Source organism: Dermochelys coriacea, chromosome 1, assembly GCF_009764565.3.
Source record: "Dermochelys coriacea isolate rDerCor1 chromosome 1, rDerCor1.pri.v4, whole genome shotgun sequence".
In the NCBI taxonomy this organism is placed as follows: Eukaryota; Metazoa; Chordata; order Testudines; family Dermochelyidae; genus Dermochelys; species Dermochelys coriacea.
The window spans coordinates 51874224-52147338 of NC_050068.2; the positions used below are offsets into that span (position 1 = coordinate 51874224).

At 41.5% G+C, this 273115-nt stretch overlaps 3 protein-coding genes across 62 annotated transcripts; 1 reads left to right on the forward strand and 2 right to left on the reverse strand.

The window, feature by feature from the left end:
• Nucleotides 1-28826: 28826 nt before the first annotated feature.
• ALG5 (ALG5 dolichyl-phosphate beta-glucosyltransferase) lies at nucleotides 28827-80074 on the reverse strand. Of its 9 annotated transcripts, XR_006277686.1 has the most exons (14): nucleotides 79937-80060; nucleotides 75135-75270; nucleotides 74950-74999; nucleotides 69147-69318; nucleotides 65807-65853; nucleotides 64947-65015; nucleotides 62340-62432; nucleotides 59112-59225; nucleotides 55972-56031; nucleotides 51201-51352; nucleotides 32553-32638; nucleotides 31451-31690; nucleotides 30204-30280; nucleotides 28827-29043 (listed from the first exon to the last, which is right to left on the reverse strand). XR_006277686.1 is itself a non-coding variant. In XM_038393716.2 (12 exons), the coding sequence occupies exons 2-12, from the start codon at nucleotides 75247-75249 to the stop codon at nucleotides 31578-31580; spliced, it is 1071 nt and encodes a 356-aa protein (XP_038249644.1). In that variant the 5' UTR covers nucleotides 75250-75270; nucleotides 79937-80060; the 3' UTR covers nucleotides 30329-31577. The 9 variants fall into 9 exon arrangements, 6 of the variants coding, with proteins under 6 accessions (XP_038249644.1, XP_038249662.1, XP_038249676.1 ...); XR_006277685.1 differs by having other exon boundaries at nucleotides 28827-30280; XM_038393716.2 differs by lacking the exons at nucleotides 28827-29043; nucleotides 30204-30280 and having other exon boundaries at nucleotides 30329-31690.
• EXOSC8 (exosome component 8) lies at nucleotides 80042-106618 on the forward strand. 3 transcript variants are annotated; one of them, XR_005291674.2, is made up of 11 exons: nucleotides 80042-80274; nucleotides 83752-83788; nucleotides 86714-86902; nucleotides 91000-91063; nucleotides 93045-93118; nucleotides 94304-94349; nucleotides 96229-96334; nucleotides 96422-96467; nucleotides 100173-100269; nucleotides 101591-101706; nucleotides 105708-105814. XR_005291674.2 is itself a non-coding variant. In XM_038393685.2 (11 exons), exons 1-11 carry the CDS (start codon nucleotides 80042-80044, stop codon nucleotides 106520-106522), a joined length of 1047 nt encoding a protein of 348 aa, XP_038249613.1. In that variant the 3' UTR covers nucleotides 106523-106618. The 3 variants fall into 3 exon arrangements, 2 of the variants coding, with proteins under 2 accessions (XP_038249613.1, XP_038249625.1); XM_038393685.2 differs by lacking the exon at nucleotides 86714-86902 and adding an exon at nucleotides 106407-106618 and having other exon boundaries at nucleotides 101586-101706; XM_038393697.2 differs by lacking the exons at nucleotides 80042-80274; nucleotides 83752-83788; nucleotides 86714-86902 and adding exons at nucleotides 86924-87913; nucleotides 106407-106618 and having other exon boundaries at nucleotides 101586-101706.
• SUPT20H (SPT20 homolog, SAGA complex component) lies at nucleotides 106547-166708 on the reverse strand. 50 transcript variants are annotated; one of them, XR_006277682.1, is made up of 26 exons: nucleotides 166579-166643; nucleotides 164475-164571; nucleotides 159775-159810; nucleotides 158352-158410; nucleotides 158206-158272; nucleotides 141878-142007; nucleotides 137026-137129; nucleotides 136228-136344; nucleotides 135981-136034; nucleotides 134923-135062; nucleotides 133107-133263; nucleotides 132946-133002; nucleotides 132472-132543; nucleotides 130945-131102; nucleotides 128733-128765; nucleotides 127383-127500; nucleotides 125181-125289; nucleotides 124763-124921; nucleotides 122644-122956; nucleotides 121762-121916; nucleotides 118607-118662; nucleotides 115972-116088; nucleotides 115794-115882; nucleotides 113791-113841; nucleotides 108597-108702; nucleotides 106987-107083 (listed from the first exon to the last, which is right to left on the reverse strand). XR_006277682.1 is itself a non-coding variant. In XM_043504418.1 (25 exons), exons 2-25 carry the CDS (start codon nucleotides 164475-164477, stop codon nucleotides 106946-106948), a joined length of 2580 nt encoding a protein of 859 aa, XP_043360353.1. In that variant the 5' UTR covers nucleotides 164478-164571; nucleotides 166579-166708; the 3' UTR covers nucleotides 106547-106945. The 50 variants fall into 50 exon arrangements, 42 of the variants coding, with proteins under 42 accessions (XP_043360353.1, XP_043360351.1, XP_043360352.1 ...); XR_005291654.2 differs by having other exon boundaries at nucleotides 113722-113841; XM_043504418.1 differs by lacking the exons at nucleotides 113791-113841; nucleotides 115794-115882 and adding an exon at nucleotides 107894-108021 and having other exon boundaries at nucleotides 106547-107080; nucleotides 141878-142004; nucleotides 166579-166708.
• Nucleotides 166709-273115: the final 106407 nt, after the last annotated feature.

The window sequence follows — 273115 nt, forward strand, 5'->3', positions numbered from 1 at the left end:
TACTTCTAGTCTGAATTTGTTTAGCTTCAACTTCCAGCCACTGAATCTTATTATACCTTTGTCTGCTAGACTGAATCTATTATCAAATTTCTGTTCCCTTTGTAGGTACTTACAGACTATGATGAAGTCATGCCTTAATTTTCTCTTTGATAAGATAATAGATTGAACTCCTTGAGTCTCTCATTATAAGGGTTGTTTTCCAATTCTTTAATTTTTCTCATGGCTCTTTTCTGAACCCTTTCCAATTTTTCCCATATCCTTCTTGAATTCTGGACACCAGAACTAGACACAGTATTCCAGTAATAGTCACACCAGTGCCAAATACAGAGGGAATAAACCTCCCTACTCCTAGTTGATATTCCCCTCTTTATACATCCAAGGGTTGCATTAGTCTTTTTCCCCCTCACAGTGTCACACTGGGAACTCATGTTCAGCTGATTATCCTAACTGTCAAATCTTTGTCAGAGTCTCGGCTTACCAGGATGCAGTCCCCCATCCTGTAAGTATGGTGTTTATTCCTAGATGCATGACCTTATATTTGACTGTACTGAAACACATATTGTTTGCTTGTGCCCAGCTTGCCAAGAGATCCAAATTGCTCTGTTTCAGTGACCTGTCCTTCTCCTTATTTACCACTCTTCCAAACTTAGTCTCATCTGCAGATTTTATCAGTGATGATTTTATGTTTTCTTCCAGGTCACTGATGAAAAATGTTAAATAGCATAGGGCCAAGAACTGATCCTTGTGGGACTCCACTAGACATCCTCTGCTCAGTGATGATTCCCCATTTATAATGAAGTTTTGAGTCCTATCCATTAGCCAGTTTAATCTATTCAATATGTATCATGTTAATTTTGTTTCATTCTACTGACTTAATCAAAATGTTGTATGGTACCAACTCAAATGCCTTACAGAAGTCTAATATTAAATCAACACTATTATTTTTATTGCCAAACTTGTAAGCTTCTTACAAAAGTTAATTTGACAAGATCTATTTTCCATAAGCCTGTATTTATTGGCATTATTCCATATCAGCCTGCCACAGGGTGACTGGCCCCATAAGTGGGAGCAGGGATAAGTGGGGTCCAGTGCACCTGGACTAAATACTTGCTGCCCAATAAGACTTCAGTGAAGGCATCTGGGCTTTATAAAGCAGGGGTGTGAAGGATGGGAGATCAAGAGCTGCGGATTGTGGGGAGATGCTTGCAGACACTGCCAGGAGTAAGAGAACTCCTGCAGGGCCTTGAGTCAGCAGGGGGAAGGTCTGTAGAGAAGGAAAAACTCCAGGCAGGAGGTGCTGGGAGAGCAGGAAGACAGACCATCAGGGAGGAAGTCTGTTCCCTCTAGGGAGTGTTGAAACTGAGCGGAAGACAGGTCCTCATGATGGAGTCACTGGGCCCAGCTGAAACTGGGATGAAGGCTCTACGTTTTAGTTTTCTTTAGAAAGACTCTGCAGGACTTAAAAAATTGGACCCCAAAAGGTTCATTGGACCCCAGAATATCTAGCCTGTGGGAAATTAAGGGGGAGGGGATCACTGAGACAGGCTGCAGTAGAGCCATGCTAGCCAACAGGGGGTGCTACAGGCTACACTCTTTGACGCAGCTGTTCCATTGTTTTACTTGGGAACAATGTCAGGCCGACAGGTCTGTTATTACCCGGATCATCCTGTGTACCCCTTTTCATTATTGACATCATTAGCTTTCTTCCAGTTTTCTAGAACATCTTCTGGATAATCAGACTTATTGAAAATCATGGCCAGATGGCTCCTTGACCAGATATTAAATCTCCTAGATGCAAGATATCTGCACCTGCTGATTTAAAAATGTCTAACTTTAGTAGATGCTGTTTAACATCCTAGTTACTGTAGGAATGGAAAGTATTTTATCATCATCATCATCATATGATATAAATACATCTTGCTTTTTCCCCAAATGTAGAACATGTTTATTGACTACTTCTTCCTTTTCTGCATTAATATTGGTAGTTCTACCATTTCTATCTAATAATGGATCAATACCATTGTTAAGATTCATTTTGTTCTTGATGTACCAAAACTCCTTATTGTCCTTAACTCTGCTGGCTATAGATTTATCCTATGTCCTTTTGCTTCCCTTATCAATTTTCCTAAAATTCTTGGCTTGTACTTTATATTCATTGCTATCAATTTTTTTAATAGGTGCTTTCACTTCCCTTCTAAGTCAGGCTGTTTAAAAAAACAATAACAAAAAAAACAGCATAGTTTTCATTCCCAATTTGTGGGAATGGGGCTTTTGGGTCATATAGTAAAATGTTCGTCAACAGTTCCCAGTTATCATTCACAATTTCTGTTTAAATTCCAACATAGTTCTTTGGCTCATAATTGTTTTCAGCTGTGTGAAATAGGCCCTTGAAAAGTACCAAGTAGAACTGGATTGGACTTAATTCTTAATACACATAACAAATGTAATCAAATCAGGATCAACTACACCTACAACCACTAGCTTTTAGTTTTGTGATCAATTCCTGTTTAATCTGTTAAAACTCTGTGTTGGATACAAACTTTTTTTGCATGAGGAAATCTAACTTTTAGAAATTTCAAGGATGGTTTAGTACTGGCAGCATGAAACATGTTCAAGTGTCCTCTTCTCAGAGGAATGTTTTCCTTCACAATTTTTGGGGGGCTTTGGAGGATGAAAGGTGAGTGGGACATGGTGAAAGAAGACTATTGTGTTTTGGAAGTATTTAAATATATGAACAGGACAACTTGCTAACTTCTGTTTCCTCCTGACTTGTTTCCTCTTAAGACTCTGCAGAAGCATCTATTCTAGATGACTTTGCTTTTGCCGAGTTTATAGCTGTACGGTATAGTAATAGCTCAGTATCCCTTTAAATAGTTTGTGAGCCCTCTAATGGTGCTTACTACATTGTATGTTTAGAAATCATCCAGAGCAGCTGTGTGTGTGCGCGCACACACACACGTTGGCTTTGTTGTGTATATCTTGGGTTTTTTTGGAGTCTACCAGCCCATGTGTTTTCTTTCCTATTGTGTATTTTGCCTTAAATAGAATGAAAAAAGTAAGCAAGAAATTCTTTTTTCCCTTTTCATGGAGCTGACACCAGCCTCTCTCAGAAGAAATAGGAGCATCACCAGGGATGTGAGCCTACCCGTTTGAGAAACATTCATCTAGTTTCACTCCCTCTATAAATGGTATAGTGACCTTCCTCCCTACATGCAAGCATGATCACAATTAATGATGGGGGCAGCCATCATTTTTTTTTATTTTAAAAGATGCAGATTTTCAAACAAGAACAGTATATATTTCCTCTGTAAAACATTTATAAAATAAATTCATCAAAACACAAGAAAAATCTTTGGGAACACAATATTCATTAGCGTGGCCTGTCTGTTCAAAACTGGGATCAAAGCAGGATTCAACAAGTGGAGCGAGATATGCCATTTGTTTTGAAAAACTATTTTTTAATTAAAAACTTGATTTATGTGGAGCAAATTTATCTCTGTTTACACTATCTGGCAGAAGTAAAGAGAAAGAAAGAGCCTCAGTGAAAATTTAGTGCTTGAAACTGGCTGTGTCAAGTAATGCATCTTTTACTTAGTACTTAGACCAGGGATTTCCAAAAGCATGTCATAGAATATCAGGGTTGGAAGGGATCTCAGGAGGTCATCTAGTCCAACCCCCTGCTCAAAGCAGGACCAATCCCCAACTAAGTTTTCCCAGCCAGGGCTTTGTCAAGCCTGACCTTAAAAACCTCTAAGGAAGGAGATTCCACCATCTCCCTACGTAACCCATTCCAGTGTTTCACCACCCTTCTAGTGAAAAAGTTTTTCCTAATATCCAACCTAAACCTCCCCCACTGCCACTTGAGACCATTGCTCCTCGTTCTGTCATCTGCTACCACTGAGGACAGCCTAGATCCATCTCTTCAGAACCCCCATTCAGGTAGTTGAAAGCAGCTAGCAAATCCCCCCTCCTTCTTCTCTTCCACAGACTAAACAATCCCAGTTCCCTCAGCCTCTACTCATAAGTCATGTGTTCCAGTCCCCTAATCATTTTTGTTGCCCTCCGCTGGACGTTTTCCAATTTTTCCACATCCTTCTTGTAGTGTGGGGCCCAAAACTGGAGACAGTACTCCAGATGAGGCCTCACCAATGTCGAATAGAGGGGAACGATCATGTCCCTAAATCTGCTGGCAATGCCCCTAATTATACATCCCAAAATGCCATTCGCCTTCTTGGCAACAACGGCACACTGTTGACTCATATCCAGCTTCTCATCCACTGTAACCCCTAGGTCCTTTTCTGCAGAACTGCTGCCTAGCCATTCGGTCCCTAGTCTGTAGCGGTGCATGGGATTCTTCCATCCAAAGTGCAGGACTCTGCACTTGTCCTTGTTGAACCTCATCAGATTTCTTTTGGCCCAATCCTCTAATTTGTCTAGGGCCCTCTGTATCCTATCCCTACCCTCCAGCGTATCTACCTCTCTCCCAGTTTAGTGTCATCTGCAAACTTGCTGAGGGTACAATCCACACCATCCTCCAGATCATTAAAGAAGATACTGAACAAAACTGGCCCGAGGACCGATCCTTGGGGCACTCCACTTGATACCAGCTGCCAACTAGACATGGAACCTTTGATCACTGCCCATTGAGCCCGACAATCTAGCCAACTTTCTATCCACCTTATAGTCCATTCATCCAGCCCATACTTCTTTAACTTACTGGCAAGAATACTGTGGGAGACAGTGTCAAAAGCTCTGCTAAAGTCAAGGAACAACACATCCACTGCTTTTCCCTCATTCACAGAGTCAGTTATCTCATCATAGAAGGCAATTAGATTAGTCAGGCATGACTTACCCTTGGTAAATCCATGCTGACTGTTCCTGATCACTTTCCTCTCCTCTAAGTGCTTCAGAATTGATTCCTTGAGGATCTGCTCCGTGATTTTTCCAGGGACTGAGGTGAGGCTGACTGGCCTGTGGTTCCCTGGATCCTCCTTCTTCCCTTTTTAAAAAATGGGCACCACATTAGCCTTTTTCCAGTCATCCAGGACCTCCCACGATCGCCATGAGTTTTCAAAGATAATGGCCAATGGCTCTGCAATCACATCCGCCAACTCCTTTAGCACTCTTGGATGCAGCGCATCCGGCCCCATGGACTTGTGCTCGTCTAGCTTTTCTAAATAGTCCCGAACCACTTCTTTCTTCACAGAGGGCTGGTCACCTCCTTCCCATGCTGTGCTGCCCAGTGCAGTAGTCTGGGAGCTGACCTTGTTCGTGAAGACAGAGGCAAAAAAAGCATTGAGTACATTAGCTTTTCCCACATCCTGTGTCATTAGGTTGCCTCCCTCATTCAATAAGGGGCCCACAGCAGAGAGGCTAACAGCTTTCCACCCATAACAATCAATGATAGCTGTTCTCTTATACACCAAAGCTATGTCTATTCTATAGAACTGTGGTTCCCAAACTTGTTCCGCCGCTTGTGCAGGGAAAGCCCCTGGCGGGCCAGGCTGGTTTGTTTACCTGTGCATCCGTAGGTTCAGCCGATCACGGCTCCCAGTGGCCACGGTTTGCTGCTTCAGGCCAATGGGAGCTGCTGGAAGCGGCGTGGGCCGAGGGACGTACTGGCTGCCACTTCCAGCAGCTTCCATTGGCCTGGAGCAGTGAACCACAGCCACTGGGAGCTGCGATTGGCCGAACCTGCAGATGTGGCAGGTAAACAAACTGGCCTGGCCCGCCAGGGGCTTTCCCTGCACAAGCGGCAGAACAAGTTTGGGAACCACTGCTATAGAACCATTGATGCCACAAATGCCCTTTAAGATCCTTCAGAGAAAGGTGTTTACATAGTTAAGACTTAATCCAAAGCTTTTGAGGTCAGTAAGTCTTTCCACCTACTTCAGTGGGCTTTGGATCAGGCTCTTATTGACTAAGGATTGCAGGATTTGACATTTATGGATGTGACAAATTCAATCCTTTGGGAATAGCCAGATACCATACTAACTATCAGCTCTTACATTTAGTCAGATATCTATGAAACTAAGTAATAAGACTAAGCTATTCATTTTAGGTTCAAAGAATTGGGCATGTTTTACTTTAGAGAAGAGAAAGCTGAGGGGATATAGTCTTGAAATGTGTACAAGGTTCTTATAAAGAGGATGGTGATCAATTTTTCCATGTCCATTGAGGGTAGGACAAGTAGTAATTGGTTTGGTTTGCAGCCAAGGCTACCCAGGTTAACTGTTGGAAAGATTTTTCCTAACTATAAAGATAGTTAAGTACTGGAACACATTACCTAGGGGCCCCCATCATTGTCTAGTGTGTTTTTAAAAACCTTCAAACACCAGTCAGGGATGATCTAGGTATGCTTAATCCTGTCTCAGTGTAGGGGACTAGACTAGATGTTCTGAGGTTCCTTCTAGCCCTATACTTTCTGTGATTTTACTGAATCACTTCTTAGCTGATATTTGCTAGACAGCCAGAATAGCCATGCTGTACTCCTGTAAAAAAACAAACAAAAATCACTGTACCGTTGTTCTCCATTCCAGAGGGCAACTTCTTAGGATTGTACACATCAGGTCAATTTCACTTAACAGGAACCAAAGGCAAAGTACCAGAGAGTATGTAGAACTGATCAATGAAATTGTTTTTAATTGTTCACTTTATTAATATAACTTCATAAGCAAAGTTTTATAAATGAAACATTCATTCATAAAACCGATTACCCCAATAACTGGCTAATTGAGTTTCACTTTCAATCCAATTGCTGCTTAAATCGCTGAAACTTACAATGTTGAAACAGTGTAACTTCTGCTCAATGTTTGTCATTCATTATACTTGTCTATATTATAACTAAAACTCCATTTTAACTTGTCCCAAACTCCATTTTAAAATGCTCACTCCGTTTTGTAAAAGCTTGCTGCATCCTTCATTTTTGCCAAACCCTGCTGCAATCTTATTAGTTTAGATATGTGAATGAGATATGTATGGATGATGGAATCAACCTCCAGCCCCAGCCTGTCCTGATGAAATAAAGTGTAAACACCAAGGACAACAGCACTGACAAAGCAAGGAGAGTCCACCCTAAAAAGAAAAGAACAAAAGTACAATTGAAGAAACATCAAAGCCAGGTCCTAGGCTGAAAGTCATGTCTGCAATTGACGGGTGATCAATCACACGGAACCCAGAGGCAGCGTGACACTGCAAGAGCTATAGACTCTTGATTCAAACTAAAGACTACAAAAAAGGATGGATGAGATAGGAGACTTTGGAGGATAACATTCTGCTGCCAACATGGAAGGGCATCGGTGCATGCCCAACAGAGACGCAGCCCTTCCTTGTGCCCGGCTTTCCTGGCCAGTTACCCACCACAAGCTACGAACGCAAGTCATGAACTCAAGCTACATTCAGGACTGGTAACTATACAGCAGTGGCAGAACATTTGGGGGGTATGTGTGTGTGTATACACATAGGTATTAGATATTAGTTATTAGTCATAAATAAAATTGTGTAATTATAATAAACGTGACATCTTGTCTTGTCCCCTGAAATGATCCTGTGTAGTTTTGTCTGCATAACAAGTAGAGCTAGTTTTCTTCCACAGGCATTGATCTGAAGTGGGGGGTGGGAGGGAAACAGATACAGACAGAAGAAATGGAGCAGAAGACTATAGTAATTCCCAAAGACTTTTCCCGACTTTGGTAGCCCAGATAATTTTCACTATTAGGACAATGGATCCAACTTTAGACATGGGCCACTAAAACTTATCTCTAGGTAGATCATTGGATTAACATGGAACAAATCAGTTTGTTTACACTGATAATATAAAACAGTCACATTTCTAGAATTCTGCTACTCTTGCATTATGCAGATGTATACTTGTATAAAAGCTATTCTCTTTTTATTCATCACTTTATATTTTGTAATTTTCCAAATGTTTTATCACAAAATATTTTAGGATTAGGACCACATTCCCTAGGTAGAAGCATTGCCAATCTAGAGTAAAATGGCATATAAATTTAGGGCCAAATGTCTGCTGATGTTTACCCTCCCTTTATCACAAGACTTAAAGGCACCATGTTCTACAAACTAACACATTTAGAGCCAGTGAAACCCCATGTAACTATGCACTAATGTAATAGCAAGAAATGTAATTAAAGTCACTACTGTAATAACATCTTATTGGAATGTACAATGAAGGAAAACTTGGTTACTCCAGAGACAGAGGTTGTACTGCATAGGAAACAGATAGTTCAGAAGGGTTCTTTGGTGTACAACCAATATCTTTTTAACTGTATTTTTTTTATTTTTTGTAAATAGCCCCACATTGTTTCTTTGGCAGCTGGGAAAAATAATTCAAAAAGAGAGGATTGCAGGATCAAAGAAATGGAAGAAGTTATGTTGTCTAGTGAAAACACTAAGGGAAAAAATTCTAAAAATGATCTTTATTTCTAAATATTTAGAAGGCATAGATGCTGAATAAACACCTCATTGAGCAAGAGGCCCTAGAACAACAATTTCTGTATGAAAAGAATCAAGGGCAAAATAAACTAGGTTGGTGACAAGTATGTAAACTGTGTCTAGAAATACCACAAGTATGCACAAGGTATCAGGTTTTCCTCACAAACAGCAAGAAATTAACATGATTCATATGTACGTATTTTGTAAACAAATTAGACAAAATGGCAATTGAGGGAGTCAGAGGAGACTTCAGAGATTCCCAGCTTCTGGGAACTGGGTGTAATGGTCTCATTGAATGAGCTCTTAGAGCCATGCAGAGAGAGAGGGGCTTGGAGAGCCAGGCAGCCTAGTGATTAGAGCACCCAACTTCCAGCCCCTTGTCTCTCAGAGTGGTTGGGTACCTGTTTTGACCTTAAGCCAGGGATCTTCAGCTGTTCACTCACATCTGGAGCTAGGCCCTAAATGGGGTATAGCAGGAGGACTTGGGCCCTCCCTTTCCACCAAATCCCAGCCCAGGGTCCTGTGGGAAGTGACATCACCAGGGTCCTCCCTTCAGTAAATCTAAGTGTATGTCTACACTGCAGTTAACCCACAGTTGGCCTGTGCCAGCTGACTTAGCATGCAGGGCTCAAGCTAAGGGGCTGTTTAACTGTAGTGTAGACATTCAGGCTTAGGCAAGAGCCCAGGCTCTAGGACCCTGAGAGGTGGGAGGGCCCAAGAGCTCTAGCTGCAGTCCAAGCCCAAATACCTACAGGGCAATTAAGCAGTCCCTTAGCCTAAGCCCACAAACCCAAGTCAGCTGGCACAGGTCAGCCATAGGTGTCTAACTGTAGTGTAGACATATTCCTAAATTGCTTTCTTGGGCTACGTCCTACCTATTGATCCCTTCACTTTGGGGCATGACTCCTGTAATCCAAATAGTCAATCACTTTAGAACCAAAAGAGCAGGACCCTGTAGGACCTGTTGATTCACAAAGGGGGTAGTGGTAGGAGAAGGCACTGCCTGAGATCTTACCTGCTCTGTGGCCTCCTCTCAGGCCCACTCTTCTGCCTCGAAAAGGATTCCTCTCTCATCTAACTTGTCCACCACCCTTTTCCTGAGCTTCTGAGCTCCTTTTAACTTGCTTCTCCAGTCAGAGCATGCTCAACAGGCTGGAGGGATGGGACTACGTGGGCCCAGTATTGCCTTTTAAACAATGCACCCCATCACACATGTTATAGGCTAAGTTAACTCTAGCCTCTTCCAAAGGCTGCCCAAAGAAGCCCAGGAAAATTCAGATGAAAAGAAATGATCTTTCTTTTTTGGTTAGAGCTCACCATAACAGAGTTACTCCTGGGGCAATTCTGCACCATTGTGCATGTACTGAATTCATGTTGAATGCAGAATTTTTTTTCTCCACAGAAAATACATTCTGCTGGAGAAGTGGTGTAATTACACCTTTTACCAACCAGAGGCTATTGTGGCACCAGAACAGAGAGTATCTGCTGCCAGGAGGGAGCAGCCCCAGCTGCAGATAGGGAAGAGAAGAGGCTGTGTTCCTCACAGCACCTGCCTGTGGGGCCAGGTCAGGAAACACTGTATATGTGGGGCTGACAGTGTAGGGCACATGGGGGTTCTGTGGGGGGTGACAGACTGGGGTTCAGAAGGGCTAGTGGGGGGACAGACTGGGGGATTGGGGTGGGGGCTGAATAGGAGTGAGGGTGCAGGGACACATGGGGACATGTGAAGATGTGCCTGACTGAATGTGAGAGGCTAGGGGTCAGCCAAGGTCTGCATGGGGGAGGCTCCCTAACAATCCCTACCTCCCCCCAAAACCTATTCCATACTTCTCCCACCCACACCTAATAACACTCCAAGTTCACACCAGGCTCCTTCCCAGCAATTACTTCACTCTCCCTCAGCTCCTCCATTACCCTTGACTTACCCCAAGCCTTTGCACCACTTCTGAGGGGTGTGGGAAATATATTTCTGTATTGTAGTTTACATGAATTATTACTCAAAGTTCTGTATTAATATGTCTAATAAGAAATCTATTTGTCAAAAAACATTTTCTGAATCTTTTTCATTATCTGTACTATTATAGACATACTTGCTGACAGGTATTTTGAAATAAATTTCCAAAATAGTTGAAACTGGCGTAATTATATTGTATTAGTTTGACAAATTAAAATATGCAAAATTTTGCAGAATTTTAATTTTTTTGGCACAGAATTCCCCCAGGAGTAAGAACTAAAGTGTAGTATTGAATAGTTTACTTAAAGCACTTAAACATTCACTCAGTGGTTCCAGATTTGCCGATGCCAATGACTCAGCAAGAAAAAAAGATGCAGCCTGCCCTAGGATTCACAGAATTAAAATATTCGGCCCAAATGGATGACATCCAACATCACACATCAAAAGCAATTTTTTCTCAGCACCTCAGTTTTTAAAATTAGGGAAGCCAGATTATTTATTTATTTATTTAGCCTTATGATAGGGATACTGTGACAAAGTGTGTGAATCTCTGCCTTTGAATGGTTTAACCAACCACAACAGTGTAAAATACTAAGTTCCAGGGTGAGATGCATGATCTTTATTATTATATAATGTATATATTGAGGTAGAGGCAAAAGGCCACAGCCAGGTTGCATCTCATTGTGCAAAGTCCTATACAAACCTATAATAAATGACAGTCCCTGGCCCAAAGACCTTACAGTTTAAAAGGCAAGATGTTACAGCTGTTGAGGCAAGCAAACAGGCTGGTGTGGAGTTCAGTGCAGGAAAGGATGGGAATAAATACAATAGGATGTGCGCAATTCCTAGTTAGTCACTGTATAGGGATGAGCACGTCAGTATTTGATGATAATTAAGGCTACGATTTAGTCACGGATATTTTTAGTAAAATCCTAGGCAGGGCATGGGCAATAAACAAAAATTCATGGCCCGTGACCTGTCCATGACTTGAACTATGTACCTCTGACTAAATCTTAGCTGGGGGGTGGTGGTGGGGCTGCTGCCCTGGGGGGCTGGGAGGCCGCTGCTCTGGGTGTGTGTGTGTGTGATGTTATCTGATTAAAATATGACCACATAGATCATTGTTGCAACCACTATTATATATCTGCAACAAATCTTGTACAAAGGTTGTCAAGTAAGGTATCTATGGAAAGATTATGATTTGCTGAATATAATTATGCTATATGTATGGACGTATCATTTTTGTATTTGAAGTTATGAGTATTGGCTCTATACCTGTATTTCAAATGTTTGCTCCTGGGGTAACGTCCACAAGGTATTTAGCCTGCACATCTTGAAGGGAGTATTCAAATTAAGTGGCTCATTAAAGAATACTTAACTCAACATGGGAGATGCCTATCTACAGATAATGGACTTTCCTTCTGTGACTAAGCAAAAATATACGTGGACATGTGACTTGTCCATGTGATCCCAAACCCCATCTTGTCGCCTGTGATTTTCCACTGGCTGTGCTGAGGGCTTTGTTTAAAACCATGGGTTTCCCTCCACATGACAGAAGCTATGAGAGGTCCCAGAAACACCTCCATTTTGCCTCTTTCTTGCTCAAGCCTCTGGACTATGAACGTATACTAATGGGAGCATTCCAACCAAGGGACTGAGGACCTTCCAATGATTTAGAAGCAGGCAAAGCCTTGGAAACAAGCAGGGAGAACTGGAGGTCCTGGTGATGTCAAGGAATTATGACGTGATTGGAATAACAGAGACTTGGTGGGATAACTCACATGACTGGAGTACAGTCATGGATGGTTATAAACTGTTCAGGAAGGACAGGCAGGGCAGAAAAGGTGGGGGAGTAGCACTGTATGTAAGGGAGCAGTATGAATGCTCAGAGCTCCGGTACGAAACTGTGGAAAAACCTGAGTGTCTCTGGATTAAGTTTAGAAGTGTGTGCAACAAGAGTGATGTCATGGTGGGAGTCTGCTATAGACCACCGGACCAGGGGGATGAGGTGGATGAGGCTTTCTTCCGGCAACTCACGGAAGCTACTAGATCGCATGCCCTGATTCTCATGGGTGACTTTAATTTTCCTGATATCTGCTGGGAGAGTAATACAGCGGTGCATAGACAATCCAGGAAGTTTTTGGAAAGCGTAGGGGACAATTTCCTGGTGCAAGTGCTAGGGGAGCCAACTAGGGGGAGCGCTTTTCTTGACCTGCTGCTCACAAACCGGGTAGAATTAGTGGGGGAAGCAAAAGTGGATGGGAATCTGGGAGGCAGTGACCATGAGTTGGTTGAGTTCAGGATCCTGACGCAGGGAAGAAAGGTAAGCAGCAGGATACGGACCCTGGACTTCAGGAAAGCAGACTTTGACTCCCTCAGGGAACAGATGGCCAGGATCCCCTGGGGGACTAACATGAAAGGGAAGGGAGTCCAGGAGAGCTGGCTGTATTTCAAGGAATCCCTGTTGAGGTTACAGGGACAAACCATCCCGATGAGTCGAAAGAATAGTAAATATGGCAGGCGACCAGCTTGGCTTAATGGTGAAATCCTAGCGGATCTTAAACATAAAAAAGAAGCTTACAAGAAGTGGAAGGTTGGACATATGACCAGGGAAGAGTATAAAAATATTGCTCGGGCATGTAGGAAAGATATCAGGAGGGCCAAATCGCACCTGGAGCTGCAGCTAGCAAGAGATGTCAAGAGTAACAAGAAGGGTTTCTTCAGGTATGTTGGCAACAAGAAGAAAGCCAAGGAAAGTGTGGGCCCCTTACTGAATGAGGGAGGCAAGCTAGTGACAGAGGATGTGGAAAAAGCTAATGTACTCAATGCTTTTTTTGCCTCTGTTTTCACTAACAAGGTCAGCTCCCAGACTGCTGTGCTGGGCATCACAAAATGGGGAAGAGATGGCCAGCCCTCTGTAGAGATAGAGGTGGTTAGGGACTATTTAGAAAAGCTGGACGTGCACAAGTCCATGGGGCCGGACGAATTGCATCCGAGAGTGCTGAGGGAATTGGCGGCTGTGATTGCAGAGCCCTTGGCCATTATCTTTGAAAACTCGTGGCGAACGGGGGAAGTCCCGGATGACTGGAAAAAGGCTAATGTAGTGCCCATCTTTAAAAAAGGGAAGAAGGAGGATCCTGGGAACTACAGGCCAGTCAGCCTCACCTCAGTCCCTGGAAAAATCATGGAGCAGGTCCTCAAAGAATCAATCCTGAAGCACTTAGAGGAGAGGAAAGTGATCAGGAACAGTCAGCATGGATTCACCAAGGGAAGGTCATGCCTGACTAATCTAATCGCCTTTTATGATGAGATTACTGGTTCTGTGGATGAAGGGAAAGCAGTGGATGTATTGTTTCTTGACTTTAGCAAAGCTTTTGACACGGTCTCCCACAGCATTCTTGTCAGCAAGTTAAGGAAGTATGGGCTGGATGAATGCACTATAAGGTGGGTAGAAAGCTGGCTAGATTGTCGGGCTCAACGGGTAGTGATCAATGGCTCCATGTCTAGTTGGCAGCCGGTGTCAAGTGGAGTGCCCCAGGGGTCGGTCCTGGGGCCCATTTTGTTCAATATCTTCATAAATGATCTGGAGGATGGTGTGGATTGCACTCTCAGCAAATTTGCGGATGATACTAAACTGGGAGGAGTGGTAGATACGCTGGAGGGGAGGGATAGGATACAGAAGGACCTAGACAAATTGGAGGATTGGGCCAAAGGAAATCTAATGAGGTTCAATAAGGATAAGTGCAGGGTCCTGCACTTAGGATGGAAGAATCCAATGCACCGCTACAGACTAGGGACCGAATGGCTCGGCAGCAGTTCTGCGGAAAAGGACCTAGGGGTGACAGTGGACGAGAAGCTGGATATGAGTCAGCAGTGTGCCCTTGTTGCCAAGAAGGCCAATGGCATTTTGGGATGTATAAGTAAGGGCATAGCGAGCAGATCGAGGGACGTGATCGTTCCCCTCTATTCGACACTGGTGAGGCCTCATCTGGAGTACTGTGTCCAGTTTTGGGCCCCACACTACAAGAAGGATGTGGATAAATTGGAAAGAGTACAGCGAAGGGCAACAAAAATGATTAGGGGTCTAGAGCACATGACTTATGAGGAGAGGCTGAGGGAGCTGGGATTGTTTAGTCTGCAGAAGAGAAGAATGAGGGGGGATTTGATAGCTGCTTTCAACTACCTGAAAGGGGGTTTCAAAGAGGATGGCTCTAGACTGTTCTCAATGGTAGCAGATGACAGAACGAGGAGTAATGGTCTCAAGTTGCAATGGGGGAGGTTTAGATTGGATATTAGGAAAAACTTTTTCACTAAGAGGGTGGTGAAACACTGGAATGCGTTACCTAGGGAGGTGGTAGAATCTCCTTCCTTAGAGGTTTTTAAGGTCAGGCTTGACAAAGCCCTGGCTAGGATGATTTAACTGGGACTTGGTCCTGCTTTGAGCAGGGGGTTGGACTAGATGACCTTCTGGGGTCCCTTCCAACCCTGATATTCTATGATTCTATGATTCTATGAAAGACTTAACATAAGCCAGCAGTTTATTCCATCACTGCTACAAGCCTGAACCAAGAAATTTGCAATTATTGTATGTATTTGATTTCTTTAACCAATTTTAACTCTCACCTACCTTTTCTTTTCTTTTCTTTTCTTTTCTTTTCTTTTCTTTTCTTTTCTTTTCTTTTCTTTTCTTTTCTTTTTTCTTTCTACCTTTTTATCTTTAGATACTAAAGGATTGGCAATAGCATAATTTTGGGGTAAGATCTGAGTTGTATATTGATCTAGGTGTGTGGCTGGTCCTTTGGGATCAGAAGAACCTGTTGTTTGATGAAATTGGTTTTAAAGAACCACTCATCTATAAGTCTAGCGTTTTTGGTGGTTATACAAGGACTGGAATGCCTAAGGAAACTGCTGTTCTGACTTCTTGTTAGCCAGTGTGGTGAAACAGAAGTTTACTTGTGTTGCCGGTTTGGTATATCTCACGGGAGAATAACCTCCAGTTTGGGAGGATGGCTGCTCTATTTCTTAGCAGTTTGTCCTGAATTTGGGTATTCTCAGTTGTGACCCACAAAGGCACGGTTACAGGGGGTCCAGGGGCACCAGCTGCCGGGGCCACTGAGGGCAGCAGCTGCTCCAGCCACCCCCGGGACCGCCCACATGCTACTGCTCCCACTGCCCCCAGGAGTGCTGCTCAGGCAGTCCTGGGGCCAGCTGCCTGAGCAGTGGCTAGTGCAGCTGGCCTGGGGGTTGTGGCTGTCCAGCAGAGGTGGTTGTGACTGTCCCTGAGGCCAGCTGCTTAGGTGGCTCTGGAGTCAGTCACACTGGCTGCTGCAGAAGTCATGGAGGTTGCGGAAAGTCACAGAATCTGTGACTTCTGCGACCTCTGTGACAGACACCAAGCCCTAATAATCATCACACACATTTATTCTGGACAGTGCATCTTGGCTAGTGATCACAGCTGTTCTAGCCAAGTTGCACTGTCCAAAATGAATTTGTGTGATTATTATCAAATACTGGATGAGCTCATCCCTACACAAGTTACATAAGACATTCTCTATCCCCAAAATGTGCAGTCTAGAAAACAGACACAGAGGACCCAGCAAAATGTGTATGTATGGGTGGGGTGGGGTGGGGGACAATTGAATATCATGGCCTGGTGTTTGTGGGCCATATGGAAGAAATTACTCTCCAGGAGTGATTTAACACCATGATACCAAATAGTGGTGACACTTACTCTATTGTTCCTTAACTTAAGCACCTTTGCTTCTGTGATGTCTCTTTATTGTCATGAGGGTGCCTGTCCATAAGGAACTGGATTGAAAAAACTCATTTCCATAGGCCACTAGGACAGCCTCCAGGCCTCTTTCATCACTATCAACCTAGCTGGGATTGATTCACACTGATCAAGAGGTGAAAGACTCCTGTTACTGTTTCAATAGTCACCAGCTTTTGGAGTAATACTTTTCCAGCTTTTATATATTAATAAAGAGATCAGGAAAGGAGGTGATCCACAAGGCAATCATGATCGCAAGAACCTCTTCCGTTTTTGTTTATAACTGTATTACATCCCTACAACAGTTGATAGATGGACAGATAATTAGGAAAGCATTAGATGTATTGTTAGCTTTTTTAAAAAATGCAGTTTAGCAACTGGAAAAAAGAGCAAGCCAGCAAAATGTGACCAGTTGGTGGTTCTCTATGGACCACTAGTGGTGCATGGATTGTCATTTGAGAGTTGGTGCTCTAAAACAGCTAATTAAAGGGCTGGTCTACACTACAAAGTTAAATCAGCTTAACTACATCACTCAGGGCTATGAAAAATGGCATGCCCTTTGTGATGTAATTAAGCCAACTTAAGCCCCAGTGTAGACACAGCTAGGTGATGGAAGAAGGGGAGGACTATAGTGACCTGGCTGGAGGGTTGAGTCACAAAGGATCACCTCGACTCCTGGAAAGAGAGGGGCCATGGTGCAAGGAAGGGGGCATCAGACCTGAGTGGAGCTAATCCCCAGATGTGGCCCAGGCACCCCTAGTAGTGAGTGAACCCCATCACACATACCCTAAGATTTAAACTTTGTTCTGGAAATATTTTGCCATCGTGGTTTTTATTAATCAGAAGCTCTATGATCATGTGTGTTGTTGTAGCATTCATATTTCAAGCTGTCAGCTTTCACTTTGGGGCAAAACATACTATCACTGTGACTGGAAAAGAGCCAGAGCCTCATCAAGTTTGAGAATCCCTGACTAATGTAATCATATAATTAATCTTCTAAAAGGCTTCTGTATTCGAAAGCTATGTTCATGTATTATTCCTATGCAATGGAAAACAAAGCGCTGCTAGGACTACCCTCTAGGGTTCTGATTCTGCTGTCTGATCTGTGTGGGTTAGCTCTTAACGCTGAGCAGAGTCCCGCAGAAATCAGTGGAGTGCCGCACACGTACAGTGGTCCATCCACGCAGATCAGATTACAGGATCAAGGGACTAATGGTATAAAATGTTACTCGACTAAGGCACAACCTCCATCTAATGCAAAACACTAGGAAACTGGAGCCAATTAGTTTTCCTAAGCTTGTTAAGCTTCTGACAATCTACAAGGACAACACACATTTTGGGCACATGGCTCATTTACAGCTAGATGAATGCTTATTGCAGGGGTTCTCAACCTTTTTCTTTCTGAGCCCCCCACCCCCACCCTCACCATGCTATAAAAATTTCACTGCTCACCTTTGCTATAATAATGGTTTTTCTGCATATCCAGTAGATTAAAAGCCAGGGCCAGCATTAGGGGGTGGCAAGCAGGGGAATGGCCAGGGGCCTGATCCCACAGGCAGCCCCACGAAGCTAAGCTGCTCAGGCTTCAGCTTCAACCCTGGGCGGCAGGGCTCAGGCTTCGGCTTTCTGATTTTTTTCTGATTCTCATGGGTGACTTTAATTTTCCTGATATCTGCTGGGAGAGCAATACAGCGGTGCATAGACAATCCAGGAAGTTTTTGGAAAGCGTAGGGGACAATTTCCTGGTGCAAGTGCTAGGGGAGCCAACTAGGGGGAGCGCTTTTCTTGACCTGCTGCTCACAAACCGGGTAGAATTAGTGGGGGAAGCAAAAGTGGATGGGAATCTGGGAGGCAGTGACCATGAGTTGGTTGAGTTCAGGATCCTGACGCAGGGAAGAAAGGTAAGCAGCAGGATACGGACCCTGGACTTCAGGAAAGCAGACTTTGACTCCCTCAGGGAACAGATGGCCAGGATCCCCTGGGGGACTAACATGAAAGGGAAGGGAGTCCAGGAGAGCTGGCTGTATTTCAAGGAATCCCTGTTGAGGTTACAGGGACAAACCATCCCGATGAGTCGAAAGAATAGTAAATATGGCAGGCGACCAGCTTGGCTTAATGGTGAAATCTTAGCGGATCTTAAACATAAAAAAGAAGCTTACAAGAAGTGGAAGGTTGGACATATGACCAGGGAAGAGTATAAAAATATTGCTCGGGCATGTAGGAAAGATATCAGGAGGGCCAAATCGCACCTGGAGCTGCAGCTAGCAAGAGATGTCAAGAGTAACAAGAAGGGTTTCTTCAGGTATGTTGGCAACAAGAAGAAAGCCAAGGAAAGTGTGGGCCCCTTACTGAATGAGGGAGGCAAGCTAGTGACAGAGGATGTGGAAAAAGCTAATGTACTCAATGCTTTTTTTGCCTCTGTGTTCACTAACAAGGTCAGCTCCCAGACTGCTGTGCTGGGCATCACAAAATGGGGAAGAGATGGCCAGCCCTCTGTAGAGATAGAGGTGGTTAGGGACTATTTAGAAAAGCTGGACGTGCACAAGTCCATGGGGCCGGACGAATTGCATCCGAGAGTGCTGAGGGAATTGGCGGCTGTGATTGCAGAGCCCTTGGCCATTATCTTTGAAAACTCGTGGCGAACGGGGGAAGTCCCGGATGACTGGAAAAAGGCTAATGTAGTGCCCATCTTTAAAAAAGGGAAGAAGGAGGATCCTGGGAACTACAGGCCGGTCAGCCTCACCTCAGTCCCTGGAAAAATCATGGAGCAGGTCCTCAAAGAATCAATCCTGAAGCACTTAGAGGAGAGGAAAGTGATCAGGAACAGTCAGCATGGATTCACCAAGGGAAGGTCATGCCTGACTAATCTAATCGCCTTTTATGATGAGATTACTGGTTCTGTGGATGAAGGGAAAGCAGTGGATGTATTGTTTCTTGACTTTAGCAAAGCTTTTGACACGGTCTCCCACAGCATTCTTGTCAGCAAGTTAAGGAAGTATGGGCTGGATGAATGCACTATAAGGTGGGTAGAAAGCTGGCTAGATTGTCGGGCTCAACGGGTAGTGATCAATGGCTCCATGTCTAGTTGGCAGCCGGTGTCAAGTGGAGTGCCCCAGGGGTCGGTCCTGGGGCCCGTTTTGTTCAATATCTTCATAAATGATCTGGAGGATGGTGTGGATTGCACTCTCAGCAAATTTGCGGATGATACTAAACTGGGAGGAGTGGTAGATACGCTGGAGGGGAGGGATAGGATACAGAAGGACCTAGACAAATTGGAAGATTGGGCCAAAAGAAATCTAATGAGGTTCAATAAGGATAAGTGCAGGGTCCTGCACTTAGGATGGAAGAATCCAATGCACCGCTACAGACTAGGGACCGAATGGCTCGGCAGCAGTTCTGCGGAAAAGGACCTAGGGGTGACAGTGGACGAGAAGCTGGATATGAGTCAGCAGTGTGCCCTTGTTGCCAAGAAGGCCAATGGCATTTTGGGATGTATAAGTAGGGGCATAGCGAGCAGATCGAGGGACGTGATCGTTCCCCTCTATTCGACACTGGTGAGGCCTCATCTGGAGTACTGTGTCCAGTTTTGGGCCCCACACTACAAGAAGGATGTGGATAAATTGGAAAGAGTACAGCGAAGGGCAACAAAAATGATTAGGGGTCTAGAGCACATGACTTATGAGGAGAGGCTGAGGGAGCTGGGATTGTTTAGTCTGCAGAAGAGAAGAATGAGGGGGGATTTGATAGCTGCTTTCAACTACCTGAAAGGGGGTTTCAAAGAGGATGGCTCTAGACTGTTCTCAATGGTAGCAGATGACAGAACGAGGAGTAATGGTCTCAAGTTGCAATGGGGGAGGTTTAGATTGGATATTAGGAAAAACTTTTTCACTAAGAGGGTGGTGAAACACTGGAATGCGTTACCTAGGGAGGTGGTAGAATCTCCTTCCTTAAGAGGTTTTTAAGGTCAGGCTTGACAAAGCCCTGGCTAGGATGATTTAACTGGGACTTGGTCCTGCTTTGAGCAGGGGGTTGGACTAGATGACCTTCTGGGGTCCCTTCCAACCCTGATATTCTATGATTCTATGATTCTGCCCTGGGCCTCCACAAGTCTAACGCCGACCCTGCTCTGTGGTTTATTTTTGTGGACCCCCTGAAACCTGCTCAGGGCCCCCAGGTGGCCCCAGACCCCTGGTTGAGAATCACTGGCTTATTGCATGGAACAAGGACTGCACAGCATTCAACTATATACACGGGTAATTATAAAAACCTCTCCAACTGGGAAAATCATCTCTAGACCTGCCAGAAAGTTAAATGTATGATCTGCCTCCCTTTGTGAATGTATAACATGAAACTCATAAGAAAGAGTTAACCTAGTGAAAGGACTATTCAAGGGACTTGTTCTCCTAAGTCAATTAAGTGCTATTGAAAATCTCACCATAGATAGCTATTAACCCTTCCATCCTGATTCTTAAGTATTCTGTCTGCTCTGCATTGACTGTAAATTGTAATTAGTACCAAGCAGCGGTGGTGGTTATAGGATGAAGTTATAACGGCTAAGGATGTTAGGGAGATTCCCAAACCTGAGACGTCTTTTGTAGGTGACAAATCTGAGAAATTGTCACATATTGAAGTGTCACTAGAGGAGGTTTTGGAATGAATTGATAAACTTAACAGTAACAAGTTACCGTGATCAGATGGCATTCACCCAAGAGTTCTGAAAGAACTCAAATGTGAAATTGCGGAACTATTAACTCTGGTTTGTAACCTGTCCTTTAAATCAGCTACTGTACCCAATGACTGGCAGATAGCTAATGTAACGCCAATATTTAAGAAGGGCTCTAGAGGTGATCCTGGCAATTACAGACCAGTAAGTCTAATGTCAGTACCGGGCAAATTAGTTGAAACAATAGTAAAGAATAAAATTGTCAGACACACAGAAGATCATAAATTGTTGTGCAAAAGTCAACATGGTTTCTGTAAAAGGAGATCGTGTCTTACTAATCTATTAGAGTTCTTTGAGGGGGACAACGAACATATGGACAAGGGGGATCCAGTGGACATAGTGTACTTAAATTTCCTTTGACAAGGTCCCTCATCAAAGGCTCTTAGATAAATTAAGTTGTCATGGGATAAGAGGGAAGATCCTTTCCTGGAATGAGAACTGGTTAAAACAGAGGGAACAAAGGGTAGGAAAAAATGGTAAATTTTCAGAATGGAGAGGGGTAACTAGTGGTGTTCCCCAAGGGTCAGTCCTAGGACCAATCCTATTCAACTTATTCATAAATGATCTGGAGAAAGGGGTAAATAGTGAGGCGGCAAAGTGCAGATGATACTAAACTGCGCAAGATAATTAAGACCAAAGTAGACTGTGAAGAACTTCAAAAAGATCTCACAAAACTAAGTGATTGGGCAACAAAATGACAAATGAAATTTAATGTGGATAAATGTAAAGTAATGCACATTGGAAAAAATAACCCCAATTGTACATACAATATGTTGAGGGCTAATTTAGCTACAACTAATCAGGAGAAAGATCTTGGAGTCATCATGGATAGTTCTCTGAAGACGTCCATGCAGTGTGCAGCCGCAGTCAAAAAAGCAAAGGGATGTTAGGTATCATTAAAAAAGGGATAGAGAATAAGACTGAGACTATCTTATTGCCCTTATATAAATCCATGGTACGCCCACATCTTGAATGCTGCATACAGATGTGGTCCCCTCATCTCAAAAAAGATATACTGGCATTAGAAAAGGTTCAGAAAAGGGCAACTAAAATGATTAGGGGTTTGGAACGGGTCCCATTTGAGGAGAGATTAAAGAGGCTAGGACTTTTCAGCTTGGAAAAGAGGAGACTAAGGGGGGATATGATAGAGATATATAAAATCATGAGTGGTGTGGAGAAAGTGATAAGTAATAAGGAAAAGCTATTTACTTGTTCCCATAATATAAGAACTAGAGGCCACCAAATGAAATTAATGGGTAACAGGTTTAAAACAAATAAAAGGAAGTTCTTCTTCACTCAGCGCACAGTCAACCTGTGGAACTCCTTGCCTGAGGAGGTTGTGAAGGCTAGGACTATAACAGGGTTTAAAAGAGAACTGGATAAATTCATGGAGATTAAGTCCATTAATGGCTATTAGCCAGGATGGGTAATGAATGGTGTCCCTAGCCTCTGTTTGTCAGAGGGTGGAGATGGATGGCAGGAGAGAGATCACTAGATCATTACCTGTTAGGTTCACTCCTTCTGGGGCACCTGGCATTGGCCACTGTCAGTAGACAGGACACTGGGCTGGATGGACCTTTGGTCTGACCCAGTATGGTCATTCTTATGTTCTTATATGTGCACATATTTACCGCTTAAAATTATTTTCTTTTGAGAAGTATTTTAATTGTTTGGGGAGGGAGAGATTATGGGGGGAAAAAAAGCATTCTCTAACACATTAATTAATGTCTTATGACGTTATAAACTGCCACTAAATGTAAAGATTGTATTCCCCAAAAAGTAATCGACATGCATAACAGCTCCGTGGAGCTGGGAATTGATTTGTTCAGCACTCTCTCTGACTGAAGGAGATGTGACCGAGATGCTTGAGGAACTTACCAAACTGTTGGATGTGTGAAGACTGTGTGACCCTCTATGGGAGGTCAATAAGCAGAAGTTTCTGCTGAATGGACTCTTACGGAACTCATTGCGAGTCCCGAATGCTTTAGGACTTAACAAGTAAACTAGAATAGGGGTTACTTGTGGGGTTTCGAAGTGGGGTCTTTATAGTACTCAAATACAGAAACTCTTCCACTTTGCTTGGTAAGTACAAGGCAAAATGTTCTGGACTTCAATAGAGCAATTTCTGTCTGCAGCCAGCCAGTATCCGGCTGTAAGATGCAGCGATGCTGGGTGTGGGTGTAGACTCTGGCCTCCACTCTGCATACTCATATTGGGCTGAATTGGAAGTATGAGGTGAAAGTGTGGCAGAAGAGGAAAAGGCAGAGAGACTCTTCTTCTGGAATATTTGTCTCTTTCTGGAAGGCTCTGAAGACCTCTGTTGGCCATAGTAGTGGAAGGAAGTCTGCCTCTGTCATAGGCCTCAGAGCTACCGTAAATGCTTTCTTCTTAGGGCTACTGTGTCTACTTCCAGGGACTGCAGGGTGGCTTTCGAGTCCTTTAAAGTGTACAAGGCTTCATTGGTGTGCATGTTGAAAAGGTCATACCGTTCAAAAGGTAGGCACTGGATGGTTGGTTGTACCTCTTTTGATATCCCCACAGACTCAACCATGGAACCCTGCACACGGTGATGAGGTTCCCATAGGCTGCACTGCTGTGTCGGAGGTATTGAGAGCAGCCTGAAGAGAGGTGGGGGCTACTGGTTGCTTTAGCTCCTCCTTGTGCTCCTGTGGGATCCTTTCCACAAACTGTGACAATCAGTCTCAGTTTAGGAAATCCTATTTAGCCAGCAGCATCTAGAGTTTGATATGCACATCTATAAGCTGGCTGAGGAATAAGCCTTCCAGACAGAGAAGTCAAACTTCTTTGGAATCTTATCCCATGGTATCATTTTGCGTGGTCCCTGCTGCATAGACCTTTTGTGGTCTGCTGCAGTCACCAAAGATCTTGGGGTTGAAGCTGGGATTTGCCAAAGGTCCTTAACTGATTCCAGCAAGCCATCTTTTGTTGGCATTGCCAGTCTATGAGGGACTGAGGAATGTAGGACATCTAACAGTTCGTGTGATTTTTCCTGCACAATCTCTATTGGAATTTTCAGGGTATTGGCCACTTGCCATAGAAGGTCTTGAAAAATATGGTAGTCATTTGGCTGGGTTGGGATGGTTGCAGTGAAAAGGTTCATTGGGCAAAAAGGAGGATATCCTCATTGGGATGGGATGGTCATCTATGTCCTGCTCCTGATGTGTGATGTACCATTTATTACTGACTCTCATGAGATGGTATATGTGGAGAGGGAGACCCGACTTTAGAGGCAGGAGCAATGGAAGAACTGTAGAGGCACAGATAGGCTCCTTAAGGTGTTGATGGGGTCATTTGGTGATCCATCAGTGCTGAGGTGTCAGGAAGACCTTGAACTGCTTCCTGGCTTGGATCTGCCTGGTCCCAGGGAGGGAGACCTGTCTCGGCGGTCACCCTAAGTCGTGTTTTTCCTGATCTCTTTCTTCTGAAGAGGAGGGCTTAGTAACTGTGACTGACTCCATAGTCGACAAATGAGACTTTCTCAAGGATGAGCGAGTCCTCGAGCTTGGGGTAGATCCGCAGCTTACCAGAGCACTTGCAGAAATGGTCTGCTCGGGTTTGGTGGTATTCTTCCCATGAGGCTCAGAGGAGACCCTCAGGGAATACTCCAAGAGGAAAAAAATAAGGAGGGATTTCCTTACTGTTTGTGACCTCATAGAAAGAGGAACATACGGAGCATTTATTGGGGATATGCATTTCACTGCGGCAGAAGGGCTCTTAGTGCCACCATTGATAGGAATAGCTGCCTCACAAAAGAGACAGGGTTTAAGTCCTTAAAATTTGGATTCTGCTACCTCAGGAGAGCTCCGGTACTCAGAGCAACTTCTCTAAAGTTGAAGTTTCTTTCTGCCTTTGTCTTTTTTGACAATGAGCAGTAAAGCTACACTATTCTAAAGTGCACAACTTTCATAACTACAGCTAATTAACACTAACAATAAGAACTAGAAAGAATAAGAAATGAAACAGTGTGCAGAGAAGGGAACGCTGCAGGGTTCCATTTTGCTCTCAGGGGCAACAGAAGGGCTTTTGGGGCTGTTCAACCCTTTATGCTCTCAGGTGGGGCTGTACAAGGCTATGCAGGGCACAGGGACAACCCCAAGAGATGCTCCAATCCAGTCTCACAGGGGGCATGCATGTCAGAAGTGAAATCCACGTGGAAAATTACTTGAAGCACAACCCAGATTTCTTGACTCAGTCCATCATACCACACCTGTTTCCCCTGAAATAACCTTATAGAATATAAAATCCTCAACCCAGACAAGTTTATATGTAGGCTTGGCTGACTTTGATTTTTATTTTTTAATAAATTTGACAGATAATGTCAATTCTTGTTTTTAGGCATTTTTTTTTTCAATTTAAATTTTCATAGTTGTGGGAAATTATGGGGGGGAGGTGTCAGACAATAATTATTTAATGACAGCAGACAATGTGATGTAAAAATTGAAAGCTTTATAACACATTGTCAACATCACATATCAAAATACACAAAATAAATAGCCTTAAATCAAACTCTAATAAAGTTCTCAAGCAGCATTTTTCTTCCTGTGCCTAGATGTAAATTTCAATTATTATTGATGGAAATACTTTTTCGTCAGTCTGTGTACGGTGAAATTAATGTTTATTGACTTTTATCGATTAAAAATCTAATCCTTCTAAGCACATTTATATGTAATGGGGCTTAGAATTTAGAATGAAACTCAATGCCATTTATAAAAGCTCTAATCGCTAAAGGGGCCATTTTTTAAGCAATCCCCATATTTTATTTACACAAATCCAGTAATTGTACCACTAGAACTGCAGCTAGTACAGTGCTGCCTAAGCCCAGGTAGGTGCCCCTCTGCCCTATTGCTAGCATCTTTGGGCTCAGGAATAAGCCAGGATCAACTGGCATCACTGGTGGACGCTTTACCTCCTGTTGGGCCACTGGAATGATATGTATACTGCCGGGATTACCAGCAGGATACATACAAGGTGTTGGAAGTGAGACCATTGGTGCCAGTGGAGATAGAAATTTTAGGAAGCTGATACTCTCTTGAAATGAGACTGAAAGATTTCTTAATGGCTCATGTGTTAGACCTTCTTTGGGACTCAGATAAGTGTTTTTTTATATATAGGGTTGGCAGGAAAACTTGCTTTCTTCTCAGCTGTTTCTTTGTGTGGTGTGTGGGTGTGAGGGAAGGCAAAGCTGATAAAGACAGCATAGTTTCCCTGCTAATTACTCTTTAGTATAAGCTTATGCTCAAATAAATTTGTTAGTCTCTAAGGTGCCAAAAGTACTCCTTGTTCTTTTTGCTGATACAGACTAACACGGCTACCACTCTGAAATTCTTTAGTAGTATCTTTCATTCCAGGATCACCAAACACCACATGAATGAGGTAGGTAAATGTTTTCCAGATGAGGAAACTCAGGAAGAGCACCCTCTACATGGGAATTTTTCAAAAATTTCCCACCATTGTTCACATCAGTTCAGCCTCACTATTGCTAGCAAGGTTAATAATAAAGAACTGCCAGTTACCCCTAATGCTTTAAGGAATGTGTCATCTCATCTTGCTCAGGTAAAATTTTGGAAAATAATCTTTTTTGTTACTTTAAATACCAAAAAGGCAATACATTCAGTTCACTGGTGATTTTTTTGTTTTAGATTCAACTATATGTAAAAACCACATTAGCTGAAGCACTATTAACTGGATCAAGTTATATTCAAACTTGGTAAAGCTAGTACTAACTGGACTGTCTAAACAATTTGCTTCAGACAGACTAGATAATTGATGAAAAGGGGTATAATACTACTTGCTCTGCGAAGCCCCTCACAGTAATGGTCTAGCAAGGTTCCTCTGCAACTAACTTTACTGTAAGTGAGGTAATATCTTTTATTGGACCAACTTCTGTTAATGAGAGAAGCTTTTGAGCTTAATCAGAGCTCTGATTAAGCGTCATCTTTTGTATAGTTACTGTAAATGGTGCATCAAATATTTTTATGCACGGATATGTGCCAAAGACAAAAGTGAAACTTCCCAAATTATTAAACAACATAGGTGACTACGGCCGTTTATCTGTTTTGCATGTTGTTTCATTAGTCAAATTTTGACGTGTTCACTACATGGACACTGAAAGCTGAGAAAGTCATTTGGGAACACAATGCCCAAGATTTTCAAAGTGGCTCTTAAATTCACATCAGTCCTAAACAAGTAACCTGATTTTCAAAGGTGCTGAGCATGAAGCTGCTCTCATGGTCTTCAGTGTCTGCTGCAGGGTGCTCAGCATGTTTGAAAAATAGGTTCACTTGTTAAGGTGCCTAAATATGGATTTAAGAGGCTAATTTTAGACACCCATCTTTGAAAATCTGCAGATAATAATGTTAGAAAATAATAGTTATTGAACAGATTTTCCCAGAAAATGATTGGCAAAACTACCCTAAGAACAATGAAAATGTTACCAGGATTGCAATATCTAACATCTTTCAAAATATCTCTTTTGCACTGCAGCATCATGCATTTAAAAGATTAAATGTTATTCTGATCAAGTTAATGTCCTTGGTGAGATGGGCGAGACCCCAAGTGAAACTGAACCCTCTAATGCTCCTTTAAACTGAATGGGCTACCCTATGGCAAGTATGCAGGCTTATTACTGGAACATTCACTGCAGTTGATCTCTGTTTCAGGGAAATGAAACACTTGCACACTTTGGAAAAGGCAGGTATGCACTCAGCATTTATCTCATTTACAGCATGTAAATAAATGCTTATGTATGAAGTTGCTGAAAGGATTGGGAGCCTGCTAAAAATCTGGCACACTATATTGACAAGTTAAAAACGGATTTGTTCTTAGCCCCAGAAGTAATACTATGGATTTGCAGAGTGCTCAAATGCAAGCACTAGGGTTTGCAGAATGCTTGAATGTAAGGGGGCTTAAAAAAATATCAGACAAGGATAATTGTCTAAACATATCTAAATGGGCAGCTTGACAATCACATAACTATACTTACAAATAGAAGGCAGAAATGGTTCATGGTAATAAAAATGGTGAAATGTAGAATAATGTACAGTTCAGCTATACATTTCTATTTTCCCTTTCAGTGATCAATCTTTTAAATAGATTCACAGGTGAGGGTGGCTGCCAGGATATGATCTCAAATGTATGTTTTATTTTATATAATATTGAAAAAATAGCAACAGTAAGAAAGAGAGGCTGGGGCTTAATATGACAATGTTAAACAAAGGTTAAGGGACGAATGTTAAAATATACGTAGTAAATAACCATTGGGATAAAGAAAAATTATGTTCTCCCATTCTCATGCCTGTATTTGATCTATTTGTAGATTGTAACTTGTCTACTGTCTGTGAACATCTAGCACACTCTTGGGTACGTGGTAAATTGATAATTAGGGATAGAAGCAATACTAATATAGGGATTCAAGAATAGATATTGAAGGTGTGTATACCACAACTAAGGATGCATCTGTACTTTTCAAATATTAATTCAGTTTAAATTTGCATTGCACCTGTGTAAAAGCTAGTTGTAAAATGAATCTGGGCATTTGTTTCCCAGTTGGTATGGGAATAGTCCTCAGATATTTGTTTTTAATTCTGTAACTGGTATATTGAATACAGTTCTGCAGAATGAACTGGAGCCATCTCCTGCCTTTCGTTGCTGACACTTCATGATTTTGTTCATTCTGTGCATTCTAAATGGATTGAAATTGCTTTATTATTTGTGCCCAGGTGCATTGCCCTGAAATAATGCTGCAGTGTCATTGAGCCCATGGACTGAGAATATAGAGCTAAATTCAGGAGTTATACCAGTGATGGATTTGGCCTGTGATGTACTGTGTATCTGCAGAAAAGGTTATCTATCAAAAAAGATCAAAGTGAATCACTGTCCTTTACTGGAATAAACAAACTCCCATGAAGTATCAGAATTATGTCATTTTATTGTTAAACACAATAAAAAGGCAGTTACTCACTTGTAATTGGTGTTCTTGGAGTCTCTTGCCTTTGCTGAGCCACATTTGGAACGGTTTAGCAATTAAATCCCTATCTCCTCTCTGCAGGAGAGCATGTAGACTTCAGACTCCACTAGGAGCTTTGTGGACTTCAGAAAATGGGTGGCAATATCAAGACAGACCAACTATAGTGAACAGTTTTAAAATTAACTCTCCAATTGTTCCAAAAATGCTGCATATGAACTTTTTTCAGACCAAATTTGTAATTTCCAGGTCAAGCTACTAAAAAAATTGAGAAAATTTTATTAACAGAACAGAATTACTACTGAGGCTTTTTTCCTGCAGCAGTCATGTTCCAAATGTCTTGTCAGATTATATATAAGGGGAGTGTGCTAAAAGACAACATATGGAAAATGTCAAGGAAAAGAGTTTGTGAAGTTGCATTACAATGGATATCTATACACATTCTTAATGATGGAGTCTCTGCTTCACCATTGCTTCATATTATCCAATAACAATGGAAGAATCCCGAGTAAAAGAATTAGATGAATTTTAGAGCTTGTCAAAATTTAACAAAGAATTTATTGTTTTCTTTTTGAAAGGCTATTTTTCTACAGAAAATGGCCAGTGAAAAAAAAACTTTTGATAAATTTGACAGCTTTTTATTAAAAATTCTCTTTTGCAAAACTTTCTGCCACATTAATTTTTGTCCAACGTTTTCAAAATCACTGATGTTTTTCGTTTACTGAAATCTTCATTACTGAAAACTATTTTCAGTAAAAGAAACTTGGATAATGATTCAAAACCTGAAGATATTGATTGAAGTCATGCAGAAAATTTTGGAGAGATGAAAGTAGGTCAATTCTGAAAGCTGTGAAACAAATAATTTTGTTTTTTGCCAGCTTCATGATGAGATCTAATTATTTAAGCCTCATTTTAATTTTGTTATACACAGATTTATGATGAGTGTTACTCAAATGCATAGTAATTTCCATAATCTAATAATGGTTTTTACTGACAAATCCTGTGATATTTAATCTGGAAGGATTGGTTACTAATATTCTTTTAATGCAGGTATTTTGTGTGTAGTTTCCTTGGTTTAAAAAAAAACCCAACAACTGGATTCCCCTAGCCTCTTTCTAAGAAGCTGCCAAAAATATTCAGTTGAAGTTTTCAAAATCAGACTGAGGCAGACACCTTGCATGGAAAACTGCAGCCCAAATGGTTAGTTTGAGAAAGTTATAAGCTACTGAGAACATGATCTTATAATGGGAAACATCAAACAACCTTAACAGGTGGCACTACCAGCCCTGCCTATCACATCAGTAGAGCACAGAACACTTACCACAAGTGAGCAGTTATCACTTTATTCTGGTTAATGCAGCAATCAGTCACATAACTCATTCAGCAGAAGTGACAGATCTATATGGACCAGAATACCAAAGGAAGTGAAGACTACAAAACAAAAACTGAAAATGTTCATTGAGATTTTATTTCAGTACTACTTCATCCTCCGGAAAACTGAGGTAACTCTAACAGGAACCAAACCCTAGAAGTGTATAACAACTTGTAAAAAGAGAAAAGACAGATTCCAACTTAACATATCTGAAAGTACAACTGGTTGTTCACTCCATTTTCTCTGCTTTAAACAAGCTCATAGGAACAACTTCTTAAAGTGGGAAACGTTTTAACCTTTATGGTAGCTTCAGGAAACTGGTTTACTTGTTTGGCAATCACAAATGAGTATTTTTGACATTTGCCATTTTAAAGTTATGCTCCATGATAGGTTGAGATACTTTATCAATAGAAAGCCCAGCCCTTAAAGCTGAAAGAATCATGAGCTTCACAGCTAAAAATCAAACATCCTTAACACACACGACCCCCAGCACCTCCAAGGTGTCAGTCTGTTATGTATCAAACTACTTTCTCCCTGGCCTCTGTACAACAGTTCTTGAGGCTCCTAGTCTAGTACATATAGTATTCACCTGAATGGCCAGATTATATCTAATTGTAAAAGAGAGCATTTTAAAATTAAATGTGCTTTCTTTTGGAAATGTTATGGTCCATGGGGAATGAATATGAAGTAAGATCTCAGACTTAAGTGTTATAAATTGCAGGTCAAGACAGATTACAATTGGAATGTTATGAGATTACTGAACAAGTTCTCAGGAAAATAGCGCATTAGTTGTATAACACAGTAAAATCCATTAATATCAGCCATACCATTTAAAGATTTAAAATAATAGCCTAAATACATATAAGTAATTTAATATCACTATTACCAGTTCCAAATCACAACATATGTGTGTGTTCAAATACACAGAAACAAAAAGGGCTTTGGTCATCCACAATATTGCATTTCATGGGATATGGGCTCCTTTTAATGTGCATTAAGGGGAATTCCAAGTGCACAGTGAGACAAAAGCAGATTTGTTTATTTAATCTGGGTGAGTTTATGCAAGAACCTTTAAAGCTGCTACAGAACAAAAGAAAACACAGATGCTGGGATGAAAACGTATGTCGTTTAAATATGCTTTTTCTTTCAGATTATAGAAACATTTGACTATCGGCAATTTTACAAAATATACGTACATTGCAAAAATGCAGTACATAACAGCAGCAATGAAGAGTAACCTCAGCTTTCTCCAACATTTCAGTTCACTGAAATAGTTCTTGTGCTCCATTATGTGTAATAATGCATTTGGAGAATGTAAATAACCTAATTAGATTTGCTTGTTTCGAGACGCCAGGCACCAGTCAAATATCTCAGTCGTATAAAAAGAAGATCCCTGCCCATCTGCAGCCAGCTCCAAAAGGGAACCAGCTTCGAACCTATAGTTAATAAAAGATATATAAAAATCAGAGGGACAATGTTTAAACAAGTGTTCACCTTAAATAAAGTTAGCATCAGTAAGATGGATTTAACCAGAGAACATCTGCATTGTTAGCTTATTCAGCATCCTGATTTAGCCCTTGACTTTAATAAACATTTCCACTTGAAAAGTTAATGCTTTATAATTTAAATTATATTTGAAATTATACTGAGAGTGGGACATTCTAGGTCAGAAATAGATAGTGGCTCAACATATGCTACAGTGGCATATGTACACAAATTTACTGCTGGACAATAAATCACACTTTGTTCAGGTAACTAGACTTAGAACCTGAGCAAAGGCAATTGGAAGAAAGCATGTGTTTGTTTTTCTTTCCTAAAATCACTCAAGACAATCTTAAGAGCACTATCACAAACCCACTAATCTCCAAGCAATTTAGGACATCCAAACAATTTAACTAACCCTTCTTCAATAGGGCTAGACATCATGCTAGGTAGATTGTGCTCTCTCTGCATCTTATAGCAGTGTTCTCTATAAGCTGGAAAGCAAAAGGCACTGTGAAAAACCTGAAGCAAAGAGGGTGACCTAGGGGAGCTTGTACATGGGAATGGTGAGAGTTTTGGAGCCATGACAAGAAAGGGCCAGAGAAAGGAAGAATTGGAAGTGGAGCATCAGGGGAAGCTGGCCAGCCTTACTGCCTTCAGGTCTTTTACAACTGGATGGCTGTATGAGGAGAAGTGTCAATGCAACAGGTCTTCAAGTTTGGAAAAACGTGTTTGTGTCACTAGAGGAAGATACAAAGGTATTGCTTTCTGGACTGACACTCAAGGGGATGGGAGGTGGGTAAGCAATTTACTCACCATCAATTTCAGTCCAGTTGACAGCAACCTCTGCTATTGGTATTTTCAAGAGCTGAGCTATGTAAAGAAGTTCCACATCAAATGCCCTGAAATAGAACAGGAAATAGTAAATCATTTGTATTTATTTTCAGAAAAAAGACCACTGCAATGTTAATTAAATTTCTGTTCTGGTATAATTTAAGGCACTTAGTGTGCAGTTATCAAGTTTGTACTGATACTCTGAAGGTCAGTCACATGAAAGATCAAGTCATTATATAGCTGAATGACAGAAACTAGCCAGGGTACAGATTACAATACCTCATTGCACAACACGTACATTAAAAGAAAGGATGAAGTGCTCGTACCAGCACTCACACTTTCCATTTGATCACAGTCAAGATTCAGATCTTTGTAGAGCTTCCTTGCAGCACCAACCTACTTCTCTAGTGTTTTCTTGGGTTTCAACTACACCTGAAGCTCCTCTTCCCTTTCTTGATGCTGCTGTATGCTGATGTGATACACTCTCCTTGTTTTCTTTGAGTCAAAAACCAATGCAGAAGGGAAGTGAGGAAGCAGAGAAATGATGGGAGCTGAGGAATAGCTGGGAGTACATACAAGAAACCATTTTAGAGCCTTTTCACTCCTCAAGTCTATCATTTTTACTGGCAGACTCTGCTCAGAAGAGATCCACTATTAGAACTAAATGCATCCGATGAAGTGAGCTGTAGCTCACGAAAGCTTATGCTCTCTAAAAACATCCCTACCAAAATCATAGTCTGAATCATAAAATCATATGCACAAGGGGGAACAAATTAAGACTGCACAGGCAAGATTAACTCTGGCATTTCCTAAGTTTCGAGAGCTTGACTTTGCAAACAATGTGCTTGTAACTTATGGTATTTTGTACATAATTTCTTAGTTTTTTTTCTTATTAAAAAAATTGGATAAACAAACTCCATTATGAGACATCAAATTGAAACCCACATCAGCATGTTTGGAATCTTTAGATCCACCACACAGACCTCAGCCTAAATTTGTTAGTCTCTAAGGTGCCACAAGTCCTCCTTTTCTTTTTACTACTAGAACAGTTGGGGTAGCAGAAGTCATTGTAGGGAAGCAGAGCAGGTGCATTGGCCAAGTTCACCCAGTTTCTCACTGCGCTATGTCTAGCACTAACGAATATCATAAGACCTAGACTTAAGTATGAAGATTCACTCATTTCTTCACCCCACTTGTACAGCTAAAATTCCTCATCTGCTCAGCATTCTTCAGGCCTGGTTTTCATAACAGCTGAGCATCCACTGCTCTCACTGGGGTCAATGGGATATATGGATGGTTGCTCTTAGACATAAAGGACATGATTTTCAGTAAACAGCTATCTACATAGAACTTGTGCATTGCAAGGGTGACCAGAGATAAATTTAAATCTCTAGTCAGTCAGTATTTCTCTATATTTAGTTGTATATACTAAATACTGAACCCCAAATATTCTGACTTCTTGTTCACCTGTCATTAGGTTTCTCTTTACACTTAAACATTTGTTCTTAGACAGCCACGAGTAATAGAGGTCTTTTTTGAAACAATTCATGAATATTAAATGTCTTATCTGTTTTAAGATCATTTTTTTTCAGACTTTCATATAGGCCACTCACAAATTCCCTGTTTCTTAACTATTTCTAGGCAACGACTAATTTTAAATGCCAAACATTTGTTAAAGAATGTGAACACTTATGCTCTAAGTCAATTGTTATTGATTTTTAGAGTGATATAAAACATAAGCACTTCCTTTTCAGCAACTGCATTGTCTAACTGATAAAGATATAGTTACTTAAGACATTTTTGCCTTCAACTGTCCAACCAGGATATCCATTATAGTCCTATTTGAAGTACCCTCTTGCTTTGATTTAAAAGACAAACATATACATTACTATATTTCTATAAGAAAGCATAGAACCATTTCTGTTGTTAAAGGTGGGTGGTGGTGGTGTTAAAAGTTTAAGTAAAGACAATTTTCAAGTTTAAAAGGTTTTCTTGGGGCGGGGGAAGAAGAGGGTATCTGTTGAAAATGTCAGGAACTTAGTGGCCATAAGGCAGCTTTAGCTAAAGGGTGCATGCCTCTTTTAACTCTCATATAACATTCAATATATTAAACTAATGAGATGTGTTAGCTACTAGTGACCAGGATGGATTTAAAAAAATGATCACAATTTAAATAATTTGTTTTCATGTTGTTAATACTTTACTTTCTTCCTATTTTATAACCTTAAATTGCCCAAGTGGGTGTTCTATACCTGGTTCCTTAATTGGTTTCCTAATTATTAGCAGAATTCCAGATTTTACATAGGTTTTTTTTTTTTTTTTAAAAAACAAAAAAGTTTCACACTTAAAATGCTCATCTGTGCTGACGAAGAAAAGTCCAGGGCCTCTAACATATGTACTGGAAGAATATCACATACACAAATACAAGACTGATAAGCAAACAGTGCCAGCTATAATTGCAACCAACACCACTTCCCTGTATATTGAACTTCCACAAGTCAAGAAAGCTGAAATACTTTACATAACCAGGCTGTACTCCTCCATCAGGGTTTTTAGTATGAAGTCAATGGGATTTGTGCTCCCAAATCACATAGGTACTTTTGAAAATACTACCATTAGGTCCTCAAATACGGCTTGACAATTTTGGCCTCTGTGCATGAAGAGTTCACAATAACTAGATGTGACAGAATTAAATTTTTATTTTTTGATAATTTCAATGAAGAATATCAATGTTTATTTTTAAGCATTTTTTTCGATTTTCATCTATCAAAATTTTCAGTCATGGGAAATTATGGGAGAGGGATCAGACAATTATTTAATTTTAGTAGATGCAGCAATTCAAAAAGTTAAAGCTCTAACTGTTAAAACACAAATTGTCAACATCATGTCAAAATATACAAAGTAAATATTCTTAAATCAAACTAATTTCTCAAGCAGCATTTTTCTTACTTGGCCTATTTGTAAATTTAGATCATTATTGATGGATTTTTTTTTTGCAGTTTGTGTGTACACTGTGGAAATGACGTTTATTGACATTTACCAATAAAAATCTAATCTCACCACCCTGTCACTCATTGTTAAAGTCTAAATACTCATTGTTAAAGTCTAAATAACTTTCATTGCTAACACTGAAGCAATTTTATTTTGATGAGAAAGATTTTGTCCCCCTAGGAAGTGTGTAATAAAAATAAATTTTATCTGCGATGCTGCAAACACTTATGCACATGCTTAACTTTAAATACCAGCAGTCCCACTGAAGTCAATTTGATCATTCAGGTAGACAGTTACATACCAGCTTAAAAAGAAAAGGAGTACTTGTGGCACCTTAGAGACTAACAAATTTATTAGAGCATAAGCTTTCGTGATGCATCCGATGAAGTGAGCTGTAGCTCACGAAAGCTTATGCTCTAATAAATTTGTTAGTCTCTAAGGTGCCACAAGTACTCCTTTTCTTTTTGCGAATACAGACTAACACGGCTGCTACTCTGATACCAGCTTAAGTGTTAGAAAGAGCAGAGCTTTAACTCTATATTTTATATTTTACCAATAGCATTTGTAAAATGTAAATAATGTTTAAACCCTTACAGCACTGACATTCAAAGAAAATAAACAATGAATTGTTTAGAATGTAGTTTGTTATACATTTTAATTTGAATTTGCCATAGCAAATTTTGAAATTAGTTTTACAAAGCCTCAGCTAGATTTTAAAAAGTTAAGCAATGCAAATCAGTCATTTAAATCACTCCCCACTGCTGCTGATTGCCTTTTTACTACAGCCTCTTTGAAAACAAGAGTTTGATTGGGGGAAATTAAAGGCTTTAAGATTTAAAAGAAACTCTTGCTTTTAAATAAAATACCTACCTTGCTTCTGCCCCCTCCCCTCATCTAGGGCAAGATCCTTGCCTCTGCTCTAGACATTTTATGTTACATAAAAGTGCTGGCCAGAGAAGTGTAAAGGGGCCCATAAGTGCCATATTCGTCATGGGGAGGATTCCCCAGTGCAAGAATTGAGGAATGCAGCCATAAAGCTGTCTCCCCAGGATCCCCTTATGTGTCCCTGTGCAGATGGTTTTCTGGAGGTGGGAGGAGCTGCATCAGACAACATTGTGAAAATTCCAGGAAGCATTGCAAGTTAACCCATAGGACAGCCTGGGGAGGCTGCTGTAATTTAGAGGAATTGTCTAAATTATGCTGAAGGACTCTCCAGCCCCCATAACAGACCAGAATCAAGAGGGTGCAAAGATGTCTTAAAGCAGCTGCAGTTTCAACTCCCCTGGACTGCAAACTCTGAATCTTTCCTCTAATCTTTATGGTATTTTGACAGAGGCTGTTGTAGAAAGGTGGTCAGTAGCATGCAAAAGAGAGACAAATCTCTGCAGATTGTCAGATGAGTTAGAAATGCTGCTTCCCCCATTCCACTCCAAACCACCCTCCTTTCAGACAAAAAGGTACAGGACTTTAACATAATTAAAAATAATACATTACAATTAGTGAAGCAGCAAGAATATACCTCAAAATAGGTGCTAGTGAGTAATCCAGAGACACATCCATATACAGTCAGATACTGCCACAGTCAAACACAAGTGATTACACATTGGCCTCTTCACTACAGCACATATATATTAATAAAGCAAAACTATTAACATTACCCTGTACAACAATAAAAAAATGCAATAAGTACAGAAGGCAGCAGAGTTAAGTTAGCTAGGGAACAAGAGGTTTGCAATAATCTCAAATCAAGACGACTTCAGAGTGGGAACAGGGCCTATCAGCTGCCACAAAAGCAGTTATCGAAGTAAATGAATTTGTCTGAATGTGCTGAATCTGTTCCAAGTGATGTTGCTGTTTAAAAGTTGTTTAAAAAAACCCAACAACCCACAAACAATTGAGAACTGAACACTGTTTATTACCCTGCCTAATTACTCCAGTTTGTTCTATTGAAATTCTACGTTTGTATTACTTGTCATTTTTGGCTGACATTTTAGATTTTTAAGCAAAGATATATTAAATTTGTTATATTCACTTCTGAATAGCTGCAAACGAGCTTTTAGCTCTAATACAGTGGTCTCCAACCTTTTTATGCCCAAGATCAATTTTGAATTTAAGGGCAGGATCTACCCCGCCCCTGCCCCGCTCGCTCCATCCCCCCTCCCTCCCGTCGCTTGCTCTTCCGCACCCTTACTCACTTCCAGTGGGCTGGGGCAGGAGTTGGGGTGCAGGAGAGGGTAATGGGGTCCAGAAGGGAGTATGGGGTGCTGGCTCCGGGAGGGGGACACTTACCTCAGGCGGCTCCCAGTCGGTGGCGCAGTGGGGCTAAGGCAGGCTCCCTGCCTGCCCCAGCCCACTCAGGCACATAAGCACCTCCTCCTCGTTACGAGCCGGGCCACCCTGCCAGCCCCTAGTGCTCCATGTGGCCACGCCGCTCCCAGAAGGGGACAATGGGCTTCTGCGGCCTCTGGGGGAGGCACATGGTTCCATGTGCTGCCCCCCTCTGCAGCCACTGCCACCACAGCTCCCATTGGCCACAGCTCTCCGTTCCCAGCCAATAGGAGCTGCGGGGGCGGCGCTTGCCGGCAGGAACAGCGCACACAGACCCTTGCCTCCCCTCCCCCACACCTCACGGGGCCTCAGGGATGTGCTGGCCGTTTCCGGGAGGGGCATGCAGGCCACAGCAGGCAGCCCTGCTGTGCTGCCGTGGCCAGAGATCCCGATCGGCTAGGAGAGTCTCCAGCATTGACTAGGCGTTCGACAGGTTGGTGACCGCTGCTCTAATCTGTTATAATTCCATAATACCCATTACATGTATTAATTGACTAGAAATCTTAATAGAGACAGATCATTTAATTGTCCTATATATTACACTGGTCTAAAAATGCTGCTCAGCCTAGGGAACTAATGAACAGAGTTCAACCATCAGCTAAGCACTATTGTAAGTTTTATTACTTTATAGAAATTGATTAATGCAATGCCAGGACATCACTATCCTGCTGAAGTGACATTAAAAAAGAATTGTGAGCAAATTTTAGTGACCAGGAAAGTAAAGGATGAACATCCCTGGCAAGAATGTGCTCCCTCCCCACGACTGCATGTGATGATGAATATGTCCTAACCTTGAACCTCTCCCTCCTCCCACATTGAATGCCTAAAGGAAAAGGACTCATGGGTGGGATATTACTGGGGTACATTTCAATGTGTATGCACATCCACTATCAGAGTTAGCGAGGAAACAGATTGCAATGTATTCAGTAAACTGATGATAACTAGTTCTACATCTCGTCAGACCCAGATGGTGCACTGGAATCTACTGTCTTTCTATAATCACAATATGAACAAGGGTGAACTAGCTGAGGCTTAATCTGGACAAGAGCAAAGTGACACTAGTGGATTTGGAGGTTGTAACCTTATTAGTTGGCAAGTGTGATATCTGCAGCCAGATTAAGGGAAAAGGAGTACTTGTGGCACCTTAGAGACTAACAAATTTATTAGAGCATAAGCTTTCGTGAGCTACAGCTCACTTCATCGGATGCATTTGGTGGAAAAAACAGAGGAGAGATTTATATACACACACACAGAGAACATGAAACAATGGGTTTATCATACACACTGTAAGGAGAGTGATCACTTAAGATAAGCCATCACCCACAGCAGGGGGGGGGAAGGAGGAAAACCTTACATGGTGACAAGCAGGTAGGCTAATTCCAGCAGTTAACAAGAATATCAGAGGAACAGTGGGGGGTGGGGTGGGAGGGAGAAATACCATGGGGAAATAGTTTTACTTTGTGTAATGACTCATCCATTCCCAGTCTCTATTCAAGCCTAAGTTAATTGTATCCAGTTTGCAAATTAATTCCAATTCAGCAGTCTCTCGTTGGAGTCTGTTTTTGAAGCTTTTTTGTTGAAGTATAGCCACTCTTAGGTCTGTGATCGAGTGACCAGAGAGATTGAAGTGTTCTCCAACTGGTTTTTGAATGTTATAATTCTTGACGTCTGATTTGTGTCCATTCATTCTTTTACGTAGAGACTGTCCAGTTTGGCCAATGTACATGGCAGAGGGGCATTGCTGGCACATGATGGCATATATCACATTGGTAGATGCGCAGGTGAACGAGCCTCTGATAGTGTGGCTGATGTGATTAGGTCCTATGATGGTATCCCCTGAATAGATATGTGGACAGAGTTGGCAACGGGCTTTGTTGCAAGGATAGGTTCCTGGGTTAGTGGTTCTGTTGTGTGGTGTGTGGTTGCTGGTGAGTATTTGCTTCAGATTGGGGGGCTGTCTGTAAGCAAGGACTGGTCTGTCTCCCAAGATCTGAGAGAGTGATGGGTCGTCCTTCAGGATAGGTTGTAGATCCTTGATGATGCGTTGGAGAGGTTTTAGTTGGGGGCTGAAGGTGATGGCTAGTGGCGTTCTGTTGTTTTCTTTGTTGGGCCTGTCCTGTAGTAGGTGACTTCTGGGTACTCTTCTGGCTCTGTCAATCTGTTTCTTCACTTCAGCAGGTGGGTATTGTAGTTGTAGGAATGCATGATAGAGATCTTGTAGGTGTTTGTCTCTGTCTGAGGGGTTGGAGCAAATGCGGTTATATCGTAGCGCTTGGCTGTAGACAATGGATCGAGTGGTATGATCTGGATGAAAGCTAGAGGCATGTAGGTAGGAATAGCGGTCAGTAGGTTTCCGATATAGGGTGGTGTTTATGTGACCATCGCTTATTAGCACCGTAGTGTCCAGGAAGTGGATCTCTTGTGTGGACTGGTCCAGGCTGAGGTTGATGGTGGGATGGAAATTGTTGAAATCATGGTGGAATTCCTCAAGAGCTTCTTTTCCATGGGTCCAGATGATGAAGATGTCATCAATGTAGCGCAAGTAGAGTAGGGGCATTAGGGGACGAGAGCTGAGGAAGCGTTGTTCTAAGTCAGCCATAAAAATGTTGGCATACTGTGGGGCCATGCGGGTACCCATCGCAGTGCCGCTGATTTGAAGGTATACATTGTCCCCAAATGTGAAATAGTTATGGGTCAGGACAAAGTCACAAAGTTCTGCCACCAGGTTAGCCGTGACAGTATCGGGGATACTGTTCCTGACGGCTTGTAGTCCATCTTTGTGTGGAATGTTGGTGTAGAGGTAGAGTGTTGGTGTAGAGGTTGGTGCCACACACTCTCAAGGAAACTGCGGAACCACCTGATCAACATCCTCTACAGCAAACAGGGAAAGATTAAGAATGAGCTCTCAAAACTGGATACTCTCATAAAGAACCAACCTTCCACACAAACTTCCTCGTGGCTGGACTTTACAAAAACTAGACAAGCCATTTACAAAACACACTTTGATTCTCTACAAAAGAAAAAGGACACTAAGCTATCTAAACTACTATATGCCACAAGGGGCCACAACAATGGTTCCCGTAACCCACCCAGCAATATTGTTAATCTATCCAACTATACTCTTAGCCCAGCGGAAGAATCTGTCCTATCTCGGGGCCTCTCCTTTTGCCCCTCCACCCCCACGAACATGATACAGTTATGTGGTGACCTAGAATCCTATTTTCGACGTCTCAGACTCAAGGAATATTTCCAACACACCTCTGACCAACATATTAACCCACAGAGACCTTCCTGCCAACACTACAAAAAGAAGGATTCTGGGTGGACTCCTCCTGAAGGTCGAAACAGCAGCCTGGATTTCTACATAGACTGCTTCCGCCGACGTGCACGAGCTGAAATTGTGGAAAAGCAGCATCGCTTACCCCATAACCTCAGCCATGCAGAACACAGTGCCATCCACAGCCTCAGAAACAACTCTGACATCATAATCAAAAAGGCTGACAAAGGAGGTGCTGTCGTCATCATGAACAGGTCGGAGTATGAACAAGAGGCTACTAGGCAGCTCTCCAACACCACTTTCTACAAGCCATTACCCTCTGATCCCACTGAGAGTTACCAAAAGAAACTACAGCATTTGCTCAAGAAACTCCCTGAAAAAGCACAAGAACAAATCCGCACAGACACACCCCTGGAGCCCCGACCTGGGGTATTCTATCTGCTACCCAAGATCCATAAACCTGGAAATCCTGGACGCCCCATCATCTCAGGCATTGGCACCCTGACAGCAGGATTGTCTGGCTATGTAGACTCCCTCCTCAGGCCCTTCGTTACCAGCACTCCCAGCTATCTTCGAGACACCACCGATTTCCTGAGGAAACTACAGTCCATTGGTGATCTTCCTAAAAACACCATCCTAGCCACTATGGATGTAGAAGCCCTCTACACCAACATTCCACACAAAGATGGACTACAAGCCGTCAGGAACAGTATCCCCGATACTGTCACGGCTAACCTGGTGGCAGAACTTTGTGACTTTGTCCTGACCCATAACTATTTCACATTTGGGGACAATGTATACCTTCAAATCAGCGGCACTGCGATGGGTACCCGCATGGCCCCACGGTATGCCAACATTTTTATGGCTGACTTAGAACAACGCTTCCTCAGCTCTCGTCCCCTAATGCCCCTACTCTACTTGCGCTACATTGATGACATCTTCATCATCTGGACCCATGGAAAAGAAGCTCTTGAGGAATTCCACCATGATTTCAACAATTTCCATCCCACCATCAACCTCAGCCTGGACCAGTCCACACAAGAGATCCACTTCCTGGACACTACGGTGCTAATAAGCGATGGTCACATAAACACCACCCTATATCGGAAACCTACTGACCGCTATTCCTACCTACATGCCTCTAGCTTTCATCCAGATCATACCACTCGATCCATTGTCTACAGCCAAGCGCTACGATATAACCGCATTTGCTCCAACCCCTCAGACAGAGACAAACACCTACAAGATCTCTATCATGCATTCCTACAACTACAATACCCACCTGCTGAAGTGAAGAAACAGATTGACAGAGCCAGAAGAGTACCCAGAAGTCACCTACTACAGGACAGGCCCAACAAAGAAAACAACAGAACGCCACTAGCCATCACCTTCAGCCCCCAACTAAAACCTCTCCAACGCATCATCAAGGATCTACAACCTATCCTGAAGGACGAGCCATCGCTCTCTCAGATCTTGGGAGACAGACCAGTCCTTGCTTACAGACAGCCCCCCAATCTGAAGCAAATACTCACCAGCAACCACACACCACACAACAGAACCACTAACCCAGGAACCTATCCTTGCAACAAAGCCCGTTGCCAACTCTGTCCACATATCTATTCAGGGGATACCATCATAGGACCTAATCACATCAGCCACACTATCAGAGGCTCGTTCACCTGCGCATCTACCAATGTGATATATGCCATCATGTGCCAGCAATGCCCCTCTGCCATGTACATTGGCCAAACTGGACAGTCTCTACGTAAAAGAATGAATGGACACAAATCAGACATCAAGAACTATAACATTCAAAAGCCAGTTGGAGAACACTTCAATCTCTCTGGTCACTCGATCACAGACCTAAGAGTGGCTATACTTCAACAAAAAAGCTTCAAAAACAGACTCCAACGAGAGACTGCTGAATTAGAATTAATTTGCAAACTGGATACAATTAACTTAGGCTTGAATAGAGACTGGGAATGGATGAGTCATTACACAAAGTAAAACTATTTCCCCATGGTATTTCTCCCTCCCACCCCACCCCCCACTGTTCCTCTGATATTCTTGTTAACTGCTGGAATTAGCCTACCTGCTTGTCACCATGAAAGGTTTTCCTCCTTCCCCCCCCTGCTGTTGGTGATGGCTTATCTTAAGTGATCACTCTCCTTACAGTGTGTATGATAAACCCATTGTTTCATGTTCTCTGTGTGTGTGTATATAAATCTCTCCTCTGTTTTTTCCACCAAATGCATCCGATGAAGTGAGCTGTAGCTCACGAAAGCTTATGCTCTAATAAATTTGTTAGTCTCTAAGGTGCCACAAGTACTCCTTTTCTTTTTGCGAATACAGACTAACACGGCTGCTACTCTGAAACCAGATTAAGGGAGTGCACCTGCCATTTGTGACTCAGGTTCATAATCTTGGAGTTTTATGAGAGCCAGGACTGCTTTAGGAAGATCCAGTAGTGCACTTATTTTAATTGTGTTCTAACACAGGTTAACAAGCACGGTCTTAAATTGTAGCATAGACAAAGGAGTAAACATTTGTTCCTGGTTGAATTTAACCCTAGGAATTTGTTCCTTTACCTATGCTGCAATTTAAGATTGCTTTAGTTAACACATGTTAGAACACAATTTGAAACAGTGTGTGTGATATTCTGTACCTTGGGGCAGTGCCGTGTAACCCCCATATTCCTCATTTGTATATGATTGTGATCTTACATATGAAGCATGCCTTGTAAGATATCAGGGAAAAGGTTATGACCTGCTGAAAGTCATTTCTCTATCCATATATGTATATCATTAATGCATATGAAGTTATGAGAATTGTGTTCTATAGCCGTCACTAAAATAATGCGGTAAGTTAGGGAATAGCCAGTTATTAGCTCACCAAAGCAAGAGCAAGGAATGTAACCAACACCCGGGCAGGGTATCAATCAAACCATCAACAGCCATTGTCCAGCACAGGAGCTATAATTCAACGATTCACCTGCATGAGGCCACAGCAGGGGAATTGCTCAACCTTGCCTGGAGACTCAGCAATGCCCACAGACATGCCTGGACTTGTGGTCCCCAGGCACATGGGACTGAGGTTATAAAACAGACACAGTGACCACATGGGGGGCCTTTTCTCCTGCCCCCACCTACGCTGCAAACAACAGACACTGAGAAGAAGACTGAAGATTCAAACAGAGGAGACTGGCCCAGATTTAAGGGACAAATCTGTATATTAAGGACTGCAATATCCAGTGGGGTGAGAAAAACTGCTTAATATACTTGCTGCCAAGTCTAACAGGGTTGAGAAGTTACACTGCAAACTTACTTTTTTTCTTTTGGTAACTGACTTTGCCTATCACTTAATATCACTTAACAGCTATCTTTTATAGTCAATACATTTGCTTAAATGGTTATCTTTACCAGTGAGTTTGTATGAGGTGTGTGGCAAATTTGCTCTGGTTTACAAAGGCTGGTGAATATCCACTTTCCACTGATGAAGTGGTGAACCAATTAATAAATTTGCACTACTCATCTTGAGCAGTACAAGACGGTATATTCCTGGGGTACAGTGTTGGGAGCTGGGGGGAATTTGCTCTGATGCCTGTCTCTGTGTGATTCATGAGTGGCTCTGGGAGCATTCATGCAATATAGCTGGGTGTGGGGCTCCACATGCTGTTGTGCTGAGTGATCACAGCTCCTGGAGGGGTTTGCTGCCGGTCACTAGCAAGGCATTGTGAGAGACAGGCCAGGCTGGAGAGAGTTCAGGGGGCACAGCGATCCCATAGTCCCAGGCTGCACCCCGGGGATCCCGTCACAGCATGCACAAGCAATCTGTATCAATTTCCAAATCAACTGTGCCCAACTTCCAATGTTTATCCTGCCAGTCCTGCAAACTCACCCTGGGCTCTGAAACTCCATCCCGGCATTTTCCTGCTCGTGCATCATCACTAGCAACAAGTGTTTTCCAGGATAAAGTTAGGCCCTTTGTTATACATGTGAGACTATCTGGAATGTAAGCCTTATCTAAATTGGCAAGGGCTTGCTGGTATAGATATAGTGGCAAACCCATTTAGTGGAGACATAGATTATACTAGCAAGAGTTCAGCAAATGAAAAGATATTATTCTTTATCAAATGTTTGCTAGTATGCCTGCATCTACACAAGGTTGTTTCCCCCAACCTCTTCCCCCGGTATAGCTATGTCGATTAGGGAGGTGGTTTGTTTAGGGTTTTTTTTTTTTTTTTTTTTTAAAACCTCTCCTAGCCGACAGTTAAATTTAGGCCAGGCCTTAGTTAACAAATAACTCTGCAGCAAATCCAACTCATTCCCTTATTTGTATTGGCTCTGCAGGACTAAGAGGAGGGACAAAACTTGTGTCACTAAAGTGAGCGGATACAGCAAGACTTGGATCTGAGGAATAAGAAGGTGCCATTTTACCAGTAATATTTGAGATAAAAGTGCACACCTAGTGCTTATACTGGAGAAACAAATGAAAGTTACTTATTTTTACAATGTTCACTAGCTCAGCATAATTTTAAGAAGAAACCATTGGTACCACAACATGAGGCACCTCTTCAGGCAAAATTATACAAACAAAATGTTTCTTCCCATCAATCAGCTGTGAGTTGCCTAACAAACATAAATTTAACCAGTCACAGAGGTACATAAAGCATCTAATTGTCAATCATTGAGAGGAATAAAAAAATACACTTGGAATTTCCCTAATTTGACTAGAATCCAGTATGAGGCAGGATCCATCAAACACCACCTGGAATATTTGATTCCTTCCTGCAGGGAAAGAAATACAAGATGCAAGAAACTTTTAAGAGATCCCTCTGGGTCAGAAAAGGACAGTATTTCTGACTTAAAATGTATTATCTGCCAGTGTAGCTATCTGATTGGCTAAACTTTCTTCAGTAGTTTATGGTTTAAAAAAAGAAAAAACAGATAATCATCTTTCAGGTTAAGATTATAGTTGTAGAAATAAAAATATCTTCTCTTTAAATCTGGAAACAAGTAATTCCCAACCTACTCTGTTATGCTTTTAATATAAGCTTTTTAACTTTTTTTTTTTAAGTTTAAATTTAAAAAATGTGCCTCATCTATTTCTGAGAAATAGATTAGTGGTTTAATCAGATTCAAAGCCAAAACCAAAACATATGCTCTTTGTTTGGAGATTGCTCTCATTTCAGATCAATGTCAAAACTTAGCTGTATCGGAAATAAATTTCAAAAACATTTGGTTTGTACTGGTATGTATGTAAAAGACTATCCAAAAGGCAGCTTTAAAAATAATCCCCACAAAATCTCTCCCCTTTAATTCTACATAGAATGCATGCGTAGTAATTTATAATCCTATGAGACAAATACAATACCCCTTTATATGGCTTTGCATGTCTATAATACCTTTTGTCTATGGATTTCAAAGCACTTTACAAACAATGAAAGGAGTTTGAAAGAACCCCACGCTAGTTTATCTAGGCACTTCTATGGCCCTCATCATGATAGTATCTGAGCACCTGAAGTATTTCAACTCTACCCATGTTTTCCTGTTTATGAGCACCTATACGTCAAATTCAGATATAGCAAATAAGAGTTTGTGCTCTCAGACTGCTGAAAGATTTAATATTAAGAAGAAGGAGATACTCTGGTCAATAACTGTGAAACAGAAATAGAAAGGTGGAAGTGGTAAGACACAAAGAGATCCAATTCAAGTTAACATTTGGATCTGATTTTCAGGAGGGTTTTTTGACATCCCTTCCCCCTGCCCCCCCATGATATGGGATGAGAAAACAGAAACAAAAGGCTCCATTTAAAAGATGTTGGTGAAGAAACACTGAAAATACTGTAACCATTCCTTTTTGGTGGCTTGTTAGCTACTTAAAAACTAAAGTTTTAAAACCTTTCACTCAGTCCAGTCTAGCAGCAGGACATCTATACTGTTTACATTGCCACATATATGGTTAGTAAAAGATATCTGGCTCACAACTGAGAATGTGCTCTCAACACTCATTCCTTCAGTGAGGTATGTTAACAGGCTGCTGAGAGAGACAAAAATAAAATCTAGCTATCTCTTGGCTAACTGCTTCTCTCTTTTCAGGAGCAACACTGACAGGGTCCAGTGCTCCAAAAGAAGATGCGGCACTCTCTCCTGCTGCCCTGCTAATTCAGCACTTGCTCTCTCTAGCATGCACAAAAGGCTGCTTCTCCCTTTATCTGAGGGGAGGAATTCCTGGGGCCTTGCCTGCAGGAGCAGCTGGCCTCCTCCATATATGCAAGAAGCTCAGCATGGTGTCACCTTTAACTACAAAACTGGATGTTGGTTCAGTAGTTTCTCCCCTGCCTTCACTCCTCTCAGGACTTTTTCAGCAGTTCATCTTTTTGTGTTTGATGTGACAAATTCAAGTTACAGTTAGAGGGGCACTTTGCACAGTTACAGTTGTGTTGGTACTAATTGCATTAGAAATCTCAAATGTCGAAGTATTCCGCTGTGATAGCTCACTGTAGACACAGAATACAGGTCAATAATAATGAAGTGAAGACTTCAAAATTAATAGCTTTTTAAAAAAAAATGGAATAGTGTTAAATGCTGAATACTAACTTTTTGAGGTGAAGATTGTTCTGCTTTAAGAAGTTAGCTTTGGGCATGACATATTTCTTGATTTACTGAAGCTAAAATGTGCAACTAAGCTCCAAAAATATGGGACAAAAAATTATTCATGCAAGAAACCTAAAATTATGTTGGTTTCATTCCTTTAGTCCAAGTTACTTTCTAGAACTTTAGTTGTGATGTACAATAATTTTCAACTCTAAATGATGAGAAGTCATATTTGTGTGATGTGTAGGTAAACTGAGGAGTGAAATGAAGGGCATTTGAGAGGCACAAGAATGATTGTGCAATGTCAGGACACAGTCCTGCCAGATGCGGTACATCCTCCTCCTGATGTCACTGGGAGTTGGGTTAGTGCGCGGGTGCTGGGCCTGTGATATATACGAAGTTGGACTAGATGATCTGGTGGTTTTAGCGTTAATCTCTTTGACTTTGACTATGGCCTTGCAGGATTAGCCCCTTAATGCTCTTCGAATATTGGGGGTGGGGGAAAAGTTAAAAACTGAGGAAAAACTTGGAAGTGTAAAAGATTTATTGTGTACCTGTCGTGTACGTTTTTCCAGACAAATCATTACAGCACTGTTGTTAGTTCAGGTCTTTGATAACAAAATATCTATAAAATATTATTTACCAAAAAGACATGGGATAAATACACCATTTTCTAATTTTTAGCCTACTTAAATATTCATCTGATAGGCTAGAACATTCTGTGAAAGAAGGGCAGAGTAGGTATTTTTTAAAATCAATATGCAAAGCTGCAGTTAATGTTCAGGCTGGGACAACCTAACAAGAGAAAGGAAGTTCTAAGCGGAGACTGAGCTGGCTTTAGCTTTATTCTCTCAAAGTGAGAGCTAAGGGCCAAATCCTGGATCGCAGTTACACAGGAGGAAAGGACATATTCCCTTCCCTCCCATGTAGCTCAGCTCTACACTGTGCCAAATGATCCTGAATCCAGTCAGCCCAGCAGAGAGGGCGGGGGAGGATTCTGCAGAAGTAAAGTGCTTAAAGCTGAGTTGAGCTGATGAAGGGTGGGTAGGGAAGCCAGTATCAGTGTCTTCAGACAGGTGTGCCCCTGAAATAGGATCTTATTTGTTGGCTTTTCTATAGCCTGCTGCCCCTCCTCCCCCCGATCGCAATAGCATCGGAGCACTTTCCTAACTCAAAAGGGTGTCATGAGGATAAATTCATTAATACTAGGGAGGTACTTTCCTCGTTTTACTGATGGGGAAATAGGGCACACAGAAATTAAGTAACTTGGCCACATCTTGCAGGAAACCCATAGCAGAGACGATAATACAGTGCAGATCCCAGAGTCCCTGTGCAGCATCAAGACTATCCTTCCTCTCTGACAGCAGCTTCTCTCCAGTCCCCAGTGGACAATCTCAGAATGAGATCATCAGCCAGAAGTGGTATATGAATCCATTAAGGATTCCCTGCTGCTCTGAGCCAGAGTGAACATACCCCTCCCGCACTTGCAGGGACCTTGCGGAGGCACCAAGAATACAAACTGTCTCCCTAATATTGACGAGAGGCCTGCTGGGATGGAATCATTGTCTTTGTCGGGCAGCAGCAGGAAGAAGCTGGGTTTCTCCCCGCCCCGCACCTTATTTCCACTCACTCTCAGGAGATACGTACAGCCTCCTTGGTACACAGCCAGATTGGCTGCTCAGCTCCCGCCAAGTTACACATGGCAAATGCATCAGGGCCCAGATTTATCCAAAGGGAGTCAGAGCCCCACAGTTTTGTGCAGAAATTGTTTTATTTAATAATTAATGCCGTTTCTAAAGGGTGAATTATGCTTCCAAACAGCTAAATAGGGCAAATCTATTAATAAAACATTCAATGACTGGATGCAAATATACACAGTGAAACCAGAAGAGAAATTATTCTTGTTTTAGACCCAATTTGCCATTTTGGAATATTTGGGGAGAAGCAGTGAATATGATGCATCTTGGTTTTAGTAAGGGATTTGACACAGTCCTCCGTGACATTCTCATAAGCAAACCAGGGAAATGTGGTCTAAATGAAAATATAAGGTAGACACACAACTGGGTAAAAGACTGTGCTCAGAGTAGTTATCAACGTTTTGCTTTTAGACTGAAAAGAGGTCTCTACTGGGGACCCACAGTGGTCAGTCCTGGGTCAAATATTATTCAATACTTTTATTAATGACTTTGCTAATGGAGTGGAGAGTGTGCTTATAAAATATGCAGATGACACCACGCTGGGAGGGGTTGTAAGTACTTACAAGTACAGGATTAGAAGTCAAAATGACCGTGACAAATTGGAGAATTGGTTTGAAATCCACAGGATAAAATTCAATAAAGATGAGCGCAAAGTACTAGACTTAGGAAGGAAAAATTAAAAGCATAATCACAAAATGGGAAATACACTGAGTAGGGTGTAGTACCTCTGAAAAGGATATGGGGGTTATTGTGGATCACAGATTGATTATGAGTCAATGTGATGCAGCTGGGAAAAAGGCTATTATCATTCTGGAGAATATTAATAGGAGTAACATATGTAAGACACGGGAGGGAATTGTCCCACTCTACTCTGTGCTGGTGAAGCCTGAGCTGGAGTAGTGTGCCCAATTCTGGGTGCCACACTTTAGGAAAGATGTGGACAAATTGGTGAGAGTTCAGAGAAAAACAAAACTGATAAAAGGTTTAGAAAACCTGATCTGAGAGAAAAAACTGGGCATGTTTAATTTTAAGAAAAGGACACTCAGGTGGGACCTAATAACAGTCCTCAAATATGTTGAGGGACTGTTATAAAGAGGACTGTGGTCAGTTGTTCTCCATGTCCCCTGAAGGTTGGACAAGAAGTAATGGGCTTAATTTCAAGCAAGGGAGATTTCAGAGTAGCAGCCGTGTTAGTCTCTAAGGGGCCACAAGCAAGGGAGAGTAAGGTTAGATATTTGGATTTTTTTTTCTTCTAACTATAGGGGTAATTAAGCTCTGGAATAGGCTTCCAAGGAAGGCTGTGGAATCCCCAATCATTGGAGGTTTTTAAGAACTGGTTAGAGGAACACCTGTCAGGGATGGTCCAGATTTACTTGGTCCTGCCTCAGCACATGGGCTGGACTTGATAATTTCTTGAGATCCCTTCCAGTCCTACATTTCTATGAAGGGTAATGGAGTTAACAGAAATACATCCAAATATCCAACTATATCCTATAATGTAGTTCTTAATATAAAATTCATCGCTTTGCAAACATGTAATAGTTTAAAACAATAAGAAATGTGAAGTGCAATACAAAAAACAAGTACTAAAACTGATTAAAATGGATTGAACAGCTGTTTTTATACACACACAATTTGTTTATTGCAGTTTCCATGTGGGAGTTACATTTTCACAACCTCAATCAACTGCTATAAAAATTAAAAATAGAAAAATTAATTGAAGCTAAACGAAAGAACTTACCAGCGTTCTATATGAAGAGCTGAGAAAGTCCGAGAGGCCGCTTCTCTGGTTAACAGTTTAAACCCACATTGTGTGTCCCTGATTTCCTTGACACAGAGAAACCATACTAAGAAGTGGAACCCATACATGAGAAGAGTTCGGAAGTAAGAGCGCTGTGAACAAAAGCCAAGAAATTAGATGTTTTCATTTATATGACAAATGAAACATCTGAACTGATCTGAATGAGGATGAAAATTCCACTTCATGACAATTTTGAGGTTAGAAATGAGTGTTTGTTCCGCACAGGAACAAAAACAGAATTGTGGTGGAGGAGAGGTGTGTCAGTCACACCCAGGATCTCCCCAGGAATGTGGGAGACCCAGCTCCAAGTCCATGCTCTGCCTGATTCAGAACAGTTTTTCATCCCAGATCGTGCCAAATCAGGCAGAGCAAGGACTTGAATCAGGGTGTTCCAAATCCCAGGCCAATACCCTAAACACCCATCTGTAGGGTCTCCCTCCTCCACCACCGCAAAACAAAAGTTTTGTGGAAACTGATGTCTCTGCAAAATGTTTAGTCTTTTATGAAACATCATATTTTGCTGAAATTTCATTTAGGCAGAAGATTTCAGCTAGGTCTACATTTGAATCATTTTAGGCTCCAAATGTAACTTTACAATAACGGTGTATGTTACAGTACAGAATGGGATCCTTATTGCAAGTATGTATTTTAAACTTTTGTTTCCATGACTCAAATTTAAACAAATACACATACAGAACTTGGTATAGATCATATAAGTAGAATTACATAGACATACTAGGACATAATGTTGTACTCACATTATGATTTTTGTTTTGAACATCCAAAATCAATTTTAAAAGTGTTTTTAAGCCTAAATTTTAAAAATGTAAACAAGTTTACCTAAGGTGTAAAAAAGATCCCAACCACTATTTTAATATGCAAATTAAAAGGTAGCTTTATGTCAGGCCTTAAAAGAACAACAACAATCCCTCCCCCCACCTAAACAGTATCCTTTTATTTGCTCACTGCTGGATTTCTTTCATTCAAGATCAATTCAGCTTAAGCTAGTACGGCTTTAAGGATACATAAAGCAATGCAAGTTATGGGAGGAGGATGTATGCCTATGTACACTGCATATATGGTGGACTGAGCAACAGTTCTATATATCCAGTCATGAATGATATAACAAACATCTAATACAGAAGAAGCCAACAATTGTCAGTATTGACTGATTTTGTAATTTAGTTTATGCAAATACTCTAATATTTCCAGTAGATTTTTCTCCCATTTTGCTTTAGCTGGAACTTTAGTTTATTAGCAATCCTTAAGCACGAAGACCAAATTGTGGTCCTAACCACAGACCCTCCCAGCTGCATGGTGAAGCCTGGTTCCACAGCTCTTGTTGTCTCTGAATCCAGAGAGGATTCCCCATAAGCTGCTCATCCCATCCTCCTGTGATTCAATCTCCGCTGCCATATATGGAAGCAGGGACACTTGGCAGCAGTGTCTTCCCAATGCTACTGTGGAAAAGGTAGCATCATTGTTAGCTAAGTGACACCGAGGGAGAGGGAATGGGCTGCATGATTCAAAGAGCTGACAGACGAGGAGAGCCCGATCAACTGAAGATTTCCTCACCACACTAACAGATGTAGGGGAAGGAAAGGTACACCAACCTGCAAATTTACCCTTAGAAAGGCCCATTCCAGTTCTTCTCCCCTATCTCCCGGCAGAAATCTTGTGAGGGAAAGAGGGAGCTGGATGCACTTGAAGGGAGTTCATTTGTATATGATCCTTCAGCAGCTTATCACATGACCACAGAATCAGAGAGCCCCTCCACTCTCTATATCAGTGGTCCCCCAATTTTTCACATCACCGCCCCCTTCCTCTGTCTGCAACCCCAATCTCCCAAGAGCTGGGGCTGGGAGTAGGGCTGTGGCTATGGGGTGCAGATATGGATGGGGGAGGCAATGCTGGGGCTGCAGCTGCAGGCAGGTCTGGGGCTGGGAGAGGAGCTGTGGCCAGGGACCGAGGCTGGGGGCAGGGCTGGGGCCAGGCTGGGAGTGGAGCTATGCAGAAGCCAGTGGTTAGGGCCACAGCCGGGTGTGGCGCCACACCCAGGAACTAGGGCCACGCCTGGGGGCAGGGCAGGGCAGAGCTGAGCTGGGGGTGGAGTGGGTCTGGGTGGTATCCTCTCCCTCCCCCTGTGGGGGTTGGCCCAGGCCCTGCTATGCCCTCCCCCCCACACACCCCACAGTTTGGGAACCACTGCTCTAGATGCATCAGGCCCAACCATCCCCAGGATTAGTTGGTCTGGTGCACAGCCAGCGTATGTAGACAGTAACCGTCTTCTGTACCCATTCATGTTGTGAACACAGGGTCCATAATTTAGTCCCATTACTGAGAGAGCTTTGGGGTTTCTTCTTAACTATGATGCAAACTTTCTACTCACTAACGCTTTCAGGAACTTTACCTGTTCATTGATAGGAGAATAGATCCCTAACACTATTAGATAATCCAGAGGGAAAAGCAGTGCTTAATTTTTGCCAGGGCGAAGCCCCCGGCACCTCTAGGCTTGGCAATACAAAGCCCTGACACCTTTGGCTTCCTGCATGAGTTATGAATGTAAAAAAATTGCTTGAGCCCTGGTAGCTCTTTCATTACAAATTAAGCACTGGGGAAAAGAAAAATATATACCAGGATTTAAACTTCCTGCTACCTCCTCCTGGACTTTTGCAGCTATTTCAGTATTTTGTATACATTTTAGAATGACTAACTATCAAACGGTAGTGCAGGGGTCTCAAACTCAAATGATCACAAGGGCCACATGAGGACTAGTATATTGGCCAGAGGGCCACACCACTGACCACCCCCTCCACCGGCCCACCCCCACTTCACCCCTTCCATGAGGCCCCGCCTCTTCCCTGTCCCCATTCGGGGTGCAAGAGAGGTGCGGGGTGCAGCAGGGGTCTCAGGGCAGGGGGTTAGGCTGCAGGAGGGGTTTAGGGGGCGGGTCCGGCCCGTCACACACTGAGTTTGACGCTCCTTGCCTGCCCTGCCCCCGCGCCGCTCCGGGAAGCGGCCGGAACCTGGGGGTGGGAGTGCAGGGGGGGCTCACAGGGGTCTGTGTGTTGCCCTGGCCGCTCCTCTAGGTATCTCCCCCGAAGCTCCGATTGGCCGCGGTTTCCCATTCCCGGCCAATGCGAGCTTCGTAGAGGTATCTGGAGGAGCGGCTAGGGCAACACTGACCCTTGTGCCCCTGCCCCCCACCCCAGGTTCTGGCCGCTTCCCAGAGCGGCGCGGGGGCAGGGCAGACAGGCAGGGAGCCTGCCCTGCCCCTGGTGTGCACAGGGCCGGAGCCGCTCTAGGTAAACGCTGGGGGCAAGGCGGGGAGCTGGTGGGCCGCAGAAAATAATCCCATGGGCCGCGTGTTTGAGACCCCTGCGCTATTGTAAACATAACTTGTTCTAGAGAAAATCCAGCACTAGGAGTTCATCTAATGATGTTAGAAAAATTAGTCCAGCAATATGTTTGTTGCAATATAAGTGCAATGGCTGTGCTATGTCAACTACTGTCTGCCAAAACATCAGAAAAACAGATGTAAGACGAGATTGTGTGCTGATGCAAGTTTGTTGCATAACAATCACATACTAAGCTGTCCTGTCCCGTGTGTATTCAATACTCTATTCTCCTGCAGTTTTCCTGTTCATATTGAAATTCTGCTTTCATACGGGTTACCGATATTTCCACAAAACAAACCTAGTAGTCTTCTCTCAAGGATCTTTTCAGAGGCTCTTTGCCTGGAACTCACTCAAGACTAAACACAATGCTCATTTCCTCAGTATGCTTACTCCACCAGAAGAAGCAACATTCATTTGTAGCAATTTTGGAAACGTGCAAGCATGAGACCCGTGAGGCAGTCTTGGCCTCTCCAATTTTAATCCGAGAGTCTTCCAGGGCATAACTATAGCAAGGAGCTTTCGGAAGGAATGTGCATTGAAAGTGATTCTCAATTAAAGGAGGGAAAAGAAATGCAAGTTTTCCAAATTAGCTGAGTTTGCTGGAAGTTCTGAATTCCAAATCTACATTTGCTGGGCAAGTCTGGGTGGCGGTGAGGTCTTCCCCTTCAATCATTAATGTGAAATGAATTTTCATAATGTTGATTGCAAGAGAATTGTGATACCCTTTCAAACATTTTATTACTACTTACAACAAAACATTACAACAAAACTTTTACCACTCTCAGGTTTTAAGAGTTGAAGAGTGACAAACTGTTGGACTGAAAGTAAAGACAAGCTGTCAGTTGCTTCTCCTTGTCATCCCAGTACTTGAAGAGCCTGCGCATGTGTGTGAAGAGACTATTCCGGCCTATGAGCTGCAGAGCCATTGTAGAATCACAGAGCTTCCAAAGCATCTGCCTAAAGCTCTCCACACAATGATTACAGTAGATGCCCTTTTTGGTTCCATGTTGGACAAACTTGCGCACACATGCTGTCGGTTGTGTTTGGGACCAAAAGTCCCATCCTCTGCTGGAGCAACTGATTTAAATCCTTGTTATCTGAAATCTAGCTCACACTTCCTGCTAATGGTGTCTGAACTCTGAGAACACAGAGCTTTTAGTCATGTTGGACTATTGCTAGGCTTATGGCAACAGCCTTCCCCACTATCAACCTCCATTCATTTTTTGTGTCTTGATTTAATTTAAAAACTGGAATGTTAATGAAAAAAACAGCAGTTCGAGGAGACTAGTTTATATGAGGAAAGAGAAACTTACCTGTGTTATTGAGTCCTGCTCCAAATGGGCTCGAGAACCACAGGCAATAGCCATCTGGTCCTGTAGAGGAACATGAACACACACACACACACACACAAAGAATTAGAAGCTAACTACAACACCACTAGTGTTTTCTGATTCACTGGCTTCTTCTATTCATGTTTTTATGTGAAACCTTAAAACATTATGATGGCCTAATCTTATCCACTGAATTTGTCAAAGCAATAGAAATTTCTGCTTTTGGCGAGTTTCACAAATCTTATTGTTTGAATGTTTAGATATAATAAAGCCTTTCTACATTTTATGGATTGTCTAAAGCTTATTACATTTTGTCTATGACAAGTTCAGATTGCTGCATTTTATTCAGGCCTCATTTAGGAGTAAGGAATGTGTCTGAGCTTTTCAGACAGAGAATTTATTTCACAGTGCAGATAAAGTATCTAGGTACACTTAATATGTATGAGCATGTTTGGCCTAAGATTTGCAATAGAGAACAGAAGACTTGATTTTGCTGATATTGTAATATTTTATTTGTGTAGGAATGTCATATCTCTCAGTCCTAATTAAACTGTAAGAGGCACTTCAAATGGCCTGCATTAAAATTACACTCACATTACTACTTTTGACATGAAAGAGTAATTTCTGGACTTTAGGAAAATTCTGAAGAACTAAGGCCTGCTGCCTTTTCAACAGCACACAGATTTAAAAAGTATGTTTATCAATTAGCGCCATCTAGTGGAGTGAGAACTTTATCTGTTTGACCAAATGATTATTTTAAACATAATTCAGTGGCTGCTTTGTAAGAATACCAACGGGGTAGAAATGGGGGAGGAAAAAAAAGCTAAGTATAGAAGTTACATATTGCTCCCTCCATTTTAGGGCTAGTTACAGGTTCCACATCAACTTGTCTTTAAGCACCATGTTAACTGAAAATAGGTTTCTTCAAGTCAAGCAGATCTAAGTGTCGCTGTTACCCTATTCAGGAATACATTGGGATCTGACATGACTTCTAAAATAAATTTTTTTCCAGATAAAAAACATTATTTGGTCTTCATAGAGGACACAATCTGAACGAACTGACATCTGCAAATTAAAAGTTAGCCATCTGCTAACAGGAAATAGACCAATTAGAATAAAATAGTCATTCTCAAAATAATGTAGGAGGAAATTAGGTTAAACAACATATCAAATTAATAAGGGTAGAGAAAGCAAATTTTTAAATAAGCAGGCAGCACAGTGAGCTGTGATACTGGAAAGAAAAAAAGGGCTAGCAACGCAAAACACATAGATGCCACAAAAGTTTAAACCAGGGGTCGGCAACCTTTCAGAAGTGGTGTGCCAAGTCTTCGTTTATTCACTTTAATTTAAGGTTTCGCGTGCCAGTAATACATTTTAACGTTTTTTAGAAGATCTCTCTCTAAGTCTATATATTATATAACTAAATTATTGTCGTATGTAAAGTAAACAAGGTTTTCAAAATGTTTAAGAAGCTTCATTTAAAATTAAATTAAAATGCTGACATCATGCCGCCGGCCCACTCAGCCTGCTGCCAGCCTGGGGTTCCATTCACCTAGGCTGGCAGCAGGCTGAGTGGAGCCCGCAGTCGGGACCCCGGCTAGCAAGGGGCCGGCAGCCAGAACCCCAGACCAGCAGTGGGCTGAGCGGGGCCGGCGGCTGGGACCTCAGACCAGCATTGGGCTGAGCAGCTCAGCCTGCTGCCACTCAGCCCACTGTCAGTCTGGAGTTCCGACCACCGGCTCCTGCCAGCCAGGGTCTTGGCTGCCGGCCCCACTCAGTCCGCTGCCGGTCTGGAATCCTGGCCCTGCCCACATAGAGTGGGTATCTACCGTCTCCCTGGTTCTAGCTCATCCTCTTCCTCTCTCTCTGCACCGAGCAGAGGGTGGGAGTGCACTGAGCATAGGGCTGGGGGTGAAGGGTCAGGCTGGGGTTTGGGGTATAGGGTCTGGCCAGGAGCTAGAATGAGGGAGGGGGCTCAGGGTTGGGGCAAGAGGTTTGGGTGTGGAGTGCTTACCAGGGCAGCTCCCATTTGGTGCGAGAGGTGCAAGTGGGAATGTGTGTGCGTGCGCAAGCAGGAGTTCCTGTTTGGTGCTCAGGATGAGGGTGGGAATGTGGGTGGTGCAAGAGCCAGGGCATGGGGTGTGGGGGGGCTAGGTATGTGTGCGAGGTGCAGGAGTCAGGACAGGGGGCTGTGGATGTATGAGGAGGGTGCAGGAGTCAGGGGTAGGGTTGTGGTGGGGTGCAGGGGTCAGGGCAGGAGACTGGGGTGTGTGAGGGGTTCAGGGGTCAGGGCAGAGGGCTGGGGTGTGTGCGCGTGGGTGTAGAGGTCAGGGCAGAGGGCTAGGATCGTGGGGGTGCTCCCAGCGGCTCACGGCAGGGGGCTGGAGGGGATATTCCCTGATTCCACCCCCCTTCCCCAAGGCCCTGTCCCCATCTCTTCTCCGTCTCCTCCCCGGAGCAGTGAGCACTCTACAGCTCCTCTTCTCCCTCTCCCTGATGGCAAGGGCCATCAGCTGATCGGCGGCAGGGAGGGAGAAGAGGAGGGACAGAAACCCAGTATGCTGGTGGAAGGGAGGGGGGGGCCTTGCAGCAGCCGTCAGGACCAAGCTTCACCCTGCCCCCGCGCAGGGCGGGGGGGGGGACGGTGCATGTGTGTGTTTAGAAGAGTGGGCCGGGGCTGGCAGGATTTTTAATGGCACACTGCTGCCTGCCGGAGTCCCGGCCCACAGACCTGCTCAGCCCGCTGCCTGGGTTCGACAGCAGGCTAAGCGGGGCTGGCGGCTGGGACTCGGCAGGCAGCAGCGTGGCATTAAAAACTGGCATGCGTGCCGTAGGTTGCCGACCCCTGGTTTAAAGACTCAATGCAAGAGATAGCACAAGTGTCAAAACGTGCAAATTAAGGCACCTGATCCTGCAAAAAAATATGCACATGCGTAACTTGATGCACTATAAGTAGCCCCACTGATGTTAAGTTAAAATTACGCATATTTTAAAGATTTATAAGATTGGGACCTAAAATTCATACTCTCAATATGTATGCAAGAAACTTGCTAATAAAGAGAAATACAACTATGAGTCCATAGACAAACTGATCAGTTAAAATGACAGAAGCTTATACTTACTGGCCATGGCTGGAGATTTCTAAGACCCTCTTCAACTTTTTCAATATCTGCAAACTTCGTGGCTCCATCTGCATCAGCCATAAGGATTTTTTCCCCTCGAGAGCTAAAGACACCCTGCAGATGAGACAGCAAGTTAAAACTTGCATCAATACAAATAATGTTCATCATGATAAACTAACTTCCAAGCCCAGAAGTCTAAATTAAGAAAGCAAATCCCTAAAACGTTAACCTGAATAGAAATCTAGAAAGGAACTAAATTAAACAAACAGGTGAATCTGCAATTTCCTATGTTGACATTTTGTTGATAAAAAACAAGTGTTCAAGGTTATTAATTTGTATTACAGCAGTGCCCAGGTGCCTCAATCACTGATCAGGGCCCCATTGTGTTATATACTGTACAAACAACAAAATGACGGTCCCTGACTCTCAGAGCTTACAATCGAAGTACATAAGACAAGAGACAAGTGGATACAACAAACAGATGAAGGAAGCAGAAGGAAACAAGGCGGCAATACTGGTCAGCATGATACATAGCTGTCAAAGCACACCAGCTTCCTAATCACGGTACAGTTTTTCCTTGTCACTTGATCTATGTTCCTTGGACAAGGCATGCAGCATTGGGATAGGGTGTGGGATGCTACCTCCTAATACATCTTCTAGAGCTAAATCTCTAAAATGTATCTGAGAAAGATAAAGTACAACATAACTGCAGTTAGCTTGGGGCAACAACTGCAGCAGACCTGGAGCTTGGCTACATCATATTCTAGGTGCTACATGACACACGTGCAGATGCACAAGGGCATTTGTGCTTGTTGCCACCATACATGCTTAACTCTGTGCAAAGTGTATTGCAGGCTCTTGAAGATACATCCAGAATATCCCCTCACTGTCCTACCCAAGATATTATTCACTCTAACTCGGAAAGAAACATGGAATCTTCCATTTCAAGTAAAATTAAACAGAGAGTTTAAGTTTTTTTTTTTTTTAAAATGTAAGAGCAGAGATTTCCTGGATTTACTGACCTTTTAATTAATTTCTAAGAGTCTCAAACCAACAGCTACATACTAAAACCATTTAAAAGCACTGCCACAGTTCTATCATCTGTGCAAAGTGTAAAGCATAATCATCTTTTTGGCCCAATGCTGATGGAAAGTACAATGTTGATGGGGTTATAGTCTCTGGTGGTCATGCACCGGTCACGCTCCTCCTGCCTGCTACATACAGCAGTACAAACACACCTCACATATGCGCTACACAAAGAATAAACTCTCTTTCTCTCAAGCAAGTGGGCAGAGGCACTAGTGAATGAGAACATTCCATGCACTTCAGTATTAAAATATCCCACACAAAGTCATGCTCCTTCACCTGGAAGGATTGAGAAGAAGAAGAAAAAAAGAAAAAGAAGTTTTGTGCTTTTTCATTCCATGTACTGCCTAAATACTATAATCATAGGCACCATAGATTTATATATCATAATGCCTCTATATAAATCCATGGTATGTCCACATCTTCAATATTGCATGTAGATCTGGTCAGCCTGTCTCAAAAAAAGATCTATTAGAATTGGAAAAAGGTACAGAGAAAGGCAACAAAAATGATTAGGGGTATGGAAACAGCTTCTGTATAAGGAGAGATGAAAAAGACGGACTTTTCAGCTTGGAAAAGAGATGAGTAAGAGGCGATATGACAGAGGCCTATGAAATCTTGACTGGTGTGGAGCAGTGATGCTCAACCTTTCCAGACTTCTGTAACCCTTTCAGGAGTCCCGCCCACCACTTACCCAGGACTGAAGCATGTAACTTGGCTTTGTGGGCCCCCTGTGGTGTGGGACCCCAGGCAATTGCCCCGCTTGCCACTCCATAATGCCTGCCCTCTACCTGTGACCCCCCCCCCACCGCCCTCCAACCCGAGAAACAGATCTAGATAAGTTGACATACAGCCGGAAGACCTCTGCATACCCCTGGTTGAAAACCACTGGTGTGGAGAAAGTGAATAAGGAAATGTTATTTACTCCTTCACATAACACAAGAACTAGGGGTCACCCAACGAAATTAATAGGCAGCAAGTATAAAACAAACAAAAGGAAGTACTTCTGCACACAACACACAGTCAACCTGTGGAATTCGTTGCCAGAGAATGTTGTGAAGGCTAAAACTATACCAAGGCTAAAACAAAACAAAACGAGATAAATTCATGGAGGATAAGGGCATCAATGGCTATTAGCCAGAAAGGTCAGGGATGCAACCTCATGCTCTGAGTGTCCCTAGCCTCTAGCTGCCAGAAGCTGGGAATGGATCTATCAATGATTGCTGTTCTGTTCATTCCCTCTGAAGCACCTGGCATTGGCCACTGTTGGAAGACAGGATACTGGGCTAGATGGACCATTAGTCTGATCCACTATGGCCATTCTTATGTTCACCATATAAAAACCTTAAGACAGACAAGTTATAGATGTAGCTATAGAAGTTATAGAAAAAAATAAATGCATGAAGACTCCAGAAATAATAAATGAAGCGTACTGACAACATGAGAGTTTTATTTTTACTCTTTATAGTCACCTATTATCCGAATTCATGGTTCACAACCCAAGACTGATGCAGTCCTTTTAAGTCAAAAAAATAAAGTGCAATGAAGTATCATTCACTCACTCTAAACAATTACATAATCATACACGCTAATATATTTTCTCTTGTGAAGAGAAATATCTATTTGTAAGTTAATATATGAAATACATATATTATGCCTCATCAAAATCAAATCCAGCTGACTTTAGTGAGACTACACACATTTAAGCAAAACTTTGCTGGACCTGGGCCTTAGTTCCTTATTCAATTTCTAAAGATCAAAGCTATAATCTGGAGAGGAATGTTTGCATTTACTTATCTTATTATCAGAGATTGATTTTCATCTTATAATGCATTTTTTGTTTTGTTTTTTTTTGCATTGAAGAGCTATTTCTAAATTAACTAATGGATGTAGTTTGGCTTTAATTTAAATTCTCATAAAAAAATTCTTCAGTGTTATTACTCAATGTGTTATCAAATCCTTGCAATGAGTTTATATTTTATACATTTTTGCCTTGAAGATTTATGGAAGTATTCAATATTTTTCAAAAACAGTTTTATTAATCTAAAGTCTTTAAATTAAATTATATCCACACAAGGTCTGCTTATTTTGGCAAGACTAGAATTAGTTCAAAACAGAGAAAGAATTGAAAGTATTCATTACCATTTTGACAGCTCCACCTTTCCCCCGATTTTTTACCAATGTTAGGACTCGTACTTTGTCACTTCCATATTTCTTGCAGTACTTCATTGCAACCTGCAAGACATATGAAAGTCAGAATAAAACAAAACTGGAACCTCAAGTGAAAGATAGAGATCTTATTCTTCCATCCCTTTTTCTTCAATAGCACTGTTACCACTTCAATCTGCATAAAATGGAAATATATTGTCCAGTGCAGAGTTGAAGTCTGTTTAGGAAAATAAAAAGAGTAAGAAGATGAACAGCCACAAAACTGAAGAAGCAAGAAGAATAAAACCAGGTAGTGTCAGAGAGGTTAGCTATGGCTGTCCTAAGTCCCCTTCACCCCACCGGCCAAAGTTAAAGCTAGAAAACCATAAAACACGTATTTATACCAGTGCACAAAACTAATCTATGAAAAACATGCTTTCATTACTATTACCTGGTTCCCATTTGTTTCACTGCTATGTCTGCTTTTAAATTAAAACTGCAAGTGCTTTGAGACATGAATTGCTCTTAGTGCTTTTCATCATATTTCTTCTAGCATAATGAGGCCTTAAGAGACTACAGCATCACAAATATTTAATAAAACTGAGCATCAGCTTAAAGCAATTTCAATGTTCGAGTAGTTGGGCATGAGAGTGGAGAACACCTATGTCTTAGAAGGCTGAGACGTGTTCATCACTGTACAAGACAGACAATGGCTACTACTTTGAAGGCTTTTCAATCTTTATACAATACAGTAACTCCTTGCTTAACATTGTAGTTATGTTCCTGAAAAATGCGACTTTAAGCGAAACGATGTTAAGCAAATCCAATTTCCCCATAAGAATTAATGTAAAGGGGGGGGGGGGGAGGTTAGGTTCCAGGGAAATTTCCCCCCCCCCCACAGTTTTAAACAAACAATTTAATACTGATACACAGCGATGATGATTGTGAAGCTTGGTTGAGGTGGTGAAGTCAGAGGGTGGGATATTTCCCAGGGGATGCCTTACTGCTAAGTGATGAACTAGCAATTGGCCGAGCCCTTGAGGGTTAACTCACTGTTGTTAATGTAGCGTCACACTCTACAAGGCAGCACGAATGGAGGGAGGGGAGACGGCATGGCAGACAGAGAGACACACCCTGTGTGTGTGTGTGTGTGTGTGTGTGTGTGTGTGTGTGTGTGTGTGTGTGTGTGTGTGTGTGTGTGTGTGTGTTTGAGAGAGAGATGAGCATTGCTCCTTTAAGTACGTCGACCCCATTCTAAGTGCCTTTTTAAGTTAATCAGCAAGCTAGACAGCAGCTGCTGCCAGGAAGCTCCCTCCGTCCTGAGCCCTGTCGTATGTCCCCCCGTTCTATGGAAGATGGGGTAAGCGGGCTGCAGGGGAGGGGGACACCTTGACATTAGCCCCCTTTTCCTCCCTGCACAGCAAGCAGGAAGCTCCAGGGAGCAGCTCCAAGGCAGAGGGCAGGAGCAGCACAGGGCAGTGGGGGGAGGGACAGCTGAACTGCCAGCAATTGATAGCCTGCTGGGTGGCTGTCGCACAGAGAATTTAGGGGAACGGGGAGCTGCCGGTCCACCTTGGTTCCAAGCCCCCACCAGCTCACTTCAATGGGCTGCTCTTCCTGCAAGCAGTGGACAAAGCAGGCGGCTGCCAAACAACGTTACAAGGGAGTATTGCACAACTTTAAACAAGCATGTTCTCTAATTGATCAGCAATGTAACAACGAAACAACGTTAACTGAGACGACTTTAAGTGAGGAGTTACTGTACTGCATAAGAGATATGATTCATCCATCATTGACACTGGCAGTAATAAACAGGTTAGTAAGCTACTGAACACACATGCACGAAAGGACACAACCTTACCAGGCAAGCTTGAAGGAAAAACTGAAACAGAAGCAGACATGCTAGTGGCTAACCTAGATATAAATCTAGGGTGGTATTTTCAGAAGTTGCTCAGAGCTGGCCTGACTCTGTTCCCACTGAAGTCAATGGTAAGACTCCCAAAAACTTCAACAGAAGCAGAAGTAGAGGAAAGCAGAACATTTTTGAAAATCCTACCCTTAATACTTCAGGATTAATGTTTCTAAATGAATACACAACTTTATGCTGTATAACAAATTCTATACAAACTATGTCAAAATACTTTACAGAATAATAAAGTGACATTTAAAATTAAATGGGAGATTAAGAGGCTTAGATGGGAAAGAATTATGGTCTCAGATGAAATCTGAAAAGAGAAGGGGAGATTTGAAGAAACAGACACACATTGATGCTGTTTCAGATAACAAATCACATCGGAGAATGCTCTTGAGGTGAGACTGTGAAAGGAGATACACTGGATGAACAGAGAACTGTGGAAAGAAATTCAGCAAGTTACTATATCTGTTCAAAAGATAACAATTGTGCTATAAGTATATCATCCTTTGAATGGCAGGGACAAGAATGGCAGAAGGAATCTGAGAAATAAATAATTAAAAACAATGAACAGCAGATGTGTAGAACAAAAGGTAAAGGTTTGGTACATTTTATAAAAGCTAAAACAGTGCAATACACATCTGCTCCCTTAGACTGCCAGGTGATAAACTTTAATATTCTCTTCTTACCTTTGTGGTCTGATCTTTACTGCCATCATCAACAACTATTACTTCATAAGTGAACGTAGGATCTCGTTTCTAAAAAATAAAAATGGAAATTGTGCATTTGGTCCAATCTCTGCCTCTTTCACACATACACACCTCCTCTCACCCCCTTACTCAAATGGGCAAAATTTCAGCCACCAGAATGCTTTTTTGCCCCTGGAGCCTTCCTCCTCATTCATGTCATAATATACATTTATACAGATGCACCAATATCATTTTGTAGATTTGCTATGATGATAAACATCCTTAAAGCAGTATCAGTCTGTTACCAATATGTTATTCTAATGCTACCAGATTATATACTAACTGCACTATTTTAGGTACTCTTATTTATTTTTAAGCTACTATAAAATGTTGAAAATCAATACTGCTATGACATGAACTTGGAGGCTCTGAGTAGCCTTTACGTTAAAGATCAGAAACAGTTCAAACTATGCCATATTTTCTGAATCTTGCTGCCTCATGAGCAGGTGACCAACCGTAACAGTGATAGAAAATCAGGATTTTAAAAACCTTGTGGGAATAGATAAATTATATCATCAGCTAACTTTTACTCCCCTATAATGTTTATCCCGGATAGGTATCATGTGGGTACAAGTTTTTTCCAAGTGCAACTGTTAATTTTTATATTTCAGTAAAAATTGACTTCCATCATACAGTCTGAAAAGAACTCATGAAGAGATATTGCCAGGATAGAGTGCTCATCTTTTAATTGGATAATTTTATATTGCTTCTAGGCAGACCACAGAAATCCAAACAGGTAGTTTGTTTTCATATACTTACAAGGATACTATATTTTAAATGCAAAAATGAAAGTTTCACACCTGTCTTTTTTCAAGATAGTCTAAAGCTTCATCCATCATAAGAGGCACTGGAAGGAAAAAAGTATCATAAAAACTTGTTTAAACAAAGCATAATAAAAGCATATTTAAAATATTTTCACATCCCAAAGTAGTCAGGTCTTGCGATAAAAAATACCTCAGACTTGAAAATAGGGGAACAAAAAAACAAAATTGCAGTTATAAATTTAATCCCAGCTGGACTAAAAATTAAGTTAACTATATTTTACTCCCAGCTCTACCACCAAAATCACTATGCAGTCTGTAGCACTATGTAATTCTGTATGCTATGATTCTATGATTCTATGCCCGTTTCCCTCTTCCCGGATAGTAAATTATTTTTACAGGCTCTGATGCTGCAAAGACTTGTGCACTTTGGAGTTACTGGGGCTACTCACAGTGTGTAGTGTTAAACTCATGTTAAGTCTTTACAATGCAAGGCTCCAGTTCTGTAAAGTCTTTTGGCAGGAAAGACCATTTCTTCATGAGTTTTTACAGAGCCTACCACTATGGGGCCTGACAGAAGCCTCTGGGTGCTACTGTTAATATAAAGACTTGCCTTCTACAGGTGAAAACCACTAGTATTATAGGATTTAATTCTGGTTTGTACTTAACACTGGGGATCATTTTTAATTATTAATAAAATGGTTACATTAAATTACAGGCATAAGGTATCTACGCAAAGAAATATGATTGGAAAAAACAAATTAGCCAAGGCACTAGGCTGAGCACTACTTATCAGCAGTAGCCAGCTAACAGCAACTGGGTAGATAAGTAGAGCAAATTGCCTCAGCAAAAAAGTGTTGATTTCTGCAAACAGGGTGACCATCTGTGACTCCAACCCCTGCCCTTCCTGGATAGATAAAGAGTACAGAACATCTGGGACACTCTCCTCCCTCCCCCAATATCAGGGGGTAGTAAAACTTCCTTTGAGGAAGGAAATCTATTACCTACCCTGAAAAAAGCAACAATCCGACCAATACCAATGAAACCACCACTCTACCCTAGTGACCTTGCAAACCATCACATGCTGTCCAACCTTTTTTCTAAGCGAGCTAACAGAAGACAGCAAAATACATCATTAGCACTACCTGTCTGCTGCTAGTACACTGGATCACTCTTAGTAAGGTTTCAGGCCAGGATATGAGACTGAGGGCATGTCTACACTGCAACTAGACACTGATGACTGGCTCATACCAGCCATCTCAGGCTCACAGGTCTCTGGCTGCTGGGCTGTTTCATCGAAGCACAGACTTCTGGGCTCGGGCCAAAGCCTGGGTTCTAGGACCCCAAGTGGTGGAAGGGTCCCAAAGCTCAGGCTCCAGACCGAGCCAGGAAGCCTACACTGCAATGAAACAGCTCTGCAGCCTCAGCCCAAGTCGCCTGGCATGGGCCAGCCCCTGGTTTTTCACTGCAGTTTAGACATACCCTGAGACAGCACTTACTGCTCTTGTGGCTGATCTGTTCAATGACAAGGACATACATACATGGCATCCAGGTTGCTCTCTCTGCAGAGAGAGAGAGAGAGAGAGAGAGAGAGAGACAGACAGACAGACACAGACAGACAAAAAAGACAACATGGTCTGAAGTGCCAACAGTAGTAGACAGCATCCAGCTCCTTCACATCAAAAGGACCTTGGCATTTTAAGGTTAAATGACTTGACCAAAATAACAAAGGAAGTGCATGGCAAAGCCAGGAATAGAACCCAGATCTCCTAAACAACAAGACCATTCTTCCTTCTGCCTGATTAAAGCCACTGGTATGGATTCCAGAGTGCAAAATTCTAAAACAATTAAACCACAAAGATATATTTTTACTCCTAACCTACACAGTGACTTTAAGAGCCACTAAAGACCAGCTAAAAGTGGTTTTTATAATCTTTAAGCAACCTAGTTTACTCCTGGAGGGATTCTAGACCACCAAATTAAAAATTCTGCAAAATTCTGCATATTTTATTTGTCAAAAGAATGCAATATCATCACACCAGTCTCTATTGTTTTGGTAATTTGTTTAAACTATAATACAGAAAAATTTCACAATAACTATTCAGCATTTCCTAAACACATGAAAGTTAAGTTACAAACACTTGGTAACTAATACCCTGCATTCCAGTTATAATCCTGGATTTTCATTTAAATTACATTACAGAACACCAAACAGGGGGGATGGGGGGAGTAGAATGTCATTTTAAATTGCTCAGATTTTCACACACGAAAGTCGTACAGTTTTGCTAATCATTGTCCTGAACCTGGCTGGGTACCTTGGGAAGTGCTTGCTTCTGATTGTCCTGAGTTTTATTGACTGCTTGGTAAATGTTTTATTTTCCCTTAAAGTCTTTTTTTTTTTTAAATGGGTAAGTAAAATAAATCCTGAGCTGTAATCTAACCCCACTGTTCCACTTTGGCACAGGAAAAGAGTGAGAAAGCACATAAAATCTTCCTAGCTGATTCTCTTACTGTCATTTATAAGGCTTTACATCACTCTGGCAATGTAGGGGCCTTAAAACTATTACACGTTTTATGCTCCTGGGGGAATTGACTGAGAATGGGAACAGTTAACTAACAAACAATGTTACTACTAGGCAGTCTGCTACATTTCTGCCTCAGAGAATGAGATCAATTAACTAGCAGGCAGGCTGTTACATTTCTGCCTAGGGGACAGAGCCTTCCTTGTGCATAAATAAAAGCCCTACCTCTCCATGCCCGGCGAGCTGCAGTAGCAAGCAAGATGGACAGAGTCTCTCTTGCTTGTTGGCAGGCATGCACGCCCAGCCCAGCCCAGCCCCGCCCCACCCCTCACAGTGACCAACATCTTGCCCACAGACACACATACCCAGCCCCCAGCCCCCTTCCCCCACAGTGATTTGTGTCTCTGAGGCTGCTCCAGGCACGCTGGAACAGACGCACTGCCTGGGCTGCTGGGGAAGAGGCACATGTCGCCCCACAGATTTTTTTTTGCATTCTTCTGTGCGGGGGGGGGGCACAGAAACGAAGGCCATATAAATTCTTTGCCCCCACAGGGGAGAAGAATTATTAACTAGTACCCCTACAGAAACATCTACCTTTATTTCACAAGATTTTAGTGACACTGGGTTCTTACAGAAAGTAGCTTAATTTCTGTTGCTAAAAAAAAAAAAAAAAAAATCACATGGCTAGATTCTATAGTAGCTCTATATGCAGAACTCCCATTTACTCGACTGTGACCTGGGAACTGGATATGCAAAACAGCTATAGAATTTGGCCTGCAATTTTATGTTGCTGACATTCACCAATAATGCAGAGCTAAGTTTCACTCTTTAAAAAGAAAACAAGGAAGTATTCTTACACCTGTCTTCCTCATTGTATGAAGGCACAACAACAGAGAACTCCTTTGTAGGAGGGTCATGTATGCTTGGTATAGATTCCTTCTTTCCTTCAGCATTCATAAAGAACTTCTCTTCTTCATGTCGATGAAGATTTGCCATTTTGGTGGCAGTTATATGGGCAACAATAGTAATCTGTAATTAAAAAAAACAAATAGTATTTGTGACAATGTTTCAATAGCAAAGTCTATATTCATTGTTTGCATAACAGGATTCTGTTTAAGAGTTAAACAAACTATTCTAATTGGCCGAACAAGGGAGGATCAAATGTAGCCCACTGATATAGCCCCAGTAATCCACAGCCATTCCTATTACAAACATGGTGGAGTGGTCTACTGAGGAGTGCTCTTTTATCCACTGCCCAGATCAAAAAGGAACTTTACCTATCAGGACTTATTGTCTTCATATGGCATTAAGCTGTTCTATTTTATGCAGACAAGACAAGACCTAAGTTTCCTGGCAAGTTGCCAATTAAATTTTCAACTGGAAAAGGTTTGAGTGGCTCTGCGATAAGGCACTGGCCCAAACCACCATACACTTGCCTCAATGAACATTCTCTAGACCATGGTGCTTGCCAGGTCTAAACCTTGTAGCTATGTCCACTGTATTTATTGATAACTATTCACTAAAATTCATAGAGCGTAGCAAGCATTAGCAGCAACATCTATAATATTAAGCAATTCCATACAAGAAGCAAATCTTATCACATGTAAAACTAATATTAAACTATGTAATTAAATGTAAAAACTTTCTTTTACCATTAAAAATGCCACATACTCATAAACAGAGTGGCACACACACACACATGCATATCACTATCTCTATGAGCAGACTAACTAGTAAAGAAGAGATGGGCCACCATAATCTTCAGTAACTATGGAATGAGGTCTTAGGGCTTACAGAAGTATGACCATAACTGAATAAGGAAAGAGCAGAAAAAAATGAATTAAATATATAGATAGTAAGTTTGCATGTCTTATAAATCCTACTTCTCGGTCTCCAGTATATCAAAAGTCTTATTTTCACCTTCTTATTTGTAATGAATTTGGGACAGAGACTGCTGACATCTGTGTCTTGTGCAGCACTAGACACACTGCTGGCACTTACTAAAGTCCTGCTGGCTTCTCCAACAGAGCTTCCAAGTTCTTTGAACAAAATAAAATACTTAAATGAATTTGTGGTTTAGATTTTCTTAACATTAGAAAAGTGTGCTTTTATCCTCAAACTAATTACTGTAATGGCTCCAGGGAATGTGATCTAGATTTAAATTTAAGTTTCATTTATAGCTTAAATTCTAAACAACACCATTTCCTTTTAAAACTGGGTCACCGCAAAAATGGTTCAAGTCTGAAAGTTAGCAAGGGCAGTCTTCAGTACATTGTTTGAAAGAAACTGGTTTTAATTTAACAAAATAATGACATTTTGAAAATTGCATAGGACCTAATCCTACAGAGCATTGTGACCTCTTTCTCATTGGCTTCAGTGGGAGCTGAAGACACTTAACACCTACATACACTACAGAAAATTTCCTTTACTCTATAGATATGTACTTAAGCCATATCTACACTACTGCAACCTAGCTAAAGTGCTGTAGCTATGTCACTGTAGTGCAGATGCTTCCTACAGCAATGGAAGGAGTTTTTCTGTTGCTATAGATAATCCACCTCTCTGAGTGGCGATAGCTAGGTCAATGGAAGAATTCTGCCATCAGCCTAGTTACTTCTGCACTGGGGGTTAAGTCACCATAGCTACAGCACTCAGCAGTGTGAATTTTTCACACACTAAGCACTGTTAGCTCTGTCAACTTATCTTTTAGGCTCTGATACGACACACTAAGGAAAGCAGGCAAACCTTTGAATGGAGCCCCATTGACTTAAGTTTTCAATAATCCACTCTTGGAGGTTAGCTTGTCGGATCAGGGCCTTAAACAGAGAAACGCTATTCACATGTTCACAGTTAGGCAGGCATTTGTCAGTTGAGAGAATATTCATAGATTCCAAGGCCAGAAGGGACCTTTGTGATCATCTGAAATGACTTCCTATATAACACACAGGTCATGGAATTTCCCTAAAATTAGAGGGGAACTTCCTAGAGTGTATCTTTTAAAAAATCCATCCATTCTTGATTTAAAAAATATCAGTGATGGAGAATCCATCAAAACCCTTGGTAAATTGTTCCAGTGATTAATTATTCTATTTAAAATTTACACCTTATTCCCAGGCTAGCTTCAACTTCCAGTCATTGGATCTTGTTATACCTTTCTCTGCTAAAGAGCCCATTTTAAATATTTGTTCCCCATATAGGTACTTACAGATTGTAATCAAGCCACCCCTTAACCTACTCTTTGTTAAGCTAAATTGATTGAGCGCCTTGAGTGTACCACTATAAGGCACGTTTCCTAATCCTTTAATCATTCTTGTGGCTCTTTTTTCAGAATGCTCTCCCATTTTTCAACACTGTTCTTCTATTGTGGACACCAGAAATGGACACAGTATTTCAGCAGTGGTTGCATTAGTGCCAAATATAGAGGTAAAATAACCTCTCTGCTCCTACTCAAGATTTCTGTTTCTGCATTCAAGGATCACATTAGCTCTTTGACCACAGAGTTGCACAAGGAACTCATGTTCAGCCGATTATCCACCATGACGATCACATATTTTTCAGAGTCCCTGCTTCCCAGGATAGGGTCCCCTATGCCGTAAGTGTGGCCTACATTCTTTGTTTATAGATGTACACATTTATGTTTATCCATATTAAAATGCATATTGTTTGCTTGCACCCAGTTTACCAAGTAATCCAGATTGCTCTATATTAGTGACCTGTCCTCTCCATTATTTATCAATCCTCCAATTTGTGTGTCATCTGCAAACGTTATCGGTGATGATTGTGTGTGTTGTTCCTGGACATTACTAAAATTATTAAATATCTTAGGGTCAAAAACTGCTGCCTGCCAGACCCCTTTAGAAAAACACCTCTGCTTGATGATGATTGCCCATTTACAATTACATTCTGAGACCTAATAGCTAGCCAGCTTTTAATCAACTTAATGTGCACCATGTTAATTTTATATCATTATAATTTTTAATAAAAAAATATTGTGTGGTACCAAATCAAATATCTTACAGAAGTCTAAGTATATTACATCAATACTATTACCGTTATCAGCCAAACTTGTAATTTTATAAAAAAATATCAAGTTAGTTTGACAGGATCTATTTTCCATAAACTCATGTTGGCTGGCATTAATTATATCACCCTCCTTTAATACTTTATTGATTGAGTTCCGTATCAGCCACTCCATTAACGTGCTGAAATCCATGTCAGACAGACAGGCCTATAATTAGCAGGTCATCCTATTTACCTTTTAAAATATTGGCACAATATTAGCAATCTTCCAGTCTTCTGGAAACTCCACTGTGTTCCAAGACTTATTGAAAATCAGTGTTTAAGAGTCCAGCGAGCTCTTCAACCAGCTCTTTTAAAACTCTTGGATGCATGTTATCTAGACCTGATGATTTAAAAATGTCTAACTTATGTAGCTGCTGTCTAACATCCTCCAGAGATACTCAGGGAATGGAAAGAGAGTTACCAGATGATATAACATTTTGTTTTTTCCCAAAATATAGAACAGAATTTTTTATTGAACACTTCTGCCTTTTCTGATTATTGATAATTCTGCCACTTCCATCCATCCATAGACCAATATCATTGCAGGATTCTTTTTGTTCCCAATATAATTAAAAACCTCCTTATTGTCTTTAACTCTGTTGGTCATAGATTTCTCTGTGTGTCCTTTGCTTCTCTTATCAATTTTCTATGGTTTCTAGCTTCTGATTTATGTTAAGAAATATCAACTTTTTTTTTTTTTTTTTTTTTAAATAGATGCCTTCACTTCTCCAGGTTGGTTTTTTAACCATTTTTCTCAATTGTGGCTTTTTGGGCATCTAGTAAAGCGTTCTTAAACAACTCTCAATTATCATTCACATTTTTCTGATTAAATTCTTCCATCCAGCTGATTCAGCTCATGGTCTGCTTGTGATGCCAGCAGAATTTTAAAGTGTGTAAATCTATTTCCTCCATATTTTATTTAATTTAATTTCCTTTTTGTTCAACCCTCTGCCCCAGATGAATCACTAAAAAATTAAGGGAGGGAAGGAGAGGGAGAATGGATGAATGCACACAGCTAATTCAAATACTATGTTGAGGTTGCAAGTTTAAGCACTCAACATCATGAAATTTTCAAAGATAAAGTTGATCTGACAACTCTAATTCAGCCATAGTTAACCCCACAGCTCTGAGCCGTGGGGGACCCTAGAGCTCCAAGCCCCCCATGGGTGGTGGTGACCCCTGGAACTCCAAGCTGGATCCCCGGCAGCTGGACGGCGGGGGGAATGGGGGGAGAAGATATGCAGCCGCCGGGCCCGGTGCCATCAGTCGCCTCAGCGGGGCTCTTCGTGGAAGCTGGACACAACTCCCCATTTTGTCACGGATATTTTTAGTAAAAATCACGGACAGGTCATGGGCTTCTGTGAATTTTTTTTTAATTGCCCGTGACCTGTCTGTGACTTTTACTAAAAATATAAGTGACAAAATCTTAGCCTTAGCCATAGTGCAAACCTGTGGCATTTTTTGCTCCTCTCACTTGTTAAATTTCAATTCACCACATTAATAAGAGTAATTAAGGTTTATATTTAACAACATAAATTAGTATTGTCAAACTAACTTCTGGAATTTCTCAACTTTTGTGATTGATCTTACAATTTTAATGTTATATTAGTGTCAAGGTTTAAAAAATGTTAAAAATGATTGTATGTACAGCAATATATTCAAGCAATGTAATGTGATACTGTTGACTACCAGTGGTATCTGGGTTTCCACATGCTACAGACTTCCCAGTATTCTAGAAGAGAACACTGTTTCTAAATTATTAAAAAATAAAATAAAAGACAAACACAAAATATTTGTTTATGTTATAAAAGAAAGAAATAGAACACTGTTTGCAGTTCATTTACAAAGCCAGCTAGGTTTGTTTAGTTAAATTAGGTTTTACAATTTAAAAATATTTTGGATATAAATTAGTAGTTATTCACTGTTAGAAAAGCAGAAAAATTTGAAACTTGAACCCTGATACATTTCAGCTTGGTGGTATCTGCAGAGATCTGGGGGAATTTTATAACAGACCATAACCCATAATATATGGAGTACCTACTGTAGTCCAAAAATACCTGGCACAGTTGCAGTCACAATTCTGTCCAGTTTCGTATTTTAACAAAACTGTAGTGTTTAGATTGATAAGCCTCATGTGAGAACGCACTTCACTGAGCTTAGATAACATTGTATGAGATGAAGGATGAACACCTTTGCACACCAATTTGCCAACCCAGTGGGAAAGTCTTTATACTAGGTTCGAAGGGGGCAGCTGACAAAAGATGTAGATATAAAGAAAATGTGCCCTTACCAGAGGGCTAGATGTTTGGGATGGAATGAAGAATTACAATAGGGTCATAGGAGCAGCAAGAGGTAAAAAAGTGGGAGAATCTGTTCAACATCTTAGAAGTCTATACATAAATGCAAGGACTATGGGGAATGAACAGAAAGAATTGGAAGCATTAGTACAATAGCTAACTTATGATTTAATAGGTATCACGAGAATTGGTGGGATAAATCTCAATTGCAGTATTGGTATAGAGGGGTATAGCTTGTTCAGGAAGGTCAGGCAGACAAAAAAAGGGAGTAGATGTTGGATTACACACCAAGAATACATACACTTGTTCTGAGGTCCAGAAGGTGGTGAGAGGCACTCAAGTTTAAAGTCCCTGGGTGAAGATAAAAACAGAAAAACAAAGAGGGGCAATGTCATATTAGGGATCTACAATAAACCACCACATCAGAGGCAGTGGATGAGTCATTTCTAGAACAAAGAAAGGAAATATCCAAAACACAAGACCTACCCAAACATCTGTCAGAAAAGTGAAGTGTCATAACACAAAGTGTCCTATAAATTCTTGGACTGTATTGGGGACAACTTCTTGTTTCAGAAGGTAGAAGAAGTAACCAGCGAGACATCCACTTTAAACTTGATTCTCACTAACAGGGAAGAATGAATTGCAAATCTGAAAGCTGAAGGCAATTTCAGTGAAAGTGACAATGAAATGATAAATTTCCTAATTCTAAAGAAAGGAAGGAGTGAGAGCTGCTGAATAAGGACAATGGACTTCAAAGAAGCAGACTTTATCAAACTCAGGGAATAGTAGATAAGGTCCCATGAGAAGAAAATCTAAGGGAAAAAGGAGTTCAGGAGAGAGTTTCTCAAAGAGACAATATTAAAGGTAAACAGCAAACTATCCCAGTGCAAAGGAAAGATAGGAATAATACTAAGAGGTTAATATGGTTGCATTAGGAGCTCTTTAATGACCATTGTGAAAATCAAAAAGGAATCCTACAAAAAGTGAAAATAAACAAATTTCTAAGGAGGAGTACAGAAGAATAGCACGAGCATGTAAGGACAAAATCAAAATGGCTCAGGTGCAAAATGAGTTACACGTAACAAAGGCAATAAGAGGCTCTATAAATACATTAGGAAAAACAGAAAGATGAAGGAAACACACTACTTAGCAAGGAAGTAGAGCTAATAATAGATAACATCAAGAAGTCTGAAGTGTTTAATGACTATTTTGCTTCAGTCTTTACTAAAAAGTTTTTATGGTGACCAGATACATAACACAATATTAAGAGCAAGGGAGAAGGAACACAATCCAGAATAGGGAATGAACTGGTTAAAGAATATTGAGGTAAATTAGATATATTCAAGAAGGCACAGCCTGATGAAATTAAGCCTAGGATACTTAAAGAACTAGTTGGGGCAATCCTGGAAGTGATTATCAGCCCAGAAGACTGAAGAAAGGCAAACATAGTACTTATCTTCCAAAGAGGGGGAAGGCAGAGAAATAAGAGCCCATGAAATTATAGGCCAGTCAGTCGAACTTCGATACCTGAAAAGATTTGTAAGCACCTAGAGGTTATTAAGGCAATAAGTAATAGCCAACATGGATTTGTCAAAAACAAATCATCCCAAATCCCTACTTTCCTTCTTTAACAGGACTACCAGCCTAATGGCTCGTGAGGGAAGTGGCAGATGTGATGCATCTTGATTTTAGTAAGGCTTTTGACAGTCTCATAAGCAAACTATGGACATGTGGTCTAGAGTAAATTGCTATAAAGTGAGTACATAACTGACTGAAAGACCATACTCAAAGAGTAGTTATCAATGGCTCGCTGTGAAGCTGCGAGGAAATACCTAGTGAGGTCCCTCAAAGATCTGTTGTGGGTCCAGACCTATTCAATGTTTCGTTAAGAACTTGGATAATAGAGTGAAGAGCATACTTATAACATTTGCAGATGGCACCAAACTGCAAAGTGTTTGGACAAAGGTAGGATTCAAAATGATCTTGACAAATTGGTCTAAAAATCAACAAAATTAAATTCAATAAATACAAATGCAAAGTACTACACTTAGGAAGAACTACAAAACCAGGAATAACTGGCTAGCTGATGGCTGGACTTTACAAAACCTAGACAAGCCATTTACAACACACACACTTTGCTTCTCTACAAAAGAAAAAGGACACTAAGCTATCTAAACTACTACATACCACGAGGGGCCACAACAGTGGTTCCCGTAACCCAACCAGCAATATTGTTAATCTATCCAACTATACTTAGCCCAGCAGAAGAATCTGTCCTATCTCGGGGCCTCTCCTTTTGAGCCTCCACCCCCATGAACATGATACAGTTCTGTGGTGACCTAGAATCCTATTTTCGATGTCTCCAACTCAAGGAATATTTCCAACACACCTCTGACCAACATATTAACCCACAGAGACCTTCCTACCAACACTACAAAAAGAAAGATTCTGGGTGGACTCCTCCTGAAGGTCGAAACAGCAGACTGGACTTCTACATAGAGTGCTTCCGCCAACATGCTCGAGCCGAAATTGTGGAAAAGCAGCATCACTTGCCCCATAACCTCAGCCATGCAGAACACAATGCCATCCACAGCCTCAGAAACAACTCTGACATCATAAACAAAAAGGCTGACAAAGGAGGTGCTGTCGTCATCATGAATAGGTCGGAGTATGAACAAGAGGCTACTAGGCAGCTCTCCAACACCACTTTCTACAAGCCATTACCCTCTGATCCCACTGAGAGTTACCAAAAGAAACTACAGCATTTGCTCAAGAAACTCCCTGAAAAAGCACAAGAACAAATCCGCACAGACACACCCCTGGAGCCCCGACCTGGAGTATTCTATCTGCTACCCAAGATCCATAAACCTGGAAATCCTGGACGTCCCATCATCTCAGGCATTGGCACCCTGACAGCAGGATTGTCTGGCTATGTAGACTCCCTCCTCAGGCCCTTCGTTACCAGCACTCCCAGCTATCTTCGAGACACCACTGACTTCCTGAGGAAACTACAGTCCATTGGTGATCTTCCTAAAAACACCATCCTGGCCACTATGGATGTAGAAGCCCTCTACACCAACATTCCACACAAAGATGGACTACAAGCCATCAGGAACAGTATACCTGATAATGTCATGGCAAACCTGGTGGCTGAACTTTGTGACTTTGTCCTCACCCATAACTATTTCACATTTGGGGACAATGTATACCTTCAAATCAGCGGCACTGGGATGGATACCCGCATGGCCCCACGGTATGCCAACATTTTTATGGCTGACTTAGAACAATGCTTCCTCAGCTCTCGTCTCCTAGTGCCCCTACTCTACTTGCGCTACACTGATGACATCTTCATCATCTGGACCCATGGAAAAGAAGCCCTTGAGCAATTCCACCATGATTTCAACAATTTCCATCCCAACATCAACCTCAGCCTGGACCAGTCCACACAAGAGATCCACTTCCTGGACACTACGGTGCTAATAAGCGATGGTCACATAAACACCACCCTATATCGGAAACCTACTGACCGCTATTTCTACCTACATGCCTCTAGCTTTCATCCAGATCATACCACACGATCCATTGTCTACAGCCAAGCTCTACGATATAACCGCATTTGCTCCAACCCCTCAGACAGAGACAAACACCTACAAGATCTCTATCAAGCATTCCTACAACTACAATACCCACCTGCTGAAGTGAAGAAACAGACTGACAGAGCCAGAAGAGTACCCAGAAGTCACCTACTACAGGACAGGCCCAACAAAGGAAATAACAGAACGCCACTAGCCATCACCTTCAGCCCCCAACTAAAACCTCTCCAACGCATCATCAAGGATCTACAACCTATCCTGAAGGACGACCCATCACTCTCACAGATCTTGGGAGACAGGCCAGTCCTTGCTTACAGACAGCCCCCCAACCTGAAGCAAATACTCACCAGCAACCACACACCACACAACAGAACCACTAACCCAGGAAGCTATCCTTGCAACAAAGCCCGTTGCCAACTCTGTCCACGTATCTATTTAGGGGACACCATCATAGGGCCTAATCACATCAGCCACACTATCAGAGGCTTGTTCACCTGCACATCTACCAATGTGATATATGCCATCATGTGCCAGCAATGCCCCTCTGCCATGTACATTGGTCAAACTGGACAGTCTCTACGTAAAAGAATAAATGGACACAAATCAGACGTCAAGAATTATAACATTCAAAAACCAGTCGGAGAACACTTCAATCTCTCCGGTCACTCGATTACAGACCTGAGGGTGGCTATCCTTCAACAAAAAAACTTCAAAAACAGACTCCAGCGAGAGACTGCTGAATTGGAATTAATTTGCAAACTGGATACAATTAACTTAGGCTTGAATAGAGACTGGGAATGGATGAGTCATTACCCAAAGTAAAACTATTTCCCCATGTTATTTCTCCCCCCGACCCCACCTCCCACTGTTCCTCAGATAAAAGAAAAGGAGTACTTGTGGCACCTTAGAGACTAACAAATTTATTAGAGCATAAGCTTTCGTGAGCTACAGCTCACTTCACGAAAGCTTACGCTCTAATAAATTTGTTAGTCTCTAAGGTGCCACAAGTACTCCTTTTCTTTTTGCAAATACAGACTAACACGGCTGCTACTCTGAAACCTGGCTAGCTGATAGTACTACTGAAAGGGATCCAGGGTTTATAGCAGATGACAGACTGAACATGGGCCATCAATCAGGATGCAGCTGCAAAAAAGGCTCTTGTTAACAGGAGCTGGGGGAAGTAACTGTCCTGGTCTGCTCAGCACTGGTGAGGCCTCAGCTGGAGGGCCATGCTGCGTTTTGGACACTGCACTTCAGGAAAGATGTGGACAAACTGGATTAAGTCCAGAAGAGAGCAGCAAAAACGATCAAAAGTTTAGAAAACCTGAGCTAGGAGAACAGGTTAAAAACACCGGGCTTTTTTTTTTAGACTTGAGAAAAGAAGACTAAGGAGGGACCAGATGAGAGTCTGCGAATACCTTTAGGGGTGTTACAAAGAGGTGCGTGGCCCTTCCCTAGCTCCTCCTCAGGGCCCCCCCCCGGGGGCTCTGGGCTGCTGCCCCCTAGGAAGGGGTAAGCGGGGCCTCGCCCAGCGAGGGACCCCGGCTCTCAGCTCTCTCGGGGGCGGCCCTGTTTGCGGTGCAGGGCTGGTGGGTGCGGAGCCCCCTGGGGCTGGGGGGGCTCCCTCTCCCCACGGGGCGGGGTCTCTCCCCACTCTCGGGGCGTGGGGGGGGGTGCGCTGGGTTCCGCACTCACCAGGCTCAGGGCTGCGGCCGCCAAGGCGGCGAGCGCCGCCACCGCGTCACCCAGGAGCAGCTCCATGGTCCATGCCAGGCAGGGCCCTATGGGGCAGCTCCACCGATGCGGAAGCGTCTCCCGGCCGCGGCGCTGACAACAAACCGCTTCGGCGAGAGGAGCCGCGCCTCGGAGCGCCCGGGCTCCGCCGCGCCCCCTGCCGGCCGCTCCCGGCTAGCCAGGCAGCACAATCCTGCCAGGGGGGTCGCGCCGGAGAGGCTGGGGGAGCGGAAGTTCGCTCCCGACCCCGGAAGTAGATCGCGCACGGGCGGAAGTGAGACTATGGCGGCCGGATTCAAGTAAGTGACTGGGCGAAGCGGCTTCTGGACCCGGCCCCGCGTTCGCTATTCGCCCCTCCCCCCTCCCCGGCGGCCGAGCTCGCCTCTGGTCCCGGGGGGATCGATGCAGCCGCCGGCGCCGGCCGCCTCGGCGGGGCTCTTCGCGGGAGCTGCGGCCCGGGGCGCTCTCAGCCCCCGACCTGGGCCGCGCGGGGAGCCGGGAACGCGGCACGCGTCTGCCTGGAGGCTGCCGGCCTGGCGGTGGCAGCGGGGCCGCGGGTGCCAGGCTGTGGGTGGCTTTAGCCTTCAGCTGGACCGACCCGCTGCCCTGCTCGTGAGGTGCCGTGCCCAGAGCTCTGCCAGGCCCGAGTCTGGGAACTGGCCGCTGTCTGGAGCGGCGACCCCCGCGTGGAAGTGGGGGCGGGAGAGAAACACACCGCCTAGGAAGCCCCCCTCTCGCCCCTTATCTTCCCCCCCGGCAGAGCTGATCCACTTGTTGTTGGTGATCGTGGAAATTGAGAGCCTGCGGGCATGTGTCCTGCATGCACTTGGCACATGTGTAATTTTATGCATGTGAGAAATCCCAGTGAGTTCACTGGGGCTCCCCATATACAGAGTATGGTGCTTGTGCAGAACTGTAATTTGTGGCCCTTACTCTCTATTAGAAAATCAACATTTTATTTTACCCCTTTCTTAAGCTTTTTGTTGTATTTGTTTGTTGTGTATTTTTCATTCTATCCAAATTTATCTATATTTCAAAACTAAAAGCTTAGTTCAGAGGCAAGTAAAGCTATTAAGGTTTTGGGTCAGTAATAGGAACGTGCCCTTTAACAGCCAGGCAGTGTCCAGTTAAGGGGAGAGACCAGCCCCTACCTCGCTACACCCCTCTCAAATTATCCACTTTCAATGCAACGTTGCAGTCTACCAGAGAAAAGTTTCTTCTGCTGCAAGGAGTTACAAAAATACACTATTCTTCTCATGTTCATCAGCCTTGTAGCATAACTCACACCTGTAACTGCTGTCTCATACTTTTGCCAAAAAGCATTTAATTCCCAGTAATATTGACCCTGGATATGAAATATTTTGGGGTGGAAGTGAGATGGCAGGTTAAGATTTATGTTTGACTTTTTTTTTTTTTTAAAGTGAGAGCTAATCTTAACCAGCTAAGATATTTTGAAACATGTGGATCTCTGTCTATGCCAGAGAAAAAGTCTTGGTGGAAGCCATAGTAACTATAATCTCTTCCTAATCAAAACAAAGCCGAGGTGTTAGAGTTGCTGGAGTGGAGGGATCCATCAGAAGACAGTTAGAGGAAAGTGGGTGTTAAGTGTAAGGACTGGTTGGACAAGGAGTCTGTTCCTAGGCATTTGGGGGAAGGTTCTTTCTGCATTGACCAAACTATCTTTTGCTTCTCCTGTCTCTCACAGTCAATTACATAGGGCATAGTAGCATTTCCTGAACCAGTGAGGAATTGCCCTTATGTCCATGCTAGTTGGGAATATCTAAAGGAACACCAGCAGGGATTAACATTACCCTTGTGCTCATCAATTGTCAGAGTTATGTCAAGTTTATGTTGTCTTGGAAAATGTAATAAAAGTTCTCACTCTTAGTTACCATTTCCATGACTTTTCTCCAAAAATATTTGTTTGAACAAAACCTGGGAAGGACTTGTGCCAAAGATTAACTTCTCTCCTGGAAATGTCATTTTAATGTCTCCGCTGCAAACAGTGTCATAACAGTTTGTGGCCATGGAACATTCTGTCTTAGTTTGTGTTCGCTGTCTTAGCAACTCTCTGATTTGAAAAATTGTGTCATCAGAAGGGCTATGCAGAAAACAGCCTGCAGCATTACATTCTGTGTTAAAAATGCTGTTGTCATACTACATACATTGGTGTATTTGTAACGTCTGTGAAGAGAACGATTATTTATTTATGCTCCGAATAAACATAGGTAGATGTAGGATAAATGTAAAATTAAAGAATTCAAGTTATCTTAAATTTGGTTAAGGAAATATATTTGTATTGTAAAGAGAGGCCCTGAGAAGCAAAGTAGAGGGAAGGCCTTGAAAATAAGAAGTGATAAGGCCAGAAGGAATAAAGTAGGGACAATGTTTGGTTGAAAGAATAACTAATGGGATAAGGGGAAGTTTCTAAAAAGAAGATCTGTGACCAATAGGGGTGACTGCAGATGGTTTTAAATCAAATAAAGAGAATCTGTCTTAAAACAAGCCAACACAGCCCTTCACCAACCCACACACCAGTGAACCCAGTCTATGTGAACCCAGGTGCAGTGGGAAAACTGTTGGACAGCAAGAAGGAGGGGAGGAAAGCCCTTGGGAAGACAGGAGGTTGTAAATTTCATCTGAATTAAGACTGGAAATAAGGGTGAACTGTCTCAGATTTTACTTCAGCTGAAAACCAGTAATTGGCAATGACATTTCTTTGTTAAAGGGCATAAAAAGTAAGCTTTTAAAGGGTCATTGCTAATACCTACCTGACCATGTTATAGCCGATCAATATAGGTCTAAGCACTGGGGTGAGCTCATTTGTGAGTATATTGATCAAATGCTTATAAATGTTTTGTTACTGTTTGGAGGTAGTAAATTGCTTAGTATTTAGGCTTTTTAGGCATGCTTAGACCAACTACGTATTGGCCTTTGGATTTAATAAGGAATTTATGGTTAAATCGGTTTTTGATTTCCCATATTAATAATTTCAAGTATTATTAATACCAACAGTAGAGTAATGTGTGAATCAAAAATCAGATTTCAATATGTTATACATATTTTACAATAGGGCTCTGAGAATTTAGATTGTAAGCTCTTCAGGTACCAAATAGTAATACAAAGGTGACACCCCCCTGAAAATTTTAAAAAGTGGTAATTTTTGAAGCAGTCATGTTCTCTATGCATAAGCCAATTAATCATCAAACTAACCTGAAAAATTCAAATACTATGTAAATTTTAATTTGCAACATTTCTTAAAAAATATTTAACACACCTATCTCAATCAGATCTCTTATGCAGCCATAACTATGGTATTGCTACCAACTCCATCATAATATTAGCTTTTACAGATTCTTAGTTTTCAAGCTAGGGTTTTTTATGTATGCAGTTACATAAGCTGCAGTAAAGGGTGGGTTTTGTTGTGGGATGATGGAGTAAAGTATCTCTCTCTCTCCCATTTTCCAAACTTCACTCTTTCTAACCTTTTTTTCAAAGCCCTTGCCACAAGGCAACCATCCCTCCAGAACCTATGAGTTCTGGTGTCAAAATGATCAGAAAGAACACTGTAGAGGGCTCTAGTCTTTCTGAAGTTGGCACTCACTTGGCTAATGTGCTGTCTTCACTGCGTTGTCAGCCAAGGAACAAAAACAGAGCTTGACTCTGAAACACAGATGCCCACCGAGTAACACTTGCTTTTCTGCTAGACTTTAGGTAGCCATTTACTTTGTAAAACAGATTATGCATATGAATTTTAAATTTTGTGTCTATTTTAGAACTGTGGAACCTTTGGAATATTACAGGCGATTTTTGGTGAGTAAAGCATCATGTATACATCAGTTAAATAGATTTAGAATATATTTTTCTCGTATAGCTACTGTACCTCTTTTGCTATTCTCTTTAAATTATACATAAACTCCAATGGGGTTTTGTTTTTTCTTAAAGCCTTTTGCAGATGAAAATCTTTCAGACTCTTCAGGACAGGGACTTTTTATTTATGGCTGTGATCCTGTGAGTGCTTATGTACATGTGACTAGTTTCACTGGCCTCAAAGGGACTGCTAAGTGCATAAAGTTAGACGTGCTTAAGTGCATACAGAATTGAGGCCTTGGTTTGTACAGTGCCTTGCACAATGGTAACCCAACCAGGGTGGTGGCTTTTAGGCGCTACCAAAATACAAATAATATCACTGACTTTGTCCTTGGAAAAGACAAATTCCGAGTCTACATTAATAATGCATGTGAAACAAAAGATAATAGAAGATAATAAGATAAGTAACAGAATGGATTTGTCAAGAACAAATCGTGTCAAACCAACCCAATAGCTTTCTTAACAAAAAGAACAGGAGTACTTGTGGCACTTTAGAGACTAACAAATTTATTAGAACATAAGCTTTCATGGGCTACAGCCCACTTCATCGGTTGCATAGAATGGAACATATAGTAAGAAGATAGATAGATAGATAGATAGATATACATATATATAGATATATATAGATATGGATGGATATACATACAGAGAAGGTGAAAGTTGCCATACAAACTGTAAGAGGCTAGTTAATTAAGATGAGCTATTATCAGAGGAGAAAAAAAACTTTTGTAGTGTACTTCCTCACACCTTGTCAACTGTCTAAATGGGCCATCTTGATTATCACTACAAAAGTTTTTTTCTCCTGCTGATAATAGCTTATCTTAATCAATTAACCTCTTACAGTTTGTATGGCAACTTCCACCTTCTCTGTATGTGTGTATATATATATCTTCTTACTATATGTTCCATTATATGCATCTGATGAAGTGGGCTGTTGCCCACAAAAGCTTATGCTTTATTAAATTTGTTAGTCTCTAAGGTGCCACAAGTACTTCTGTTCTTTTTGCGGATACAGACTAACACGGCTGCTACTCTGAAACCTTTCTTTAACAGGGTAACAAGCCTTCTGGGAAGAGGTACATGTGGTATATCTTGACTTCAGTAAGGCTTTTGATAATATCTCGTATGACAGGCTTATAAACAAACTAGGGAAATAAAACCTAAACTATAAGGTGGGTGCATAACTGGTTGGAAAACTGTTTCCAAAGAATAGTTATCAGTGGTTCACAGTCAAGCTGCAAGGGCATATTGAGTGGGGTCCCGCAGGATCAGTTCTGGGTCCAGTTCTGTTCAATATCTTCATCAATGATTTAGATAATGGCATAGAGAGTAGTCCTATAGAGTTTGCGGACAGTACCAAGCTGGGAGAGGTTGAAAGTGCTTTGGAGGAAAGGATTAAAATTCCAAATAATGTGGACAAAGTGGAGAAATGATTTGAAGTAAATAGAATGAAATTCCATAAGGAGAAATGCAAAGTACTCTACCTAGGAAGGAAAAATCAGTTGAGCACATGCAAAATGGGAAATGAGTGCCTAGGAAGGAGTACTGCGGAAAGGGATCTGGGGGTCGTAGTAGATTATAAGCTAAATTGAGTCAACGGTGTAACACTCTTGCAAAAAAAAAAAAAAAAAAAAAAAAAAAAAAAACCAACAAACATCAGTCTGGGATGTACTAGCAGGAGTGTTGTAAGCAAGTCACAAAAAGTAATTCTTTTGCTCTACTCTGCACTGATTAGGCCTCATCTGATGTATTGTGTCCAGCTCTAGGTGCCACATTTAAGGAAAGAGGTGGACAAATTGGAGAAAGTCCAGAGAAGAACAACAAAAATGATTAAAGGTCTAGAAAACCTGACCTATGAGGGAAGATTGAAAAAAAAAATGGGTTTGTTTAGTCTGGAGAAGAGAAGACTGAGAGGGGTTTACATAAAAGGTTGTTACAAGAAGGAGGGAGAAAAATTGTTCTCCTTTAAACTCTGGGGATAGGACAAGAAGCAATGGTCTTAAATTATAGAAAGGGTGGCTTAGTTGGAAAAAATTCCTAACTATCAGGATGGTTAATTGCCGGAATAAATTGCCTGGGGAGTTTGTGGAATCTGCATCACTGGAGATTTTTAAGAGCAGGTTAGATAAACACTTGTCAGGGATGGTCTAGATAATACTTAGTCCTGCTATGTGTGCAGGGGACTGGACTAGATGACCTCTTGAGGTTCCTTCCAGTCCTACGATTCTATGACTATATACACCACTGTAGCAACATCAAATAACAGGTAAGTCCAGAATGTCTGTGGTCAGTTTCAACCCCAGTAGATGTAGCTACAGAAGCACTGTTTGGAGGCAGCATTTGTAAGATAACTTGGGAATGATACTATAAACAAATACTATTAAAGTGATACATGTATTAATCAAGCCAATAATTCTTTAATTGTGAGAGGTTATGATGAATGTGAGAATTTTGGTAATAATCCATATGTATGCCTCAGTTTTCTTGTGTTCTTTGTGCTGCTATACACTGAGCATAAAAGGAAAGGCATGAGGTGTTTGAAGCACGTAATTGTCTGATTGGAGACCAGATATATGAACATAATAAACTGAATAGAACTTACATATGTGACTGCATTATTTGGAAGCAGAAGTTAGCAATTTCCCAGGAAAAACTAGTTTAACACAGGGCGCTGATAAATACCAGGTTAAACCAGGAAACTGGGAAATATAAAATGATTATAGTATACAAATAAAAATTACTGAAAAATATTTACCATTATTGTTTGCAGCATTGTTGCACCACATAAAACAAAAGCCCAACAGAGATTTCATGAGGCAATTATTTCTGTACACATGTTGACCACTCTCTTTCATCTAAAATACGCAGGAAAGAAATTGTCAGCTGAACAAGAAGAAATTGCGATGCTTTCTGCCATGTTTACTTGCATTTAAAGTAGAAGAAGCTCCGTATCCAAAATCAATGTTTTCATCCCATATCAAGGAAACAGCTTCCACTGTAACATGGTGGAAAAATCTGAAGAATGCTGATATTCCATCTGACCTCATAGACCTCATGGTACAATTGCATCAGCATCCAGCAAGCCTTGCAAGCATAGAACAAACCTTTTCAACTTTGGTTACATCCATTCAAAATTGAGGAACAGATTTGGTCTATTCCCTAAGTCAAATTTGGTCTTCTGCTACAGAATGCTGTGTAGCCAAATGGATTTGACCTGGTAGTCTGCTACTCTCCATGCTTCTGATTGCTTAATGCTTCAAACCTATAGCCCTGCGTGATTCATTTTCATATAATCCAATGTTTTTGACTTTTGTTTATATAATAGAGAAAACTGAAATATGAGTCATGACATATACAACTTCCTTGAGGAAATGGCGAGCCAAAATGCATGCAGACATTCCAGTGTTCAGTATTATAATTACATATATTAGTATTATGCCCACTGCAGTTTTACTTTTTATTTGTACAGCCCTAATTCATTTTAGAATCTGCTGCCTTATGTGACCACAATTTGAATATGTAACTCAAGCTGAGTGAAATGTAGTGTGCATTAATGAAACCATTTTTAAAATAGAAAATGTCTTTAACTGGGACTAACTTGTTTTTCATGGGGTAGTAAAAATCCTGACTTAATGTGGTAAAAACTACTCCTGCTAAATGCGATCCCATTGCTGCCTGGGAGAGACAATGGGAGCCTCAATGACCGTGACGTTAACACTTAATGCCTGGGAAGCCATACAGTTGGGGCTGTGAAACAAAGGATAGACGGGTCTGAACAAAAACAGGTCTTAAGGTTGCTACTGTGAACAGAGAACACATGGATAGAGAGAACGGAGAGGGACATCAGTATCAAGGCATGGCAAAGCTATTGCTTCAACCAATATATACTCTGTCTTAAGCTTGCTTTTCCCATCCAGATCCTGTATTCCAGATTACCAATAAATGTTACCTTGGTTTTGGAAATTGCGCCTTGCTTCACTGCAGTTACTCACTGTTTTGCATTGCTCCCTAAGAAGAAAAAAGCCTCTCTGGAGTCTGATCTTGGTTGGATTTGCTTTGGAGAGCCTGGTGAGGAACTGGGTGCTAGAGCCTTAAGGCTCAGCGTAGGAAATGTTCAGGCCATGTGGCCTCCTCTTGTGGAAAATTATGGGCCCCACAATGAAGGGAGCTATTTGAAGGCCTGTTTATAGCATGGATACTGTAAATCTGTAACAGAACTTCACTGATGATCCACAGCAAGGGACAGTTTAGATGTGAACCAACACCCTTTCTGATCCAATTTTTGTGTTCAGTTTATGTTGTGAAACATCTGAATAACTATGTGATTGGCTTTCCTGAACTTAGGCCCTATTTAGATTTCTAAAGTATTTCATCTTAAAAGATCAGCAATGGAAAAAAAGTTTAGTTACAAAAATTAACCAATGCAAACATTTGGAAAATTTCATTCAAGGTTATCAATGAATATTTCTTCTCAAGTTTGCTCTGGGTCCTGAAAAATTAGTAGGCCTTTTTGATGATATCAGACCTCTTACTCAGTTTCTTATAGTGTCACAAAATTCACAGATTGCCACTATATTCATAGCTTTGAATGATTTTGTATATGATTGCTTTGTCACTGCATCACTGATATGAGGTATTGCTTTTGTTGCTGAATGTCCTAAATAGCTGTAGGAAGGCACATAGTAGTTGGCCTTGAGATGCTTTTTCATGCTGGACTATAACATTTTTGAAGTACCGTATATACTCTTTCATTAGCCCATTCGTTTATAAGACGACCCCCCAAGATGGATAGGTAAAAATAGTAAAAGCTGAATGACCCTTTCATAAGCCGACCCTATATTTTAGGGGTTGGCAAACTTTGGCTCCTGGCCCATAAGGGTAAGCCGCTGGTGGGTTGGGATGTTTTCTTTACCTGGAGCGTTCACAGGCATGGAGCCCCTCAGCTCCCGATGGCCGTGGTTCACCGTTCCCAGCCGCCATTTCCCGCAGCTCCCTTTGGCTGGGAACGGCAAACCACGACCACAGGGAACTGAGGGGCTCCATGCCTGCAGATGCTCTAGGTAAACAAAATGACAGTTTATTAGATATTCAATTCAGTTATTTCATACAGTTTAAAATTTTGATGTAGACCCATTTATAAGCCGACCCCCGCTCTTTGATGCGTCACCTTTTTACCAAAAATATTTGGTTTATGAACGAGTATATATGGTAACAGAGTAGCAGCCGTGTTAGTCTGTATTCGCAAAAAGAAAAGGAGTACTTGTGGCACCTTAGAGACTAACAAATTTATTAGAGCATAAGCTTTCGTGAGCTACAGCTCACTTCATCGGATGCATTTGGTGGAAAAAACAGAGGAGAGATTTATATACACACACACAGAGAACATGAAACAATGGGTTTATCATACACACTGTAAGGAGAGTGATCACTTAAGATAAGCCATCACCAACAGCAGGGGGGGAAAGGAGGAAAACCTTTCATGGTGACAAGCAGGTAGGCTAATTCCAGCAGTTAACAAGAATATCAGAGGGACAGTGGGGGGTGGGGTGGGAGGGAGAAATACCATGGGGAAATAGTTTTACTTTGTGTAATGACTCATCCATTCCCAGTCTCTATTCAAGCCTAAGTTAATTGTATCCAGTTTGCAAATTAATTCCAATTCAGCAGTCTCTCGTTGGAGTCTGTTTTTGAAGCTTTTTTGTTGAAGTATAGCCACTCTTAGGTCTGTGATCGAGTGACCAGAGAGATTGAAGTGTTCTCCAACTGGTTTTTGAATGTTATAATTCTTGACGTCTGATTTGTGTCCATTCATTCTTTTACGTAGAGACTGTCCAGTTTGGCCAATGTACATGGCAGAGGGGCATTGCTGGCACATGATGGCATATATCACATTGGTAGATGCGCAGGTGAACGAGCCTCTGATAGTCTGGCTGATGTGATTAGGCCCTATGATGGTATCCCCTGAATAGATATGTGGACAGAGTTGGCAACGGGCTTTGTTGCAAGGATAGGTTCCTGGGTTAGTGGTTCTGTTGTGTGGTGTGTGGTTGCTGGTGAGTATTTGCTTCAGATTGGGGGGCTGTCTGTAAGCAAGGACTGGTCTGTCTCCCAAGATCTGAGAGAGCGATGGCTCGTCCTTCAGAATAGGTTGTAGATCCTCGATGATGCGTTGGAGGGGTTTTAGTTGGGGGCTGAAGGTGATGGCTAGTGGCGTTCTGTTGTTTTCTTTGTTGGGCCTGTCCTGTAGTAGGTGACTTCTGGGTACTCTTCTGGCTCTGTCAATCTGTTTCTTCACTTCAGCAGGTGGGTATTGTAGTTGTAGGAATGCATGATAGAGATCTTGTAGGTGTTTGTCTCTGTCTGAGGGGTTGGAGCAAATGCGGTTATATCGTAGCGCTTGGCTGTAGACAATGGATCGAGTGGTATGATCTGGATGAAAGCTAGAGGCATGTAGGTAGGAATAGCGGTCAGTAGGTTTCCGATATAGGGTGGTGTTTATGTGACCATCACTTATTAGCACCTTAGTGTCCAGGAAGTGGATCTCTTGTGTGGACTGGTCCAGGCTGAGGTTGATGGTGGGATGGAAATTGTTGAAATCATGGTGGAATTCCTCAAGAGCTTCTTTTCCATGGGTCCAGATGATGAAGATGTCATCAATGTAGCGCAAGTAGAGTAGGGGCATTAGGGGACGAGAGCTGAGGAAGCGTTGTTCTAAGTCAGCCATAAAAATGTTGGCATACTGTGGGGCCATGCGGGTACCCATCGCAGTGCCGCTGATTTGAAGGTATACATTGTCACCAAATGTGAAATAGTTATGGGTCAGGACAAAGTCACAAAGTTCCACCAAATGCATCCGATGAAGTGAGCTGTAGCTCACGAAAGCTTATGCTCTAATAAATTTGTTAGTCTCTAAGGTGCCACAAGTACTCCTTTTCTTTTTGTATATATGGTAACTAAGTTTTGGACCTGTAACCCAGATCACGCTAAATTGGACCAGAAAGCTCACCAGCACACAAATCTTTGAGTTTATCCTAGTGGTCTTGTCATTGCAAATTCCCATTTGGAGATGAACACAACTTTATCATTATATACTCTTGATTGTGTAACACCATGAAAATGTCATTTAACTTGAATTGTGTAATGTTTATGTTTAGAAAGAGAACTGCCGACCTGATGGAAGGGAGCTAGGTGAATTCAGAACAACCACTGTCAACATAGGTAAGTCTTTAATGTTGGGAAATGCTGGTGAATGAATTGAATTGAATGGAGTGGAGTCAGTTTTTACACCTGGAGTCTTTAATGAATGGCTGATTTATTTCCACAGAGCTTGATTTCAGAACAACCAGGCTGACATTCTGTGTTGCACCTCAAAGAGGCACAGTACAGACTCTGCAGTACAGGGATAGTTTTAAACCATTGTTGCACCCTCTCACTCCGGAGCTACTCAGTGAACACCCCCGTTGCTCCCCCAAGGCATAGTTTAAACAGCCATGGGTGGCTGTCTAAATTAAGGTAGCTTCCCTATCTGCCTCTGGGCCACGGCATTTCCCAAAATCACTGTGGTTCCATTCCCAATGTGCCGCTCCTTAGCACTGATTCTAAGACACCCCTATATCAGGACTTGCAATGGTGGGTCAGAAGGTGCATTATGGCTTTCATAGTTCATACATTGGGGGAATTCTTCCCGATCATGGCATTTAGAACCCTTCTGTGCTGCTTTGGCCATATTACCTGGCATAAAGGTAAATTTTCATCTACTAAAGTTTTGACTATTCCTAATTTAGAAAAAATGAATCCTTTAGAATTTGATAATTAAAATAGAAATATAAAAACTGCATTAGAGAATTAAAAACATGATTAAATATAATTTCTGTATATATCAATTCAAAATTAAGTTTAGCCCAAAAAAAAGAAAAAGCCCTTACCTTTTGCAAGGTGAACTGAAGCTTTTTCTGGGTAAGTGCCAGAAACCAAATAGGACATTCTATCATTATGTACTTTTTTAAATAATTTAACAAATGACAAGTCTAAAATATATTTATTTAGTGGTGCATTTCCCATTTTTTCCATGTAGTGAGAAGTTTGCCACTTTGCTTTGGAAAAAGCAAATTAAGCCCCACAATGTGCCCCTCCTGCCAAATCGTAGTGCTTATAGCAAATTGTGGTTCCCCTATGGTGGAAATCAAATTGCATTATTTAGCAAAATTTCCAGTTTCTCCTGCCTGGCCATCTGGCTTCACCCCTATGGTCTTTTTCACTTACTTTCTCTTTATTGTTCTCTCCATGTTATATGTGCATGCACTCTGTCCACTTCTCTGCCTGCTCTATTTCCATCATGGCTTACACATTTCAACCCACTTTCTCCTTTATTCGTTACCCCTCCTTTGGAGGGATGCTCCCTTCTCTTCTGTCCCTCCTTTCATGAATTTGCTCTCACACCCAGTTCTTCTTTGTGGTTCTCCTTCCATTCTTCCTCTAATCTCCCTGCTATATATGCAATTCCTATACTGCTGAGTCTGCTCTGTTCATCATTTTCCCCAATGTTCTAACATCGGCTGGAATGGAAAGTGCTTTTTTTTTTTTTAGTAAGTACTCAGCTGGTTCTTTTTAGCACATTCAGGCTACAGCAGTTTCCCAATAAGAATATGATAAGGCAGGGAATGGAAAACAAATAAGCAGTGCTAAACTGACAGATCTTGCAACCCCTTACTTCAACAAATGTCCTTCCTCATAAGAGTAGCCCCAATAACTTCACTAGCAGACTGCTGAAAGATCTTTGTTTTGCCTCACAAAACTGGAAGGGAATTTAGGTGACAGGGAACTGGACCAGAGGGAAATACAAGGTTACCTTGTCAGTAAAACAGGTAAGATAGGAGAAAATACTGGTATGTGCATTTTAATTTATAATATAAATTCTGCAATCTGTGAGGTTTCTCACAGAATCAAGTAGAAAAGCAGCATAAAAAAGTCTTCATAATAGATTTGAAAAATTCTGGGTAATCCAATACTTTGAATCTCTGGTAGGGATATATTCCACTTACCCTTGGAATTCCCAAACATTTAAAACGCACCATGTATCATGTCGTTTAGTTTAAGTGAGTAGTATGGAAGCTAAAACTGGTAACTGACAGTGTGAAGATGGTTAAAGAGCTTTCTGAGGTAGCAGACTGAGATTTTAATAAACACTTTCTCTTTTCAGGTTCAATTACTACTGCAGATGGCTCTGCCCTGGTGAAGTTAGGAAATACTACTGTAATTTGTGGCATTAAAGCGGTACGTTTACTTTTTTTGAGATGGAGAAATAATAGTTAAAACTATGTTTTAGTCACGGGTATTTTTAGTAAAAGTCATGGACAGGTCACAGGCAGTAAACAGCGTGGCCTGGACCCCCTGCTGGTGCTGGGGCAGCGGGGAAGAGGTTGGAGGGGCTGGCAGGCTCCCTACCCCGCTCTGCGGCTCCCTGGAAGTGGCGACATCTCTCAGCTGCTAGACGGAGGTGTAGCCAGACAGCTTTGCGTCCTGCCTCTGCCCCGAGCGCCGGCTCCACAGCTCCCATTGGCCGGGAACCACGGCCAATCGGAGCTGTGGGGGGCAGTGCCTGCAGGCGGAATTCAGCGTGCAGAGCCCTTTGGCCGCATCTTCCCCTTGGAGCTGAGGGATGTCACTGCTTCTGGGGAGCTCCCCCAAGGTAAGTGCTGCCCAGAGTCTTCACCCACTCCTGTGCCCCAGCCCTGAGCCTGCCCTCCTCCGCCCCCAAACTCCTGCTGCCTCTGGGGGCCGGGGTGAGGGACAGGCCGGTGGCTGCTGCCGAAGTCACAGAAAGTCATGGAATTTGACTTCCATGACCTCCGTGACAAACGTCGCAGCCTTAATAATAGTTAATGTAAAGATAAAGCCCCTACTTATTAAGTTGAAATCAATATGCCTGTCAAATACACATACATTTTTTTCACAGGAATTATTTTGAGGATTGAAGATTATAGGTAGATTTGGATAAAGGAATTAGGGTACAATGAAGAGAGAGAGGTGTGTGTGTGTGTGTGTGTGCGCGCATTGTTGTTTGTGTAAAGAGTTGTTTGGCTCCTCTTAAAGAAAACAAAGACCGTATTTTTTTTGTATTAATTATTTAGTTTTTGTGAAGATTAGTGAGCATTGATAATGAAACAAATTCTCTTCTTTCAAGGGAGATGTTAATAAATATAGCTGTGGAAAATCCAGTTATAATAGTCTTTAACATAAAACAACAAGCAATTCATTGAAGAAATGATCATAAGTAGAGTAGCTGGAAAATCTAGCTTGGTTTATAAAAGCATTTTGGGCAGACAAACCTTTGAGCCCTTGTGGAAATAGGATTTGTAAATTATATTTAACATCTTTTAAAAAGTCTTTTCAAACCAGTTTGTAGATACAAGCTTTTCTTCCCCCTGAGTTTTGTTGTTGTTGTTTTTGCTTTTATAGGAGTTTGCAGAACCCCCAGCAGAGTCCACTAATAAGGGATATATTGGTAAGTTTTAGAGCTTTGTCAGATTTCTGCCTTTTTAGAAAAAAAACAGCATTAGTTATTTCAGTTAAATGCTTTTAGTGATTGGGAAGAATCTGGTGCAGTAGACGTTTAAAACAAATAAATAACATTAAATAATTGCATTACAACCCACAGAATCAGTTTAGTAAGATGACACATGGGAACTGGCCTTTTTAGAGATAGGTGACAGGTTAGCTAAGGAGCATTAGTTATGGGATTGAGGGTTTCTAGCAGCAGCACAAGGCAGAGGCACAAGGTGGGACTTGCTCTGCCTTCCGCATGCGAGAAACCTCTCCTCATGAAAACTGCCTTTTCACTGCCAATTCCAGCCCTGACTACCAGGAAACAATGGGAGGTCAAAGCAAGATATCTGAGGAGACAGGTAGGTGAGCCAGAGAACTCACCTACCTCTCTCCTCAGATACCTTGTTGTGGGTGAGATTGTTGTGGCAGTGGAAGGTGAGGTCTAATGATTCAGGAAGGGCTGCAATAAATTGTATGTTGCCTTGTGTCTTGATAATGCCCAAGAAAAAAATTGGCTTGACTTCAAAAATGAAGGGAGGGAAGTATAAAAATGAGACTTCTGCTGAAATTGAATCTAACTAACTAGGGATGGTACTGATGTAGGCTCTGATCCTGGAAGGGATTTTTGCAGGTGGACCCTTATTTCCATATGGAGTTCCAGTGAAATAAATGAGGCCCACTTTTGAGCATCGCTTTGTGAGATTGAGGATTTACATTATAAAAAGGTGGTTTAGTATCTCTCCAAGATGTGATGTCTTTGGAGAATTTACTAGATTGTGTTCTCAGTTTTCTGTGATTGTTCTGAAATATTTTTTGCTTCTTTCTGTGATTGTTCTGAAATATTTATGTCCAAAATGGCAAATTTGGGCAGTTAATAAAAGGAATGTGTCATACCAGGAAAATCAGACTCCTGGAATGAAAAGATTAGAGTTGTTGTTTATCCAATTATGGATATTAAGAAATAGTTTGTGGTTCATGATCTACATAGCAGGACCTCAGGTAAAATGCTTTAATTTATTGTAGCTAGGAATATATCTTTATTTCATTCTGTAAATGTACATGCTATTTTATGAAATACTGACTAATAAATTATCTGTACCCGGAATCATATATCACTTTGTGTAATTTTGGAAGAAAAATCATGCAGACTAGTGTTCCCTCTAATTTTTTACATCCATGTGTGGAATGAATTTTGTTATGTGCACAACAAAATTCTTGTGGTGGGAGTGGGACTGAGAGGTTCGGTGTGAAGGAGGGGGCTCAGGATTGGGGCAGAGGTTGGGTGCAGGGGGTGAGGGTTCTGGCTAGGGGTGAAGTCTCTGGAGTGGGACTGGGGATGAGGGGTGCAGGCTGTCCGAGGCTTGGGGTGCAGGCTGTCCCGGGCCTGCGATGGGAGAGAGGATTCCCCCCTGCCCTCTCTCTCTGCAGCAGCTCGGGGCTGGAGGAGAGGCGCCTCTCCCTGGCTGCAGCAGCTTCATCTGGGCCACGGGAAGGGCTCCTCTCCCCTGGCTGCAGCAAGTCCAGGGCAGGTCTGTGTTGGGGCCGTGGGAGGGGCACCTCTCCCCCAGCCGCGGCAAGTCCGTGCTGGGGGAGAGGCATCTCTCCCTGTCTCAGCCCTGAGTGGGGTTTAATAGGCAGCTGCGTGGCCACGCAGCTTAGAGGGAACTTAGATGCAGACTTATGTTAACAGATTAATGTTAACAATTCATGGCCTTGGCTTTCATTTGAAATGCATGGTACTAATTAAGACCATAAAACACTTGTATGCATTTTTATTATTATAACATACTGTATTTTTTTCTTTGTTTAGTTCATAACTAAATATTTTTGATTTCTAGTTCCGAATGTGGATCTACCACCCCTCTGTTCATCAAGATTTCGCCCCGGACCTCCTGGGGAAGAGGCTCAAGCAACTAGCCAGTTCATTGCAGATGTGATTGAAAAGTGAGACCCACTATAATACAGTTCAATTATGAACACGGTTATGGGGAAGAATTTTATTTCTTAATTTTCTGTGTCATTTTGTTTTAGTTCAGAAATAATAATGAAAGAAGATCTGTGCATTGCAAATGGCAAGGTAAGAAAAGGTTTGGTGTTAATGGTAATGTCTCAGAGTGAGGGGGGATAATCATTTGTTAACAGGTTTCAAGAAAACCCTTCGGCTTTTGGGCTACTGTTCTTATTTTTTGTTAATTTTGGTACCTGCACACTCTTTGGGTTACATCCAAAGTATAAGGTCTGCGTGATCTGATTACTGAAATCAATATCGATGGGTGTATCAACTATATTTTTGAAAACATTATGCTGTTTATGCAACTCCTAGAATGCTAAGTACTTTCTTGGTTTGTACTGTTTGATTCAAGAACTCATTGCAACAGCATGTCTTTAAACCCAAGAGCTTAGTAAGATTCAAAGAAGGAACGGGTGATGATATGGATAACTCAAATGTCCAGAGATAAAATAGCTAAAGCAGAAGAAAAATTTTGGAAGGATTTAAACCAGGATAAGGATGAGATCGTCATAAGGGGAAGATTATCCTACATCTGTGCACTGTGAGATTTGTGTTTTTTCTTTGAAGCATCTGGAGCTGAGAGACAGGCTACTGAAGCTGGTGGACTGCTGCTCCGATCCAGTATGGCAATTCTGTTTGTCATCAGAGTTCATATAAAACTACTTTGTCTTCCCTGCTTTTGTACTAGGAATTGACTGTCTTTTTGAAGCTCTGGATCTTGCATTTAGTAAAAACTATTAGGCCTGTCATGGGGGCACGGTGTGGCGAGTGGGCTGCCCCAGTTGACTCAGTGCAAGGTTGGTCCACTCCATCACACAGTCGTCGGGATTCCCTGTTGATTCAAACAATTGTGATCGGAGGACTCGACCCCTGGCCGGGCCAAGCATCCAAGCAGTTCGTAGACCCTGGCCTGGGGCAGAACAAACAGACAATACAGTGGAAGGCTTGGACCCTCTGGGAGGGCAGAGCAAATGCTCAGTCTGTTGCCACTGAGCCTCCTGGCTGGGCTCTGACTCTGGGCAGGGTCGAGCAAACAATCAATTTATATTGGGAGTCCCTGTAGCCACTCCTTAATGGCAAGTGCAAGGGGGGAAGTAGGGGAACCCCACTCCATGGGTTCCAACCTATGAAGCCGTAAATTCGTTATTAAGGGTTCAAGCATTGGCTTCTAACTCATTCCCTCAGTCACTTCTTACCATAAGGCCCATCTCGGGCATTTCCTCTCGGCATTCCTGTCAGTCTCCAGAGTCAGATCAGGGTCCATGGTCCTGACAGCTTGGAAAGTCAAAGGTCTTGGCGCAGCAAACATCCTTCCTCTTCCTCAGTCAGCCCCGACTGAACTGGGCTGTCTCCTTTTATCTGTCCCTTTCACCTGGAGTACGCGCAGCAGGGACGAGGAGTCCTGGTCTCCTGGGCCCACAGTGATTAGTCAGCCCCATTGGCCCAGTGTGGTGTTGATACACCCCATCACATGGCCAAATTTAGCAAAGCTGCAGGGAGGTGTAAAGAATACACCTGTGGTATGCCTGCCATGCTCGCTGCAAGCAAGAGTATATTCACCCTTTGGAGTTTGTTTTGACTAGATTTAAAAGTGTGTTGTCGGAAGGCGTTAACTAATGTTAACTAAAACTCCAGTGTGGACAAGGCAGTGTAGATGTTTAAAACATGCTAAGCTGGTCAAGTTGAACCCTGGCTTTCTGTTTTTCATTTAAAACCTGAAAAATTTCCATGAGAATTTTTGGGAAAAAAATAAAATTTTTCATGTTTCAAAAATATTTTTTGTTAAAAATGCTTACAATTCTCCAGACAGTTTTAAACCTGGGTATCACTTACTTTTCCTAGAGGGATGACAAGACCTTGAATTCCAACATGAGTGTTTTGTTTTTCCTTGAAAAATAGGAAGGCATTTTGGGAGGGAACAGAAGAGGTCCATGTTGCAGCTTTGATCCACCTATCTTCAGTTCAGATTTTTGTACCGAAGTCATCTCTCTGTTGTCCTACTTTTTAAACTCAATAATAAATGCCTTTTGCTATGTTTAACTGCCACTCACACTAGTGGTCAGCAAACTTTATTTCAAACTGAAGATCCAATACTCATGGAGGACTGACAGGCTAGATTTGGCTTGTGGACTGTTAAGTTTAGGGCCCTACCAATTTTGTGGCTGTGAAAAACACATCATGGACCATGAAATAAGCACTTCCCCATGAAACCCAATGTCCCCTTGTTCCTAAGAGTGCCCCAGCAAAGGGGGCTTCTAGCTCCGGCTGGGCTGGGGAAGGACAGGACTTGTCCATCCCCTTCACTGCCAGGGTGGGGGACTAGACCCATCTCTGGTTGCCTCCCCTTGCTGCAGGATGCTCTGGAACTGGACAGCAGCCCCAGAGATTCCTGCAGCTGGAGGAGGCTTGTGGAGTTAGATCCAATCTTCCTGGTGCTGCTCGGAGCGCCCCAGCAAAGGGGGCTCCTAGCTGCTAGTCTGGGTAGGACTGTGGCAGGACAGGACTTGCTCTTTCCTTGCAGGCTGCTCTTGGGTCTCTCTCCCAGCTGCAGATAGCTCCGCACCCTCTCATCTCCACTCTGTCCAGCTCTGAAGGCAGCACAGAAGTGAGGTGGTAATCCCATGACCAATGTTCCCTCTAATTTATGACAGGCCGTGTGCGCAAAAAATTTCTTCTGTGCAAATTTTTGAAGCAGAGTTCAGCGAGTAAAATGCTTATACATTTAAAAAGTTATAATTCGCAATTTATGATAATAGTTTTACACCATGTTATTTTATAAATGTCATTTTAAAATACTTAGAAAAAGGAAATTTAACCTCCTTTCCCTTTCCCCCCATTGCCAGTTAATAGAATTTGGCTGTGTTGATAGATGGCGGGTGAACAATGTCAAAAGTCACCCATAAATGATATTTCGGCCTGACTCCGATGTAGTATTTCATTTTTTGTGCGTGTGGTTTCTCGCCGTGTGCGCGGGGTTTAGGATCTGTGTACGTGTACACACGCGTACAACTTAGAGGGAACAGTGCCCAGGATCCCCCCTACAACAGGTTTGCGACCCCCACCCACAATCCTCCACGGTTACACCTTGAAATTTCAGATTTAAACATCTGAAAACGTGATTTTTACCAATTTTCAAATCCTATGGCTGTGAAATTGACCACAGTAGACCGTGAATTTGGTAGGGCCCTAGTTATGTTTAATAGCTCAAGTGTAAAAAGTCCATATATATTTTTTTGTGACATACCAAATATTAATTGAATTTCTCACCCATGGTTTTCTAGTGGAGGCAGAAGTCATTCTCTGTTGATAAAATACAATACAGTGGCTGACTACAGATGGCTATCTGCACATAAATAACTCCTTTTAAAAAATTGGAATTTTTCTGAAATGACCATAATGCATAAATGTGTGTGATGTTCTTTGCTGCCCACTCGGTAAAATTGCTTCCTCAGCCACTTCTTAGCAATATCAATCCTAATAATCTGGAAATGTGAAAATATATTGACTGTTTCTCACCAGCAAAATTAATATTTTGTTAAAATCCATCTTCTTGGAGTAGATCATATGGGAACAGGTGAGGCTTTTGATCAGAAGAGCCATCTAAATTGCTATGCTTAGTGAATTGGGTGGGGGGAACTAAGAAGTCATGTATTCATATTTGTTAAAGGATCAGAGGATGTGTATTACCATTGGCCTGTAACCTGAATTAGTGTGATACTGGCAGTTAAAAAGGATATATCAGATCTCACACATACAAACTTTGTTTCTTAGCTTGCTTGGGTTCTATACTGCGATTTCATATGCTTGGACTATGATGGAAACATTTTGGATGCCTGCACATTTGCTTTGTTAGCAGCTTTAAAAAATGGTAAGTGTCCTATAACACACAATTGTTAAGCAAATTACATTCATGGGATGCATCCGACGAAGTGAGCTGTAGCTCACGAAAGCTTATGCTTAAATAAATTTGTTAGTCTCTAAGGTGCCACAAGTACTCCTTTTCTTTTTGCGAATACAGACTAAGACGGCTGCTACTCTGAAACCATTCATGGGATGTGTTAGTAGGAATCTGAATCATGGTGAACAGTCTGTTGCTGATTTTAATTTCCCCAAGAACAGAATATGTCAGCCATTAAACCCCCCATCTTTTTATTGAACTACTGAAGATATAATACAAAGAAGAAATATGTCACTAAATTGATGTCATAGATTTGTATACATGTTGTTGATCAGGCTGTGGACCACCTTGCTTACATATGCTTCTTGCACATTGTATTATAGGACAGATAGCCATTCCACCAGATAGGTTAGTTTTTCAGAGCAATGGTATTTGTCTTCAGCGTACCAGAAGTTTAGACACTCCACTACTGATCATAAGCAAAACTGTAATTTCAGTACACCAACATCTAAATGAAGTAATACCTGTTCGTGTTGCTTAGTGTAGGGAAACTAAGTATTTAATCACTTATATTTTGTGTGATGCAAACAGGAGATATTTAGACTTTATTAACATGTTCACATTTATGATTGAAGAGATCACAAAAGCAGGATCATAGAGGAGTAGAGAGATGTGATGTAGTGATAGGAAAAAACATGCTATTGTGCGGGGTTTTTTTTTTTGTTCAGTGTTGTACAGCTAATGTACTTGTCATGTAGAAAGTGCCATTATGGTGTGTGTTTTTTAATTTCCAGTTTATTTTTTTTACAACTGATCGTTTATACTTGACTGACTCTGAACAAAATAATGGGTTCAAAATAGATAAGTGTGGCATCTGTTATTTTTGCAGAAAACAGGTGTCCCACGTTGTCTGATTTGGGACCTGCAGTCAATAGGAATTGCAGTTGCTCAGCCCCATAGAGATTGGTGGATGTTAACATAGAACAGTTCATAAAGAGAAAAGGAGTACTTGTGGCACCTTAGAGACTAACAAGTTTATTAGAGCATAAGCTTTCGTGAGCTACAGCTCACTTCATCGGATGAGCTGTAGCTCACGAAAGCTTATGCTCTAATAAATTTGTTAGTCTCTAAGGTGCCACAAGTACTCCTTTTCTTTTTGCGAATACAGACTAACACAGCTGCTACTCTGAAACCTGTCAGTTCATAAAGAATTCCTTTGGGGATAAAGCCCAAATTATCTTCAGCTAGTTTAATATCATACAATTAATTGGCCTCTTCTCTTTCAGTACAGTTACCAACAGTTACTATAAATGAAGAAACTGGTTTGGCAGAAGTTGATTTAAAACAGACAAATCCTTTGAATATCAGAAGGCATCCAGTTGCTACATCGTTTGCTGTATTTGACGAGTAAGTTGGTAACTGATCAAATGTATATATATATTTTAAATCGTTTAGTGACACACACACACTGGTGAAAAACTGACAGTGTTGCCAAGAAGCTGTGGTGGCAAAATCCTCATGCAGTTATGTCAGTGCATCTCATGGACCAACCAGACTTTTCAGTTACTCTAATTTAGGGCTGATTATGTTGAACTGTTTCATAGTTTTATAATATGAACAAATGACCACCAGAACAAAATTAATACTACCAAACTTTTCCCTGCAACTGAAGCCAGATTTGATCTCCAGATTTCACAGCTTAGTCATATTGGAAAGTATTTTAATATTGAAATGTACTTGAGTGGTGTAGCTTCATGATGTTGTTGTGTTTATATACTTTTCATCCCAAAGAGCTTTACTAACACAAACTAACATACACGAATCACTACATCCACTACTGAAACGCAAATACCTCTGGCCTACATAGTGACAATTTTTCAATAGCTCATAACAGTTCACAACAGTTTCAGGACAGAAAGTAAAGAACTTATCCAGGGATTGGCATAGATGGAATGTAATTACTCAAATTAAAATTTGGCCAACTCTCCAAGTTAATGTCTTTAGACCTAAAAGGGCTGCATGTTGTCAGGCTTTTTATTTTGAAATCTGTCTGAAAGACTTCTTCCTTGAAATCTTTCTTATTGTTTTTTCACTAAAATAGCAGGATTGGGGTACAAGTGGTTCCCCAGGCCAAACTTTGCCTCTTGGGTTGTGGCCTCTTTGAGTTTTGTTGTCACCAGCACTTGCTAATTGTTATAGCCCACATATCTCTGGCAAGCCCAGAATTAGAGAGGCCGTTAATTTCCAAAGGGTAAATGTAAAGTCTGTTTCACTCTTCAGGGATTCATTTGCTATGAATTACTTGTAGATTGTTTTCTGTTATTTCAGGCCCTACCATCTTTTTGTCAATAGTAAAATGGAAATGTGTAAGCTTCTAAGTATAATAACTACCAGATAAGAAAGGTTCTAAAACTAGCTGGAGAGCAGTGCTGATAGTATGCTGCATCTCTTTCAATAGCCACAGTCAACAGAAATATATCTTTCTGTTTGTCCTCTCAAAAATATTTACAGGCAGCTCGCTAATGAGGGGGGCGAGGTGGGAGTGAGGAGGGTTGGTAACCTGGTATACAACTACCACAGCAAGAACTCTTTGGATGAAAGGCAGTGTACGCAAAGCAGTAATAACACTTAGGTGCGTGTGCCATTGCACAAAAACAGCAACTGGAAAAGCAGCACTGGAAAAAATGAACAATGAAAGAATCTCCTACCTTCCCTTCATTGAAATCCTCTCATGTAGAACAAGCAAATGTTTTTTGCAGGTTTCCCTCATCAGTTACCTGGGGGGAGGGAGGGAGCATGTACCCTGGGTTAGGGGGTTTATGTACTGTGATTGAGTTGTTCTGTTCATTTATGAAAGTTCAGGCAACTGCTTGTCCTCTTTTTATGATGCAGATAATATGAAAAGCATTTCCAAATTATAGAACTCCCCACTTTTTAAAAATTAGTTGTAAGTAACATGTAGAATAAATGCATTCCCTTGGCAGTTTCACTATATTTAGTATATCAAATTTAAATTACACTGACTTTAAAATACACTTTTTTTTGAACAATGTGGAATTGGGAATTTGCACCAGACATTCCCAATAATAATTTGCACTGTTGTTTATAAACATTTTGCACATTCAGAAAGGTTGTACTAAGGAATGTTTAAGGGTTCCACCAAATGCATCCGATGAAGTGAGCTGTAGCTCACGAAAGCTTATGCTCAAATAAATTTGTTAGTCTCTAAGGTGCCACAAGTACTCCTTTTCTTTTTAGTAAAAAGTTGACGTCTTTGTCATCTTGTCCCGTTGACTCCTCTGTGAACTTCTATTATTTGTCTCTGTATCTGTTCATTGTAGTATAGATTTCTAAAGGACTAAATAGTTCCAACAATTTTTATTGTAGAATAAAGGATATTTAGCATAACTTAATTTAGTCAATTTTCCCTTTAAATATTATGAATTTTACACTATTTGCTGTTTCAAAAACTAATTTTGGGTCTTGAGAAATCAATAGCTTTCATCGCAGGGGTAATATTTTTGATCGCTTCCTTGATTGAACAGCGTAGTAGATCAAAATACAGTCCTTGATTCTCTTTCAAAGAGTTCGCTAAAAATAAATATACATGCAAATAAGACAAATGGGTTTTGTAAGTACATCTATAGCAAATGGAAATAATGGTGTTTTCACTTATTTTTCTGTTAACGGTAAACAATCTTACAGCATGTAGTCACCATTTTAAAAGATTTGTTTTACAACAATTCTAAACTTTTACTGTCTGAGTGTTACTGTAGTAGCTGTTTTAGTGCTGCAAATAGTAGTTTCCTGATTAGGGCATAAATTTTTAAAACCTCTAAATTTAAATTTTATTTCTATTTACAAACCCTCAAACACCCAATTGAGTTCAACATTGAAATTCAGTAAGTGTTTGCCTTCTCCCCATGTTCTTTAAATTAGGACATCCTGATGACAGAACAATGGATGTTTATAGAATACTTCCAGAAGTACTATATTCAGCTAAAAAAATACTCTATAGATGCAGATGATACAAAGCTGGGAGGTATTGCCAATTCGGAGAAGGATCGGGATATTATATAGGAGGATCTGGATGACCTTGTAAACTGGAGTAATAGTAATAGGATGAAATTTAATAGTGAGAAGTGTAAGGTTATGCATTTAGGGATTAATAACAAGAATTTTAGTTATAAGCTGGGAACACATCAATTAGAAGTAACGGAAGAGGAGAAGGACCTTGGAGTATTGGTGATCATAGGATGACTATGAGCTGCCAATGTGATATGGCTGTGAAAAAAAGCTAATGTAGTTTTGGGATGCATCAGGAGAGGTATTTCCAGTAGGGATAAGGAGGTTTTAGTACCATTATACAAGGCATGGGTGAGACCTCACCTAGAATACTGTGTGCAGTTCTGGTCTCCCATGTTTAAAAAGGATGAATTCAAACTGGAGCAGGTACAGAGAAGGGCTACTAGGATGATCCGAGGAATGGAAAACTTCTCTTATGAAAGGAGACTTAAGGAGCTTGGCTTGTTTAGCCTAACTAAAGGAAGGTTGAGGGGAGATATGATTGCTCTCTATAAATATATCAGAGGGATAAATACAGGAGAGGGAGAGGAATTATTTAAGCTCAGTACCAATGTGGACACAAGAACAAATGGGTATAAACTGGCCACCAGGAAGTTTAGACTTGAAATTAGATGAAGGTTTCTAACATCAGAGGAGTGAAGTTTTGGAATAGCCTTCCAAGGGAAGCAGTGGGGGCAAAAGATCTATCTGGCTTTAAGATTCTACTTGATCAGTTTATGGAGGAGATGGTATGATGGGATAATGTGATTTTGGTAATTAAATGATCTTTAAATATTCAGGGTAAATAGGCCTAATCCCCTGAGATTGGATATTAGATGGATGGGATCTGAGTTACCCAGGAAAGAATTTTCTGTAGTATCTGGCTGGTGAATCTTGCCCATATGCTCAGGGTTTAGCTGATTGCCATATTTGGGGTTGGGAAGGAATTTTCCTCCAGGGCAGATTGGAAGAGGCCCTGGAGGTTTTTCGCCTTCCTCTGTAGCATGGGGCGTGGGTCACTCGAGGGAGGATTCTTTGCTCCTTGAAGTCTTTAAACCACGATTTGAGGACTTCAATAGCTCAGACATAGGTGAGGTTTTTTGTAGGAGTGGGTGGGTGAGATTCTGTGGCCTGCGTTGTGCAGGAGGTCGGACTAGATGATCAGAATGGTCCCTTCTGACCTTAGTATCTATGAATCTAAAACCTTTTAAAAAGTTAGCCTAAATAACCCTGGCCAAATTCATCTTAGATGAACCTTTTCCTATCTGACTGTTTTGTATGTGAAGATCCAGTAACTTGTATACAAACATCCCACCCACCTCTGGATTCTCTTCTTTCAAAAGCACAATACTCATTGTTGATCCGACGGCAGAAGAGGAGGACCTGGCAACTGGAACTGTAACCATTGTAATGGATGAAGAAGGCCGACTATGTTCTGTTCATAAGCCAGGTACTTTGCAAAATTACTACAAGTTAATTTGACAGGCAGCAAATTTAAAATTGAACAGTTGGAATCAAATTCTACCTACAGCTGGCTGTTATTTCAGTAGTACATGGCTACATAGTAACATTATTGGCCTTTAGCCTGTAGTGCCATCTTAATACTGTACCTGTGTCAGACAGTGCTCTCAAAACAAGTAACATTTTTCTTCACTTAGTTGAACTGTTTCTTAAATGAATGTTACTACTGCAGTCGTCTTAAAAATAATCTACAATATTGCATTTTGCAAGAGTTGGTGTGGCTGCTGCAATAAATAACCTTTTCCTTGAACAAATCGTCTTCATGACTTGTTTAGACATACTTGTTGTAGAGGTTGGATCTTGAACCGAGGTTTTCTATTGTGCTAGTAAGATTTGATATTTAAAGTAAAACAGTTTTCTTAAGGAGAATTGCAAATTAGACCACCCTGATTCTTAAACAATAAAATAACCCCCATGACTAAAAGGTTTTAATGTCTCCATTTGATAAAAAATTTAAAGAAAACAAAATGGAAAACCAATCTACTACTTTCAATTTTGGGGGGTTCCCCCTCTTTTTTTAGGTGGAAGTGGCCTAACAGCAGCAAAACTTCAAAACTGTATCACCCGGGCAGTTACAAGACACAAAGAAGTGAAGAAGCTGATAAATAAAGTGATAAAAAGCATAAAACCAAAATAAACATACAGTAAGGTCTCTTCAAAATGGATTTGTAAAAATTGTATTTGTTAGTGTGTTCATGAACCTTTTATACTAAATAAACATATTAATACTACATTTACAAAGTTCATATTTTCTAAAATGTATCACCCTTATACTATGTACAGTGCTGCTGAATGGTAAAAAATACAAGGTTAAAACATTTTGTTAAAAATATGAAGTGACTTGCAAAAAAACAAACCCTAGCTTTTTGTTAGATGAAATTCCTATTTTCCACAGAGTTGGCTTCCCGATACAGTTTATACTTATCAGCGTTACTTCAAAAATTCATTTTCCCATCAGCCATTTCAAACACTGATTTGATTTTGAGCTTTCTTTAAAAAAAAAAAAAAAGTTTTAAAATCACTTGTGTATCTACTTTATGTAAATATAACCCCCCAAGACTCAGGACTTTGGAGGGGTCGGTGTGCCTCTTTTCCTTTTACTTTTGGACTGGCTGCCTGAATGTTGCTGGTGTCGTAGCTGAGCTGCTTGTGCTGTTGCTGCTGCCATAGCCATTTGATGCTGCAAGAATCGCAACTGCTGCCGTGGGGGAGAAGGGAAAGGAAAAAAAAGCTTGTTATATTACATTTAACGCTACCATTTACCTCAGGAAGAACGACGGGAAAGAATGAAATGGGGTAATTAAACTGAGGAAGCACTGAAAGGGCATCAAAAAGGAATACCCCATACTGGGACAATGAGTACAGTCAAGCAGCACCAGTGGCACAGAAGCCTGCTGAGGGCGTTTCTAACATTTCACAGTTAAACGTTGCCCTTTGTGTCTGTCGCAGTAACTGCAGTAACTCAGCAACTTCAGTAAACACGTCAGTTCAGATGATATATTCAGCATAATACTTAATATAATTTCTCTAGTTAAGTCTCTCTTCCTCATTCATGCAATATATTTTTGTCCTGAGATTGCAATAATGTATTCCCTATATAACTATCAGGATGGATAACATTACTATGTTAAAAGAATACTTTGCCAAAGCTTCCTTTTTAATGTAATAACTGTAGCTGTGCAATGTGTTTGAATTTAACTATGCACTCGACATGCTGTTGCTTCAAAATCCTAATGGCACCTGGCCAAGCTTATTTAGTAACGTGCCACAAGCACTCCTTGAATGTTGTCAAATCAGGAAAGTGGATGGCTTTAATGTATAAAAATAAATTCAGTGCTCCAAGTTGATAGAACAAGAGGAATCGGATCTCTCAGTTTAGTTTGCCACACTGCAGCATTTTTAAAACTCCATATGGTATTAGTAAAAGTCTAAAGGGCAGCATTTTTGTTTTTGGAGCTGAGAATTGTATTTTTTTTTTTATGCAATCAGAGCGAAGTTGCTGGATTACTTGTATCTGTTGCTGCTGCTGCTGCAAGGCTTGTTGTTGCTGCTGCTGTAAGGCAGAGGAGAGCTGGAGTCTCTGCTGAGGAAGGCTTTGCCCACGTCTGTTCACGGCAGAGCCAAGCTGAGACAACACTACGAAAAGGAGAAGGGGAAAGCAGGCAGGTCAAAGAGATTGGGTGGAGGTTGTCAGGGTTAGGAAAGGAAGACATAGGAATAGAGTATAACAGAAAGGGGATCAGTAGAATTAGTCTCAGAGTAAAATCAGAAACAGTGCAGAATAAAGTATATACTGTATAGACACTGTTAGTTGGAACATGCAATTAGCTTATGAAGAGCTTGTGGACATGAAACAAATTTCTCATACTGGACTTTAAAGCAGACGGTTTAAAGAAATACTCCTTAATGAAGTTTGGTATGGAAGCTTTGTACAGTTTTGGCAGGAATTGTTCTATGTGATTTAAAGACTATTCAGTTTATGAAACTATCATACACAAGACAAAGAAGCAGAAAAATGCATGCTTTTAATTTGCAAGTCAAATTAAGTGCAACATCTTTTATGTGATCCACACTCTGTTGTGATAACTTGATATGTGATTTGCTTTAATTAGAGTAAGGGGAAGGCTTATATTAAACACCAAACTTCATTCCAGTATGAAATTTATCAATGTCACTAAAAAAAACCAGAAGGAAACTCTGCCAACACATACCTGCTGCTTGAGGTTGCATAAAGCTCCCCACTCCAGTAAGGTTAATAACAGCAGCTTGCTGGGCAGATAAGGCTTGGTCTTGATTGGCTGGACATTGCTCAGCACTCTGGCAAAAATGAGAAGCTTGATACTTATTGTGGAACTTTTGTGCCACTGAATAAATAAATTCAAAAAATCAGCATGAAAAGATATGAGTACTGCTTTTATTTCCCTTTTTAAAAACTCATTCTTCTTTTTGTACTGTTAAATACTGATATTGGAGTGACTATTCAGATATGTACAGCAGCCATTATGTGCTCTATATTAGCTCTTCAATAATTTTAGATTCTATAACCTGTTTTACATAGATGGGAAATGTTTTCCAGGACATTAGGATTATCTGTGTTCTTTAACAGAAGTCCCATGGCATCTCTCGCTGCACCACGGGCAACCTGCTAGTAATAACTATAGTTTAGATCCAATCAGGTGCTACTTCATCTCCTAATCCTGCAAGAATCTGTATTGCACCTGAAATGGTGGTCCACATGCAATCCAGAGGCAAGAATACTAATGACTGAGCTATATATAGACTTGAAACATCAGGAAAAAAAGTGAAGATTGTGTCATCCTCTTTTATCTTAAAAAAAAAAAAAAACAACCCCACCCCAGTAATATTCTGAAAGCAACAGCTTCACTCAGGAACAAAATGACTCCCCACACCTCCATTCATTTCTTACAGATTGGATCATGAGAGGATTGATCAAATGTCAGTTGAAGTCAATGGGTACTGGATCATGTGCTATACTAGAGTACCCACATGGTATGAAAATGTTGTCTGAGGACATCTTATATGATTCAAACAGACTTGTAACACACACACACCAAGCTGCCCTCCCAAAAAACCAAAACACACCAAGCATTCGCTTCAATTGTAAGAAGGCAGAACTTGTGACTGGGCTGGTAAACTGTCATGTGTTATGCAAGGTTTCTTTAAGAGAACCATATTAAATAATCACTGTAGTAAAGAAATAGCAAAAAGAAAAGGAGTACTTGTGGCACCTTAGAGACTAACAAATTTATTTGAGCATAAGCTTTCGTGAGCTACAGCCCACTTCATCAGATGCATTCAGTGGAAAATACAGTGGGGACATTTATATACATAGAGAACATGAAACTATGGGTGTTACCATACACACTGTAACCATAATGATCACTTAAGGTGAGCTATTATCAGCGGGGGGGGGGGGGAGAGCTTTTTGTAGTGATAATCAAGGTGGGCCATTTCCAGCAGTTGACAAGAACGTCTGAGGAACGGGAGGGGGGAGATAAACATGGGGAAATAGTTTTACTTTGTGTAATGACCCATCCACTCCCAGTCTCTATTCAAGCCTAAGTTAATTGTATCCAGTTTGCAAATTAATTCCAATTCAGCAGTTTCTCGTTGGAGTCTGTGTTTGAAGTTTTTTTGTTGAAGAATTGCCACTTTAGGTCTGTAATGGAGTGACCAGAGAGATTGATCCAACTGGTTTTTGAATGTTCTAATTCTTGACGTCTGATTTGTGTCCATTTATTCTTTTACATAGAGACTGAATTTTTCCACTGAATGCATCTGATGAAGTGAGCTATAACTCAAAAAAGCTTATGCTCAAATAAATTTGTTAGTCTCTAAGGTGCCACAAGTACTCCTTTTCTTTTTGCGAATACAGACTAACATGGCTGCTACTCTGAAACCTGTCATTATGCAAGGCACTGAATTTAGCCATATGGAGTGGAAATCTACCAACTTCATGAAAAAACTCATACAGATACAGACAGACATCATCTTCCTTTCCAAATGCAAACAGATGGACATCATACCAAAAGGAATGAAAGTAAAAAATCCATTACAATCTACATACCACACAGACTATGCTGACAGCTTGTGCCACACGCTCTCAAAGAAACTGCGGAACCACCTGATCAACGTCCTCTACAGCAAACAGGGAAAGATTAAGAATGAGCTCTCAAAACTGGATACTCTCATAAAAAAACAACCTTCCACATAAACTTCTTCTTGTCTGGACTTTACAAAAACTAGACAAGCCATTTACAATACACTTTGCTTCTCTACTAAAGAAAAAGGACACTAAACTATCTAAACTACTACATGCCACAAGGGGCCACAACAGTGGTTCCCTTAACCCACCCAGCAATATTGTTAATCTATCCAACTATACTCTTAGCCCAGCAAAAGAATCTGTCCTATCTCGGGGCCTCTCCTTCTGTCCCTCCAGCCCCACGACATGATACAGTTCTGGGGTGACCAAGAATCCTATTTTCGATGCCTCCGACTCAAGGAATATTTCCAACACATTTCTGACCAACATACTAACCCACAGAGACCTTCCTACCAAGACTACAAAAAGAAGAATTCTGGGTGGACTCCTCCTGAAGGTCGAAACAACAGACTGCACTTCTACATAGAGTGCTTCCGCCGACGTGCACGGGCTGAAATTCTGGAAAAGCAGCATCACTTGCCCCATAACCTCAGCCGTGCAGAACACAATGCCATCCACAGCCTCAGAAACAACTCTGACATCATAATCAAAAAGGCTGACAAAGGAGGTGCTGTCGTCATCATGAACAGGTCGGAATATGAACAAGACGCTGATAAGCAGCTCTCCAACACCACTTTCTACACAAGAGGCTGCTGGGCAGCTCTCCAACACCACTTTCTACAAGCCATTACCCTCTGATCCCACTGATGGTTACCAAAAGAAACTACACCATTTGTTCAAGAAACTCCCTGAAAAAGCACAAGAACAAATCCGCACAGACACGCCCCTGGAACCCCGACCTGGGGTATTCTATCTGCTACCCAAGATCCATAAATCTGGTAATCCTGGACACCCCATCATCTCAGGCATTGGTACCCTGACAGCAGGATTGTCTGGCTATGTAGACTCCCTCCTCAGGCCCTACGCTACCAGCACTCCCAGCTATCTTCGAGACACCATTGACTTCCTGAGGAAATTACAATCCATCGGTGATCTTCCTGAAAAGACCATTCTGGTCACTATGGATGTAGAAGCCCTCCACACCAACATTCCACACAAAGACAGACTACAAGCCATCTGGAACAGTATCCCCGATAATGTCATGATAAACCTGGTGGCTGAACTTTGTGACTTTGTCCTCACCCATAACTATTTCACATTTAGGGACAATGTATACCTTCAAATCAGCGGCACTGCGATGGGTACCCGCATGGCCCCACAGTATGCCAACATTTGGTATGCCAACAAAGCTTCTTCAGCTCTTGTCCCCTAATACCCCTACTCTACTTGCGCTACATTGATGACATCATCATCTGGACCCACAGAAAAGAAGCCCTTAAGGAATTCCACCATGATTTCAACAATTTCCATCCCAACATCAACCTTAGCCTGGACAGTCCACACAAGAGATCCACTTCCTGGACACTACGGTGCTAATAAGCTATGGTCACATAAACACCACCCTATACCGGAAACCTACTGACCGCTATTCCTACCTACATGCCTCCAGCTTCTATCCAGACCACACCACACGATCCATTGTCTACAGCCAAGCTCTACGATACAACTGCATTTGCTCCAACCCCTCAGACAGAGACAAACACCTACAAGATCTCTATCAAGCATTCTTACAACTACAATACACACCTGCTGAAGTGAAGAAACAGATTGACAGAGCCAGAAGAGTACCCAGAAGTCACCTACTACAGGACAGGCCCAACAAAGAAAATAACAGAACGCCACTAGCCCTCACCTTCAGCCCCCAATTAAAACCTCTCCAACATATCATCAAGGATCGACAACCTATCCTGAAGGATGGATCCATCACTCTCACAGATCTTGGGAGACAGGCCAATCCTTGCTTACAGACAGCCCCCCAACCTGAAGCAAATACTCACCAGCAACTACACACCACACAACAGAACCACTAAACCAGGAATCTATCCTTGCCACAAAACCCATTGCCAACTGTGCCCACATATCTATTCTGGGGACACCATCATAGGGCCTAATCACATCAGACACAATATCAGAGGCTTGTTCACCTGCACATCTACCAATGTGATATATGCCATTATGTGCCAGCAATGCTCCTCTGCCACGTACATTGGTCAAACTGGACAGTCTCTATGTAAAAGAATAAATGGACACAAATCAGACGTCAAGAATTATAACATTCAAAAACCAGTTGGAGAACACTTCAATCTCTCTGGTCACTCGATTACAGACTTAAAAGTGGCAATATTTCAACAAAAAAACTTCAAAAACAAACTCCAACGAGAGACTGAATTGGAATTAATTTGCAAACTGGATACAATTAATTTAGGCTTGAATAGAAACTGGCAGTGGATGAATCATTACCCAAAGTAAAACTATTTCCCCATGTTTATCCCCTTCCCCTCCTCAGAGTTCTTATCAGCTGCTGGAAATGGCCCACCTTGATTATCAATACAAAAAGCTCTTCCCCCCACCCCCGCTGATAATAGCTCACCTTAAGTGATCACTCTGGTTACAATGTGTATGGTAACACCCATTGTTTCATGTTCTCTATGGATATAAATCTCCCCACTGTATTTTCCACTGAATGCATCCGATGAAGTGAGCTGTAGCTCACGAAAGCTTATGCTCAAATAAATTTGTTAGTCTCTAAGGTGCCACAAGTACTCCTTTTCTTTTTGCGAATACAGACTAACACGGCTGCTACTCTGAAACCTAAAGAAATAGTGTTATAAGGTTAGGACATACTGAGAATACCATAAAAAAAAAAGTCTGACAAAGCTGTAAAATGATGGTACCAACCTCTCAACAAAAACCTACAGAAATGTGTGATAAATGTACCAGTAGGTATATTTTGCACTAATGCAATAAAAAGTATTATTTTGATTATTTCTTTACTAAGCATTTAGATTTCAGCTCAATTTAATTTACATGTTGGAAGAAACTAAGTTAGGATTTCCTTGTACAGATGTTGAACTATGAAGCGTATTGGCATACTGATCAAAGAACAAAGTAATTACAAACTAACAGATTCCACAGTTGGATTCCAAATGCCTTAAGAATACATCTACAGCACTCTGCTGTCACACCACCACACATAACAGCTTAAACACCTGTGTGAACAGAGATGATACTGTAGGAGAACTTTTCGGCCATGTGGGATTCCAGGAAACTGACGTTACCTCGTAAGAGAGACCAGTTGAGTGAGGTAATATCTTTTATTGGACCAATTTCTGTTGGTGAGAAAGACAAGCCTTTGAGCCACACCGAGCTCTTCTTCAGGTCTGGGAAAGGTACTCCCAGCATCACAGCTACATGCATGGTGGAACAGATTGTTTAGCACAAGTAGTTAGCACATATTGTAAGGGACCATTCAAGGTAGAGCCTGTTACCTCGTAAGTGAGCTTAGTGTCAGTCTAATACGTTATGTAGTATTCAGAGCCACCTTACTGATGATTCTTCCATACTATTCGAAATAAAATTATTTTTAAGATAAACTGATCTACGTATCTGGGCTGAAGGCAGAGACTAACTAACACGACAAAAGGCCTCTGCAGGAAGACTAGAAAGGAACTGGTAACTACACTGGTAGATGGGATACAAAAGTAGAGCAGACTGTACTTTTCCTTTCCTAAATTGGCCACATGTGGGCACGGTGAGAACTAAATACCCTATCAGATAGGGGAAGGTCTTGATGCTCCAAGGGAAGGGGATTTGGCATATGAGAATGGATTGAGGTTAGTCTACAACAGAGTTTAGAAGTTTTTACAAAGAAATCATCTACAAAGATTAACTCCTTTCACAATGATTGTACTTGCTGCCTCAGCTTCCCACTTGTCTACAATCATCCAAGATTACAATCTACAATTTTAGGGCCAAATGCAGCCTTCCCTTCGCTAGCACAGGAATGCCAACTCAATTGAAATGGCTAAGAGGTAAGCCAACCACTAACTGACAGGGCTAGGAAGAAATGCTGGTTTATTCTACAGTAGCAGGTTTCACATGTATTCCTCTAAAGCAGCTGGTACTGGTCACTGTAAGAATTAGGACAATGGAGTAACTGGAGCACTATTCTGATACAGCATGGCAATTCCTGTGTTGTAGTTCTGTGTATGGAGAGGCAAGAACACACTTCCCTCACATACCGAATGACTTCTGTCCACATTAGTGCAGGACAGTGCAAGGCCAGGTTATCTGCCATGTCAAAAAATCACCAGTCCTAACCGTTCCTTTTCTGCAAGGGGAGACAGGAGCCATGGCTCCAGCTATAACTACAGACTGTGTGTATAGCAGTGGCCACAAAATCGCTGCACTCTTCATGAGGTTTCCTTTCTCCTTAACCTGATTGAGATCTTTTGTGTAAAGGCCCATTTACTTGTTGTTCTGGGGAAAAGGAGAGACACCATTTAATCCATGCATTGTAACTGCCACAGAAAACTTCTACAATCTTCCAACTAATCCTGTAACCTTTGAAAGACTCACTGATATATCTAGATTTCTACAACATTCAGAGATCCCATTCCTCACAAGTAACTGATAACCTGTCAGTTGTCAATGAAATGTTTAGTAGATGTAGTTTTAAATAAGATTTTATTAGCCCTGTCTTCATGCAGGACTAAATGCATAAGCTACCTGATACCTTAAAATCAGCTCTTTAAGTCATAGATAGACAAAAAGTTATGTTTATTTAAAATTCAAAGTATGCTAAGTTTCCAATACTCTGTAACTAAAAGCCTCCTTACCCAACATGCATATGAATGTTAAAAAACAAAATTCTCTTCTGATCTGAAATGAACAATTTTTAAGGCCAAAGAGATGTTTCTGACAAAATAAAAAGGGGAGTCAAAGTGGAATTTAGAATGCAATGGGTCTTTCAACTTTCATTATACTATATGAAGGTTATTTAATTTTAAGGCTAGCAAATTCATACAAACGTCTGCAGTTGATATCCTATAGTAAGTGTGCAAGGCATAATATGAACCACCAGAGGGCTACACTATCTTTGTCAATTCTTTGCTAACTAAAACACAGTTAAGCAATACAGGAACTGTTAGAAGCAAACCATAATGGTCTTTTCAGTATTGTCATGACTACAGAGCTGATAGGACAGTGGACTAACTGGGCAACACAACTTATTTTTATATTCCTATATCTTGTAAAAGGAGAAATTATGAATGACTTTTACCATCCAAAAAGAGATCCTTGCTATTTAGTAAACTAGTATTGTTCATCTCCTCTTCCTTTAAACAACTACTCCAATCAACCACTCACCACCTGAAAGGTATAATCATTTGGGAGTAAACTATGCAGTTCAACAGTTTTCCAATGTATTTATGCACTCTTACTGAGGGCAACTGGCACACCTGGTCTCCCTGCTGTTGAGGACTAGAGGTTGCAGGCTGCGGGGACTGCTGCTGTGGAGAGAACTGTGAGAGCTGTTGCTGCTGAAGTGGGTTGAAAATAAGTGAACCACCTGGAAGCTGTTACAGATTAAAAACAAAAGACATAATGCAATCAAATTCATGAGCCTGCCATTCTCTAGGATAAGCACAAATAAAGATCTAGATATTAAATTACTTCTTGCAGCTATTTTAAAAATGCTGCTGTTTTTGAAAAGACCTCATTTTTCAGAAATAGAGTCTGCATAAGCTGTACCCCTAGATTCCTCGGGAGAAAAGTATATTATTGTCATTGTTTGATTTAAATACAATTATGCAGATTTTATACACCGCTAATAAAAATGTAGGATAACGGATATCTGTAACATCAGAATACTTCATTAATTCCATGTTTAAACCATTTTATTTTACTTGGATGAAGGCTTCCTAGTAATAAATTGTGGAGAATCGGATGTAACAGATATTAATTAAATATGGGGCCTATTTCCTCTTGCTTACACCAGTTTTACCAACTGCACAGATTTCAACTGAATTATTCTTGCTTTATATCAGTATAAGAGAGAGGAGATTCAATAGCATAGCCTCAAATTACAGCCTTAGGTGTAATGTAAATACAAGCATTTCACGAATATCTTCATAATCTCTCACACACAATGCAAAGAACTGTTACTGCAATATGAAGGTTACACAATTAAACTCTCAAGGAAGAGAAGAAACGTAAAAGTTCCAAGATCAAAGTTCAATTATCATACTAAGTCCTCCATAGTTTGTAATATATATTTTAAAACAAACAGTGTGATAGCAAGCTGCACATTTAACCAGGACTGGAAGAGTCCTATACAGATATAAATGTTACTTGTGCATTTATGAACTGCACTGAATTTAACTGTGCAACGAAGGTTTTTAACCATCAGAGGAGTGAAGTTTTGGAATAACCTTCCAAGGGAAGCAGTGGGGGCAAAAGATCTATCTGGTTTTAAGATTCTACTCGATAAGTTTATGGAGGAGATGGTATGATGGGATAATGGGATTTTGGTAAGTAATTGATCTTTAAATATTCAGGGTAAATAGGCCAAATCCCCTGAGATGGGATATTAGATGGATGGGATCTGATTTACTATAGAAAATTCTTTCCTGGGTATCTGGCTGGTGAATCTTGCCCATGTGCTCAGGGTTTGGCTGATTGCCATGTTTGGGGTCAGGAGGGAGTTTTCCTCCAGGGCAGATTGGAGAGGCCCTGGAGGTTTTTTTGCCTTCCTCTGTAGCATGGGGCATGGTTGACTGGAGGGAGGCTTCTCTGCTCCTTCAAGTTTTGAACCATGATTTGAGGACTTCAATAGCTCAGACATGGGTGAGGTTTTTCATAGGAGTGGTGGGTGACATTCTGTGGCCTGCGCTGTGCAGGAGGTCGGACTAGATGATCAGAGTGGTCCCTTCTGACCTTAGTATCTATGAATCTATGAATCTATGAACCTGACTCTTTATTTACATTTCATTTAATTTCCTAGGGCCACATCCCCTGGTCTACTAAGTCCACTATATTCTGTGTAAGTGGCACTAAGTGGACTTAAAACAGCTTACTACAGTCAGTGGAGAATTCCCTCCTTGGCAAAGGAACTCTTCTGACACTGTCTCCTGTGCCAGCCACACCCCATGCTCCTGGCAGGGGAGAGTACAGGAAAGCAGCATGGGGTGTGGCTGGCACAGGAGACTGTGTCACAGGAGAGTTCCTCTGCCAAGGAGGGAATTCTCCACTGACTGTAGCATGGGGGAATCAATCCTGTTCTGATGTAAGGTTCCTGAAGGATCTTGCACCACTGGTGTAATTTAGAGCTGTTCCTTTGAAGCTCTAAATTGTGCTGGACCTGATAACTGCCCCCACCCAGCCCTGCATTTGATCAGATCTCAGATGCAATCAAGAATTTTCCCCCTTGGGTTTTATTTTTTGTTTAAATTAAAGAAGTTTATTCAGAGTTTGTAAACTCCTTGTCTGGAACTATTTGTGTTGCGTAGCTTTCTATTTCTGGTAATAGAGACTACAAGTTCCTTGTATCAACTAGTGACCCCCGCACATGCATAGTTCATCTTTCTTAAGACCTATGCTGGTTAATTTACAAGGGACTTCCATTGCCCTGTTAATTTTGCAGTTTTCAAATAATCATAACTAAAAATGAAAACAACTACTTTTCAGTGAAAAGTATGACCTTAGTATCTATGAATCTATGAAAGCAAAGGCTGAAAAATGGAAGCCTTTAGTATGCAATTAGCCACTTGAATTCAATTTTTCAAATTTCACTATTTCTACAGCTTATTTTATGTTATTCAAGACTTGTCGATTTGTTAGTGGTGAAAGGATGGCCTCAGGTTTGCTGTTTTATAGGCTGATTTTAGTTATCTTTTAAGGCACTATTCTCTTAGCATAGACCTTTTCTTGTCTTATGCATTCAAATTAAAATAATAAAATGAAACATTTACAATAAATGGCATGTCTCGGAACCCCTGGCTCTAAGGAGCTGGAGGTCTATGCGACCAAAAGCACTTATCAACACATCTATATAGAATAATGCAAAGAATTATTGTGTCCAAATACATTAATTACCTGTAGTAGATTTAAGGGCCGGAGACCTGAAGCATTTTTTAAACCAAAAGGGCTGCCTGTTAATTAAAAGTAGGCAACCATTACTTAGTTAGATGCACATCATCAAATCAAATACATCAAACCATACCATGCCAATGGGATTGTTTCTAAACACTCCAAGGTTGCAACATGGCAAGGTTAAGTTTTATACTTAAACAGAGTATTGTATTTTCTCTATAGAAGTGTAAATTGCATGATTATCCAGACGCAGTTCAGGGGGACAGACTGATTAGAAAGAAAGTTCTACCAATATTAAACATGGGATATTGCAAATACAACAACTATGTTTGGACTATATAAAGTATGCAGAGAGCATCCTAGCAGATGTTCTGTAGTTCTTCCTCTATTTTTAAAATACATTACAATTTGTATCCCACACATGGACATGTCTGGAATCTCAATGAAACAGCAGTTACTGATAGCTGCATTAGCGAGAGGAAAATATTGAAATACAGCAAATTATAATGGCTTTTTTTGAAAGATCTTCAAGTACAAAAGCATTATTAGGAGGATAAACATCTAACAAACATTAGGTGTTTTTCTGTCCTGTTTTCAAAAAGGTTGGAGCCTAAGAACTTAAACACTTCTCATTAAGGAATGTTGAAGCATATTGATTTCTACAGTAATATTTTATGGCTGTTAAGAAGCTAAAAACATACTTAGAATAAAACACAGTCTAGTAAAAGAATAAGGGCCTGAAGCACTGAAGCGTAGGTCCTCTTCCTAAATTTTGGGATGTTTTCATATTTTACTTTTCTTCTAGTAGTGATGATTGCCATATTCACTTCTGAACTTGCAATGTAACCTCAGAAACTCCCTTGATGGGTGATCCAAATGTATAACCAGATGTATGATACAACTCCCTAACATAGCCTAGAGTTGCCAGGTGTCCAGTTTTTGACCAGAATGCCTGGTCAAAAAGGGACCTGGCGACTCTGTTCAGCACCGCCGGGCTAAGGCAGGCTCCCTGACTACCGTGGTTCCGTGCAGCTCCCAGAAGCAGCAGCATGTCTCCGCTCCAGCTTCTAGGTGCAGAGGCAGCCGGGGGCTCCGCACACTGCCCCCACCCGCTCTGCCCCCACCTGCTCTAGCTGGGAACTGCAGCCAATCGGAGCTGCGAGGGCGGTGCCTGCGGACAGGGCAGCATGCAGAGCCGCCTGGCCATGCCTCCGCGTAGGAGGGACATTCTACTGCTTTTGGGAGCCGCCTGAGGTAAGTGCCGCCTGAAGCCTGCACCCCCTCCCAGGCCCCAACCCCCTGCCCCAGCCCTCATCCCCCTCCCACTGTCCATACCCCTCAATCCAAGCCCGGACCACCCTCCTGCACCCCTAACCCCTCATCCCCAGCCCCCGCATCCCAGCCACAGCCCTCATCCCCCGGCACCCCAAACCCCTGCCCCAGCCCTGATCTCCTTCCCGCCATCCGAACTCCTCATCCCAGCCCAGAGCCCCCTCCTACACTCCAAATCCTTATCTCCAGCCCCACCTCAGAGCCTGCACTCCCAGTCGGAGCTCTCACATCCCCCTGCATTAGCCGGGAGCCACCTCCCACACCCTGAATTCCTGATTTCTGGCCTCACCCGCAGCCAGAGCCCTCACCCCTCCCGCAACCCAATCCCTTGAGCCAGCCTGGTGAAAATGAGCAAGTGAATGAGGGTGGGGAGAGCGAGAGACGGGGGGGGATGAAGTGAGTGAAGGCATGGCCTTGGAGAAGGGGTGGGGCCTCAGAGGAGGGACAGGGTTCAGAGGAGGGGTGGGGCCTCAGCAGATGGGCGGGGCAAGGGTGTTCATTTTTGTGTGAGTAGGAAGTTGGCAACCCTAACCTAGCCCCTTAAAATAACTATTTCAAACACACTCAGCTGACCTGGGGACTAAGAAGGTAGAGACAATCCCCAAATTCAGTGTGGCCTACATCCTAAAAGGGATTTAGGTGCCAGCAGCTGAGATTTAAGTTCCACTGCAATCTACAACACCCACCCCCCTCAGCTGCTGTCTAATCGTAAAAGTTGCCTAGGCATCTAAGTTTCTGCCTCTGGTCATGTGCACCTCACTCTAAGTGTCCAGACACATATGCTGCACACCTCTGTCCCAGTGTGATCTACAAACCAGGAAAAGAGAGACAGGCAAATGCCTATCTTGCCTTTTGGTCTGATCCAAACATACTCAGAAAACACCTGTCAGATCAGGCTCCATTCAAAATCCAGCCGTGGCAGGGTCACCTTACTTATAACTTCTAACACAGTGGTTAGAGCACTTACCTGGGATGTGGGAAACCTAGGTTCATTCTCCCCTCTGCCTGAAGGCTAGAAAACATTTGAACAGGGGGTTCCCACCTTTCAGCAGAGTGCTCTAACTGCTGAAGTATGTGTTATTCTGATGTGGGTTCACCCTCAGTCTCTCCAGTTGAAGCTGTTCCACTTTGGATAAAGTCATTGGGACAGAGAGAGAATGACCCTACAGCCTGGCAGATAGCACACTTAGCCGGGTGGTGGCTAATGCTGGGTCCAGTCCCCATGCACCAATGACTCTATAATTATTTATCCACAGTGAAACAACTTTGACAGGAGAGACTAAGGCAGGCCCATAGCAGAAGGTCCCAAAGCCTAGCGGTTAGGGATATAGAAGACCCCTCTTCAAATCCTTTCTTCCCATCAGCTGGGGTGGGAATTGAACCTGGGTCTCCAACATTCTGGATGAATGCTGTCTCCACTGGGCTACCATCTCTTCCTCCCTCTAGGGAGAGGTTTAAGACAAACTCCTCTCATCAGCATCTCCCATTGGCTAGTTAGGCAGCTCTCCATCTAGCATTCTGGCTTTTGTGGATCCCATTCTTAGGCACTTATTTCCCCCCCTTCATTGCATAGGGAGTCTAGGTGCCTAACTTAGGCCTTGTGGATGCCAATGTTGTTCTTGTGATTTTCTAGGCACTTGAGTGTTAAAATCCCTAAGTCCCTTTGTGGATTCAAGGCTGAATGTACACACTATCCATTCACTGGCACACTTAAATTCTTCTGCCCACTGTTTTCATATTCTACTTTCACTGCAGTTAAAGGACTCTTGCTATTTAACCTGATCTGAATGTTTCCTCATGACAGCTTTTACCTGATTCCTACTAACCTGCTTGAGAGGCAGACTGCATTGCAGCGGGCAGCGCATTTGGCACCAGACCTCCTGATGGTAAAATGCCACTCAGATTTATACCTGCAGGGGTTATGGCACCAGTATTACACCCCAGCATAGGGTTTGAGCCACTCATCAATGTCTGTGCTCCACTGTAGAAGAGGAAAGAAAACACATTAAATCCAAGTGGTAGAAATGTGTATGAATAACTAGATTTTTGCCTTCCAGTCTTTGACAACACAATCAACAGTTCGAGCTAAATGAGGTTAAAATTAAGGTGATTGATCAGAACAACATCAATCAATCAATAGGGTGACTATAAATCACAAACTAACATTAAATGAATGTTACAGCTGAGTGTGAAACATGCTATGTGTTCTCTACAACCCAGACACCAAGGCATCTTAGAAAAACACATAAAGAAGTAGCATAAAGTATCTAGGATTTGGAATATATAGGTCCATATCCTACCCTCGTTCTGTGCACACAACTCACTCTGATATCAGTGATCATGGGGAGAATAAAGTTTATTCGCTGCAGGTAAACAAACCGTCCCAGCCCACCAGCGGATTTCCCTGTCGGGCCACGTGCCAAAGGTTGCCGATCCCTGCACTAGTGCAATTAAACCCTATACATCTTAAAAACTCAAAGTGCACAGTTCAGTGGTTCTCATTCAACTTCATCAGCATTCAAATACTGGGTTTCTTCTGTTTGAGCACCTCACAAAACTGCATTAACTCTGAATTACTCCATTACAGGGTGAAACGATACATTTCCATTGGACATCTTGAATAAAAACTGGCTTAATGAATATTGAACATTTCTGTAAATCAACATAAGGCAGGTTGTTAAGAAGCCACTAAAATAAAGTGAACTTACCACACAGAGCCCACTACATTGATGAAGTTAAGTCCTGCAGGGTTTGCCACGACCTGGGTGGAGGTGGTTCCTGTAGTAATGGATGTTACCATGGTGGAAAGAGGAATGGTCATTACAGGCAATGCCTGGCTCAGAGACATTTGCTGCTGAGCAAACGGGGTTAACAAAGTGGGCTGAGGGGTGAAGCCTGAATCTTGGGGAGTAGGGGTGGCAGAAGGGGTAATAGGAGTTGAGCTCTGAGCGTCAGGAGGGTGTGGGGTCGATGAAGGGGTGTTGGTTGGAGTAGGAGTAGATGGTTTAGGAGTTCCAGACCCTGCTCATTGAGAAAAATAAAAAGTGCTAGTTTGTTATAAAAGGCCAGTCCTTTTGTAAAATAAGGTTAATGGAATCTTATTTAGCACTGACAATTTGTTCCAGTTTTTTAAAGCAGTAAACTGCAAGTGTTAATTTCTACCCATGACACACGAGTGTTGCTGCACTCGCTCATTATTAAAGATGCAGTATATCACACAGAAACCCCATCACCACGCTTAACTCTTTAACCAAAACATAAATTTGTATCGTCCATTAAGCCCTTTTAAAATGTATAGTGCACTAAGTCATTACTCTGTTGGAAATATTTTTAAGTCAATGTAGAACAATTTTTCTGAGTGACCATTTTAACCCAGTTAATGGTTTTGCTTCTAAAATGTCAAACATATAGTCTGTATGTACTGTCTGTATAACAGCATCATGCTAAAACATATGGAAAACAACAGATCCAACAAAGAACAGATAATAGTTTCAGTGATCAAATGGGGTCAATGGTAACCATCTGAATTCTATCAAATAGATATCGATAACTGTATTTGCCAGCTTTCTGTCAAATCACAAAAGAGAAAATAAAGTAAATGCTTTTTGCAGGAGATAATACTGCATCTTTAAAAGTTACCGTGTAATTCCTTCTGCTTAAATGTAGAATGTATAGATAAATTTGTTGTGAATGCGGTATGCACAGTTTATGAATAGAAGATAAAAAAACAGAAAAAGTAAAAAAACCCAAAAGCTCTTGAGGTGTTCTCTTTTTTAGCTTTCATGTCCTGCAGAAAGAAAGGAAAGAAATGTGAATGTCCAAAAGCTGTGACGAGAGCTTTACTTACAGTAACAACTGTGTGCAGTAGATTTACATAATCCATACCAGCAACATAAAAAGGTGTGAATAGAACTGTTAGAAAATTTACAAAATCTTTCTTATGTTTTTCTTTGTGCAAAACAAGAAGGCAGAAAAATTACACCTTTTGAGCTATCCAGAAGATTTTAAACTATTTAATGCAAAAAACATACATCACTGTGCAGCATACTGAAATGTTCAGTGTGCAATTAGTCATAAAAAAAAATGGGAAACTATAGCTGTGGTTTCTTTCACTGTACAAATATGTTCATGAAAGGCCTCAAGACACATATTTTAAAAATTGTTTATGATCTATCATTACAATAATCCTGTCATTGTTAATTAAAAAAAGTCAAACTTAGATGTCACTCATTTTAGAAAATTACATTTTAACACCTTACATTATGGTGCTATAATAATCGTTATTACACTTTAGTAATCAGCAATGATTTGTAAAACAGTGTTGGAGTGTTTTAAAAAATCATCTCATAGTTTATTGTATCACCACCTTGGGACTGATCAGGTTATATACATACACAGAGATACAACTGTACCAGCTCCTATGACATTTAAAAAGAATCAGTTGCTTAAATTATGTAAAAGAAAATTGGTCTCATATACTATTATTTTTACACTGGAGGAAAGAACCACACTTTGGAATCTTATATTGTCACATTAGCTATCAGGTATTTTTAAAAAAAGAGATTCATACTGGTTGCATAAAATGTATTAAAACGTATACACAAAGGGTGCATACATATATATATATATATATACAGAAAAACAAACACAATTACAGTAAACATAAAATACATACAGTCAACAAGAGACCTGCCTGAAGCTTTGCACAATTTATACAATTTAGAGTACACTGTACATTTAAGTTTCACCATTCCACTGGTTAAGTTTATCTCAAGAAGCATTATGCAAAAGCTTAAGATTTAATGGAGAATTTAGTTCGTGACTCACTTTGTGAAGAGCTCGCAGGAGACATGGCAGCTGGAGAAAGCATGCTAACTTGACTAAGATCCATAGACTGTTTCCGAGAAAGACTGGGAGGCTTAGAAGGAGGAGGAGGAGTTGGGGATTTTAGGTGGCCACTTGACTGCTGTGGACTAAAAATATTACCTGAAAAAGCACAATTAACACATGTTATGGTTCTGTGGAGGGATGCTAGTCAGAATATTTTCCATTATATACATCCTTGAACAATATGGTTTAATCAGAAAGCAGTAAGATCAGCTTTGAAAAACGCTCTCCATGACCTATAGAGGTAAAGTTTTTACATTATATTTAAAGTTATTACATTAAGTAGTGAAACCTCACACTTCAAAATAAGGGAAACAGACAGGAGGAGGGAGAGGATAAAAAGCTAAAAAGTATTTACCTGAAGAACTACCTCCTGAACTTGAAGGTAGTTTGATGGGAGGAGGTCGATGTTTTACACCTTTCCCCAATACTGAAGACTGCACGGACCCTGATAGACTCTCTGGCTGCTAAGAAGAAACAGAAATTAAAGATATATTAGCTCAATCTGAGATCACATTATACATGTTAGAAATAAGTAACTATTAAATTAAAGCATTTCTATTAGAATTTTAAAGTAAAGCAATTTTCAGGAAGTGGTCTCCCTTTGTGGGAGACGTTAGAAACACAATCTGTGATCCTTTTCAGATGCAGCTTTTGCCAAGAGAGGCCTCCAAACTGGTGGCTAAGTCAAAATAAAACAAACAATGGGAATTATATTGCTTCATTCCCTATCCTGAATTCATTGCTAATGACATCCCAGGAGTAGAAGAATGACAGACATACTCTTGAAACAAAGGAAAACTTAGTCTCACAGATAAATTTGTCTGTCAATTCTGACCCACTTGGGATTCAGGGTACAGAACCAGAGTATGGGAACAGGAATATAAATACTTGGGTGAAATCCTGGCTCCACTGAAATTGTTTTGCCATGATTACACCATTATATTTAGAATGAAGGTGTTCTGCTTTTTGTTTTACCAATTATGAACAGAATTTTTTAAGATGAATTAATAAAGTTCAAGTATTGCCTTACAGCTATTCAAATGTGTAGTCCTGAATTACAAATGGCAGGCTACATAGAAGTTGGCTGTAATTGCCTCTAAATCCATGCAACTACTAGTTCAGATTGTCAGACAATCTGTTTCGGGGAAAATAAATTTACAGGTAAATGCCAAATATTTAATTTACATGCATGGAGTATAAATTCAGAATAGAAGTAGTATTATAAACATAGTGTCTATTCTTTCAGGTTCAGGGAGATGACAGAACACATAGAAGACAATATCAGATATACAACTTCAAAAAACTCAATTTATTATTTGCATATTTATTTTTATTATTCTTAATAAAATTAGTGCTTGATATTTTTCCTCCTTGTCAAAGGAGTCAAAAGACTGACAGAGGAAATTAAGTCAGCCTTCCTCAGTGCCCTAGAAAAAATACCTGGTTAACTTTAACAATAAAATTAACCACATCACTAAAAAAAGTTAGAAGAGTAATTTCAAAAGTTTTCTTAGCTGAATTATGGTTCCTTTGAAGTTCTTTTCAAGTTGGGCACACATGCTAAGAGCTGATGCTTAGCTCTTTGTATTTTACAGAGTATATAATTCTGTGGTCTTTAATGGCTCTGAAAAGCAAACAGACACCATTCTCCTTTTATGCACTTCTATTTTTTTCTTTAAAAATCCTTTAAGTTCCCGTTGATGATAAAAATAAAAACAAAATCTTTAGGGTTACTTTTCCAAACTCCTTTCTTCACTATTCAAGATAACTACTTAACCACCCACAGAGGATTAGATAATCAAAAAAGAAGGCGATCCACTGCTTCCTTGCTATGACTCTGCTGACTCCGGCAGAACTTAGTTCATGGCTAACAAATTGGACAGCTTTATTTATCTGTTTAAAAAGAAGGGATGCTATAGGGCAGAACATAGATAGCCAGGAGGAAAGGAGCAACAAAGCAGAAACGCTAGCTGAGGTCAAAAAAGAACTAGAGTAGTGGGATCAATCTAAAATGCTCAGAACAGATAACAAAATACATAGCCTGATGGGTCCATTAGCACCAAACTTTTAGCTATGGGAATTCCTGCCAGACATGCACAGAGGAATCCACCTCTAAGAGCATGTATCCCTTAGAAGGATGTTGTCATTTTCAAATCTAATAAAAAAAACCCTCCAAACCATTTTTATGAAGTATTTCAGGCACTACGCCTGCCTCCAAGTTCCCTTGCCAATTTTTAGATTTGTTTTAGAACTGTATTTTCCTGTCTTTAAAAATGCTTTTTTCTGCTCTGCTGCTGTATAAAAGACCTACATAAACTGAGAAAATGGACTATAGCAAAACACAGACACTGACTTTACACAGCATTATCAAAGACACAAAACTAAAAAAAAGAAAATCCGAGAAAAACATTTTTCTCTAATTTCTTCCATTACAGACTTGTAACAATAGTAGGTTTAAAAACTTCAGACAGATGTTTGCCCTTTGAGTCCCTTTAGGGAACTGTAATTACTCAATAAGCAATTGTAAATGTAAGAAAGAAACATTTAGCAAACTCACTTCCATTTCCTTCCCTGGAGAAAGATGACTTAGGTTGACTGATCCACCTGAATTATGAACCATTTTCACTGGACATTTAGCTTCACTTTGAACTAGTTCCTGGTATTGGTTCACTACCCTGAAATACACCACTAAAGACTTCAGCACAAGATTTGAAAAAGCATTAACAATTTTGCACTATTTTTAACATTATACTGTTTGTTCTAGATGTAGATTTACTTGATTATATTCTAAATTTTCTTTGCCTACTTACTACTGTTTCACTTTTCTGAAATGCACACTGCAAGCACATAGATAAAATGGTTTGAATTGTGATTCAGTCTTACTTTAAACTTCAGTAAATTGATCTGCAACATAACAACATTATATAGCAATATAGATTCCCTTACAGAGACAGCTGATGCCACAATATTTTAATTTTTTCTATCAGTTTGAAGAATAAACTATCCACTTCTGTAAAGCAGTGCTTCTCAACCCGTGAGTTGCAATCCCCAGTGAGGTCACCAAAGGCAATCAGGGTTGTTGCGAGGCACTGAAAATCCCATTACACTCTAAAGCAAAGAAAATCTCTCCAAAGTACTGCCATGACACCATTATCCCTCAAGGTCAAGTATTCCATCAGCCTCTTGAAACACAAATAAATTATATAGGCTTAGCATTGTTACATTTTTCATTCCTACTTTTACCATAAATGTAAGAGGGTTGTGAAATTTTTTGACTTTGAATTAGGGGTTGCCAACCAGATAAGGTTGAGAAACATCAGTCTGGAGAAATCTACTGAGTATGGGAAAAGTCTACTTTATGTTTTATAATAAACCACAGCAGATAACCGTAAACCTCTTATAGCTAAAATATACTGGGGAGACTATTTTTCCTCTTGCTGTAGGAGTGATGGAATACTTCTCCCAATGCTATATCAATATTGTCTGAATAAAAAATATTCAACTGATTTCTAGAAGAAGTTTTTCACTACAGTTAAAGTTCAAAAGAACAACTCTCTTTAAAGATATACTTGATAGCAAATTTATTTGTACAAAATCTCAGGGCCAACTTCTTTTCTTGAATGCTCTCACCAGGCTACTACGGGAGGGTGCATCCAAAGGCATAGTATGGCCTTCAGAATTTAACAGAAAATGGGACAAGGTATGTGCAGTTATTCTCTTTCCCCAACCCTCCCTACAAATGTAAAGTGCAAGAGATGCTACGTTTTTAGTCTGGTTGCAGATCTTGACTGTTTCTATTTAATATCCATGTCACATGCCATTACTTCCATGCTAATGAAAGTAAGGTACATTATGGCTGAAAGGGACAAACCCGGGCTATAAAAAAAGAAAGATATGAACTACTTACCTTTCAGCATCAGTCTTGGAGCCAATAAGGAACCTAAAATGTAAAACATAAAACAATGTAGTTATTATGTTTGGAATTCAAGAGCTTTCCTCAAAGATCACAACTCTGAAAAACAGCAAAGAAACCACTCTCTTTTGGAATGGGATGCACTGCTGCCAGCTAATTGATGAGAACAGTTAACACTTAAGTCTTACTTGGTGGGCTGGAGACTACTGAAAGTATAAAACACTAACCCTGATTCATAATCACTAATACAATATATTTAGAGGGACACAATTAAGTTTGACAAGGATTTGAGGGTTTTATTGTAATACCATCCCTTTTAGAGTGAATCTACACCGATGTAAAAGACAAAATAATACCAGTTTTATATACCTAAAACCAGGAAGTGGCAGTTTGCTGTATATTCTATGCTGTTAAAAGTAGTATTGCATATTGTTTGTATTAAGCACCATGGCATTATACATTTGGTTTACATTTAGTAAAGAAATGTAACATATATATGTTCTCATATAAGGAAAAAATGTAAGAGCTCCAGCAATTAGCTATTCATATTGCTAAAAAAGAAGGATTCAGTTTGAAGTAAATATATTTTAAAAATAGAATATGAAATCTGTTTCACTAATATCATTTTAATGTAATGCTCATATCCCTTAAAGGAAGTTTTTTGGTCCAATTCAGACCAATTTAGGAAATTAGCATGGAAATTATAACCAATATAAGTCAAGGATTACAGATCTCCCAGGCTTTTCCCAGTAATCTATTATTTTTTCTCTCTTTGTACAGTTCTCCTGGGAAATATGACCAATCTATTTTTTTTCTGGCTAATGCAGATTCATGGTGTGGAGGGGATTTCAGACACAATGAGAGTGTGATTTGGGTGTATGTCAAGAAACACCAAAGCCCTAAAATGTTAAAAGAAATGTTTAGTTTTCCTGATTTCTCTCATTATTTATCTTTCCCAATCATGCTTTCTCACAAGATGTAGCTCTAAATAAATATTTCTTGTTTGTTATTCACATTCACATTTTACTGAAAATTTTATTTCATTCCATTCAGATTTGAAATTTGCAATGAGAATTGTTAGGGTTACTTCAGAATTATTCATGTTGTTTCCATGGATTCAAAAAGCAAACTACTTTACAGGAAAATAAGGGGAATATATTTTTTGGATCCCTGACTTTCGAGGCTGGAATTTTCAAATGGAGCCAAAGAGACTTAGGGAACCAAATCCCAATAAGTTCTTAACATTGTGCATCAGGACTGGTATTTTCAAAGGAGCCAATTTCAATCAAAAACTCCCTTAGGTGCTTTGAAAATCCCAGTTCCAGTGCACAACCTTTAGTGACTTTCTAAGATTAGTATAGAGCTCTAGAAAATAAACAGGCAAAGATGGAGACAAGGGTTAAAAATAACTAAAACTTGGCAGTATGAAATGGTTAAAATTAAAAAGTAATAGAGAAGGATTAAACACTAGGTAATAATACAGAATAGTAGCAGTTAACAAAACCTGATCATGCTAGCTACTTTGTGCAAGTGGGCAGACCCTTACATTCCATTGAAATAAATGGAAGTCTGCGCAGGTGCAAGGGCCAAGTATCCAGAGCACCTTGCAAGATTGGGGCCTAAAATAAAAACTAACAACGGGTAGGTAAAGGGATAGCTGTAGCCAGCTATATATAGTCAATATATTTTAAAACAGAATTAAGAACATATGTACCAGTCATCATCCTTGTTTGTGTTGCATTTTCCCTCCGCTCTTTGGTTTTTTGTCTTTTTAGATTGTAAACTCTTTGGATAAAGGACTGTGTCCCTTCCTATATGTTTGTACAGTGCCAGACACATTTTCAGCACTACCAGAATGTAAGTACTGAAAATGGAAACACCACTGGAAATGTGTCATGGAAATGTCAACAATTGTCCCTCCAAATTGAGATTTTGTTCCAATATAACTTTAATGTGGGAAGATATGAAATTCTTGTGATTGTATCTGAATTTATGCATTACACAATTTACTACTTTTCTTTTTAAGATGACATTGGCACATGTGGGTTAGATATTTTTAAATTTCTGAAATGAAATCCTTTAACCACATTTTTAGTTTCTAGTGTAATCAGGTACACATTTGTCATTATGATCTAAGCAGGTAAATATGCCTGTTTTTTCCTCAATAATCATAGAATAGACCTTTTTAAATATACATGCTACTTACTGTGATGGAGTTACTGGGCTATCATTCTCCTCACTGCCTTTGAACGTCTGTATTTTACCATAGTACAGCGGATTACCAAGGGACTGAAAAATGGTCAGTTTTGTTTTCTGAAGTTGATTACCAACTTCACATTCAAACACATAATCATCTCTTATCTCCTAAAAGACAGAACGACATTATACATAGAATCTTTTCAAAAACAAGTTAACAGAAAAGGCTGATCAATATATGTCAGAAATCTACAAAATACAAATTGCAAGTAACACAATCTAGTAGTCCCTAAATATCACTTTGCTCAGCAGGAATGAAAAATGATTTCCAGAAGAAATTCTCTAACTAATAGGATGGGAGAGATAAATAAGTTACTTAAAAAACAAGAAATACAGAGAACCCGTAACTATTTATGAGAGATACTGGAAATGCAGAGAGAAGAAACACATCTAAAAGTAGACACACAAGGTGGGTGAGGGAATATCTTTTATTGGACCAACTGTAAATGGTATTATCTCAGCCACCTTGTCTCTCTGATATCCAAGGGCCAATACAGCTACAACACTGCAAATATCTAAAAGTAGTTATATACACAACACAGAACTATGGTTGAATAGGATGCCATAGGGATGAAAATTAGTTACTACAAGAAAAACATACTACCAAGATGGTAGATTTTGGTAACATGAAGTAACCTGCAAGGACAAAGAGATGGATGCTGAAGATAAAGTGGACACAGTATGTTGGCAATTCCATTATGAAGAGTCCATAAACTGATTTCTAATTAACTTAAGCATTTTCTTATGTATTGGATCATGCAATTTGCAGCTGATCTATAGGTTTCACTTGGACAGTGGAGGAAAAAATAGAGCCTTCTGCCTAAAATAGCCCTATGTACTAACGTGCTACATGGGTTAGATTAGATGAATCTTGTGGTCCCTTCTAACCCTATGATTCTTTGACCTCTCTTCCAGAATCTACTGCAAGAGTTATTACTGTAAAGGCAGCTCTCCTGATTCACCCATTACATGAGGATTAGAAACAAAACAACAGTGTGCTGAAAGCAAGAAACATTGCTTCCTGTAAATTATTACATTTTTTTACTACAGTAGTGGCAGCAGATTCCCACAGTGTCCTGCTATTATACAGGGAAATTAAGAGTACTTTGGCTAGCTGATTATTGCAATGTGAGTAGGCAGTATTGGCAAAGCAAAAATTCCATTGCATCATGCTCACACTACAAAACTGAGGTTAAGGACTGGAATTTAAGAGCAAATTATTTTTACTATTTTGTGTGCCAATGAGTAATAAATTATAGTTATTCTTTTAGCTTGATAATCAACCCAATGCACCAATGTGTGAAATTACACTTCCCTGTGACAATTTCCCTTCCAAATTTTTATAGAAGACTAGATTATAGAAAAAAAAAATATTTTATGTTCTCATTTACATTTTGTTGAAAGAAGCAGCATCTTCTTTCAACAAAATGTAAATGAGGGAGGGAGAAAAGGTGGGCCAAAAGTCTAAATTACTCACATGTGCTGGCCAGACAGTAGGTTGAGAGTCATCAGGTTTGACAGACTTTTCCACTTTGGCATATTTTTCCACCTTAAAAGAAAAAGCAGATATCAGAATATAATGCATTTGAAACAAGTGTAGAGAAGAGCCTTAATGATTTCATACTTCTGTTACTTTGCTCTAATGTTTTCATTGAGGAATTCTCATAATCTTTAAATAGATTTAGCAGAGCTTTATTTAACTGTAAAAAATCTATTGGCTAAGAGCGTGGCTCAAATTGTGGTATGAATGTGGAATCCCATCACGCTGAGAGTGAATCAATTGCATTCTAGCAGCTGTTCCTAAAGGCATTGTGCCCAAGCCCAGCACAATGTCCCAAAGAGGGCCATCACTGCTCACTGCTTTATCATTTATCTTCCTTCTTGATACACAAAATGTTGAATAAGTGAAATTTTTACTGACCCAAATGTGGTTAGAAACAATTGAACTTACATCAATTTCAGAAGGTGCAGACAAGTAGCAAGGGTTCTGTTTCCACATATCTACGCACTGAGAGGTGGGGAAAAAGTACAAAACAATGTGAGCATCTGTATACTAATGATTAACAATAATTAAATAATAATGTGCACGCATCTAACTTGCAATGTACTTACATTTCCAGCTTTAGAAATTTTGAGGTCATACTGCTGGGCTCCTTTCCTTTCCTTTCTTTTCTGTAAGTAGTCAAGTAGTCTGAGTTGAGGTGGAGTTGGATAATGTGCCACATCCTGCTGCCGATTCAGAGATGACCTGGAGTATCTCTTGAAACACCTATGGCATATTGAGAAGTGTGCTTGTAAAACAACAGACTGAAACATACTACACAGGAAAAAGCTAGTCACGTAACGAAAAGATGTGCTGTGCAATATGCTTTTTAAATTGTCATCTGTTATGTTGTTGCATAACACATAACTGTGATCCATCTACTTTTAAACATGTTATTGTTCTTATGAACCTCAAGGTCAAAACATTTGTAGCAAATATTCTTGGAATAAAAATTATGATGGAAGAATTTTGTGAATTTTGACTGCAGTTAAAATATTACAAAAAACTGAATATTGTTCAGATTTATTTCATCTTGACAAACCTTTGTGCAAAACCTACAAAAAGTTAAAATTACATTAAAAAATATGACAGTGCTGCCACTCTCTCCAGCCCAGACAGGATCCTTAGCTATATTAGTATTATACTGTACACTTGTAGTCTTGAAGGCTTCTAATACAATCATACTGAAGCTAGCATATTAATTGATTTAGCTAACCTCTGCACACTTGAGCACCTAATATCCATTTTGACACCTACTTTGTTAATTCTAGCAGATCATTTATATATTTTACATATTACTGAGCATACATACATATTATATATATTAGTAAAATAACTGTGAACCATTTCAGGCTACTGTAAAATAGTTGTGACCACACAACCATACACAAAAATGAAGCTATTCTAACGGATTGTATAGTCGTTTGGAACCACACTGCTCTTAAAATCATTCAGATACTAATCCTCCAAACAATGATATACATGCTTAACTTTAAGCACATGAACAGTTCCACTGGCTATTTAAAATGCAGCTTGTGCATAAATGTTTACAGGATCGAGACCTTCTGCATGACATTGATGCTCTAAATTTGTTGCCCATTTAAGCAATAGAAAATAAAATTAATTGTGCTGGATTTTATCCTGTTATATAGTTGAATATTTTTTCTAATTTATAAATTAAAGTCAGATCATGAAAATAAGATCCCATGTTCATGAAATAAAACCTGTGAAATATTATCCTGGTGAACCATAGCCTTTAATTCATTTTTTGCAAAGAAGTACAAGGAAGGTTTAAGATGAAACATTTTTAACACCATATACTCATATTTAACATTGTTCACAGCCGCCATCTGCCTCAGCTCACATTTTGATTATAAGCCATGGCAAAAATATGGACATGATCATAAGAGAGCAATACAATTTGGTATTCATTCAGTATGGCATTGTAAGAAAATAATCCATGTGCATATATTATATGTATACACGTTACATATACAATTAATATATTTCCAGCTGCAATTTAGTATAATCTATGGCTTAATAGGCCTTAGAGCATTTCCTATTTGGAAGAGATCGCAAAAGCATTACACAGAACAAGTACTTAATAAAATTCAGATTAAAAGTAATAACTGACATTGTTATAAGACAAACTTTTGACTATCCTTAAAAATATTTTTCCCAAGAGTCCTTCTTAAAACTTTAATGTATTAAAAATAAAATAAAAATTTCCAGAGAGTTTCAAAGCTTGTTTAATTTAAATGAATTTAATCACTGGTCATGAACATACATGTTAGTGCATGATTTTTCTTATTTTTTCTTTAAAGTGATCTGTAAAATTCTAAACAGGTTTATAAATGTCCTGACATATCACAGACTAATTATTACCGTTTCATTGGGCGAGTGTTCATCTTCTGCTTGTTATAGAGGAGTCTGTTTGCTGTGCAGGTTACTGCTATTGAAGGATCAAGACACAAAGGGTCTGCTGTAGCCAAGATAAGTTGGCTCTCAAGTAGAAGTTTGTCTTCCTATAATATATACAAATTTTAATTATGTAAAAAAAGTGGAAGTTTTGTATATCTATATAGATTTTTATTTCATGCTAATCATCATGGTACGTGACTGTGTGTATACATATGGGCACACATGCATGCACAATTTGATAACTTTGTTTTGGATTGTTAACCCAGGAAAATATAATATTTACTGTTTAGGAATCATGGAATCATTATGCTCTATTGTAGGTTGAGGAACTTCTAGATTTTTTTACAGAAAAAAAGGACAAATACTGAGAAGTAAATGTTTTTACACAGACACATACACACACACATTACAAGCAATAAGCAAATCAGCAGTCTGTTTGTCAATGATGTATCTTGATGAGGAGGCACAGTTTCTATTTTACCACAACTGATATATATGAGACAACAGATACTGGTTGTGGCAAAGAACTTGAATATGCCTGTGCTTCTCTACAGATGTATTTTGCCACTAGTAGCTTCTGTTGTATTAAACCAACTAGAATTTCATAATCTTAGTTTCACTCTGCTATCAGTACCAGTGGGTAGGTGCTTCTACACAGGAGAATAGTATAGTATTATAGAGTCCTTCTTCAGATGCCAATCTGGGCCTACATGATGAAGATGATGCAGGGTGTGGAGGGTAGACTAGTTAGACTATCTGTAATTTTGTCATCCTATATAATCAAAGATTAAGCGCTAAGCATCTTCAACACATATTGTCTTCTGTGTGAGTTGAGGGTGCTCAGCATCTCGCAAGATCAGGCTGCTAGTGAGCTAATTTGGCACATCTCTGGATCATTAAATAGACTCTCTATCACCCTAAAATAACCAAGGTCTGTACAATGTCAGTTTAATATAATTAGCAAAACTGCTTTGTTCCATCCTTTATATCATTGTAAGGTTTAAATTTACATGGAAACTCACCTGTGTCCATTTGTGGTTGTCACTTGTTAGAGAATGCACATCACAAATTAAAGTCTGGAAAAATAGGCAAATTTTTGGTTATTTTTCAAATAAATATGATAATATAATTGTAATATATTTGTATATAAATTATATAAAATATTTAAAAGTGATGGCTAATTTCTATTATGACATTTATCTTAAAGAGTGAGAAAAGGGAGATCCCACTCACAGTAGTTTAAACCATTTAATTTGATGTACCTCTTACCTGCATTGTTGGACGCAGAAGAACATGCTTGCTTTGGTATGTTGGAGATTTCATGTTACCAGACTGCCTGTAGTCACGTATTTCTGCTATGACACACCCACAATGAAAAATATTAACCTGTTTGAAACAAACAAAAATATTTCTGTAAATATATATATTATAGAATTATCTCAGGACCCACCATTGTAATTTATTCTTTTGGCCACTCATGCAATGCTCTTATAGCTCATTGTGAACTCCTGCTATGTTTTCACTCTGTAAATATATATACCTCATCCAGACATAAAACCAAATTCATCCCCAGTACAGGATGGTATCATTTCTGCCGAGGTCAGTGGGAGTTGTACAGTTGTTTCTGCTTGCATAATATGGTCCTCGGTGCTGTGCTTATTATTACGATAGCTAAACCAGTAAACAGTTCTAAACCACTAGGCATTGTCAAGTGTAGTGATCCTTAGTACACACCCAGACAGGTCCAACACCCACGCTCCAAAAGAGCATATTAACATTAAGACAGAAAACGTGACTACCTACATTTATGAAATTCCAATCTCAAACATTTCACTACAGTGCACTTTTCTGGTGCATAACAGCCATAGGGGTTTATCATGTTAGACTAAACCATGGCAAAAAATGTGCATGAATTCATTTGTTTGGATGCTAACAAGATATTTTATTTTGGACACTAAAAGAATTATGACCTTGATGCTTTAAAATGCTCATTGCATGTGCACCGAGCCCTTCACCTGATCAGAGACTGATTAAAAGAATAACCCTTCATTGTAAAGACTTTCTTACCTGAGATTTTTCTAAAAGATCAACCAAAATAGGTGGCAGCTCTTCTGCATCCAAATATTCAAGGAGTTCACCTTCCTCATAAGGCAGTCGAATGGTCTCAGAATCTGAATTCAAACAAAGAATGCAATGCCTTATGTATTTCTTCCCACTACAGCTTCAGAAGTAAAATGCTAAATATAAACATGTTAAAAAGAAAAAGTGGGGCTGTTGAAAACTATCCCAAATCCCAATGTTCTTTGCATAATATCCATTTTCATGCTTTTGACTATATTTCCAAGCCATTTAATATTGACTTTATCCGGCTCTCATGGCAATAAATGGCAAAACTCTTATTTATCTCTATAAGAGCAGAATTTGGCCGCCAAATGAGTTCTCTGTAAACCTAAACTACAGGGAGACAGGAAATCTGTCTCTTTCAGTATCAGCAAGTAGAACTAATTCGGCAATAAATGATAGAAACAATTAAAAAACAAACAAAGTAGTGCAAACAACCCTAAAGTATTCATCCCTGATCCTGCAAACACTTATGCACATGCTTAATTTCAAGCACATAAGTAATCCCATTGGCTATTCACGTACTGAAAGTTAAGTATGTACATAAGTGTTTGCAGGATCAAGGGCTACATGTTTCAACAATAACATAGTCCCTATATGGACAAACTAAATTTCTTGTTTGTTGTAGGAAGTGCAGAATGCTGTTTTCCAAATCTGTCTCACCTGATATTTGCCTTGAACTGGGTGATACAAGTAACACAATGTATTAAAGAAATTGCTAATTTATTTTTTAAGAAATCACCTAAAAATTGTCTATTCTTTCATCTCAGAGAGGTGATTAAGAAAAAGCAGAAAGCCTACAAGGAGTGGAAGATGGGAGGGATCAGCAAGGAAAGCTACCTTATTGAGGTCAGAACATGTACGGATAAAGTGAGAAAGGCCAAAAGCCATGTAGAGTTGGACCTTGCAAAGCGAATTAAAACCAATAAAAGGTTCTATAGCCATATAAATAAAAAGAAAACAAAGAAAGAAGAAGTGGGACCACTAAACACAGAGGATAGAGTAGAGGTTAAAGATAACCTAGGCATGGCCCAATATCTAAATAAATACTTTGCCTCAATCTTTAATGAGGAGGTTAGGGATAATGGTAGGATGACAAATAGGAATGAGGATATGGAGGTAGATATTACCACATCTGAGGTAGAAGCCAAACTCAAACAGTGTAATGGGACTAAATGGGGGGCCCATATTTCTTGATGTCCTTCATCCAAGAATAGTAAAGGAACTGGCACATGAAATTGCAAGCCCATTAGCAAGAATTTTTAATGAATCTGTAAACTCAGGGGTTGTACTATATGACTGGAGAATTGCTAACACAGTTCCTATTTTTAAGAAAGGGAAAAAAACGTGATCTGGGTAACTACAGGCCTGTTAGTTTGACATCTGTAGTATATGCAAGGTCTTGGAAATATTTTGAAGGAGAAAGTAGTTAAGGATATTGAGGTCAATGGTAATTGGGACAAAATACAACATGGTTTTACAAAAGGTAGATCATGCCAACCAACCTGATCTCCTTCTTTGAGAAGGTAACACATTTTTTAGACAAAGGAAATGCAGTAGATCTAATTTACCTCAATTTCAGTAAGGCATTTGATACGGTTCCATATGGGGAAGATTATTTGCAAAAGTGGAAAAGATGGGGATCAATATGAAAACTGAAAGGTGGACAATGAACTGGTTAAAGGGGAGACTACAATGGGTCAATACTGAAAGGTGAACTGTCAGGCTGGAGGGAGGTTACTAGTGGAGTTCCTCAGGGATCAGTTTTGGGACCAATCTTATTTAATCTTTTTATTATTGATCTTGGCACAAAAAGCAAGAATGTGCTAATAAAGTCTGCAGATTACACAAAGCTGGGAGGAATTTCCGATACAGAGAAAGACTGGGATATCGTACAGGAAGATCTGGATGACCTTGTAAACTGGAGTAATAGTAATAGGATGATATTTAATAGTGAAAAGTGCAAGGTCATGCATTTAGGGATTAATAACAACAATTTCTGTTATAAACTGGGGACGCATCACTTGGAAGTAACAGAGGAGGAGAAAGACCTCAGAGTATTGTTGGACCACAGGATACTATGAGCCGCCAATGTGATATGGTGGTGAAAAAAACTAATACAGTCTTGAGATGCATCAGGTGAGATATTTCCAGTAGAGATAAGGAGGTGTTAGTACCATTATACAAGGCACTGGTGAGACCTCACCTGGAATACTGTGTGCAGTTCTGGTCTCCCATGTTTAAGAAGGATGAATTCAAACTGGAACAGGTACAGAGAAGAACTACTAGGATGATCCGAGGAATGGAAAACCTGTCTTATGAAAGGAGACTCAAAGAGCTTGGCTTGTTTAGCCTAACCAAAAGAAGGCTGAGGGGAGATAGGATTGCTATAGATGAAGTGAGCTGTAGCTCATGAAAGCTTATGCTCTAATAAATTTGTTAGTCTCTAAGGTGCCACAAGTACTCCTTTTCTTTTTGCGAATACAGACTAACACGGCTGCTACTCTGAAACCTCTCTATAAATATATCAGAGGGATAAATACCAGGGAGGGAGAGGAATTATTTAAGCTCAGTACCAATGTGGACACAAAAACAAATGGATATAAACTGGCCATCAGGAAGTTTAGACTTGAAATTAGATGAAGGTTTCTAACTGTCAGAGGAGCGAAGTTCTGGAGCAGCCTTCCATGGGGAGCAGTGGGGGAAAAAGACATATCTGGCTTCAGGACTAAGCTTGATAAGTTTATGGAGGGGATGGTATGATGGGATAGTCTAATTTTGGCTATTAACTGATCTTTGACTATTAGCCTATTAAATATGCCCAATGGTCTGTGATGGGATGTTAGATGGGGTGGGATCTGAGTTACTACAGAGAATTCTTTCCTGGGTGTCTGGCTGGTGAGTCTTGCCAACACGCTCAGGATTTAGCTGATCGCCATATTTGGGGTTGAGAAGGAATTTTCCTCCAGGGCACATTGGCAGAGGGCCCAGGGATTTTTCGCCTTCCTCTGCAGAGTGGGACATGGGTCACTTGCTGGAGGATTCTCTGCACCTTGAAGTCTTTAAACCATGATTTGAGGACTTCAATAGCTCAGACATAGGTTAGGGGTTTGTTACAGGAGTGGGTGGGTGAGATTCTGTGGCTTGCATTGTGCAGGAGGTCAGACTAGACGATCATAATGGTCCCTTCTGACCTTAAAGTCTATGATTCTATGATTATATTTTACTGTAGAAATTTTTATTTAAATATCTTGTTTTCCCAAAGGGTGCACTACAATATGATTAACATTTGAAGTTCCTGTTCCTGGCTAAAAGGTACAAAACAGTTTTAATTAGGCTTACATTTTCAGAAGTGACTAGTGATTTTGGGTACCTCAGTTTTATCTGATAAAACTTAAAAGGGCTTGATTGTCATAAAATGCTGAGAGCCACCCCTTTGAAAATCAGGACATTTTAGGTGTCTCAAATTGGGCACATAAAATCACTAGTCACTTTTGAAAACGTTCCTCCTTAATTATAAACACAATAGATAGTACCACCTACAATTAAGGTTACCTGATATTTCCCAGTTTAACACCCTCTTTTTAGCTGCTTATAATTTTACCAAATTTAACCACATGGGCTGAAATTTCCTATGTTTTGTGTCTGCTTAAGGCTGATTTTTTCTAGAAAGTTTTTTTTTTTTTAAATGGCTCAGTGAGATTAGGGAAAAAATTAGATTGGGGGAAAATTTGTTGTTTTGCCCAGGTTAAAAAAAATTCTTATAACTGTTTCGCTGAGAATCTCTAGTGCCTCTGTGCTTTGGAGCAGGGACTTGAAATTTGGCAGGGGCATTGCTTTTTGCTGTTCCCCTGCAAAAGTTCCCAAATTTGGCTAAGTTATAAAACTTTGAAAAAAAATTAAGTTCACACATACTCAGTAGAGACTTAGTAAAATTTGGCAGCTAAATGCTCTGAAGAGTCCATCTTGACTGGGCATGTTCCAGCCCAGGGCTACATGAGCTGAGAAGATCTTCCCCTGTCATTGCTGCACCCAGCTGCTGTGGGCCATCACAGCACCCAGCACAGAACAGAGAGCAGGACAACTGTCTTTCCAGTTCCCCCAATGCTCGCCCAGCTGGGATTCAGGCAGCATATAGGAAACAACTTAACTTGAGTGCAGAGGGGATGAATTGGACCTGAGTGTAGGAGTAGTGGAAGGAATAGATTGGGACAAGCAACCCAGAGGAGGAAGGAAGATTAGGATGAGGAACACAGAGAGGAAAGTGCCTGAGACTGGATGAGGAGCTGGGGGCAGCAGAGACTGGAACTGCCTGGGCAATGGACCTTGGAGAAGACTAGAACTTGAATAGGGAGAGTGGGCCTGGCTAGCCAAAGAGACTTGGAAAGACTGGGACAAGAAGACTGGCAGGGGATGAAGGACTGGGACAGGCTGGATTTAAGTAGCAGAGGCCAAACACCCCTGAAAAGGGATGAATTTGTTTCTGGATAAATAAATGTTATATACCATATTAAGGACTATTCAGAGGGCTAAACCTCGCTAATTTAGAGTTTATTCCTATGCTCATATGAGCATCATCCAGGATCAGGTGTTTGAACATTTTTAGTTCAAGAACAGAATTGTACAGAAAATTGCTTTAGAACAGAATGCTTTGTGGATACAGACTAACATGGCTACCCCTCTGATACTTAGAACAGAAACAAGTACCAAATGTAAGCAGCCAGCATGGCTCATATTGACTAACTAGCTTTTGTAAAGCACTTTGAAGATGAAAAGAGTTAAGCAGCAAGAATATTACCTGATCCATTTTTTCCCCTGAGCATCAGCGAATAACCCTCATTCCCTGGATAGAGGTTCACTACCAGACATGACAAAGTCTCCTGCAAAACCAGCTTCTCAAGTAAGTTCACATTTCGCCTCAGCTTCTGCTTTAAAAGTAAAGGGTGCTCATGAAAATAATCAATAAAATCAAGTCATTAATAATATGACATTGTTAATAAAAATAAATAAATCAGAAGGTGAAATTATTAGAGAATGCTGAACATAGTTTACCTCAGTGTCAAGGTATAGATTTAAAGAAGCCAAGTATTTAAACAAACACACAATACGGTACGTTCATGAAGTAAAGTAATGCAAACTGTGTACCTTTAAAAAAAAAAAAAGATTTGAGAAAAATCACTCAGATGGCTCTTTTTCATCCTTTTCACTCCTAGGTCCACAGTTAATATGGTTATAATCTAAGAATATCCCCTATGCTATAACCCTATAAACCTACTCTGTATATTTATTTAATAAATTATAAATTTAACCAAATGGCACTTTTTGACCAAAGAACAAACAGGCCTTCAGAAATTCTTCACAGCAAAAGTTTCCCTCCAGATTTACAGTATGACTGTAGTATCTGGAAGCTTTCCTCGTTGCATTGCCTTGCCTAAATTTGCTGAAATCTGGTCCAAGTGCTACAATAACTTTTCACTGTTATTCGTAAGGAGGTTTCTGTTCACTAACAACAGTTAAAGATGTGAATAACCTATTTCTCCCTCTTCCCCGCCCTATGCCCACTACACCTTCAGCTACTCAAAATCCTTGGCAACAAAAGGGTATTAATTTTTTAAGCCTGACATTTCTCTTTTTCTTCTTCTATCTTCATTTTATGGTTGAAAGCTAAGATTGGGTAGAGGTGCTGCTTAAATGAAATGCATCATGAGTCACACCCAGGGAATAAACAAAAGTTTCACCGCCATTGTCTTCTCCTACAAGGACCCAACACATCAGATGTGGGACGATTGGGGGAAAAAACATCAATGTGCTACCACTTTTTCTGAGGGGAAAGAGAAAACAGATTGAGGAAAGAGTGTTGCTGCGAAGCCAAGAGGCTATTTTATCAGGGCTGCAGGAAGAATGGGGGAAAAACTGTGGATCTCACCTTCCCTAGCCCTGGGCTGAGTGCCAGGAGCCTTTCCCATGCCTCTCAAACTCGTAAATTATGGTAACAACTGCATGTTCCCCTATCTAATACACTTGAGAGAGACATGCAGGCAACAGCAGAGGAATGGATGAAACAGCATGTTTCGGCTGCATGGAAAAGAGACAGGGAAGAAACCAGCTAGGGTGACCAGATGTCCCAATTTTATAGGGACTGTCCCGATATTTGGGGCTCCTATTATCCCCCACCCCGTGTCCCGATTATTCACACTTGCTGTCTGGTCACCCTAAAACTAGCTCCTGCCAGCAGTGCAAGGCTAGGCTGCTCAAAAGATCAGACTCTTCCCCTGTGGCACTGGAGACATAACCTGCCAGCAATGCAAACCTTTCCATCTACCAGACTCACATGACATCCCAGCTCCAAGTAGGAACAACAGATTGCATATATACTGCTTCCACAGAAGCTCAGTGCTTACAGAATTGGGGATGAGGCTGCTATACCTTCAGCTGAGTTGAGATTTGAAGAATAATGTAAGAGCACAACTGTCCTAGTGAAGCAACAAAAAGGTACACTTGGTTTGTGTGCTTGAGAGGAAGAGCCCCAGTCTCAACCCAACCCATTCACCTAGCTCAAGCAATGTTTTCCTTACATGTAGTGCTTTGTTTAAAAAACAAACAAAACTTCCCACAATCACAAGAACAGCCATATTGGGTCAGGCCCATGGTCCATTTAACCCAGTATCCTGTCTCTGACAGAGGATCAGCCTAGGATTGCTTCCCTTTGGGAGGAATTCTTATCAAATGTTGCTCTTGTTTTCAAGAAAAGGTCTGGTTTCAGTACTGGATAATTATGTTCCTTTCATTCTTGGTAATAGTGTAGCTCAAGATTTCCAGTCACATGACAAGGCATGTTAACTTGAGAATACTCAAATTCTGCAGGACTAAACTCAGGAACAAAGTCTTTGCTGTTATTTAACAGAGATCAACAGGAAACAAATTTCAGATAATTGTATTTTATAATAGTACCACATAGTGTTTTATATCTTGTTACAATGATCTAAAGCACTCAAAGAATAAACAAGATCTCTATCTCTGTGTTCAGGGAACAGAATTATGACATTTTCTAATTCTGTTCTGGTGTGTAAATACCATGCAGCAGCGACTCAGTTCATTGAGTGAAAAGCATTATTTTATGCTAAGCATGGGCAAGTGAGTAACTTTCATCAACTGACCACTTCTGACAGAATTACTACCTGCAGGCAGAACTAGATACATAATTCACTTCAGAAGTGTATCCAAAGTGTCCCACTAATAATGGAAAACAGGGATCTATATTTTTAAGGGAGGGAGTTGTCCCCGAATTAATGATGAGTACAATTATAATGGTAATTCCATTGTAAATCTTGTTTAATTCAGCTAACCACATGCAATTGTATGTGAATGACAAATTAATTTTATTTATTCCTAATATATTCTTGAGAGTAAGTAGTTGTTCAGTTACATTTTCTTATCTTTTTCGGCCTGCTGAGGCTAAAATAAGATATTATTGACATCAGGTTCACATTATCCATTCTTGATTGAACTATTTAAATCAACTTTTGAAGCATAAAGTAAGAGTGAATTTGCAATATGAACTGGCGCTTGTAAGTACAAGTTTTCAGAATCAGCTCCAGTAAAAACATCAATTTCTCCATTGAGCTGGCTGCTAGGAATGCTGGCTCCAGACTGGCTGTAGTGGGCCCGCTGGCTGCTGCTAGGATATATGTGCCAGATTTGGGGGTGATAAGACCTTTTCTGTTTCCCCCTGCCTATCTCCACTTGGCACTCAGCAAGAGTAGAGAGTAAGCACTTCATGTTTGGTCCAAGTGTGAGGGGTCAGTTACAGCAGCAAGCAAGAGATAGAGAGTGGTTTCTTTCCCTTCCCCTGTCTTTTGCTGGGGCCCAATAACTACTACATACTATAAAGGACAGCTAGCCTTTTTCTGTCTCAAATCAGATCTAAGACAGGGATTCTCAAACTGGGGGTCTGGACCCCTCAGGGCGTTGCAAAGTTATTACACGGGGGATCGCGAGCTGTCAGCCTCTATGCCAAACCCCACTTTGCATCCAGCATTTATAATGGGGTTAAATATATAAAAAAATGTTTTTAATTTATATGGGGGGGTCACACTCAGAGGCTTTCTATGTTAAAGGGGTCAGAGTAGCAGCTGTGTTAGTCTGTATTTGCAAAAAGAAAAGGAGTACTTGTGGCACCTTAGAGACTAATGTATGGTAACACCCATTGTTTCATGTTCTCTATGTATATAAATCTCCCCACTGTATTTTCCACTGAATGCTTCTGATGAAGTGAGCTGTAGCTCACAAAAGATTATGCTCAAATAAATTTGTTAGTCTCTAAAGGTGCCACAAGTACTCCTTTTCTTTTTATGTTAAAGGGGTCACCAGTACAAAAGTTTGAGAACTACTGTCTAGGAGAAGTGGTATTTATTTTTCCTATCCCTGATTTTTATATGTCTGTATTTCTCCTATCCCTGCCTAACAGTAAAGCATTCAGTCAAGTATTTTATTAGCCCACCGGAACATCATTTGGGGAGAAATAAGATTATTTCCAATATTATCCGTTATTGTCCTTCTCCTGGACCCAAACTTATATTGTTTAAATTTACACTGTCAAAGTTTATTTTTATGACTGATCATCTCTCTTAACATGGCTAACATGAATGTTTCTGAAAAGCTGCTCTTATTGCTTATCAGTTGTCACGTCATTTGGTAGTACACAAATATGGAAAAATGCTGCTGCCATCCCTCTGAGGTCATGTTCCATTTTTTTCTTGGGCTGATAGTCACAGCTTTACAGAGACCAGTTGGTACAATTACCATAACTAGAAGCTATTTCTGAAACACTTCTGAAACAAGCCTACCACTTCACACCAAACACAGGCAAACACCATCATCAACATTTTAGTTTCAGTAATGGGCCTAAAAAATCCTCTCTCTCTTTCAATTTATCATGTTTAGAAAAATCTTTATATAAAGCCCAGCAAATTCATACTTGATTCTACTGGCAACAGAAATTAATAGCATAGGATGATCTGCCCTAAATAGATGTATAGTTAATGTTATCCTCTGGACATACCACAATTTTAGTCCTGTCACTTTCTCAGCCTTGAAGACTAACCCTTTTTAGTGTGAAAAATCAAATGGCCTAGTCTGTTCCAGAGCTAATTAGTATGATAAACGAGAGAGAGAGGGCTGCACTATTTTCAGTAATCTGTTTTGTAGTTATACAAGTCAAAGAGACTGGCTCATCACTTTCTAATTTCATAGAGCAAAGGGCCTCCTAACCCCATGTTATCTCACTGATCCATCCGCAAACATTTTTTGGATGGCTTATTATATACAAGATTTTAAAAACTTTATTAATACAAGTTATTCCAGCAATCATAATACTCAGCACTTATACAGCATTCTGAAACATAAATTATGCCTCATACAATGCCTGTGAATTTTTATATCCCTTCTACAGAAAGATAAAGATAAGGGAGTGCGGGCAATTTGCCTACAGTCACACAAGTTAGTAACAGCAAGATGAGAATCCAACAGTTCTGATAATTTTTTTTGTGACATTACAGAAGACATTATGCAAAAGATGAATTCATACCAACACAGCTAATGAAGTGCTCCAATTAAAATAATATGTAAGTATTAACATATTTAAAGAGGTAAGGGGGACAGAACATAGAAAGATTTCAGAGTAGCAGCCATGTTAGTCTGTATTTGCAAAAAGAAAAGGAGTACTTGTGGCACCTTAGAGACTAACAAATTTATTTGAGCATAAGCTTTCGTGAACTACAGCTTAGAAAACCATAAGAGCATTTTTGTTTAAAAACTGATTCCTTGCAAGGGCTGTGCTTTGACCTATATCCCATAAAAACTGAGAACAGCATAATTAGGACAGAAAGCAATTTATAGGCCAGGACCTTTTCCTTAAGTGTTTATAATCCTGGAATTCTTTTATACACTATATATTCAAAAGTACTTCATTCAGGACAAACAGTTAATAATTTGTTTCCATTTTAATTACTTGACACGTTTGTTTTATTTCTTCACATGGTGACAGAGATTTTCTTCTGTTCATGCAATGGAGAGCTGAAGTCTTCACACATCATCTTCCTTCCCCAAAATAAGTCACTTATGTTGCTCTATATGAAATCTACAGTTCCGGGGAGAAAAATGGCTCAAAGTAGCTAAACTGAGAAGTTTGGAATTCTCCCTTGAGTATATTTTAACTGGTTTTCCAATCTTGAAGAGACTACATGTCCAGAGACATTGTAACAATATAGCATATATGCTCTAGTTCATCCACAAATTATTGGGCTGAATATAGGAATTAGTGAGTAACAGTCAGTGTTATGCAGGAGATTAGACTATAAATTTCCCTTCTAGTCTTGAAAACTACTGATCAAAATGGCAGAAGAGTTTTATCTAAAGTTTTTATTTTCCTAATGTAATCAAGATCTGATTAATTATCCACAGACTATGAAGCATCCAGGGGTTATTTAGCATGGTAAATATGTATCTATTAATTACATTTACCACTTCACTATAAAATGCAGATTAGCAGAAGTTTAAAAGGCTATCTCCATGATAAAAGTCTGTTTTCAAAGTTTAATTTATTCTTGTTTTTATAGGGAATTGCCTGTGCAGTAGGGATCCACCACTTCTAAAAAACCATTAACATTTCTGTTTGGACATTAAGAATGATCTCATTCCCTTCTCCACAATTTCCTGCCAATAGTTACAAGAATAGGCTTAGTCCCATTCTTCCTGAGGGAGACCACCTCTGAACCAAACAGTCACTCTTTAAAGATTAACCACAAAGTTAACCATGCCCGATGCTTCTAAGAATGCATAAAAGACTGCTTCAAATTCCTGCATTTATTTGCCTTGGATTCTTTTTGGATTGGACTTTTTTTTTTCCTTTTTTTTCTAGTCATTAGAAATAGCAGGTCATGGTTTCACTTCTGGAGGGATTTCAAATGATTTTTTCAGTGACCCTTGTGGCCCTTCTAACCTGATGATTCTATGACTTGGGAACGATAGTTAGAGGTCACAGAAGCTAACAGAACCAAGAAGTTGAAGCTTCAGACCCAGCCCCATAGACAATAGGGGAGGAGAAAAATGGACCAAATTAAGCCTTACTAAAAGAGAGCACTATTCACACAGATTGCAGTTACAGCTGTGCTTGCTTCCCCCAGAGCTTAATTTGGTGTGTGGAATGTCAAATGCGAAGGAAAAAAGAGACAGGCTTTAATATGCTTAATTTAAAACAGACTTCTTAAATGTTGAGGCTACCAACATATATAATAAAGGAACAGTATTTGACAAAATGTTTTAGTTTTATAGCTAATCTTGAAGCTAAATTTTCTAAGAATAAACTCAAAATAAATGCTATGGATTGAACAAAATTTGCCAGATTACTAGAGTTAAATTAGGGGGAATATATTTTCACACATACAGTCTTGTAACCAACTGTATTCTCATCCAACTTCTTCCTCATGCTAACAGTAGTTCATAATTCTATAGCCAGATAAGCAGGCATGGAGAGTGAACTTCCATCTAATCACAGAACGCTGTCTAGCCCTGTATGATGTTCATTGCACCAACATATCTGCCTACACCAAGCAAGTATTTCTTAGATTTCAAGGCCAGAAGGGACCACTGTGATCATGGAGTCTGCCCTTCTGTATAACACAGGTCATAGAACATCCCTGAATTCCTACTAGAGCATAGCTTTTAGAAAACATCAATCTTGATTTAGACGTCATCAGTAATGGAGAATCCACCACAACCCTTCCAATGGTAATTTATCTTCACAGTCAAATTCACACTTTATTTCCAGTGTGATTTGTCTAGCTGCAACTTCCAGCCACTGGATCACGTTATACCTTTCTCTGATTGACTGATGTCAGGCTGAGAGACTTAAATTACCCTAGTCATGCCGTTTAGCCTTTGTAAATATTGGCATAAGATTAACTTTTTTCAGTCTTCTAGAACTTCCATAGTACTCCAACACTTATTGAAAAATCAACATTAACAGTCCAGCAAGCTCCTCAGGCAGCTCTTTTAAAACACTTGCATTCACTTATCTGGACCCACTGATCTAAAAAAAGTCTAAGTTTAATGCTTTCAAGAACAAGCATTGCAAATAATTGTGGCTCAGTGTTATTTGTTCCGGCAGTAGTTCAGTTTGTCTCCATTTACCAGCCTGTTTTTTAGTAGGATAGGGAAGTCCATCCAGCGAAAGAGGTCCTTCCAACCTCTGCTACTGTTATGACATCTCCCTCATAGCTCCTCCATTAGCTCCTAAAAGCAGCTCAGTAGCCTGGAAGCTGTTTTTTTGGTTTACCATGTTTGTACCTAGTATTACATTGAACTTCATGTTAGAAGCTAAGACTTATTCAAATGATTTTCAATAACTAACCCCATGCCTCACCTAAGGCGTGAAATGCTTTCACAATTGCATACGGGCAAGTTGCCAGGCGGCTCCCTTCTATAGATAGGTACTGGGCCTACAAGCACAGCCTGTATTACAAACATTGTCTTCTCAGGGCTATGGGGATCTTGGGATTTTTACTTATAGGCCTGATCGTCCAGCCTACATACAATTCAGCATGAGTGGGGACTGTGGTCTTAGGCCAGGTTTTGAAGATGAACTAAATATTCTATCTTATGATTCTTCCAGGGTTCAGACACAGGAGGGCTGAGGCCAAAGTCTATAGCAGAGGTGGACAAACTACGGCCCGCGGTATCGTCCTGCCTGGCCCTCGAGCCCCTGGCCCATCCCCTGCTGTCCCCACTCCTCCACAGCCTCAGCTCGCTGTGCCACCTGTGCTCTTGTCCGCCGCTCCCGCCGGGTGGCGCAGTGACGTGGTTGGCTCTGGGCGGAGGGGCTGTGAGCTCCTGCCACTGTGAGTGGCACAGTAAGGGAGCGGGGGGGGGGGGGAGTTGGATAGGCGTGGGAGTCCCGGGGGGCCTGTCGGAGGGCAAGGGTGTGGACAGGGGTCGGGGCAGTCAAGGGACAGGACGCAGGGGGAGTTGGATAGAGGGTAGGATCCCGGGGATGGTTAGGGGTAGGGGGTCCCAGGAGCGGGTGGTCAGGGGACAAGGAGCACAGGGGGTTGGATGGGTTGGGGGTTCTGAGGAGGGCAGACAGGGGGCGGGAAGTGGGAGGGGGCCAGGCTGTCTGGGGAGGCACAGCCTTCCCTACCCGGCCCTCCGTACAGTTTTGCAACTCCAATGTGGCCCTCAGGGCCAAAAGTTTGCCCACCCCTGGTCTAGAGGGAGCAAACTACCTGTTCTCTCCCTGCCACATCTGAAGCAGCAGCTCACCAGAAGACAATACTAGTCCTTGAGAGGCGGCAGAGAAAAGATGACAGTGGTGGTGGGAGTACCACAAAAGATTAAATAAAGAAAGCATTTCCTTGGAGATAGGGTGGTCCTTCAACTAATGTAATAGTTCTAGGGTCCCCTCGTTCCTGATTGGGGTAGGGTTGCCAACTGTCTCATCACACACCCAAACACCCTTGTCCCCGTCCCCTGCTCTGCCCTGTTCTGAGGCCCTGCCCACTCAATCTCCCTCACTGTCGCTCGCTCTCCCCCACCCTCCGTCACTTTCACTGGGTTGAGGCAGGGAGTTGGGGTGCGGGCTCTGGGCTGGGGCCGAGGGGTTTGGAGTGTGGGAGGGGGCTCCGGCTTGAACCTGGGGCTGGGGTGCAGGAGGTGTGTGTGGAGGGGTGCAAGCTCTAGAAGAGAGTTTGTGCAGGAGGGGGCTCAGAGCTGCAGCAGGGGATTGAGGTGCGGAAGGGGGTGCGGGTGCCAACTAGGAGGTACTTACCTCAGGCAGCAGCGCAGGGAGCTAAGGAGGCTCCCTGCCTACCCTTGCTCTGCGCAGCTCCCAGAAGCGACGCTCATGTCCGCCCCTGAGAGGTGTGGCGGGGTAGGGGGCTTTGCACACTCCCGCGCCTCCAAGTGCTGCCCTGCAGTTCCCATTGGATGCAGTTCCCGGCCAATGGGAGCTGCGGAGTCAGCGCTGGAGGTGGGGGCAGTGCACTGAGACAACCCCCCCAGTCCGACTCCACAAGGGCCGCAGGGATGGGCTGGCCGTTTCTGGGAGCGACGCAGGGCCAGGGCTGGCAGGGAACCTGACAGTCCCCTGTGCCGCCTGAGTTTTAGTGCTTAAAATCTCCCGAGTTGGCTTCAGTAGCCTCCAGAAGATAGGGCCTGATTCCGGGAGACTCCCGGCAAAACTGGGAGGGTTTGCAACCCTAGATTGGGGCCACTTCTGCACGATTATTGTACAGACACATAGTAGGAGGCCACCATGAATCAAAAAGTGTGTAAATTGAGGGAGACAAGAAAAAGGAAAACAAAATAGGTGCTGAGTGATATTACCAATACACACCTTCATACATTCTTAGTGATGCCACATAGCATTATGGGATGCTTTTAGCCCTGGACTATGAAATTAACTCTAATCATTACCCCTTCCTCAATATCTTCATTAATCTGGAAAAGGCAGTAAAAATATTACAAATGAAGTAATAAACCAGGAGAGTTGCAAACACTGCTGAGGACCAAGAAACACACAGGACCAAGAGAGGTTGGGAAATTGGGTAGAAAATAATGTAGAAAGATACAAGCCAGTACTTCTGGAGAAAATATCAAATATTCATCAAAAAAAGAGAAATCAATCCTGACAGGAAAACCTAGATGTGATAACAAACAGCATGTTAGACCTGAACTGGCAATGCAATACGTCCGGGGATGTACTAATGCAAACTGGTTTCCCAACATCTCTTGCCCTTTCCCCTTCAATCATTTGACCCCTGCTGCACCACCTGCCCTTTGAACCAAATGTGAGGAGTGGCATGAGTGCCTTCCAACTACTGGAACACACTAAATTGTGCAACACCTTGGCCACTCATAGTAGTTCAATGAATGAAGGCTGTCAGGTTGTGCATGGAACTGTGGAAGCTCCTGAAGCCAGCATCATGACTGTAGTGAGATAAAGATGTTGTCCAGCCAGTCAAGTCAGTTATGTTGCAACTGGGTTTCAATATAGACTGTCGCGGGTGCTGCAGTCTCCAATCAGGCTTTCCTAGCCAACAGGAATTAGTAATTGTGCAGGAAAGTGGCCTATTTATATGACTCCCCTGAAGCCCTCCTCTTCTCTCCCCAAAGTAAAAGAAAATTCAATTTTTGCATAATTTATGCTTGCAAACTTATTTCCTGGATAATACATCCAAGATCTCTGTATAAGCACATAGGCTTAGCAGAAACATCCAGCTAAGCCTATCAGAAGCATAATAATAAACACTGCTATTTAAAAATTGTTGTAATTAGCAACATGAACACATCACTGAACATTACTCTTGATGCTTCTAGTTCAGGGGTTCTCAAACAGGAGGTCAGGACCCCTTAGAGGTCACAAGATTATTACATAGGGGGTCATGGGCTGTCAGCCTCCACCCCCAAACCCCACTTTGCATCCAGCATTTATAATGGTGTTAAATATATTTAAAAAAGTGTTTTTAATTTATAAGGGAGGGAGGTCACACTCAGAGGCTTGCTATGTGAAATGGATCACCAATACAAAAGTTTGAGAACCACTGTTCTAGTTACTTTCCAAGTCTTTAGTACATCTGCTTCCAAACACTCTTGAATTGTTCATATTTTGAAGGTTATTTTTCAGTCAGAAAGGCCTGAAATAAACATTTTTAAATGAAAATGTAAGTTTTGTAGAAAACTTGAGACCAATGATCTATAGATACAGTGTGCAGAAATTCCATATATGTTCATAGCGTGGGAACTAGAGGTGTGGGGGCCCTCCTCCCGGAGCCACGGCCCTGAACCCAGCTCCAGCTTTACCGGTGGCGCGGACAGGTGTGGGGGGGGGGCACAACTCCCCCACTCTAAAAAGTGTTCCAGCACAACTCTATACGTCCCTAATTAGAAATACACAATACCAGAGATTTTGAGTGAACACTCCAGTAATAGGCAGACAGAAAGTCTTTGTTGCACAGTCTTCGGAGCTGCCCCAGTTCATATATATATTTTGGTTGAGATAAGCATAGGGACAAAGCTTTGAAAGTTCATATCCTTCACATATGATGCTATTTCCTGCTAGAAGAAACATGGGAAAAAAAGTGAGAGGACCTAAAGCCTAAGTATGAGCGGCATGAATTTTTTTTGGTAGAATGTCCTAGAAAACTGAGTTAGAAGATTTCTCCTCAGTCAAAGGGTTAAGATAAGCATAGTCTAAGAGACAACATATGCACTAAACTAAATTTGAGTTCCACCAAATACAGCCATTTTATCGTTCAGATTTCCTAGTATAAACCAAAAAGAAAAGGAGTACTTGTGGCAGCTTAGAGACTAACAAATTTATTTGAGCATAGCTTTTGTGAGCTACAGCTCACTGTTGCATCTGATGAAGTGAGCTATAGCTCACGAAAGCTTATGCTCAAATAAATTTGTTAGTCTCTAAGGTGCCAGAAGTACTCCTTTTCTTTTTGCGAATACAGACTAACACGGCTGCTACTCTGAAACCTAGTAAAACCAGGCACAGTGTACACAGGTAGATCCAGGAAAAATAATTAAAATGACTTTTCCAAGGACAACTTGATTGTCTAATAAGAAAGAACGATTGAGTTTTTGAACCCATATGTATAACAACTAGGGCTGTCGATTAATCACAGTTAACTTGCGCGATTAACACAGAAAAATGAATCGTGATTAATCGCAGTTTTAATAGCACTGCTAAATAGAATACCAATTGAAATTAAATGTTTTTCGTTTTTTACATATTCAAATATATTGATTTAATTTACAACACAGAATACAAAGTGTACAGTGCCAACTTTATATTTTTATTCCAAATATTTGCACTGTAAAAGTGATAAACAAAATAAATTGTATTTTTCAATTCACCTCATACAAGTACTGTAGTGCCATCTCTTTATCATGAAAGTGCAACTTACAAATGTAGATTATTTTTGTGTTACATAATTGCACTCAAAAACAAAACAATGTAAAACTTTAGAGCCTATTAGTCCATTCAGTCCTACTTCTTGTTCAGCCAATTGCTAAGACAAACAAGTTTGTTTACAGTTACGGAAAATAATGCTGCCCGCTTATTTACAATGTCACCCGAAAGTGAGACCAAGCATTTTTGTAGCAGGCATTGCAAGGTATTTACTTGCCAAATATGCTAAAAACATTCGTATGCCCCTTCATGCTTCAACTACCTTTCCAAAGGACATGCTTCCATGCTGATGACGCTCATTAAAAAAAATGCATGTGTTAATGAAATTTGTGAATGAACTCCTTGGGGGAGAATTGTATGCCTCCTGCTCGGTTACCCATATATTTCATTTTACAGCAGTCTCAGATGATGACCCAGCACATGTTGTTCATTTCAAGAACATTTTCACTGCAGATTTGACAAAACGCAAAGAAGATACCAATATGAGATTTCTAAAGATAGCTACAACACTCAATCCAAGGTTTAAGAATCTGAAGGATGCATGGATATGCCTTTTGTTGTCCCCATGAAATTCTCCCAAATTTGGCCAAGTTATAAGATTTTGGGGAAAAAAATCCAAAGTTTGCACGTAGACTTCAATTTTAGTAGCTAAAAATCTCTGAAGATTCCATCCTCATTGAGCATGCTTAACCACACAGTTTCCATTGCAAATACACAGAGGGCATGCACCAGCCCATGGCCACACAAGCAGCCAGATTTTTCCTTTAATTGCTGCTCTGGGTAGGACTAGGCACTGGAACAGAGTCAGTTTCCCATGCTCCCAGTGACACTGCCCCACACACACCCACTCCTCCTAGTACCCAGGCAGCCATCTGATTGAAATGCAGAGGGGAGGGAAAGAGTAGGTTAGGACGAGTCTTGTGAGACTGGGACTGGAGGAAGGGGGGAGAAACTGAGACTGGGACCAGCTTGGGAGGGTGGTGGAAAGAGAAAGAGAGGAGGCAGAGATAACAGACTCAGAGCCAGTGGGCATGGAGGGACTGGGACCAGGCACTGGTGACAGAAGAACACAGAAATCACACAAGAAGCTGGGGGAGGGGACAATGGGATTGGCTGGGCTAGGAAACTAGAACTGAGAGTCAATGTGAAGGAATGGGGACAAGAGAAAGGGAGAAAGATCTGACAAGAAGCTGGGGCACAGGGGGAGAACAGGGACCAGTAAGGCAAAGACACTGGGATAAGGAGCTGGGGGTAGAGAAAACAGACAGATTAGATAAGAAGCTGGAAGGGGGAAAACAGAACTGGCTTGGCAAGGAAACAGACTGGGATGATGAGAAGCTTGTGCATATGCATTATGATATAGTCTTTAATTACATTATCACATTTTATTTTTCCTCACAAGACTCCTGCCTCATTCAGGGCACAAGATGGGTGATGCTCATTAATAAACTACTTGAACAACAATGAAAAATCAAAACGTTAATGTGTGGCCCTAGGCATTTTTAATTCATGGTACTCAAACCCTGCCCCAAAGACAGAATTATTAGTTTCTTCATAGACTTTTCTATGGTACTCACTACTGTAGTATCCAAACATTCATAACTTCACAAACATTCATTTTATTTTCACAGCACTCCTGTGAGTTGAAGGATATAATCCCCATAATACAGATCAGGAATTGAGGCACAGAGATAAAAGTTTCCAATGATTTTGGACCTGATTTTTCAGAGTATTTGGCATTATATAGCACTATGATCAAAGCGCAGCTCCCATTAGCTCAGAATATTGTTTTCTTCCCCAGCTATTCAGTTTTGTCAACTACACTAACTTAGTTTTATTTCTGGAAATTAAAGAGATACATTATCAATATATAGGCTTGGCAGATATCCCAACAGATATCAATATTTATTTTAAAACATTTTTTCTTTTTATCTATTTAAATTTTCACATTTGTGGGAAGTTATGGCAGGCTCAGACAATTATTTAATGAAAATAGATGTTGAGATTCAAATAGTTAAAGCTTTATAGCCATTAAAATCAAACTGTCAACATCACATGTCAAAATATACATAGTAAATAACCTTATACCAAACCCTAAGTTCAAGAAGCACTTTTCTTACTTTGCCAATCTATGAATTAATCATCAATGCAAATATTTTTCCATCAGTTTGTGTGTGTATGGTGAAAGACATTTACCAATACAAATCTAACCCTTCCAAGCCTACCAATATAGTATTTGGCACATCCATATTTGATGGCAACACCTTACTGAAGTTGATAAGTGTAGAGGAAGAGATGGTTTCCAACATTATCTTCCCATTAAGTGAAAATATCTTCCAAAGGTCCTGACCAACATCCCGTACTGTGGAGATCCATTACTGAAAATAAGGTCAGAATGTCTACTCCAATACCCAGCATTTTAATTTAGTGAATTAGGGCACTAAACAGAGCTTCATGGTCTAAGTTATCTTCTAAATAAAAAATAATCCCCTTTGTATTCTTATGGACCTGGAGTTTACAACCGTATTCCTGGTTTCACTTTAATCCTTTCACTCCATTTCACCACTTGTGATGCATCTTAATAGCTGGATTAACACAGGTTTGCTGAGTGCCTTCCTCTTTTGCCACACTTGGATTATACAGTTGATTTCTACTTGAACCCTCCATGATGGTTCAGACTACTGATCGACCTTCTCAAAAGCTCCTCCCTACCTAGCTTCCAGCTATTACAACCTATCCGATTCCCCCCTCCCACAAACATCAGAATTCATCTCCATGCCACTGGACCACCCCATCCTTCCCATCAAGGTTGAGCCTCATACCTTCTTCTACATATTCAGCCTTACTCTCTTGCAAGTGGGCAAGAGCACCAGCACCTTCCTAGCTCTCTAGGAAATTAGTACACTTAGCAAAAACCAACATAAACCTACTGCAGCCTGCCTTATTGCCATAATCCTCCTAATTTCCTCTAGATCCCCTAACTAGCTGCTGCAACTAACCTAATCCTCCTCCTCTCCATGCTGCTAAAACCCAATTCACCCAGCCCACTGCCCTGATGAAATTAAAGTTGTGAATAATGAGCAGGTGAGGAGACTAAAATGGCATCTGTATTCACTAGAATTTGTGATGCCAAATAATCTCGACTACAATCAGTACTCAAAACCATGAAACCAAAGCCACTATCAGGCAAACCAAAACAACAACAATTCAGTGACTGGCATATATACACCATTCCTACAGTTTCTCCCTCTCTTCAACCCCCAACAATAGGTTTGTTTTGATTTTTTGTTTTGTTTTTTAAATGAGTGGTGTTGAAGTAGGTTCCCTTTGCTATTTTTAGCAGACATGCCAAGGGAAGTATATTTTAGTGTACTGACATTTCATCCATGGCTTTTAAGCCTTAAATTGGTAAGAGAAGAACCTCATCTGAGGTTTGAAAAGACTTCACAATATTTGACAACAATGCCGCAGTTATCCCGGGAACAAGATGGCAATTTAAAATAGAAGACAGTCAAGTCTACTTCTTCACTAGTAGCCAAGGTAAGCAGAAACGACACTGCAGGTCCTTTGAAGGCAGTGACATTAATAGGACTGGCCTCTGTGTACAAACACTGGCCCTGAACATGTTCTCACTAATTCTGATGGATTAGGTTCTAGCACTAACTCTCAGATCTTTCAGTAAGTCCCAGACACTGAGGCTCCTACTGTATTGACACTATTATTGTTTTGATACTATTATTACAGTGAACTTGTTAGACACTTTTGTGCTTCTCTGGTACTCTGCTGGATAGCAAAGTAGCTCATTTACGATAAAGGGGGCACACCAGGGTAGTAGCCATCTATTTTCTCTGGCTGAAATACTATTTTGGCTTCTTGTAAATTACACTAGAGTAACTGATTAATAGGACTGGTCCAATAACTATTTTATTTCATACTGAACTGAAAAGACATCTTGTAAACTTAGTCTGTACAAATAACGTGTGATTTCTAGGCTATTCATTAGCTCAGATGTACGTGCTGCAGTCAAAAGATTTCTGCAAATCTCTTGTGCCATTTGCTGCTGTCTCCTCATTGTTAAAGAACCTGCTAAACTTGCTTATTTACCTATTTAGAGATTGCACTGAACGGCTGCTTAACAAATAAATTCCACTTACCTTTATCTCAGGCTCTTTTTCACATTCTTCTATATACAAGTCATATAGCTTTTGAAATACAGATTTTCTGAAATTAAGGAAAATGTTAACATAAAAATTGTGTTAAATCAATACAATAAAAAGTTAAATATTGAAATATTTGCTACCTTCCACTGGATAAATATTTTCGTTTGGGAGGTCTCTGACGGGCACTTTCAATGACATACTGCAAGAGAAAGATGCATGAAACTGAACAGTTCTATCAATGTACAACTTACTTTAAGAGCCTTAATATCATTAAAGCAAATTTAAGTTACAGTAGTTATTCTGCGTTACACAGACAACAACAACAACATGTCAAACTGTAGTTTTTTTAAACAGAGTAAACACTCTCACTTCTAGAGTGGTCTATATTAATGGTAGTTACAAAGGAGTGCTTAATTCCAACCACCAGCTAACAAAGGAGTTATTTCATAGCTAAAATTAAAACAAAGTGGTATGTGTCATCATTCTCACTATCACAGTTAAGAAGTAGTTTCTGAATTCTATGACACTTCATGCCAACATTTTATATTTACAGTAACAAAACCTTAAAGAAACATGAAATTTCACTGTATTTGAACCAAGACAATTGCCACATTCAGATATAATGCTGTTGCCCTGGTACAACTCACTACCTTTGAACACAGCCAACTGTGTTTTAGAAGGCCTACTTTGTTCCTGTGTTTCTCTAACATTTTTTAGAAAAAAGAAAATTAGTACTTGTGGCACCTTAGAGACTAACAAATTTATTTGAGCACAAGCTTTCGTGAGCTTATAAAGTGAGTCTGATGAAGTGAGCTGTAGCTCACGAAAGCTTATGCTCAAATAAATTTATTAGTCTCTAAGGTGCCACAAGTACTCCTTTTCTTTTTGCGAATACAGACTAACACGGCTGCTACTCAAACCATTTTTTAGGAAGTAGGTTAATTCTAAACAAATGCAAGATGTGTACAATATTTTAATAAATGTTAGTTAAGACACTCTCAGGTCAAATTTAGCCCTTGATTTAGCTTTTACATAGACAAGTTTCACAAAATCCAAAGTCTGGAGGAAACATTTCCATTCTTGACAAAATGCTGATTGATCATTTGGTTTATTTTAAATAAATAAATAAATAGAGACAGGTTCTCCCTCTTCCCTCCCCCCCCCCCAATAGTTTGAATCTAGTATTATATAGCGTAGGAGAAGCTGCATATGAAAAATGACTGATATTCTTTGTTGGCTGTGGGATGACTGAAGTTGCTCACACTAGGTTTATGTAGACTATATGAATAGCAGCCCTGTAGGATTCTACTTGACCAGGCTACATAATTGTTTTAAAAAACAGGAAAATAAAGTCTTAAATGTTTTCATCGTAGGAAAGACCAAGCAAGTAGATTATGCGCCTGGGCTGGTAGTTTTAGTGACAATTTTGCAAAGCTAGTGTTCTATACATAGTTTATAGAAAAACACCTTCATGTAATATAAATGCACAAAATGTAAACAGACATTTAAATTTAAGCCGGATATATTATTTACATATCAATAGGCAACTTAGCTACTCCTTACCTCTGCACGATCCAATGCCAGTTCTAAAGCTTGTTGCTGCAAAAATTATAAACAGCTTTCTTAGAAAACGTGTTAACTGATGAAAACCTTGTACTGTAACAACCACCCCAAACTCTATGACTAGGACTAAAAGTAGTATTAGTTTGTTATTTTTACAGGACTAGCTGATCAAATGTAAGATTCTTTGGCATGTACAGAATTCTACCAATAAATTCAGCACTCTGTTTAACTGCATTAACAGTAATTAACTCCACTACAGGATTTGTGTAGCTATGACTGGATTATTAAGTGTTAGAAGGACAGTGATGCTCAACTGTAAGGTGGGCAATACCAAGTTTTAATTAGAACTACATTTTTTAAAAATTGAGAGAAAATGGGTAGGCAAGACTATTCTTTGCCTTCACCCTGGCAGCCAATGCAAGGCTTTTAGCACAACTGCCTGCTTGCATCTATTGAATCAGGAAGAGCAGCACTAGTGGGATAAAGGATGTGTGGGTGTGAGAAAGACTTAGTAACAACTAACTGTAAAGTAGAGTAGTCTTGAAGAAATGGATCAAAGCCCACAGCCACTAATACCAAAGAGTATGCATTAAAACAGGTCATCTTCCTATGAGATGGGAAATTAAGACCCAAACCTCCAACTCAAACTCATAACATTACACTTCTCCTATCAACATGGAAACACTAAGGCCCCTTCCCCAGACATACAAGCAGCTATTTGGTCAAAAACTAAGCTTTGGCGAGTTTCTCCTCAAAGATTCCCTTTGAGGTGGGCTGAAAAGTATGTTAGAGCCCATGATTGCATACTGAACTCAAAGTCCTGCAAATTGTTCATAACATCTGATAGCAGATTTCACTAGATAATACGTACTGTAGCTGATTTACAGAATCATAAAATGTAGGGCTGGAAATCATAGCAACCCTAGACCATCCCTAACAGGTGTTTGTCCAACTTGTTTTTTAAAAGCTTTCAATGATGGGGACTCCATGATCACCCTTGGAAGCCTATTCCAGAGCTTAACTACTCTTATAGTTAGAAAAATTTTCCTAATATCGAACCTAAATCACTCTTGCTGCAGATTAAGCTCCTTACTTCTTGTTTTACACTCAGAGGACATGAAGAGGAATTGATCACTGTCCTCTTTATAACAGCCCTTAACATATGGGAAGACTTATCAGTTCGTCCCTCAGTCTTCTTTTCTCAAGACTAAACATTCCCAATTTTTTCAACCTGTCCTTGTAGGTCAGGTTTTCTAAACCTTTTATATTTCTGTTGCTCTCCTGTGGACTCTTTCCAATTTGTTCACATACTTCCTAAATTGTGGTACACAGAATTGGACACAGTTCTCCAGCTGGAGCCTCACCAGTCCCAAGTAGAGAGGGACAGTTATCTCCCGTGTTGTAAATACAACACTCCTGTGAATATATCTCAGAATCACATTAGCCTTTTTTGCAGCTGCAGCACATTGATGACTCGTATTCAGTTAGTGGTTCACTAGAACCCTCAGATCCTTTTCAGCAGTGCTATAACCTAGACAGTTATTCCCCATTTTGTAGTTGTGCATAAGGAAGGAAAAATCAAAAAGAGAAGTACTTTGCACTTGTCTTTACGGAATTTAATCTTTTTTAATTCGGACCAATTCTCCAATTGGTCAAGGTCATTTTGATTTTTAAACCTGTCCTCTAAAGTGCTTGCAACTCCTCCCAGCTTGGTATAATCTGCAAATTTTGTAAGCATACTCTCTACTCCATTATCCACATCATTAACTGAAAATATTGACTAGTACCAGACCCAGACTGATCCTTGAGACCCCCCCATTAGATACACGATCCCAATTTGACAGCAAACCATTGATATTCTGGGTACAAAGAAAAGCAGTACTTGTGGCACCTTAGAGACTAACAAATTTATTAGAGCATAAGCTTTCGTGAGCTACAGCTCACTTCATCGGATGCATTTGTGAATTTGTAATGAAGTGAGCTGTAGCTCACGAAAGCTTATGCTCTAATAAATTTGTTAGTCTCTAAGGTGCCACAAGTACTGCTTTTCTTTTTGCGAATACAGACTAACACGGCTGCTATTCTGAAACCTGTCATTCTGGGTACAGTTTTTCAGCCAGATGTGCACCCACATGATAGTAATTTCATCTAGACTACATTTCCCTAGTTTGCTATGAGAATTTCAAAAACCTTACTAAAAATCAAGGTACATTATCTCTACTGCTTCCCCCATACCCAGTAGGTCAGTAATCCAATCAAGGAAGGAAATTAAGATGGTTTTGCATGATTTGTTCTTGACAAATCCATGCCAATGCCTCTATTCCCCTATTATCCTCCAGGTGTTTACAAATTGATTTTTAATAATTTGCTCCAGTATCTTTCTAGGTATTAAGTCAGGCTGACTGGTCTATAATTCCCCGGGTCTTCCTTGTTCCCCTTTTTTCAAGATAGGTACTATGTTTGCCCCTCTTCAGTCTTCTGGGACTTCTCCGATCCTCCAAGAGGTCTCAAAGGTAACTGCTCATGACTCCAAGATTGCTTCAGCTAGTGCCATAAGTGAGCTAGGATAAATTTCAATCAAGCCCCGCTGAGTTGAATATATCTAAATTTTCTTTACCCTGCTCCTTTCCTATTTTGGCTTGCATTCATTCCCCTCACTGCCAATATTAATTGTGTTGAATACCTGGCTATCATTAACCCTTTTAAGTGAAGTCTGAAGCAAAACATGCATTAAGCACTTCAGCTTTCTTGATACCATCAGTTATTAGCTCTTCTTCCAGGGCTGGATTAACATTTTGTGGGCCCCCCACGGTGGCCCCCACTCGCTCAGCCCAAAGCAAGGGCACTCTTTACAAACTGGCAGCTGCCAGACACACACTGGTCCACCTGGCGCTGCGAGCGTGCCCCTTCCCCTTGGGGCTGGTCCTGCACCACACTGCCCCCCCACCCATCACCCCCCAATCCTCTATGCCCAGTGTCCACCCCCCCCCCCGCCTACCCGCTCCCACAGATCCCTATGGACAGAATCTCCCGCTGAGATCCCTCACAGATCCCTGCGCTCAGCGCCTCTCTGACCCACTATGCCCAGCGTGCCCCTGCCGAGACACCCCACCACCACATTGCACAGTGCCCTGCACATCACCACCCCTGTCCACAGAGCTCACCACTACTCAGTGCCCCAACACACAGACCACCCCCACCTTCCAGTGCCCCCACATCCCGTCTATGCTCAACGCCCAAAACACATAACCCCTTCCACCCCCCCACTACTCAGTGCCCCCCCCCCAAGAGACCCACTCCCCCACACCCTGTCCCTTGTTTGCACTTACTGGCCCCGCCTGGAGGTGACCGTGTCCGCTGGGCTCAGCTGGCAGCACAGGGATCACTATGGCCCCTCTGGAGTGGCACCATCAGCCAGGCTGGAGCAGGAGTGGGGCCTGCCTGGGCCAGGCTCACTCAGGACACCATTTGCCTGGCAGGGCCTAGCTGAGCCCCCTGCGCTATCCTTTCCACCCCTATTAGCTGAGACCAGCCTGGCCTTTGTACTGGTCCAAGGCAGCTTAGCTCCAGTGAGGTGGGCAGGGTCCCACAGGTGGTGGGCAGCAGAGACCGAAAGGAGCTGAAGATCAGGGTAGACCCCCAAGATGAGACCCCCAAGAGCCTGCCCAGTCCGGCTGGGGCCAGCAGCCATGCCCAGTCTGCATGGCAGAGCCCGACTGTGGGGTGGCAAGCTCCCTACAGGTGAGCGGGACCTGCTGGCTGGGAGCTGCTCACACAGTAAGGCCTGGGTGCTGGACTGCACCAGGTGAGAGGCCAGACCTGGTTGGGTGGATGGGTTAGAAGGGTACATCATGGGCCCCTTCCCAGTGTGGGCCTGATGCCATTTTGTATCTGCGCAGGGCTCTAAAAATACTCTCTCTCTCTCTCTCAAGTCCCAGGGAAGAATGTCCATACAAGTTCCCTCCAGAGCTGAGCAAACATATGATTTCGTCACGTTAGTGCAGTGCACAGGAAGATAAACTGGCTAGAGACAGAGTGCTGTAAAAGAAAAAAATACTTCCCCCCACCTAATCTTTCAGTGACAGTAACCTTAGAAATTACTTGTAACAATAGTAGGTATGAAGTTTTCAGATAGAAGCCTGACTTTCAAATGGATGCTGTGCCTTTCAACTGTGGAAACCACTGTTACTTTCTGTCTCAATGTTTTGTAACAGGATTCAAGATATTTAGATATTAAGTATTTATATGAATAATACAAAGAGTTATACTTTTTAGGATAGACATGCATAAGGGAGATCAATCCACAGGCTTTTAGGTACAACTCATCCACTGACTGCTTGACATTAAGAAAATACCCTGTAGGCATGTTACTGCCTAACTGCCCACTATAGATACGTGAGTAGGGCTTACACATTCCTCTGAATCATCTAGTACTGACCACTGTTGGAGACAAGACACAAGAACGAATTTATATGACAATTCCTATATTCTATTACCAGTGACTAAATGATTTAGGCGCAGCATTCACAAGCTCCACAGAGAGCCCCATCATCAACTAGAGAGTGATACAGTGTTAAGTCTCATTTCTGAGGATGTCAGAGACACAAAGGACTTTTCCTTCTCCACCTTCATCTGCCAAATACCCACCACCCTAAAGGCAAAAAAGAGTTATGAAAAACATGACGTGAATTGTATCTTACCATTGTAGTTGAAGCCAGGTGTTCAAATGGCAGATGAAATATTTAGGAGTTTTGGTGCAGTAGGCAAACAGTCATATTTTTCGGGTCACACGAGGTACTGTAAAGTTGGGGGGAGGAAAGAAATACAGTCACCAACTATGTTAAACAAGCACTATAATTATTTAAACTGGACGTTTTAATGGCAGATTATATTGATTTATATAGCATCTTTCATCCACTAATACAGAAGTCACCACTGAATACTGTTATCCTGCAAGTGAAGCATAGCCATTCTACATCAACACCACTAGCTAGGAGAAGGAAAATAAACTTAATCAAAAGAAATTACAGGGCCAAATGCCATTACCCAGACCTGTGATGTCTTGGCAGAATAGCAATATCACCAATGTCTCTGATAGGTTCGGTAAAATTGAATATTTAATGACATTAAGTGGTCAGAACATTTATTTTATGTATCAAAGAGCCAGTGCTGATGGCTTTGATTTTATATATTATTTGAAGGACAGCAGCTCCACCAACAACACCTCCTTGCACCATTTTGAGATGTTAGTTCAGTAATGACTTAGGGTAAAGACTGTCAACTACTGAGGTGTTAATTTTATTCAGCACCTGGGTGATCCTCAGACATTCTTCATTCAGCTATTAACCAAGTCCTGCACAGTTTCACTTTTAAATTCAACTAGATAAAGACATTTCTTTAAAACAATTACTTAAATATCAAGTTTTTAAATCCTAATCAGACTCCATTCCCTTTCAGCCTCTCTCTCTCTCTCTCTCTCAATGAGGAGACTTGAAAGTCAGAGAGATCAGTTTTACCTTTGGTTTCATAGATTCATAGATACTAAGGTCAGAAGGGACCATTCTGATCATCTAGTCCGACCTGCACAGCGCAGGCCACAGAATCTCACCCACCCACTCCTATGAAAAACCTCACCCATGTCTGAGCTATTGAAGTCCTCAAATCATGGTTCAAAGACTTCAAGGAGCAGAGAAGCCTCCCTCAAGTCACCCATGCCCCATGCTACAGAGGAAGGCGAAAAACCTCCAGGGCCTCTCCAATCTGCCCTGGAGGAAAATTCCTTCCCGACCCCAAATATGGCAATCAGCTAAACCCTGAGCATATGGGCAAGATTCACCAGCCAGATACTACAGAAAATTCTTTCCTGGGTAACTCAGATCCCATCCATCTAATATCCCATCTCAGGGGATTTGGCCTATTTACCCTGAATATTTAAAGATCAATTATTTACCAAAATCCCATTATCCCATCATACCATCTCCTCCATGGTTCTTAATGTTACATTTCAAACACCGCAGGGGAGCAGTTTAACCATTTCCAGCGGGTTTTATTTTGAAATGTGGAAACATTCCGACTGGTTTTAGGTTCTATAAAGCTTTTTAATAGACATTTTAAATGATGGATTATGTTTAAATTGACAAGTATGTCTCGCTCTGTTATTAGCTATATGCTAGCCAAGCTCTTTCCTTAGAAACCTGGTCAGCCTTTTTGTTTGGTTGCTTTTGGTCCCAATTCCAGGGACACTCTGTGGTACTGGTAAGTGGGGCTGCGTCTCCAACCAGGAGGCTACAGCTCTGGCCTTTCGTTACTGGCCAGGATGTGCTAAGCGCTTTCCAAGCCAGCGAAAGCACAATCCCCGGCCTAGAGACCCTGCAACCCACAGGCAGGCAGAGGTGGGGAGGGCCGAGATCCCGGCGGCGCTGGGCCACCCGCGGCGCTGCATCGGCGGGCGGGCTGACAGCCAGGGGCGCTGGGAGGGGCAGGACGACGGGATCGCGGGCGGGGAGAGGGGTCCAGGCAGGTTTAACCCAGGCCTTGCCGGGGTCCCGGGCGGGAGGGGGCGGCTACCGCCGTTGGCAGGTACCGGAGGGAGCCGCAGATCCCAGCCGGGAGACCGATGAGCGCCGCCCCGAGAGCACGGGGAGGGCCGGGGCGGGCCCAGGCGACTCAACAGCCGCCGAGAGGCCGGGGCGGGAGGCCCCAGCGGCCCGGCCCAGGGGGAAGACGCCGGCCGGAAGGGCACCGCGGAGGGTTATAATCGACCTCGCCCCCAGGGCTGGACACAAGCGCCCCAGCCCCCTTTACCTGCCAGCCTCATGTCGGGTCCTGCCCCCCACCCCGCCGCCGCCGCCGCCGCCGCCCTTTCATCCGCCCCCCTCCCGTCCCGCGGCTGCTTCCGCCCCAGAACTTCCGAGTGCGGCCCGGAAGGGGCGGGAAGAGTTACCCTAGAGACGGGACGGGGGTGGGGGCAGATTCTGCCCGGTTGCCATGGCGAGCAAGCCGGGTGTGGAGCCCCCGCCGCGGCCGGGGGCCGGGGGCCGGTCCCCGATTTCCCTACACGTGCGTCTCGCCTGACCCCTGCAGCCCCCCAGCATCTCCCGCCATGGTTCCCTGCCCCTCGCCATACCCGGCGCTCAGGCCCTGCCCTGCCCCAGACAAGGTGTGTGACCTTGGGCAAGTCGCCTGTGTCCAGATCTGAAGAGCCTGAACCCTTCGGAGGATCTGGCCCTTAGTAACTCTCAGTATCTCAGGTTTCAGAGCAGCAGCCGTGTGAGTCTGTATTCGCAAAAAGAAAAGGAGGACTTGTGGCACCTTAGAGACTAACACATTTATTTGAGCATAAGCTTTCGTGAGCTGCAGCTCACTTCATCGGATGCACGAAAGCTCTAATAAATGTGTTAGTCTCTAAGGTGCCACAAGTCCTCCTTTTCTTTTCTCAGTATCTCAGAGACCTAAGAGTGGCTATCCTTCAACAAAAAAGCTTCAAAAACAGACTCCAAGGAGAGACTGCTGAATTGGAATTAATTTGCAAACTGGATACAATTAACTGAGGCTTGAATAGAGACTGGGAATGGATGAGTCATTACACAAAGTAAAACTATTTCCCCATGGTATTTCTCCCTCCCACCCCACCCCCCACTGTTCCTCTGATATTCTTGTTAACTGCTGGAATTAGCCTACCTGCTTGTCACCATGAAAGGTTTTCCTCCTTTCCCCCCCTGCTGCTGGTGATGGCTTATCTTAAGTGATCACTCTCCTTACAGTGTGTATGATAAACCCATTGTTTCATGTCCTCTGTGTGTGTGTATATAAATCTCTCCTCTGTTTTTTCCACCAAATGCATCCGATGAAGTGAGCTGTAGCTCACGAAAGCTTATGCTCTAATAAATTGGTTAGTCTCTAAGGTGCCACAAGTACTCCTTTTCTTTTTGCGAATACAGACTAACACGGCTGCTACTCTGAAACCTCTCAGTATCTCACGTCACCATCCTGGGGAACACTTAAAATGGGGAGAATCGTAACTTGCCTCCCTCACCAGGACGTTGTGAGGACAGCTGCGTGAAAGGTTGTGATTATCACAGTAATGAGGACCATTTCAGTACTTAAAACAGATACAGCTTGATGCCCACGCTAGTGGGAATTCCTGGGGGGCACAGGTATTTAAGTGCTAGTGGGCAATTCCGTGACTGGTTGGTGTAGCGGCAAATCATTTGGAATAAATTACCACGTCACTGACCATTTTTAAATCGAGGCTAGATATTTTTCTAAAAGATGCGCTCTAGGAATTGTTTTGGGGACGTTCTCTGGCCTGTGTTATACAGGAGGTCAGATGAGATGATCACAATGGTCTTCTGGCCTTTGAATCTCTGAATTGTGAAGGGCACAGTGGTGACTCTGGTGGGGGGTGGCAATGGTTCTATGCATGGGGTGAGATGAATCTTTTCTCATTGTTAGAAATACAAATTTGGTGTGAGGGCTGGTTTCTATAAAAGTTTGGTGGCTTTCTGCAGAGTTCTAGAAATTCTCCAGTACAAAATCTGCAAATATCTAGAGCCCTGCGTGGATACAAAATTTGTATCCGCATCTGATCTGCAATCCGCAAAAATGATCCATGGATATAAAGCAGATATCTGCAGATTTTCAGGGCTTTAGATACAAAATTTGGATCCGTATCCATCTGCATCTGCAATATGCGGAGGCAGATATTTGCAGATATAAAGTGGCTATCCGTGGATTTGCAGGGGTCTACAAATAGCCATCTCTAAATCAACAGGTGAGCCAGTGAAGGTGGCAGTTCAAGGGCAGGCCTCATCATGATGCAACGTTCAGGCTAATACTCATTCCGAGTCACTCCTAAGATGCAGTGTGTCTGTTGGTAAGGGTGGCAGATATTCATTAGCAGCAGGTGCTCCAAACAATGAGGATCTTTGTGGTGCTTGACATTATCCCTGCAGGAGTCAGAGGCAATGCGCTGATCTCAGATTGCATTACAAATCTACTGATGGCATAGGTGGAAAGTGGTTTGTCTGTTTGCTTTACTTGAACATTTTGTTATGAATAAGAGTACAACAAAGAAGACAACAAACACAGATACAGAGTAGTGTATGTCTATTTCTGCACACATTTAAATTTTCTATGAATTATAGAACAAGTAAGATAGGAGCATCAAGATCAAGCTACAAAAGTAAAACTTATGTCTATATTTAGACATAAGTATCTACCAGGATTAGATGATAAAATAATGAAGTAAGGAGAGAGTGAAAACAACTCCTTACTGCCTAAATATCAATGTATTAATCAAGCAATACAAATTTTGGGGTAGGAATTGGACCTCTTAAAGCACAAGAATTGTAAAACATGTTTAAACTGTGTTAGTAACATTGCAACATTGATTAATGATAGCAATTCTGTAAGCATCTGGCCAAGCAGACCATATGTTATAATACTATGAACAGAGTTATTCACTGAATATGTTAATCTTTCCATCTCATTCATTATCCATATGAGTTTTTTCCATTGTCTAATAATGAAGGTTCTGACAAGCAGCCAATATCTTGCGATAATATATTTTTCCAAATGTAATCGCCGAGGGTCATATCTTGTGAGGTCCTGAGTTCCTCCTGCAAAGTGCTGGTGTTCCCCAATGCCTGCCGAAGTAAAAAGGGGTTGAAGACTCTATATTTAGTAGATCTTACAAATTAATAGTAAATTCATCAGGAATATATAAAAGTTGAAAATATTTAAAATGTTGCTTTATAACTGCTGAGTGAGAGTAGGTCTTTTCCAACTTGATTATTCTATGCCAGAATCAAAACTTACTCCCTTCCTAAGACTTTGTCTTATAAACAAATAAAAATAGAAGTGTAGGTTGGGGCGGGTAGCTCCAGCCTTAACTGTGGAGTGACCATTCCTTCATAATATACAGCCAATAAAATAATGTGGTTGTACTTAGCACATAAATAGGACTTTACAAATGATAAATAATTACCATGACATGCTTATGAGATAGGTAATTATTATTATCCCCATTTTATACATGGGGGAACAGAGAGGGTGATTCTTTATTGCACTAAGGATTCTTTATGTCACCAGAGAAAGTGGTTTCTTAGAATACCCCCTGCATTAGGAGGCTTCCTACACCAGCATAGAGCCGTTAAGGGCAGCCCTACCCTAGCCCTCATCCCAGCCTCAGTACAAGGGAGTGTGTCAGTGTAGAAAAATGGGAGGGGAGAGGTGATGAAGGGGTGTAGCTAGAGCATCCTCTGTTACAGCTCTTCGATGCTTCCCAGAGTTCATAAGGGCCTCTGAGATTGTTCTTGTGGCACCTTAGAGACTAACAAATTTAGCTACAGCTCACGAAAGCTTATGCTCTAATAAATTTGTTAGTCTCTAAGGTGCCACAAGTACTCCTTTTCTTTTTGCGAATACAGACTAACATGGCTGCTACTCTGAAACCTGAGATTGTTCTGAGGCTGAGAACCATGGAAGTCCTCTGAATAGCCCCAGAGAAAGTTCACAGCTTAAATCACTAGAGTTACACTGGCGTAAAGGTGGAGTAACACAATGGTGAATCCGGCCTGATATGTTCTTAATAGTTGAATAAAAGTTTTGTGTTAAAAGTATTTCTTGATGCTGGGCTTGGGAATCTGTCAGGCTTCCTAAAGCAAGTCACGGGAATTTTGGAATCACAGGTTACATATTCTTCAAACATACTCTCTGTATATTTTACCCTTTTGCCCCACAGGAAAGACATTGTAACAATATGTAATCTTTTTGTCATGCACAGCTGGGACAAACGATGTACATAGTTTCATAGGTTATAAGGAGAGAAGGGACCGCTGTGATCATCTAGTCTGACCTCCTGTATAACATAGATAATAGAACTTTCTTGAATTAATTCCTGTTTGAAACTAGAGCAGATCTTTTAGAAAAACATCCTGTCTTGATTTAAAAATTGCCAATCATGGAGACAGCACCACAATTCTTGATAAGTTGTTCCAATGGTTAATTACCCTCGCTTCTAAAAATTAGCACCTGTTCCAATCATGGGTGGCAGATGGAGCCCTCCTTCGGGAAGGCTAGCCCCCAGTTCTGCCCCTTCTGCTCATGGCTGCCCCCCCCCATGGCTGGAGCACCGAGACCCCCTGATCTCCCCCCACCATGGCCAGAGCCCTGAGCTCCCACATGCCTGGAGGAGCTCTGAGCACCGCCCCCACTTCAGCTGGAGGAGTCCCGGGCTGGCCAGAGGCCTGAGCACCCCCCATGTCAGCCAATGGCATCCCAGGCCAGTCAAAGACCGGAGTCCACCCCACCAGCCCAGAGGAACCCTGGGCCAGCCGCTGCCACGCCTCCCCTCCCCAGACCCCAGGCTGCCCTGGGGAAAAGCGTCTCATCCAGGTTCTGTGGTGGCTGAGGAAGCAGTGTTTGTTACTCAACTTTCTGGATTCATCAGTAATCTCTCTGGAGTACAGGGAGATTTCTGATGAACCCCGGGAAGTTAAATACCACATATTTAGCTAAATACCACATACCACATACCACCTCCTCAGCTGCCCCGGAACTTGCACGGGGCATAGAATCATAGAATGATAGAACTGGAAGGGACCTCGAGAGGCCGTCTAGTCCAATCCCCTGCATTCAAGGCAGGACTAAGTATTATTTTGACCATTCCTGACAGGTGTTTGTCTAACCTGCTCTTTAAAATCTCTAATGATGTAGATTCCACAACCTCCCTAGGCAATTTATTCCAGTGCTTAACCACTCTGACAGTTAGTTTTTCCTAATGTCTCACCTAAACCGTGCTTGCTGCAATTTAAGCCCATTGCTTCTTGTCCTATCCTCAGAGGTTAAGATGAACAATTTTTCTCCCTCCTCTTTGTAACAACCTTTTATGTACTTGAAAACTGTTATCATGTCCCCTCTCAGTCTTCTCTTCTCCAGACTAAACAAACCCAATTTTTTCAATCTTCCCTCATAGGTCATGTTTTCTGGACCTTTAATCATTTTTGTTGTTCTTCTCTAGACTTTCTCCAATTTGTCCACATCTTTCTTGAAATGTGGCACCCAGAACTGGACACAATACTCCAGCTGAGGCCTAATCAGTGTGGAGTAGAGTGGAAGAATTGCTTCTCGGGTCTTGCTTACAATACTCCTGCTAATACATCCCAGAATGATGTTTGGTTTTTTGCAACATTTACACTGTTGACTCATATTTAGTTTGTGATCCACTATGACCCCCAGATCCCTTTCCGCAGTACTCCTTCCTAGGCAGTCATTTCCCATTTTGTATGTGTACAACTGATTGTTTCTTCCTAAGTGGAGTACTTTGCATTTGTCCTTATTGAATTTTATCCTATTTACTTCAGACCATTTCTCCAGTTTGTCCAGATCATTTTGAATTTTAATCCTAGCCTCTAAAGCACTTGCAACCCCTCCCAGCTTGGTATCATCCGCAAACTTTATAGGTATGCTCTCTATGCCATTATCTAAATAATTGATGAAGATATTGAACACAACCAGACCCAGAACCGATCCCCGTGGGATCCCATTCATTATGCCCTTTCAACTATGGCCAATGGGAGCTGCAGGGGCAGTGCTTGCAGGTGAAAGCAGCATGCAGAGCCACCTGCCGTGCCTCTGCCCAGGAGCCAGACCTGCTGGCTGCTTCCGGGGCGCAGTGCGATCCACGGTGACAGGACAGGTAGGAAGCCTGCCTTAGCCCCCGCACTGCACCGCTGACCAGGAGCCGCTGGAGGTAAGCCAGCGCTTCAACCCTGAGCTCCAGCCCTGAGCCGCCCCCAAATCCGGAACCCCCTTCTGCACCCCAAACCCCTCATCCCTGGCCCCACTCCAGAGCCTGCACCCCCAGACGGAGCCCTCACCTCCTTTCATCCCAATCCCTTGCCCCAGCACAGAGCCCGCTCCCACATTTTAAACCCCTCTGCCCCATCCCCCAGCCTGGAGCCCCCTCTTTCACCCCAAACACCTCATCCCCGTCCCTGCCCCAGAGCCCGCACCCCCAGACAGAGCCCTTACCCCCCCTGCACTCCAACCCCCTGCCTCAAGCCGCAACCCCTTCCCACACCCTGAAACCCTCATTTCTGGCCCCACCCCAGAGATCCCCAACCACAGTTAGAGCCCTCACCCCCTCCCACACCCCAACCCCCTGCCCCAGCCCAGTGAAAGTGAATGAGGGAAGGGGAATGTAGTGAGCAGGGGGCAGGGCCTCAGGGAAGGGGTGGGGCTAGGGTGTTCGGTTTTGTGGGATTAGAAACCCTAGCCAAACTCACAACTGGGGGTCTAGCAGCAGTGCCAAGGGAGGCCCTGGCCTATTATGCCTGCTGCCAATGGTTCCGATGGTTAATTACCCTATTAAAAATTAGCAATACATATGGCAATCTTTTTCATATAGTGACTATAACTATAAAAATATTCTTTTTATGGCGTTTTGAACACTTGCCATTGTCTATATGGAAAATTAATCTATTATAGTAATTCTGCTTTTTTTGGTTTGGCTTGGTGTACATTAATTGAATGTGCAGTGTTGGAAGTTAGCCTTTTCACTGGGGATAATTTATCACTGGAGCCAACTTAAATGATCAGGTGTATGACATTCAATAAAATAGTCTGAGTTCACTGAAGCCAGAGCTGTTGTAAAGTATAACAGTAAGTGGTTCCAAATAAGAAAATTGCATATATTGTGGAACATTCACACATTCAGAGGTACTGGGTTTTGCTGCAAAAAGATCTTAGATCCTGGACACGTGAAAAATAATTTTTTTTTTACTTTGAATGTGCAAACTGACTAGCTTTATACTCTTATTCTGAAATGTAACATAGGAGGTGTCAAAGAATTTGCCTCTGGGCAGCTGGGCACTGCCTCAGTTACTCCATCTGCTGTAAGAATGTCTATTTAATGTAATGACAGGTTTCAGAATAGCAGTGTTAGTCTGTATTCGCAAAAAGAAAAGGAGTACTTGTGGTACCTTGGAGACTAACAAATTTTTTTGAGCATAAGCTTTCATGAGCTACAGCTCACTTCATCGGATGCATCCGATGTACAAGTACTCATTTTATTTAATGTAATAGACATCATTATGTCCGGACAGATGTCACTGCTCAGGCTGGGTTGCAGATCTCTTCTGACGATGGATCCAGGAGCTATTCCAGTGGACATGAGCCTGCTTTTCTCTTTTCATGCCGCTTAATATCTCCATGAACTATCTCTTCAGGGATAAATATGTCTGTGTAATTGCATTGAAAGGAAGTGGCAAATGTGAGATATTCTTCATTCTGCTGTAACTATGCTAGAGTCCTTTTCCTGCCTAGAGCCAGCCCTTCATTCTTTAAGCAAACTACTGTGCTGCAGAATCAATGACTACTGTTATGTGCTTAAAAAGCCACACTCCTGGCATGAGAGCAGTTGTCCCTCATCCTTCTCTGTTTTGCTTAGCATAAAGAGCTAGGTGAGGTACATGCAGTCAGCAAATGAGTCCACTTATGAATTCATAGGTTTCTTTATGCATTCGTTGTTGAAAAGTAACAGATTCCCAGCAATTGGCATCTTTCATATTGAGAGGTATATAACTATCCTAGGCCAAACTGATTTTTGCTTCTTCAGCTATGATTTTTGTCCTACTTTTGTTACTTCAGCTTTTCCTCCAGATAGAGTCCCATTTAGGGGTAGCCACCCGTTAGAGATTCTACCAGCATTCTGATCCTGATGGGCAAGCTGCAGGGTTTATAGCCAGGCTTTTTGGCAGGAAAGAGAGACTGGAGACTGAGGGAAGCAAAACTTGATGTATGTTTCACACACTTCTGAAACTCGTGATTCTTGTTAAATATAAAATACTTTAAACGAAGGGAATATTATTTTAAAAATATATAAATGCTCAGTTATGGTTAACTTTGAGCACCTGGAGCAACTCCTGAGTGCTCCTGAACATGTTGCTAAAGAATCCATTCTGTGGATTCTTTGGATTCAGACTGTGCCCCTAAATCTAACCTCCTGGAGCACTCAAACCACTGGGCTGAGATAATTTGGGCATGAACAACCTCTAGTTTGAAAATCCCCAGGATGGATACCCAACTCCCACTTGAGTCCAGAGATAGGTGTCATGATACAGCATCAGATAGCTATTTGCACCTATCCAAGCTTTTTAAAATCCTGAACTAAGTGATTAACTAGAAGTCACATAGCAAATAATTGGAGTAGTTGGGAAAGTAATCTCAGGTTTCCTGACCCTGTTTATAGCCTCTAACTAGACGTGCTACCTCCTTAGTCCTGTGTTTCGTTTTTCCCTTCAGACTTCCTTTAAACTTCAAGCCTATATTCTGATTACCTCAGTCTTATGAATAATTTCAGTACATCGGATGACTAATGGGCAATAACACTTTCAACATTTCCTTTAAGAATACGTAGTTTTCCAAAATGACCTTCCAAGCACATACAGTTCTTGCTAGTATAATCCTAGACTGCAGTTCATTTTTAGGGAAATTTATTTATAATACAAAGTATAACTGGATGAAACATTTTATTTGACTGGTGCAACAAGGCATGTCAGATGTGAGTCATGGGTAGCGTTTCCTGATACTTGTTTTAAATTTCACTTCTAAAGACTGAACATATTTCTCTAATTTTTACCTTTGGATCTTCGCTTTCCAAACCTGCTGGTGGGTTCATGGCAAGCAGTATACCTTCTTATGTGTTTCTCATGTGCCTGTGATAACCTTCCATTGAATGTAGGCCAAGATCCTTCCCTTCTAATCTTCTAAAACACTTACCTCTTCCGCAAAGCACTCCAGCTATGACATTCCCTTCCCACGCTCTTTATTTTACACTGTGCTCTACTGTACTTACGTAGAGCTAGCTTGACCGTTTGTCAAAACCCTGTGTAAGGGGCAGAGGGTAGCTGCATTGCTCCAGGAAGAGTCCTTGGAATGAACAGATTTCAGATTTTTTCCCCATGTTTATTTCCTCCACCTGCCCCCCCCCCCACTGTTCCTCACATGTTCTTATCAAGTGCTGGTAATGGCCCACCTTGATTATCACTACAAAAGGTTTTTTCCCTCCCCCCCCCCCCCGCTGATAATAGCTCACCTTACCTGATCACTCTCCTTACAGTGTGTATGGTAACACCCATTGTTTCATGTTCTCTGTGTATATAAATCTCCCCACTGTATTTTCCACCGCATGCATCCAATGAAGTGAGCTGTAGCTCACAAAAGCTTATGCTCAAATAAATTTGTTAGTCTCTAAGGTGCCACAAGTACTCCTTTTCTTTTTTTTTTGGAATGAACAGTGGCTCATGGAGTCATAGTCCTTGCCCTTGTCGTCCCGCCGCCCCCCCCCCCCCCGGGCGACTAAATCAATTTACCTGAAAGGGTGCAGTTTACTTCCTCCCATGTGACATCTTAGGTATTTTGGTTGGATTATTAAGGGACAGAGCCAAGGCTCTCTCTACTCCCTGCCCCTCTTGTTCAGAAGAGGGAGTAGTAGCTACTGAAGCCTACTTTCTCGTCCCCTCCCCCCACTCCCTGTTTCATGATCCCAACAGGCCACATAGAAGCGGGCCCCTTTACTCCCCTTTATGACTGCATTGAGGCCACTGAGAGTCTGGTCCTAAGTCTTTAGATGATTAGCTCCTTGGAGTAGGGATCAGTTAGATATTTGCCCCACCTACTGTGTAGCACCGTTCTAATGAATGGTGCTATAGAAATAACAATAATAATAGTGAAAGAACCTGTAGATTTTGGTGGGGGGAAGAGGCTTCAGTAGATTTTTTTAAGGTTCTCTACTTTCTATTAATCATAATAATACCTTGCTCTTATATCATGCTTTTGGTCCATAGATCTCAAAGTGAGTTGCAAAAGAGGTCACTATCATTATTCCCACTTTACAGCTGAGGTAACCAGACCAACGATACCCCTCAACTGTTCAGTCTTACGTTAATCAATTCACTTAACATTTTCCTTTTGTTTTTCGCTTTTATTTCAACAATTGCCATTTTCCCATCAAATCATTTGTGTTCCTAATTCATGTATTCTTCCCGAAGTCCAAATTACAGACAGCTCTGTTTTCAGGGACTTATTTGAAATCTGTAATTGAACTTAAGTTAACACTAGTCAGCCATCCAAGCGATGGGAGAATCCATCCAGCCATCCAGCTGTTACAGCTGGAGTAGAGAAGGAATGAGCCAGCAAAGCACCCTGTCCCTGAATTCCTCTCCAAAGATGGGAGAGTGGATTTGCAAGAAGCAGGTTTTTAGGTGTTAATGAAGGAGATAAGAACTATTTTTAAAGGGTTCAATTACTCAGAGAATAAGTAAATATTCTGTCTGGTTGTTATTTTATCTGAATTGTATTGCTTATCCTTAAGGCCCTTCATTTTCAGTTTTTACTGATTTTTACTGAAAAATTCTTAGGTTTTACTGATTTTCACCCAAATTTTGGACCAGTCAGGTACACAAAAATACTGATTATGTTAAGAAAATCAAATATATCACACTTTACGTTAATAAGTAAGTCTAAGCGTAAATGTGAGGCTGTTTGTTATAGTAAGGCAATGTAGTGTAAGATAAACATGCACACACACGTGTGCATATATGTATTTTTAATGTACAGTTCATTTAATAAACCACAGCATTAAACTGCTTTTACTTACAATATTCTTACTTTTCTCTATTTTTTGCTTTTTTTTCTGCCCTCCCATGCCCCAATATTCACCCAGAAAACTGTGAAAATAATTGTTTGCATTGTTTTCCACCCATTTTTAAATTGTTGTTGTGATAAATAAAGTGTGTGTGTGGGGGGGAGCTCCCTTTGATGGACACCCAGCAAGCCAGTTAGCTGTAAAATCCCTCTTGGTAGCTGTTCTTTACTTGCTTTACCTGCAAAGGGTTAAAAAGTCCCTCAGGTAATGAAAAAAAAAGTGGGCATCTGATCAAAAGAGCCAAGGGGAAGGCTAGAACTTTTTAAAATGGGGAAGGAAACTTTCCCCTTGTCTGTTGTTTTCTGGGCTGGAGGGACAGAGCAGCAATGCTATAAGCAGCTATAAGCCAGGTACGATCATAAATCATCAGATCATGCCAAGAACTACTTATCTGAACTCCAAATGTTTAAGTAGATTAGCTAGATGTGATCAGGTTTATTTCTTAAAGCTTGTGGATCTCCTCTGTGCTAACCCCTGATGCTTTTGTTTGCTTGTAACCTTTAAACTGAACCCCCAAGAAAACTGTTTTGGGTGCTTAATTTTTGTAATTGTTTCTTTTAAGATCTAGCAAAAAGCCTGAGTTCCAGATGTATTTTTTCCCCTTTTTGTTTTTAATAAAATTTACCTTTCTTAAGAACAGGATTGGATTTTTGGTGTCCTAAGAGGTTTGTGCATGTTGTTTGATTAGCTGGTAGCCCCAAGTAATTTCCTTTGTTTTCTTTCTCAGCTCTTCCCCGGAGGGCAGGTTAAAGGGCTTGAGGGTACCCCACAGGGAGGAATTCCCAAGTGCTCCATCCTGGGTTCAAAGGGGTTTTTTTGCATTTAGGTGGTGGCAGCGTTTACCAAGCCAAGGTCAGAGAAAAGCTGTAACCTTGGGAGCGTAATACAAGCCTGCAGTGACAAGTATTAATTTTTAAAATCCTTGCGGGCCCCCATTTCTGCACTCGGAGTGACAGAGTGAGGATTCAGCCTTAACAGTTGTAATAAACACTGATACATTCCCAGGGAATTTTAAACAAAATAAAAACTGAGAATGAAGGGCTTTGCCCATCCTTTAACAATAACCAGCCTTAATTCATGCTAGTTAGCAGTCTGAAAACAGACTTATTTTTTATTAAATACATGTGTTGTGTGCAATGGGGACAATATATCATAGTTCTGCTGCAGCCATTATAATACACTTCCCCCATTACAAAATCCCCAAACTGTTTTTTGTTTCTCATATTTTGATCTGGGACAGTCTTACATTTCCAAAGGGTTGCTCAGGCTGGTCAAATGGTCCCCACATTTAAGCATAAATAAGAAACGAAATGGCAGCATGTCCCTGAGGAGAAAATTATATATTAAATACAGATAGAACATGGACTTGAGAATTAAGAGCAGGGCTAGGAGCCAGCCTGAGTTCTAATCCCTACTTAGCTATTGATTTGCTGTATGGTCTCTGACAAATCACAACATTTTCAAACTTTGGTGCCTACCTACATCTATATTTTGCACTTAAATATAAATGGTCTGATTTTCAGAGCTGCTGAGCATCTACAACATCCACTGACTTTCAACTTGAGGTACATATTAGATATGTCTACACTGCAATATAAGCCAGGGCTCAGACTCGGACTCAAGCCTAGCCCCCCCTTACCATTCAAACACAAATCGCACTAACCCAGGGCTTGGACCATAGCTGGAGCACCCACAGGGAAAAAATCATAGGTTTTTAGCACCCACTGTCAGACCCCCTATCAATGCCTCTCCCTCCCCCCCAGTACCTCCTGCCCGCTGGAGGGCCCCACCAATCAGCGCCTCTCCCTCCCTGATCCCCGGATCAGCTGTTCCATGGGTTCTGGAGGGAAGGGAGGAGCAAGGGTGCAGAGCACTTGGCGGAGGGGGCAGAACTGGGTGGGAAAGAGGGGGGGTGGGGGCCGACTAGGGGTGGGAAACGGTGGTGGGGGGAAAGTGGGGTGGGGCCTGGACAGAGCTGGGGGTGAGCATCCCTCGACAGATTAGAAACTCAGCGCCTATGGCTCAGACCCAAGGTCCCAGGTCCCAGCCGGGCTGCAGGGTCCGAGCTCAGGTCAAGTCTTAACCCAGGGTTCAAGTCCTATTGTTTTCCAATGTAGTAATAGCCTTGCTTGACTCAGGTCCTGGGAGTCCTCCAAAAAGTATTCCACAATCCCATGGGCCAACTTCCTTTGCCCTTTCTATCACAAGAATCTTGATCTACACTATTGAAAATGGAAGCAACCAGCTTTGGTGTACTGCAGCAGCTCAGGGAGTTAGCCTTAACCCTTCCATTGCCTTCTGACCACTGAGCTGCAAACACACAATCAGAGAGCTTTCTGTGTTTGCAATGGAAACTGAACAGAACAAGCTTTTTGCAAAGCATGCTGTGTCATAATCCCAGGAGCACAGCCTGATTTTGATAACTGTGGATTTTAGGAAGAGTACCAGGAACAACCATGCATACCAGCAAATAGTGAAGAAGTTGGCAGCTTTACAAATTTACCAGGCCAGTGACCAGTGCAAGGAGCAGATTACTTGGCTCGAGAGTGAGTACTGGAAAACCAGGGACCAGAACCGCACCTTGGGCAACTTGCCAAAATCATGCCTGATTTATGAGAAGTTTGACCAGGTGCTGGGCACTGCACCCAGCATAGAGCATAATGACCTAGTCAGCCAGGATGGTGCTAGCACCAAAATTCAGCATGGGGACTGATGGGCACCAGCAGCAGGCACTGAGAGTGGACAATGAAGTCACTCTGTGCGTCTGTTGCTGAAACTAGTTCCAGAGCAGGCTTTGAAGCAGGATCAGGAGCAGCAGCAGCACATTCTTGGTCCAAACGCAGAGGACCTGATGCACTCCCCTCCTGCCCCAAGGAACAGCCTGCTGTGGAGCCTGCAGCAGACAGGGACAGAAGCCACTCCTAAGCCCAGTAAGTTTCTGGCTCCAGTTTAATGTTCACTAATACAGTAATGGGATGGATTTCCCCTCTAAGAACCAATGCAAAAGTTGAGAATCCCTGGCTAGGAGTGTATATCTGCTATTGGTGGATTGTATGCCAGCAACATTGCTCTCCCCACCACAACAGAGATTTCAAAATGGCAACCAGGACATGCAAACAGTAAAGAACACCTTTAAAGTGTAGTTTTACTGGAAGGGCACAGATTTTTGCTAGGGCCATTCCTGTTTCTTAAAAATAATAACCGTACATTGCCGGACCTATAAGAATGCAACTCTGTAACCATTCTGTAGAGCCACTTGGATACAGCGTGTGTATGTTTGGGGAAATGTGTTCCATTCACAAATCTAGTCCATTTCAGTTCGAAGTAGTCCATGCAGTCCATTGGTGACAAAAGCATTTGTCTCAAATATGACTGTGGTTTGAAATTTTGTCCAGTAATGTGCCAGACTGTGGAGAAGAAAGGCCGTGGAATTCTTTGTGTTTGCATGCAGTCATAACAGGCTAAGCCACATGGAAGCTAAAACAGCATCCTGTTGATTCCCTCATGAATTCTGACCCAATCCTGGGTGCTGATAGCTGCAAACTTTTTCCAACCCCCACCCAAACCCAAGTAGTTTTGCAATTTTCTAAAATCAAAAAAGCAGCTTTGCATTTTTAACTTACCATTGTGCCTGCTGTGATTAACCAAGCTGTGTCCAGGGAGCTTCTGTAGTTTGAAGCATCCTTCTCACAATATTTGCAAGGTCAATTTGTAAAAGTATCATTTTATGCCCTTGACATGACATTCCATTAGGATTTTTTCTCTGCTCCTGCAGTGAGCTATTTGAGTCAGTAACCCTCTGTGTCTTGTCCTGTTCCAGGCCCTACTGCCTCTAGTGTCTGCAATTTTCTATGATGAACTCATGGTTGAAATTCTGGAGAGGGCCAAAAGGAGGCCCAATACCAAAGACAGAGGGACTTGCAGCTAGAGGAAATGCTCAGGCTGGCTGCACAGCTTGAGGATGGGATTTCAGCATGGGAGTAGGCACTTACTTCACAGTTCCTGGAACAGGAATGGTGGCTAAAGGGAGAGGACAGAGCTGAGTAGAAAGTGCTGTTTGAGTGGCTCTTGTCACTGGTGACTGCAAGAGTAGCAGCTCCTGCTGCATCACCCACACCATGGACTGAGTCCCCTGCGTGCTACCCTGTCCTGCAGTCCAGAAGCAGCTGGGAAGACTCCATGGCTGGGTGATCCATGCAACCGGGCCCCATGAGTCGCTGGGCAGGGCAAGCTTGTCCATCCAGCACTCCATATTGATGGCCTCCGCTGTGAATGCTTCTACCTCTCTTCTACTGTGTGCATGCCAAACTGGGAAAGGAGAACTCGTGGCCAAGAGACATGCTGTGGCAGAGGGTTTCTGTCTTGTACGTGGTTTCACTGTTCGCACTTGTTCATGCTCTTTGTTTTTATTGGGGGTAGTTTCTGTTAGGTTCTGTTGTTATTGGTCCATTGGCATGGTAATAGCAGCTGGCCTGCCGGGGAATGGGTGAATGTTGTCCTTTTCTAATACATGTTTATAAATAAAGTCTTTTATTTCATTAAGAAAGTTTATTTTTATCACTGCTTCACTCCATACAATGTGTATTCAAAATAATAAAGGTAAGCACATGATCAGGGGCAATTAGAAATTAGTACGCAAAGACTATCTCTCAACATAGTTACCTATAGCAATTCATACTTCAGTCACTTCCTTACATCAATCCAAACTGTGAATTACCACTCTCCCCACATTTCATAAGTGGTCATGTCATTCATAAGCACATTGTATGGCACTAAAATTCCACAGCTCCACACTACACCCCCACATACATATTCAAAGAGGTACTACCCCCCTTCTTCCATTGGGCCATGCAAGTCTGTATTATGGGAGCACAAAGCATCCCTGACTTCTGTTGCTCGGGTGCAACCAGCTGTGATAGATGTACGTTCTGGCAGATGGTACTAGTTCAGTGGTCCCTCACTGTCACAGGTTGATTCCAGCAGAAATGGTTCTCCTCTGGCTCCACAAACATTGTGAAGAGCACACCAAGCCACACTACAGCAGACAGCATTGATGACACTGGCATCCAAACGAGTCTGTAAACATCATCAATGGGATTTCAATCTGCCAAAATCACTTTCAACAACCATTATACACCTGCTCAGAGTGTAATTAAATTGTCTTTTCCCAGGGCCTCTGAAATAAGGGTATGGTTTCATAAGCCAGTGCAAAAGGAGGTATGCAGGATTCACCAGAATTACAGTGGGGGCAGGAATGCCATTAATGACAATGTCATTTGATGGGAATAGTGTCCCAGCCTGTCCATGAATGTAGACTTCTGATCGGTGGAAAACTCTGGCATCATGAACTTTTCCAGTGAAATCCATGTTGACATTCATAAATCACTCTCTGGTTGGTTTGACTCAGGTCTGCATGCTACGGTGTGGATGCCAGACCTCCAGGTTCAAGCTTCAGTTGGAAAATTCTTAATCTTAGGTAGGATGGCCATACATCCCGTTTTGGCCAGGATGGTCCTTTTTTTAAGCCCTGTCCCGGTCATCATGACTTTTTTTTTTTTTTCCAAAAGTGGGCATATGTCCCAGTTTCTCTTGCCAACTTAATCAGTTGGCAAGAACACACGGGACAAATGGCCACTTTTGTCAAAAAAGTGAGGTGCAGAGAAATGTGCAGGGGTGTGAGCAGAAATGCCAGACTTGCGGGGGGGAGGGGCAGGGCTGGGGGGGAAGTGGCAGCATTCCCGCAACCGGGCAACAGCCTTGTGGGGGGAGGAGTGGCAAGCGGGGGTGGGGGGGCAGGGGGAGAGGCTCAAGCGAGCTGCTGGGGGTATCTTGTTTTCCCTTTGAGAAATATGGTCACTCTAACATTAGGTTAATAATAATCAGTGTAGACACTCAAGCTTGGGGTTCTCTAACCCATGGTCAACTGACTCAAGTCTCACTGACCCTGGGCTTACATTGCAGTGTAGACATACCCATTGTCAAACGCAGATGAGTTGGCTTTTGTAGACAGAGATTTATAGTTTGGGTGTTGAGAGAGAGAGTTTTACCAGTAGTAAAATAAATACTGGACAGCTTTTCACTCATTGTACATTCAGTTTGGTGCCCCCAAACATCACTTACCTTCAAGGAAACCTTCACAGGAAAAAAAAAACACAAAAAGGACTTCCATTGCTTTTAAACAATGGAAATCAGCCAGCCAATAAATACTGTGGCATAAACTTTCAGAAATGACTAGTGGTTTTGGTGCCTCAAGTTCTGGGTGCTTGACTTGAAACATCTTAAAAAGGCTTGGTTATCAGAATGTGCTGAGCACTCATGCATTTCTAAGGTGTCTCCAGTTAGGTACTCTGAACTTAAGGCATTCAAAATCACAAGTCACTTCTGACAATTTAGACCACATATTTCCCTTCTTCCTGCCTAACACAGCAATGTGCCCTACAGACAAATTCTGACAATTACTGATTTTCTCAGTAATAGGAAAAACAATGTTGAAATATGAACAGATATATATAATTATGAAATGCATTACTTTTGTGTTGAAGAAGGTGATTTAATTTTACATGTTCTTTATGTTTATCTATCAGCAACATGTAAGCATAGATTTTAGCATGGATCTGTGATGCTAGGCTTGTGAAGTGCTATGCAGTGTGCTAGCAGAGTTGATGAGGCTGCACATTTGTAAAAGTCTTTCTGGAATCAGTTTAAAAGGTTATAGACCAACAGGCAGTCCAGGTATAGAATCTCCTTAAGTTATTCCATGAGAATTCCAGGGTAAACCTGGAGACCTCAGTTTTATGGCTTAGATCTTGCCTATTCAACTTTAAGCCAACCTGAGATAGCAGGATAAGGCCTGGGGCTTTTCTTTATAGCTCTTAAGCAAACTGATAAGCCAGTTGTCACAATAGGACCTTCCCTCCTTCCCCCCCACCCCACCCCACAGGAATAGGCAATGTATATTGTCTGTGGACTCTTGCTTTGAAGCTAATCTTTTGTTTCCTATGCATACACAGATAAACTAAAAGAAAAGGAGTACTTGTGGCACCTTAGAGACTAACAAATTTATTAGAGCATAAGCTTTCGTGAGCTACAGCTCACTTCATCGGATGCAACCGATTTGCTCACGAAAGCTTATGCTCTAATAAATTTGTTAGTCTCTAAGGTACCACAAGTACTCCTTTTCTTTTTGCGAATACAGACTAACACTACTACTCTGAAACAGATAAACTAGTTGCATTCATTCACATCAGGCAATTAGCTGTTATTTCATTAGAGCACAGATTGTCTTAATCTTAACTATGTAAATAATACTATTAGTTTCCTGCAGTATCTTACATCTTTGATCCTCAGGTTAACTGAACCATCTGCATGCGTAATACAAGGCAATTAAGACATGAAAGGGAATTAGCATCTACAAACTAATCTGGTTACATTGTTTTTCTAATAAGATATAGGTAAACACAGACAAATATGTTTAGCATCCACCCTTTGATTCTCTAACAATACAAGCAAATGTTATATATTCTAGTCTACTTCACATAGCTTTGATAACTATATGCAAGGAATGGCCGTTGTTACTATTGCAATTCCCTTTTGATATGTCCTTAAGTGTTTCTTACAGGTCACCTATCTTGCTGATTGTTTAACCTTCGCTGGCTCAGCATTACACCTCATGCTATCAGAGAAATCGAGACTGAGTTGGATAGGTTGGAAAAGGAGGGCATCATTTCACCAGTGCAGTTTTTGGTATGGGCTACTTTATAGCACTAGTGGTTAAACCCTACAAGACCATCCACCTCTGTGGGGATTATAACATAACAGTGAATCAAGTCCTTAAGCTAGACCGTTACCTCATTCTGTGAAAGAAGACTTGCAGTGCTGGTGGAGGTCAAAAATTCAATAAACTGGACATGTCACAGGCATAGATTCATAGATTCATAGATACTAAGGTCAGAAGGGACCGTGAGATAGGAGGAGGACTGGGTTACAGGATAGACAAGGAGCAAGTTCACTCTGGCCAACAAGGTCATGACTACTGAATAAGCACCAGACCCCAGGATACCACTAACCTAAAAGCCTATTTAGATATGTTAAATTACTATCACAGATTTCTTCCAAATGCATCAGACCTTTTAGAATATTTACACCACCATTTTAGGAAGGTGATCCCTTGGCATTGGGAAAAGAAACAAGAGAAAGCCTTCCAGGAGTCTAAAAAGCTACTCAAATCCTCAGAGCTCCTTGTTCGTTTTGACCCGAGCAGAGAATTAATCCATCCTGCAATGCTTTGTCATATGGGATGGGGACAGTTATGCCTCATAAAATGAGAAATGTTGGAGAAAGACCAGTTGGATATGTCTCCACGACCCTGAAAAAAGCTACATGGGATTACTCCAGTTGGGAAAAAAAAAGTCTCACTATTGTTTTGAGCATATAAACAAATTCTATCTATACGTATATGGGAAGTCTTTTACTATTCTGTCAGATCACAAACCACTGGTAGGACTCTTCAATGAAAGTAAGGGGGTGCCAATCATGGCAGCAGCCCAGTTACAGCATTGGGCTTTGACATTAGTTGCCTATAAGTATAAAATAGTTTATAAGGCCAGACATGAGCATGCGAATGCTGATGCCCTCAGTTGATTACCATTACCAGAACCACTTGGTTCTATGGAATCACTAGGAGAAATTGTGCTACTCATAGAAGACCTAGACCAGATCCCAGTATAGTCTTCCCAGATAAGAAAATGTTCTAGATGGGATCCTATTCTGTCCCAGCTAATTCAGTTCATATCACACAGGTGTACAAATCAGAGTAAGAGGAAAAAATTCACCTACTTAGGACCAGGGGTACAGAAATAAATATATAGAATGGATGTATCCTGTGTGGGATCAAGTCTTGACTGAATTACATGAAGCACATCCTGGCATTTCACACATGAAATCTTTGGCTCAGAGGTATGTATGGTGGCCAAACATGGATAAGGACGTCGAAAAAGTAATAAAGGATCTCCCCAAAATGTCAGATATATCAGCAGACTCAGGCATTGGCACCCTTTCATCTCTGGGAATAGCCAGAACATCAGTGGTTCCATAGACACAGGATTTGCAGGTCCAAACATGGGGAAGATGTTTTTAATTATAGTGGATGCTCATACAAAATGGTTATAAGTGCATATAGCAACCTCAACAATATCAGTGTGTACCTGTGAAAAGCTCCAACAGACCTTTGCCACATGTGAATTACTAGTAGCACTTGTCACTGACAATGGACCAAACTTTACCAGTTGGAGTTTAAAGATTTTTCTAAGCAGAAATGGGATTAAATATATTCAGATTTCTCCATATCATCCAGTTTTGAATGTTCCAGCAGAAAGAGCTGTTCGAACTTTCAACAAGGGAATGAAGAAGATGATGAATTGGGAGCTTGGAAACAAAGCTGAAGTGAGCTGTAGCTCACGAAAGCTTATGCTCTAATAAATTTGTTAGTCTCTAAGGTGCCACAAGTACTCCTTTTCTTTTTGCGAATACAGACTAACACGGCTGCTACTCTGAAAGCTGGCTTGATTTCTTTTGACATATTGAACCATGCCTAGACTAGAACAGGGAACACGCAGCCCAGTTGTTGATGGGAAGAAGGATAAGAACTTCATTTGGACTTATTCATCCCACACATTGAGGAGGAAGTTTTACAGAAACAGGCTTATCAAAAAAACCTATGATTATTGTCCAAGTTAGAGCGCTGGGTTTGAAGGATTGAGTCTATACTCAAAAGTTTTAATACATGCTAGCCAATGTGGATTCAGTGTACTATCCTAGAATACATGGTACCTTTGTCTTTTAAAACCTGTTTAAGTGATGCCTGAGTCTGAGTGTTTGGTGAGGATTACCATGAGAAGCAAAGATCAGGAAAGGATGAACAGTTGACGGTCAGACCAAGTTGGGGAGTATCTACTGAATCATCAAACCGAGAGACTGGAGGAAGAGTTTCCCCAGAACCTAAAGTTTCACTGACAGTTGAGGAGGTCTGCTATCTGGAGAAAGAAAAGAAGAGCAGGGTTATTTAATGGACCTCAATCCATGCTGTAAATTAGACAGGAGAGATGAAGTAAAATGGGCTATTAAGGGGTTAACTGAGTCACCTCAGAGTATGTAGGGCTGGAGCTTGGCTTTATTTTTTGACCTTACTTCTAGTTTGTTGGTTGGGGTTGTACCACCATTTTGATTATGTAGTTCCAACAATAAAGCAGCATATTCTTTAGCCTGTGTATGGGACCTGGGCATAGACAGTCTTGCCTAGAGGTCATAAGTAGGCTGAAGTATGCTCATGAGGGATGGGAGATCAGAGGTAGTACTGGGTTAGAACTGAGAAGCAGGAAACAAGGTCAGAGTCAGGCTGGAGTCAGGGACCAAAGATTAGGAGACTAAGTGAAGTCTGACATTGCAGCAGGCCAAGGTCCATGTGGTTGCCCAGACAACTTCCTTGGGCATCCCCTGGGGATAAGTAGGGGCACTTGGCCAATCAAGGGCTGCAAGGTACTGTCACTCTGGATCTTGTAGGTGGTACTTCCTGCATGCTACTCTCCACAGTGCTCCCTGGGTGTGCTTCTGCCATTGCCTCCTGATTGCAATGTGGAAATATCAGCCACTCTAGGCTCTGCCGACCTGGGTTCTAGGTCCACAGGTCCTTATGTTCTGCGGTAACTGTAATAGACCATGTGGTGTACCCTGTGGGGGCACTATACAAAAATGGGGTGTGCCCTGGGAGATGCAAAGTGTTATCAACTCTCACTGAAGTTAATTAAAATTGATTATTTCTCATTTCCTATGGGATTAGGTTATAAGAACCTGCAATGTATCCTACTCCCAACTCTGCCTTAATTCCCCTGAATCCAAGAATGGCTTTCTCTAGGTCAAAGATCAGCAAATCAAGCTTCCACCGATGAAAGCAAATAGAATAATGAAATAGCTAATTTATCTAAAAGAAAAGGAGTACCCGTGGCACCTTAGAGACTAACAATTTATTAGAGCATAAGCTTTCGTGAGCTACAGCTCACTTCATCGGATGCATAATTTATCTAGTGCTCAGAATTCAGAATGGGAATTAGCATTCCATGTGTGTATCCAATGCATCCGATGAGTGAGCTGTAGCTCACGAAGCTTATGCTCAAATAAATTTGTTAGTCTCTAAGGGTGCCACAAGTACTCCTTTTCTTTTTGCGAATACAGACTAACCGGCTGCTACTCTGAAACCATTCATGTGTTGATTCTCATAAAGATCTCATTAACCAGTTGGATGTTACCATAAGGCATGAGCAGTAATACTGTGGCCTGTTGTTAATTTCATTTCATGGTAATTCAACTCACAGATTTTTGACTTCTGGTTTGCCTGCATTGTTGACTTCCGTATTTTCCAACCTGAAAGGAAAATATTCAAGAATCCTACCTAACATTTACTGTTGCTGTTACAGCTAACTCATTCAACCCACTAGAGGTCAGGGCGGTACTACGAAGGTACAGTTGACCAGTGATTCGTATTATCTAAATTTAGTTTTAAAAAAAGCTGTCACAGCAGGTGATAATTTTATCAGCAGTTTATACATTTTAGAGAGAAGTAAAAATGTTCTGTTCCATTCAGTTAGTGTTAAATAGCCCCAACAGTTTCACAACTGACAAAACAGACTCTTTAGGTTGAAGATTAGTATTACATTCATGTCTAAGAAATAACTTTGGCCTTATAAAATGTCCTGTAGAATTTAATAGAAAAATATAACTTATCACATAGTACTTAATAGAGATTATATCCCTGCCATGGAATTGTGCAGAACAGTTTAAAAGTAGAGAAAGGTTGAGTCTCTAATACATTTTTAAGTTTCTAGTGTCTCTATAGGTCCATGTTCAGTCTATTGGAACTTATTGATTTCATCCCTATGATTAAATGTCTAAAAGTGTTTTAAATGCTGGATACAATAATATTTCTCTGCTTCTTATAAAACCCTAACTCATACCCACCAGGACAAATCAGTGGACTTTCATAATATTTGCTATAACTATTCTTGTAGAAGTGCTATGAGGGATAGAGATTAATTAATTTAATGCTGTAAACTGTAGTTATGCTGCTAAACAGTTTAATAATAATGTTTGGGGGTTGAAATGATATTTAAGGGTCTGCACATTTTGTAGCATACCCTAGCATAAGAAGTCCTTATGTCCATCCTCAGAGCTTTATCATCATCAGTATATCATACTGTTCCCAGGGGACAAAATTTAAGAGAAGTTATGTGGAGACAATTAAATTACCCACAAGTGGTGCAGGGCAAAATGGTACAGATTATCATAACAGAGACTATATGGACAACTTCTACAAATCCTGCAGAATAGCAGTTGTAATATAAGTGTATTTGTGTGGGGCAGAAGTGGTGGTCTCCACTGGAAAATGACCCATCAGCTTCTGGATGACCTTGTGTTCAGTCAGATTAGATGGATGATTGGAGGACAGACTGACTGCATGTATAACTCAGATAATTGTAATCTAAGAGCAGATCACTCTCCATTGATTTGATTGCATAAAACTAAAGGATCTCATTTGAAACTACTATGGTTGAGTGTGACGTGCCAAGAATATGACATGGAGATGGTACTTATGAAGGGGTAGGAGAATATGGTGGCAGATGCTCTATCCAGTAGAGATGGTTCAGATCTACTTTCTCTAGCTCAGCCAGTGGCTAACCCTCCTGCAGCTTTGTAAGGGGAGAAGTGTACCCTCAGAGCATCCCAATGCCAGAAGGCAGATATCAGAGGTCTCTGATATCTGGTAGAGAGTTTCAGCTGGCCTGACCAGTTCAGTATACCCCATTTCATTAATGTAATACATTGTATCTGATATATATTATGTTAGTCTCTAAGGTGCCACAAGTACTTCTTTTCTTTTTGCATATTATGTAAGGTATCCTTGGAACACTAATAACACACTGATCATTAATATATTTGTGTAGTATATGTACAATAAATGACCAAGGGACAATACAAATGCAAAGAAAATGTGGCACTAAAATGTGTTTACCAGAAAAGTCTGGGGACAGGGTAAGCAACTTGGACAAGCTGACACTCCAGCCAGGTGTCATCAGAATTGATTGACAATCACGTTGTCACCTTGGCTTAGTGATCACAGCTGAGGATGCCAAATTCAGGATGAACTGCTGAGAAATAGGGCAAACTCACTCCAAACTGATGGTTATTCTATTATTAGACATACCAAGCCAGAAACAAAAGTAAACTTCTGTCTCACCACACTGGTTAACAAGAAATCCAAACTGAAGTCTCCATAGGCATCCCAGCTCCTGTTTCATCATCCTGACACTAGACTTAATAATGAGTGGTTATTTAAAACCAATTTAATCAAACAAAGGGTCCTTCTAATCCCAAAAGATCAGCTACATAGCCATGTCATAAGAACGGAAGAATAGCCATACTGGGTCAGACCAAAGGTCCATCCAGCCCAGGATCCTGTCTACCGACAGTGGCCAATGTCAGGTGCCGCAGAGGGAGTGAACCTAACAGGTAATGATCTAGTGAACTCTCTCCTGCCATCCGTCTCCACCCTCTGACAAACAGAGGCTAGGGACACCATTCATTACCCATCCTGGCTAATAGCCATTAATGGACTTAATCTCCATGAATTTATCCAGTTCTCTTTTAAACCCTGTTATAGTCCTAGCCTTCACAACTCCTCAGGCAAGGAGTTCCACAGGTTGACTGTGCGCTGAGTGAAGAAGAACTTCCTTTTAGTGTTTTAAACCTGCTACCCATTAATTTCATTTGGTGGCCCCTAGTTCTTATATTATGGGAATAAGTAAATAACTTTTCCTTATTCACTTTCTCCACACCACTCATGATTTTATATATCTCTATCATATCCCTCCTTAGTCTCCTCTTTTCCAAGCTGAAAAGTCCTAGCCTTTTTAATCTCTCCTCATATGGGACCCGTTCCAAACCCCTAATCATTTTAGTTGCCCTTTTCTGAACCTTTTCTAATGCCAGTATATCTTTTTTGAGATAAGGGGACCACATTTGTACGCAGTATTCAAGATGTGGGCGTACCATGGATTTATATAAGGGCAATAAGATATTTTCCATCTTATTCTCTATCCCTTTTTTAATGATTGCTAATATCCTGTTTGCTTTTTTGACTGCGGCTGCACACTGCGTGGACATCTTCAGAGAACTATCCATGATGACTCCAAGATCTTTCTCCTGATTAGTTGTAGCTAAATTAGCCCCCATCATATTGTATGTATAATTGGGGTTATTTTTTTCAATGTGCATTGCTTTACATTTATCCACATTAAATTTCATTTGCCATTTTGTTGCCCAATCGCTTAGTTTTGTGAGATCTTTTTGAAGTTCTTCACAGTCTGCTTTGGTCTTAACTATCTTGAGCAGTTTAGTGTCATCTGCAAACTTTGCCACCTCACTGTTTACTCCTTTCTCCAGATCATTTATGAATAAATTAAATAGGATTGGGATTATTCTATAGGAAAGATTCAAGCCAAATATGTCATTGTTATTTTAATAGAGATAAAGATTTAGCAAAGACTTGATTCTTTTAGTGCTGTAGAGCTCATAGATTCATAGATACTAATAAATTCTTGATGGCCTGTCTCTGAATAGATGACCTCACCTTCTCAACCTCTCCAGCAAAACTTCAGCTGTTTCCAGTAACCAACCAGTTCTGCAAGTTTTGTGACAAGACTTCATTATAAAACATCTCTCCACTCCCCAGCAAACATTGCTCTGAATCACTAGACATAAAATTTAAATTCTTGAAATTAGTCCAGCTGTATGCTGGAGGAGTCAGGCATAGTCCCTTAACATTCCTCTCTGAAATGTATGCTCCTTACAATAACTTACTTTTATATAGTGTCAAGCAGCACAGAATGGCAGTTGCCTCTGTGTTGAAATGCAGCATTTATTTAACAACACATGGCAAAAGTATGTGACAATAGTTTAAGACAGTAAGTGCTGGAGAATATAGCAACCATTTGAAATAGAGGGGAATTAATATATGCAGAATGTTGTTACTTCAGTTGGAATTTGGTTAATACCCCTAGATTTCTATAAAGTGTAATGAAAGGGCCAAATGGTCAGGACCTAGGTTTTTATATATCTTATCTGAGTAAAGCGGTGACACCTCCAGAACCAGAAATCTCAGAGCATTGGTTCAATGCTGAATCACCAGCTCCACTTTCTGTATTGCACTTGGCTTTTTTTTTTTTTTTTGGGGGTATTGGCCATCCAAATACTGTCTGGGCCCAATCCTGCTTAGGTTATGAGAACAGATAAGATCACAGTCCAAGCCTCCATGGCAGCAAGAAAGAATTAAAAGTGTAGAGATAGGATGGTCTTATGCTAAAGATGCTAGACTGGGAGTCAGTAAATGTGGGTTCAATTTCTAGCTGTGGCACAAACATCCCAGGCAAATCATTATAATCTTTCAGTGCTTCAGTTCCCTATGTGTAAAATGGGAATAATGATGCTCCATTTCTCCCATCCTTTTTCAGTCTTGTCTGTTTAGATTGTAAGCTCTTTGGGCACAAGCTGTCTCTTAGGTGTGCACAATGCTTAGCACAGCTGGGGCCCAATCTTGGTTAGGGCCACTAAGTACTACCACAATACATGTAATAATAACAACATCCACACATGAGGTCGCTTTCACTCCCCCAGTGACTGCGTCCTCTATCCAAAAAGTATTGTTCCTGGAATGGAGGAGTAGTGGCTCTGGAGTTTCCCCTTGTAAACCTAATGGTATGTCTACACTGCAGTCGAGAGGTGTGATTGCAGCACAGGTAGGCATACCTGACCTAGCTTTCTAAAAATAGCAGTATAGCTGTGACAGGATGAGCTAGCCACCTGAGTACAATTCTGCCCAAGGCCCTGAGTACATACCTGAATGGCTTGCCCATGATGCCACCTATGCTGTTGCAGCTACACTGCTATGTTTAGTGAGCTAGCTTGATTATAGCTAGTTTGGCTATGCCTACACATATTGTCCAGATCACAGCGTAGAATGCCCTTAGAGGCCCAGCACATTCTCTTACAGGTACCAAGCTGCTTTGTATAAATATGCCTAAAATGAAATGTTCCATAGAGGTCTAGGCTCAAATGTCTAAATATCCTACAATTTGATGGACACCACTCATTTTATTTCCAAATTTCCCCATGTTCTATACCAATAGGACATTTACTTTTAACAATAAACATTATTTACATCAGTAAAAATTATTCATGAAACCGAGCAATAGAAAATTATTTATACTAAAGGACCAAATCCCACTCTATTTGAAGTTTCTTGCAAGAATATTCTCTTTCTGTCCCTTATTTTGGGTCTATGTCCCACATTGTGTCTCATGTTTTGGCCTTGTTAGTTTGAGAGATATGACTAGGCTGTCTTTGAGCAACAAAGAACTGGCATGTCATAAAAAGATACGTTTTATTAAAGAGAATTATTTATATAGCTCTACAGAATTGAAAGCACTAGCTTCAAAAGACAGTAAATACATTACAGAAGGGATATAGTTACTGCTATTGAGAAATGGTCATTAGATGAAAAGTAGCAATGTTTCTGCTAGTACACTTTACTGCTGAATAGACTTTCCCCTTCCTGGCCCATATCAAGAAAAGAAAATGGCTTGTATTGTAGATGCACTGCAGATAGATAAGTGGTAGATGCATAGTTGCTTGGGAGATTGACTGGACAGATTTTCCAAATGGAATAACCATGCAATCCTAGCATGAGGTGGACTAAATAGTTTTTATTTTGTTTTCTTTCACTCTCTGTTCCCTCCCCTTGTCCTTTATTCCTTTTTGTCAATGAGCAGAATAGAATGGGTAGATTTATTCTCTTAGGTTATACTTTTTCTTTTTTTTTTCCTCTCCATTTTTTGTTCTACCCCTCTGTAACTTTTCAAAACTCCCCAACTTTGGAAAAGTTACAAAGTGGCAAAAGGGAAAATGAAAAAAATAAAAATGAAAAAGTCGGGAAAAAAAGCCTAGATGTCATCCATTTTATTGCTCTGCGGAGCAAAAAGGAAAAGTGGGGGTGGGGGGAAAAACAGAAAATTTAAAAAATTGGAAATTCAAAATTTTTCAAAAAATACATTATAGAAATAAATTTAAAATGAAAAAAATATTCCGTTTTGAACTCTGTTAAATGGAACCAATTTTGACATTTTCCACAAAATTGTTTTTCCATTTTTTTTGACAAGCTGTATTTCTTAATACCATCCCTCAAAAAGGTTTGCAGCATCCCTCAAACTTAATTTCTATGCTTGTATCTGAATGCTTTTTTATCTGGGACACTCCCACTTTTATATATAGAAAATTATATATATTTGCTTTAAGTAAGTTCACAGTTCCCTGCACTAACTTTACATATCCCTCTTCAGATCCTGATTGAAGATAGCCTCATGGTTGAAATATGTTCACACATTTTTTATTTGCTGCTTGAAGTGAAAATTGTTTTGTAACCCACACCTTGACACAACATCCCTTTTCTTTTGTTACCAGAGAGAAAAGCAGAAGTTTGCCGTTAATAATCTGTCTGTATACCAGACTCCGCTTCTGACTCACAAGATGCAGTGGTCTCAAGTTGCAGTGGGGGAGGTCTAGGATGGATATTAGGAAAAACTATTTCACTAGGAGGGTGGTAAAGCACTGGAATGGATTAACTAGGGAGGTGGTGGAATCTCCATCCTTACAGGTTTTTAAGGCCCGGCTTGACAAAGCCCTGGCTGGGATGATTTAGTTGAGGTTGTTCCTACTTTGAGCAGGGGGTTGGACTAGATGACCTCCTGAGGTCTTATTAGCTAGCAGCTCTGTGTTCTTGGGAAACCAGGGTGCAGTACCCAGCCTGTCTGACTCATGAAAGACCTCCCCCTGCCAGCCTCTGCTTGAAGTAAATCTGCATCAAAAGAAAGACTTACAAAAAGCAATGAAGAGGCAGTGGGAGACACGCCTAAACCTCTGGGATATAGATGACAGAATTAAGAAACTCCCCTAGCCTCATATGCATTGAAGATGGGACAAGAAGGCATCTCCATTAGCATACAGAATGGAGAACAGAAATTCCAAGGCAAGAACCACATGAAACTCTGGGACCAGAAAAGCAGGGAAGCACTGCATGATGGGGGATCTCTGCTCCACATGTTAATGAACCCACATCTGTACACACCCAGATCAGTAGTTATCAGACCAATTCTAGTAATAAATCCTTTATTAGTATCCAAAACAGTGAAGCTCCCAAACTGCATTGTGAACTCCCTCCAAGGAACACTGCCCATAGCCTGGTTTCAGAGAAGCAGCCGTGTTAGTCTGTATTCGCAAAAAGAAAAGGAGTACTTGTGGCACCTTAGAGACTAACAAATTTATTAGAGCATAAGCTTTCGTGAGCTACAGCTCACTTCACCGGATGCCCATTGCCTGGAATTATCAGCTTCCATGGTCTAACCAGAACAAAACAACTTTGGTATTCTCCCATGTTTACACATAAACAAATCTAATGTTCTCCCTTGAACCTCTTTTGATTCTCTACAAAAATTCCTACCCATGCTTAAGTAAGTGTTCTGATGCCTGGATCCAAAATCTGAATTAGTTCCATTGGGACTTCGTCTTCTCCTGATTGATCATGCTGGGGACTCTGCCTGACTCCAGCAACTCCTGGCCCTTAGCTAGCTCCACCACCTGGGATCCCCGATAGTTTAAAGCTTCATGGAGTGGTGAGAACCCATCTTAGGGTTCTCTCTCTCACTCTCTCTCCCCCTCATGGGTGTTTTTTGATTTCCTCATTCGCTCTACCGCAACACTCCTTATACCTAAGCTAAAAGATCCCTGCAGCACCCAAAAATCCTGTGCAGTTTGATCATCAACCCAGCCTACTGAGTCCAGGGACATATAAGGGGTCAGCTTGGGAGTCCTGATTAACCCGGTCCTCTCAGACATGCTCTGTTAATATGTGTGTGTATGTTTGTTAGTCTGATTCTGGGGCTGGAAGAACCCAGCCCTGGGGAACGTAGGTCGTGCAGGATAGCTCCATTGGGAGGGAACTTGCAGCAGAGAGAAGTAGAGCTCTGTATGAGAACACAAGTGACACAAGCAGTACATTGATAGCTGTACAGTACTCCCCACCAGACGAGTAACCCTAATAAATGAGCATACCCCAAAGTAATGGTCAAAGCTGGTAACAGTCTCTTCCAACCCTAATCTTCTGTGATTTTATGATAGTAGCGTAGTGTTTGTCTCATGCTTCCAGCCATAATCTGAGGTGGGGAAACAGAGGAGATGGGATGCATTGGTAAGAGCAGCAGTAGGTGTAACTTAAACTCCTTTTCATGAATGAAACAAACCACACATTAAAAAGAAAAAAAATGTAAGTTAATTCCTTCCTCTAGGTTTCCCAGCATGCCCTGTCTTCTCTGATTTTGTCTTTTAGATTATAAACTGTTTTCAGGTCATGTCTTGTACAGTGCCAAGCACATTGCTGATATTCAAGAGATAATGCCTAATAATAAGACACTTATTGTTGTAGCTTTTATGGCCTCAATCTTACAACTGACAATGTGTAGGCACAGCAGTCCATATGTCAGTTACAGGGTTAGGCCTCCCATGGACCAGATCCTCAAAGGTATTCAGGCTCATAACTTCCATTGACATCAGAGTTAGGCATGTAATTACTTTTGCGGATCTGGGCCCAAAAGCTGATCCCATCAATTTAGATAGTTTGTACTGAACCATAAACCCACTACCCTCTTTTCCTTCACATCTTACGAAGAGAGGGCTCCATCTTATGAAGAGAGGGAAGAACATCTTTGCCAGCAGGCTGGCTAACCTAGTGAGGAGGGCTTTAAACTAGGTTCACCGGGGGAAGGAGACCAAAGCCCTGAGGTAAGTGGGAAAGCGGGATACCGGGAGGAAGCACAGGCAGGAAGGTCTGTGAGGGGAGGGCTCCTGCCTCATACTGGGAATGAGGGGCGATCAACAGGTTATCTCAAGTGCTTATATACAAATGCACAAAGCCTTGGAAACAAGCAGGGAGAACTGGAGGTCCTGGTGATGTCAAGGAATTATGACGTGATTGGAATAACAGAGACTTGGTGGGATAACTCACATGACTGGAGTACAGTCATGGATGGTTATAAACTGTTCAGGAAGGACAGGCAGGGCAGAAAAGGTGGGGGAGTAGCACTGTATGTAAGGGAGCAGTATGACTGCTCAGAGCTCCGGTACGAAACTGTGGAAAAACCTGAGTGTCTCTGGATTAAGTTTAGAAGTGTGTGCAACAAGAGTGATGTCATGGTGGGAGTCTGCTATAGACCACCGGACCAGGGGGATGAGGTGGATGAGGCTTTCTTCCGGCAACTCACGGAAGCTACTAGATCGCATGCCCTGATTCTCATGGGTGACTTTAATTTTCCTGATATCTGCTGGGAGAGCAATACAGCGGTGCATAGACAATCCAGGAAGTTTTTGGAAAGCGTAGGGGACAATTTCCTGGTGCAAGTGCTAGGGGAGCCAACTAGGGGGAGCGCTTTTCTTGACCTGCTGCTCACAAACCGGGTAGAATTAGTGGGGGAAGCAAAAGTGGATGGGAATCTGGGAGGCAGTGACCATGAGTTGGTTGAGTTCAGGATCCTGACGCAGGGAAGAAAGGTAAGCAGCAGGATACGGACCCTGGACTTCAGGAAAGCAGACTTTGACTCCCTCAGGGAACAGATGGCCAGGATCCCCTGGGGGACTAACATGAAAGGGAAGGGAGTCCAGGAGAGCTGGCTGTATTTCAAGGAATCCCTGTTGAGGTTACAGGGACAAACCATCCCGATGAGTCGAAAGAATAGTAAATATGGCAGGCGACCAGCTTGGCTTAATGGTGAAATCCTAGCGGATCTTAAACATAAAAAAGAAGCTTACAAGAAGTGGAAGGTTGGACATATGACCAGGGAAGAGTATAAAAATATTGCTCGGGCATGTAGGAAAGATATCAGGAGGGCCAAATCGCACCTGGAGCTGCAGCTAGCAAGAGATGTCAAGAGTAACAAGAAGGGTTTCTTCAGGTATGTTGGCAACAAGAAGAAAGCCAAGGAAAGTGTGGGCCCCTTACTGAATGAGGGAGGCAAGCTAGTGACAGAGGATGTGGAAAAAGCTAATGTACTCAATGCTTTTTTTGCCTCTGTTTTCACTAACAAGGTCAGCTCCCAGACTGCTGTGCTGGGCATCACAAAATGGGGAAGAGATGGCCAGCCCTCTGTAGAGATAGAGGTGGTTAGGGACTATTTAGAAAAGCTGGACGTGCACAAGTCCATGGGGCCGGACGAATTGCATCCGAGAGTGCTGAGGGAATTGGCGGCTGTGATTGCAGAGCCCTTGGCCATTATCTTTGAAAACTCGTGGCGAACGGGGGAAGTCCCGGATGACTGGAAAAAGGCTAATGTAGTGCCCATCTTTAAAAAAGGGAAGAAGGAGGATCCTGGGAACTACAGGCCAGTCAGCCTCACCTCAGTCCCTGGAAAAATCATGGAGCAGGTCCTCAAAGAATCAATCCTGAAGCACTTAGAGGAGAGGAAAGTGATCAGGAACAGTCAGCATGGATTCACCAAGGGAAGGTCATGCCTGACTAATCTAATCGCCTTTTATGATGAGATTACTGGTTCTGTGGATGAAGGGAAAGCAGTGGATGTATTGTTTCTTGACTTTAGCAAAGCTTTTGACACGGTCTCCCACAGCATTCTTGTCAGCAAGTTAAGGAAGTATGGGCCGGATGAATGCACTATAAGGTGGGTAGAAAGCTGGCTAGATTGTCGGGCTCAACGGGTAGTGATCAATGGCTCCATGTCTAGTTGGCAGCCGGTGTCAAGTGGAGTGCCCCAGGGGTCGGTCCTGGGGCCCGTTTTGTTCAATATCTTCATAAATGATCTGGAGGATGGTGTGGATTGCACTCTCAGCAAATTTGCGGATGATACTAAACTGGGAGGAGTGGTAGATACGCTGGAGGGGAGGGATAGGATACAGAAGGACCTAGACAAATTGGAGGATTGGGCCAAAAGAAATCTAATGAGGTTCAATAAGGATAAGTGCAGGGTCCTGCACTTAGGATGGAAGAATCCAATGCACCGCTACAGACTAGGGACCGAATGGCTCGGCAGCAGTTCTGCGGAAAAGGACCTAGGGGTGACAGTGGACGAGAAGCTGGATATGAGTCAGCAGTGTGCCCTTGTTGCCAAGAAGGCCAATGGCATTTTGGGATGTATAAGTAGGGGCATAGCGAGCAGATCGAGGGACGTGATCGTTCCCCTCTATTCGACACTGGTGAGGCCTCATCTGGAGTACTGTGTCCAGTTTTGGGCCCCACACTACAGGAAGGATGTGGATAAATTGGAAAGAGTACAGCGAAGGGCAACAAAAATGATTAGGGGTCTAGAGCACATGACTTATGAGGAGAGGCTGAGGGAGCTGGGATTGTTTAGTCTGCAGAAGAGAAGAATGAGGGGGGATTTGATAGCTGCTTTCAACTACCTGAAAGGGGGTTTCAAAGAGGATGGCTCTAGACTGTTCTCAATGGTAGCAGATGACAGAACGAGGAGTAATGGTCTCAAGTTGCAATGGGGGAGGTTTAGATTGGATATTAGGAAAAACTTTTTCACTAAGAGGGTGGTGAAACACTGGAATGCGTTACCTAGGGAGGTGGTAGAATCTCCTTCCTTAGAGGTTTTTAAGGTCAGGCTTGACAAAGCCCTGGCTGGGATGATTTAACTGGGACTTGGTCCTGCTTTGAGCAGGGGGTTGGACTAGATGACCTTCTGGGGTCCCTTCCAACCCTGATATTCTATGATTCTATGATCTCTCCCCAAGACCTACCTCTCCTGTGGTGTCTACAGGAAACTAGCTGAAGAATAGATTGTGGGGTAGCCAGGTATAGCTGATGTGAAACAAAACAATTGTATATAAAAATGTGTATGATCTGTAGAAAAATGTGTATATTTGGTGGAATCCCTGTGCCTCACACATTTGTATGTGGCTTGTCTTTTCATGGCCAAAATGCTCTGCTGGCAGAACTTCTCTAAAGTCAGTGTATGAATACAAATGTAAACCAGTAGGTGTAAGTGCTTCAGGACCAGTACAATTTCCTGTTTGTGTGGACAGCTCCTAGCACATTGTGGGCACTGCTGGAATAATAATTGCAACAATTATTAACAAAGACTAAGAGGGAAATTAGCTCTTTTATCCAAATTCCAGATCCCCTAACTTCAATGGAGTTTTGCTGATTTACACTAGCAAAGAATTGTCCCTTTGCCTTCCCACAATTCCAAGCTTTTCATTTTTGATTTTATTTAATACACCCAGTTTCTCCTTCTCCTCCTCCTCCTCCTCTCTTCCCTCTTATACTCTAATTTTCTTACTGGGGAAAGGTTTAGCAAAAAATGTGGATCTTGCATTTTGATCTAAATATGGTAAGATTTAGACTGTTTCACATAGTGGGGGTCATCCTGCTGAGAACCGTTTGATCATAGTGCCTTAATTGCTGGTATTTCTCTCAACACTGCATTTCTGTGGAGTGGCATCTGTTTTAGTGGATCATGACTTTGAGATTGTCACGTCCTAACTCACAAAGGTCCTTAAATTAGCACTAATACCAGATATTTGGTGCAGAAGGAGCTATGGAGTGTGTATGCACAGATGTGATGGGTTCATGTCAGCCTTTGCCATTTAACAAGTGGACTGCTGTGTATGGAATGAGTTATCTGTGTGGCAGGTTGAGTGAGCTGCAATAGTGTAATCCAGATACAATGACTATAAGGATCAAGCTGTGGCAAAGACCTCATCAGAAATGATGGATTCTTCTAGCCAGCAGAAGACAGAAGAAGACATTCCTTGTCTCTATTGCAGTGTGTATGTCTACCAGCAGCGAGGCATCCACGTAACCCCTGGGCTTTCCACTACCTTGATGATGGGAAGTCAGAGGCCCTTGATTGATGGTGAAATTAGTGTATCAACCAGCTCCCTCTTCTTACCACCATCACATCTATTTTTCTTGGATTAAATATGAGCCAACTGTTTTTCATCCAGCTGTTTTTCTTCCAGGCACTGAGACTTTTTGGTAATAGCTGAGGCTATTCAGCTGAGGAGACATATAGTTGAGTGTGATCCACATATTGAGGATAATGAAGTCCATGGTGTCTGTTAAGCTCTCTCACCAGCTTCTTATACATATGTTGAAGAGGAAGGGTGAAAGCATTGAACCTTTTGGGACTGGCCATGTGAGGGACCTTGGTGCGATAGAGTAGCCCCTCGTTATGTGTTTTTGGGATCTGATTGAGATGAAAGAGTGGGTCCAGCGGAGTGCTGCTCCATTGACTCCTCTTGGGTCTTGTCCACATGTCAACGGCGCCACATCTGTTTACACCATGTCTGAATTTGGTCCTTCATGTACAGTAAGTTTACACTGTAATCACCACTAAGGTTTTCTCTACTGTATTGTGCGTGAACTTGTGTCCAATATAATAAAACAAAATAAATCCTAAAGAATAAAATATACAAACCATTAATGTTCTCTTTCTGTTATGAAGAAAACATTTATTTCTCTTCCTTTATTGTTCATATAAATGGATCTGGATTTGGTGTGCTTCTTTCCCCCTGTTCTCAGTTTTTCTGACCCTCAGAAGAAAAGCCCTTAAAATGCAGGCTGAGTGACTAGTTACTTGATCTAGCATTGAATACAACCACTCTAAGTAGTTACTACTCCTGATAGTAGTGCATTTGGGAGGGACAGCAGTGATGTGGCTGATCTCTGATGTGGTGATTTCATTCCAGGACATTTTGGTGGCACTTTTGGATGTGATCTCATTGAGCACATATGTATTTGATATACTCAGCTTCAGACAATCGGTTGGGTACTGGTAAAAACCTACAAACAAAAAAGATGTGCCAGATAATTCACTACCCATCCAGATCTCTAATATGGGGTTTTTTTTTGGGGGGGGAGTCATTTTCATACCTGTGTATTTTTCTTTCATCCCATCTTTTAGTCTAAAGCTCACATGCAAAACAAACCACCCAAACTCCAAATCCTTTGGGGGTACAGTCCTCTCTAGGTTTCTCTGTAGCTCCATCCCTTTGGAGTTTGATCATTCCTCTCTCTCTCTCTCTCTCTCTCTCTCTGATGTTCATATTTACCTCAAAATACAATACATAATAAAGCCAAATTCTCAGCTGGTGTAAATTGACATATCCCCCATGAAGTCAATGGAACAACACTGGTTTACATTGTCTGAGAATGTGGCCCAAGGAGTTTATGAATCAGTGATCTCATTATTCCGCATGTTACCATATAACTCTAGCAGCTTTGTTGGCTCCCAGACCTGGAGAATTTTATATTTCCTGGCACAACAATGGTAAGAATTCTAGCAGGGTTGATTTAAGCTCACTTTTTACATATTTTTAAACAGCAGTGAACTCAGGATAGAAAGTTTGAGAAACCTGAAAATCCCGTTTAGCAGTTTTGAATAATTTGTGAGCAGGTTGCTGTTCCTTAGTTTTACTTAAGCTAGTACAGGTGCAGAAATTAGCTGCACATAGATCTGAACTGTAGAACCATACAGCTGATTCTTTTTTGATCTCTATTAATTCTTTTGCAGTGTTTAATTATTTGCTCTGCATAAATATGCTTATGGAAAAAAATTAACAATCTGCATTGGCATCCCTTGCCTTTTTCTGGGTTTACTAGAATGAGGTCACTCACATATGGAAACGTTTAGATTATTGTGTTAAACAAGCTAGTTGGAAATCTATTATTTATAAACAAGCTGAATATGCAAATGAATAACAAGTAGATATTCTTTACAGTCTCAGGAAACAGTTTGAGGATAACTGATGATGTTGTCAGTTACAGCTTTGTTTTTTCAATTGCACTGTATTAAAGAAAGATTTGGATCTGCCCTTTTTGGGAACACAGTATTTCTGGGAATTACATTGTCATCCTGTGAGTCAATGAGCATTTTTTGACACTGTAATATAATTTCTGCGAATTAGCACGTTATTAATAATTATTTTATTATTGTATTTTTTTAGTGCCTGAAAGGGCCTTTTTGGTTACGTACTTTCTGAAGATGTAGTATTCATATTATCTGGAGATAGTATTGGGGGTGGGGTGACCTGTATACTCAGGAGTTTTGATCCACAGTCTCACTAGTCCAAAAATGTCTACAATTTTCCTAACTTGGCCAGATTAAATCTATTTTATGTTCTATGATCTAATTTAATTTACTCCTAATCGCGGAAATGCAAAGTTAAGGATGAAACTCCATCTTTACATCCTCACACAATGCACAGTCAACCTGTGGAACTCTTTGTCAGAGGATGTTGTGAAGGCCAAGACTATAACAGGGTTCAAAAAAGAACTAGGTAAATTCATAGAGGATAGGTCCATCAATTGCTATTAGCCAGAATGGGCAGGGATGGTATCCCTAGCCTCTCTTTGCCAGAAGCTGGTAATGGGTGACAGGGAATGGATCACTTGATGATTACCTGTTCTGTTCATTCCCTCTGGGGCACCTGGCATTGGCCACTGTCGGAAGACAGGATACTGGGCTAGATACATCTTTGGTCTGACCTATTATGGCCAATATTATGTTCTTAAAGTTAAGGATGAAACTCCATCCTTAATGGACTTTGAACATAGCAACACATGTATGGCCATATACTATCCCTCTTGTGTGCTCAGAATTCCATCATTGGGAGGTGTCTATAGACTTAGAGGGCTTGACCTGAACTGCTGATGTCAATCAGAGTTTTACCATGGACTTCAGTAGAAGCAAAATCAGGCCTTATATTGCTTGTAATGTTTTTGATCACAATCTCCTGAAGCTTCAGCAAATCAAGGTCCATTCGTTTAAGCTCATAACTTAGAAAGAGAGCCTTTACATTTTCTTTTGTTACAACAGTGAAACAAATAGAAACATGACATAATCCAGTCTCAATGGTGTCTATATGGAACCTTATGGTAGGTTCCTTCTGTTTTTTTAAACTAATTTATAAGGTATGGACACAAAAAGAAATAAAGTGAAGAGTACCTAATGTACACATGTATATTTACTTGTTACACAGGAGCATACATTCATAAATTGTGTAATCAATTTTTAAGTATTGCCTTTTCACTCAACCTAGTCAAGCTGATATTCTTCCCTACACATGGTGGTATTTTTTTTTTGCCTTGTCTTCATTCCTTCTGGGTTTTGTAAGCTTGGGGAAGATAGACTGTAATCCAGAGTTGAATGATGTATAGGCTTGGAAGGATTCGATTTTTATTGGTAAATGTTGGTAAACCTCAATTTCACCATACACATACAAACTGATGAAAAAATATTTCCATCGGTAATAATCAAATTTACAGTGAGGAAAAATAAGAAAAAAGCTGCTTGAGAACTTATTAGAATTTGATTTAAGGAAATTTACTTTGTATGTTTTGACCTATGTTGTTAACAATTTGTGTTTTAACAGTTATAAAACTAACTTTTTGAATGTCAACATCTACTATTAAATAATTATTGTCTGACTTCCCAAAGGGGCTCTATTTGTAGCTGCTAACAGCCATCTGTCATAGCCTGATAATAATGATAAATAGAATTCCTTTTGGGAGCCAGCACCCTGGTCACTTAGAACACAACAGGTAATGGTTAGTTAGAGTAGGAGGTAGGTAGGTAGTGTTACTGGGTTTTGAAGGTTAGTGGGGGATCACTTGCACCTGTTGGGAGTCTGATGAGCTAAGGAGGTAATTAGCTCACCGGCTGGATAGCTCAGAGAAGAAATTAAGCAGTTATAAAAGGCTGAACCAGGGAACAGGAAGGCCCCTTCTGTCTGCTGATACATTGCATTGTACCTGGAGCATAAGGCAAGAAATAATAATAAAAACACTTGGTGAAGATACCCTAGTGGAGTTTGTGTGCTGTTCAATCACCAGAAGGGCTCCCCAGACAGGGTTTCCAGGGCTGGAGGTGGAACCTGCTTAAGCTTCCGCCCCCCCCCAATAATTTCCTGTAACTGTGAAAATTTAAATAAATAAAAACAACAAAATGTCACCTCATTTTGCTTTTCCTCATGTGCTTAAAACCCATAATTTTCCACCGTTGTGAAAATTTAAATGGATAAAATTGCAAAAAATGCTTTAAAATATGTCAAAATTATAAAAAGAATAAAAATCAAATTCTGTCAAGCCTAATGATGTAGTTCCAATATGTATTGTATTCTGATACAATATGCATCACTTACCCACATTAATTATTGCCCTTACTAAGTTAAATGTCTTATTAAACTCAGTTTATTGAAGAGGATGGAGCATGATCTGGGGAGACATTGTGGTTTGGGGAGCTGGTCTGGGAGTCAGGAGCCTGAGTTCTAGTTCTTGGCTTTGCCATTAACCTGGTGTATGACTGCAGGAAAATCACTCTACTTCCTCTGCTTCTGTTCCACTTTCATCCATTGTTAGTTATCTCTCTTTAGACTGCCAGCTCTTTTTCTTACTTTGTGTTTGTACAGTACCTAGCATGATGGGGCCCTGATCTTGGTTGGGATATCTGGGTACTACCATCTTACAAGTAACAATAAATTAACCAGTTACCTTTTGCACAGTGTTATGCAAGGTAATCACTACTAACAGAGTCCATTAGTTTGGTATTTTCTAAGAAGCAGGGTTTGGGAATGGCCCTTCCTTTGTGGAGCTGACCCAAGTGAGTGTTTTCATCACCTAAATTCAAACTAGGACAGGATGTCTTCCAAACACTGCTCTCCAAGTTCTTTGCAAATAACTGAGGGAATGGATCCTTTCAAAAATTCAAACACAAATTCTGTGAGCACATCTGTTTTTGTAGCAATTCATGCTAACAGCTGCCCAACACCACACTTTCAGTGCCAATTGTGTTGTGTGGGGGAAGCAAGCTAGTTATTACGTAGTCTTGCTTGAGTGCAGAGGACTGAACTTGATGGCCAATTGAGGTCCTTTCCATTCCTACACTTCTATGATTCCATGGGATGCTGAGTAAGAAAAGAAATTCTTGGCGTCCCAAGTGAGGTAGAGGGGAAGAGGGAGACGCAACTTTAAGGACACAAATAGAATAGTCACAGAGGAATCTGGGAAAAACATAATTCCTGAGATATTAGATATTCTTGAGGGCTTGGAATCCAAAACCACCCTAGTTTGCTCATCTCTGCAGGATTCTAACCTTTTATTGGTGTTGTAATAGGATCTACAGTAAATCTAGCCTATATTTATATAAAAATACTTGGATCAACACTAAAGATAAAAGTAATATAGCTGTAGATGTCTGCATCATGAGCAGGACTTACTTTTAGGGGCTGAGGAGTGATATGAGCAGTAGCTTTAATTTATGTGCCTCTTTTTCCAATTTGCTTCCATAAAGTAAGTGGCTCACTTTCCTTAGAGTACCACCTAGTTGTATGGGGTTGAAGGATGTGCACTTTCTCTTCACATAAAAGAGAACAAAATACCAAGTTCATTGAGACTTACTATTGATAACAATTGCAGCTAGTGGCTGTTCTAAAATTCTGACAAACTTCAAGATGTGGGCTGTGAGTAAAGGCTGAACATGGTCCATAGAAGTAATAGTTTGACTTTATTATGACAAGTGAAAGTGGAGTGAACAATAAAATATTTACCAATGGGGAATGCTTTGGTTTGATGACTGTCCAAATCTTCTCAAAGTAGTGTGAATCATCGTTTTGTGTTATGGCTTCCTCACATGATTTCTTTTGCATCTCCTGACCTTGAAAATAATTCCAGTTAGTGAAAGCATATGTCTGCATTCTTATGATATTTATCTGCTTATGTAACAAACCTTCTTAAGGAAGGGAAAAGAAACAACCATACCAGGCATTTCCAATTGCTTTATTTTACAGCTACAAAATCTCAGTCAGTGGGGACACTGAGCAACAGGTCAGGCAGTAGGACTTTCTCAGGAAATGGAGAAGACAGTCAAGAGGAGGAGGAAGGTGGGAGTGAGCTGCTATTTACAAAAGAATGGGTCATTGTTAGTTAAGTGCCAAGATTAATCCAGATTCCAATTCTTAAGAACATGAAACCACATATTCTGATAAATAAGATTATCTAGCTGACTAAGTAGGTTGATTCCTAATTATAAAACCATTATCTGTCTGCTTCTAAGGACTTGTCTACACCAGGCATTTTCACACTGGATTAATTTAAGTTCATTACAGCACACTAACTCCACATTTTCTGTGAATGCTGGAATCCTATTTCAAAATGTACTCAGTTCAAGGGAAATGGAATTAGGTTCAGTTTATTGTTCATGTGCATTCAATGCTGCCATGCACAGCTTTTGCAGTCCTCCACTGCTTTGCGGATGTCTGTTGTGGACCTGTTACCCTGAAAAATGGAAGTTGTGATGGTGCTATCGTAACCTGCCTGTGGCTCCCTTAGTCTCTTCTTCCTGAGGTAAAAGTTTCTGGGGTTGTTAAGGAAACACTAAAGGACATGGATAGAACCTTCCGGTAAAGTAATTGACATAGGCACTATTATTTCCAAAACAAAGTCTCTTATTAAAGTAACTAATAATCCCTAATACAATGTAATCTAAAAATTCCAAACAATGCACAAAATCCCTTACAAAATCCCTTATTGGAAGTTAAAGAGCATTCAAACTGCAAAAGCATATAGTTGAAATGATTCTAAGTGAAGTGCTTTGTTACAAGTGGCCGATTTGTAACAAATCACTGATAAAGTAGAATTTAAGAACTGCTAAATTTTACATAAGTAAGCTACAATTAAAACATACACACTTCAAGCATATTAAATACTATACTAAACTATACTACACTAAAAATTATATTAAAAACTGGCAAGATCACTTTATAACTTATTGGTATCCTTTTAGAACAATGGTCCCCAAACTTTTTTGTCCATGCCCTCCCCTCACCCCTTATATGATCCTGTGGGAGCCAGGGTCAGGAGCCAGGGCTGGTGCTGCAGCTGGGGCCTCGGCTGGGAGTGGGGCTGCAGTCAGGTCTGGGAGCTGGAAGCCGTGGCTGGGAGCAGAGTCGTGGCTGTGACTGGGGCCAGGAGCCAGTGGCAGAGGCTGGGGCAGGATCAGTGGCGGGGACGGAGTGGAGCTGGGGGCAGAGCAGGGATAGGTTGTGCTTTCTCCCCACTCCCGAGTAGGGTTGGCCCAGGCCCTACCATGACCGCTGAATGTTCCAAATGCAAGCCCCATAGTTTGGAGACAACTGCTTTAAAATCACTGTTGCTGGTTTGTAAATCTTTAATCACTGTTGTTGTCCAACTCCTGGTCAGTCAGTTTTGCTGTGCTCCAATTTTCTTCTCTCTCTCTGCAGTAGCTTTTCTGACTTCTTTCCAGCAGCTTTTCTTTGGCTCCTCTTGCTGACTTTCGTCTTCTTCCGATTGAATTTCTCTCTCTCTCCAGTCCAGAGTGTCTTCTCTCTCCCTCTATACTGACTGCCCTGCTCTAAGTGTCTGGCTTTATATACTGTGCAACTGGCTGTCAAGTCTTTGTCTGGGCATGTTTTGCACATGCTGAGTATCAACTATTGTCTCAGAGCTATAATTGACAGCTTTGACCTTTAAAACAAATTGTGACTAATATGAGTGGGGTATGACCCACTAGCTACTCAGTTAACTGACCTGTCACCCCTTACTGCATATGCTCAGTAGCCAATCTTGCACATGCTCACTGTTGTTGTCTGTCTCAGAGCTATGATTCTGCTGATGCATACACACACACATATACTTGCTCTTTGTCAGGGCATCATTTTAGAAATCCTAGGTTTTCACTGAGGATGCTGAGGATCTGCAGCATCCATTTCAGGGTGGAGTGATTTTTGCTTATTCAGAATAAAGATTAGAAAAACAAAGTAGAGACTGGAGAATTTCTCTAGTAATATTGTCTCTTTTACCTGTGTGACCTCCACTGCTTTTGGAGCAAGTTGACTTGATGTCCGCTCCCCTACTTAAAAACTGGTATGGGGCTTCACTCCTGTATTCTTCCAACTGATGTTGGTTTTCTGAGCCCAGAAACAGTGCTGCATGGTGTGAAGCTACTCTGGGGAAAGCTTCTGTAGTAGCAGTTGCTTGGCATTGTCCTCTTCTTCCTTGTCCTCCTTCCATTACTGTTGCTGAAACTGCTGCTGTTGGAGAAGGACCTGCTGCTGCAGCTACATCATCTGCTCAGTGTTGAGGTGGGTGAAGTCCGAAACTGAAGCCAGATAGTTTCAAGACCTCAAGTACAACTCAAGCAGCCTCTGCCTATTCACAGTTTCCAGCATAGCAGTGCAAAGCATTGTTGGGTCTATGCTGGCTGACAGCAATTCAAAAATGGCACTAGCCCACCCAGAAAGAGAGGCCACATGGGCTGGAGGGAGCAGAATCATGGCATTTGTTAAAAAAATTTGCTCCCCAAGTCCCAGAATCCCCCTGGCTTTTGCCTGACTTCTGCTATGCATCCCACAATGCACAGTGAAAAAAATCCCACAATGAGAGCTCAGCAGTGAAGCAAAAGACCATGGAATACTCTCTGAGAATGCCACATGGTTAGTATGCAGCGAGCCCCCATCCTGTATACACAGTGATGCAAACTGAAAGAGAGCACAGCTGTCCCGTGCACCTACTGTTAATGTGAGTTGTGTATTGTGCACTAATGCTTGTCAACCCACTGTGAATTAACTCTCCACCCCAGTGTAGACAATGCCTTAGTGTGATTGAGCAGTTTTGGGTTTGGCAAGACAATAGGGATGCACTGCATTTTAAACGCTTGATGTAAACAACCACATTGCTAAGATTTTAAAACTGTACTGCATAAAGCACTAGAAAAATATAAGAGGAACAATATGCAATAATAAACCTTTTATCTTTAGCATTTTTTATCCTAGAATCTCAAACATGAATGAATTAAGCCTCAACTCCCCCTTTCTCCCCTCCATGAGGTATTGTAGGTGACTATTAATATAATTTTATGGGTAGGGAAACTGAGTTATAGAGAAGTTAAGGACAAACATGGATGTCTAAATCTAGCTAGGCACTTAAAATATGTGGTCTGATTTTCAAAGGTGTTTTCAGCTGAAGTCAGGTGGAGCTCTGAGTGCTCAGATCCTTTGAAAATGAAGCTGCATATTTAAATATAACTTTTCTTGCCTGTTTTAATGCTCCCAAATTTGAAAATGTTGGCCCAGATGTCTTGCCCCCGGTCACACAGGAAGTCTGTGGGAAGGCCAGGAATAGAGCCCAGATCTCACTGCCCTAGGCTTCAGTCACAAGAATTAGGTCTTTTCCATTTCTGGTACCTTCTATGATTCCATACTCTGTTCCATTGATACATAATGGGCCAAATTCTTCCCTGGTGTATCTCCTCTGTACCTAATGAAGTTACACTAGGGATGAATCCTGCCCAATGGCCTGTTTTCAGTCAGGAAAACTCCAAAGCCAGAGTTGGGCGACAAGGAAAGTTTCTTACAATTTCTGAATTCAAAGGGGTCTATATTGATCATAAATGATCATAAATGATCTGGAGGATGGTGTGGATTGCACTCTCAGCAAATTTGCGGATGATACTAAACTGGGAGGAGTGGTAGATACGCTGGAGGGGAGGGATAGGATACAGAAGGACCTAGACAAATTGGAGGATTGGGCCAAAAGAAATCTAATGAGGTTCAATAAGGATAAGTGCAGGGTCCTGCACTTAGGATGGAAGAATCCAATGCACCGCTACAGACTAGGGACCGAATGGCTCGGCAGCAGTTCTGCGGAAAAGGACCTAGGGGTGACAGTGGACGAGAAGCTGGATATGAGTCAGCAGTGTGCCCTTGTTGCCAAGAAGGCCAATGGCATTTTGGGATGTATAAGTAGGGGCATAGCGAGCAGATCGAGGGACGTGATCGTCCCCCTCTATTCGACACTGGTGAGGCCTCATCTGGAGTACTGTGTCCAGTTTTGGGCCCCACACTACAGGAAGGATGTGGATAAATTGGAAAGAGTACAACGAAGGGCAACGAAAATGATTAGGGGTCTAGAGCACATGACTTATGAGGAGAGGCTGAGGGAGCTGGGATTGTTTAGTCTGCAGAAGAGAAGAATGAGGGGGGATTTGATAGCTGCTTTCAACTACCTGAAAGGGGGTTTCAAAGAGGATGGCTCTAGACTGTTCTCAATGGTAGCAGATGACAGAACGAGGAGTAATGGTCTCAAGTTGCAATGGGGGAGGTTTAGATTGGATATTAGGAAAAACTTTTTCACTAAGAGGGTGGTGAAACACTGGAATGCGTTACCTAGGGAGGTGGTAGAATCTCCTTCCTTAGAGGTTTTTAAGGTCAGGCTTGACAAAGCCCTGGCTGGGATGATTTAACTGGGACTTGGTCCTGCTTTGAGCAGGGGGTTGGACTAGATGACCTTCTGGGGTCCCTTCCAACCCTGATATTCTATGATTCTATGATTCTATGATATTCTCTAGTGAAGGGGTCTATATTCTCTAGCCTTACTCGATAGCTTCTTCAGTTGGATCTGGTTTGAATTAAATGGAAGAGTTCATGTAGCAAGTTGTCAGTGTACACAGGTTTCACAGTCAAAGAATTATGAAAAGCAGACAAGGGGAAAAAAACAGATGACTGGTTAAACAAAGAGTGTAGGCTACTTGCAAACCTGATGTCTGTCTACAGTTACTGGCTTATAATGATAGTGAAAATGCCAGGTGCAAATATAAAAAAATCATTGCTCACATCTGACTACATAAGCTCCATATGTTAAGTTAATGGGCTGCCAATAACTTATCAGATTTTCTGTCTAGACACTGCAGCTCAAGTGAATCAGAACATTTTTATGTGATTTTTCTCTTCCCTTTTTTTTGCTAACATTCTTTTTCTCCTCTTTCTTCCTCTGTGCTCTCTCTACTTTCAAAAAAATAAAAATGGATAAATGGTACATGGATAATAATCATCATCAGCATTATCGTCTCTTCATGACTTACCAAGGACTGTGGAGTTTCAGGAATTAGTGAGGTGACACATGCATATGTTTTAAATTGAACTCACTGCAGTACCATGAACCCATTTTTCTTTCCGTGCATGTAAAATAAGTTACATATCTACAAACAGATCCAAGATAAACGCCTTAGAACTTAAAATATTCAGGGCTTATTTTCCATCTGTTCTGTTTCATTTGGATTGCACATGGGTTATCAGAAAGGTACAACAATTCTTTTAGTATGATAGTGGATGTTTAAACTATTTTGGGGTGATCACTATCCATTTAGTTAAGAATGTGTTTTCATATCAAGAAGAATTTTTCTCAGCTCAGATTATTTGACTACTCTTACGGTTTTAAAGGGTCAGCATAACTCTTCCCATAAGTGAAATCCTTTAAAAACTATTTACAATTTACTTAAAAACCCTAGGGTTCTCCCTCCAAAGAAATGAGAATTGTCAGGTCCATGTAATTCCATGGAGATATGCCAATTTATGCCAGCTGAGGCTCTAGTACACTGTGCTGAAATGATGAAACAGTGGTGCTCTGCTGCAAGTTCGTAGCTCTTTTCCTCTTCAACTCACAACAAGAGAAGTATAGAGATGGCACATTTACCTATCAAGTACTGCAGTTTTGCATGCCTTTTAAAGTGCATATGAAGTAACGTGAACTTTATTACTGCAATTTGAAACAGCAGTAGGTCAAAGCATACTAGGACTATGGCTACACTACAGCTTTAGTCGACATAAATTATATCGCTCAAGGGTGTGAATTAGCCTCTCCCCTGTGAGCATAATTAATGCTGATTTAAGCATTGGTGTGGACAGCGCTATGTTGGCGGGAGAGCTTCTCCACTCGCGGGGGCTAGAGTAATTAAACCAGAGGGAGAATTCTGTCCCATTAGCTTAGAGAAGCTATACAGAGAGGTTACAGCAGCTCAAGGAGGGTGGCAAATTCACACCCTTGAGTGATATAACTCATGTCGACTTAAACTGTAGTGTGGTCATAGCCTAGTGCTTAGCAGCAGGGTCCACATGGATAGTTAGTGCATGGCAGATTTAGACCCCCAGCTTGCTGCTCAGCAAATGTTCATGGAGACAATTCTTCATCACCAAGGTAGCTGAAGGCTTTCCATGAAAAGTAAACAAAAATCTCTCTTCTAGCCCCGTTCCTTTAAGGAACAATCTTATTTGGCCAGGTCGTCAGCTGATGTAAACTGGCATAAAATCAATGGAACTACACTGATCTCCACCAGCTGAGAATCTGACCCCTGTTGGGCTCTGAAGAAGAAAGAAAAGAATTTGATTCATATTTGCTTTCTTTGAGGATAAAAACCCCCCACCACATTGATTACTTTTCACTGAAGAGCCACTGTATCTCTGGGGAGAGAGCTGGAATCCAGGGTCACTTCTGGGACTGCCCGTGCGCACTGGCCAATCGCACCAGCCCGCGGGGCCCCCCAGATCCCACCCTTTTAAATCACCTGGGCCCCTGGGCAATTGCCCCCTTTACACACACACACACACACACACACACCTGTCAGCGGGCCTGCTGGAATCTATTCAGGCTCATGCATCAATAAAATTCTCAACTGTATAATTTTTATTTCTAATGACATGTAAACCAGAAAGAACAGTGGGTCAGATTCTGATCTCACTTACAAAGATGTGCAGCAGGAGTTGAAGTCAGTGAAATGCCACAGATGTGAAACCAGTGTAAATGAGATCAGAATCAGTCCCACTCTATTCTGTTTTAGTGATAGCATTGGCTCTTAAGCTTGAAAATATTTGAATGTCTGTGTGGTTTAGTGGCATGAATTTCAAGATTTTTTTTAAAGGTTTGTTCTTATTCCTAATGGCCACCTGAGTAATAGAAATGTCACTCATTGGTTTGAACCAAGGTTGGAAGGGACTCTGAAAGAATAGAGCCAACTACAGTTTGTGTTTTGTGCATGACACTTGATTTCTTTTGCACAGTTAGAGTAATCTAATAGTGTTCTTTAATAGTCAATATATCAGACAATGCAACTGCATTTTATCAGTTCATAGAAGCGTTTCTTAAATTCATAATGAATAACAATTGCATTATGGAATCAATCTAGGTTCTAGGTAGTTTTGCTATATACTTTTAATTTTCTCTTTCTCCATCCCCCACTCCAATATTCTATACAGTTATATCACTGCTAAGTTTTATTTCCTTCTGTTTTATTCCTAGTTTGCACTTTTGATTTATATGCATTTTCTACTTTAATGAAGTCAAAATATCTTTCCTGTCCTCTAAGCTGAGGCACAGAATATTTAGTTATGAGTCTCTTGAGTGTAACTGACCAGTTCTGAATTTGGTCCAGTGCTGGAAGTTCTTGACAGGAGTTAAAAACTTGGATATTCTGTTGGTACTTGACTTATGCTCACTGTCAACTGTCAGACTGTAGCTGTCAAAACTCTTAACAGCCAGTAGAGATTTCAAGGTTGCATACCAATAAAATACAAGATTTGCAAATTCAATTAAATAACTACTTACATTGGGAACAGAAATTTGATAATTGGAGCTCTTCAACCTAGCAGACAAAGGTATAATAAGATCCAAAGGCTGGAAGTTGAAACTAAACAAATTCAGAGGAGAAATGAGGCACACATTTTTAGCAGTGGGGGTGATTAACCAATGAAACAACTTCCCAAAGGATGGGGTGGATTCTGTATTACTGGAAATGTTTAAATAAAGATTGAATTTTTTTCTAAAAGATAAGCTGTATTTCAAACAGCAATTAATTCTCTAATCCTCTAAGCTGAGGCACAGAATATTTAGTTATGAGTCTCTTGAGTGTAACTGACCAGTTCTGAATTTGGTCCAGTGCTGGAAGTTCTTGACAGGAGTTAAAAACTTGGATATTCTGTTGGTACTTGACTTATGCTCACTGTCAACTGTCAGACTGTAGCTGTCAAAACTCTTAACAGCCAGTAGAGATTTCAAGGTTGCATACCAATAAAATACAAGATTTGCAAATTCAATTAAATAACTACTTACATTGGGAACAGAAATTTGATAATTGGAGCTCTTCAACCTAGCAGACAAAGGTATAATAAGATCCAAAGGCTGGAAGTTGAAACTAAACAAATTCAGAGGAGAAATGAGGCACACATTTTTAGCAGTGGGGGTGATTAACCAATGAAACAACTTCCCAAAGGATGGGGTGGATTCTGTATTACTGGAAATGTTTAAATAAAGATTGAATTTTTTTCTAAAAGATAAGCTGTATTTCAAACAGCAATTAATTCAGAGAAGTCTTATAGGTTATGTTATACAGAAGGTCACACTAGATCATTATAGTGGTCCCTTCTGACTTTATAACTTTAATTCTGTTTTGAACATTTCTGGTCTATTTCTATCTACTTCAGTCCTCTGCTCTCAGAATGGGAACCTTTTGTATAGACTATTTGTCGTGAACAACATAAAACAAAGTGTGTATATATCAAAACAATGCTATCGGCAGTGTCTTATTGTATGAAACTGAGATAGCTATGACAGTGATGCCATTAAAATTATGTGTGATAAACAATGATGATAATTTAAAAAAATGCAAAAGCATCTGTATCAGTTTTGGCACCATGGCTTAGATGGCTAAAGCACCAGTCTAGTTGGCACTTCAATGTGAAACTCAATGGTGTGTAAGAAAAGCTTCGTTGGTACGGTGTGCATAAACTTCCATGGGGGAGTCACTGAGCCCAGGACCTCCAGTTCTATAAACATAAGCCTATACTGCCTGAGCTAAACAAGATGGAGCTGGGAAGCCAATGCTGTGTGAAGCCAATCACCTGTCTGTGTAGCCCAGCCACTAGAGGAGAAAAGAGTGGCACACTGAGTAAGCATTGGTTGTGTGTATGTACACCTATTATATACTCTGGGCAAGCTTCATTGGTATAATCTGGCTGTTGTGAGAAACTTTGTCTCAAACTGGCCAGTTAAGCCATTAAAGGGTATGTCTATACTTGCAGGTAGGGGTATCATTCCCAGCTCAAGTAGACATTCACACTAACAGTCACTGAACTAGCATTCTACAAGTACTAGTGTTGCCAGAGTAGCGTGGGCAGCAGCGAGTGGGAAACAGTATAGCCAATTTGAGTTACAAACCTGTGGTATGTACTCATGGTAGCTAGCCCATGCTATCTCAGCTACTGTTATTTTTCGCATGCTAACTTGAGCAGAGCTAGTGTGGGTATGTCTTTGTGAGCTGGAAATTGCACCTTCCCAGCTCCTAGGGTAGACATAGCCAGCATGATAGCTTCATTTCATCATTGGATTGGTGGAAAGCAGCTGGAATGCACCAGTGAATTTGGCCCTTTGTGTAAACATGTTTATTGGTTAAGAATATATTAGTGCAGTGTTGCTGTGTGTGTGATATAATGTATATAGGCAATATATGATGGTGTAGTGTGGTACAAAGATTTTATTGATATGAGTAATGCAGCTGCCCCATTCTCATATTTGCAGGAAGCAAAAATGAGTTATGTAAGTCATCTGAAATGAGCGCTGATAAAATATTTAAGGCTCTCTACACCATCACATGTCCTGTATATGCCACATATTCTGAAAATTACTTTCAGAGGGGACATAACAGTTTTCAAGTACGTAAAAAGTTTTTACAAGGAGGAGGGAGAAAAATATATTCTCTAACCTCTGAGGATAGGACGAGAAATAATGGGCTTAAACTTGCAGCAAGGGCAGTTTAGGTTGGACATTAGGAAAAACTTCCTAACTATGAGGGTGGTTAAGCACTGGAATAAATTGCCTAAGGAGGCTGTAGAATCTCTATCATTGGAGATTTTTAAGAGCAGGTTAGACAAACACCTGTCAGGGATGGTCTAGATAATACTTAGTCCTGCCATGAGTACAGGGGACTGGACCAGATGACCTACTGAGGTCCCTTCCAGTCCTATGATTCTATGATTTATCCTTAACCATGAAGCATCTACCTGCTCTATAATATTCCTTTAGGGTTACTCTGAATTTTGCTGGATTTTTTTAAAAAATTGTCTGCCCCAAATGAGTAAATTCTAATTTCAAAAACCTTTAGGGCCAGATTTATCACTGTAGCTGTCGGGGTAGGAGGATGATTCAACTCCACGAGAGGATGAAAGTAGTATTAGGGGTCTGGCTAGGGGAGGGCAGTTTTCAAATCAAGCAGGTACTCTCCAGGAGTGTACTTCCACCAGTGGAGGCTACCCAGTGAATCAGTTCCTCTTTGACTGCCTCAACACCAAGCCCATCCTGGCCAACCCTACCCGCTTTGGGGGCTGTGTGACTCCAGGTTCCATCATAGTGAAGGAGTTTCAAGCAGCTTGCATTGCAGCACCTGTGATTGGGGCAGATTTACTTCGGAGGGCCAGCAGCCTGGAATATGCTTAGTGGAAGAGAAACGAGCCCTTATATTTTTTCACCTAATCCCTGACTGCTGAAATCAGTTGGGAAGTATGTGAACATTATGGTTCAGATGACAATTTATTCTTTTCTTCGTCTGCAATAAAACACTATGTTAGTCTAGGACAGAAAACCCCCTAGAGTAATAGGTTGACAAATAGCTCCAAAGCAGACTAAAGAGAGCTGCAGCTACATTTTTCAATGCTTAATGAGGGTTCAAATTTAGTTTAAAAATAGTGTTCAGTGAATCATAAATTCTCAGAATTATTTCTATTCCTGGGACTCCCTCCTCAATGCCCAATATTCTCAGATTTCTGTTTCTGGATTAGTTCTTTGTATAGTCTAATTTCCCATAGAAAGAGATATTATGGAGAGAAAGTAATCCTTAAAAGCAGTTCTGGGGAAAGCAAACATTTGTTGTTGTACCAAGTGTAATTTCTTGGGTCTCAGTCATGAAATGATCTCCACAGGTGAAGGGCTTCTCCTGCACATAGCTCATTGCAGGATTAGGGTCTTGGGAGCTATGTACATAAGAACAGCCGTACTGAATCAGACCAAAGGTTCATCTAGCCCAGTATCCTGTCTTCCGACAGTGGCCAATACCAGGTGCTTCAGAGGGAATTAAAAGAACAAGTGATCCATCATCCCCAGTCATCCATTCCCAGCTTCTGGCAAAACCAAGGCTGGGGCACCATCCCTGCCCATCCCGGCTAATAGCCATTGATGGACCTATCCTCCATGAATTTATCTAGTTCTTTTTTGAACCCTATTATAGTCTTGGCCTTCACAACATCCCCTGGCAAGGAGTTCCACAGGTTGATTGTGCTTTGTGTGAAGAAATACTTCCTTTGTTTGTTTTAGACCGGCTGCCTATTAATTTCATTTAGTGACCTCTAGTTCTTGTGGTACAAGGAGTAAATAGCACTTTATTTACTTTCTCCACACCAGTCATGATTTTGTAGACCTCTATCATATCCCCCCTTAGTTATTTCTTTTTCAAGCTGAAAAGTCCTGGTCTTATTAATCTCTCCTCATTTAGAAGTGGTTCCATACCCCTAATCGTTTTTGTTGCCCTTTTCTGAATGTTTTCCAATTCCAATGTATCTTTTTTGAGATCGGGTGACTATATCTTCACGCAATATTCAAGATGTGGGCGTACAATGGATTTATATAGAGGCAATATGATATTCTCAGTCTTTTTATCTATCCCTTTCTTGAGGATTCCCAACATTCTGCTAGCTTTTTTGACTGCCGCTGCACATTGAGTGGATGTTTTCAGAGAACTATCCACAATGATGCCAAGATCTCTTTCTTGAGTGGTAACAGCTAATTTAGACCCCAACATTTTATATGTATAGTTATGTTTATTATGTTTTCCAAGGTGCATTACTTGGTATTTATCAATATTGAATTTCATCTTCCATTTTGTTGCCCAGTCACTCACTTTTGTGAGATCCCTTTGTAGCTATTTGCAGTCTATTTTGGACTTAACTATCTTGAGTAGTTTTGTATCTGCAAATTTTGCCACTTTTTCCAGATCATTTATGAATATATTGAATAGCACTGGTCCCAGTACGGACCCCTGGGGGACACCACTAGTTACTTCTCTCCATTCTGAAAATTGACCATTTATTCCTACCCTTTTTTCCCTATCTTTAACCAGTTACTGATCCATGAGGGGACCTTCCCTCTTATCCCATGACATCTAACTTTGCTTAAGAGCCTTTTATGAGGCACTGTATCAAAGGTTTTCTGAAAATCTAAGTACACTATATCCACATGCTTGTTGACTGCCTCAAAGAATTCTAGTAGATTGGTGAGGCATGATTTCCCTTTAAAAAAAACCATGCTGACCATTCTTTAACAAATTTTGTTCATCTGTGTGCCTGAAAATTCTTTTCTATAGTTTCAGCCAGTTTGCCCGATACTGAAGTTAGGCTTATCAGCCTATAATTGCCAGGATCACCTCTGGAACCCTTTTTAAAAATTGGCTTCACATTAGCTAACCTCCAGTCATCTGATACAGAAGCTGATTTAAATGATAGGTTACATACCACAATTAATAGTTCTGCAGTTTCACATTTGATTTCATTCAGAGCTCTTGGGTGAATACCATCTGGGCCTGATGACTTATTACTGTTTAATTTATCAATTTGTTCCTAAACCTCCCCTAATGAAACCTCAATCTGGGACAGTTCCTCAGATTTGTCACCTAAAAAACTGGCTCAGGTTTGGGAATCTCTCTCACATCCACAGCCATGAAGGTTGATGCAAAGAATTTATTTAGTTTCTCTACAATGGCCTTATTGTGCTGGAGTGCTCCGTTAACATCTTGATTGTTCAGTGGCCCCATTGGTTGTTTAGCAGGCTTCCTGCTTCTGTACTTAATTTTTTTTTGCTATTACTTTGAGTCTTTGGCTAGCTGTTCTTCAAATTCTTTTTTGACCTTCCTAATTATATTTTTACACTTCACTTGCCAGAGTTTTTGCTCCTTTCTATTTTCCTCACTTGGATTTAACTTCCACATTTTAAAGGATGCCTTTTTGTCTCTCACTGCTTCACTTTGTTGTTTAGCTACAGTGACACTTTTTTGGTTCTCTACGTTTTTTAATTTAGGGTATACATTTAAATTGAGCCTCCATTATGGTGTCTTTAAAAAGTTTTCATGCAGCTTGCAGCGATTTCACTTTTGGCACTGTACCTTTTCTGTTTAACTTCCTCATTTTTGTATAGTTCCCCTTTCTGAAATTAAATGCTACCATGCTGGGCTGCTGTGGTGTTTTCCCCACCACAGGGATGTTAAATTTTATTATATTATGGTCACTATTACCAAGCAGTCCAGCTACATTCACCTTTTGGGCCAGATCCTGTGCTCCACTTATGACTAAATCAAGGAGTGCCTCCCCTCTTGTGGGTTCCAGGACTAGCTGCTCCAAGAAGCAGTCATTTAAGGTGTCAACATGTTTTGGTTTATAATCTGATGCAAGAAATTGAAAAGGTAATGAAATAGTTAACTTCTCACATATCAAAACTAGCAGGATGCACTTTAAAATTGAGTTGCCTTTTGGGAAACTTGAGAAGCATGTGAGCTCCCTGTGATAAAAGTTGTCTGAAGAAAGTGAAATAAGACATTATGCACATTAAAGGCTGCCTGGTTATAATTTTTTGTTGTCAATTGGTATCACAGTAGCACTTACGGACCGAGTAAGGGATCAGGTTCCCATTGTGTTAGGTGCTGTAAAAACACAGAATGAAGAGAAGATCCCTGGCCTGAAGAATTTATAATTTAATTAAATAACAGGTAACACTCTGGGAACAGGAATTTTCTGACTAAATGAAAAGCAGGCAAAAGCTCAAATCTCGTGAGCAATCTGGCACAGGTTTATGGCAACAAATTAAAATTAAGGAATTATACAAACAAGAACAAAACAAAGCTTTCAGTGCCTTAGGAACCAAGGGGCCTGGTTGTCCACCCATTCACACTGATCTGACTCAGGAGGAGCTCCACTGAAGTCAGTGGAGTTACACCACTGTATATGTAAGACTAGGGTAACAGAGTCAGGCTCAATAGATCAGCAGGTCCTAGAGCACTGAGAAGACACCTATATCTTTATGGCAGTGCTAAGATGCGACTCCTATCCTATAATAATAGCATCATAGAACATTAGGGTTGGAAGAGACCACAGGAGGTTATCTAGTCCAATCCCCTGTTCAAAGAAGGACCAACACCAACCAAATCATCCCAGCCAGGGTTTTGTCAAGCCATGCCTTAAAAACCTTTGAGGATGGAGATTCCACCGACTCCCTAGGTAACCCATTCCAGTGCTTCACCACCCTCCTAGTGAAATAGTGTTTCCTAATATCCAACCTAGTCCTCCCCAACTGCAACTTGAGACCATTGCTTCTTGTTCTGTCATCTGCCACCACTGAGAACAGCCTAGCTCCATCCTCTTTGGAACCCCCCTTCAGGTAGCTGAAGGCTGCCATCAAATCCCCCCTCACTCTTCTTTTCTGCAGACTAAATAGATTCATAGATTCATAGATACTAAGGTCAGAAGGGACCACTCTGATCATCTAGTCCGACCTCCTGCACAGCGCAGGCCACAGAATGTCACCCACCACTCCTATGAAAAACCTCACCCATGTCTGAGCTCATGTCTGAGCTATTGAAGTCCTCAAATCATGGTTCAAAACTTCAAGGAGCAGAGAAGCCTCCCTCCAGTCAACCATGCCCCATGCTACAGAGGAAGGCAAAAAAACCTCCAGGGCCTCTCCAATCTGCCCTGGAGGAAAACTCCCTCCCGACCCCAAACATGGCAAACAGCCAAACCCTGAGCACATGGGCAAGATTCACCAGCCAGATACCCAGGAAAGAGTTTTCTATAGTAAATCAGATCCCATCCATCTAATATCCCATCTCAGGGGATTTGGCCTATTTACCCTGAATATTTAAAGATCAATTACTTACCAAAATCCCATTATCCCATCATACCATCTCCTCCATAAACTTATCGAGTAGAATCTTAAAACCAGATAGATCTTTTGCCCCCACTGCTTCCCTTGGAAGGTTATTCCAAAACTTCACTCCTCTGATGGTTAAAAACCTTCGTCTGATTTCAAGTCTAAACTTCCTGGTGGCCAGTTTATACCCATTTGTTCTTGTGTCCACATTGGTGCTGAGCTTAAATAATTCCTCTCCCTCTCCTATATTTATCCCTCTGATATATTTATAGAGAGCAATCATATCTCCCCTCAACCTTCTTTTAGTTAGGCTAAACAAGCCAAGCTCCTTAAGTCTCCTTTCATAAGAGAAGTTTTCCATTCCTCGGATCATCCTAGTAGCCCTTCTCTGTACCTGCTCCAGTTTGAATTCATCCTTTTTAAACATGGGAGACCAGAACTGCACACAGTATTCTAGGTGAGGTCTCACCAGTGCCTTGTATAACGGTACTAAAGCCTCCTTATCCCTACTGGAAATGCCTCTCCTGATGCATCCCAAAACCGCATTAGCTTTTTTCACAGCCATATCACATTGGCAGCTCATAGTCATCCTATGATCAACCAATACTCCAAGGTCCTTCTCCTCTTCCGTTACTTCTAATTGATGCATCCCCAATTTATAACTAAAATTCTTGTTATTAATCCCTAAATGCATAACCTTACACTTCTCACTATTAAATTTCATCCTATTACTATTACTCCAGTTTACAAGGTCATCCAGATCCTCCTGTATAATATCCCGATCCTTCTCCGAATTGGCAATACCTCCCAGCTTTGTATCATCTGCAAACTTTATTAGCACACTCCCACTTTTTGTGCCAAGGTCAGTAACAAAAAGATTAAATAAGATTGGTCCCAAAACCGATCCCTGAGGAACTCCACTGGTAACCTCCCTCCAACCTGACAGTTCGCCTTTCAGTAGGACCCGTTGCAGTCTCCCCTTTAACCAATTCCTTATCCACCTTCTGATGTTCATATTGATCCCCATCTTCTCCAATTTAACTAATAATTCCCCATGTGGCACGGTATCAAATGCCTTACTGAAATCTAGGTAAATTAGATCCACTGCATTTCCTTTATCTAAAAAATCTGTTACTTTTTCAAAAAAGGAGATTAGGTTGGTTTGGCACGATCTACCTTTTGTAAAACCATGTTGTATTTTGTCCCATTTACCATTGACTTCAATGTCCTTAACTAATTTCTCCTTCAAAATTTTTTCCAGGACCTTGCATACTACAGATGTCAAACTAATTGGCCTGTAGTTACCTGGATCACTTTTTTTTCCTTTCTTAAAAATAGGAACTATATTAGCAATTCTCCAATCATTCGGTACTATTCCTGAGTTTACAGATTCATTAAAAATTCTTGCTAATGGGCTTGCAATTTCAGGTGCCAATTCCTTTAATATTCTTGGATGAAGATTATCTGGGCCCCCCGATTTAGTCCCATTAAGCTGTTTCAGTTTCGCTTCTACCTCTGATATGGTAATATCTACCTCTATATCCTCCTTCCCATTTGTCATGCTACCATTATCCCCAAGATCCTCTTTAGCCTTATTAAAGACTGAGGCAAAGTATTTGTTTAGATATTGGGCCATGCCTAGATCATCTTTAACCTCCGCTCCATCCTCCGTGTTAAGCGGCCCCACTTCTTCCTTCTTAGTTTTCTTCTTATTAATAAGAAGAAAAATAAGAAGAAAACTAAATAACCCCAGTTCCCTCAGCCGCTCCTCATAAATCATGTGCCCCAGCCCCCTAATCATTTTTGTTGCCCTCCACTGGACTCTTTCCAATTTGTCTACATCCCTTCTGGAGTCAGGGGATCCAAACTGGACGCAATACTCCAGGTATGGCCTCACCAGTGCCGAATAGACGGGAATAATCACTTCCCTTGATCTGCTGGCAATGTTCCTACTAATGCAGCCCAATATGCCGTTGGCCTTCTTGGCAACAAGGACACACTGCTGACTCATATCCAGCTTCTCATGCACTGTAATCCCCAGATCCTTTCTGCAGAACTGCTGCTTAATCCTTTAAAAATACACCTCTTTCCATTTAAAAATCCAAACAGAAAATCACATTGGTATCCCACTGAGGATTATAAAAATCTCAGTACTGTGAGGTGTTCTCGCCCTTCCAAAAGTTGGCAGTTTGTGATCTAAATTAAATGGAGGGAAAAAAAACCCAAACCTTGCAATAAAGCTGCCTTGCATGTCCATGAAAAAGTGTAACCCTCATAACCACAAAAGTATTCTGAACTAATTTCCTTGAAACATGACTTCTTTTCCTAGATCTCAGTGACATCTACAAACAAAGCTTAGTGTAAACCATCTTGGATCTCCATTACGCATGTTCCTGATTGGAATATGTGGGACAAGTATACAGATGCAGAACTCAAAAACAGTTGAACAGATTTTGCCAAACTTTCATGCCCTGCCCTCCCCGCGAAAACAAACACAAACAAAAATCCCCCCACATCCTCAGGCTGAGACAAAGCAGGAAAAATTTCTGAATGAAAAAAGAATGTGCTTAAGAAAGTTATGAGCAGCCGAAAAATGTGATACCGTATAACTCTAGGGCCCTTTGTTTTTGGTATTTACCAGTTTTCTCCAAAAAATTCCTGGGTTTTGAAACAGCCAGTATTTGGGTTTTACTGATTTTTTTTTCACCTGAATTTTGGCTTTTCCAGGACCCATCTCCCACCTGGCATGGTATGTCTACATCACATTTTGGAGTGAGCCTCCCAGTCCAGGTTGATAAACTTGGGCTAGTGGGGATTGCACTAGTTCTCTAAAATAGCTGCATAGACAGCACTTCGAAGTTGCAGCTCAGGCTGACTTCAGAGCCAAGTCACAAATTTCAAAGCACTATCTATACAGCTATTTTTAGAGTGCTAGCGCAAATCCTGCTAGCCTGAGTCTGTCAACTGCGAAGAGGCTCACTCCTGCTTGTCCCAAAATGCTGTGTTCCCATCAGAGTTCAGCACAGCTCCATGCACTTCCTCTTTGTAGTGGGGGATCAAGACCGGTAGGGAGCTGGGTCCCAGCAGCTGAGAGCATGGCCACTGCAGCAACTGTACCCGCCCCTGACCTGCTGTACCCTGTGAGTACTGGGCACACCTCCCCCACTGCCCTTTGGTTTTGGTTTTTACCCATTTTTAAAAGTTTTATCATTGTTTGTTCAAATTCCCAGAAAACTTTAAACAATAAAAATGGAAAACAAAGGCTCTTACATATGATGCATCTCAAATATCCTCCATTCGACTTTGCTGATGGCCTCCTCTGGGTCCAGGGATGCCACTACACAAGTATCATTTGGAGTATATGGAGAGGCCAGGTAATGCAAGGATCTCCTGACAGTGATGCATGAGTGATAGCCAGAAACAAAAACTGCTTCATCAAGATGAAGAGAAATGGGTTGAGTCAATCAGCCATTATCTTAGCAAGAGTCTTGATGCCTAGCTTCAGGAAGAGAGGAAAGGGTGGTGAAAGTCACACACTCGAGGATCCTTCTTGGCTTTAGGAAGAAGGGTTAGTAAAAACTGAATTAGAGGGCCTGGGAAGGAAGCTGTTTTCAGAAAGCTAGTTGTGTACTTTTAAGAAGACTGGCACTAAAGAGCTATACATTTTCACCCAAACCCATCTGGATCCAGGAAGCTATCTTGTTTGAGCTGCAATGGATTTCCTCAAGATGACATGGCTTATTCAGCCTATTCTGCAGCTGAGAATCCAAGATAGGGAAATCTATTTGATCTACTCCATCTTTCCTATATATCCATCCAGTTTATTCTACTTAGGTAAAGGGGTGTATTGAGACCACCATAGCCCTAAAAGGGCAGGATTTACATGGTTGAAATCCCCTGAGAAATATTTTATTTAAATCACTTAGTCATAAAACCATTTTTCTTTTCTTTGCAGTAATGTCTGAAACCCTGTGTGAGCTCAAAGAGTGTCTTTCACAAGCAGAAGTTGGTCCAATAAAAGATATTGCCTCACCCACCTTGTCTTCCTAGAAGACATTGCTACATTCTTCTTGAAATGTATTGGCCCAGATTCTCAGCTTGTATAAACTGAAGTCAGAGCTAGTTACACTATTTACACTAGTTGAGGATCTGTGCCATTAACTTTCAGTGATTCGTCATCATAGCTCAAAGGGGGAAATGAATTAGCAATGATTCAATTGATCAATTCCATCTAAACTTCAAGGGAATGCCCATTAAACATAAAATGAAGCCCAAATACTCTTTTTATGGGAAAGAAGCATCCTCTACATAATAGAACAACAATATCCCTGGATGTTCTTACTGTATCTCAGATGTCTATTTTATTTACAGGCAAGCAACCACTGCAGTGCAGTAGGTGAGTTGCCATTTTCCCTGTCACTTCATGTCACCACTCTCCTTCCAGGCTGTCAATCATCAGAGCCAGAAGGTATTTTACTGTCATGCGAGCTCTCTGGGTAGAAATGAGCATTAGAATGTACCAAAGACAATTCAGATTCACTAAGGCAAAAGTGGATTGATTTTTTATTGCGTGAGAGAGATGCTTGGTTTTCTTTGAAGATGCTTTCTCTGCACTCTTCCCTGAGGGAGGAAATCTACAGCATGTGACAATCTTTTTATGATACACAATATTTTTTCTCTCTGAGGAGACAGGCATTTATCAAAAGTCACACACTGTCTTTAGCTGCCCTCATCCCAGCATACATTATACATTTCTAGGAAAAAATACAACTGCTTTTAGAAGGAATATTTAATTATGACCCCCCTCCCCAAATCTCTATTGGTCTCAAAGGATGACGGTTTCTATGAGACATATTGTGGTTTGGACTTTGTCGAGAAAATAAATAGAATTGAATGACAAGGAAAAGCCAAACCGTTTCTATTGCCTGCACTGAATCATAATTTGGTTAACCTATAGATAGCAAAGACATTTGTTTATGGATTGAACTATAGGTTGTTTTGATGGAAAAAAATCCCTTAAATCATCCCAGCTGGGGTGGGATACAAAGGTAGTGCTTGAGCTAGTTTAACAAAGACACCTGCAGAGGGCCTCCTTGGAATACACTAGATTTTGCCACAAAATGGGGAAAGCTTGTTTCACAGCTCTGCATATTCTTGTTTGAAAAGACTACTCATTAACATTAAAAGTATTAGATCAAAATCTAGGATGCCAGTTTAGTCACGGAAACCATTGAAATATTTCTTTTTTGCTTTTGGCAGGCTGTTAATGCATGCCAAAATAGAGAAAGAACAGGTCAAAGAATATTTAGATATGTTGGATATATTCAAGTCAGAAGGGCCTGATGAAATTCATCTTAGGGTACTTAAGGAACTTTCTAAAGCAATCTCTGAACTGTTAGCAATTTTGAGAATGCTTGGAGGATGAGGTCCCAGAAGATTGGTGAAGGGAAAACATAGTACATGTCCTTAAAAAGGGGAATTATAGACCAGTCAGCCTAACTTTGATACCTGGAAAGACTCTGGAACAAATTATCAAACAATCAATTTGTATGCATCTGGAGGATAATAGGATTATAAGAAATAGCCAGAATGGATTTGTCAAGAACAAATCATGCCAAACTAACCTAATTTCCTTCTCTGATAGGATTACTGGTCCAGTGGGTGGAGGAAAGCAGTAGATGTGATATCTTGATTTTAGTAAGGCTTTTGGTACATGACAATCTCATAAGCAACCAGGGAAATGTGATCTAGAAGTTATTATAAGATGGGTGCACAACTGGTTGAAAACCATACTCAGAATAGTTATCAGTGGTTCGCTGTCAAACTTGGAGGGCATAGAGTGGGTCCCACAGGAGTCAGTTCTGGGTCCAGTACTACTCAATATTTTTATTAATCATTTGGATAAAGGAATGGAGAGAATGCTTAAAAATGTGCAGATAACACAAAGATGGGAAGGGATGCAAGGACTTAGAATACAAGATTAGAATTCAAAACAACTTTGACAAACTGGAAAATTGGTCTGAAGTGTACGAGATGAAATTCAGTAAAGACAAGTGCAAAGTACTTCACTTAGGAAGTTAAAATCTAATGCACAGCTGCAAAATGGGGAATAACTGGCTAGTGATAGTACTGCTGAAAAGGATCTGGAGGCTATCCTGGATCAAAGATAGAATGAGTCGGTGTGATTCAGATGTGGAAAAGTTCCATATCACTCTGGGGAGGATTAACAGGAGTATTGTATGTAAGAAGATAATTGTCCCACTCTACTTGGCAATGGTGAAAGGCCTCAGCTGGAATACGGTGTCCCATACTCAGGGCACCCCACTTTAGGAAAGATGTGGATAAGTTGGAGAGAGTCCAGAGGAGAACAACAAATATGATAAAACAGCAAGTTAGAAGTATGGGCTGGATGAATGGAATCTAGGGTGGATAGAAAGCTGGCTAGATCGTTGGGCTCAAAGGGTAGTGATCAGGCTCCATGTCTAGTTGGCAACCAGTATCAAGCGGAGTGCCCCAAGGGTTGGTCCTGGGGCTGGTGTCGTTCAATATCTTCATTAATGATCCGGAGAATGGCATAGATTGCACCCTCAGCAAGTTTGCCGATGACGCTAAAGTGGGAGGAGTGGTAGATACACTGGAGGATAGGGATAGGATACAGAGAGACCTAAACAAATTAGAAGATTGGGCCAAAAGAAATCTGATGAGGTTCAACAAGGACAAGTGCAGAGTCCTGCACTTTAGATGGAAGAATCCCATGCACCGCTACAGACTAGGGACCAAGTGAGTAGGCAGCAGTTCTGCAGAAAAGGACCTAGGGGTTATGGTGGACAAGAAGCTGGATATGAGTCAAGAGTGTGCCCTTGTTGCCAAGAAGGCTAACGGCATTTTGGGCTGTATAAGTAGGAGCATTGCCAGCAGATCGAGGGATGTGATTATTCTCCTTTATTCGGCATTGGTGAGGCCTCATCTGGAGTACTGTGTCCAGTTTTGGGCCCCACACTACAAGAAGGATGTGGAAAAATTGGAAAATGTCCAGTGGAGGGCAACAAAAATGATAAGGGGGTTGGAGCACATGATTTATGAGGAGAGGCTGAGGGAACTGGGATTATTTAGTCTGCAGAAGAGAAGAATGAGGGGGGATTTGATCACTGCTTTCAACTACCTGAAAGGGGGTTCCAAAGAGGATGGATCTAGACTGTTCTCAGTGGTACCAGATGATAGAACAAGGAGTAATGGTCTCAAGTTGCAGTGGGGGAGGTTTGGGTTGGATATTAGGAAAAACTTTTTTACTAGGAGGATGGTGAAGCACTGGAATGGGTTACCTAGGGAGGTAGTGGAATCTCCTTCCTTAGACGTTTTTAAGGCCAGGCTTGACAAAGCACTGGCTGGGATGATTTAGTTGAGGATTGGTCCTGCTTTGAACAGGGGGTTGGACTAGATGACCTCCTGAGGTCCCTTCCAACCCTGATATTCTATGATACTTTCCCTGTAGGTGGAAGCAGCAGTTGCAGCCCTTACATACCACTTACATACTTTGGTGAGGTACTGGAACTATTTCAATATAGATCACATGGCCCGACCCCGATCTTTCTGCATCAGCACACTCCACTAGGGAATACATGAGCCTGGCTTGGCGACCCCGTCTGTGTTGTGCAAGGAGCGTAGAGGCTGAGCACAGCTCACAGAAGGAGATGGTCCAGTGGTTAGGGCAGACACAGATTACCCCTTGGACAAGTCTCACAGTCTCTCTGTGATTCAATTTCCCATTTGTTATATGGGCACAATATCACTCAGGTGTTGTAAGGATAAATACATTAAAGATTGTGTGCAAGGCCACACAAGTACCTTAGATAGACAGCCCCAACACAGGGCTTAAAAGCCTTCACTGACCCACTACCCCACAGTGAACTTCATCCCAGTTGCATTAATTCTTTTGCATTAGAGACTCCGCAATAGTGCCCTTTTTCTTTTATTTTTGGCATTCAATTTAAATTAAGTATGTGCTACGCCTCTACATAACATTTCTAACTTCACAGGCTGTTTCCTGGGAGGAGCCCTCACAAATGATCTGCTTGCTTTTCTTCACGGGAACATGTTCAATCGAATGGAAAAAACGGATCCAGATGTTTTGTGATCAGATAGCAGAAGCACAAAGCCAAAGCCTTTTCTTGCCTTCTCAAGAGAAATGCATATAAATAATACTATGCGTAATGCTTTTAAAGACTTCCCCTTTTGTGTTCTATTGTGATAATGAATGGTAAATTCTGCCAATGGGAGGATTCTTGATTGTCTAGAAATTACCAGAAATATTGACCTAGTCTACTGCATTCATTTTTTTAAGACGTAAAGTGCTTTTCTCCCTAGACTGCATTCCTTTTTGAGTAGACAGGTCTGCAAGGGAATGGGCTAAATAATACACCATTAATTATTTTTGCTATGTACAATCATTGCTGAGAGGAACACTTTGAAAAAGGAGATTAGCCAGTGTCATGGGGCACTCTGCTCACTGCCAGGTGACACCTCACCTCCTTTGGTGACTGGGGATTAGCTCCGCCCAATTCAGTACCCTCTTTTTGTTCTCTTCCAACACACAGTTTTCCTTCCACTCATAGAACCACTTCATGACTCAGCCCTAAGGTTGCCAGGTGTCCCATTTTCGACCGGAATGCCAGGTCAAAAAGGGACCCTTGCAGCTCTGGTCAGCACTACCGACTGGGCTATTACCAATCCAGTTGGTGGCGCAGCGGGGCTCCCTGCCTGCCATGGCTCCGTGTGACACCTGGAAGCAGTGGCTAAGGTGTGTGTGTCACATTGGCTACTAAATAGTCACCAGATCATAACAACTTTCACTCACTACTGATGTGGGCTGGACATGGAATAGCAGTCAAGAGGTGAAAGGCTGTGCATTATATCCCATTACCAATCCCACTGGGCTGTGCAGTCTTTAGTTAGAGTACAGATTTAATATATATGTGTCATAAAAATAAAGGGAAGGATAAATACCTTTAAAATCCCTCCTGGCCAGAGGAAAAATCCTTTCATCTGTAAAGGGTTAAGAAGCTAGGATAACCTCGCTGGCACCTGATCAAAATGACCAATGAGGAGACAAGATACTTTCAAAAGCTGGAGGGAGGGAGAAACAAAGGGTCTGTCTGTCTGTGTGATGCTTTTGCCGGGGACAGAACAGGAATGGAGTCTTAAAACTTAGTAAGTAATCTAGCTAGATATGCACTAGATTACGATTTCTTTAAATGGCTGAGAAAATAAGCTGTGCTGAATAGAATGGATATTCCTGTCTTTGTGTCTTTTTGTAACTTAAGGTTTTGCCTAGAGGGATTCTCTATGTTTTGAATCTAATTACCCTGTAAGGTATTTACCATCCTGATTTTACAGAGGTGATTCTTTTTACCTTTTCTTATATTAAAACTCTTCTTGTAAGAAACAGAATGCTTTTCTCATTGTTCTTAAGATCCAAGGGTTTGGGTCTGTGGTCACGTATACAAATTGGTGAGGATTTTTATCAAGCCTTCCCCTGCATGGGGTGTGAAGGCATCCCTTGGCACAGGCAGATTACACTATCTGCCTCCCTGCTATGCCAAGATTTGTGCACATATGGCATCCCTGATTTCCCTTGTCCACTGGGAACCGGGACCAGTGTGCACATGGGTGGGATCCTGCCGCTAATACAGAGTTTGTGAACCAGACATATCATGTGTCTATTTGGAATGGAAGCACTTCCCTTTACCCTCACAAACATTATGGAGTGTGTAGCAGGTAACAATTATGCAAATAGCATTGGCCACATTGGCATCCAAACAGATGTTTAGGCAGCACCAGATTTCAGCCTTCTAAAGAGGCACTTTACAGTTCATTTCAAATTATGTAAACCAGCAGCGAAATGCTTCATTGAGATTTAAACTTGATAAGAAACCCCCTTATCTTTGCAAGTTAACCCTTTTGCTACTGACCCTTTGCCATGCTTATTATGCTGTTAACTAAAGACAACATTAGCTCAAGTTATGGAACTACCTGCTCTTTGGCTAGGTCTTTACTGGCCCACATACTCGGTTACTCAACTGTGTACACACTTGCACATGTTTCCTATACCTGTGCTGTGTCCCCACATTTGCTGTGCTGAACATGAGCATAAACATGTATACCTGCATCCATGCTGCTGATTTGGTAACACAACATTTCGGGTGCATTGTAGGGTTCTGTGGGTCACAGAGAGATACTCTAGGAACTGCTTTATTGTGTGTTGTTGTGTGTTATTGTGTGTTGTCCTCTGCCTTCACACAGTTGTTTATATGGCAATTCCTGCTCAAGTCTCCCTTCTGCCAAAATGGGTGGAACACGTGGAGCAATTGGATGATGATCTGATTCTGCTCCTGTGCCTTATAGCAGGATAAATGTTTATGAAGTGAAGCAGGCAATCAGCAAGATGCTGGATGGAATTGGGGCAGAACTTTCTGACATACTGAAGATGGCTGACTTTGACCAGGAATGACAAGCCATTCAGCTCTCATGGAACAGATATGCCAATATGACCATGGTATGCCCATAGGTGGACCTAAGAACATAACAATGGCCATACTGAGTCAGCCCAAAGGTCCATTTAACCCAGTATCCTGTCTTCCAACAGTGGCCAATGCCAGGTGCCCCAGAGGGAATGAACAGCACAGGTAATCATCAAGCAATCCATCCCCTGTCACCCATTCCCAGTTTCTGGCAAACGGGCTAGGGAACCATCTCTGCCCATCCTGGCTAATAGCCATTGATGGACCTATCCTCCATAAGCTTATCTGGTTCTTTTTTGAACCCTGTTATAGTCTTGGCCTTCACAACATCCTCTGACAAAGAGTTCCACAGGTTGACTGTGCGTTGTATGAAGAAATACTTCCTTTTGTTTGTTTTATACCTGCTGCCTATTGGTTTCATTTGGTGACTCCTAGTTCTTGTGTTATGAGAAGGAGTAAATAACACTTCCTTATTTACTTTCTCTACATCAGTCATGATTTTATAGAACTCGCTCATATCTGCCCTTAGTTGTCTCTTTTCCAAGCTGAAAAGTCCCAGTCTTATTAATCTCTCCTCATATGGAAGCCATTCCATATCCCTATTCATTTTTGTTGCCCTTTTCTGAACCTTTTCCAATTCTAATATATCTTTTTTGAGATGAGATCTTTGCTTCTGGTGTGGATGAACTAGCACAGTCTGTTGGGATCACATTGTTTTGGAAACCTTGGATGACCAGCAGTGGCTTCAGAAATTCTGAATGAGAAAAAAGACTTTCACAGAGCTGGGTGATGAGCTTGCATGCCACTTGCAGCGTCAGAACATTTGATTCAGGGAAGCCATATGGTTCAGAAGCAGGTGGCAATTGCTTTGTGGAAACTGGTAACACCAGAGAGCTATTGGTCCCTTGCAAATCACTTCCGGGTCGGAAAGTCCAATGACAAGGTCATAGTTGTGCAGGTTTGCAAGGAAATTAACACTAATCTGTCCGTGGGTGACTGCCATAGGAAAAGTTCTAGAAATAATAGTTGGATTTCAGACGATAGGGTTTCTGAACTGTGCAGGAGCCATTGATGGAACCCATATCCCAGTACTTTGCTCTACAAAAAGGGCGGGTATGTAAACTGAAAATATTATTATTCACCCATTCTGCAAGGCTTAGTGGCTGACAGAGGTAGATTCACAAATACCAATGTGGGAAACACTGGAAAGATTCATAATGACAGGTTGCTGAGGGGATCAGGATTGTACTTGAAGAGGGAAGGAAGGATTTTATTCCTTAGGAATGATGTGGTTCTCCATGGTATGTCTCTATTAACCATTATTTTGGGGGACCCTGCTTACCTGCTCCAAACTTATGAACCCCTATCCTGACATCAATGACCCAGGAAAAAGGGAAATCAATGACAAACTGTGTAGTTGAAGAATGGCAGTGTAGTGCCTCTTTAGAAGGCTGAAATCTGGTGCTGCCTAAACATCTGTTTGGATGCCAATGTGGCCAATGCTATTTGCATAATTGTTACCTGCTACACACTCCATAATGTTTGTGAGGGTAAAGGGAAGTGCTTCCATTCCAAATAGACACATGATATGTCTGGTTCACAAACTCTGTATTAGCGGCAGGATCCCACCCATATGCACACTGGTCCCGGTTCCCAGTGGACAAGGGAAATCAGGGATGCCGTATGTGCACAAATCTTGGCATAGCAGGGAGGCAGATAGTGTAATCTGCCTGTGCCAAGGGATGCCTTCACACCCCATGCAGCTGCTAGAAAAGTGTACGAGGGAACATTGTCACATACTTGTGGGGCTAAATAGCTTTGTGAGGGTTTTGTTCCCCTGTAGCCAACAATCATTAGCCACTCATTCCTGTGACAATTCACATCTTTCAGACAATTAAAACAGGGGACCGACACTGGGTTAGCAACCTTAGGGTTGTCAGGAATCTGGGCTGGCAGCAGAGTCAATCTCTGGACAACCTGTTTCATGAGCCAAGTGTTCCCTCCAGGCCTCCACTTAGTTCCTGAGGAACTCAGTTTGACTCCAGTCTTGTCATTCAAGTTCCTTTACTTGGCATAGGGCAAAGCTATGCTGAGTTGATCAGACTCAAACATGGGGGCTGGTGAGGTTATAGGCCGTACTATACGTCCAATGTTACACAGCAAACCTTTTCCTTTGCCTATGGCTGTGACAGATCCTGTGCCTGCTTATTCCCACTCCTGCTCCCACCTTGTTCCATCTCTGCTACTGTCTTGGTCCCGGCCTTGCCTCACTCCAGGTAATCCTGCTCTGACCCTCTGCTCCAAATTCCTGACTTATGACTCTGACCCTTAGATCCAGCATCTGGCTTCTGACTCTGGTTCTGAACCTCAGCTCTGATTCTGGACTTCTGACTTCAGCTCTAACCCTTAACTCTGGAACCTGGCCACCCACTTTGACTCTGACCCTGGGCTCCTATTCCTGGCTACCAATTCCTGCTCTACCAGAAGACCTGACTCCTGCTCTAACCATGAGGCATGACTGTCCATGTTCCAGTCTCTGACAAGGGCTGGATTTGTGCTGTGGAGGGTGGTGTAATATGGTCATTGTGCAGTGCTTTTGCCTTAATGGTTCACACTTGTTTATAATTCTCTTATCAGAAGCACTCAATCTCTCTTAACAAATTTATCAACATTTACTTGTGGGAGTGTGTGTGCACCCACACATGTGCACCAATTTAATTTTTAAACAGTTCTTTGTCAGGAATGCTAACTGCACTTACTGGCTGTTATGAAGTGTCTGTTATGGCGCACTAATCCCAAGGTTGAAACTGGTCCAGGTTTGGGGGAGGAATGGCTGTTTAATCACTGGTAGTGGCAGCTGCCTATATTGTTACTTGAATTGTGTTTCATCTTTCTGCATGTGAACCAAGTCATAAAGATGTTTATCTATCCATTTTCTGAGTTGTGAGTTCTGCTGCATTTAGGATTAGCAATGCTTTCTGTGAGCACATAACATTAATTGCACTTTCTCCACCCCTCCTTTGTATCCTTATGTCTTCGGGAATTTCTTACCCAGTGGGGAATGTGGCATTCTGGATAGGGGACAGACAGAAAAGTGGTTGTAGTATGATGGCACCAGATGGTTATGCAATTCCAGTTCATGTGCTGTGAATTGTGAGGCCCCATCCCAAACCTGAAAACATCTCATGTTCATCATATTTAGGAAGGAGGGTCCCCGCACAAGTCAAGGAAACTATAACATTGATTCAAAGTACCATATAGAACATGCAAGTACAATTAAAAAAAAAAGAAACGTAGACCAACATAACATAACAAACTGAGTCTGTGAACCACAGCCAAATGTTTATGTCTCTGCAAACATCTCCTTGCTCTTCCCCTGACCACGGGGAATGATGAGGGTGAAACTATTCTTATAAAAGACCACAATATTAATACTTTTCAGCATTCCAGGAATGTGACTGTTAATGTGTCCTTGGTTCTCAGACAACTTTTGCAGCTCCTGTGGAAGGAGCAGAGGCTACTAATGGTAAGATACACATGTGACACTAATAAACCAAGTGCCAGCTCTGGCCACAGCCATAGGCATTAGCTAAGAACTGACAAACTCATAGCTGGAAGACAAACCAGCTCCCCTATATGTTAGTTTTGTTGAAAATAGGTATTAGTCTTATCAGAATGTATTTACTGTTTAGATTCTATGAAATGTTGTAAATTGTTGTGTGCATTAATCTCACTTGTAATATTTATGTTCCATGCCATAAGGAAATATGTAAGTTTTGCTTTATAACTTTGAAAATGTTTCCTCTGAACTTGTAAACCCAGGCAGGGGAATCATCCCTCCTGCCCATCAAAAATTAAGTGGGCCATCACAGGACAAAAGCTGAGAGACAAATCAATGTGGGGTAAGTGACTGGTTCCTTGGGACTGGAAGCAATATTTTGTGATTTTTGGTGTGACTGTTTATCACTAAGTCCAGCTTGCCTGGATGGCAAGAGACACTGGAGAGTCTAAGGCAACTGTCTGTGCCTCCAAGGTAAGAATAACATGGTGATCCAGGAGTTCACATTTGTTGCTGTGTTAGTGAAATCTAATTATAGAACATACCACCAGTTTGGGGTATCTTCCCTGTTTTTGACAGCCTGTCTTGAGGTAGGCACTTAGTCGTGTGCCACTCCAGACAGTGTGACAACATATACTAATGCTTTTAAAAGTTTAAAATTTTCATAATGTTTCACGGGTGGGCAGGTGGAAGAGATGACAATTCTTTCCAAGGACTATGTTACCAGTTTGCAATTTCTTCTTTAAAGTGGTCTTACGTTTGGAGAACACAACAATTGTTAAGGTACAAGCATGGAAAAGAGAGGTGGCTTTCCAGTCTTGTGGAGGAGATCTGGCAATCTATGCCCGAGGGATATGTCTGCTAATGGTCATTCTTCTTCCTATTGCTGAATGGATGGGTTTGGTCAGCTATGAAGATGGACGAAGCATATTTGTACTGCCATGGAACCTCAACAACCAACTGGAATTTCTTCTGCACCAGAAATTTACTGAAATATGCTAGAACCTTGTCCCACAACATTTGAGCAATTCTGTCCCTGGAGAGGGCATCCACAGGGTACTGTACACAGTACAAGATCCGTACTATGTCTTCCTTTTCTTTTCTTTCAAACAGCAGCCTGAATGGTGACACGTACAGAACATGCATGATCACTGGGCAGTGATTACAAAACAGTGGATGCCTTTAAAAAAAAGGGTATTTGTAACAGGGTCCATGACCCACCCCTCTTCCTGGGGCCCGCTTGCTGACCCCAATAAGGCTCAGAAAGGCTTCAGGGTTGTGCAACACCAGTGTTTTTATTTATTTATTTACCACCAGAGTGTGTGTGTATGTGTATGTGTATGTATGCTTTATAGAATTAGTCACCTCCTTTACAGGCAGAGTCAGCCTTCAGCTAGGAGGCCTCCAGTTCCCTCCCTGGCTGCCCCCTCCCCAGCCTTCTGGCTTCCTCCCAGCCTTTATAGGCCTTGGCTTGTCAGGCTAGCAGGTGTTGCCAATCATCAGGCTGTCATCAGGCCTTTTCCATCAGCCCCAATCTGTTTCCTCTGATCAGAGCTGACTGGGCAGGGTCTAATTAGGTGCTATTTCACCAGCATCCTGCTACAGTATTATTCAATACAATTGCCCTCTTTCTTACAGTCTGTGTCAAATTCTGCAGTAAACTTGGAGGCAGCTGTGGGACTTCTGGTGTTGTTATTTTACTAGCTTTTATTTTAGTTAGCTTCTGCATTGCCTCTAAATTTAGATTGGTAGTCTTGTCCTCCATTTTCTCATGTTGAACTTAGTTTTTCTGTTACGCCTTTTGCCCACTCTACACCAACTTCCTTGTCTGCTTATCCAAGTCACCAAAGAGCAAGAAGGACTTTCTTCTAGTGCTTTCAGTCATAAATAATTTCCTTTGGCTAGGCAATAGGTCTGCTTCTAGTCAATAAAGACAGAGGGCTTGAGGAAGTTCAACAAACTTCTTATTTATGGGGCATATTTTTTACTGCAGAGAAATAGCAGCTTTCCTGTAATGCAACAAAGCAGAGTTACTGAATTAATACCCCAAGCAAGTTAAAAATATATTCTAAAACCACACAGCATCAAAAACTTGCAAAGATAATGACCTTCCAGCCTGGAGGAGGGGATCAATAAAGAGAATCTACAAGCTGTGACCTGCTGATCTTGCTGCTCATGTCAACACAGCCACTTGTTGGTGCCAATGGCTAAGAGTTAGCTAGGGAACAGAGGCAGTGCAGCAAGCTCATTCCAAGCTGGATGGAACATTTAGGAAGCCGTTCATTGTATATTCAGAATTGGTTTCATTTGATTTCCTGACCAGATTTTCTTTTGGAAACTTTTTATTAAGGCAAAATTACAATAATACATCATATTACATTTATGTTACTTATTCAGGACCAGATTAATAGTCAAAGAACCTGGCTACAAATTGTGGCTTGTTGGCTGGGAAGTCCTCTTCCCCTGAGTGTGCTAGAAAGGATGACCAAATTTCTATATACCCATCATCTTTTTGGTGCTTCTTTTGCATATGTAGTTTGTATGAGAGCTTTTCCATTACAAAGACAGTCCATATTTTATTATACACAATTCCATAGGAGGAGGGGTGTGTGTCTCATTTTTGCATCAATATGCAGAACAAAGTCAAACCAAAATCCTGACCAGCTTCTTGTGGATGACTACTGATAGCTTTTGCTCAATATGGCATCTGGATTTTTTCCTTGCAATCCTGTCATGGATTCCTTTCTGGCTTTTCCAGAATTTAAAATTTCAGATTTCCATGCAGGGTATGAGGTGTTAGTGTGTGTATATTCAGTAAGTGCTTGGAGTGCATTCGGTTACCATTTTCCATGTTTATTTTCTTGTAATAACACTGCCCTCCTGACAGATAGTATAAATCATGGGACTTTGTACTCATTTTCCTTTGGCCTCCTGATTTCATCCCGCCTCTAGTGTGAGCACTATTCCTAAGAACAGCTTGTTTCTGGGAAAGTCTTGCTGGCACTTTCTGCCCTAGTTTCTCTAGAGGATATATGCTGTACAGAAATAGAGACCTATTTGAAAAATTGTTTGTTCTATGTGTAATGGTAGTTGCTTAAGTTACTACAGTAGTAGTGACTACATCCTTTAGAGAGCCAGACACTGGTTTCTCAGGGACATATAAACTTGGCATTTTGATTGTTTTCTTAATGAAAACATTGCTTTACCTATTACTGGACCATTCTGACTTTTTAAAAGACATTTTGGAAGGCAGAGACCCCAGTTTCATTAAAACACTGGTTTCCAAAATGACATTGCGTTACTGAACAATTTAAAAAGGAGTTCCCTAAGGAAACACTGACCTTTGAGCTGCTACACTTTCAGTGCAATGTGCCTAAATATTAGAGATAGGGATCCAAATTCAAGTTGTGTAGCTTGGGCCTATTCTGAACATCCTCCACTTTAGGAAGTATTCAGATCAAGGACGCTTGGTTAGCCCACTATAAAGATAAATCCAAATTTTACAAATGAGCCCTGAGCTGGGTTTCTAGTCATCCCTTGTTTGGAGATGTTTGAATCTGCGGTTTTGGTTTGGATGCATCTCCACTACACAGGATGCTGTTATGCTCTCTACCACTTTCTTGACCTGAGGGAAGTCTGCACTTGTAGATGTTGGCAGAAAGCCACCTCTGTAGCCATACATCCACCCAACGTTGTGGAAGCTCTTCTGAGTTTATCCCGAGTTCCCATTCTGTATGTAGGGAGAGTGGGGCAGGACTACAAACAAATCTGTCTGATTCTTCCCTCACAAAGCCAGGGTGGAAATGAGTGTCCGTTATTGCAGACCAAACCTACAGTAGCTTCTTCTTCTGTGAGCAGCTGGGGGAACTCCTGGAAGTATGACTTCTTTAAGAGCCATGCTGTCAAGGCAGGGAGTGGTGCTGAGAGTTGGAGGGTCAGACAGCAATGTTTAGGCAAGAGATTTTGTTCTCCTGGCAGATATCTGAGATCTTCAGGGATAGAGGGTAGAACTCCAGTGTCATCCATGGGGGAGCTCAGACCACTGATTTATCCAATCTACTATCGGATCCCAGATAGTGGCCAGTACCAGATGCTTCAGAGGAAGATGCAAGAAATGCCATAGTGAACAATTATGGAAAAACCTGCCCACAGGAGAAGTTTCTTCCTAACCCTGGCTGGTAGCAGTTCGTTTATGCTCTGAGGTATGAACAATTTTAGACATTTTTATCCTGTCTAACATAACTGTGGATGCGCTCACTGAAAATACAAATGCTTAATCCTATTTACAATCCTACTAAACACTTGAATTAAGTGAAGTCTTGTGGCAATGAGTTCCACAGGCTAATGCATGTCACAAAAAGAGGATTGGTTTTAAATTTGTAGCCTTTCAGCTTGAGTATATTCCCTTGTTCTAGGGTTATGTGACAAGTAAAGAGCTGTTCTTTTACTGATATGTCATTTGAATTTGGCCTCTGTGGAGAGATCCATTTTCATGTGTATAGTCTGAACCAAACTCTGTAATTAATCTTATAGAATTACATTACACAACAAGTGGCAGGTGGTCCACAAAGCTTCCTTTTGCATTTTTTGAGGTAATTAATTCTTTATAAATTTCCATTGCAAACAGGGGAAAACAAAGAAAATACATACAATTCCAATTCCTCTCAAACAATTAAATGTAATTGATTTCCTTACAGGGAGCTTTGGTTGATCACTAATTTGTTTCCATTGTTTTCTTTTTTTCTGGTTTGTTGGTTGTCTTAATCCAGGATAGTTTTGTATGAAGAGCTACCAAAAGGTACCTAGTTGCATACCTCCCAACATTTCAAGTGGATAAAGTGGGATCGGTTCTGCATCTGGGTGCTTCCCCTGGAATGTGGAAGGCCCCAAGGGTGTTGGGTTCTGCCCCTTGGGAATCAGAGCTACAGGGGAGAGGGAGGAGTCACAGAGTAACCATGCCTTGTACTCACATTGTAGTGGTGCCTCCTGGGGCTGGGGGGGCTCAGCTCCTTGATCAGGGCATTGTGACCTAGCTCCTGGAATGCAGGGTCACAACCCCACTCACTCAAATTTGGCTGGCTATGTCCCCCTCAAGGGAGCCAGGCCAAACCTAAGCAGCACTGTGAACCCATGGACCAGGGGCCAGGTCACCATGCCTGAGCAGGGAGCCAAGTCCAGCCAGCCCCATGGGACAGGAGCGGCTTCAAACAGGAAGGAGTTTTGTGGGTTAAAGTCCTGCGAGACCTGTGACTGATGGGAGGTCTGTAGCTGACCTTTATGGCTTTGAACTTTTCCACACCAATAACTATTGTGCAGCGCTTAGGCACTCTTACAAATGCTGTTACATGACCTTGTGGTCCCCTTAATAGGGGGTTAGCACAGCCTTTCAGAACCCCTGGAATGAAAGTTCCATGCCAACTCTCATGATTTTATTATGACTCTAGTGATTTTGGGTTTTTTTTTAAGCTGTCCCTTGAAAATATGATGAAAAGCTGCCAACTTGCACATTTTCCATCATTCAAAACGGCCAGCATCTCCTATTACTGTCAATGGGACTGAAGTCAGCAATATGGCTTGCATTTCCTCATAGTGTATCTGCACTGGAAGTGAGGCTGCCCCTAATAAAGTTGGCTGCCACTTCCCAGTGTTTTCCAGTGAGATCGATTAAAAAATTAGAATGATATGAAATTAACATGGCCACATTAAATGGGTTAAAAGCTGCCTAGCTGTTAGGTCTCAAAATGTAATTGTAAATGGAGAATCATCATCAAATGGGTGTGTTTCTAGTGGGGTCATGCAGGGATCTGTTCTTGGCCCTATGCTGTTTAACATTTTTATCAACAACCTGGAAGAAAACATAAAATCATCACTGATAAAGTACACAGATGACACAAAAATTGGAGAAGTGATAAATAATGAAGAGGTCAGGTCACTAATATAGAGGGATCTAGATTGTTTGGTAAACTGGGTGCAAACAAACAACATGCATTTCAATATGGCTAAATGTAAATGTATACATCTAGAAACAAAGAATGTAGGACATACTTACAAGATGGGGACTCTACCCTGGGAAGTAATGACTCTGAAAAGGCATTGGGTATCATAGTCAATAATCAGCTGAATACGCACTCCCAGTGTGATACTGGGACCAAAAGGGCTACAGTTACCCTTGAAGGCAGTGTTGGGTCAAGTGCCCCACGCAGGCAGAAGAAAGGTTAAAGCAGCCTTGGGGAGGCTGTGCAGAACACAGCCAATTAGAAGAAGGCTTATTGAGCCAGCCAATAGGGAGAAGGCTTAGTGAAGCAGCCAATTAGAGTCAGACTGGCCCATATAAAAAGGGCTGCTGAGCAGAACAGACACAGTCTCTCCTGGAAGGCTAATGGATGAGAACTGGCTGCCCTGTAGGAGGGTTGAGAGAGATATAGCACCACAGACAGAGCAGTGTTGGTCAGTGTCAGGGGAGCAAGAGGGAGCTCTAGCCTGACAGCTGCCAGACTGTGGCCCTGATACAAGGGCAGAGAAGGTGCTAGGGCTGCTGGGAAGTGGCCCAGAGAAACAGATGGCAGAGTAGGAGGATGGGCAGTACATGGCTGCCAGCTATAGGATCCTTGGGCCAGGACCCGGAGTAGTGGGTGGGCCTGGCTTTCCCCCTTTGCCTTGCCCACTTGCCACTAAGGGGAGTGGCCAGTGTATGGACTGCAGTTTGCTTCTGAGGGGAGTGGCTAGACCAAAGACTGCAGTTTGCCACCATGGCAAGTTGCTGGACTCAGGACTTTTGGGTCCCCCAGAAGTGGGGAGAGACCCAAGTGGGGCACAGCTGGAGGGCTGTGTCCAGAAGAGGATGCTGTGGTTTAGGGAGTGATGTGGGTCCTAGAGGTGGAGGTGAGAGTGATGATGGGCAAGACACCATTAGATGAGGGTGCTCTGGTGAAATGAGAGCTAATTCCCAGGATGGCCAGCAAGCGGTGCTGTGTCCTGCCCTGTTACAGAGACATAAAAAGGGGAATCTGAAGTAGGCTTAGAGAAGTGATATTAGCTTTACATTTGGCATTGGTGCAATCACTGCTGGACTATTGTGCCAGCAATTCAAGAAGGATGTTGATAAACTGAAGGTTCAGAGGAGAGCTGCAAGAATGATTAAAGGATTAGAACATATGCCTGACAGTAATAGACTCAAGGAGCTCAATCTATTTAGCTTAACAAAGAGAAGATTAAGGGATGACTTGATTGCTATCTCTAAGTATCTACAGGGGAAACAAATATTTAAGAATGGACTCTTCAATCTAGCAGGTATAGCACAATCCAATGGCTGGAAGTTGAAGCTAGACAAATTCAAACTGGAAATAGGGCATAAACTTTAAATAGAATGATTAACCATTGGAACAATTTACCAAGGGTTGTGGTGGATTCAGGGCCAGCTCTACTGTTTTTGCCTCCCCAAGCACTGAAAAAACCTGTCGCCGCTGAATTGCCGCCACAGACGGCAGGAGAGAAATGCTACCGCCGAATTGCTGCCGCTGTGGAAACTCTGCTGCCCCTTTCTCACTGCCACCCCAAGCACCTGCTTGGAATGCTGGTACCCGGAGCTGGCCGTGGGTGGATTCTCCATCACTGATAATTTTTAGTGGATGTTTTTCTAAAAGATATGCTCTAGGAATTTGTAACAGTCCTCACGTGGGGTTTGGTTGGGAAGTGTGGCCTAGTAGTCAAGGCTGCAAGGCAAGGCTGGCAGGAGGATTGCTGATAGGGGAGCCTGGGCCCCACGCTCCACTGGGCTCTGGCCCAGGATCCTTTGGGCTACCAGTGGTCAGCAACTGAGGCTGCTTAAGACTATCGTCCCTGGGCCACTTCCTATTTCTCTCCCTGCCCTGGGTCAGCTTAGTCCAAGACTTTCCCCCACAGGGGGTGTCCAAATGAAGAAAATAAGATGGGATTACCAATGTACATGAGGGGAATACTCTTTCTGTGAGGACCCCTTTGAGGCAGTTGTCAGACTTCAGCCTTCCCTCTGCTCTGCGCTGCTGGAGATGTGGAGAGCAGGTCTGTTCTCTTCTAGCTCTGCCACCAAATGAGCTGTTTCCCTGTCTTTCAATTACTCCACCAGATCCCTTAACCCCTTGCAGCACAGTGTGGGGTTTGCACACCCATCACAGAATTATTTAGGGTGGCCTGTCTTATACAGAAGGTCAGACTCCAGATCACAATGGTCCCTTCTGGCCTCAGAATCTAAGAAATGAGATGCTTGCTTGGTGTAGGCGAATCTGTAGTTGCAATGAACATCATACAGCACTAGACGGCTTTTTGTGATTAGTGTAGCCAGAGTAACATGGGCAGTGATGTATGGGAAACAGACCCGGCTGCACCTTGTGGTATGTACACAGTGTGGCTAGCCCATGCCTATGCGTGCTGATGCCCATGCTACCTCAGCTACACTACTATTTTTGGCATGTTAGCTTGAGTCGAGCTAGTGTGGGTATGTCTGTGTGATCTGGGAATTGCACCCCCAGCTCCTAGTGTAGACGTAGCCAGCATGATAGCTTCATTTCATCACTGGATTGGTGGAAAGAAACTGGAGTGTACCAATGAATTTGGACCTTTGTGTAAACATGTTTATTGGTTAAGAATATAGCAGTGCAGTGTTGCTGTGTGTGTTATGTAATATATAGAGGCATTATCTGATGGTGTAGTGTGGTACAAAGATTTTCATGGTATGAGTATGGGACAGCTGCATTACTCATATTTGTGGGAAGCACAAATGAGTTATGTAGGTCATCTGAAATGAGCGCTGGTAAAATCTTTAAGGCTCTCCACACCATCACATGTCCTGTATATGCCATATATTCTGCAAACTACTTTAAAAATGCTTTAGCTAATTCTTACTAAATATTAGTAACATTTTTATCTCTTCACCCATAAAGCCAGGTGCCTTCCTTACTATGAGTTTGATTCGCTACTGCCCTGACCCTGTGATGTAATTTACATCAATGCAAACTGAATGTGAAGTGGGTGTGCAATGCCACTATTCTGATTTAGTAGCATTACATGCCTGCTTTGCACAGGTGTATACAAGGTACAAGGCAGGGGAGAATCAGGTGCCATAGCTTGAACTATTTATTTTTCCTAAATGTCTCAAAATATTACCCTGGGATGAGAGAGTGTGTGAAAGTCAGAGGTATTATCATTGTCATGCTGTCTGGAGTGGCTCACGACTGTGAGTGCCCACCTCAAGGCAGACTGACAGAAAACAGAGCAAACACCCCAAACTGGTGATGTGTTCTATAATTAGAGTTCACCACGCCAGTACCAAATGTGAACTCCTGGATCATTATACCAGTCTTACCATGGAGTCACAGACAGTTCCCTTAGATGCTCCAGTCTATCTTGCAACCCAGACAAATTTGATTTAGTGATAAATGGTCACTTGAACCAAAAATCACACCATATCAGGTTGCTCCCAGTCCTGAGAGATCAGTCACTTACCCAGATCAATTAGTACTCTAGATCAGTGGTTCTCAAAGCCAGTCCGCCGCTTGTTCAGAAAAAGCCCCTGGCAGGCCGGGCCGGTTTGTTTACCTGCTGCATCCGCAGCTTTGGCCGATCACGGCTCTCACTGGCCGTGGTTCGCAGCTCCAGGCCAATGGGGGCTGTGGGAAGGGCGGCCAGCACATCCCTCGGCCCGGGCTGCTTTCCACAGCCCCCATTGGCCTGGAGCGGTGAACCGTGGCCAGTGGGAGCCGCAATTGGCCGAACCTGCGGACACGGCAGGTAAACAAATCAGCCCGGCCCGCCAGGGGCTTTCCCTGAACAAGCGGCGGACCGGCTTTGAGAACCACTGCTCTAGATATTACACTAGAGATAACGCTGGTAGCCAATTCTATAGTAAACTAACTAAAGATTTATTAGTTAAGAAAAGGAAATGAGAATTATTGAGAAGTTAAAGCAAGTAAAATATATGCACAGGTGAGTCAGTTTGTAATTCCAAATGGTAGCAGTTTCCCAAATGTCTCTTAGGGCTCCCCAGAATAACTCTGGGGATCTCAGTCTTCTCATTTAGTTATTCTGCTGTTAGAATCTAAACAATCCAGAGAAGCAGAATCTTTCCTTGAATCCATATTTAGCTTCTTTTCTGTGACAAGAAGATACAACAGGGTCATGATCCATGTGGGCTTTCACTTTGACTGAGAGTGAGGATTTAGAGTCTTTGACCTCCGATCATCACATAAAATGGCCACTTGCTTTGAAATTAGCACTTTTCCATTAAAGTTCTTCATTTCCATTCCACAAGGCTTCTTTCTCATTTGATGGCTCATTTGAGGGTTTTTTAGTTACAGGAGTATGACAATGTAAATATTTGTTAGGTGAAAACAATGCAAGTAACATCCCATTGATTTTCATGAAGTTAAAACACCAAGCACTCTTATACACTTAACAATTACATTGATCTATACCAATATACAAGTAAATTGGCCTGGGGCTTTGACATGAGCTGGCACCTGGTCTGCCAATGTCACAATCTTCTTTTTGGGAGCTGCGTGTGGGGTATTGAAAAATCAGGTTTGGAAGCTAGCTTCATCCTTAACTGGTGTTACATATATATGTATGTATCAGGCATCTACCTGCTCTATAGTATTCCTTTAGGGTTACTCTTAATTTTGCTTGTAAAAGTGGTGTTTGTGACCCCAGATGAGTAAATTCTAGTTTCAAAAATATTGAGGGCCCGATTCATCCCTGTAAATATAGGGGTAGAAGGAAGATTCAATTCTGAGAGGCTGACAGCAGCACTAGGGATCTGGAGGATGAGGGCAGTTTTTAATCAAGCAGGTATTCCCTGGGAGCCCTGCCAGTGGAGGCTGCCTAGAGAACATGCTGAATCAGTGCCTCTTTGGCTGCCCTGACACAAAGCCTTCCCAGGCCAGCCCTACTCACTTTCGAGGTTGGGTGGCTCCCAGGTTCCGTCACAGCCAGGGAGTTTTGTGGAGCTTGCACTGCAGCATCTGTGATTGGGGCAGATTTAGCTCTCCTGAGGGCCAGCAGCCTGTACTATACTTAATGGAAGGGAAATGAACCCTTACATTTTGTCATCTAATGCAAAATTGCTGAAATCAGTCAGGAAATGTGAACATTATGGTTTAGATTACAAATTATTCTCTTCCTCATTTGTAATAAAACACTACAATCGTCTAGCACAGAAAAAAAACCCCAGGATAATAGTTTGACAAATATCTCCAAAGCAGACTAAAGAGAGAGCTGCACCACCTCCAGTAGATAATTACCCAGGAACTGCCATTTGATAGAAGCAGCCAATGCTTTTTACTTGGCCTCCTGGACTCTGATTGGCTGCTGCCTGAGTCCAGCCCTTCTAGCTGCTGGAGCGTGGAATCTGACTGGTTCCATCAGCACCTGACCCAGGGAGGCCTTTCTAGGCAACCCCAGAGGTTGACAACTCACTGCTCTTCTCTTCTTAAATAGCCACTTTCTGGAGTGGGGTGCAGCAAATGCCTGGTACCAGAGGCAGATTAAGATTTATTGGGGCCCTGAGCACAAAGAACATTTGGAACTCCCACACCCTGGGGGTCCACGGCACAGAACTGGGGGGGGGGTAACCAAGGGGCCGTGCCTCCCACTTTAAAAAATGGGAGGACCATGCCCACCCATTTTTAAACACGGGGGTAGTAGCCTTGGGTAGGCGCTGAGCAGCGGTACCATGGGCATAGTTCTCCCCCCACCCCCCAAACTGCAAGTCTCTGGTCAGAGGTGACAGGAGGAGTGGTGCTGAATGTGAGTGGGGCAGCCTGTCACCGGGAGTGGGAGGGATCTGGCAGTGGGAGCTGGGCTCAGGCACTGAGTGAATCCAGGCAGAGTGTGGCAGCTGCTGAGGCCAGGCCAGTAGCAATGGGAGCTGTGCCAGAGTAGCCCTCCCTGCCTGGCTCCTCACTGCCTGTGACCTTCCCGGGGCCCCCTGCCACCTCCCAGGCCAGGGCAGGGCCTCCTCTGCCTGCAGAGCATGTCTGGAGGTCCCAGGGAATGGGCAGGAGGATGGACTTGAGCCCCTGCCCCTGGGTCCCACCAGCAGCAGCATGCCCTGGGGAGGGGGACATAGTTGAGGGCTGCTCTTGGGCACCCTGGTCCCCGCCTAAGGCACACAGAGGCTCTGGGGCTCCCCACAGTGGCCTGGGTTCCCTGGGAAGCTCTTACCATGGCCTGGCTCCAGCTTCTGGCCTGTCTAGGGGATGGGGCTATGAGGAAAGAGGAGGAGCAGGGGACAGGGCCACAGTTCCAGCGCCAGTCGCCCTCCTTCTACCCAGGTTCTGGCGCTCCTGTGCGGGCCCCCAATTAGTTTAATACCCCTTATTAATTAGTGGACAAAGGGACAAAAGTAGCCTTCCCCCCCCTCACTGTTGGTGGAAACCGCTTACATTTCTCCCTGAGGAAACACACACATACAGTTACTTCCTAAGACTGGGGTCCCTCCCATCTGGGAGAGGCCAGACCCTTTAGGGGCTGTCTGAGTATGTGGAACAAACACAGACCCAGGCAGCACAGTAACTGTCACCGTACTAGGGGCCTGTGGACTTCCCCGTTGACTTCAACATTTTGAATATGGCCTTATAAATGGGTAGTAAATATGCAAATAACATCTTGGTGGGCCCTCTGAAGGCTATTAGTGTTGTAGATTAAAAATGTTTTACCCAGAGATAGTATTACCAAATGATCTCTAGCACAAATTATAAAGGCTGTAACTGATATGCAAGGAAGTGAAAATTCTGCCAGCTGTAAAGTTTTACTAGAGCATCTTGTTCCTTTACAAGAGCACTTGTTTGCAGGATCTCATTGTACAAGAACACACTGAAACCAAGACATGGTGGAAAAATAAAGACAAACCAAAACTTTCAGGAGCATCATAACGAATGTGAAATTAGTTCAGTGAACTTAAGACAAAACCCTGCTAAGGTTTTCTCCTGACACATTTAGAGTTGCAAAGTCAACATAAAATATATTTTCCCACATCGTAACATCTTCAGTGGAACACCCTTACAAGTGAAATTCATCCAGCTGGCACTGGTCATGATTCTAATGAAAGATTCACTTTTTGAACATTTGGTTTTGTTGACCTGAATTTCATGGGTTAGTTGTTATGGCTCACCACTGATCGCATCCGACCAAAAGATTTATAGGTTTTTATCCAATTCAGACTACAGAGGTGAAGAACTCAGAGAGTTCTATATTGGGAGAGGATTTTCAGGGTGCTTGGCAAGAACAAGTACACTGAGGACAATACCAAATTGATAAAACCTTTATTGAAATTAACATAAAAATAAGAGATGCAATGAAATTTAACTGCAAAACAGTAAAAGAATTCCAAAACTCCTGGTGGTACGATCTCTATTATAAGTACCTTAACCTAACATACATACACCCTTCCTTGAGGACCTGGTAATAAGAGGTGAAGGACAAGCCTCACTCCTGGCATGCCCAATTACGTGATGGTGGTGGCTTCCCCAATGGTTAGGAATGTTGAGTAGTTATACTATACTACACAAGCTGAGCTGATAGCATGATAGAAGATAGATAGAATAGATAGATAGAACTTAGAAGAGCCAAACTTAGCAGAACTAAACTACACTACATTAAACTAACAAACTGAACTGCTCAGAGCTCTCCTACAAGGTATTTTATAGGATTCTGACATATGTAATTCAGGCCCAACCTACTATACCCAAATCTTATTTCCATACCCTAAGAAATTTATGGGTACCCTTCTCCTATAGGTTAGTGGATTATGACACTTACTTTTTAAATATATTAATAAGGATTATCTCATTCCAAAACTGCCAACCTAGCTCTCTTGATGACCTCCAAGTTGTGGTGTACCCTGCGGTTACTAACCAGTTGTTTGTTTTGGTTGGATGGTTTTAATGCCAATAGTTACATTCCTGTTGCTTGCAACTTATATAATTAAGGTGGCTATTTCTCTGCATTCTTTCCTTGAATCTTCTGTATGCTATGTTGTTGTAGCTATGTCAGTCCCAGGATATTAAAGAAACAAGGAACAAATATAAATATTTAGCTGTGACAAAATATTTAGCTGTGACACTTTGAGAACCTTTCCCAGACCTGAGGATGAGCTCTGTGTAGCTTGAAAGCTGGATGGATGGCTCATGTCATGTTTACCTGTTTGTTAATTCCCTCTGCAGCACCTGGCATTGGCCACTGTCAGAAGACAGGATACTGGGCAAGATGGATCTTTGGTCTGACCCAGTATGGCCACTCCTATGTCTCTCTCAGCAACAGAATTTGGTCCAATAAAAGACGTTACCTTACCCATGATGTCTCTTGAATCTTCTGGCATTCAAGGGGCAACAGAACTGGAGGGGTTATATGAAGGAAGTTGACAAGCCACAGCATATCTATTTGCTCTTGATTTGAGCAGTAAGTAGATGCCAGGAAAGGGGAAAAGTGTAACAATAAGCCTGAGAGCTTGATTGCACAAAAGTCAGGACAATTGGTGTTAAGGAATGCATCTGATGAAGTGAGCTATAGCTCACGAAAGCTTATGCTCAAATAAATTTGTTAGTCTCTAAGATGCCACAACTACTCCTTTTCTTTTTTTCAGGTGAAATTTAACTCTCTCATTTTAGGGAAAACTCTATCTCCCCTATTTCTCCTCAGTGCAGCTGCAAGAGACCCTAAACCCAGTAAAAATGCTATAGTGTGATGGCAAGACCACAGAATATGGAGAATCTGTGCAAATGATGCCACATCCCCTATCTGTCAGGGAGCACACTGATCCATGGAACTTCTCTCCCAACTGTAGAAAGAGAATTGGGCATAAGTCACATGTCCAGTAAGTCCATGAATTATTCAAAATCCATGTATAAAAGCAATGAGTTATGGCTGCTTTATCTATCTAGGCTTTAGGGTAGTGTCCACAGTGTGGCTATGTAAATGCTCCATGTTTTGGCCTCACGTTAATTGAAAATTCCATCTCCCTGCCAATTCCCATACAATTCCCAAGCGCAAAGCCCATTTACTTAGGTAAAATGCACCTGTGGTACAAAGGGTCAGTGCAAGGCTGTCTTTTTACCTAAGACCTGTCTTCCAACAGTGGTCAATGCCAGGTGCCCCAGAAGGAACGAAAAGAACAGATTACCATCAAGTGCTCCATCCCCTGTCTCCCATTCCCAGCTTCTGGCAAACAGAGCCTGAGGAGACCATCCCTGCCCATCCTGGCTAATAACTGCTGGAGCACCCACAGCTGTCACTCACCAATCAGTTCTTCTCACTGTGCCCTGAAGATCAGCTGTTCAGTTACAGGCAGGAGGCACTGATGGGAGGGGTGGAGTGGGGGTGAGAAGAGGCGGAGTGAGGATGGAGCCTTGGGGTAAGGGGTGGAGTGGGGGCGGGGCCTTGGGATAGAGAAGGGGTGGAGCACCCACCTGGAAAGAAGAAAGTCGGAGCCTGTGGGTACAAGGTTCCTTCTCACAGAATTGGACCAAACCAGTCCCACGTTGTCAGTTACAAGCCTTCTTTCTATTGGATTCAGGAGATCAGTGGCACTGATCTATATATGAGAAAATTCTATGACAGATGACATCAGAAATAAAAGTAATCCAGTTTGTTTGCTGACATATTAAATACAAGTGATTTAAAAAACCCAGAACCTTAAGGTATTCAAATGATATTGCAGCCTTGAAAATGCGTCATCTTGTGCTCCAGCCCAAGCATAAATCTGTTTTTCCCTCCTGTAACATGACCAGCTCTTCAAAAAAGCCCTTCCAGCAGAAGACAGGCACTCCCCACACTGACACCAAACCTCTACCAAACAAAAAAAAAAGAGGAAAGGAATTAAGTCTTATAAATCAAAACCACAAACCCTCTCCCCAAACAGAATTTTGATCCTAAAAAGGGAGAAGTGTCAGAGACACCATGAAGTACACTAGGAACTTGACTGCTGCTGTTGATTTTACATAGAAGGTGCTCAGATACTACACTGCTGGGCAGCAGGATAAAACCTACTACCTAAGGGAGATGCTAATAAAAAGATACTGATATTTTACTCACCCATCCAAAGGAATTTCTTTCCCAAGTAGACAAGTACAGTTTTGGCAGGCTATAGGCTCAGCTTTGCTTGGTCCTGCATGGAAGTACAAGGTGGTGAGAAGGCTCAAGGACCCTACTTCTTCCCTTTGGTACCTGTACATAGTCTAGTCACAGTGGCAGTCATTTCCCTCCCTGGGAACAAGGTCTGTCACTGGTACGGACCGTCCCAGACATGTTGGGAAGGCTGGGTCATGGCATCACCTCCTCTGCCTCCTTCACACTGATCTGTGGAGCCGGAGGTGGGGAGAAGTATTTGCTGCGTCACAGAGAGGCCATACTTCCCTCTACTTCTGGGGCCATTGCACCTGCCTGAAGCAGAATTCTCCTGGCTTGAGTTCCTGGTTGGAGGAAAGCACAGAGGGAAACAGAAAAGGAGTACTTGTGGCACCTTAGAGACTAACAAATTTATTTGAGCATAAGCTTTCGTGAGCTACAGCTCACTTCATCGAATGCATCTGATGAAGTGAGCTGTAGCTCACGAAAGCTTATGCTCAAATAAATTTGTTAGTCTCTAAGGTGCCACAAGTACTCCTTTTCATCTTGACTTTAGTAAGTCTTTTGATACTGTCTCGCATGACCTTCTCATAAACAAACTAAGGAAATACAACCGAGATGGAGTTACTGTAAGGTGGATACATAACTTCTTGTAAAACTTTTCCCAGAGAGTAGTTATCAGTGGTTCACAGTCAAGCTGGAAGGGCATATCGAGTGGGATCCCGCAGGGGTTCTGGGTCCAGTTCTGTTCAATATCTTCATCAGTGATTTAGAGACTGGCACGGAGAATACACGTATAAAGTTTGCGGACGATATCAAGCTGGGAGGGGTTGCAAGTGCTTTAGAGGATTAAAATTCGAAATGATCTGGAGAAATGGTCTGAAATAAAAGGGATGAAGTTCAATAAGGACAAATACAAAGTCCTCCACTTAGGAAGGAACAATCAGTTGCACACATACAAAATGGGAAATGACTGCCTAGGAAGGAGTACTGCAGAAAGGGATCTGGGAGTCATAGTGGATTACAAGCTAAATGAGTCAACAGTGTAACACTGTTGCAAAAATAGCAAACATCATTCTGGGATGTATTAGCAGGAGTGTTGTAAGCAAGACACGAGAAGTAATTCTTCCACTGTACTCTGTGCTGATTAGGCCTCAGTTGGAATATTGTGTCCCATTTTGGGTGCCACATTTCAGGAAAGATATGGAAAAATTGGAGAAAGTCCAGAGAACAGCAACAAAAATGATTAAATGTCTAGAAAACATGACCTATGAGGGAAGATTGAAAAAACTGGGTTTGTTTAGTCAGGAGAAGAGAAGACTGAGAGGGGACATGATAACAGTTTTCAAGTACATAAAAGGTTCTCACAAGGAGAAGGAAGACAATTTTTTCTCCTTAACCTCTGAGGATAGGAGAAGAAGCAATGGCCTTAAATTGCAGCAAGGGTGGTTTAGATTGATTACTAGGGAAAATTTCCTGTCAGGGTGGTTAATCACTGGAATAAATTTCACAGGGAGATTGTGGTATCTCCATCATTGGAGATTTTTAGGAGTAGGTTAGACAAATATTTGTCAGGGATGGTCTAGATAATGCTTCGTCCTGCCATGAGGGCAGGGGACCTGACTAGATGACTCTCAAGGTCCCTTCCAGTCCTATGATTCTATAAATACTACTTACCTGCATCATAAGGATGTTGGAGGATTAATCCTGTATTAAAATATGCTGTAGTTCAAACAGGAATTATTTTGAGGAAATTGTATGTCCTGCTTTACGCAGGCTATCAGGTAGAATGATCACAACAGTCCCTTCTGGCATCATACTCTATGAATCTGTTAATATTTGTAAGGTCCTCAGATATGGTAGTGTTACAGGAATGCTTATTATGGCCCCCATCCTGCAATGTACTCCATGGAGGCACAACGACTTGTAGTCCATTGCAGGGTCAGGGCTTGTGTTGGGATGAATGTTTCTTAACAAGACAAATACTTCTACATTCACCATTATAGTGAGCAGGACAATGGCTTTGCAGTGAAACCGTTGCAATAATAACGTAAGAGGTGATGTTAACCCCTTGACTTTCATTGCTTTCCATCACTACATTTGTTTTATGATGTGCTACATGTTTTGTTTTGTTTCTTCTTGCACTAAATAAATATTCTATTTCAAGTCTGGGGTCCAAGGAGACCAGCCTGGGGGATGTTTATTACCATACCAAGAACACACTGCACTATTTCATTTTTTTCCAGATTGATGCCCATTAAGCAATAAGTACAATTTCATTTTAATAGAAAACATTGTTCTGATTTAGGCAGAACTATACACATAGATGCCTTGCTCTACCTCCATCATTAATAATTTCAATGACAATCTCAGAAGTGTTTAGTAATGGACTGTCTTTGGCTGTAATTAAAGTCTTTTCCAGCTATGGGTGAGTTGATCATTATTTAGGAAATGGTGTAAGGGACTTTTTCCCTGGTATTGTTTCCTCACTGCCATAGGTGCTTGGCAATTTGGCGTCAATTCATGATGCCTCTCCCACTGGTATCTGCCTTTTCTCCTGAGAGCATTCAACAATGTGGCGAGGGTGTATATAAAAGTTACTGACTCCTTTAGCATTAATTTTTGAGTTACAAAGTAGATGTGGGGACTGGGACAGATATTATGGACCAATGGAATATATTTGAGACTATTGAATCAAACTTTTAATGTGTTTTATGGATCTGCATGGGTGAAGGTTAATATTTTTGCTCCATGGGGGAGTAACAGGAGTTTCCTGCAGGAATTAAAATCTCTGGGGTAATTAATCAAAATCCTTAGGCAGGTAACAAGTGTGGAGAAGCCTCCCTCCCTAGGGGAAGTTGAATGTACTGGTTTGAACTGGTTGAAGAAGGCTATCAATCAAAGTGTGAACTGTATGAAGTGACCACCCTAAGGTAGGGAGGGAGTCACTCTCAGTCAATCCAAGAACTGACATGACACTATGACCCAGAGGGACAGACCCTGCACGGAGGGTTTGAAGTACTTTGTTCCTATCAGTGGAAGATGGATGACAGCCTGGTAAGGCTATGACCTGCCTGTAAACTGATTTATGAAGGCTGGCTGGTTACTGAAAAATCCTGTCATTGCCCCCGACAGGACAGGATAGCAGGTACTGAACTAAAACTCAGATTTGCTAAGGTGAGCAGTCAATTGCATGAGGAATCACAGCCTACATCCCTGGTCTAAAGAGAGAGTGTGTCATGGGACCCTGCCCAACGAAAGGTGATGGCTAATGGCTTGATAGCTAAGTGGGGTGCTCTCTAGGAGGCCACAAAAGGGTCAAATATTCAGTTAACTCAGGAACGGTGACAGGGACAGTATAGAGAAATTCACCAGCATGCCCCCACAGCTGCTGATCCGAACCCTGAAGAGGAGGGAAAGATACTACAGATGACTGACTTTCCCTTTTCATGTTTCCCCCACAGAAATCTGCTGGGTTTCTGTCCCATCAGAGCACAGAAGTGGAGGGATTGACTATGAATCCCTGCACTATTGCCTACTGGGAAAAATAATAATATAGATAACCACAAACTTTACTGGATTTTGCTGGCCATAGCTTTAGAGGACTTCTTGCTACGAATTCCAAACAATTCCATTTTATTCCCCTCAGCGGATCACTTTGTTTTATTTCCTCCATATTATTTCTGATTCTGCATTATCTTTATTCTTCTAAGGGCAAAATTTGAATTTTAATGATAAATTACATGACTTGGCATAATTATTACTTTTATTTACGGGTGAACCAGAAATTGCCATATTGATATTCTCTATTGCAATTATGTGTACTGTGTTTAAATAGAAGTTAGAAATGTATATGGACATATGAGCTCCTATTTTCTATCTCCCGACTATGCAGGATTGTTCCCTTATTGAATGCTTTCACTTACAAAGCTAGTAAAAAAAATTTCAAACTAGTTTTCTTGTTGTTGAAAAATGGCCTTTAAAAAAAGTCTCAAAAACCTGACATTTTCATGAGTTTTTATCAACATTTTTATTAAAAATGTTAATCGGATGGTTATTGAAATCTTTTGTTTACCAGAAAAATAGGTTTATAAATTAAACCAGAATTTCCCTTGAGAAATATAGGCTTGATGTCATGGATGAAAGACTCCCATTGACATCTGTGGGGTTTGGATCATCACCAAACAGTAGCTCATGGTCAGATTTTAGGGCTTGACTCTGCAAAGCACTTCAGGATATGTTTAAGTTTAAGTACATGAGTAATCCCACTGACATCAGTGCAACTACTTACATGCTTAGAGATAAGCATGTGCATAAGTGCTTTGCTGGACCAGGACTCATGCTACAGTGATGCAGTTCCTCTGCTATCTGGGCAAAAATAAATAAATAAATATCTCTGTGCTGCATTCTTAATGAAGTCCACTAGTTGTTAGGGGACGAGAACTAGATCTCTTTATCCACTAAAATACAGATTCTATACCCTGTGGATATGAGGGGGATACTTACCAAGGAAGGAGTAGGTCAATTTTGGGAAATTGGATATCAGGCATGAAATATTGCAGGGGTATGGGAGTGATATTTTTAAACAGGTTTGGTTCTTCCAAATCGTGTAATGCTTTGAGTAATCTTCAGTTCCATGGAGCAGGGAAGGCTTTCTTAGAATTAACTACAGCTGTTCAGAATTATTTTACATACTATAAATGGCCCCCTGGGAATTTCATTCCTTAAATGTTTGGTATGTTTTAAGAAAACGGACATAAAGGAGGAGATCTAGGTGTTGATTGTTGTTTAGTAGAGTAGAACTTCAGAGTTACGAACACCTTGGGAATGGAGGTTATTCGTAACTCTGAAATGTTTGTAACTCTGCACAAAACGTTATGGTTGTTCTTTCAAAAGTTTACAACTGAACATTGACTTAATACATCTTTGATACTTTACTATCAGAAGAAAAATGCTGCTTTCCCTTTTATTTTTTTAATAGTTTACATTTAACACAGTACTGTTCTGTATTTGCTTTTTAAAATTTTTGGTCTCTGCTGCTGCCTGATTGCTTACTTCTGGTTCCAAATTAGGTGTGTGGTTAACTGGTCAGTTCATAACTCTGGTGTTTGTAACTCTGAGGTTCTACTGTACTAGTACATATAATACACAAATAAATGGATTGGAAATGTGCTGGGGGAGCTGAACCAAAAGTAGTGATGGGTAGATTTGATTTAACAGCTAGTGATGGCATAAGAACATCCTTACTGGGTCAGTTTAAAGGTCCATCTAGCCTACTATCCTGTCTTCCAACAGTGGCCAATGCCACGTGCCCCAGAGGGAATAAACAGAACAGGATCATCAAGTGATCCATCCCCTGTCGCCCATTCCCACCATCCCTGCCCATCCTCGCTAATAGCCATTGATAGACCTGTCTTCCATGAACTTATCTAGTTCTCTTTTGATGGCAAAGTCCTTCCCATCCTCTCTTTCATCTCAAGAGGTTGAACTCTGGTTTCTTCTCTGCAATAAAGAGAAAAAGATGTACCAAAAACCCTTAAGTCATGGCTACCTTGGTTTCCAAGTGAATAAGACATGTGGGCTACCTTCCCAACTACAGGTTCAGATTAGTTTCTCTGGTTGCTGATAGAACCTTCCCTATGCCCATGTCATAATGCCCCTAAGCCCCTCACAAGGGGCATATTTCCCAGGTATTTACATGTCAAAGGAATGGCCTTTTATTGTCTCTCTTTATACTGAGTATATTATTCAAAATTGAAGTGTTGTGCTCATAGGGGCCCCATACCAGAGCATCCTTGCCGTAAAAGGATGACAGTCTAATTCCCCCTGAACCATCACTGCTCTTTCATAATGCAACTGTCACTCAATAATAGCTGATTAAATACTTTGAAGCATGAGCTAAATTACTTTTCCCTGTAGAGTCTGAAAACCATTTGTTTGTGCTTAAAAACGTTGGGACCCAAATTCAAGGAAATTTTTTCCCAAAGAGTTTTTGATTTACACCTTGGCAGTAAGTGCTAAGGTGCCCCTATATTACTGAGGTGCACATATATCATGGTGATGGGAACAGGATAAATACCTAGCTAGACAGAAGCATAGACGCCTATCCCATACTAGAGAGTTACTGAGCTTTCCTTAAACCATTCAATTCAACTCCTTTATTTTATGCCCTTTCTGTCATAATGGTTTATATTCTGGAGTTTGTCTATCTAAAAATAGATCAATATCCAAATTCTGGGCATGATCCAGTTCAATGCATCTAGTGGGGTGGGGGAAACAGATGGCTTTTTCATATCTCCCAGTCCTGGGCCAATCAGGGACTAAATCAGCCAGTGGGTGCAAGTTAGAGCAACCACTGGGCTGCTCTGACTTACTCTGTCTTGTAAAAGGAGCCATATTGCCAGACAAGATCAGCTGGATCACAGTGTTCTCTGGTCCTACACCCTGAGGTGGGATAGGGCAAAAGCTGCTGATGTAGAGCTATGTATGTCATCTTTATGCCATCTGGAAAATTTCCCTATGCTAGAGAAACCTCCAGATCACACCACAATGCAGCCAGAAGCAGGGCCAAGGGTCTGGCTCTGAATTCATTGCAGTAATGTGTCAAGTTGGTAAGTGTCAGCATAAGATATCTTTCAGGAATATACTTCATAAACAACAGTAACTTGAGTATGAGCATGTTGAATCGCATCTGGATGAGTGAATACAGAGATTTTGGGAAAATATTGTTGGACGATAAGAGATTTTATGTAGAGGAACAGTTATTAGTTTTCAGTTGAGATATGCTCTATACCAGTTTCAGCTAACAGTCATTTTATATTACTGTTTACCTATGAACACTGGAAGTTTTTACAAATAACTATTTAAAAGTGTTTATAGTAACTTTTTAGTATGTCAAATTATCAAAGACTAACTTTTTATGGGAAAAATATAGCGAGAGAATGTAAAAAGAGTGGATAAAAAAGCTAAGGAAGGAGTAAATTCAGGACTTATTCTTCAGTCTTTGACTAGTATTATAAGCAGATTTAAAATATTTTCAAACTTTTCTTCCTTACTTTGCAATCTGTATATTACAGGGTGCAGTCTCAGTCAATATTACAATGCATTCTTTCTGAAAAGGTTGTGTGTCTGCTTTCCACTATCTAAATTATTATTATTTTTTTTGCAAAACTAGTACTTATAGTAATCCACCTGTGCTCTATTCTGACACCTCAGTAGCTGAAGTAAAATGCATGTTTCTGGAGGTTTGATCTGTTATTTTTCCCTCCAGTGTTGTACTGTGTTTGAGCAGCCCCAGCAGAGCTGGCTTTTGGGCCCTGGAAGCCTGTGGTAACAAGGTGCTGCTGTAACTGCAGGAAATCGATATTTAAAGGAGATTGCTAGTCCTTTCCCTTATAAGAAGAGGGAAGAGTATTGTGCAATGCATCAGCATAAGGGAGAAAAGGAGCTTAAGGCCCCCAAAGAGGGGTCACTCACTGACCAGTGCACCCCCTCAAGGCCAGGCGTGGCAGAGCAGCCTATCCAACTCGGCATCCCCTATCACCAGTCAGTAGAGGCCTGCAGTGGTTTGCTTGGGGTGCAGTATATTTCCTCCATGCATCTAGAAAACTTTGCTGGCTGGCATGTACTGTTAGTGGAGTCACAATTTTGTCTGCCTTCCTCCTTTTCACCGAGTTGCTCCCACTGGGGGCTTCATGTGCATGTCCCTATCATCTCCCAAGCACCCAGGGCTGCCATGTGGGTCACACAAGAGACAGGGAATCTGCACAGTTCCTCACGTTTAACTAAATATGCCACTGAACACTTAAAGGGTAGATTGTGTCTGCCCCTAATGTGGGCTTGCAGGCATGGAGAGGGCACAAGAAGCTTTTCCCACCTTGTCAAGGTTCCTTCCCCACTCTGAAGTTTGGGGTACAGATCTGGGGACCCACATGAAAAACCCCCTAAGCTTATTTTTACCAGTTTAGGTTAAAAACTTTCCCAAGACACAAACTTCGCCTTGTTTTACCAGCTTAGGTTAAAATCTGGTACGCTGCCACCACCAAGCAATTTAACAAAGAATCAGGGAAAAGCCCACTTGGAGACGTCTACTCCCAAAATATCCCCCCAAGCCCTACTCCCCCTTTCCTGGGGAGGCTGGAGAACAAATAAGACGAGCACAAACCAGCCTTGGATTTTTGAGACCCAAAAAACCCAATCAGATTCTTAAAAAAAAACCAGAACTTTATTAGAAGAACAAAAAAAAGATAAGAGAACAACTCTGTGAGATCAGAATGGAAGATAATCTCACAGGCTGTCAGATTCAAAACACAGAGAATCCTCTAGGCAAACCCTTAAGTTACAAAAAGACACAAAAACAGGAATACACATTCCCTCCAGTACAGAAAATTTATAAGCCAAAACAAAGAAAACCTAATGCATTTTCTAGCTAGATTACTTACTACTTTACAGGAGTTGGAGGGCTTGCATCCTTGATCTGTTCCGGGCAAAGGTATCACCTAGAGAGACAAAAGCCTTTCCCCTCCCTTCCAGATTTGAAAGTATCTTGTCCCCTCATTGGTCATTTTGGGTCAGATGCCAGCAAGGTTACCTGAGCTTCTTAACCCTTTACAGGTGAAAGAATTTTGCCTCTGGCCAGGAGGGATTTTATAGCACTATATACAGAAAGGTGGTTACCCTTCCCTTTATATTTATGACACACCTGAAACTCTACCTGACACCAGATACCATCACAATCTCTAGGCTCCAGAGCGAGCTACTTCCTTGTGCCCTGAGGGGCACAAATCAACCTAAGAGGTGGGGAGACATGGGGTGGAGAGGGCCAAGGCCTCACTTCTTCTCCACCCAGACCTGTGTAAGTGACTGGTGGAGAGGGGATGGAGGTTACCTTTACTCCTGTACCCCCTAGTGCTAGCAGTCTTGGCACTATATTTGCCCTCTTCCACTCCTCTGGAATGTCTCCCGTCTTCCATGAGTTTTTGAAGACAATCGCTAATGGCTCAGACATTTCCTCAGTCAGCTCCTTGAGTATTCTAGGATGTATTTCATCAGGCCCTGCTGAAATGAAGATATCTAATTTGTCTAAATAATTTTTAACTCATTCTTTCTCTATTTTAGCCTCAGATCCTGAGAGAACAAGGATTTCTTATTCTTAACACAAATGCAAGCTTGTTCCTCTGAGAAGCAAGTCTACAGGACAAAACAGTTCAAGAGAGTTGGCAGTTTTTCAAAGTGACATTATTAAGGGCACAAGAGCAAACTATCCTACTGCGTAGGGAAGATAGGAAGTATAGCAAGAGAGCACCCTGGCTTAACCACGAGATCTTCAGTGATCTAAAACTCAAAAAAGAGTTCTACAAAAAGTTGAAACTAGACCAACTTATGAAGGATGAATATAAAGAAAACAACAAGCATGCAGGGACAAAATTAGAAGGGTCAAAGTACAAAATGAGATTAAACTAACTAGAGACATAAAGGGTAACAAGAAAACATTCTAAAAATACATTAGAAGTAAGAGGAAGACCATGGACATGATAAGTTCTTTACTCAATGAAGGGGGAAAGACAATAAAGAAAATGTGGAAATGGCAGAAGTGCTAACTGATTTTTGTTATAATTTTCATCAAAAAGGTTAGTAGCAATTGGACATCTAACATAGTTAATACCAGGGAAAATGAGGTAGAATCTGAAGCTAAAATAGGGAAAGAATGAGTTAAAATTATTTAGACAAGTTAGATGTCTTCAAGTCATCAGGGCCCAATTAAATACATCCTAGAATATTCAAGGAGCTGAATGAGGAAATATCTGAGTCATTAGTAATTATCTCTTAAAACTTATGGAACACAGGAGAGATTTCAGAGGACTGGAAGAGGGCAACTATAGTGGCAATCTATAGAAAAGAGAATAAGGACAATCCACAGAATTACAGATCAATCAATTTAATTTCAATACTTGGAAAGATAATAGAGCAAATAATCAAGCAATCAAGTTGCAAACACCTAGAAGATAATAAGGGGGATAAGTAACAGTTAACATGGATTTCTCAATAACAAATCATGTCAAACTAACCTAATAGCTTTCTTTGAAAGGTCACAAACCTTGTGGTAGGGGGAAGCAGGATATGTGGTATATCTTGATTTTAGTAAGGCATTTGATACTGTCTCGCATGACCTTCTCAAACAAAAGGAAAATACAACCTAGATGGAGCTACTATAAGGTGGGTGCATAACTGGTTGGAAAAAACATTCCCAGAGAGTAGTTATCAGTGCTTCACAGTCAATCTGGAAGGGCATATCAAATGGAGTCCTGCCGGGGTCAGTCCTGGGATGGTTCTGCTCAACATCTTCATTAATGATTTAGATAATGGCATAGAGAGTACACTTATAAAGTTTGTGGACAATACCAACCTGGGAGGAGTTGCGAGTTCTTTGGAGGATAGGATTAAAATTTAAAATGATCTGGACAAGCTGGAGAAATGGTCTGAAATAAATAGGATAAAATGCAATAAAGACAAATGCAAAGTACTCCATGTAGGAGGGAACAATTAGTTGCACACATACAAAATGGGAAATGACTGCCTAGGAAGGAGTACTGCAGAAAGGGAGCTGGAAGTTAGTGGCTCACAAGCTAAATATGAGTCAACAATGCAACAGTGTTGCAAAAAAAGTGAGCATCATTCTGGGATGTATTAGCCCCTGGAATGTTGTAAACAAGACATGAAAAGTAATTCTTCCACTCTACTTTGCACTGATAAGGCCTCAGCTGAAGAATAAATGGGGGAAGTTTTAGAGCTATTGGGCTGGATTCCGCTTTCACACTGGTATAAATCTAGAATTACTCCTGTGAAGTCAATGGAATTACACAAGTGTCAGTGTGGTGTGAGCTCAGAGGCAGTTTGGTTGTATCTGTCTGTGTGAAGACTCAAAACATCACTATATTGGTTCCTGTTAGAAAGTTTATCTCTGAAACCCTCGGGGTAACTTAATATCTTAAAATAAAATCTTCAGTTCAGAAGAAATGAATTGGGCCACCAGAAACATTGTTCTACCCTGCACATCAGCATATTGTCTCAATCCAAACCCCATCACGACTATAATGCATTTGAGAGCAACAGATGACACTGTCTGCCTTCTCTTGGGGTGAATCCTTCCATAAGGCCCAGGGAACAAGATTAGCCCTGGTGAATCTAGACCTCTGATTATTCCAAGGCTTCCCCTGTCTCCTATTAACAATGCCCTTAAGGCATTTTTAGGTCTTAGAATGAATGGTGTTAGTGTATGTTTCAGTGCAAAGTATTATTATAACGTCTCATGTTAATTTGGTTTTCTTTCAATGTTAGTTGTTTTTGAATCTCAGGTTGTGGCTTCAGTAATTCTCTTAATTCTGTTAGCCCTTTGCTACATCATGAATATATATATATATATATATATATATATATATATATATATATATATATAATTCTGATAAGCTATGGTAACTGAATAATAATTTCCTCTAACACTCTCCTTTTATTTCCAGCCTACTAGAAATCTCAAATGTGTCCCACATCAGAACAGGGAAGTTAAAATCCTCCTGGAGATAGATTTGTTACCCAGGCATTCCTTTTATCTTTCATCAGAGAATAACATTTTCATATCTGTTCTGCCCTGGGGACCTTTAACAAGCTTCTACTTTCATCCCTCTAGTCCTTTAACTTATAGGTATATTATCTAATGTGTCTGCCCATACTTCTTTGTGTCTGCCCATACTCAAGAGTAACAAGAAGGGTTTCTTCAGGTATGTTGGCAACAAGAAGAAAGCCAAGGAAAATGTGGGCCCCTTACTGAATGAGGGAGGCAAGCTAGTGACAGAGGATGTGGAAAAAGCTAATGTACTCAATGCTTTTTTTGCCTCTGTTTTCACTAACAAGGTCAGCTCCCAGACTGCTGTGCTGGGCAACACAAAATGGGGAAGAGATGGCCAGCCCTCTGTAGAGATAGAGGTGGTTAGGGACTATTTAGAAAAGCTGGACGTGCACAAGTCCATGGGGCCGGACGAATTGCATCCGAGAGTGCTGAGGGAATTGGCGGCTGTGATTGCAGAGCCCTTGGCCATTATCTTTGAAAACTCGTGGCGAACGGGGGAAGTCCCGGATGACTGGAAAAAGGCTAATGTAGTGCCCATCTTTAAAAAGGGAAGAAGGAGGATCCTGGGAACTACAGGCCGGTCAGCCTCACCTCAGTCCCTGGAAAAATCATGGAGCAGGTCCTCAAAGAATCAATCCTGAAGCACTTAGAGGAGAGGAAAGTGATCAGGAACAGTCAGCATGGATTCACCAAGGGAAGGTCATGCCTGACTAATCTAATCGCCTTTTATGATGAGATTACTGGTTCTGTGGATGAAGGGAAAGCAGTGGATGTATTGTTTCTTGACTTTAGCAAAGCTTTTGACACGGTCTCCCACAGCATTCTTGTCAGCAAGTTAAGGAAGTATGGGCTGGATGAATGCACTATAAGGTGGGTAGAAAGCTGGCTAGATTGTCGGGCTCAACGGGTAGTGATCAATGGCTCCATGTCTAGTTGGCAGCCGGTGTCAAGTGGAGTGCCCCAGGGGTCGGTCCTGGGGCCCGTTTTGTTCAATATCTTCATAAATGATCTGGAGGATGGTGTGGATTGCACTCTCAGCAAATTTGCGGATGATACTAAACTGGGAGGAGTGGTAGATACGCTGGAGGGGAGGGATAGGATACAGAAGGACCTAGACAAATTGGAAGATTGGGCCAAAAGAAATCTAATGAGGTTCAATAAGGATAAGTGCAGGGTACTGCACTTAGGATGGAAGAATCCAATGCACCGCTACAGACTAGGGACCGAATGGCTCGGCAGCAGTTCTGCGGAAAAGGACCTAGGGGTGACAGTGGACGAGAAGCTGGATATGAGTCAGCAGTGTGCCCTTGTTGCCAAGAAGGCCAATGGCATTTTGGGTTGTATAAGTAGGGGCATAGCGAGCAGATCGAGGGACGTGATCGTTCCCCTCTATTCGACACTGGTGAGGCCTCATCTGGAGTACTGTGTCCAGTTTTGGGCCCCACACTACAGGAAGGATGTGGATAAATTGGAAAGAGTACAACGAAGGGCAACAAAAATGATTAGGGGTGTAGAGCACATGACTTATGAGGAGAGGCTGAGGGAGCTGGGATTGTTTAGTCTGCAGAAGAGAAGAATGAGGGGGGATTTGATAGCTGCTTTCAACTACCTGAAAGGGGGTTTCAAAGAGGATGGCTCTAGACTGTTCTCAATGGTAGCAGATGACAGAACGAGGAGTAATGGTCTCAAGTTGCAATGGGGGAGGTTTAGATTGGATATTAGGAAAAACTTTTTCACTAAGAGGGTGGTGAAACACTGGAATGCGTTACCTAGGGAGGTGGTAGAATCTCCTTCCTTAGAGGTTTTTAAGGTCAGGCTTGACAAAGCCCTGGCTGGGATGATTTAACTGGGACTTGGTCCTGCTTTGAGCAGGGGGTTGGACTAGATGACCTTCTGGGGTCCCTTCCAACCCTGATATTCTATGATTCTTAAGAGTTGATGATCTGATTAATGTTCCTTAGCGTGTTCATTACCTTTGATATTAGGGAGTATTTCCTGTGAGCCTTATTTCTAGAAAAAGCAGTTGTGGTTAGGAATTTCCCCTTTGGTAAAGTATTATATGGTCAGAGGCATGTTTTATACGCCCTCTGATTCAGCCTGTATTGGTCACTATTGGAGAAAGAACAATGGATCATCTTGTCCAGTAGCCTATTCTGGAGTGGCAAACCCTATTTTCCTAAAGGGAACAAGGAAAGAACCAAGGAAAGGGAAAGATATAATTTTGAAATACATTTGCAGTTCAATCACCGTTTAAGTGGCCATTAACTTTACAGGGGGATGTGTGCTAACTGTGTGTTCATCCTCAGTACTGAAACAGAGCATTCCTCCAGGCTGTTTTGACTAATTTCTTGAAATCCACTGGTTCTGGATTGAGTGCCCTAGGGTTAGGAAACATGGATAAATAAATGAAACAGTGTTGCAAAACATTCCATATAGCAGCTCAGTGTAAGCTAACAGTCACCCTTTGTCCATTCAAACAATACAGGTTATGAATTTGTTTTTAGTAATTGCACTTAGAGGTTGGATTTTTCTATGACATTTATGTACTATATAAAAGGTTGTCTGTGTCCTAAGTGCAAGGCATGGTTGACCCATATGAATACGAGAAAGATTGGACTGGCCAACATAATATTCTTTAAAAATACCCAGCTGAAGTCAGGAATGATATTTCCATCTCGTCATCAAGTTTCACTGTGAGTAATAGTGCATTGAAGCCAAGCTGACTGATGAGTAACAGGGGATGAAAAGGAAAACTGAGGTTACAGAACACAGAAATCATTTCAAAAGAGCTTCAGAATGATTAATCCAGGTTCCCCAGAACTCCACTCTCAGATTATTCAGGTGCATCACAGAATTTATTAGACTCCTATTTAAATTATTCTGCTTTCTATCCAGTTACAATATAAGAAAAGAAAGCCTAAGGTTTTCCAGAGGCAATTTCTCCTGTGTCTAGAGTAATGTACCAGTCATTTAATTAACCCTTCTGACAGTTGGAGTGGGTAGCAAGAAGGGCCAGGGTTTCTTTTCAATAATATAAGCAGAACCGGCTTGAGCCCCCATCCCACTCTACCCTCTGGGTGACTCTGAAAGGCAATTCTTCCCCTCTCGCAAGAATAGAGTCTGAGGTAGAAAAAGTTTCTTCAATAAAACTAACCTAGCATTAATCTGAGAAAACAGCATAAGTAAAATTCATAAACATAAAAGTATGAGCAAGACACCTGCCCCAGAGTATGCTGGACAGTGTCTTTTGCTTCAGGTTCTTGAGTCCAACATCAACGTTCCTGTAGTGTGCCTCTCCTTAACACCCCACTCACAGTTGTTTTGTCCTTGGTCAGTGCAGACCCAGAGTTCAGAAGTGCATCTGCATGAATTCTCCTCCTGTCATGAGTCGGGGGGGTGGGTAAAAGCCACCAAGTTTGCTCCACTGTCCGGGCTCCCACTGGCACCCTTCTTGCTGGCCGCCCCCTCCTGTCAGCTACACCTGCCGGCTGCCTGCTCACCTGCCTCTCCACTGTGACCTCTTCCAGTCAGTCTTAGTGATTTTTAGCTTTGGGCAGGCACATGGTCCTACCACAAATGATTTCAGCTCTCAGTGATTTTTAGCTCTGAGCAGAAATGCAGTCCCACCACATCTGATTTTTAGCTCTGAGGATTTAAAATAACAAAGAGGCTCCTAAGAAAACCTGTTTAGCTCTTTCTTTGAACAATGGGGAGGAACAAATTAAACCAGACTGAGGGAGCTCTTGGGAAGGGTTTACAACCTCCTGACTATGATACCTTTTCCCCACCCCCTCTTACTTTCACAGGGCTCTGGCATTCAAGTCCCTGGCTTAACAAGGTCCTTTCAGCTGAGGGTGACCCCCTTCATTTGGGACAGGTTAAGCACAGTCCTGCTTCCCTGTATTCCTACAATAATTACAACATTGGTAACAGAATTTCACTGTCCCTGCATTCTGTACTCAAGTGATTTGTAACCCAGCACCAGCCAAAGTTGAGCAAAACACTGCTCTATCTGCTGGATATCTAAGTAGAGCAGGAGCAAAATGTATTTTACATTAAACACCCCCAAAATCTCTCCCCCACCCAGCTGTCTGTCAGGGAAGCATTCATTCAGACCCTGCTTACATCATCATATTCAACATTTTATGCAAATATAGCTCTTATATTCTAGGTGTCCTGTAAGTAAATGAACAAGTATTAAGTTAAGCCTTGCTTTATTTACTCTGATGCATTTTAGTGATGCCAAATAAAATTTTTAGACATATTTTTTAAAAAAAGAAGAATCATAACTAGTGTGGGGGCATATGCTAAGGAATACATAGCCCCTTGCTCCTGTGTAGGGAGGAGGTTCCCTGGGCCTGAGGACATTTGTTTTATTTGAGGTAACTCTTGCCAATTAAACTTTTTTCAGGTGTACATGTATGAAGCTTCCGTGTACCCATCCCTTTCAGACTATTTTAGGGTTGGGTCTGGCTAATATTTGGATGGGGAAACCTTCAAGGAATATGCTCCGGGAAGTGATGCGTCATGCTTCCTTCTAAGTAGGAAATAAACCAGTCCCCACCAGAAGAAAAGAGGCAAATATGCAAAAATATGCAAAACAGATCCTGATCGCAAGTGCTCATTAAATATCTCATGGCACTTTTTGTATGATTGGAGCATTGATTTGCACTTAGGTTTTGGTCAAATTCCAATAAGGATCAATTACATTCTGCCTACTGAAGCTAAATTCCACCATTGCTTCATCCAGATAAAGATTCTTCTTCATCCCCTGTCCCTAAACTGTTGTGGAGTTTTGCTGATTTTATTATAAATGGCTGCTGCATCCCAACCCAGAAGTGGCTGTATTGATATGTGTAGAATATAACCCCATAGATAAGTTTGTGGATGAAGTGCATTGACCAATGCCCATGTAATTATATAAAGCACTTCCAGCTTGCTGATGATGCTACATAAATGAATTTAAACACCTTTTCACCATTATTGAAAACGTGTGTCTTGTTATATATTAAAGAAAGAAACCAGACTTCTTCCCTCCAAAATACTTTGTCAGGTGCTGATATTGCTATTGATTCAAATGACCAGTTCCTTTTAAAAATTTGAAGTTTTGTCTCAAATTCCTAATGTGATCATGGCAGATATTGATCTATATACCAGACACTGCCAGAGAGGCAAAAAGTGGATGCTCACACATCTTTATATATTGCTGCAAAGTAAGGAGGAGAAAGTTGCCAAAAGAGATGTGGCTTGAGATGAAAAGTATGTTCACTAATGTGGCAAAAGATGCCATCATCACTAAAAAAAAAAAAAAAAAAAGGAAGCTTATTATAAAATCATGGAGCTCAGATGAAGAATCGCAGCAGATGGAAAAGTGGAGAGAGCTCAAGGTGAAGAAATTCTGCAAACAGCCAGCCAGGAGGGAATATGTATAATTGAACAGACATCTGCAAAGGCTGGTGAGATGTGAGAAAGTGGCTTACATCAGACAGAGTGCAAGGAGGTACCTCAGACAGATAGCCGAGAGGCCTGTATTTCAAAATATTTTGGCAACATTTGCATAACAAGTTGGGCCAATAAAGTATTATTTAATGGAAACCAGAGTGGAGGTAGGACAGGGTGGTTTGCCAAGCCAAGAATGGATATCATCAAGTTAAGTAAAGTAAAAGTCCTGAAAAAGAGCAGAGGACACTGAGGGAAAACAGAAGGAACACATTTAGAATCTCTCCTATATGGTGCATGGCATCTCTGATGTGGATCCCTCAGAAGGACTTTCTAACTGTGGCTAAATACAGAAAACAAGTTAAAATGGGAAATTTGGATAGGATGACGTAGCACTGTCTGCTGGAAATTTGTCCATGTACCCAGCTGTTAGAGTGAGGAGCAGAATGCTAAAGCTCTGCTGTTAAAGTATTAGCTAGGGTTCTTTTGGGTAAAAAACCAGGCCTACACACACACACACAGCACCACAACTGATGGTGAGTGAGCTGAACTCATTCTGAGGAAAAGACAGACAAAACAGAAGAAAAGAGAAAAAGATCCAGAAGAAATTCAGTACTTAGCAGCAACGCAGCTCTGCATTCTTATAGCACCATTCCCATACTCACTGCTGGTTTGGAGAAAAGAAATGGCAGTGTCCATCTGTGTTGAGAGCGAAAGAAGCTTGAGAGCAACAGTTTGTAGAAGAGAGAGGAAGGATGGTGCAGTGGTTAAGGTCTAGCTGGAGACCTGGGTTCAATTTTCTGGTCTGCTACAGACTTCCTGTGTGACCTTAGGTAAGACATATTTAGTTTCCCTGTACCTCAATTCCCCACCCGTCAGAAGGGGATAATAGCACTGCCCTACCTCACAGAGGCGTTGTGAGGATAAATACACTAAAAACTGTGCGGAGCTCAGGCACAACAATGATGGAGGCCATGGAAGTACCTCAGACTAAGGGGATTGGATGCCAACTTCCCATCTAGGAGCTTTGAAAAATCACAGTTTAATGCTATTAGAAACAGAGGCATTGGAATAAAATCTGCAATAACAAAGGTACAGAGATATACAGAGAAAAACCACCAGTAACTAACATACGTTTGAAAGAAAACAATAGAAAGACACAACTAGGAAAAGAATGATAAAAAGGGTTTTAAAAAGACCACATGGCATTTGTATCACCTATATTTCCAACGTTTTGAAATCCATCAGCTCAGCAACGGCAGAAATGAACAAGCAGATTCAGAAATGTGCTGGCTGCATTTGAAACGGGAAGTCCAAAAAAATATCATTTCCACTGCAGTACAGACTAGCTTTTCCAAAGACCTCTGGGCCTGATTTTCAAGTGCTTGGCTCTAGAGTGGTGCAGCGCAATGTATTTCCGTTTCATAAGGATTTTGATATTTCAAAAATTGGTTTAATTCTGATTCAGAATGAAAACAAAAATGCCTAATTTCTCCCTGAAAGGTAGAGCCCTGGCTTTGGGGCAGTCAGGGGGGCTACCCCAGAAATATAGATTGTGGAAGCTCTGGGTACCCGACTCCGAGGGAGTCCGCCTGGCAGGCCAGCTTGAGGCCGTGGAAGCTGGAAGCCCCAGGAGTCCCTGATTCTGAGGCAGTTCAGCAGGTGGGCTGCCAAGCAGCAGGGCAGGTGAGCTGGCAGGAAACCTAGCAGGTTTCAAAAACTGCCTGGGTTCTATTGGACCTGTGTTGAAATTGCCCAGTCCCTGTGGAATGGTTCAATTTTGATAAATCAGCAAATTCCAACAAAATAATGTTTTGTTGGCATTTTTCTGACTAGCTCTACTCAGTACCCATAATTGGGGCCAGATGAAAACAGCTCAGCTCCCACATAGGCACATAAATAGGGGACAGATTTTCAAAAGTATTCATCATCCAGCAGTGAGCTGAGTGCCTTATAAAATCTGTCCCTTTGTGGTTAAGAAAGTAAAAACACAATAAAACACTCGACAGAGAAAAAAATGCCTGAAAGAAGCTCTTAGTTCTGACTAACCACTGATCCCCCCAAAAGAATGTCATATATAAAGCATTTATCTTCAGCCAAACAAGACAAGATAATCATTTTTTTATGTCAGATTATGCCAATCAGCACTCATATGAATTTGTTGACTTGGTTTGTGAGATCAAAATGCAAATTGTGCAACATCAGTCAAGCTTCAGAGAACTTCATTAATAATCTAGAGTTTAAGTTGGACTGATTTTTGGCCATTGGATGAGCTATGGAAGTAGCAGGGTCACAGATCCTGAGAATGGAAAACACTGTATGTACATCTTGTATGTATGCTAAAGGGACATCAGTCAATAGTCCCCACAGATAAAGTCTCAAGAAGGTGGTAAATACAGACAGTCTCAGATGGAAAATATAGACAAAGGAAAAATGGAGAACCCTCAATATGCACTGGAAGCATGATGAAGAAAGGGCAGAACTGAAAGACATGCATCATAGAATCATAGAAATGTAGGGCTGCAGGGGACCTCAAGAAGTCATCAAGTTCTCCCCTCTGTGCTGTGGCAGGGACTATTAGCTACCCTTATAGTTAGAATGTTTTTCCTAATATCTAACCTAAATCTCCCTTGCTGCAGACTAAGCCCATTGCTTTCAGTGGACATGGAGAACAATTGATCACTGCCCTTTTTAGAACAGCCCTCAACCTATACACCCTGTCTTCCATTCCAGGTCATACAAAGACACCAAAGAAATAGAGAAGGAAGTTCTTTAAAGAGGAAATAGTTTCACAAAGCCAAAAAGAATCTGGAAAGACTGTCAGTGATGAAATGGCTCCAAATCATCCATCTGAGCCTTTTGCAAATATACTGTTGCAAATACAAATAGAAATGCCATCTTTTGTATGTGATAATAGTAAAGAGAAGGTGGCCAGAAATGATAGCCTGCAGGATTGCAATAATGATAGTGTTGTTTTTAGGAACATAAGAAAAAAAACTATAGAGGTGCATATTTAGATTTGCAGAGCATTGGGGGAGGGATATAATTATATTAGGCCACTGTAGTGTTATCTGAGAATACAAGCACTTTAGGTGATTCTGCTGATGTAGGAGCTGTTAGAAAGCAAAAGAGACTGATGGAGCTCTGTTAATAAAAGAGCATTTATCTTATTACCACCTTAATGCCCCAAAGCCCTACTCTTGGACCAGGACTACACTGTGCTAGGTGTTATACAAACATAGAATAAAAAGGGGGACCCTGCCCCAAAGCGCTTACAATCTAAAACCTGAATTTACCTTCACAGAACAACAGATATATTTTTACATTACACCCCGGTGGGCATCCCTTGCTTCTTTTAGTTTTCTTGGTGAAAATTAGCATGGTGATAATTTTTTGCAATGAGAAAAATATTTATTTTGTTCTCAAACTGATTCTCCTTTCAGGTGAGATGGAGAATGGAAAAAGTGAGCTTTTTTTTTCCTCC

What these genes read in the sequence shown, in the direction of transcription:
- SUPT20H (XM_038393495.2), bottom strand. An exon ending in AATGTAGTGGGCTCTGTGTG is followed by an intron (nt 121,917 to 122,643) that starts GTAAGTTCACTT and finishes CCTCTTCTACAG; the next exon opens with TGGAGCACAGACATTGATGA. An exon ending in AGGTGTGCCAGTTGCCCTCA is followed by an intron (nt 108,703 to 115,953) that starts GTAAGAGTGCAT and finishes CATTTTTGCCAG; the next exon opens with AGTGCTGAGCAATGTCCAGC.
- ALG5 (XM_038393716.2), bottom strand. Translation starts at nt 75,249, where the DNA reads ATGTCTCGCTGGTTACTTCTTCTACCTTCTGAAACAAGAAGTTGTCCC. An exon ending in TTCTGGACCTCAGAACAAGT is followed by an intron (nt 69,319 to 74,949) that starts GTATGTATTCTT and finishes TTTTAATTACAG; the next exon opens with ATTACTATTGTTGCCCATAT. An exon ending in GTAAAGATCAGACCACAAAG is followed by an intron (nt 62,433 to 64,946) that starts GTAAGAAGAGAA and finishes TATGTCTTGCAG; the next exon opens with GTTGCAATGAAGTACTGCAA.
- EXOSC8 (XM_038393685.2), top strand. Translation starts at nt 80,042, where the DNA reads ATGCGGAAGCGTCTCCCGGCCGCGGCGCTGACAACAAACCGCTTCGGC. An exon ending in AATATTACAGGCGATTTTTG is followed by an intron (nt 83,789 to 90,999) that starts GTGAGTAAAGCA and finishes GTTTATGTTTAG; the next exon opens with AAAGAGAACTGCCGACCTGA. An exon ending in TGTGCATTGCAAATGGCAAG is followed by an intron (nt 96,468 to 100,172) that starts GTAAGAAAAGGT and finishes TTTGTTTCTTAG; the next exon opens with CTTGCTTGGGTTCTATACTG.